The sequence below is a fragment of the Macaca thibetana genome, chromosome 10 (genome assembly GCF_024542745.1).
Source record: "Macaca thibetana thibetana isolate TM-01 chromosome 10, ASM2454274v1, whole genome shotgun sequence".
Lineage (NCBI taxonomy): Eukaryota > Metazoa > Chordata > Mammalia > Primates > Cercopithecidae > Macaca > Macaca thibetana.
The window spans coordinates 48,061,145-48,323,644 of record NC_065587.1 but is presented as its reverse complement, the minus strand read 5'-3'; the positions used below and the strand labels follow the sequence as shown (position 1 = coordinate 48,323,644).

At 47.0% G+C, this 262,500-nt stretch overlaps 2 protein-coding genes across 3 annotated transcripts; both read right to left on the bottom strand.

Annotated features, from left to right (window-relative positions):
* Positions 1-19,401: 19,401 nt before the first annotated feature.
* ATP9A (ATPase phospholipid transporting 9A (putative)) lies at positions 19,402-185,611 on the bottom strand. The gene is made up of 28 exons (XM_050807429.1): positions 185,494-185,611; positions 155,109-155,253; positions 150,870-150,983; positions 138,652-138,760; positions 122,891-122,949; positions 121,560-121,611; positions 119,494-119,588; positions 111,758-111,838; positions 110,061-110,136; positions 97,873-97,949; positions 95,938-96,098; positions 92,887-93,029; positions 91,776-91,888; positions 80,126-80,338; positions 63,825-63,986; positions 52,615-52,707; positions 51,201-51,284; positions 48,440-48,610; positions 45,067-45,165; positions 42,310-42,399; positions 42,041-42,185; positions 40,869-40,933; positions 36,401-36,556; positions 32,749-32,813; positions 31,170-31,278; positions 30,204-30,261; positions 27,447-27,650; positions 19,402-23,984 (listed from the first exon to the last, which is right to left on the bottom strand). The coding sequence occupies exons 1-28, from the start codon at positions 185,559-185,561 to the stop codon at positions 23,848-23,850; spliced, it is 3,144 nt and encodes a 1,047-aa protein (XP_050663386.1). The 5' UTR covers positions 185,562-185,611; the 3' UTR covers positions 19,402-23,847.
* A 15,924-nt stretch (positions 185,612-201,535) lies between these two features.
* Positions 201,536-220,389, bottom strand: SALL4 (spalt like transcription factor 4). Of its 2 annotated transcripts, none has more exons than XM_050807494.1 (4): positions 220,091-220,389; positions 207,707-210,037; positions 206,527-206,807; positions 201,536-203,895 (listed from the first exon to the last, which is right to left on the bottom strand). In XM_050807494.1, exons 1-4 carry the CDS (start codon positions 220,218-220,220, stop codon positions 203,476-203,478), a joined length of 3,162 nt encoding a protein of 1,053 aa, XP_050663451.1. In that variant the 5' UTR covers positions 220,221-220,389; the 3' UTR covers positions 201,536-203,475. The 2 variants fall into 2 exon arrangements, with proteins under 2 accessions (XP_050663451.1, XP_050663452.1); XM_050807495.1 differs by having other exon boundaries at positions 209,018-210,037.
* Between the last annotated feature and the right edge of the window lie 42,111 nt (positions 220,390-262,500).

Genomic DNA, 262,500 nt, shown 5'->3' with positions numbered 1-262,500 from the left:
ACTTAAGTCATTTTGAATTGGATATTCTGTCACTTGCAACATCTCCTATTTCATCCACAGGAGTTTGAGATCTAGAGACCTGGAGAACCGGAGCCCCAACTGCCGGTTGCCGGTAGTAACCACTTTACTGCCATGAAGAAAGCCAGGCTGAGGGCAAGGCCAACGCAGAAAGGAGCAAACCAAGGGAAATGCAGAGAAATAGAACCAGAGCCTTGATCATGCAATTCCTGAAACCCACTTTCCCCCTAAAGTTCCCAAGAGTCAGGAGATACAGTTCCCTAAGGTTAAAGCCAGTTCGAGTCAGATTTTGCATTACTTGTGGCCAAAAGAGTCTCAAGTGACACATTCGGTCTTCTTCCATGTAACACAGAGATAATCACAGTTATCTCAAATAGTGGCTCTAAGGAATAGAGACCAGATGTGCAAAGGCTCCTGTCCAGAGCCTATCAGACAGAGCAGAGGCTCCACAGATGCATTCCCTCTGCTTCTCTGACTTATTTTCTCCCCACTCCTCATTGCTGGTCCTGTGTAGGGCAGGCTGAGGGCCATGTCATTGCTGATTCAGGCCGGGTAGGACAAGACCTCAAGGTACAGTGGTCACTGGTCCCACAGATGGAATCAAGTGTGACACCTCCTTTCTGCAAAGACAGGGCAGTCCAGGGGCAACCACAGCTAGGGCTTCATCCAGTCCTCCCAGTACTGTATGTCAGTTGACTCCCCTTCCGGTAACACAGTGCCCCCATTTGTCTGTGGCAGTCCACTCCTTCCTACCTCTGTACACTTGGAGGGGGCTTCATCCCAGTTTAAAGTTGAGTCATGTGACCAAGGTGTAAGCCAATCAGCCTATCACATTTCCCCTGACCATGGTGATTGGTTCAAGGAGGAACACGTGACCCAGGCAGAGCCAGTGTTACCCAGGAGTCTCTAATGGGCTCTGGATAGAAGCTCTGTCTTTCCTGCTGGGAATGCAGGGGGAAAAAGAACGTGGCTGTCCGAAGCAGGAGAGGGCAGTTAGGGGAGAGTGAGTACAGCAGAGGTGAAACCAAACCCTATCCACGTTGTTTGAACTCCTGAATCCAACCAAGCCTGGGGTCCACCCTGCCACTTTGCAATAAGAAATTCCTTTTCATTACTTAGACCAGTTGGTGAGGTTGCTAAGTTTAGCAAATAAAAATCCAGGCTTTGGGTTAAATTTGAATTTCAGATGAACAACAATATTTTAGTATATGTGTGCCCCATGCAACATTTGGGACCTACTTACACTAAAAAAATTATTCATTGTTTAGCTGAAATTCAAATTTAACTGGGTATCCTGTGTTGTATGCAGCGACCCTACTAGTTCGGGCCAGCTTTCTGATTCTTTGAATGCAAGAGAGTCTGAACTGAGGCCCAATCCCATCCCCTTCAACAAGGGCACAGAAGCGCTACTACACCTGCTGTGCTTCACAGAACAGGACCCCCCACTGCCCAACCACAGGGGTCAGTCTCGGCCACTCCAACAGCCTCCTTGGTACCTCATTTCTCCTGCTAGCAAGGGTGCTACTCATGGCAGTAAAGAACCGTGGCCACAACTCCTACTGGGGGTGCCTACTGTGTGTCAAGGGCTAACCTGTACCCCTTCACCTCCTCCCCACAGCGCGATTCTAAGAAGTAGTCAAACCACAGTCCTCATCTCATAGATAAGTAAAGCAGCTCAGAGGCTCTGTGACCCACCCAGGGTCCCACAGCTAGGAAGAGGTAGAGCTGTGTTTGACACCAAGCCTGGGTTCTAGGAATGACACTTCCAAGCCAGAGGGGATAGGGAAGGAGCTGCCTCTCCAGGGAAGGAGGATCCTTTCAAGGAAGCCCTTTAGCCACCCTCTGGATAGAGGCAGGAGGCCTGGGGAGGTCTGAGTCACTGTGTGGCTAGAGAGCAGGGGTGCTGGGATCAGCAGAAAACCGAGCAGACTCTCTCCCTTAGGGATTGAAAAGGAGTAGGCCCAGAGAAAGGGGAAGGACATTGACCAAGCCATCCTCAGACAGCCTGGGGAGCAGAGGAAGCCGGCAGCTGGCGGGTCACCTGGGGGCAGGTGCCCCACCTCCTGCTTCTCACCTCCTTGGCCTTTCCCAGGCCCCTCTCCTGAAGGCCTGCTCACTTTCAACTTCTGTTCTGCTATTTTGCTTTGTTTTTTGTTTTTTTTTAAAAAGTTCCTTTGTTGTTACCACTTAAAACAATAAATAAATAAAGCAAACCAACAAAGCAGACATCTGGAAAGCTTTGTGGAAAATGGCATCTCGCTCAGAGGACCCGCCCTCCGTGGAGTCAGAACACAAGTGCCCACGGCACTCGCAACTGGCCCCCCAATGCTCTCAGAGGAGAGGTGAGACCCCCTCACCGTTCTCCTACCAAATCCCTGTCTTCCCCTGAGGTCATGTCCTTCCCAAAACACCACCACCTCCATGGGCATGGCTCTCGGCTCCCATTCTGCACCCCGACCAGGCTCGTGAGCCTCCGTGCTTTGTGCCCAGCACATCCACGACCCTACTCCATCATTTTCTCTCCCGCTTAGGTCTCTCTGTTTCATTCTGGCAGTCATGCCCCATCTCGGACTTATATCTCATTTCCGACCCATCACCAAAGCCTCTGTTCCCTTCACTTCACCTCTTCTCCTTCCACTCCACCTGACCCTTCACCCCACCACTGCTAAAGTATCTTCTCAAAGTACAGCTCAGATCATAATGCCAATTTCCCCTGCTCAGCAACCTTCTAGGCCAATGAAGTGGCTCACGCCTATAATCCCAGCCCTTTGGGAGGCTGAGGCGAGTGGGTCACTTGAGGTCAAGAGTTCAAAAGCAGCCAACATGGTGAAACCTCAGCTCTACTAAAAATATAAAAATTAGCTGAAGCGTGGTGGTGCATACCTGTGGTCCTGATTACTCGGGAGGCTGAGGCAGGAGAATCACTTGAACCTGGGAGATGGAGGTTCCAGTGAGCTGAGATTGCGCCACTGCACTCCAGCCTGGGCAACAGAGTGATACTCGGTCTCAAAAAACAAAACAAAACACAAAACACCTATGGCTTCCTAGTGTCTCCTGAAATAAATACCAGCAGCTCCTCACTGTGATGTTAAACCTTCCTGCAATGGATGTCTTTTGTTTTTGTTTTTGCAGTGTTCCTGTTTTCTTCTTTTGGTAACTCCACCCTTGGTGGTTTTCTTGAGGGTCAGGGAATCACACGTCCCTAACTTTGAGTCCAAGTGTTTTAGGTTCTGCCCACAATCGCAGGTCCAGGTCCATTGACCCAGGCTGGGCCAATACGTGTGCAACATTTCCCTGAACAAGGAGTTGGTTCAGGGTTGGCCACATGACCCAGGTCAGGCCAACCACAGCCAACCCTAGGTCCTTGGCTGGAATGGAGAAAGAGGGGCTCTCTCTGTGTTGGTGTCAGCAGGCTGAGAAGATACAGGTTAGGAGCTGATGAGGGCCATCAAGCCACCACAAGGGGAAGTCAAGGGGAAGCAAAACTGTAAGACCAAGAAAGAACTGGTATTTAAAACATCTTTAAGTTCCTGCATACAGCTGTGCCTGAAGCCAGTCGGCCCACCCTATTTTTTTTTAGGTTTAATCTAGTTTGAGATGAGTTTCTGTCACAGACAGCCAAAGGCTTTGTACTTAATATAGTCTCCAATCATGAGTTCCGACTTCCTCTTCTAGCTTTACTCTATTTTCCTACGTTCATCAGTGCTTCTGAGAAAATGGTCTCTTGAACGGCCAGTGAAACATATCCCACATCTCAGCTTCTGTGCCTTTGGTCCTGCTGCTTCCTTGACCTGAAATACCCTCTTCGTATCGCTGCTTTACAAAGCTCTAATCCTCCTTTAAGGCCTTTCTCAAGCTGGTCTCTGCCATGAGAATGTCATCGCTGTCATTTTCTTACTTTCTGTCCCCATAACGCTCTCCAAGAACTTACCGTCTTTCCTTGAATCCTGATCATTTGTGTATCTCCTTTTCCTTGTCAGAGTTAGGGACTCAGATGATAAGGAGACATTATTGTTCAGCTCTTCTTAAGCACCACGCATGCATGGAACAGAAACTCAGCAAAAGCATATTTGTGCTCGTGGCCAGCCTGGCGAAGCATCCCCGGACTCACTCACCTGAGACCTTAATTTTGGGACAGATGTTCTGCCTGCCTGCTTCACATTCATTATCCCATCTTTTCATACCAGTACCCCAATTTTCCTTTGAAGGACCACTCCGTCTCCATCCTCATTTTTTTCCATCTCCCTTTCCTGGTATCCATCCTCATTCTTAAGACTTAGGTAGAGCCCTTGCCTCCCTCTCTCTGGCTCCACAGACGCCGTGTGACCCAGACCTGGCCAACCAGGGCATTGCACACTCCTTGCAAACCCCAGTGATTGTCTCAGGTTTGGACATGTGATCAAGGCCAGAGATTCAAACAAAGAACTTTTGCTAGAACCACTGAGAAGGAAACACTCTGTTGAATGGGATCAGAAAACTAGGGGGATGTGAGCCTGGGTTGCTGGAGCCACCGGGAAGAGAGGTTCTGCCTGAGGAAGAAAGCAAACATAAAGCAAAACAGAGCCAGGACCTCCAGCCAGATGCTTCGTATCATTTGCATCCTAGATCCAGCCATGTCTGAAGCCAGTCGTACTCTGTACTTTTTAGATACATAAGCGAATAAATTCCTAATGGGTTGGGCTTCTGTCACCTGCAACCATGAGTCTCAACTGATACACGTTCCAAGTCTTCTCCCCATCCTTATTCCTAATCCGGAGCACATCAGGTGGTCTTCAGTTAGTGATCAGCTGACTAAGGGCAGAGCTTATTCTCTGCCTTGTCACTGATCCTTTTCCCTCCACTACACACCCCAACTCTTACTCTAGCTAAGACCTACCCATCCTTCCAGTCTCCGCTTAACTGTTACTCCCAGAAAGACCTTTCCTGACACTCCCAGAAAAAAAAAAAATTGGTCTCCCCCTAACACCTGAGCCTCAAAACACCCCAGGTTTTCTTTCTCACAGTTGATGATTCCATAATTGTTGGAGAGATTACGTTTTGTATATCTGCCTCCTCCCAAACCTACAAGCTTCACCAACCATGCATAGTCTCATTTGCTACTAAATTTTCAGGGCACAGCACAGAGCCTGACAGAGTAGGTGCTCAGTAAATGGCTACTGAATTAATAAATGTACTGACACAACTCAGGAATCAAAGAATATGTCTCCCAGGTTTCTCAACTTGAATAAAGAGGGTGGAAACATGTCTCTTACTAGTACCTGGTCCATTGATGGAGGGTTCCAGGAGAACCAGCTTTGGGAGGGCTTGAAGAGAAACTACCTCTTTGTGCAACTCCACAGAGATATTAGCTTATTGAACTTGATCAGAAAGCCCAACAAAACTTGCGATTCATTATGGGAGACCTTAGCCACGCCCTGAAGCAAATGTCAAATTTCACACATTTAATGAACTCCATACTTGAAATATGTGGCCTGTAAAATCTGATTTACACTGCTGTTAAAATCCTCGGTGCCTAAAAAGGAATGTGAAAAGTATGTATTTGTGCTAAGAGAAGGGGTTTTTTTTTTTTTTTTCCAAGACATTAATTCACTCCAAGGCATATAAACGTTCCCTAAAGCATCATTTCAATTGCAATATTTCTTTCAGCACCTCAAATTTAGTTACCAACTTTTAAGAAGAGGGGCTGTGTTAGGTTACACACGAATGGAAAAGTGCCACCATGTAATTGTCAATTCTTTGGAAGGTAAGCTGAGTTGACAGCTGAGCTGGGGACAGCCCCGAAACAGGCAGAGCAGAGCTTACCTGGCACTATAATTAAGACCTGCCTTAAGTCAACACCGACGCGGCCACGGTGCCTGGCGAGATGAATTTCTTTTTTCAATTCAGCCACAACTTTATTTATTTATTGGATGCTAACACCTGGTGTTTCTTTCGTCTGGAAGTTCGCGGCTTGCTTTGGCACATTTTAGGTTCGGTACTATGGGGTGGCTGAGCTACCTGACGGGGTGACAGGGGGCCTCCCTCTGAGGTGATCCATGGAGCAGAGGCAACACAAACCAACTTCCAACAACACAGTCTAGACCGAAAAGGGCACCCTGACCCTCGTTTTCAAGCTTTACTGGCTCAGAGAATTCTGCCCACAGAACCTGCTATCCTTGAGAGCGAAAAGCATAGCCGATCATGAGTGCTCTGAGCACGGTCATCCCATCCCTGCTTGCTTCCAGAAAACTAGGGCTTGACTCTGATTGGTCTTTACCCATTCCCTTCTCACCAGTGATTGATCTAAGCGTGGGCGTGTATCCAGTGTTGACCAATGAGATGTGAGAGAATTTCCAGGACACTTTTTCAAAGCTGATCAAAAGAGACAGCCTAGAAGAGAGCGTCCTCATTTTTCTAAAGTTCCACTGGAGATGCTGAGAGTTACCCTGGTGTGGAACTCAGTGCCTGCACTGGACAAAGTAGAAACTGAAGCTTATAGAGAACTGATAGCCTTGACCAGAGCGAGTCCAGTGGCAACGCCAACATTATTACTGTAGTGGCCATGTGTTACTCTTTGACCACCAAGCATCTAAGTCACCCTTTCTCCTGGGGAAAACAAAAACAATATCTCCGGGGAAATTACTTCCTCCTCATGGCAGGCAGTCTTGGAGGAACTGTCAATCAAAATACCCTGCCATGTAACCCAGACTTGGCCCATCAGATTCTCACATGAGGATGTTGACCCTTGAGTGATGCAAGATGGGAGTGATATGGTGGGGGTGGCTGGATAAAAAACCTGCAGGTGATAAAACAGGCTGCAGGGACCTGGTTGTACGGCATATTAGCTCCTGCTACCTCTCCTCTCCGGCATGTCCTCACTCTTATTGTTCAAAGCCAAAGCTCCAGTTTGTGAGCCACTCCACATCCTGGCAAAACATTTCCCCTCCCCGTTTCTTGGCTGAACTTTGCCAGTTCTAATTTTTGTTGTGTGCAACCACAGATCTGTAACCAATATGGAACAATAAGTTTATTGTGACCATGCCAGGCACATCACATACATCACATTTATTTTTCTTTCACAATATCAATTATGGAGTGGGCACACAGGCACACAGACACATACCCATTTTACAGATGAAAAATCTCAGGGTCAGACTGCAACATTTGCCCAGCATTTCATAGTTAATAAATTGCCAACCCTGGAATTTAACAGTATCTTGTTTTGCTTATCTGTGAGATGAGTTTAATTCCACTTAGCCTGCAAGGTTATAGTGAGGATACAAGAAAATACAGGTCCAAGTGCCTGGTGCACACTCTCAGTTGGAACTTCCATGGCTCTCAGAAGTGTCTTTTTTGAGAGGCTTTTCCTAGGCCCATGGGAGATTCTCTCAGGAGTTCTAAGAACTTCCTCATGGATTGACTCACCAAAAGCCCCATCCCTGAACTTGGAGAAAGAAACCAGTCATACTTGGGGTAACAATGTGGTCTGGAGTATGAACCATATCACTGATGTCTCTGGCTATGGGAATCCATGATCCCGGGATCTGGACTCTCTCAACATGACATACAGTAGGCCCGCTCTGCATACTTATCTCCGAAGGTCAGAGGGTAGCTGGCTGCCTGGCATGGTGGGGACAGACTCAGGGTACACAGAAGCCTTCCTACTAGGCAAGAATACCCATTTCCTGCCACTCTTCAGCACTGGTTGCCATTGCTCTTCTTCCTGTTCCTGAAAACTCTGAACCCTTCCTGCCACAGGGCATTTGAATATGCTATTTTCTCTGCCTGGAACACTGCTCCATACATCTCTGAATCCTGGATCCTCTCATCTTTCAGATTTCAGCTCAAAAGCCAACTCCTCAAGGACGCCCTCCCTGACCACCAAGTCTAAAAATAGCCTCACATACCCTCCCCATTCCCAACCCCCAACCTCTACCCCGACTGGTCTCCCGGATGGCATCCTGACTTAACTTTATGATAATGTTCATCACTGTGCAATGAATTACCATTTTTCTTTATTCATTTCACATCTGCTGAACACTCACCATAGGCCATCTTTTTCTAGGCATTCAGAATAGCAAGTAAGTCAAAGTCCCTGTCCTCACAGAACTTACATTTTAGTGATCAAGACTGAGGCCAAGCGCCTGAGGACAAGTAGAGCAAGCAAGGGACTAGGAAGTGACAGGGCTACACGTCCAATGGGAGGAGGTCAAGGAAACCTCTTTAAGAAGGGACAACTAAGGGGCTGGGCACGGTGGTTCAAGCCTGTAATCCCAGCACTTTGGGAGGCCGAGACAGGCAGATCACGAGGTCAGGAGATCGAGACCATCCTGGCTAACATGGTGAAACCCCGTCTCTACTAAAAAAAATACAAAAAACTAGCTCGGCAAGGTGGCGGGCGCCTGTAGTCCCAGCTACTCTGGAGGCTGAGGCAGGAGAATGGCGTGAACGCGGGAGGCGGAGCTTGCAGTGAGCCGAGATCGCGCCACTGCACTCCAGCCTGGGCGACAGAGCGATACTCCGTCTCAAAAAAAAAAAAAAAAAAAGAAGGGACAACTAAACGACGACCTGCAGGAGGCCTGTTTATTTCTCCACTGCCTAATACAGACACTCCACTCAGTAAGAAAGCAGGAGCCATGAACACCTAGATCATCACATCCCCAGTGCCTGGAAGCTGCCTAGCGTCCAGTAGGTGCTCAATAAATACGCATGCAATGGCTGTCTACTGGTGCTTCCAGACAGCGTGGGGCTTCTCCTGTCCCCCAGGATGACAACATCTCCACAGTGACTCATGGTTCAAGGCCTCTGCCCCATTCTGAGGTTGGCTCTGCTCTTAATTAGAAGGTGGGAACAGCCACAATGACAGCAGCTAGGGAATGTGGCAATTCCCTGGGAAGTGCTATGTCAGGGATGGAGGTGAGGATGGCCCTTGGGAATGATGGGATTCAGATAAATGGAGCATTCATTTGTCATCTGCATTGGCATTTCTCAACCTCCTGTGACATGCCGTAAAAGAATGCAGCTTGCTGAAGAGAACAGAGGCTGTTGCTTTCACCAGGAGGCTTGAAGTTGAATTGGATTATAGCTTAAAAGAGGCAGCTGCCTCTAAGTCTGCGGACCTGAGCACCAATCCTGGCTCTACCACTTACAAATTGTGTGACTTTGAACAAGTCACCACAGCTCTTAAATCCTCATCTATAGAAAAGACAATGAAGGCCGGGCGAGGTGACTCATGCCTTTAATCCCAGCACTTTGGGAGGCCGAGGCGGACGGATCACCAGGTCAGGAGATCGAGACCATCCTGGCCAACATAGCGAAACCCCATCTCTACCAAAAATACAAAAATTATCTGTGCGTGGTGGCACATGCCTGTAGTCCCAGCTATTTGGGAGGCTGAGGCAGGAGAATCGCTTGAACCCGGGAGGCGAAGGTAGCAGTGAGCCGAGATCGTACTACTGCACTCCAGCCTGGGTGACAGAGCAAGACGCTGTCTCAAAAAAAAAAAGGAAGAAAAGATAATGAAAATATCCCTCTTTGAAACGATTCTGTAGGTAAAGCATTTTGCCTATAGCCATAGTTGCTGTTGAACCAAGACTCCACAAACCAGACTATGAAATGATTTGATGCAAATTAAAACCACAATGACATACCACAAGACACCCACCAGAAAGGCTGAAATTAAAAATATTAACAATAATGACAATAAAAAGGCAAGCTATAAGTAAGGCAGGAGAATTTGCAAATCACTTATCCAACAACATATGTAGTCAGAATATATTTTTAAAAATTCTCAAAACTCAAAAGTAAGAAAACAATCTAATTCTTATAAATGAGCAAAAGACGTGAACATTTCACCAAAGAAGAAAAGTGGATGTGGATGACAAAGAAGCACATGAAAAGATGTTCAATATTATCAACTGTTAGGGAAATGATATTTAAAACCATGGTGAGATACCACTGCACATCTATTAGAATGGCTAGATCAAATACTGACAATGCTAAGCGCAGACAAGGATGTAGAACTGGAACTCTCATACAAATGCAAAAATGGTACAGCTACTCTGGAAAATGGTTTGGCAGGGTTTTAACACCTTTACTGAGATATAAGTTACATACCACAAAATTCACTCATCTAAACTATATAATTCAATGGTTTTTAGTAAATTTACAGAATTGTGCACCCCCAAAAGAAACTGCCACTGTTTTCTAAAGCAAGCAAACCATTTTACATTCTCACCAGCAGTGCATGAAGGTTCTGATTTTTCCACATCCCCTCTAACACTGACCATATCCTTTTAATTATAACCATCCTATTAAGGATAAAGTAGTATCTCACTTTGAGTTTGTTGGCAGTTTCTCATAAAGTGAATCAGACACTTTCTCCATGATCCCAGTAGGGGTCTCATGGGTGCAAACCTATGCAAAATTGTATCACTATGCATTTAATATTAGCCTACTAGATACACTATGCTGTATGTATTCTATACTTATATTTTTTTAAACTTAAAAAGACAACAGGAGAAGAAAAACTAAGAGATTCAGGGAAAATTAAGATGGATGAAATAAGGAATGCAAAAAAAGAAAGGAAGAATGAAATAAAAAGAAATAATGTGTCTGGCCAGAGAGTGCCTAGTAAGATCACAACTACCACTCTCACAAGAGGGTGAGTTCAAGCCTCGTACCTGTTCACGCACCTCCAGCACCCATTTAACCTTAAGTGTATGGGGGCCGGGTGCAGTGGCTCGTGCCCTAATTCCAGCACTTTGGGAGGCCAAGGTGGGTGGATCACTTGAGGCCAGGAGTTCCAGAACAGCCTGGCCAACATGGCGAAACCCTATCTCTACTAAAAAATGCAAAAAAAAATTAGCAGTGTGTGGTGGCAAGCACCTGTAATCACAGCTACATGGGAGGCTGAGGCACAAGAATCACCTGAACCTGGGAAGGAGAGGTTGCAGTGAGCCGAGATAGCACCACTGCACTCCAGCCAGGGTGACAGAGTGAGACTCTGTATACAAAAATTTTTAAAAAGTGTATGGTAAGTAAATGAAGTAATTTAAGGTGAAGGTTCCTTATAATCCCACGTCTTTCCCCTGTCTAGTGTAGAAACTGCTGTTTGCCCACCTCCTTTTCCCCTCATGTCTCAGAAACAAAAGCTCGCTTTTCATCAGCGTTCTCATTAAACAGCTACATTTCCCAGCCTCTTTGCAAGCCAGGTGTGGTCATGAGATCATCTGCCCAAGATGTCAGCACAAGTAATGTGTGGGAGCTCTGGGAAGTTTCCCTCAAAGGACAGGGCCCCCTCTCTTTGCTCCTTCCTGCTGCCCGGACTTCAGGCATGAAGGCGGGACCTCCAGCAGCCACCCTGGATAAGGAGGATAAGGGCAGCAGCCTTAGGACGGGACAGTGCAGAGCTGAAGAAGCCTTGGTTTCCAATGACAATCCAGGCCAGCATACCTCTCTTGGACCTCCTAACCCCAGCCTTCTTTGATGTGAGACAGAAAATATTTTATATCTTATTTAAACTATGTCATTTGAGAGTTTTCTGCTATAACAGATGTTTTTTCTCATAGGTACATCCTCTGTCAAAATTCAACCACAAAATTCGATCATTTTAGGTGCTATGTGGGCCCGGTTCAACCTCACCCTCTCTCGGTGTTGTTTTTCTCATCTACAAGATGGAGATAATGACACCTGCCCCACGGAATTGTGAGGTCGAGGTGGGAAAGTACTTTGCAGCTGTAAAAAGTCATGAAAAGGAAATAGTCATTTTGTTTAGTCAGGTTCCTGAATCTTCCAGAATGTACTTTTTTTTTTTTTTGAGACGGAGTCTCACTCTGTTGCCCAGGCTGGAGTGCAGTGGCCTGATCTTGACTCACTGCAACCTCCGCCTCCTGGGTTCAAGCGATTCCCCTGCCTCCACCTCCTGAGTAGCTGGGACTACAGGCGCCCGCCACCACACTTGGCTAATTTTTTGTATTTTAGTTGAGACAGGGTTTCACCATGTTGGCCAGGATGGTCTCGTGATCTCGTGATCCGCCTGCCTCGCGCTCCCGGCTCGGCCTCCCAAAGTGCTGAGATTACAGATGTGAGAAACCGCGCTCGGCCCAGAATCCACTCTTAAAACTCAAGAACTTAGTGCCAATGAACTGTACACTTAAAAAATAGTTGAAATGCTGGGCACAGTGACTCACGTCTGTAATCCCAGCACTTTGGGAGACCGAAGAGAGCAGATCACCTGAGGTCAGGAGTTCGAGACCAGCCTGGCCGACATGGTAAAACCCCAACTCTACTAAAAGTACAAAAATTAGCCAGGTATGGTGGCGCATGCCTGTAGTCCCAGCTACTTGGGAGGCTGAGGCAGGAGAATCACTTGAACCCAGGAGGTGGAGGTTGCAGTGAGCCAGGATCGCACCACTACACTCCAGCCTGAGTGACACAGCAAGACTCCGTCTCAAAAACCAAAACAAAGCAACAAAAAATAGTTGAAACGGCCTGTAATCCTAGCACTTTAGGAGGCCAGGGCGAGAGGATCACTTGAGGTCAGGAGTTCAACACCAGCCTAGGCAACATAGCAAGACCCCATCTCTACAAAAAAAAAAATTTTTTTTTAATTAGCCAGGCACAGTGGCTTGGGCCTGTAGTCCCAGTTACTCGGGGTCCTAAGGCAGGAAGATTGCTTAAGTCCAGGAGTTCAAGGTTACAGTGAGCTATGATTGTGCCACTTTACTCCAGCCTGGGCAACAGAGTGAGATCCCATCACACACACACACAAAAGCTTAAAATAATACATTGCATGCTATGTATATTTTACCAGAATTATTTAAAAAACCAACTCAAATGTCACAAAGGTTTACTGAGCCCTAACCGTGGACCAGACACCTGACTTGCTAAGGATAAGCCAGTTCCTCTCAAGCTGCTCCTCTGGATCCTATAAGAGCAGAGCCAGTAGTGAAGCACCCCCTCCCCCTCAATTCTCTCCTGCCTTGTGGTTTTTTTAAATTGAATTTTAAGTTCTGCGATACATGTGCAGGATGTGCAAGTTTGTTTCATAAGTAAACATGTGTCATGGTGGTTTGCTGCACCTATCAACCCATCACTTAGGTATTAAGCCCCACATACATTAGCTATCTATTTTTTAACACAAGTAAATTCCGCTTTCTATTCCATTAGTGAATTTGTTTTACTGTAAAAAGAGAAGTTTTTAATGATTGGCCAATTCTATGACTTTCATTCTGCCTTCCAGATCCCCCAGTAAATGGATTCTTGAGGAGTCCCTTTGCCTTCTCCTTTGTCTGTATGTACCCTTCCCCATGAGGGGTACATTCTCCAGTCAGGGATGCCCAGGCCAGCCCAGCATACTGGAGGCAGATTCACCTCCAACTAAGAACCACGGCTGGGGCCACAGGACTCTGGGCACGTTTGCAAATCCATGAAAAGTGCACAGTAAGATTCAAGGTCAAGGCCGGGCGCGGTGGCTCACACCTGTCATCCCAGCACTTTGGGAGGCCGAGGCAGGTGCATCACCTGAGGTCAGGAGTTTGAGACCAGCCTGGCCAACATGGTGAAACCTCATCTCTACTAAAAATACAAAAATTAGCCAGATATGGTGGTGCATACTTGTAGTTCCACCTACTCGGGAGGCTGAAGCACAAGAATCGCTTAAACCCAGGAGGCAGAGGTTGGAGTGGGCCAAGATCTTGCTACTGCACTCCAGCCTGGGCACCTGGACTACAGTGTGAGACTGTCTAAAAAAAAAAAAAAAAAAAAAAAAAAAAAAGATTCAAGGTTGGATATTGCCTCAGCCACCAAACGTGGAAATCTTCTAAGAACTCTAGCCAACCTGGTGACTGCCGTGTTTGTGGGTAATAGTAGCATAAACCCATTCTGATGAAGGGCTTTTGAGCTTGGTGGAGACCAGGCCTCCCTCCATCAGCAGCAGCCTCGAGTGGCAATGACGGCTACTGTTTCTGTATCTGCACTGCCTCCAGTGCCATCAGCCTCATGGCTGATCCTCACAAATGGGGTTCCTGCTCCCAAAAACAGGCAAGGAATGGAAGCTCGGAATTTAAGGAATTGGCCCCATCTCACTCACTAGTAAGTGGGGGAACTGGTGTTCAAACCAAGTCTGTGTCCGTCCCAGCTAGGTCCAGGCCACATTGTCCCCAACTTCAGCACAGCCCCCTGAAATGGCTCTGATTCATTTCCACTCCCAGCCCACTCAGGGCCCAGAAGAAAGGTGGTGCTTTCTCTTGGGGGTCTTCCCCAAGAGTGAGCAGGCCATTTTAGAGCAAAAGCTTCCACGTCTGCATAAGCCTGGCTCTCAGAGTTTTTTCTGGCCTGATTTTCACTAATTCTGGTGGTGATGAGCTGCCTAATAAAATTATGCTAAGTTATGTGCATAAAGAGTAGCATCTTAAACTCTTAATTATTGGCCACATCTTTGAAGAATTCCTGTGCAATTTCCAAGGTAATCAACTCACCTCTTTCTTTGGGCCTGATTAGCTGTTCGGGCCAATTTAAACCCCCACCCCCAGCCCCTCTCGAATCAGCGGGGTTCTGGATGTTGTTAGCTACTCCAATTGCCTTTTTAAAAATCTGTTTCATATAAAAGGACAAATGAGAATGAATATTTGGCCATCTTTAAGACACTAACTACATTCTTTTCCACAGCCTGTTCTCGTTATTCTTTCTTTCTTCAGGAGGAATTTGAACACAGCCTGGGCTCCCGCAGTTCATGACTGCAAAAGGCTTCGTCTTCGAAATTTGACCCAAGTGGGCATATTCGGGAAATGTGGCAGCTTCGAAGAACATGAGCCAGTTAAGTTTTCTCTACCTGTTCTTTTCGCACTCACCTCCCAGTTCTAGGCAGTTGGTTTATGCAGCCTGCTTTCCAGGACTCTCGAAGGAACAGGCACCTCTGCCAAAAGCACCCCAGGCTACAGGGCTTAACAGAGACCCTTCGTATTATTCGCTGGAAAAGCAAGAGGAAACTTCATCCAAGGACTGGCTTCTTCTCTCCTTTATTTACTAGTGTGGTTATGTTGCAGAACCACTGGGCATGGGAGTGGGTTGGTTCCAATGGAAAGGGTTTCACCTGAGCCTCCTCGGACATTGACGCAGAAATAAGAACACGTGGGAAAGGGTCAGTGAGGCGGGGTAGAAGAGAGGGATTGAAAGGAGCCCTCAGACGTGGTTCAGTGTAGAGGGCTAACTTCAATAACGCTTGCTTGTTCTGCATCGGACTCCTTAGTCTGAATGCCAAGGTCTACAGGCCCTCCCTATCTCCCTGACCTCATCTCCTCCATGCCCTGACCCCTCGGTCTCAGCACTCCAGCCCTGTGCCCCTGCAACATGCCCAGCCTTTCCTACCCCAGGGCCTTTGCACCCACTGTGACCAGAATGTCACTTCCCCAGATCTCTCTGAATGACGCTCTGACTTCGCAAACTTGCCCAGGGTCCTGTGGCCCCAGCCATTGTTCAGAGTTGGAAATGAACCTCCCTCCAGTATGCTGGGCTGGCCTGGGCATCCCTGACTAGAGAACATACCCCTCGTGGGGCAGGGTACATACAGCCCAAGGAGAAAGCAAAAGGACTCCTCAAGAATCCATTTACTGGCCGGGCACGGTGCCTCATTCCTGTAATTCCAGCATTTTCGGAGGCCAAGACGGGAAGATCACTTGAGGTCAGGAGTTTGAGACCAGCCTGGCCAACATGGTGAAACCCCGCCTCTACTAAAAATACCAAAATTAGCCAAGCGTGGTGGCAGGTGCCTGTAATCCCAGCTACTCGGGAGGTTGAGGCAGAATTGCTTGAACCTGGGAGGCGGAGGTTACAGTGAGCCGAGATCATGCCACTGCACTCCAGCCTGGGCGACAGAGCAAGACTCCATCTCAGGAAAAAAAAAAAAAAAAAAAAAAAAGAAGAATCCATTTACTTGGGGATCTGGGAGAATATAAGTAATAGAATTGGCCAATCATTAAAAACTTTTTTTACATTAAAACAAATCCATTAATAGAATAGAAAGCAGAATTTCCTTGATATAAAAAATATATAAATAAACCACAAGGCATGAGAGAATTGAGGGGGAGGGTGTGGCTGGTGCCCATGTGGATGGGTGGGGGGCTTCACTACCAGCTTCTGCTCTTACAGGGTCCAGAGGTGCACAGCACCCTCCTTCTCATCCTGCAGCCCTCTGATCCAGTGAGCCCATCTCTGAACTCCCAGCACTTTCCCCACTTTTATTCTTACCTGGTTGTCATCCTCTACCTAACCCTCAGGCTGCTTTATCTTAGGAAACTTTCTCTCCACCTGATGTTAGTCTTTATCTGTTTATTATCTTTCACGCACACACACACAGAGTGTAATAACTATGAGGGCAGACACTATGCTTGTCTTGTTCTCTGCCACACCTCCAGCCCCTATATGCCTAACACATAGGAAGTGCTCAGTAAATATTTGATCAATGAAGGAATAAAAATGTCAGCATATTCCACACATCTCCTACCCATTCCCCGACACTTTTTCCCATTTCTTCTGGACTCTGCAATCTTTCTCAAAGAAAATTAAAAAAACGTCTTGGGCTTATCTGGACCTGACCTGATCAAAGAAAAAAAAAATGTATTTCTTTTAAATCTCTTGAAAACAAACAGCTCAGGCTTAGAACACCAAGTTCTTAATGTGAGCAAACAGAACCTGCTGGCTGAATTTTAAGAAATGAGCCCTGGCTTGGTATCAAGCATAGGTTGTGGGGCTGATGACTTCACGTGTGACTCAGTTACCCCAAATTTTAGGGGGAATCCATTTCAAAATCAAAACCTCAACATGGAAAGTGGAGGGTGGCTTTGTTTGGGCATTCCTGCAAGAAGGCAGGCTTTCTGAAAAGATGCTATGTTGTAGATAACTCATCCACAAAAGGGGGGCAGGAAGGATGGGGAGAAACCCCAGGATTGGGTGTATTTCTCGGCTAAGGCTTTGGATGCAAACTGATCTGGGAATGCGTGATCCTCCAAAAATCCACCAGCCCCCAAAGTGCTTGAGTTACCCCTCCGACCACAGCCACATGGAAAATGAAATTAAATCCCACGGAAAGATTTGACTTTTTTAACATTATGCAATGTTTGGGTGAAAAAAGGGGGGTGGGGGGAGGGATATCAGAAAAAAAACTCATCTTTTTCCCAGAGTTTAGCAGAGCTATTTCTAGCTTTTAATGATACATTTCACCATCACTTCATGGGTAGTTTTGAGAGGCGCGAAGGCGGGACCCGTTCTGTTATGTAACCCATTTAAAGTAGGAAATTAGCAAGTCCTGAATGAATTCTGTCACTGTGCTCCCACTTCTGGAAAATTTGGAGCGACTACAGTTCTATTTTGAGGTGAGCAAATCCATCATTTATAGACCTCCTCACAAATACCGCAGGGCTTCATGTCACCCTGAAAAGTTTCATAACAAAAACACTAAAAGTACTTGGGGTGTTGGTACATTTCGTCTCAAAACCTTAGTAGCCTGAACAGTGAATTGGCAAAGATTCCTACTTGCCAGTTATTCAAAAATGCAAATATCCAAGAGCAAATAAATATTCATCTCTCACACCCTCCCCCCTCCTTTTTTTTTTTTTTTTTTTTTTTTTTAACTAAGTCCAGCAAAATATTCTGGTCAACAAGATGAAAAGAAATGTCTGTTTTTCACGGGGCCTCTGGCCATGAAATAAATTCTGAAGCTATGAAAGCACCGTCTTGAAACTCTGGGCAGTTGGGCACGTGGGGTCCGGCTGGTTGTGGAAAACAGGAAACAGCAATGTCTTTCAGTCCTCAAGTTCCCCCTAGCGGCTCCGGCGGAGGAGTGTCAGTCCGCACATGGACGGAATTTCACCGCAGGCAAATGCAGAGGCCTAAGGTCGTGCAGGGCTAGCACACGTTTAAGGAAAAGCATGGTCGGTCCCTACCTTTCACAGCACATACCTTCCTTTCGCCGCTGTCATGAGAAAACACAACTAAGTTACAATTATCTTTCTAGTCCATTTACTGAGGATGGCCCTTTCCATTGAGAACCAAAAAGAGGGAACCAGCAGCTCACACTGCAGAGAGCTACTAATTATACCATTCGGTCTAGTATTTGGTACAGTAGTCGGAGGCATAACTTGCTTCCTGAGACATACCAGCTTATACCTCTGGGCCCTTTTACAAATACAAATGGTACAGCTGACATGTGCCGATTAAATTAGGGTTTCTCTGGCTGGGCACGGGGGCTCATGCCTGTAATCCCAGCACTTTGGGAGGCCACGGCGGGTGGATCACCTGAGACCGGGAGTTCCGGACTAGCCTGGCCAACATGGTGAAACCCCGTCTGCTAAAGAAACAAAAATCAGCCGGGCGTGGTGGCAGGCGCCTGTAGTCCCAGCTACTCAAAAGGCTGACGCAGGAGAATTGCCTGAACCTGGGAGGCGGAGGTTGCAGTGAGCCGAGATCGCACCACTGTACTCCAGCCTGGGTAACAGAGTAAGACTCATCTCAAAAAAAAAACCAAAAAAACAAAAAACAGGGTTTCTCAATATTTGCACTTTTGACACTTTGGGCTCTGTTGTGGGGACCACCGGTGAATCATAGGGTGTGCAGCAGCATCCCTTGCCTGTAGCACTCCGCAGGGCACAGGTGAAAAAATCACCCGATTGAAATCACTGGATTTCAACTACTTCCTACACAACAGCTTTTTTTTTTTTTTTAGCCAGAGTCTTGCTCTGTCGCCCAGGCAGGAGTGCAGTGGCACAGTCACGACTCACTGCAGCCTCAACCTCCGAGGCTCAGGTGATTGTTCCACCTCAGCTTCCCAAGTCGCTGGGACCAGAGGCTGAAGGCAGTCAGTACACCCAACTCGTTTTCTTGTATTTTTTTGTACATGAGTTTCACCACGTTATCCAGGCTGGTATCAAACTCCAGGCTCAAGCAATCCTCCTGCCTTGGTCTCCCAAAGCTGGGATTACAGGTGTGAGCCACTGCGCCCAGCCTTAAATTTTTTTTTTTGCCTAAAACTTAACTGACTGTTACTAAATGTTCCATCCCTTGATTTAAAAAAAAAAAAAAAAAAAAAATTCCAGAGTCATTAAGGTCCGTGTATAGAAATACAATATGAAGCTTATGGTTTTCATCTTATTTTCCATTTATATCTATCACCTTTTGAAATTCTGACATGTCTAGGATGGACAATAGTACAGAATAATAAACAACATGCATTGATTTGTGTGTGTGTTTTTTTTTTTTGCCAAAATCAAAATAATTTTTTGAACTGGAGTTTTCTTTACATTTCATGTACCATGAAATAAAGAGAAAATAGGAGCATTATAATAAAAAGTCCTCATTTTGACACCAGAATTCATGTTTCTGTACAAATTAGAATAATCCCCCAAGGCAGAACGTACACAAGCTTTATTGGGCAACAGCAACGAGCCGCGCTGGCAAACAATGAAAGTAGAGTCGCTCAGAAACACGAAAGATCGTATGTGTGTCATCACAGCATCAAGAATTTAAATCATCTGGAAGTTCCTGCTAAATTAAAGCATACTGTGCCAGAGCTCCCCTCTAATCAAAAAATGCTGTCCTGGTGAAAATTTGCAACGAGGATTACAGAGACAGAGATCAACTAATGAGGAAATCACGGACTCTTACATGAGTTTACAGTTAACCCCACTGCAACAAAATAATAAATTAGCCATAATTTGTTTTTTTGCAAATACCATGCCCCCCACCTGACCCCACAAACACAACAGTCACTGACAGGGCCCAGCTATGTTAACAGATTGTGCCTCAAACCATGCTGTGGTGGAGAAGACGGATTCACGGGTAATGCCGCTTTGGCCTGAGAAGATGTGTCAGAGCTCCAGGTGGAGGGGTGCTCACGCTGCAGGATGCTTTGCAGTTCCATTCAAAAACATAATATATTTTTTTCCAAGAAGAACTGGACATAACTCATGGGAATATTTTAAGTATATATAAACAGCAAAAAAGCTGTACATTAAAAAAGGGGGGAGAAATAAAATCTGTTGTATTTACAAAGCTCTTTGTATATTTTTTTAAACGAAAACAAAGCTGGAAGTGATAGAATTTTAATGCAATGAAAACCAAACAATTCTTCAAAAAACTTGACATGATATTCTCTCGCTGTCTCTTTCACACACACACACGCACACACACCCCACACACTTCAAACATACAGAAAAGGTTAAAGATAAAAATAGCTGATAGGTGTTTAAGTAGGATGGAGCAGAAGAATGTACACGTCCCATTTGCAATTTTGGCAAAGATTTAAAATGCTGCCCTAAAGGCACGCAAGCATGCCCAGCCCACTCCAGTAAAAACAAGACAAAGTATAAAAAGAAAATTCTGGCGGGGGTTGGGGGAGGCATTAGCATATCGATTTCCAATGAGCACAAAATTCAAAATACATTAAAAAGTAGCTTGGCATACATTTTCAGCAGAGAAGAAACTGAGGAAATGTTCATAAAGAGACAATGGTTTTTAAGGTTTACTGTCACGAAAAAAAAAAAAAAAAAAAAGGTTTCACTCCAGGGGAGCGGAACTGGGATGGAAATTTTACAATGCTAGTTCCAGCACGTGGCCTATTGGCCCCAGGGGCTGGAAACGGGAGGTTTGTTCCAACTTTAAGATGCTCCCTGGGATGCCTTCCAAGCAGCTGGAGTTAGTGCCACCTGTCTCACCTGGCACCACAGGCAACACACATGTGCACATGCATGCTTTCAAAATGAGGATCAAAACTGTCCCATATAAGAAATTACTCAAGATGGAAAAACTAGTCTGGTGATTTTCTTAAGAGGAAAAAACAAAAAGAGACAAAAAGGAAGGAGGTGGAAAAAAAAGAAACCAAATAGATCCTGCTGCCCCGTCACACAACCATCACCAAAAGACATATGAACAATAAAAAAAAAAAATAACAGAAGTTCTTACTCTGGCAGAAATAGCTAGCGTTGTCAGAGGGCGCAGGGAGCTGTGAGTTTTGCTTTCAGGAAAAGTGTTCAAACAGTGCTGACTGTGTACCTCGAGGCCCTCTGACCTCAAATTAAATTGGCTGTCAAAGACTTAAGGCCCATGGAGCTCCCAGGTGAGAGTGTCAATGGCGCTTTATGTAAGTTCTTTCCAGATTGATGAACCAAGAAAAAGGTCAACTGAATCCTTATGCTTAAGGTTTACAAACTCAGGAGAGTTTCTTGTACAGTAACTCTAGTTTGTTGTTTGCTTATTTCTTTGTCTTCCCCACCACAACTAAGATAACCTCCGAGAAGTGCCCAAGCACCCCTGGGGTTCTCTGCTGGGCTTACAGTCTGATTCGTGCAGGTAAAGATCGTGTACTCTCACCGGACTGAATCCTCCCGCCTTTGCATCTCCAGCGTTTAAGAAGCGTGGTGTGGGCATTCCTAGATGCTCAGGGACCGTCCAGTGAATGGCGTCAGCCAGCTGCCCGTGGATGGGATGAGCCAACCACGTGGTAGTTTGCACTTGAGTTCTGGTTCTTCTCACCCTTGACTGCCTCCGCCCCAGTGCGGCTGAGACAACAGAGTAAAAAGGTTTGTGGAGAACACTGACGAGTACCTTCCACTTCCAGCTATGGCTTCTTCAGCCCCTCCTGGAAGCATTCTCCCTTGAAGATGTCAACCAGTATCTTAAGTGTTGGCTTTAACGGTCAACTTGTGCATCTCAATCAAAATTGAGAATAGAAGGAAAAGGCCAGGGAGACCATCTTTATTCTGCTTCTGCTGGAAACCTCTAAAACCTCCTGATGAGGCTCCCACACGCCCTGCCTGCAGGATCCAGCATCCCGAATCTCCAAGCAAAGCCAGGTAGAGTTTCCAAAGTGTTGACTATCTTAAGACTTCCCAGAGTTACAGAGCCAGGTTCAGGGTCTGCAGACTCTAAACAGGACTATCTTAAGACTCCCCAGCGTTACAGACTGACTTCCAAGAAAACAGAGGCTTAAAAACTTCCAACACAACTTTCTCCTCCACCTTTGAAAACAGAAACTCACTCAATGAAGACATCAGATTTGCTCAATCTTTCTGAAATTTTTGGACAAAGATCCTATCCTTAACTGTTCATTCAATACATCTTTTCTGCTGACCTTTTCCCTCTGGCAGAAATGGCTGAATCAGATAGGGGAAAATACTGCAAAACTGCAGAATCATAAGACAAAATAGATGTGGTGTCAACAGCCAATTTATCAGTACCTGCAACGTAAAACATAAAGTCATTCTAGAACGTTTTAAAAGGACAACACAAAATACAAAAGCTTATCAAGAGTGCTCCAAAGGCAAGGGACTATCTGATCCTCATGTCTCCAGGTCTCCAAGAGCAGGAGTTAGTAGGCGTCAGACACCAGGCTGTAACGCACATCTCTGAAGCACACAGAAGTAGCGCCAGGCGGAGGGTTTGAAGGATATGTACTCATCAAGAAGTAAACGCAAATCCAAGATTTCAACCACACTTGGCTCTTGAAGATCCACCAACTTAACCCTTATGGCATGCATATGTGGCTTCTGCAAGAAGTGACTTGAAAACCCAAGAATGCCTTGCTCTACCACGGCCAGCGACTGCAAACCCCCCTCCTCCTCTGAAACAAACCACAGCTTTATAAGAAACATGCACGCATGTAGTCCATCCTGGTAGGGGAGAAATCTTTACCACTGGCTGCCTTTCAGCAAGTTCCCCTTGAAATCTGCCGGCAGTGGAACAGATCCCAGATCCCAAAGCTGCAGCCTGGGCGTCCTCCCACCGGGGGTTCCTTGTTCTGAAAGCTGCCACCAATGAATGGCAGGCCGGCAAGATGCCTCCGCCTTTGTGGGGTCATCCTCCATCGTGCCTCCTAACAGGAAACAGGCTTCTATGGAAGAGAAGAGTCCCAGCCCCCTGACCTTTCCGCTTTGGTCTTGGAGGATCTGAGTCACATCTGCCATGTTGTCTAAAGAATTAGTTGAGTCTCTTATCATACTGTCGACACATTTAGGGGCCATGCAGTGGCACGTTTCCGGCTAAAACAACTCTGCTGAAAACGTCTGAGGTCGTTCTCAGACAGCCACTGGCTTTGTAATTGTTACCAGGTCCCAATAAAGCGGGATCACACCTCTGAAAGTCTTTTACGAGGTGGCAGGTGAAGTCAACTCACACACTATGGTTGCTGAATCAGATCAAGGATAACAGACTGGATTTAGGACACTCTCTCTCCCTCTCCTCTCATTTACTGGTTACGATCCCAGGAATCCAGTGTAACTTGGGTAAGCAGGGCTGGCTGGAGATGATACTGAGCATTTCCGAATGGAGGTGATCGTGTGGATAAGTTTTTACCAAATGTCATTGTCTTTTCCTCCCAAACTGACACCAAGAGCTTTCTATTTTCCTGACACCTCTTTGTAAGAGCAAGAAAGACATAAAGAATACATACACATTAGGACTGTTAGAAAAAAAAAAAAACAAAAAAAAAAAACACAAGCCTTCTACAACCTTCAGCTACACAGAAACTTTTATCACGTGACAACAAAATTCAAGTCATAAGGAAGCTCGCACAGTGACCCACATAAACCTCCCAGCTGAGCCACCAGCTTTAACATATTCACATTCACTCAGACATGAAGAACGAGGGGTTCAGACAGGCCCAGATGGGTCTCTTTCAGGACCTTCCCTCCCGTTGATGCAGCGTTAGGGCTCCGTTTAGGCGCAGAGCCTCTTCCCATTAAAACTGCACGTGTTAGCAATTGCTGCAAAATCCACAGGTGGCGATTAATAGAAATGGAACTTGAGCTCTGTCCATCAGGGAAGCGCCGAGACCAGGGCCCCCTCCAGCGAGCACACGGCCTACGATGTGAGCTTTGAGTAGCTGGGGGGAGAGAACCGTCTTCGCAGGTACTTGAGGACATAGAGAGGGAGGCAGCTGACCAGAGTGATGACGGAGACTTTCCACAAGAATGACAAGGTGGCGATGAAGTACACATCTGCAAGCAAACGGGAAGACAGCAGTGAGCAGGCAGGAATGTTCCGGAAGGCACGTGTGGTCCAGAAACAGGTGTCACAGCTATCAAAGGGAAAGTCATCTCCTATTACAAACACACAGCCTCCTGACATTGGCCCTCTCCTTCCATGGACTGTAAGGGAAGGTACTGTGGCTGAGAGCACACAGCGCCGCCAGCTTGATATTCCTCGCTCTCTCTTCTGTAGCTTCCTGATAGTGAAATGCTACTTTCAACACCCAGGAGAAGAAAACTATGGGGGCCACTAGATGCAGTGGCTCATGCCTTAATCCCAGCACTTTGGGAGGCCAAGGCGGGCAGAAGACTTGAACCCAGGAGTTTGAGACCAGCCTGGGCAACATAGCAAAACCCTGTCTCTACAAAAAATACAAAAATTAGCCAGGCATGGTGGTGCACGCCTATGGTCCCAGCTACTCGGGAGGCTGAGGTAGGAGGATCATTTGAGCCCGGGGAGCTCGAGATGACAGCAAGCCAAGATTGCACCACTGCACTCCACCCTGGGCAACAGAGTAAGACACTGTCTCAAAAAAAAAAAAAAAGAGAAAAAAAAGAAGGAAAGAAAATTACAGGGGAAGAAAACCCAGAGATGCTTTTGATTTGGTATTGTCTAACAGTTGGAGAGTCTTTCTTCCTAAGCCCCGGCCACTGGCGAGTGGAAAGTGACATTCAAATGCACCTTCTGCTTCTAGTGATGGTCGCAGAAAGCCACGGGATAAATCTGGGTCATGGTGCAAAGTGGGCTCAGACCCGCTTGTCAGACACAGGCTTAGGCTGAGCCTCAGGGACTCTGATGGAACGTGTGGGGTGGGCGCGCAGGGGTACTGCCTTTCCTGCTGCAGGATTATAAACCTGGTTATGAAGTTTTCTTAAGAGAGGAGTGACAGCTTGTGGCTTTCAATATAGCAGAAGCCAGAGTAAGCCCCTTCCCCACTTTTTGAGCACAGGATGCTGAAATGCAGCTGGTACTGAGGCAGCACCTACTAAGTGCCAGGCCCAAGGCTCAACCCGCCCTGTGGTTTTCCTACACCTCTGACCCGGCTCTGTGGTGTGTCCCTATCAAAAACAAGTTGAGATTCCTGAGCAGGGGCCACATCTCTGTGACCACCTCAGGCCCAAGCCTTTGAGCACACAGTAGGTCTCACAAAACGCTGTCTAGAGACTAGTGACAAGGGTGAAACTGCTTTAAAACTCCACTTTTTACAGCGATGCTCCCTTAGTTCTTGGAGCGTGCAGTAAATGCTCACAAATCCTTTCTAGAAACTGGTGCCGCAACTGTGAAACCTTTGCTTTTCAGGGGATGGTTCTTTTACCTTTACTAAAACCTTCAGGAGCTTTGGAAGCTGTCAGAAGAGCCGTGATCAAAGATGCTTCCAGGGTAAGGTCGAGTTTCTCTGCCTTTTTCTCGTTATTGCCCCTTAAGGAAGCTTTTTAGACTTCTTTTCTTCCCTAATCAACCAGCTCCATGAAATGTTAATGTCACAGGTATACTGTGTGTCTGTTTATAATATTATAGATACATCTCCTTTATATCTAAAGGATTAGGGTTTGTTCACACCCCACCAAAGACCAATGTTTGTTCCCCAGGTGGTGGGGACCACATCACCCCCACTGAGAAGGCCTGGGGCAAAGGAGCAAAGGATGGGCCATTGCGGGCCCCTGCAGGCTTCCCACGGAGGATGGGGCGTGAGAGGGTTGTCATAACTGAAAGTTTCCCCCAGAGAGAGTCCATCTGCAATCTTGAACACACATGAGCTTCTTTAGCAGAGAAGCAGCCTCAGGGCCTTGCTCCCTCAGTTGATAAAGGAGAAACAGTATCACTCTGAGGGTTTTTTGTTTAAATAACACGGACAGAAACTTAAATGCTTCTACTGAAGAGGAAAGAGGTATAAAGAGGGCTGTCTGCTGCACCAGCTAGACTTTCAGGATGACCCCTGGCCCTGAGGTTCCAAAGCCATAGCGGCTTGAGTTTGCCCTGCGCAGGGGAAACCAAGATTAGAGTTCAGAATCTATCCACAGCACAACACAGAAAATGCTGGGTCATCTGAACTGTGCCCGTGTTCCAAGTTTATGACACTGAACTAGAAACAGGTTTCTAGACAGGAATTAAAGCCTGTGTCAGCACCCGATGGGGTCCGTAGCACAGCATGGGGTCATGTGGGTGGCCCTGCAGGGACTTGTGGCTCATTCAATTGGGAAGAAATTAACTGATATGGCAAAGCAAATGAGGTCAGCATGGAAGGGTGATGAAACCAGGCTTGTCCATCCAGAGACAGTGGCTGACACTGGACAAGCCCAAGAGTACCTGGAATCACTACTGAGGTCAGAGAAATCTGCCGCCATCCCGCCTTAGGATGGGCCGACACTCCCCCATCTCTACATTCCCATAACTTTATTTATTTATTTAGAAATGGAGTCTTACTCTGTCACCCAGGCTGGAGGGCAGTGGTGCGATCTCAGCTCACTGCAACCTTCGCCTTCCGGGTTCAGGCGATTCTCCTGCCTCAGCCAACCAAGTAGCTGGGACTACAGGTGTGTGCCACCACGCCTGGCTGATTTTTGTATTTTTAGTAGAGATGGGGTTTCACCATTGTTGGCCAGACCAGTCTCGAACTCCTGACCTCGTGATCTGGCCCGCCTCAGCCTCCCAAAGTGCTGAGATTACAGGTGTGAGCCACCGTGCCCGGCCTCCAAAACATTTTTTATTTGGGGTCTGCCTGGGCATCTAGCACCTCACCCCGTTTTTCTCTTGGTAACTTTGATCACATCTGATACTCCTGTGCTCACAGACTCATTAATGTGTGTTTATCATGTGTTCCCAACAAGAACAGCAGCTCCCTGGAGACCCCGTCAACCTCATCTGCCACCATAATCCTGGCACACAGCAGGGACTCCCACGTCTACGGAACTGGCGAGTACCTTCAGCACTTGGTTTGCTGTGCGGAGCAGTAGATTTTATTCTGAGATCCATGGAGTCCCTAAGGAGCTCTATCAGGACACAGCAGCAAGGCAGGGCTGCACAGGCAAGGTTGTGGGGCTCGGCACCTCCCAACACTGCCACTTTGCCATCACAAGTCCCCTTTTATCAGTTTCATAGATTGGACTTCAGATTAAGATTTCAGGAGAACAAAAAGGTTTTGTGGCCCAAAAAAGGTGACAGAGCAAGACTCCGACTCAAAAAAAAGAAAAAGAAAAAGAAAAACACTGTCTACTGCAATCACACCCTGTCCTCAATTTCACACCCTGAAGCACAACTACACCTGTCCCCAGGGAACACCTGTAAGAAAACGCGGATGGCTGAGTGGAAGGACGGCTGGAGCAAGAGCCCAGGCCGAGCGCTGGGAGCCCCCTTCCCTCATACGGCAGTGAGACCTCTGGGCCAGATTCACTGGGGGTGACGGACGGGGCTTAAGCATCCAGGGGTCTTACCGATGAACTCGTGTAAGAACACCAGGGAGGCGATGTAGCAGGCCAGGCTGAGCAGCTCGGCCACTGTCATGAGCCAGTGCCAGGTCTGGATGGTCAGCGCCACCATGAGCAGCTCGGTGAGGATCAGCGAGGTGAAGGAGATGGCCACGATGTGCACGAACTCCGACTCAAACAGCAGCAGCGCGCCGTACATGATGGTGCTCCCTGCAAACGCCAGAGACGGGTGTTCCCCTCGCCCCTCCCTGCAAAAGCTGCGCCCTGCTCGCTCACACCTGGTTCCTTTCCGCGTTTTTCATTTAGACATGAAAGGTATCACTTGTTACATGAGGTTAATGACTGGTGCATTGTGCAGGTCTGATCCTATAGTTTTCTGATTTTTCCTCTTTGACTTTGTAGGATAAATAATCTATAACTACAAAGTGAGAACAAGGGAGAAAAAAGGAAGTAAGGCAGGGAGGGAGAGAATAACTGTCTAGAGTTGATGAAAGAAATAGAAAGTTAAATATAATATTTAAAATGAGGGAGCCACGGCCAGCTGCAGTAGCTCACGCCTGGAATCCCCACACTGGGAGGCCAAGGTGGGCAGATTGCTTGAGCTCAGGAGTTCGAGACCAGCTTGGGCAACATGGTGAAACCCCATCTTTACAGAGAATATAAAAATTAGCCAGGTGTGGTGGCATGCACCTGTAGTCCCAGCTACTTAGGAGGCTGAGGTGGGAGGATCACTTGAGCCTGGGAGGTAGAGGTTACAGTGAGCCGAGATTGTACCATTGCACTCCAGCCTGGGTGACAGAGTGAGACCCTGTCTCAAAACATTAAATAAATAAATAAATAAATAAACAAACAAACAAATAAATAAAATGATGTGGTGACTCACACCTGTAATCAGAACTTTGGGAGGCTGAGGCGGGTGGATCGCTTGAGGCCAGGAGTTCAAGACCAGACTGGCCATCATGGCAAAACCCTGTCTCTACTAAAAATACAAAAATTAGCTGGGTATGGAAGTGCATGCCCGTAGTCCCAGCTACTCAAGAGGCTGAGGCACGAGAACTGCTTGAACCTGGGAGGTGGAAGTTGCAGTGAGCCAAGATCGTGCCACTGCACTCCAGCCTGGGTGATAGAGCAAGACTCTGTTTCAAAAAAAAAAAAAAAAAAAAAAAGAATAAACCCCAATAGGTGACATGAACAGTAAATTTATTTAAAAAAAAAAAAAAAAAACCCCACGGCCAGGCGCAGTGGCTCATGCCTGTAATCCCAACACTTTGGGAGGCCGAGACGGGTGGATCACGAGGTCAGGAGTTCGAGACCAGCCTGGCCAATATGGGGAAACCCCGTCTCTACTAAAAATACAAAAATTAGGTGGGTGCGGTGGTGGGCACCTGTAATACCAGCTATTTGGGAGGCTGAGGCAGGAGAAACCGTAAGGCGGAGGCTGCAATGAGCCGAAATCATGCCACTACATTCCCCAGCCTGGACAAAAGAGCAAAACTCTCTCAAAAAAAAAATAATAATAAACCCCAAATATACATGTTTATTTGTAAGTTATATATATGTACCTGTCCAGATATATAGAAATATTAGGACCATTTCACAAACATATGCACTACAAAACATACATAAAAATGGAAATACTAAAAAAGAATGAGGATTCCAGGCACAGTGGTTCGTGCCTGTAATCCCAACACTTTGTGAGGTTGAGGCAAGAGAACTGCTTGAGGCCAGGAGTTTTGAGTTCAGCCTGCGCAACACAGTGAGACCTCAAGTCTCTACAAAAACTACAAACATTAGCCAGGTGTGGTGGTGCACACCTGTAGTCTATGATGCTGAACTAGAAACAGGTTTCTAGATAGGAATTAAAGCCCGTGTCAGCACCCGATGGGGTCCACAGCACAGCATGAGGTCATCTTGCTGGACCTGCAGGGGCTCTTGGCTCACAGTCAATTGGGAAGAAATGAACTGATTTGGCAACTGATTTGGTGGTGGTGCACACCTGTGATCCCAGACGCAGAAGGCTGAGGTGGGGGGATCACCTGAGTCTGGGGAGGTCGAGGCTACAGTGAGCCGTGACTGCTCCACTGCACTCCAGCCTGGGCAACAGAGTGAGACCCTCCGTCGCCCAGGGTCTCACTCTGTTTCTATATATTACATAAAATATATTTTGTAAGTATATAAAATCTATTATGTGCACCACAAAACATACATAAAAATAGAAATACCAAAAAAAGAGGATTCTGGGCACAGTGGCTTTGCCCTGTGTCTCAAAAATATATAAATAAATAAATATATATATATATATATTATATATACGTAAATGTAAAAGAGTTAGAAAAAATAAATACAAACAGAAGTTTTGCTGTTCTCTTCTTATATCCCAATAGGTCATCTTACAAAGCCTCTGTAGTCTGGGAGACTCCCTCTGGAGGCCACTGAAGTAAACATGTTTTTCCAAAACTAAGACTTGATCTGACTCTCAGAAAAGGTTTCAGAACATCCCAGAAAGCAACCACCTTTTGCCTCGTGGGTAGAGCAGCCCCACAGGCTTTGACTACTGTCCGCTGCCTTCCTCTGGCTTCACTACCTCATTTCTCGGGCAGCACCACTGCGCATGTTTGATGTTCAAGTCCTTATACAGGGTGATCAGTGTCTCCCTTGGGTCACGCTGCCACCCTCCTTCCTGCTTCTTCTACAGGCAAGAAGGGGACACCCTTGAGTCAGTGCCAGAGCACAAGACAAACAGGTGTCTCCACTCATCCTTACCTTGATAGATGCTAATCAAAACCCATATTAAGAATGTCTTGTAGGACAATGGTCGTCCCTAAATGAGAGACAGAGAAAGGTTAGAGCCGGTTTCGTAGGGGCCTCACACAGCATCAGTGTTCACGTTATTCTCCCGCTAACTAGATAAGGCAACCCATCTGTCTTCATCACAAAAGTGGCTCACACACATTTGAACACATTGGAGGAATTAGTTCTTTAAAAAAAGAATTGGCCAGGCGCGGTGGCTCACGTCTGTAATCCCAGCACTTTGGAAGGCTGAGGCAAGTGGATCACTTGAGGTTAGGAGTTCGAGACCAGCCTGGCCAACATGGTGAAACACGCTCTTTACTAAAAATACAAAAATTAGGCATGGTAGTGCACGCCCATAATCCCAGCAACTCAGGAGGCTGAAGCAGGAGAATCGCTTGAACCCAGGAAGTGGAGGTTGCAGTGAGCTGAGACTGAGCCACTACACTCCAGTCTGTGTGACAGAGACTTAGTCTCAAAAAAATAAAAATAAAAAATAACATTAAATGGGAATAAATCTTCCCTTGGGTAAAAAACCCTTGAAGACAAATAAAATTATGCACATGCCTACCCACACACCATCACACACACACGTTTTGGAAGTGTACACAAGAACATCTCTGGGAGCAAACGTAAGTCGCAGCTGCAAAGCAGAACTGTCAGGGGCTTTTTCGAAGTCGTGAGTTGGCTTGTTTTCAGTTTATCTATTACTGTACTCTTTCACGTTCTTTATAATAGTGCATATATTACCGCTTTAAGAAAAAACGTAAACTCCCACACCTTCCCCCCAAAAGTAAGAAAGCTACCAGTTCAAGTGTGTCCAAATCAGAAATGGAGGGTCTGTGTGAAATAAATTAAAAGGGAAAAAGCAGGGAGGGAAGGAAGGAAGAGAAAAGGAAAGGAGGAAGGAGGAAGGAGGGACTGAGAAGCTAACAGAACCTTGAGAAGATCCTTGTAGAGCTCAGGATACAGCATGGCAACTTCCGACTTGACATCTTTGTCCAGGACCAGAGAAAACACAGGAAACATGGTGTAAATTGTGGAGTACCTAGGAGAGAAAACCGCCATAGGTAAGACCTGGCCGACGCCATCAGAGCTATGTGCTATGCCAGCCTCCGGCGCCCAAGTCCCATCCATGCCTCTAACAACTATTTACTGCTTGTCTATTATGCTCCAGAGCTGGCTGTAAGCACCAGAAACCTAAGAGGAAAAATGGACAAAAATGTCTGCCCTCAAGAGCTTTCATCCTGGTCAGTGAGTCAATAAACAAATAAATTAGGTAAACTCTATGTGTGTTAGAGATAAGTGCTACAGAGAAAAATATAATGGGGTAGAGGAAATAAGGTGTGTGTGTGTGTCTGTGTGTAGGGGGGTGATGGCACAATTTTAGAGGCTGAGGAACAGAACATTTGAGTGAACACCCACAAGAGGTGAGGGCCAGCCAAGCCAGTCCCAGGAGGATGAGCTTTCCAGGGAGAAGGAACCACCAGTGCAAAGGCACTGAGGTGGGAATGGCTGTCATGTCTGAAGAACAGCCAGAAGGCCAGTGGGGCTGGGGCTGGGGCTGAGGGCGACAGAAGAGGAAATGAGGACCCATGGGGAAGATGGGACCAGGCCATGGAAGGTCGCACAGAGCACAGCTCAAGGAACCCCTGACTCTATTCTGTTATGTTCCTGTACTCTTCCAGAATCCGACAAAAGACAGGCCGCTTTTCCAGTTAGAAGCAGGCAGCATTCCAGTGCCTCCTCTCAGGCTGAACTCATCGGCCAACACAGTAGGATGGAGAGCGGACTCTGTGAGACTCTCCAGAGCACAGCTGGGCTTCCGGCGCCCTCCGTCTCCTCCTAACCAGCAGTGGCCTCAGCTGCATGTATCTGTATCTAGGGCACTCGGTAACCAAACTCCACCTACCTGGGTGATTCAGAGACTGAGCACGTTCTCTGAAAAGGTCAGAAGGATCAGCCTGAAGTTCCAGGTCAGTAATGGGAGTGGGTTTGCGGGCTGCAAAGGCTCAGGTGACACCATCTCTGTCACTGTGGCACAGCAGTCAAGCTCTGTTGCTTGCACGTCCCCGAGGCAACGGACTCGGGCCCTCCTTGGAGCTCCAAGGACAGGACTTCCACGGGGCTCGGTTCAGGCCAGGAGGGCATTTTTCAGATCCCTCTTCCCTTTTTATTAAGACCCCAGTGAAATCACCAAGTCTGCAAACCTTCTGCCTTGCTCTCCTCAATCAACTGATAACCCTGGAGTATTTTTTCAAGACCAGGTATAAATGGCAAAGTGCAACACACCACATACATCTCCAACTCCACTTCCTCCATCTGGTTAAGGGCTCAACAGCTCAAAACCTGGTTAATTCAAGGAGGTTCTAAAGCATGGTGCTGGGCCTGCATTCGCTGGGGCTGGGAACCAATGTGGCTTAGGAACCCAAGAATTTTCCCACCATGTTTCTTCTCTCTGCTGTGGCATTTGAAGAAGGTTTTGTAAACAATTAATTCCTTGGCAGGATTTCCTTACCCAATGATGAGGAATCCTTGATAGAGAGGGACGGAGGCAAAGTAAAACACGGAGGAAAAGACAGCCTGTGCCAAGGAGAAAGGAGGATGTCACCAAAAGTCATGACAAAATCCCTTACCTTTACAGAATAAAAATAACACCTGATACTTACATAGCACTCACCCTCGCCGACACTGCTATAAGGTACTTTACATGGATTTGCTCATTTCATTCTCACAACATCAACAACAACCCTATGAAGTAGGTACGATTCTCGTCATCCCCATTATGCAAAGCAGAAAGCGAGGCACAGAGAGGGTACGTGGCTTGCTTAAGCCCACACAGCTCCTAAGCAGCAAATCCAGGAATCACTCCCGGGTAGGGTGATGTATTACAGCTCCAGGGTCTACTCAGCCCATTGTGAACATTTACTAAGTTCCAGGACCCAGGAATGCTTTGCACGTGAGCACAGCTGATCTCCAGAGCAGCCACACGATCAAGTTCTACTATCACCCACGCTTTACAGAAGGGGAGGCTGAGCAGGTGAACTGTAGGACTCAAGCCCAGCTGTGGCCCCAGAGCGCACACTTCTAAACAGCTCGGAACCCCCACCTCTGCAGGCACGCACGCTGCTAACCGCGCTGCCGGAGATACGGAAACGCATACGGAAAAAGAGCCTCTGAAGTGTCTACGGGGGCTGGGATGGCAGAGAAGGCTTCACTTCTTATATTACATGTTTCAGTATTTGGGGAAATTTTTGAAAAGAACACATGGTGACAGATTATTTTTGCAATTAGACAGAAGCAATGAAGATATTTACAAACCCTCATGGAAATGTCTGCTTCCTGCTTTGGAAAATATTAGTTGCTGGTAATGATGAATAGGCTGAGGAGGACCCATGGGGAAGATGGGACCAGGCCATGAAAGGTTGCACAGAGCACAGCTCAAGGAACCCCTGACTATATTCTGTCATGTTCTTGTACCCTTCCAGAATCAGGCTTGAAGTTCTGTTAGCTCCGTCTCTGGACCTCTATGGGCTAACAGAGGAAACATGGTCTCCAAGCTGCTACCTATTCGTATAAAGCTGAAGGAAGGCCAGAGACAAACGCTGCCTGAAAGCTTTTAGAAAGAAGAAGAAAGCAAGGCAGAGATATCCTAGTAATTTGAAATAGCACAGACCAGGGCTAGCTCCCCAGAGCACCTTCAATGGACACAGAGAGAAAGCATGTGAGAAACACGTGCTTTCTCGGCACAGAGCTCAGAGCGCAGGTGCTCCTGAGCGCCATGGTCACGGGAAGTCACGGTTCGCCCTGGCTGCGCCGGAAAAGCCACTTTTCTGGTGACTTTTCACCCAGGCTGGGCTGCTGCATAGGAAGGACGGTTGTAAAAATATCAAGAATCTGGTGTTTATTTTCCAAACCAATATCAGGAGCCCCCTCCTCTAAAAGAGTCATCCTAACCACACAGTCTTCATCTTGATGATAGCACTTTGGGAAAAATAAAAACACGGTGGTCTCTGGCAGACCCACGTCCTGGTGCAATTCTAACTGGGACTTGCTCTTGGCCATTTTCAGCACAGTGGACAGGGGTTAAAGGCATTTTCTTTAGCACAAAGAACAATGCCTCATCCTGGAATTCTTTTTCTACATCAATGTTAATGGTAACATCCAGTTTTTGAAGAAGTCAGCTCATCCCGGCCAGCTTTTGTGTATGTGTCCAAGGAGGGGCTGATTAATCTCCCAATGATTAAAACCACAGCATTATCCTGTTCAATTGGCGAGTTAACATAAAAGTACAGATGTGGTCTGGTGAACCACAGCAGCTGTTTGGGTTTAGATCATTTTGATGAAAGTCACTTTAAGGCTCCCCTACTCACAAATGCAATAGATATTTAAAACATAAAATCACCCCCAAAAAACTGGGGTGTTGCCAGTGGATGGTGAATTCTCACATACCCAAAGCAGCACTACCTGGTGTTTGAAAGGCACACTGCCTTTCAAGTATGATTAAACAAAATATCACCTGATGTTTACATATTACCTTGTTTCACTGCTACTAGTCATGGTAAGGATGCCTTAGCACTGATGTCTTAAAAACCTCTCTGTTTTTCACAGTGGCCCTGTCCGAGGGCAAGGAGGGTCTCATCATCCCCATTTTCCAGGTGGGAAGACTGAGGCCTAGAGTGGTAAAGTTATTTGCTCAAGGTCTCACAGATCCCTAGTGGTATGGCCAGAAGGAGATGTGAGTTCCAGGATCTACTGCACCTACATTCTCACCACTCAACTGGGAGCATTTTCACCTCAATGCCCAAAAAGGAAGATCAATCAACAGCTTTGCAACACCAAAAATATTTTATTTCCCTCCTTTGGCCTCCTTTCTACTCCACACTTAATTGCTATAGACTGACGGCAAATTTTGTTGTTGTTGGTTTTGAGATGGAGTCTCACTCTGTTGCCCAGGCGGGAGTGCAGTGGCGCGATCTCAGCTCACTGCAACCTCCACTTCCCAGGTTCAAGTGATTCTCATGCCTTAGCCTCCCAAGTAGCTGGGATTATAGGAGTGCGCCACCACATACAGCTAATTTTTGTATTTTTAGTGGAGACAGGGTTTCACCATGTTGACCAGGCTGGTCTCAAACTCCTGGCCTGAAGTGATCCGCCCACCTTGGCCTCCCAAAGTGCTGGGATTACAGGCGTGAGCCACTGTGCCTGTCCTATGATGACATATTTTGAAGGAGTTTGTGAGAGAGAAGGTGGGAAAACATATACTCTCGAATCCTTTTATGAAAAAGCAAGAGGGGAGCAAGATGTTAACTTCCAAGGGTATTCGTGATCATAATAACCACACTCAGTTCCCCCACTGGGCTCTGCCGGGAGACAGAACCGTGATGCCAAGGCAACCTCAGTGCCAGGTGTCATGCTGACCCCTGCAAGTGGACACAGTCCCAGGCCCTCCATGACGAGTGTATCAAGAAGGATACTCAGATTGTGACTGCAGGCTTTGAGGTCCACCTGCCTGAGCTGACTGAATCCCTGCGGGACACTTCAAAATTTATCATCCATACTCAGCCTCAGCCTCCCCATCCGTAAAATGGGCTCAGGCTATTGTGAGGCTTATGTGAGACACTGCATTGCGAACACTTAGCCTGATGCCTAGGGCACAGGAAGCACATAAGCAAAGTAAGTTCTTCTTCTTTAGTGGTTGTTCTCTGATGGCCCTTACCTCTGCAAAAGGTGAAAATCTGGGGGCTGAATAGTCATTCAGCATTTAACTCTGCATCTTTCACTCCAGCAAACAAATTATAACAACCTACCCACAATTAAAATAACTCATGTACATTCCACTTGCCCCATGCCAGGTACTGGACGTCACCACTGCTAACACACACACATCCACACCACATGGCAGGAATGACCAGCACCGCTTAACAGGGGAGGAATCTTGAGTACCAAGAAGTTCAGGGACTGGCTCAAGGTCTATCAGCTGGAATGTAGCCAGGTGGGGGATTTAAACTGGCGAGGTGGGGGTGACAGCTCCAAAGCATAGTCTAATTCCCAGGCTTTTTCCATGATAATCACATAGCCATATGCACCTGTGCAGAAGGACCAGCTGTCCACTTACCTACATGGTACAGCCACATGTACATGTGCACAGAAGCCAGCGGTCCACTCACCTGCATGGTGCTGATACACAGGCTCCTGTGAATCACGAACTGGCTGAGGGCGGCTGACCGCTTGTAGCTGTTCCGGCCGTGCACCATAAGCAACCGGCCAAGATGCTTAAATTGAGTGATGGAGAAGTCTGCAGCCAATGAAGCCTGTTTTCCTTCCTAAAATCCAATAAAATGAGGCGCCGTCAGAAGCACAAGAGGTCAGGGCAAATACATTTTCTTTAATTGAAAAAGCAAGACATTGTAAGGAGATCTCTGAAGAACTTCAAGAAAGAAATTCTTTGGTTTCAAGCTAAACGCAGTTGGTGGTCGAAGTCTAAATTTAATTTTAAAAGGGGAATTTATTTAAATAAAAACCATTCTGAATCGATATAGTTATAATTTGGAGGTCAACTGGATCTAATATTAGGCCTTGGGAGTTCAGCCCACCCCATAAGTAACAAAGAATCATTTAAAGATAGATATTTTAAAACATTTAGTTCCCTTAAGAGCTAATTAAACATGAGGCGAAAACCCGGAGCTACTAAAAATGTTAGACAGGATATTCCTGAATATACAGCTCTGCACACTCACAGAAGTGGGAATAACTTGCAGTGCAACCACATAATGGAATTCTCCCATTTTGTATTTTTTGTTATTTTTTCTTGAGACTGGGTCCCACTCTGTCACCCAGGCTGGAGTGCAATGGTGTGATCTCGGCTTACTGCAACTTCTGCCTCCCAGGTTCAAGCCATCCTCCCACCTCAGCCTCCCGAGCAGCTGGGAGCACAGACACGCACCACCACACCTGACTGATTTTGTTATTTTTCGTAGAGATGGGGTTTCTCCATGTTGCCGAGGTTGGTCTCAAACTCCTGAGCTCAAGCCATCTGCCCACCTCAGCCTCTCAAAGTGCTGGGATTCCAGGCATGAGCAGCTGCACCTGGCCAAATTCTCTCATTTTAAAAGGCGGTGACAGCCAACATTAAAGGGACAGAAGGAGATGAGAGCCTCTGGATGTGACGTAACAGGAAGAACACGAATTCCCCTTGTGCAGTGCTCATGCCAAAGCAGAATCGGAACCGAATCAATCTGACGGGCTCAAGGACTGCGTGCCATGAGACACTCTACAACTGTCCTGAAAGCTTCAAAAATACCACTGACATGAAAAACAAAACACCCTCCAACGAAAAAAAAGAGAGAAAAGTGTTCTACAACAAAGAAGATCAGAAACACGAGGACATGCTAATAAATGCGATTTGCAATCCTTCCTGGAGCTTTTATTATTTAAGCTATGAAGACACTTAGAGGACAGATGGGGGAATTTGAGCATGAATATTATATAGTCCATTATATCAATGTTACATGGAGTTGAGCATGAATATTATATAGTACCATTATATCAATGTTACACGGGGTTGAGCATGAATATTATATAGTACCATTATATCAATGTTACACGGGGCAAGGGGGGTTATGATGTTACTTTCTTTGTGTGGGAGAATGTCCTTGTTCTAAAGAGATCCAGCTGAAATATTTAGGTGTAACATTACATGCAATTTACTTTCTACTGATTCAAAGAAAGAGAATGTGGCAAATAGTAACAATTGGCCAAAGTGAAGGGTAGATGGATGCTCACTGTTCTATTTCAACTTTTCCATTGTTCTATTTCAACTTTTGACATTTTTCAAAATAAAAAGGTAGAGTCAGAGCAAGAAGTGATGGCTCTGTATGCTCTCACGTAGGAACAAATCCATGATGTAACAGATTTAAGCAAGGTGCATAACAAAATGTACTGTGTTTTCACTTAAAAAAATACATGAAAATTATATATATATATATATATATATATATATATATATATATATATACATGTGTAAGATATGTGTATAGATAGCAAATATACACACACTCATAACCAGTAATATACACATAGAAAAAATGTTGGGAGAAAAACCAGTGTTACTCATTTGATGCAGTTACCTAAAAGACACGTTTTACTTTTAGATTTTTTATGTTATATATTTTTTTGAGACAGAGTCTCACTCTGTCACCCAGAGTGCAGTGGCACAATCTCCCTCACTGCAACCTCCGCCTTACAGGTTCAAGCAATTCTCCTGCCTCAGTCTCCTGAGTAGCTAGAATTACAAGAACCCACTACCATGTCTGGCTAATTTTTGTATTTTTAGTAGAGATGGGGTCTCACCATGTTGGCCAGGCTGCTCTTGAACTCCTGACCTCAAGTGATATGCCCACCTTGGCCTCCCAATGTGCTGGGATTACAGGTGTGAGCCACCAAGCCTGGCTTAGATTCTTTTCATTTTTTATAGTGAGCAGTATTACTTTTATATCCCAAGAAACAAAGGAATCAGAATATGATTTTTTTTTTTTTTTTTTTTTTTTTTTTTGAGACAGAGTCTCGCTCTGTAGCCCGGGCTGGAGTGCAGTGGCCGGATCTCAGCTCACTGCAAGCTCCGCCTCCCAGGTTTACGCCATTCTCCTGCCTCAGCCTCCCGAGTAGCTGGGACTACAGGCGCCCGCCACCTCGCCCGGCTAGTTTTTTTGTATTTTTTAGTAGAGACGGGGTTTCACGGTGTTCGCCAGGATGGTCTCGATCTCCCGACCTCGTGATCCACCCGTCTCGGCCTCCCAAAGTGCTGGGATTACAGGCTTGAGCCACCGCGCCCGGCCCAGAATATGATTTTTAATAGAAGGGAAAATGCTTTAAGTTTTATAAGAACTGGTAGAGAATTCCATTAAACTCAAACATGCTTCTTAAAAACTGTATTCAGGGCCGGGCGCGGTGGCTCACGCCTGTAATCCCAGCACTTTGGGAGGCCGAGGCGGGCGGATCACAAGGTCAGGAGATCGAGACCACGGTGAAACCCCGTCTCTACTAAAAATACAAAAAATTAGCCGGGCGCGGTTGTGGGCGCCTGTAGTCCCAGCTACTCGGGAGGCTGAGGCAGGAGAATGGCGTGAACCCGGGAGGCGGAGCTTGCAGTGAGCCGAGATCGCGCCACTGCACTCCAGCCTGGGCTGGGCGACAGAGCGAGACTCCGTCTCAAAAAAAAAAAAAAAAAACTGTATTCAGGAAATCTATACAGACTTCTGATATATCTCATTCAAAAATCATTTCATTCCGCAACTTCAAATCATCGTCATCTTGCTGAGAACCAGAGAACCAGAGAACCAGAAAGGGTGGGAAAGTGGGGGAAAAAAAAGCTGTAAGGGTCAGCCAAAGTCATGAAGTTATGCAACAGTCTGGACAGGGGAGCATCTCTCCTGCTCCTTCCGGGCCTTGGCACTCCGATACTTCACACACACTTCTTTTCCTTTTTTTTGAGATGGAGTTTTGTTCTTTCACCCAGGCACGAGTGCAGTAGCTCAATCTCGGTTCACTGCAACCTCCACCTCCCGGGTTCAAGTGATTCTCCGGCCTCAGCCTCCTGAGTAGCTGGGATTAGAGGCACCTACCACCACGCCTGGCTAATTTTTGTATTTTTAGTAGAGACAGGGTTTCACCATGTTGGCCAGGCTGGTCTTGAACTCCTGAGCTCAAGTGATCCTCCTGCCTCAGCCTCCCCAACTGCTGGGATTACAGGCATGAGCCACCACTTCCAGCCCTTCACACACAGTCCTAACAAACTCGGTGACCCATCTTCTTGCCGCTTGTCATTTAGAGGTCACAAATTAGGGCTGAGTAAACTATAAGAGGCAAGTGCACAATTGGCAAGGAGAAAAAGACAGAAATAATATTTTATAACACACCAGCTTTTAAAAATTGTAGCTGCCAAGGCCTTTTGGTGAGAAGTGAAGCAAGCGACATTCTTCCATTGCGCGCCCAAGAGCTCAGCACAGAGCAGGACAACTAAGGCTTTTACTGACAGTGCTGAGTGTCCCAGGAAGTCTGAATTACACTTACCATACCCTAAAGATATGGAGAAATGCTTCTTTTTTTTTGAGACGGAGTCTCACTCTGTTGCCCATGCTGGAGTGCAATGGCACGATCTTGGCTCACTGTAACCCCTGCCTCCCGGGTTCAAGCAATTCTCCTACCTCAGCCTCCCAAGTTGCTGTGATTACAGGCACCCACCACCATGTCCAGCTAATTTTTGTGTTTTCAGTAGAGACAAAGTTTCTCCATGTTGGCCAGGCTGGCCTCAAACTCCTGACCTCAAGGGATCCACTTGCCTTAGCCTCCCAAAGTGCTGGGATTACAGGCGTGAGCCCCCACGCCTGGCCTAGAAACACTTTCTCTTTTTTTTTAAATTTAGGTCTGGGCAAACAAAAAGCCAACATTCATCTGTCTGTACGATGTAGCAATACAGACCTCTATCTTCCCAGTGACATGAGGTAATTGTGACACATGGTTCCTTATGTCTTATCATTCTTTATCTGGAATTTCCAGAAGCCTTAAAGCTCTGTCTTTGAGGGAAAAAGAACCAAGAAACTCCAGCAAGTGGAGCCCAGCAGAGGGAAACACTCTCACCTTTCCCTCCACTCCCACGCCGCAGTCAGATTCCTGAATCATGCTGACGTCATTGCCTCCGTCCCCTGCGAGCCACAGACCAGAGAGAAAAGAGGTTTCATTCTTCCCTTAAACAAGAACGCATGCTTGTCTTTACTGCAGTCTCGTCTGTCACGGAACGCTCGCTGAGTGCCTGGCCTGCCCTGTCCATACCATCTCTCCAACCCCTTGCACTACCAAGATCCTGTTTCACAGGCAGAGTGGCTCAATGTCAGAGAGCCCAGCGACTTGCAGAGGGTCCCGGCACTGAGCAGCAGCAGTGGGACTGTGTCCACATAGGACAGGAATGACCACTTGTCCTCCTTGGAGGCCGGGATACCCCAGGATTACCATCGGCGGCAACTCGCTGTGCTCTTATTGGACACTTTCCACACGGCGTGGCAAGCACATTTTAAAGGTGATCCTTTTTAGGCTGGGCACAGTGGCCCATGACTGTAATCTCAGTACTTTGGAAGGCCAAGGTGGGGAGATCACCTGAGGTCAGGAGTTCGAGACCAGCCTGGCCAACATGGAGAAACCCCGTCTCGACTAAAAATACAAAAATTAGCCACACGTGGTGGCACGTGCCTGTAGTCCCAGCTACTTAGGAGGCTGGGGCAGGAGAATCACTTGAACCCGGGAGGTGGAGGTTGCAACCAGCTGAGATTGTGTCACCGCACTCCAGCTAGGTGACAGAGCATGACTCCGTCTCCAAAAAAAAAAAAAAAGTGACCCCTTTGAGTCCTCGTGACACCATTTGAGGAAGCCACAATTATTATTCCCATTCTACCACGAGCAAATGGAGGCTCAGACGGGTGAAAGAAGCCATCTGGGGCACCCACTGGGAAAAGCCAGTGGAAAGATTTGAACCCAGATCCAACCCCACAGTGTGTGGTCTCCACCCACTGGAAGGCTGCACTCTTCAGCCACTGGCAAAGGAGTAGAGGCCTGGCACACGCTTATCTGCTCTCCAGGGGAAATATTAAAAATAATAACAAAAAGAGCCAAAGTCTGCGAGGCGAAGAAAAATCATGACCTGAACAAAGGGGCTGGGGAATGTGAAGAACGAGCAACAGTGTCCAAACATCCTTAGGGTAAGGGAGCCTGGTGCACAGGCAGGCCAGGGCCAGCGGCACAGCCTGAGCCGCGCCTACCTACGGCACAGGTGAGCTTGCCCGTGCGCTCCTGAAGCAGGCGCACGATCTGGGCCTTCTGGGTGGGGGCACAGCGGCAGCAGACTACGGCCGGGCACTGGCAGGCCAGCTCCATGAACTCGTACTCATAGTACTTGAGGCAAACCTGCAGGGTGGAGGGAAAGGTGGTGCATTGGTGGAGGTCACTGCCCAGCCTGCAGTGCCCCTGCCGAAGCCGGATAAGCCCCAGGCTGCCGGGAGGACTGGCTCTCAGGGGTCCCCAAGCTCACCTCCAGGGAGTCTCCCGAGATGACCAGGGCGCAATCGTGCTTCCTGCGGAAGGCGTTCAACTCGAGGTGAGCCTCCCCGCGGTTGGTCACCTGGAAGGGAACAGAGATGGAGAAGGAGGCATTGCTCTCCGGAGATGATAAAACAATAAACAGTGGCTTCCTGGAGCCGGCATGAAGACAACGGCCACCCCAGCCAAGGGTCCCTCCCCTCCCCTGCCACCAGAGGCAGCAACAAATGGAATCCTATTGGTTATGACTCTGCAGGAACCAAGAGAGCCCATGTGCCAACCTCCACCTACAAATTCCCCCAGGACAAAAAATGCCTGTACTGGCCGAGCGCAGTGGCTCATGCCTGTAATCCCAGCACTTTGGGAGGCTGAGGCAAGCGGATCACTTGAAGTCAGGAGTTTGAGACCAGCCTTGCCAACATGGTGAAACCCACTCTCCACTAAAAATAGAAAATTAGCCAGGCGTGGTGGCGGGTGCCTGTAATTCCAGCTACTTGGGAGGCTGAGGCAGGAGAATCACTTGAACCCAGGAGGCTGAGGCTGCAGTGAGCCGAGATCGTGTCACTGCACTGGCAGCCTGGGCAACAGAGCAAGACTCATCTTTAAAAAAAATTTAAAAAGCCTGTACTTTCACTATAAGCCAGGTATTGGACAACACACCCTGTGGAGTGCGTAGTCCACAGCTCTATGAGGTGCCAAAAGAAGACAGCTCTATTTTGCATCTAAGGAAACTGAAGCATGGTGACATTTGCTAGCCTGACTAAAGGCACGCGGCTAGTATGCTATAGTACAGGTATGCAGAGCCAGGCACCTAGCAGGGCCCGGGCCACTTTTCTGTAAAGGACCAGATGTTAACTATTGTAGGCTTTGAGGACCACGTGGTCTCCATCACAACCACTCAGCTCTGCCGTTATAATCCAAAAGCAGTCGTGCACCATACGCAAACGAGTGGATCTGTCTACACTCCAATAAAACAAAATACCTGCTGTTGAGAAAAACAGGTGGCTAGCACATAGGTCATTAGTTTGCAATCCCTCAATTCTAGAACAGACAGTCAATTCTCATTATTTATAGTAGCTACGTTTTCTAAAGTCACTGTGAACACTGAAATAGCAAATACTAAACCATCCCCTCTAGGGGAAATACAGGGTTAGGTTTTTGCCCCTGGTCACGATATCTTCATAAATTTATAACCTTATTTTATGTGTGTTTCTATTTAAAGACACCTTGATTCATTAACATTGAACTCACAGTCATCAGCGCTGTAACTCATGCCTGAAGGAAGCTCATCTAGCACATGCATTTTCTCCATAAGTCACATCAACAGCCTTCCTGCACTTAAGAACATGAGCCAGCAAAGCAGCGCTGTGCCGGGGCCATTTTAAATGACAAACTGCCAACGAAAAGCACAGAAATGCGAAAAACCCCATACTTAAATGGACTGCAAAAAGGACACCTGTTCACCACGAGGCTGAAAAAAGGAGGCAGTGCATGGCCTTGTTCGACCTCAGGTGGGAATGTGCGTCTCAGGCAGCTAAAATTTTAAGCCACTCTAGGCCGAGTGTGGTGGCTCACACCTGTAATCCCAGCACTTTGGGAGGCCGAGGTGGGAGGATCACCTGAGGTCAGGGGTTTGAGACCAGCCTAGCCAGCATGGTAAAACCCCGTCTCTACTAAAAATACAAAAATGAACCAGGTGTGGTGGCAGGCACCTGTAATCCCAGCTACTTGGGAGGCTGAGGCAGGAGAATTGCTTGAACCTGGGAGGCGGAGGTTGCAGTGAGCCAAGATCGCACCACTGCACTCCAGCCTGGGCAATAAGAGCAAGGCCCCATCTCCAGAAAAAAAAAAAAAAGATTTAAGCCACTCTACGTATAACCGTGAAAGCATCAAGAGTACTGATTCGGAGGTCACAGACAGATTTTGGGAGGAGGAGAATTCACCAAGAATTTGTGAATGATGAGAACTGCCCACACCTGCCTCTACACAACACTATGGTATTCCAAAAATCCCTGGATATTTTTAGGCTTCTGTGTGCTGTGGACCAAAGGCAGGGGTGAGGGGGAGACCCCCAAAGATCTAGAGACCCTCCAGTTGTTTGCCATCGTGGCTCTGATTTCAGTGGGATTACTATATCCTGCCCCAAAGAGGACCCAGTCCCCCCACCTCCCCAGTGCAATAAAGCCTAGAACAGTCCTCACTGGAAGCAGTTCCTGACGTGTGCCTTGTCTCGGTCAATGCCTGCCACAAGGGCAGGCGATTTCTCATTTGCCCATGCAATGCACCTCCTTCAAAAGGCTCCTCAATGGTCCTAAATGCTTCCCCCGTCAGGAGGGCAGATAGACCAGTATCTGTGGCCTGGAATTTCTTTCTTATCCAAGGACTTGACTTTCAGGGGTTCAGTGAAATCCCAGGAATCCCATGCATAATTTCATGTGTATGAGTGGATCTGCATCTTTCAGGGGGAGTGCCTGACTTTCACCAGCTTCTCAAAGGGACCACGACCCCCTAAAAGGTTAAGAGCACGGCATTAGCACAGGACTAGAAGGAGGTGCGCCTAAACCACTCCTGGAAGGAACTCTCCAGCCGGCACCTGGGTCATTAATCATCCCACCCAAGGCAACCGTGGTTGACGCTCCCCACCCTAGGTGACTCACGTGCTGCCCCTCCCTTCTCAAGGGGCCCACTCGAGGTTATAGGACAAATCGAATATCACCCCCACATGGCCCTAACACAGAGGACACTTTACCAGCCGAAAAACGTGGATGTCTTGGTTTCTGGTCACCAGATGCGCATTCTTCGCTGTGCATGTGGCTGTCTCCAGCTTGTCCCCTGTCAGCATCCAAACCTGAAATCATGGCATGACAGAGGTCCTGTCTGTTAGTTTTTGAGGCTGGCCTGTCATCTGCAACAGATGAGTTTCCAAGAACATGGAGCTGAACTTGGTATGTTCCGTTTACCTCCTGCCGACTCATGCTGTCCCCAACACAACACAGCAAGTGCCCTGGCTGAAGGGCTGTGGGACTCCAAGCAACCACTGCTGGTAGTGGCAAAAACTGGCAGATGCTTCTAGAAAGGGCCGTTTGGCCACATACTACAGGAGGTACTATGAAGCTCAGTCCTTGGACCACATAATTCCCCTTCTGAGGATTTTTCTTAAAGTGATAAATATCCTAAAAGAAGGGAAAGGCTGCATGGGTGAGGGAGCACTTCTGTGTCCTAAGGAAACACTCACTTTTGATGCTGTGGACTTTCTATGTAGCTGGATGAGCAAGACAGACCCTTCTGGGGTTTAACTCAGCTTATAAAACGCTGACCGTAAATGAGTCAGGTTCTCCCACATCATGTATTAGCTCACACTGCATTTCTCTGCTGTGGGTTCAGAGAGGGTAGATGACTTGCCCCAAACCACACAGCTACCTCTTGCCCTAACCAGGCCCAGAATCCGGGTCTTCAGAGTCCTCATGGAATGTCCTTCCTGCTCTGTGATTTTACCTCATTAACCCTTTTGTTCTCCTTGCTCCCAGCTGGGAGCAGTCTTGGGGCTACCGGTCAAAGAAAATCTGGAGAGCAGGGAAAGTACAGGAAAGAAGATTACGACACATATCTCCCGAGTGTCCACTACACGCCCAGCACCCACGCTGAGCTCCCTGTCACCTTCATGATGGCTTCTGGAGGCCGGAAATGGAAGCGCTAAGAGGTTCAGTCATTTGCCAAGGGTCACAGAAGTAAAGGGAGAGGTAGGATGGGAACCCAGGCAGTGAGACGGGCAGAGGGAAGGCACCGGGCACCTCTCAGGGCTGAGCCTCTTGGGCCCTCTCCCCTGGCTAGGTCTGTTTTCCCTCAATATCCCGCCTGTCCTAAAAACAATATTCTTTTTGGTGAGCCTCGTTTAGTCATAGTTCTCAGGGTTTGATGTAAGAGAACAAACACTGGGGAAGGAATTAGGAAGCTCAAGTTCCAGAAAGGCATGAAAAGAATGACCAGGTGCATGATGTGACTAATGTCCCATGCTGGGATGATGGGAAGGTGGTACAGAAAGGGCCCGAGACCCCAGCTCCAGTCCCAGCTCTGCTGCTTCCCAATGTGAGAACCTGGGGAATAGAGATGCCTCACTCAGCCTCGGTTTCTACATCCATACAAGGGGCTGAGGTCGAAAATATCCTGTGCAGCTGGCTGGGCACGGTGGCTCAAGCCTGTAATCCCAGCACTTTGGGAGGCCGAGGCACGTGAATCACCTAAGGTCAGGAGTTCGAGAACAGCCTGACCAACATGGTGAAACCCCACCTCTACTAAATATACAAAATTATCCAGGCATGGTGGCACATATCTATAATCCCAGCTACTTGAGAGGCTGAGGCAGGAGAATCTCTTGAACCTGGGAGGTGGAAGTTGCAGTGTGCCGAGATCACACCACCACACTCCAACCTGGGAGACAGAGTGAAACTCTATCTCAAAAAGAAAAAAAAAAAGAAAATTTCCTGTGCAAGGTCCTATCTTAGACTTTAATTACCAACCAACCTGCCCCATCCCAGGCACTCCCCTCCCCTTCTCATCTAACAGGAAACTAGAAAGAGAAGAACCCGGGAGGCAGAGGTTGCAGTGAGCAGAGATTGTGCCATTGGTACTACAGTTTGGGCAACAAGAGTAAAACTCTGTCTCAAAAACAAAAAAAAAAAAAAGGAAAGAAAGAAAAAGAAATTAGGGAGCCGAACCAGGTGCGGTAGCTCACACTTGTAATCCCAGCTACAAGGAGGTTGAGGCAGGAGGATGGCTTGAGGCCAGGAGTTTGAGACCAGCCTGGGCAGCATAGCAAGACCCCCGTCTCAAAATAAATGTGCAAAAAAACTAGAAAGAGAAGTCACATGCACACCCTGTGAATAAAATATCTCGTCCTAGGATAACACAGTTTTGAGAAGGAGAAAAACTCCAAGACAAAGATGGAAGCAGAAAATGGAAACTCCAGAAGTCTTAGGAATGGCCAAGGCCCAACTGCAGACCCCACAATGGAGCAGAAATGGGCCAGACTTCCGGAAGCAAGGTCCCGTTGGTGATTTCCTTATGACGAACCAGGCCTGTGAGCCGAATGCACGTGACAGAATTGTGTTTACAAGGAAACAGGCCACGCAGGGGTGGGAGTCCCCAGTGGGCCCGAATGTTGTCAGACGTCTAACCTGTCCTCCTCCCAAGGCCCTGCTGAAAGGACAGGCCCCAGGATGCAGCAGAGAGCCACTTCTGAGTGGAGGCCGGTGGCAGGCACACGTTTCCAGGAGCTCCAGGCCAAAAAGTTTGTTTGTTTACACCTCCCTTGGTCCACTGAGGACCAGGTCCTCACGCGCCCTCTGCTGGCCTCTCCAGATTCAACTCCTAGTATTTTTTTTTTTTTTTTTTTTTTTTTTTTGGCCCCAAACGGTAGAGTGCAAAATGCTAATAGGACAGTGTGATGGCACTGGTGGTCACTCTGCTGGGTGGTCACTCACTCACTCGGCCACACAGCAGACAGACTGGCATGCTGCCACTCAACTGGAATTTAATCAGCAGCCGTGCACACCAGACGCTGCTCGGCCCTGAGCACCAGGGAGCCCAGTAGAGCCAGGGGAGTCATCGGTACAGTAAAGGCAAACGCTATACAAGACGCCTTCCAAAATCAGGGCTGGAGGGCCAGGCACAGTGGCTCACACCTGTAATCCTAGCACTTCCGGGGCCGAGATGGACAGATCACCGGAGGTCAGGAGTTCAAGACCAGCCTGGCCAACATGGTGAAACCCTCTATCTACAAAAATATAAAAATTAGCCAGGCGTGGTGGTACATGCCTCTAATCCCAGCTACTAGGGAGGCTGAGGCACAAGAATTGCTTGAATCCAGGAAGCGGAGGTTGCAGTTAACCAAGATCGTGCCACTGCACTCCAGCCTGGGCGACAGAGCAAGACTCCGTCTCAAAAAAAAAAAAAAAAAATCAGGGTTGGAGGGGCAGAAACAGTGGCTGTGGCCCATTGCAGATAAGGCACTCCTGGTCTCCTCTGCTGCTCCTCCCGCCGTTTCCCTCTCTGATCTCTCTGCACTGCTAAGGGATAACTGGCATCGCTCCAGAGTGCCCTTCCCTGCGGCCAGCCCACCCTACCTTGATGCCAGCGTTCCTCAGGGTCTCCAGTGTGGGTCGCACGTCTGCCTGCAGCTGGTCCTCCACGCCCGTCAGACACAGTAGTTCCATCTCCATCTCCAGGCTTTCGATCACCGTGGCCACTTTGAGGGAGCGGTCGTGCACACTCAGCTTGGCCTGGACGTAGCGGGCCTGGGACACATCGGCAGATGCAGTCACTGCTTAGGGCGAGGAGAGGCCAGGCTGACTGGCCAGTGCCAAGAGTGCAAGGGCCGCACACGATCCCCGCCACACAAGGTGGGGACCCCAGCAGGTGAGCTGCACCCCACTGGGGTGACACAGGCTTCCGGCTTCCTCACAAGTCCTCCATGTAGACACTGCACAGACCTGAGGCCCACCCTACACACTACACTTACCTGCTGGGAGACTTCCAGCAAGTCACTTAACCTCTCTGAGCCATGGCCACGAAATGGCAACAACAGCACCAACCTCACTGGATTGTCTCAGGGACGGGCACAGCCAAGAGCTCAAAAAAACAGTAAGTTCTCCCATACACAATATGCACTTTGTAAACCAAACTGTGAGTCACCAGGTTTTCTAAAGACCAAGTCGAGTTTCTGAAGACCATCAACCCAAACTTCCGCTTCTTGTCTTTATCATGTTAGCAAAAACCTGGAGGAAAACCAGTCATCTCCTAACGGGCCTGCTCAAAGCACATGCTTTTAAAATTAAAAGGCAGGTAGCATTTATCAGGGCTAGAACGCTTGTTAAATAATGGCTTACAAAGAACTCAAATACATTAGAGAGATCCAGGCAGTTTCTCCGTGTGGAGCAGGGCAGGGCCCCAGGAAGTATTTCCCGCCTCCCTCCCTTGCATTCCTGCCCGCTGGCTTTAGGCCAGGCACCAGAGACACGCAGTGAACAAGACAAGGACCTTCCCCTCAGGAAACACACAATCTATGGGATGGGATGACAATAAATAAGTCAATAATCTGGTTCAACCCCAACATTTTTACAGCTTAAAGAAATTAGGGAGGTCGGGTGTGGTGGCTCACGCCTGTAATCCCAGCACTCTGGAAGGCCAAGGTGGGCAGATCACCTGGGGTCAGGAGTTTGAGATCAGCCTGGCCAACATGGCAAAACCCTGTTTCTACTAAAAATACAAAAATCAGCCAGGTGTGGTAGCACATGTCTGTAATCCCAACTACTTGGGGGGTTGAGGGACGAGAATCGCTTGAACCCGGGAGGCAGAGGTTGCAGTGAGCAGAGATTGTGCCATTGGTACTACAGTTTGGGCAACAAGAGTAAAACTCTGTCTCAAAAACAAAAAAAAAAAGGAAAGAAAGAAAAAGAAATTAGGGAGCCGAACCAGGTGCGGTAGCTCACACTTGTAATCCCAGCTACAAGGAGGTTGAGGCAGGAGGATGGCTTGAGGCCAGGAGTTTGAGACCAGCCTGGGCAGCATAGCAAGACCCCCGTCTCAAAATAAATGTGCAAAAAAAAAGAGAAAAGAAATTAGGGCTCAAAGAGAATGATTTATGCCACATTTTCCTGAAGGCATACCATGTGCCAAGGATTATTTTTAACTATCAAGGATACAAGAATAAACCAGGTCAGGCGCAGTGGCTCACACCTATAATCCTGCATTTTGGGAGGCCCAGGCGGGTGGATCACCTGAGGTCAGGAGTTCGAGAACAGCCTGGCCAACATGGTGAAACCCTGTCTCTACTAAAAAAACAAAAATTAGCTGGGCATGCTGGTGGGCACCTGTAATCCCTGCTACTTGGGAGGCTGAGGCAGAAGGATCCCTTGAACCTGGGAGGTGGAAGTTGCAGTGAGCCAAGATTACACCACTGCACTTCAGCCTGGGCAACAAGAGTGAAACTCTGTCTCAAAAAAAAAAAAAAAAAAAAGAAGAAGAAGAAGAACAAACCAAACTTGTAAAGTCCCTGCCCTCAAAAATATTTTATTCTGGAAAGGAGATGGATAAGATCAGTGTTAAATATATGTGTGTGTGTGTGTGTGTATGTGTGTGTGTGTGTGTGTGTGTGTGTATATATGAATAGGGTCAAGTTTATATTTTTCTGGCCTCTCCAGATTCAACTCCTAGACATATTTTTTGGCCCCAAATGGTAGCACACAATGATAGTGACAAGTGCAATGAAGAAAGTGAAATGGTGTGATGGATGGAAAGTGAGCGGCCGGGCGCGGTGGCTCAAGCCTGTAATCCCAGCACTTTGGGAGGCCGAGACGGGCAGATCACGAGGTCAGGAGATCAAGACCATCCTGGCTAACACGGTGAAACCCCGTCTCTACTAAAAAATACAAAAATTAGCCGGGCGAGGTGGCGGGCGCCTGTAGTCCCAGCTACTCGGGAGGCTGAGGCAGGAGAATGGCGTGAACCCGGGAGGTGGAGCTTGCAGTGAGCCAAGATCACGCCACTGCACTCCAGCCTGGGCGACAGAGCGAGACTCCGTCTCAAAAAAAAAAAAAAAAAGAAAGTGAGAAGGAGCCTTACACAGGTGGTCCAGCAAGACTTCTTGGAGGACATGGCTTTTGAACTGAGACCCAAAAGAAGCAAGGGAATGGGCCATGGGGCTCTGTGGGTGAAGAGAGTTCCAGGCAGACAGAACAGCAAGTACAAAGGCCCTGCAACAACAGTGAACCCGGTGTGCCCAGCAACGACATCAGAATGGCGCGCACAGAATGAGGGATGGTGGAAGGAGTGACTGGGAGGCAGGCATGGCTACAAAGGCAATGGAAAGGTTCCAAAACAACTTACTTCGAAGTCCTGATACTGCTCCTCCGCGAGAGACTTCTTTGCCACCACAAGCACCCGCAGCCCTTCTCGGGCCATGTTGCCACACTGAAAAATAGACCACGGTCAGAGTGGGAGTGGTGCCGAGAGCTCCTGACTTCACTGGGAGGAGGAGGTTGCAGTGAGGAACCACTGCCCAAGTGGACGTGCCCCTCCCACAGGGACAGGGAAAATGGCAAATCAGAAAGTTGCTTTCCCCTACAGCAATCCTCCCTGGACCAAACCTTCTACAGGGGAGGTTGCAGAGAGGCAGCCGGTGGGCCAAACACGGCCCACACACAGATTGTCTTTGACTAGCACACGTATGTTTCCAGAGTCAACGTTCTATGGTCTCACACACTAATCTGGATTGCTGAATGGGTGGAAAAACTGAGCATCTGACAAAACCAGGTGCATTTTCCCAAATCACCACGATCAATGATGGCTGAGGAGCGGTGGCCTCCACGTGTTCCCAGGACGCGGAGGTGTCAAGTGAAGAACACTTCAGCACGTTTTACACGCCAAGTGCAACTCTGCTCAAAACCACAACCTGCTTGTTCATTTGCATTCACTGCCAGGCCCCTGGAGACGTTTGAGTTTGCAACCCTCAAGCTGAGAATCTAATGCAAAATGTAAATTCCCCACCTAGAGCTAAGAGATGGGACAAAAGTGGCCCGAAAAGCCTGAGCACTGTTTCCCCCCTGCTGCTGGCCAACTGTCCATGTCACAAACCAGGTTGGGCAGCCCCTGATGGGGCCCTCACAGACCCCATCTCCTGGAACTCACATTCTGTTATAATTGCCCATCCTTTGAGTGTGTGCTGGCCCTAGTGACTTGTCCCTAACAAACAGGATGGGCGAGAGTGAGGGGATGTCACATCTGAGATCAGGTTAGTAAAGACAGTGACTTCCATCTTGTTTGCCCTCTCTTGTTCCCTCACCTGCTCTCTTTGATGAAGCCAGTTGCCAGTCTGTGAGTGGCCCTATGGGAGAGGCCCACCTGCAAGGATAGAGGGCAGCCTCTGGCCAACAGTCAGCAAGAACCGAGACCCTTAGTTCAACAGTCCAAAAGGAGCTGAATGCAGCCCATAACCACTGAGCTTGCTCACAAGTGGATCCTACCCCAGTCAAGTCTTGAGATGAGACCACAGCCCCAGCCAACATCCGAATTACAGCCAGTGGGAGGCCCTGAAGCAGAGGATGCAGTTCAGCCACACCAGGATCCCTGACCGACAGAAACCATTATGTATCAATTGGGTGCTGCTTTAAACAGCTACATTTCAGGGTGGTTTGTTACACAGCCACCAATAACAAATACAGAGACCCACCTTACCACGCAAGGGGCTGCCTCTGCAGAACGTGCTTCCAAGGCCTGGTTTAACTTCCTGCATCACACTTACCTCTTCCTCCAACCAGTCGTTATACTGCACAATGCCAGCCATGACCACATCTGCTCCCTTCATGTAAAACGTAATTTCTCCAGTTGATTCATCCTAGAGAGGGAGGCCGGAAGGAATGAGAAACTGAAAGGAACACCCTCTTTCGGCTGCAAACCTGCTTCCCGTGACAGACGGTATAGAAAGTGCACTTAACAGACGCCAATGCTTTTTCACTTGGCTGAAGATGAAAAGCAAGAAGGGGCTTCATTTAGGGGCAAAGGCTACAGAAAGTAAAAGGAAAACTCGAAGCATTTGGAAGATTATTCAATGATGAAAGCAAGATCAAATGGATTTAAGACCTTTGTTTTGAAAGTTATTACTATTTCAGCTGGAATAAACTCGCATGCTATGATTTTAGATTTACACTTGGAACTGCAGATATCATCAAACTGTGGTCCACCAAAAGAACAGGGAAGATAAGGACCAGAACAGGGAGTCTCAACCTCGTCACTGTACACATTTGGGGCGGGATTAAGTCTTTGCTCTGCGGGGCCCCTCCTGTGCACTGTACAATGTTGAGCAGCAGCCCTGGCCCCTACGCACCAGATGCCAGTCATACTCTCCATGGTGACAACCAGAATGTCTCCAGACTTTAGCAAACGTCTCCTGGGGGCAAACTGGCTGTCTCAGCTGAGAATAATTCCAGATCCCTAAGTCTGAGGACCTGCCTAGAGATCCAATTACCCAGAGTTTCAGTTCACCCTGACCAGATTTTCTGGGTAGTGGGTAGCACCATGGCACAGGCATCAAATGCTTGGGCCAAGTACCAGTTCCTAGTTGTGCGCAGCTGGACAAGCTACTCCTCTTCCCTAAACCTCAGTTTTCTCATCTGTAAAACAGAAATCAAGCATGTAGCACAGAGAATGATGCACAAAAAGGGCCCCTCAGTGGTATAACTGCTGCTGGGATGAGAGTGACTTCCCAAGTCCCCCAGCCATACTGTACATAGATAGCAAGGCTCAGCCCAGTACTCTCAACAGGGCAATGTGGCCCTCCAGAAGACATGTGGCAATGTCTGGAGACACTCTAGGTGTCAACGCAGGCGATGTCCTACTAGCATCTGACGGGTGGAGGTCGGGGCGCTGCTCACCCTCCTGCATCACACAGGACGCCCCCAACCACCACCAGGAATTCCTCCAACCCTAAAAGTCAACAGTGCTGAGACTGAGAAGTCCTGGCTTTGAGGAACGATGGCACAGCCACAGATCCTTCCCCCATTTCCCCCCAATGATTTGCGTCGCTGGGAGGTGGGAGGCAGCAAAGACAGGCAGGAAAATTCAGCATGGCCATCAATACCTTGTGCCTAAATTTTGCTACTCCAGGAAGCCCAGAATAAATGCCCGTAAAGTCTTCACTGAACATGGAACCATGGAGACAAAAGTGACTGCATCTCAAGCCGGGTGTGGTGGCTCACACCTGTAATCCCAGCACTTTGGGAGGCTCAGGTGGGTGGATCACCTGAGGTCAGGAGTTCGAGACCAGCCTAGCCAACATGGTGAGACCCTGTCTCTACTAAAAATACAAAATTAGCTGGGCGTGGTGGTGCATGCCTGTAATCCCAGCTACTCAGGAGGCAAGGCTGGAGAATCACTTAAACCTGGGAGGCGGAGGTTGCAGTGAGCTGAGATTGCACCATTGCACTCCAACCTGGGCAACAAGAGTGAAACTCCATCTCAAAAAAAAAGTGACTGCATCTCAGATGCAAAGGCGCCATGCTGCCTTCTGATTAGCCCAGTCCTGTGAACACCCCCGATTCCTACTTAATTCACCGTCCTTCACGTAAGAACATGTCAACCTTGATGTTATCACACAAATTACAGGTGATGACACACACAGCCTTCTTGCCTCTCCTGGAAGGTGCCTGCAATTGTCCTGCTGGGGCACACGGACTCTTTCCCTGTGGTATAAGCCCTGGGTCTAAGGAGTAACAGTGTGGAGATGCACCCGTTTTGCTGCCACCCAAAACTACACTTCTGTCTGTTCAGGTCCCCCAAAAACCACGCTTCTATCTGTAAGTTTCCCCAATAAAACACCCTTTAACAACAAACTGGATTTGTCTGCCTTGTTCTTTGGTTTTGGGCTCCTTCGGGGGCCACTTTGCCTATACAGCCCTTTCATGGAACAGAAATACCCAAAATCAGATTAGTGGTAGAGTTTCCTCTTTTATTATAACTTTCAGATGCCCCTTAATCACCGACAATCTTTTAGAACAACATGCTGACTCATAAAAGCACCCCCAGGCCAAGACAGGCACCCGCGTTGTAAAGCATTCAACTGCACACTTTATCTTTGATAGACTGCAGCTATGCCTGCTCTTGACGCAGGCCAAAGAGAGCTGTGGGGTCTGCACATTAAAGCATCAGAGTTTTTATTTTTTCCTTCCCCCCCACAACCAAAGGGTGCTCAACAACATGGCTGTAGGAAATGATGCTCCCAGCCCAGCTTCCTCACTATGAAAAGGGCTCGAGCGAGTTCAGAAGTTCTGTCCAATATAAATACCGCATCGACGATCTCCTCCTATGAGTCACTTCCTCCCACGGAGTTCATCACAAGTTTACTTCGTTCTCATATTATGGCAAGATTACGCCATAAATTTACAGAGATCGGCCGGCTGTGTGGCATTGTTTGGGGGCCTCATCTTTTCCCACTGTGGTCGGCATCTGGCACCTGCTCAAAGGCCTCTCTTAGTCCAGCAGTGACAGTGCTATGATGATCTACAGCCACGATCCAAACCCGTGGCTCCACGTGGGAAGGAGGAGAAGGCATCGGAACATCTTGTACGCCACGAAAACAAAACAGGGACACAACCTTCCTGCAAAAAGACAGCACACGAGTCCTTCTCCAACCTTGCCTGATTTCTTAAGAGACAAAGATTCACACAAGGAAATGGCCTTGTTTTGTGGGTGCAAGAAGGTGCCATCTTGCACTGTGCGTGTGCTCACATGTGTTTTAAAAAGAGACCGGGGAGACCCAAATTGGGGCTGTCCACAGTCACTAAACCAAGTTGAGAGAAGTTTTCTTTTTTTTTCTTATTCTTATTTTTTTCTTTTTATTTTTTTGAGACAAGGTCTTGCTGTGTTGCCCAGGCTAGAGTGCAACAGCACAATCATGGCTCACTACCTCCTCAACCTCCTGGACTCAAGTGACCTCAACCTGGACCTCCTGACCTCAACTTTCCAGCAGCTGGGACTACAGGCATGCACCACCATGCCCAGCTAATTGTTTTGCTTTTTGCAATGATGCCCAGGCTGGATGGAAACTCCTGGGCTCAAGTGATCCTCCTGCCTTGGCCTCCCAAAGTATTACAGGCAAGAGCCACCGTGCCAAGCCTAGGAGAAGTTTTATAACTGAACTAAAACTTCCTCACACCACGTACTTGGACAGTCATTTGCATACAGCATTTGGGTTATATGAACACATCACAATAGGGTTTCTCAGGCCCTTCCTCATGGTGGGGGCTGCCCTGTGCATTGCAGGATGCTGGGCGGCATCCCTGCTCTCAACCTATGAGATGCCAGCAGCACTCCCAGCCTCTGGTTGTGACAACCACAAATGCTGCCAGACACTCTCGAATGCCCCCAGGATGAGAATCACCACATTAGAGGAGTGTGGTGAGGTTTGTGCCAAGGGGAGAACTAGTCCAAAAGCCCCAGAGGCCCAGTTCCACCCACCCAACCAAAGATAAAGAGACAGGTCAGAAAATGAGAAAAAATAGCAAAATAATACTTATTTCATTAAAGACAATCTCACCAAGATGGACATTCACAGCACTATTTTTAGTAGTCAAAACTGAGAAACAGGCTAGGCGCAGTGGCTCACACCTGCAATTCCAGCACTTTGGAAGGCCGAGGCTGGTGGATCTACCTGAGGTCAGGAGTTCGAGAGCAGCCTGCCCAACATGGTGAAACCCCGTCTCTACTAAAAAATGCAAAAATCAGCCAGGGGTGGTGGCGCGCAACTGTAATCCCAGCTACTCAGGAGGCTGAGGCAGGAGAATCACTTGAACACAGGAGGCAGAGGTTGCAGTGAGCCAAGATTGCGCCACTGCACTCCAGGCTGGATGACAGAGTGAGACTCCGTCTCAAAAAAAAAAACAACTGAAATGAGACACAGCCTAAGCAGCCAAAAAATAAGTTAATGAATGAAATAGTGGCATATTCTTTCAACAGAACATTACATATGCATTAAAAATCATTAAAATCAGATTTTAATAATATGAGAAAATTCTCATTGTATACATAGTTCAATGAGGGAGGAAGTTTAGGAAGCCTTCTATGGAGTTCAGCGCCAATTTTATCAAAATGTGTGTGGATATTTACACTCGGATATGCTTAGAAAAGAGACTGAAAGGAAAAGGTAAAAGGTCTTTTGGGGGGTGAAAATGGAGATGAATTGGTCAGGCACGGTGGCTCATGCCTGTAATCCCAGTACTTAGGGAGGTTGAAGCCGGAGGATTGCTTGAGGCCAGAAGTTTGAGACCAGTCTGTGCAACACAGAGAGACTTTGGCTCTACAAAACAATGTAAACATGAGCTGGGCATGGCAGTGCATACCTGCAGTCCCAGCTACTTAAGAGGCAGAGGCAGGAGGATCCCTTGAGTCTAGGAGGTCAAGGCTGCAATGAGTCATGTTCATACCACTGCACTCCAGCCTAGGTAACAGTGAGACTCTGTCTCGAGGAAGAGAGAAGAAAAAAAGGGAGGGAGAAAAAGAAAAGAAAAGAAAAGAAAAGAAAAGAAAAGAAAAGAAAAGAAAAGAAAAGAAAAGAAAAGAAAAGAAAAGAAAAGAAAAGAAAAGAAAAGAAGGAAGGAAGGAAGGAAGGAAGGAAGGAAGGAAGGAAGGAAGGAAGGAAGAAAGAGAGAAAGGAAGGAAGGAAGGAAAGAAGGAAGGAAGGAAGGAAAGAAGGAAGGAAGGAAGGAGAAAGAAAGAAAGAAAGAAAGAAAGAAAGAAAGAAAGAAAGAAAGAAAGAAAGAAAGAAAAAAAAAGAAAGAAAAGAAAGAAAAAGAAAGAAAGAAAGAAAGAAAGAAAAAGAAGGAAAGAAAGGTGGAAAGAAGGAAGGAAAGAAAGGTGGAAAGAAAGAAAGAAGGAAGGAAGGAAAGAGAAGGAAAGAGAAAGAAAGAAAGAAAGAGAGAAGGAAGGAAGGAAGGAAAGAAAGAAAGAAAAGGGAAAGGGGAAGGGGAAGGGAAGGAAAGGAAAAAAGAAAAGAAAAGGGAAAGAGGGAGAGGGAGAGACAGAAAGAGGGAGGAAGGAAGGAAGGAAGGAAGGAAGGAAGGAAGGAAGGGAGGGAGGGAGGGAGGAAGGGAGGGAGGTAGGGAGGGAGGGCAGGCAGGCGGGCAGTTTTGATCCCCCTCTTTACCTGTAATTTTTTGTTCTAAATGCCTTAACTGTGAATGTTTTTCAATAACCTGGGAAGGGGGGCATGCCAGGTTAAATCGAAAATAGATTTGCCCATCTGACAGCATCACAGACTCTCAAGCACAGAGTCCCTGTTCTTCCTGCTGGAAGACACATGAGCCACATCTCAAAAAAATGTAACACGTCCTTCATAACTAGATGAAGAGTGGCATAAGCCATTCAGTTATTCTAGAATGGCTGATATTAGGGACTGTTCAATGATGAGTCAACCTTCAAATGACCTTAGCAGAGCCCACGGCCCTAGATCTTGACAAAATTCAGGCTGGAACAAAATTAAAGTAATTCCATAGGAGATAATGACACTCATTCCCCAGGAAACACCCCACCCACAGGATTTATGCTGCTGCTTCCAGACCACAGATGTTCTTGACATCAGATGCACACTCAAGATACAGTTTAGAAGCCAGGGATCCAGCCAGGTGTGGACCAGTGGGAAAAGCAGCAGCTGTGTGGGAGAGAAAGCTCCGTCTCCACCCAAGAGTTGCCAAGGACACAGGCCTACAGAGTCTGAAAGAACCTATTGGCCTCTGGACATAAAAATCCCCTAACGTAGGGCCAAACACGGTGGCTCACTCCTGTAATCCCAGCACTTTGGGAGGCCGAGGCGGGTGGATCACCTGAGGTCAAGAGTTTGAGACCAGCCTGACCAACATGGAGAAACTCCACCTCTACTAAAAACACAAAATTAGCCAGGCACGGTGGCACGTGCCTGTAATCCCAGCTACTCGGGAGGCTGGGGCAGGAGAATCGCTTGAATCCAGGAAGCAGAGGTTGCAGAGAGCTGAGATCATGCCATTGCACTCCAGTCTGGGCAACAAAAATGAAACTCCATCTCAAAAACAAACAAAAAAAAATCACCCTAACGTGTGACGTTTCAAGCACATTCATGGTGTGCGTCTCTGGTTCCTCAACACAAGAGCTCAGTGCCACCTCCATCTCCTTCAAAAGCCTTGAAAGTGGCTCGCAACGACCCACACCTCCTGGTACTCATGCCGTGCGTCAGCCACCCCGCCGGAATAGGGCTGGACCCAGTGACTTGCTTCTGATAACGGCATGAGGCTGACGTGAGGGGAGGTCACCTCTGAGAGTGGGTGACAGAAGACTGTGGCTTCCATCTCATTCACTCTTACCTGCCCACTCTGATGAGGCAGCTGATGTGGAGCTGACTACAGGGAGGCCCACATGGGAAGGCACTGAGGGTGGCCTCTGGCCAACAGCCAGGAAAGAACTAAGGCCCTCAGTCCAACAACCCACCCAGAGCCGAACTCTGCCAACAACACTGACGTCTGTATGTGGATCCTACCACCATAGAATCTTAGATGCCTTAAGCCCAGGCTGTGAGAGACCCTGAGCCAGAGGACCTAGCCAAGCCTGCCACAGAAACTGTCCTGGCCACAGAAACTATCAGTTAGCAAATAGAAAATAGAGCCCCCAGTTAGGTGTGGTGGCTCATGCCCGTAATCCCAGCACTTTGGGAGGCCGAGACGGGAGGATCATTTGAGCCCAGGAGTTTGAGATCAGCCTGGGCAATATGGTGAGACCCCATCTTCACCAAAATCATAAGAATTAGCAGAGCATGGTGGTGTGCACCTGTAGTCCCAGCTACTTGGGAGGCTGAGGCAGGAAGGTTGCTTGAGCCTGGGAAGTTGAGGCTGCAGGGAGTCGTGATTATGCCACAGAAAGAAAGAAAAAGAGAAGAGAAGAGAAGAGAGAAAAGAAGGAAAGAAACGGAGGGGAGGAGGAAGGAAGGAAGCAAGGAAGGAAGGAAGGGAGGGAAGGAGGGGGGAGGGGAGAAGGAGAGAGAACGAGGGGAGGGGAGAGGAGGGGGGGGGAAGAAGGGAGGAGAGGGGAGGGGAGGGGAGAGGAAGGGATGGGAGAGGGGAGACAGGAGGGGATGGGAGAGGGGAGAGAGGAGGGGATGGGAGAGGGGAGACAGGAGGGGATGGGAGAGGGGAGAGAGGAGGGGATGGGAGAGGGGAGAGAGGAGGGGAGAAACTTCCTTATTCCAGGGAAATACATTTTCTGGAGTGAGGGAATGCATTTCCCTGTAAGAAAGACCCCAGTGGATGTCTAAGACCATAAATAATACTGACCCCATATACATTATGTTTTTTCCTACACATACATACTTATGATAAAGTTTAATTTATGAATTAGGCACAGTAAGAAATTGACAATAACTTATAACAAAATAGAACACTTATAATATGCTGTAATAAAAGTAAATAAGGCTTGCTTGAACACAAGCACTGCAATACCATAACAGCCAATCTGAAGGTTCCTGAGTGTCTAGCAAGCAGGCAGGTAGATGGCGTGAGTACACTAGACAGAGATGATTCATGACCAGGAGGATGGAGTAGGATGGCATGAAATTCATCACACTACTCACAATGACACACAACTTAAAACTTATTATTTCTGGAACTTTCCATTTCATATTTTTAGACTATAGTTGACCATGGGTAACTGAACCTGCAGGCAAGTGGGGATTATCATATTGCTGTTTTAAGCCACTAAATGTGGGGTAATCTGTTACGAAGCAACACGTAGTTAATATCCTACCCTAACATTACTGTGGGTCCTTTGTGAACTTTTCAATGTCCCTCTCGTCACACCCCAGCCCTAACCTCTAAGTCCTGGGGTAGAGAGCTGGGAGCTGGAAGCCAAGCAGCCTGGAGTGAGTTCCAGCACCCCCAATTCCAGCTGTGTGAACTGGGATAGGTTTCCCAGCCCCCCCAGTTCCAGCTGTGTGAACTGGGACAGGTTTCCCAGCCCCCTCAATTCCAGCTGTGTGAACTGGGACGGTTTCTGAGCCTCCTTCCACTTCAATTTTCTCCTCTGCCAAACATCAGTCCTAATGGCACCTACCTCACATGGTGACGTATTAAATGAGTTACTTTATGCAAATCACTTAGAACAGCCTCTGGCACACAATAAGCCCCATTTAAATGTTACCTGGGCAGGGTAATCCCAACACTTTGGGAGGCCAAGGTGGACAGATCGCTTGAGGTCAGCAGTTCCAGACAAGCCTTGCCAACATGGCAAAACCCCGTGTCTACTAATAATACAAAAAATTAGCCAGGCCTGGTGGCGCATGCCTGTATCCCAGCTACTCGGGAGGCTGAGGCAAGAGAATTGCTTGAACCTGGGAGGCGGAGGTTGCAGTGAGCTGAGATGGTACCGCTGTACTCCAGCCTGGGTGACAGAGTGAAACTGTGTCTCAAAAAATAAATAGTTACCTGTCATTCCTGTCATTCTTCTTACTATTACTGCTGCTAGTGGCTATTACCATTTCTACTACTACCCCAGAGGTGCCCATGGCACTAAAGCTACACAGTAAATGATCAAGGAGAAGAGTGGTGAAAAGCTAGGAAGGCGAGAAAAAGATTTGAGTTTTTTATTTTAAGTATCTTATTTGATAACTTCCCTAACATTAAAAAAAAAAAAAAAAAAAAAAAGACAACTGGCAATCACTGCTGAATCCTGCTCACTTCGGCAATGACTGTGAGTCTACCGTGTGCCAGGCAGGAAAGCTAGGCACCGGAGACATGGGAGGACCAAAAGGATCCTGGCCCCTGTTCTCACCCGCAGGGAGAAAAGACAGGTAGTGACAAGCAAATCCACAGGAAATCAAGAATTTCAGTGTGACGAATGCTATGGAAGAAGGAGGAGATGCTATAAGAGGTGGAACCTGTAAGGCTGAAGGAGAAGTTGACAAGCCAAGCCTTAACTGAAAATACTCCACCAGCAGGCAGGGGGCAGGGCCACGTGCCCAACAATCTACGTTACCAATTTCTACCTCTCCTAATGCACTCGATTTTTTTTTTATTTCCATAGGTTTTTGGGGAACACATGGTGTTTGGTTATATAAGTTTTTAAATGATGATATGTGAGATTTTCATGCACCCATCACCTGAGCAGTATATACTGAACCCAACTTGTAGTTTTTTATCACTCACCTTCCTCCCACCCTTTCAGCCCCCCTGACTTCCCAAGTCCATCGTATTATTCTTATGCCTTTGCATCCTCATAACTTAGCTCCCTCTTATAAGTGAGAACATATGACATTTGGCTTTCCACTCCTGAGTTACTTCACTTAGATATTATCCAGTTTGCTGCGAATGCCACTAATTCATTCCTTTTTATGGCAGAGTAGCATTTCATCATATTCATATACATATATATGATATATATATACACAGATATATATGTGTGTGTATATATATATATCTCTCACAGTTTATTCACTTGTTGACTGATGGGTATTTGGGCTGGTTCTGTATTTTTGCAATTGCAAATTGTGCTGCTATGAAAATGCATGTGCAAGGATCTCTTTCCTCCATGAGGCATGAAACACTTAGGTAGATCAGGGTGGAGAGGATTCCCATTTGTCAAGAAAAAAAAAAGAAAAGAAAAAAGTCCAGAAAAGATGAAAGAGCCTTATTCCAAAGATTCTTAAGATTTGAAGCAGAGTTTTCTCCAACCAAGCTAAATAATGTGAAGAACCACCCCGTTCCAAAATAGGTGTGGGATTGAACCAAGTAATTTGTATTTTTAAAGTTCCCTTGGAAAAATCAGACGATCATGCAGGCTTCAGAACCACCAGACCAAGTGGCATATGAATACCAGATTTTCCATGCTCCCCAGGATGGAAAGTGTGGTCTCCATGGGTAAAGAGAGAAAATAGAGGGATGGGCACAGTGGCTCGCACCCGTAATTCCAGCACTTTGGGAGTCCCAGGCAGGAGAATCACTTGAGGCCAGGAGTTTGAGACCAGCCTGAGCAACACAGTGAAACCCTGTTATCTATTAAAAAATGAGTCAGCCATGGTTTTGCAAGCCTGTAGTCCTAGCTAGTCGGGAGGCTAAGGTGGGAGGATTCTTATGAATAAATTCTTTTAATAAGAATTTAAAAATTAAAACATTTTAAAAGAGCAAATAGAAAAACAACATATCAAATCAAATCAGACTCTTCAGACTGGCAAAATTTTTTAACGCCCCCGGCCACAAGGTATTCTTTTGGAGTGATGAAAATGTTTTGAAACATGAGGGAAGTGGTGGCTGAGCAACACTGTTAATGGACAAAATGCCACTGAATTTTTCACTTTAAAATGATATTATGTGAATTTCACCTCAATAAAAAAATCCATATTTAATATTAAACAAAAGAGAATGAGCGATGTACTACCAAGAAATCCCCAATGGATGTTCTCTTTAACTTTCACTCCAGAACAACGGACACCATAAGCTGATCAGAGTTACGGGGTGTGTCCAATCAATGAACTCATTTCCCTTCTGCTTAGGGAATGATATTCCCTGGTTAGTCTGGGTGACAGATACCACAGTAAAGAGGGTTAGAAAGAATGTCAACCCGGCCGGGCGCGGTGGTTCAAGCCTGTAATCCCAGCACTTTGGGAGGCCGAGACGGGCGGATCACGAGGTCAGGAGATCGAGACCATCCTGGCTAACACGGTGAAACCCCGTCTCTATTAAGAAATACAAAAAACTAGCCGGGCGAGGTGGCGGGCGCCTGTAGTCCCAGCTACTCGGGAGGCTGAGGCCGGAGAATGGCGTAAACCCGGGAGGCGGAGCTTGCAGTGAGCTGAGATCCGGCCACTGCACTCCAGCCTGGGTGACAGAGCGAGACTCCGTCTCAAAAAAAAAAAAAAAAAAAAAAGAAAGAATGTCAACCCACAAGGACACATGCAGCACACCTGGGGTTCTTAACCACTTTAAGCCAGGAATAAAAATGACTCACCCGCACGATGATGCCCATACGTTTGCTTTCGTAGGTGAAAGGGAAGATCTGCAGGATGGTGAAGTTCAGGATCTGGTCGCCAGGGGTCCTCAGCTGCATGGAAGACTGGTCTCGGCCCACCAGGGTTAAGCCCACACTTTCGGTCCACTGTACCAGGGCCACCTAAACATAACACAGGGTCGCAGGTCAGATGCACAGCCGAGAATCCGGGTGCACAGGCTGTGCCGTGCACACAAAGGCGGAAGGGGGCTCAGAGACAGGGGAATCACAGCAGTCGCTGCCCTTGGGGACGCCGAGTGCTAGCCCATGACAGTGTCTGTTCCTCTGGGTCTGTGAGGGCTCTCACACTGAAAGCTGCCCCTCTCTAAGGCACAATTCATCTTTTCTAGGTTCAAAGCAGGCTGCACACCAGAGGCATGGCGGAAAGAGGCGGCACAGGATTGACAGTGATTGCAACCGGGCGCAGTGGCTCAGGCCTGGAATCTCAGCACTTTGGGACGCGGAGACGGGCAGATCACCTGAGGTCAGGAGTTCCAGACCAGCCTGGCCAATATGGTGAAACCCTGTCTCTACTAAAAATACAAAACTTAGCCAAGCGTGGTGGCACGTGCCTGTAATCCCAGCTACTCAGGAGGCTGAGGCAGGAGAATCGCTTGAACCCAAGAGGCAGAGATGCAGTGAGCTGAGATCACGCCATCGCACTCCAGCCTGGTTGACACAGTGAGACTCTGTCCCCGTCCCCTCTCCCCCCGAAAAAAAGAGTGATTGGCACAATTATGGATCACTCCTGGAAGACTCTGCAACAAGTTAAACCACAAAAAAGGAAGAGAATGCTGACTGACACAGCCCGTCACCTTCAGACTCTCCTTCTGCACTGAGGGAGCGTCTTCAGTGGTTCTCAACTGGGCGACTCTGTCCCCCAGGGGACCTGCGGCGACATCTGGGGGAATTTGTACTTGTCACAACTGGAAGGAGGTAATGCTGGTATCGTGGGCAGAGGCCAGAGATGCTACAAAACATCCCGTAATGCACAGGACAGACCCCACCAGAGAATGATCTGGCCCCAAATGTCAACAGTGCTGAGGTGGAGAACACAGGTCACACAGAAGAGGAAACCGAGGCTCACAGCAGTTAATGAAGTGCCCCAGGTGACAGCGCTGGCATGTGGTAAAGCTAGGCCAGGCTGACACCTAGATCCTCCTGGTGCAAAGTTCCACAGCACACACTCTTCCCTTCCAGGAGGCACCACACAGGTGTCGAGTCAGAACCTTCTCATGGCCTCAGTCAGACGTGCTCAGCTTAAGGTCAGAGGCATGAGGGTTGCAAACTCCAAGACAGGGGCCAGAGTGGTGATGCAAATAGCGAAGAGGGCTGAGTGGGGGCTGTGGCAAGCAGGAGCCAGCCCCAACCAAAGGGGCTGCTGCCACTATACACACAGGTGACGGTTACTGCCCTGCAGGGATGAGGGCCAGGGTGGATGGAGTTTCCAGTTTCTCAAGAAAAAACAGAAATCTAGACTTCTCCTCAAGACGGCCTAACTGTACACAACTGGCCAGGTGCTGTGACTCACACTTTTAATCCCAGCACTTGGGGAGGCTGACACAGGAGGATCACTTGAGCCCAGGAAGGTTGAGACAAGCCTAGGTAACACAGGCAGACCCCATGTCTAAAAACATTTTTTTTTAATTATTAGGGTGGTGGCTCATGCCTGTAATCCCAGAACTTTGGGAAGCTGAGGCAGGCAGATCACCTGAGGTCAGGAGTTCGAGACCAGCCTCGCCAACATGGTGAAATCTAGTCTCTACTAAAAATACAAAAATTGGCCGGGGGTGATGGCATGTGCCTGTAATCCCAGCTACTCAGGAGGCTGAGGGAGGAGAATCTCTTGAACCTGGAAGGTAGACGTTGCAGTGAGTAAAGATCGCACCACCACACTCCAGCCTGGGCAACACAGCGAGACTGTATCTCAAAAAAAAATTATTATTAGGGTGCGGCAGTGCATGCCTGTCGTTCTAGTTACTCAAGAGGTTGAGGTGGGAGGGTCATGATCCTGGAAGGTGGAGGCTACAGTGAGCCATAATGGTGCAAGAGTAAGACCCTGTCTCAAAAAAAAGTAATAATGAAATAAATGTAAGCAATAAATTCTCATGTTCTAAAAGCTCATGAAGAAAACATGTCTGCAGATAGATCTAGCCTAGGGTCTCCAGGAATTAAAATGAAATAGAGTAGGAAAGGCAAGAAAATATGGGGAAAGAGGAGAGGCAGGGAGGAGCTGGAGACCCCGCCCCTGCTTGCCCTTCACCCCTGCTGCCACAGGAGGGTGGCCCTGATGGGCGTGGGGAAGCATGAACAGTATGAAGGGCCTGCACGTGCCTGCCGAGCTGGATGACAGGCTCATCATGCTTACTCCCGGGACAGCAGAGGCCTGGTGAGCTGCTCTTGGCTGGCAGCTGTGACAGGCTGGGACAGGATCTGCTCCTAGGTCTAGCTGACCTCAGTAAGAGGCACAAGGGACAGTAGTACCATCCCAGTTCATCAGATGCCCCTTCTTGAATCACAGGGGCCTAAGTCAGGGTGCGTGCACATCAGTACGTCTTCAGTGGGGGGTAACCCAAACCCGCTATCACCCATTAGAAAGTTGACAGGAGGTGTGGCAGACAGAATAATGGCTCCCAAAGAGGCCCACGTCCTAATCCCTGGAACCTGAGAATGTGACCTGACATGGCAAAAGGAACTTTGCAGATGGGATTTAGTGTAAGGACCTTAATAGGCAGAGCTTATCCCAGACCACCCACGTAGACCCGATAAGTCACATGGGTCCTCAAAAGGGAACTGCTCCTGGTTATGACCAGAGACAGACTCACGAACAGAAGAAGGGTCAGAGAGACATGATCATGCAGACTTTGAGAATGAAGGAAGGGGCCATATACCAAAGAATGTGGGCAGCATCAAGGGGCTAGAAAAGGCAAAGCAACAGATTCTCCCCTAGAGCCTCAGCAGCAACGCAGCAATGGTCATCAAGTGACCTTGATCCTGTCTCGGTGAGACCCTCATCCCATGTCCACCCCTGATCTATAGAACTGTAAGAAAATCTATTTGTTTCATTTTAAAACAGATGCTGGCCAATGCGGTGGCTCACGGCTGTAATCACAGCACTTTGGGAGGTTGAAGCAGGTGGATCATTTGAGGTCAGGAGTTCGAGACCAATCTGGCCAGCATGGTGAAATCCCATCTCTGTTAAAATTACACAAATTAGGTGGATGTGGTGGCAGGCACCTGTAATCCCAGCTACCTGGGAAGCTGACACAGGAGAACTGCTTGAACCCCGGAGGTGGCGGTTGCAATGAGCCGAGATTGCACCACTGCACTCCAGCCTGGGCGACACAGTGAGACTCCATCACGAAAACAAAACAAAACCAACAAAACAAAAAACAGATGCACAATAATCTGGTACAGCAATAACAGGAAAGGAATACAGGAGGGCTTCCAATTTCAATGCCAAACAAGCTGTCACTTTATTCCCAATCAAGTCCAAAGGTACAGTGTCTACAAAAAACCAAGAAAGCAAAGGAAGGCTCTCCCACTTTCCTCTCATAAAGCTTAATCTTTAGAGAGAGAAGGGGGAGGCAGCTTTGAGGAGGGAGTTGACAGGGGCTGTGGGTAGGTGGGTAGGTGATAGGGAGAGGGGTACTCGGGAGGCGTCACCTCCACTGGGAGTGTCTGGTTATCTTTTTTTTGTTTGTTTTTTTGAAATGGAGTTTCACTCTTGTCGCCCAGGCTGGAGTGCAATGGCGCGACCTCGGCTCACTGCAACCTCTGCCTCCCGGGTTCAAGTGATTCTCCTGCCTCAGCCTCCCTAGTAGCTGGGATTACAGGTGCCTGCCACCACACCCAGCTAATTTTTTGTATTTTTTTTTAGTAGGACGGGGGTTTCACTATGTTGGCCAGGCTGGTCTCGAACTCCTGATCTCAGGTGATTCACCCACCTCAGCCTCCCAAAAGTGCTGAGATTACAGGCGTGAGCCACGGCACCCGGCTCTATGTTTGGTTATCTTTAAGCCTAGTGGTAGGTAAGTCTAACTTTCCGCATGCCTTAAATAGTTCATGGTAATTGCTTTTTCACTGAGGATGGTGGAAGGTAAAGAGTCCATTTTCAGGGAATCCTGTAGCAGCCCAGCTGCCTCCTGTATGTCTGTTTAATCAGGATTCCTGCTGGGCGCAATTGCTCACACCTATAATCCCAGCACTTTGGCAGGCTGAGGTGGGAAGATCGTTTGAGCCCAGGAGTTCAAGACCGGCCTGGGAAGAAGACCTCGTCTCTACAAAAGATTAAAAAATTAGCCAAGGATGGTGGCACGCACCTGTAGTCCCAGCTACTGGAGAGGCTGAGATGGGAAGATTGATTGAGCCTGGGAGGCAGGGGCTACAGTAAGCTGAGACCATGCCATGCACTCAAACCTGAGTGACAAAGTGAGACTCTGTCTCAAAAAAAAAAAAAAAAAAAAACAACCCTGGGGCTCCTCTGGAGTTTCCGTTCCTTTTACCAAGAGAGCTCTGCAGAAGCCACAAGGCAAAGGTATGCAGCTGTCCACCCCCAGTCCTTTCTTTCTCTGGAACCCCTGGATGTCATCTTGGCTGACCTGCTATACCCTGAAGAAGAGATGAAGCTGGAGCTCAAAACTGGGGTTCCAGTCCCTGCTCTGCCCCCAGCCCCCAGCCCCCACAGGCCTCCGCAAAAGAAAGATCTTGAAGCAGATGACGATTTCTCATTTCTGCTCCAGCTCTGAAAATGTGTCGTTATGCATCCTTAGTCTACTATGCTCAGATACCGAATTCAGTTTCTGTTGCTTCTATTAACTAAGTTTACATTAGCAAGAAATCATTCTTCAAGACTCTACCTTATTTAAGTTCAAGCCTAATGAGTCAGCCAGCACTAACTAGCTTTGAGCTTTGACCAGTGGAAGAAACTATCATACCGACCTCTAACTGTCAAAGAAAGGACCAATCAAGTAGTGGGTTTTTCTGTTTTTCTATGTGTGTTTTTTTAGTTTTAGTCTTTGGCTACTGGTCTGCCTAAGTCTTTGAAAACTCATTCACTTAGTTATTTGTTTAATTTAATGGCTGTGCTATAGACAATGTTTATGTCCCGTAAAATTCATATGTTGAAACCTAATCCCCAATGTGATAGCAGCTGGAGATGGGGCCTTTGGGAGGTGATTAAGTCATGGGGGTGGGGTTCCTCATGAGTAGATGAGTACCTTTATAAAATAAACCCCAGAGAGCTCCCTCGCTCCTTCTGCCACGAGAGACGGAGTGAAAAGAGGGCCTTTTATCAGCCAGGAAACAGGCCCGCACTAGACACCCAATCTGCCAGTATGCTGACACAGGACTTCCCAGCCTCCAGGACCAGGAGAAATAACTTCTGTTGTTTACAAGATACCCAGTTGATGGTATTTTGTTGTAGCAGGCCAAACAGACTAAGATGCTCTAACTTTCAATACAGCCCTGTTTTGTCGGCTAACAATTGTCTTCCAAAGTTTAAAATTAACAAATCAGTAATGATTCGCATATATAAAATCACACCAGCCAGGCGCAGTAGCTCATGTCTGTAATCCCAGCACTTTGGGAGGCCGAGGCAGGAGGATCACCTGAGGTCAGGAGTTCAAGACCAGCCTGGTCAACATAGTGAAACGCCATCTCTATAAAAATACAAAAATTAGCCAGGCATGATGGCGGGTGACTGTAATCCCAGCTACTTGGGAAGCTGAGGCAGGAGAATCGCTTGAACCCGGGAGGCGGAGGTTGCAGAGAGCAGAGATTACACCACTGCATTCCATCCTGGGTGACAAAGAAAGACTCTGTCCCAAAAACAAAACAAAACAAAACAAAACAAGAACGTTCTCGGTCTCTTTGGGAGCTGATTCCAACAGGATCTGAGCCCTGCAGGAAGTCCTTCCTTCTCCCCTTCCACTCTCCTCCACTTTAGCTTAAATCAGTGTTAATGTAAAGCTACTTGCTAACAGAACACATAACATCCCCCAGAGTCCTACTCAGGGAAGGCCAGTTTAGAAGTGGGGTACTCACCAACACCTCTCAATTGTGGGCCAGACAAACATCTGGGGAGTGAGCTGAGCTAACTGCATTCCCTCCCAAAATAAAGTGATATACAACAAGGTTACTTAACATTCTGGCAGTTCCGGGCTTCTGTTCAAAGAAATCACCCCTTATCACACAAGATAGAGGATTTCAGGGACGTGGTCTCACTGCTGTTAAGAGCCTGAGTTAGGGTCTCAATAACTGCAGGTCAGGCCAGCAGCAGAAAACACAGCCTCGTTAAGGTGGATGAATGAACAGATAAATTAGACATGAACTGGATAAAATGCTGGAAAGGTAGGGCGGGAAGGGGATCTTGTCTCAGGAGTCTGTTGTGTTTTCTGCTTTGGGTGAAAAGAAATCAAAGGGGCAGAGCCCACACCTTTCCCTTCCTCAAATGCCCATCTGAGGAACTCATGCCGGAAACCATCCGTGAAAGAGCTTTTTCATCATTTCTTGGTCAGCAATAAACCACCTGTGACAAGTTCTTAAAGTTTCCTCTTTGTACCTGGGATGCTGTGCTTGGGAAATAAGCCAGATCACGCTCAGTAGCCTTGAATTCTTGTCAAAAGCAGGATACACACCAATCATCAGAGCACGTACAATAAGAGGAGGGAATGCGACATCTGATAAAAGGGGTTATTTGGTGGCATTCAATAAGATAAATACTCAAGCTCACAAAGAGTCACCAGTCAGGCCTAATCCAGCCTTTCAAAATTATAAATCTATCCAAAGACACACGGTTTTCTTCACTCAATAAGAAAATACATTCAAATGCACCAGACAGTGGTTGCAGATTCAAATGACGACAGGGGTTGGGAGAGGAGCAGACAGGAGTAGGGCAGAGCCATGTGGGGGTCAGAAGAAAACTGAGATAGCAGCTGCCCAGCCTGGCCAACCATTGCCAGGTAGAAGTTGGGCCCACTATTTCGAGACCTGATCTTTCTTGAGAAAAGCTGATTTTTATATAAAATCAAGTGATTTTTAAATACTGCTTCATTTTTTTTTTTAACACAGCATGAAACAAACAAAAGACAGCCCGCGAGGAATCCGCGGAAGAGACAGTTGCATAAAAGGTCACTTCTTGCTGGACGCAGTGGCTCACGCCTGGAATCCCAACACCTTGGGAGGCTGAGGTGGGTGGATCACCTGAGGTCTGGAGTTCAAGACGAGCCTGGCTAACATAGTGAAAATCCATCTCTACTAAAAAAAGTACAAAACATTAGCTGGGCGTGGTGGTGGGCGCCTGTAATCCCAGCTACTCAGGAGGCTGAGGCAGTGGAATTGCTTGAACCCGGGAGGCGGAGGTTGCAGTGAGCTGAGATCATACTACCACACTCCAGCCTGGGCAACAGAGCAAGACTCTGTCTCAAATAAATAAATAAATAAATAGTCACTTTTTGATCCAAATGTCTTGTCCTTGAAACTGAACTTCCTATCACTTGACTCTGATAAAAATAAATACTTAAGAAGAAAGAATAGCATCATCTTCCTAAAATGTGATCATTAAGAAATGACTATTTATGGGCCGGGCACAGTGGCTCACGCCTGTAATCCCAGCACTTTGTGGGGCCAAGGAGGGTGGATCACTTGAGGTCAGGAGTTCAAGACCAGCCTGTCCAACATGGTGAAACTCCGTCTCTACTAAAAATACAAAAAAGTAGCCAGGCATGGTGGCGCACGCCTGTAATCCCAGCTACTGGGGAGGCTGAGACAGAAGACTCACTTAAAGCCGGGAGGCGGAGGTTGCAATGAGCTGAGATTGTGGCACTGCACTCCAGCCTGGGCAACAGAGTGAGACTTCACCTCAAAACAAACAAATAAATAAACTAAAAATACAAAATTATCCGTGCATGGTGGCGTGTGCCTGTAGTCCCAGCTACCCTGGAGGTTGAGGCAGGAGAATCGCTGGAACCCAGGAGGTGGAGGTTGCAGCGAGCCAAGATTGCGCCACTGCACTCCAGCCTGGGTGACAGAGCAAGACTCTGCCTCAAAAAAGAAAAAGGAAAAGAAAAAAAAGTAATGACTATTTATTAACTCCATTCTGAGCCAACACTAATACCACACGGTACAGAGCTTTTGCCTCGAAGGCCCAGGGATAAGCTAACACCAAGGGAGGCACATCTGACAGTTTCCTACAGTGTCTGTACAACACTGTCCAGCCCTGCTCAAACAGCCCCCACTGTCTTCCTCTGAACAACCACAATCCTTCGGTGGTTAATCAATAACACGGATGGAGGAGGTCCCCTACAGTTCCTGACCTCTGTCCTTTGACCTTACCCCTTGGGTCCAAGGTCATGGCAACGTGGTGGTAAAACTCCAGCACCCTCCTAAATCTTTCTGCTTCACACTCCGAGCTCATTCGGGTACACATCTGAATGCTGTCATTGTCTGGACCTGAGGCTGAGGCTCAGACTATGCCCAGGCATTGAGGGGAACTGCATACATCTTATGGTTCACCAAGAATGTGCTCATAAAAAAACAAACCAACCGACCTCGTAGCTGCAGAAGGACCACGAGATTGCCTGCCCTCTCCGGCGCCATGTACTTGAGCTCCCTGGCAGTTTTTACACTCACATTCAGCAACAAGGTCAAGACGACGCAAAAGGAGACAACTAAGACCTTTCACACACATGGTCACAGATGTGCAGAGAGAACATGGAAGGCAACGCATCGTGGCATGATTTACGATAGCCAAAAGTGGGAAACCTCCTAAATGGTAAGCTTGGGAGACAGAACAAACAATCTGTGGTGTACGTAGGCAGAAGAATATTGTATAGCCATTGAAAATCCTCTTATTGGCCCAGTGCAGTGCTTAAGCCTATAATCCCGGCACTCTGGGAGGCTGAGGCAGGACAACTGCTTGAGTTCTGGAGTTTGAGATTGGCCTGGGCAACATAGCAAGACCCCCATTGCTACAATAAAATACAAAAATTATCCAGGTCTGGTGGCATGCGCCTCTCATCCCAGCTACTTGGGAGGCTGAGGCGAGAGGACTGATTGAGGCCAGGAGGTCGAGGCTTCAGTGAGCCAAGATTGCACCACTATATTCCAGCCTGGGCAATACAGCAAGATCCTATCTCAGAAAAATAAGTAAAACACACTAAAAAAGAAACAAATTCTGTCACTTGCAGCAACATGGATGGAACTGGAAGTTGTTACGTGAAACATGCTCATTTTAATTTTCCTTTCTAAGGGATGAATCCGAATGAGGTTGGCAGTAAAGGCAAGATACTCAGAAGGTAGGCTGTCAGGGTCTGGTAGAAAAAGGCTTATTTTCACCAAACTCGGAAGCTTCCCAGATGAGAAAAGAGGGAAGCATTTTGCAGATGTAGATGTAGGCTGAGGTGGGTGGGTCACAAGGTCAGGAGTTTGAGACCAGCCCGGCCAATATGGTGAAACCCCATCTATACTAAAAATACAAAAATTAGCTGGGTATGGTGGCATGCACCTGTAGTCCCAGCTGCTCGGGAGGCCAAGGCAAGAGAATCACTTGAACCCAGGAGGGGGAGGTTGCAATGAGTCAAGATCACGCCACTGCACTCCAGCCTGGGTGACAGAGCGAGAATCCGTCTCAAAAAATATATATATACATATATTTTTTTTTAATGAAGGGTGCGGGTCATTCTAATACATGCAAATAATTATCTCTGCAAGGATACTCAGATATTAATAACAGTGGGTGCCTCACAGGAAGAAGCCTGGGAGAATGGAAGTCAGGGAAGGAGAGAGACGGGCTTCTCACTCTGTGCCACGAGCATGTGCTAGCCACGCAGATACTCTGCATGTTACCTCGCGCTGCTGATGCATTGCTCTGGAATTATTCAGCTATTCAACGCAGGGTGAAATACGGCAAGCAGCTTTCATTCATACACACACATGTGCATCCATGTGCACACACATACTCATACGGTACACGGGCAAATACATCACACATACACACACACACACACACACATGCCTGCACACAAGCATAAGTCCAAAGAAATGTGAAAGTCATATGACTTTCTTTTAGTTTATTTTTTTGAGACAGTCTCGCCCTGTTGCCCAGGCTCAAGTGCAGTGGTGCAATCTCAGAAAGCCATGTGACTTTCTAAAGGACGTTACTTAATTCACCCTCCTTCCTGTTCAATTATACGTACTACAGCATGATTCTGTACTGGTCCTCTCTCTCTATATATATATACACACACACACACACACAAAGTAAATATTATTTTATATATTATGTCAATATTTATTTAAATTATATTTATTTACATTATATATTTATATAATATAGTTTACATAATATATGTTTACATAACATATATTTATATAATATGTAAACATTTACATATTATATAAATATAAATGTGCATGTCTTACATATTATATAAATACACATAAAATAAAATAAAAATATATATATATATTCAAATATGCATGTATTTAGAAGGCGTCTGAGAAAATCTATACCAGAACATAAACAGTAGTAGTTAAAGCCAGGTGGTAAAAATCACAAGTTATTTTTTATCTTCTTTTTGATTCTATAATTCCTCCCTTTTCTGTAGTGAAGACATTAGTACTTGTGATTTTAAAAGCTTTTTTGGCCAGGCGTGGTGGCTGACACTTACAATCCTAGCACTTTGGGAGGCCAAGGTGGGTGGATCATTTGAGGTTAGGAGTTCGAGACCAGCCTGGCCAACATGGTGAAACCCTGTCTCTACTAAAAATACAAAAATTAGTCAGGCATGGTGGTGGGTGCCTGTGGTCCCAGCTACTCAGGAGGCTGAGGCAGGAGAATGGTTTGAACCCGGGAGGTGGAGATTGTAGTGAGCCAAGATCACACCACTGCATTCCAGCCTGGATGACAGAGTGAGACTGTCTCAAAAGCACCCGGCCAAAAAAAAATTTTTTTTTTAATATGAAAGAATTCATGGAAAAGACAAGTGAATGAGCCATGGACAGAGCTGATCCTAGCTGCTTGCAGGACAGCACCTCCTGGCTCACACCAAGAAACAAAGGCTTGGAAAGTTGCATTATCACCACGGCCCCCACTCCCACTCTCCACCACCCCCCACCCCCCACACCCCACTCTCAACGCTGTGGAACATCCTGGAAATGGTGGGATGTTGTCAGGGCCGAGGCCGGCTGGCTCCAGCGTCTGAGCAGTGCTCCTCCGGGTCCGACTGTATCCATTTCATTTCCCTGGTGAGTTACTGTACGGTGGCAGGGAGGGCCCAGCGCCCCCAGGCTGTAATCAATAGCTGAATAAAGACACTTCAAGGTTCCCAAACTGGAATGTACACAGGAAACCAATTTAGGAAATCCTGCTTTCTGTTACAGGAAATGAATCCTACGCCAACTGGTAGAAATTACTCCAGCAGCTCCCAAGTAAAATGCATACTGGTTTCTATACGTCTTCCATAAACTGACCTTGCCTAGACTAGCAATGTTTTATTGATATTGAATTTCAAAGGCACGATTCTAGAGCCAGCCAAGTCTATGTGGAATCCTACAGGGACTTGGAAACAGTATGACTTTCTGAAAGATTTCACTTGAACTAGATTTAGCCTCCTTTGAGCCTCATGAGGCATTTAGATAAACCTATTTGTATTTGGCAGTAGTTTAGAAGGCTGATCAGGAAGACATTAACAACGACTATATCTTTAGTAAGATTATGGGTTACTTTTTACTTTTCTGATAATGCATTCAAGTGTTCTACTATAGCCATAAAATAACTATGCAATGCAAAATAATAAAAGTTGTTAAAAAACAAACAAAAAACACACATACACGCAACGCCGGGCGCAAGGGCTCACGCCTGTAATCCCAAGACTTTATGAGGCCAAGGCGGGCGGATCATGAGGTCAGGAAATCGAGACCATCCTGGCTAAAACAGTTAAACCCCATCTCTACTAAAAATACAAAAAAATTAGCCGGGCGAGGTGGTGGGCGCCTGTAGTCCCAGCTACTGGGGAGGCTGAGGCAGGAGAATGGCATGAACCCGGAAGGCGGAGCTTGCAGTGAGCTGAGATCGCACCACTGCAGTCCAGACTTGGCGACAGAGCAAGTCTCCGTATCAAAAAAAAAAAAAAAAAAAACCACACACACACAGCAAAAAGGTAACACGGGCCTCTGAAGACACCAAAGACCAAAGGAAAAGTAGTTCTTTTTTTAATCTCAATCATGATTCAGAATCTTAGGAAAACAAGACAAATCTGAACTCAAGTGCAATTCATCCACGGAAGAGAGGAAGTACCATGAGAAAAAGGGGCCGAGAAGCACAAAGCATTCCATGACAGATTTACCCTCACGGAAAAATCTTTGCACAGCCCTAAAACAAATACATCCAAGTCCAGTGGGAACAGAGGAGCGGACGACAGGCTTTGTTAAAGCCTCCAGAGATGCCGACATGAGCATCAGGGGCCTCGGGCAGGACTTGCTTCTCAGATCGTCAGCATCTGGAGCTTGCTCAAATTTGAATTCTGCCAGGCACGGTGGTTACGCCTGTAATCCCAGTACTTTAGGAGGCCAAGGCAGGTAGATCGCTTAAGGTCAGGAGTTCGAGACCAGCCTGGCCAACATGGTGAAAACCCTGCCTCTACTAAAAATACAAAAATTAGCCCGGCATGGTGGCGCATGTCTGTAATCCCAGCTACTTTGGGAAGCTGAGGTACGAGAATCGTTTGAACCCAGAAGGTGGAGGCTGCAGTGAGCCGAGATCACACCACTGCACTCCAACCTGGGCGACACAGCAAGAAAAAAAACAAAAGGCTGGGCACGGTGCCTCATGCCTGTATTCCTAGCACTTTGGGAGGCCGAAGGATCACTGAGGTCAGGAGCTCAAATAAAAAAAAATAAATTTGAATTCCATCAAATACCCACAGGTTAACTGGTTCCCAGTCCATAGCTACCAAAAATATGGCCCTCTCTGACATCGTTATCCCACAGTATCATTCCCAAAGGGAAAAACAGACTAAACCTGCCAAGCCACAGAAAGAGGAAACGATGACAAACCTGGTCACTTACTACGGCACATGTCCAGGTAGATGAGGACGGTCACCCAAACCTACCGTCCCTCCCCCTCTTTCTGCGCACAATTCCCACCTCAGAGGCTGGCCAGGGGGTGCAACATTTTTCACTCCTAAAAAGCCTGGTTCAAATGTCAACAGTCACAGATGAACTGGGTTTTATAGCTTGAGCTGTTCCACAAACACCCTGCAGACTGGCAGGAGGAGTCTCCCAGGTGACAAATCCCGCCACCTAAAAAAGGGAGAAAGCAGCACCGGGACAGGGAAGGTGACACTCAAGTGTTATTTCATTTGTGAACTTTGGAAAAGATTTTCATTGTGCCATCCCCCAACTGCCAGGAACCGCAGGCTCACCGATACTTGCAAATTAGTCCGGAACTTTAGGAGCCCCATTCTTCCGAAAATGAATTTTAAAAATAATTGGGATTCCTCCCGATGTTGGTAGAAGAGTTAAATGGTTAAAAAAAAAAAAAATTCTGGGAAGCACTCTGGCCATAGTTACCATGAGCCTTACACTCATTTAAAGCCGGGCATGGTGGCGCATGCCTGTAGTCCTGACTACTCAGGAGGCTGAGGTGGGAGGATGGCTCGTACCCAGGAGTTCAAGGCTGCAGTGAGCCACGATCGCACCTGTCAAGAGCCGCTGTACTACTCCAGCCTGGGCAACATAGTGAGACCCCATCTCTAAAAAAAAATACTCAGCCGGGCGTGGTGGCTCAAGCCTGTAATTCCAGCACTTTGGGAGGCCGAGACGGGCTGATCACGAGGTCAGGAGATCGAGACCATCCTGGCTAACACTGTGAAACCCCGTCTCTACTAAAAAAAAATACAAAAAAACTAGCTGGGCGAGGTGGCAGGCGCCTGTAGTCCCAGCTACTTGCGAGGCTGAGGCAGGAGAATGGCGTAAACCCGGGAGGCAGAGCTTGCAGTGAGCTGAGATCCGGCCACTGCACTCCAGCCTGGGTGACAGAGCGAGACTCCGCCTCAAAAAAAAAAAAAAAAAAAAAAAAATTCATTCATTTTGACCCACAAGATATATGACTGCCTACTCAGGGCCTCACAACTGTGGGGGTTCCATGGCACAGATCTGGAGGCACAGCAAGCCTAAGTAACTGCCCAAGTGTGGAGCTGGATCCCGGGAGTGAGTCACACGCTATATACTGTGTCACACAAGCCTCCTCCCCAGGGGCCTGGGGCTGCTGTCTTGTTCAGCACTGTCCTCGCAGTGCTAGTCTACTCAAAAGTATCTCTTGAATTCACAAACCCAATCACGCCACTTCTAGAATTAGAAGGTTTAAGGATGTTCATTGCAAAATACTTACAAATATCATTGCTAAAAATTAGGAATAACCTAAGTTCCTACAATATGAGAAGTTCCAATTATGAGAATAGTTAAGATATTATAATGGGCACATGTACAGGTAGCAATTCTTAAAGAATGTTTTTAATAATATTCAAGATGGTTGGAAACAGAAATGATAAAATAGTAAGTGAAAAAAGGAGGATACAAACTATACCTATAGGAAAATTCACATTTTAAAAAGTAAATTAAGATATTGAAAGGTGGCCAGGTGCTGTGGTTCACGCCTAAAATCCCAGCACTCTGGGAGACAGAGCCGGGAAGATCGTGCCACTGCACTCAGCCTGGGCGACACAGCAAAACAAAAACAAACAAACAAACAAACAAACAACACCTCAACAAAAAGACAAATAGACCAAGTAAAAATGGGTAAAGGATATGGATAGACATTTTTCCAAAGAAGATATATAAATGGCCAATAAGTACATGAAAAGATGTTCAACATTAGGAGCCATCAGGAAAACACAAATCAAAACCACAATGAGATACCGCTCCACACTGACTAGGACGTCCAGAATCCAAAGAACTGACAGTAACAAGTATTGACCAAGATGTGGAGAAATGGAAACTGTCATACGTTGCTGGTAGATACATAAAACAGTGCAGCCACTTTTAGAAAACAGATCCTCAAAAGGTTAACTATAGAGTCACCATATGACGCTGCCAACCCACTTCTAGGTATATACCCAAGAGAAACAGAAATCTACACCCACTCAAATACTTGTACACAATTGTTCATAGCAGTATTATCCATAATAGACCAAAAAAACCCAAACATGCATTAATTGATGAACGGATAAATAAAATGTAATATAGCCATAAACAGATTATTATTCAGTTATAAAAAGGAATGAAGCATTGATGCATAAATATGCACGGATGAATCTTGAAAACATTACACTAAGTAAAAGAGGCCGATCACAAAAGGCCACCTATTGTATGGTTCCAGTTATTTGGAGTGTCTGTCACAGGCAAATCTATAGAGGTAGAAAGTAGATTAGTGGGTGCTTTAGGACTGGAGGAATGAGGAAGAGAAGGGGGTACAGCAGGAAAGTGGGTATAGAATTTCCTTTGTGGTGATAAAAATATCCTAATTTGATTGTGATGATGGTTGTAAAAAAAAAAAAAATCCTCAAATATACTAACTATACTAAGACGACATACTGACCAACACAGTGGCTCACGCCTGTAATCCCAACACTTTGGGAGGCCAAGGCAAGTGGATCAACTGAGGTCAGGAGTTCAAGACCAGCCTGGCCAACATGGTGAAACCCCACCTCTATTAAAAATACAAAAAATTAGCCAGGTGAGGTGGTGGGTGCCTGTAATCCCAGTTACTCAGGAGGCTGAGGCAGGAGAATCGCTTGAACCCCGGAGGCAGAGGTTGCAGTGGGCCGAGATCATGCCACTGTACTCCAGTCTGGGCAACAGAGTGAAACTGTATCGCGGAAAAAATAAAATAAAATAAAAAAGTCATACTTTAAATGGGTAGATTGTAAGGAATGTGTTTATCTTAATTGAGATCTTAATTATTTACATCTTTTTTAAAGAATGTGGTTTAAATGGGACCTTGTGCCCCTGTTATGCTGGCCTTCTGAGTTACAAAACAAAATCTCTAACTTTCCTAATTCAGGCTATACCTCAAGTCCAAGGCTATTCTTTTTAGAGGAAGAGCAGTTCTTTCTTGTATTTGAAAATGTGTCTCCCAGCAGCCTCGCACCATCCTGGCTCCTGTCTGCCCTGACACATGGTTTCCTTAGAAAATGCCTAATTCCAGCACAGAGAAAACAAGCAGGGCCTCCCCAGGCCTTGCCACACCTGCCCAGGTTTACCTCATCCGGGCTGGATGCCTGGTACACGCGGCAGGAGTCTTCGTACTGCTTCTCGGCCTCAGCCTGGTCGGTCACACCGTTGGACTCGTACACAGGAGTCACGTTGTGGCAGAGCGCGATGGCCTTCACAGCTTCGTGCACGCGGCTACTCATGGTCCGCCGGACTTTGGTGGTGAGCGTCGGGCCCTTCTGAGCAGGTGGGTCCTGGGATTGCTACAGGAAGGAGAAATGAATAAAGAAGATGACCAGAGGCAGGAATGATTTGGAGAGTGTGGAAGAACAGCCGTGCAACTATTGCTTTTCTTCTACTGTTCCAACACACAGAACTCTTAGGTATATCTACGATGATATTGCAAATAAATGACATGCAATTTTCAGGGTTTGTCATTTATGCTTGGCAAAAAAAAATAAAAAATAAAAATAAAAAATAAACAGAGGAAAAAATTACAATTTAATGAACGAAAATGATTCTACCTGCAGACTGAGTGAATCTATCTTCCCTGGGGTGGTGTCAGGGGCTTTTTATTTATTTTTTTCTTTTTGAGACAGTCTCACTCTGTCGCCCAAGATCGAGTGCAGTGGCACGATCTTGGCTCACTGCAAGCGCCACCTCCCGGGTTCACGCCATTCTCCTGCCTCAGCCTCCCCAGTAGCTGGGAATACAGGCGCCCGCCACCACGCCCGTCTAATTTTTTGTATTTTTAGTAGAGACGGGGTTTCACCGTGTTAGCCAGGACGGTCTCGATCTCTGGTGTCAGGGGCTTTTGACAGGATGAGGACCCCACTGCACTGAAAGGGATCCCGGTAGTTCAGAGCACGGCTTCCCCATTTGGGTGCTCCTGTGTTGGGGGACATTATAGGGTGTTCAGCAGCATCCCTGTCCTCCAGTCACCAGATGCGCTGGATGCCAGCAGCACTCCCCTAGTTGTGACAAGAGATGTCACCAAATGTCCACGGGAGGCCAAAATCATCCTCGGCTTAGAACCATTGTTTAAGCTCACAATCTTCTTGGTTTACAACAGAAGGCAGCAACCTCATCGGGTACCCTATGCAAGTAACAACCATCAACAACAAGCAACCCAGGGCAGTCCAGCGAGGCGTCAGGAACAGCCAGAGGAAACCTTGGCTAGATGGGACTCACCGCAAAATGGCACCTGGCCCTCCACTGAAGCCAGACTTTCAGGAGTAATGGTAACTGTGCTCAAATTTTGCCTTGCAGGCTGACTTTAGACCCTGGCTCTTGCCTGAGAGGCAGCTCCATGGCACACACAGGCCTTCTCCATCTCCTCCTTTACAACTGGCAACACAGCTCAGCCTCTGGAGGGCCAGGAATGGGTTAAGTCCTGGAAAAATGGTTTTGAGCAACATGGTAAAAAGAGCACTGAAAGGTAACCAAAGCTGAGCCTTATTCTTGGATGGGTGGTAAGCAGCTAGGAGACCTGCAGCAAGCGATGCCTGTTCTCTGAGCGTTTCCTGTCAATGAGAGGAGTGAGCTAGAGGTGGTTTTCAATCCATGCTCCACACTGAGCCCCAGGAATCCTGAGAAACCCACTCAGCACCACCAACTGCAGCAGGATGGGAAATGCCGTCTGCGGCTCCGTTCCTGTGCCACACATCAGGTGCCACCTATGTCTCCTTTTCTTTTTTTTTTGGGGGGGAGGGGACAAAAAAATCATTTTTTTTGTCTCTCCAAATCATTTTTGACTCTCCAAATCATTTTTTTTTTTTTGAGACCACTTTGTCACCCAGGCTGGAGTGCAGTGGCGTGATCTCAGCTCACTGCAATCTCCCCCTCCTGGGTTCAAGTGATTCTCCTGCCTCAGCCTCCCGAGTAGCTGACATCACAGGCGCCCGCCACCAAGCCCTGCTAACTTTTGTATTTTCAGTAGAGACAGGGTTTCACCATGTTGGCCAGGCTGGTCTCAAACTCCTGACCTCAAGCGATCCACCCACCTCAGCCTCCCGAAGTGCTGGGATTACAGGTGTGAGCTACCGTGCCTGGCCCCTACCTAGGCTTCCTTTGAAGAAAGGGTTCTACTGCTTTAGAATATAATGAAAATTAAGATTACTGCAGGGGTAAGGAAAGGCACTTAACAATCTATGGCTCATTGTTCAATACAAGCCAAATGCCCTCGCATCTGATCAACACCTGCCTGCGTCTCCAGCTGTTCCTCATGTCATCTTCCTCCTGTTCCCTCCACTCCAGCCATGCTGGCCTTTCTGTTCTTTGGGCACTGCCAAGCTTCTTCCTGCCTGAAGGCCTCTGCACTGGCCATGCCCTCTGCTTGGAACCCCATCCCCCAGCTCACTGCAGGGCTGGCTTGCTCAGTCTCATCATTCAGGCCTCAATTCAACTTTACCTCCTCAAAGGGGCTCTCCCTGGGACCCCCAGTTCATGGCACTCCGCTTGCCTTCCCATTGCAAGTCATGTTTCAGCAACACCGTGTGTTACTCTCTTCATTGTCTGAATTGGCCTATTTACCTGACGGTTCCCTCTCACTAGACCACAGAAACAGAAGGCTCACCTGAGTGAGTTACTCATCACTGTATTCTAGTACCCAGGGCACTGTCTGGTATGTAACAGATATTTGCTGAACAATTAAACAAATTAATAACTTAATATTCCCAAGGTGGTGGTGGGGAGTCCTCAATTGACATGAATGTTTTTTTCATTTTCAAGAAGAAACAACTATGAAATCAACATCAGTTTCAGATTTTAAATCACAGATTTAGACAAATGGTCACCTACAACAGTCTTATTGAATCCACAGCTAACTGAATCATGGAGGCTAGAAATGTGTATGGAGTTACCAGATTCTACATTCTATTAAAAACATATTCATCCAACGGGAGAGAAGTGATCTGATCCTTTAAAATAAGTCGCACTTTACACCCATGACACCCGATTGCCCAAAATAGAGAACAGATGGGTTACAAGAAACAAGAAAATGACTTTCATTTAATTTTTTAATACTATTTTTAGTAGTAGCATTAGACTCCTCAGGTAATTAGACAATTACTAAATTATTCTGGTCACTGTGGGGACACAGTGCTCTGGCTTCCTGCTCTGTTAACCTCTGGTGTCAGGAGCACACGAGTTTCACTTCCAGGCCAAAGGGCACTGCATGGTAACAATAATTAGAGTAATGAATCAGAACTCCGGTTTAAATGAATCATTATTTGCCGAGTGCTTTTAATTATAAAGAATTTAACTCTAAAATTATAAAGAAAAGATTTACAGAAAGGTTCTCTATTGGAGAGACTAAATCGAATAACTTTTTTTTTTCAATTCTGTAATTTACGTTCTAGCCACGAACATGTGTCTTCATTTCTGTCCGCATTCCTCAGCACCTGGACCAAATCGTTATTTAACATTAGGTGCAATAACAAGACCTTTGACAAAGTAATTACTGTGGTTAGCAAGTTTCAGTAACCACGGGTTTAAATGAAAAGCTGTACTGAGGGCATCCTTCATGAACTTCTGGATTTTGTAAAGCAATCTGATTTCATGTCTACAAAAGTCAAACGCTTCCACTAATATTTCAAACATGGGATAACAGAGCCACGGGATTTTGTATTCCAGGTGAAACAACTCCCAAGCAAGGCAAAAAGAGACCCACAGACGGTCAGAGGTTCACAAAGGCCTCACTTGTGGCTCAGGGGACCATCTGACAATGAATGAACTGGAAGACAACTATGATGGCCTGACCAACATCACAGGCCACAGGTTCAATGCCTCCACCCACGTATCTTTATTTCTCTCTTAAATTAATACTTTCCCACCTTTCCTACTAAAATGTTCCAGGAAGGAGAGGAAATAGTCATTGGTCCTGAAACTGCTTCTTTTAATTGTCAAATAAAGTCTTATTTGCACACCAAATGGTCATGCACATACATCCTTAAGGCACTGAAACTGACCAGGGGCTGTGTTTGGATGATGCCTGTCTTAGGTCCGGTCTTCAAACATCCTCACATTCCCCATATGGAAGAGTTTCACATTGTACAGTGTTTATCTCTAACCTCCTCCCCATAGGCCCTTTAACCTACACACATTTCTTCTTACTTAAAAAATACCAGGGGAAAACAAAAACAGATGTGGCATCCACAGAGGCAGGTTATGACTCTTTCTGCCCTGGGGAAAAACCACTGGTCCCCTTATGGAGGGAGGGAGGGCAGAACAGCTCCACATAAGGTCAGAAGTGACTTCAGAACAAGCACAGGTCACTACTGGGAGAGGAATTAAGATCTCCAAATACAAAGGGCCCTGACTTGGGCCGCTGGGTGGGTGTCTCAGATCCTATAAAGCCCCCGAGTCATTTATAGCATCCCAGCCAATAAATGAGACACCAAGGCAGGGAAAATAGGCTTCCCTTTCCCATGAGTAATCCACAGCTAGGGCCATTTCCCGACAAGAACTCCAGCCTGTATTATAGAAAAGATTAATATAAAAATTAAGCGTTGAGTCACCAGGAACGCCAATTGTCTTTCCAAATGCAGTTAAGACCTCACCACATATGGGCATTCATACTATTAATGGATATTAGGAATGGGCTGCAGTTGATTGAAATACACTTTTTTTTTTTTTTTTTTGAGACAGGGTCTCACTCTGTTGCCCAGGCTGGAGTGAAATGGCATGATCACAGCTCACTGCAGCCTCATCCCTCTGGGCTCAAGTAATCCTCCCACCTCAGCCTCCTGAATACCAGGACCACAGGCATGCACCACCATGCCCAGCCTTTTTTTTTTTTTTTTTTTTTTTTTGGTAGAGATAAGATCTCCCTCTATTGCCCAGGCTGTTTTCTAACTCCCAGGCTCAAGCCAATCTCCTGTCTCGGCCTCCCAAAGTGCTGGGATTACAGGTGTGAGCCACTGTGCCCAGCCAGAAATACACTATTAAAGATAAGGAATTTCTGTCATAACCCTAACCCGCCACCTCAAAAAAGCTCAGAGCTGATGACTCATTCACCTCAAAGGGCCACCATCACAAAGACAGGCTCAGAGCTACTACCTCCAAATGAATCAGCTGAGCTACAGGCTGATTAAGTGACTGAGTAAATCCAGTGTTTACTGTTTTAGAGCAGACATCATCATGCAAGACAAAGTCAATAAATTTCAGTGTACCCATATACCACCATCATTCTCAACCTGGATGATTTTGCCCCTCGTTTGGTCATGTCTGGACACACAGTTGGTTGTCACAACGGTGAGGGGACAGGGGTGCTATAGGAATCTGTAGCGTGCTGCCAAACCTCCTGCAAGGCACAGGACGGCCTTCCATGACAAAGAATAATCCAGCCCCAATACATCAATAATGAGAAGCCTGATAGCCACGGAAACTGTAAATCCAGGGCTAGGACCAGGGCAAGTTAGTGCAGCTGAACTGCGCTAGCACCAGGTTGGATCTTGCCTTCATTTAAAATTTCAGTATTTCGTTCTTCATGAATTTTTTGCACTTGAGTTTTTAAAATACTGCACTGCGCCAGGTGCGGTGGCTCACGCCTGTAATCCCAGCACTTTGGGGAAAGACGAGTGGATCACCTGAGATCAGGAGATCGAGACCAGCTGGCCAACAGAGTGAAACCCCGTCTCTACTAAAAACACAAAAATCAGCCAGGCATGGTGGCAGGCGCCTGTACCCCAGCTACTCGGGAGGCTGAGGCAGGATAATTACTTGAACCTGGGAGGCGGAGGCTGCAGTGAGCTGAGATTGCGCCACTGTACTCTAGCCTGGTTAACAGAGCAAGACTCTGTCTCCAAAAAAAACAAAAAAGTTCACCAAAACGTGATTTGCTTTATTTTTTTTTTTGGCACCTGGTTGAATTTGCTATGTGAGTTCCTCACTTGTCTTACTCTGTAGTCTGGACTGTGTTATGAAACCATTAAAAACCTTGACAAGAGTGAAAAGAAGGAAATTAAATAGTGTTATTCTGGCAGTGGTTCTTAACCAGGAATAACCAATAAAGATTTTTCAAAATATACACGCCAGGCGCAGTGGCTCACGCCTGTAATCCCAGCACCTTGGGAGGCTGAGGCGGGCGGATCACCTGAGGCCAGGAGTTCGAGATGAGCCTGGCCAACATGGTGAAACCCCGTCTCTACTAAAAATACAAAAATTAGCTGGCGTGGTGGCAGGCATCTGTAATCCCAGCTACTCAGGAAGCTGAGGCAGGAGAATTTCTTGAACCCACGAGGCAGAGGTTGCAGTGAGCCAAGATCACACCACTACACTCCAGCCTGGACAATAAGATCGAAAACTCTGTCTCAAAAAAAAACATTATTAAAAATATGCATACTTAAGATCCAGACCCAAAGAATGCAGTAGAGCCCAGGCATATATTTATATTTATATTTTTTAAACTTTACAGGCAATTCTGGTGGTCAACTCCAGTTAAAAAAGAAAGGAAATATGATGGGTTCTCATTGAAAAGAAAACAGACACAGGGAGAACCAAAGAACACATCTATCCAGACACAAAGGCAGAGCATTTGGCGTTTTGTCCGCCCAGGTGTTAATACTGGTTACTGCTGAATGATGTGAATACAGGTGAATTCAATGTTTTGTCTTTGTGCTTGGCTGTATGATTTTTTCTGCAAAAAAACTTTCATACTTTTTTTATGAAAAGTTTTTTGAATGAGTAAAAAATGAAATAGGCTCCATGTCCCAGAGAAAACCACACTGACAAAAAAAAAAAAAAAAAAATTTCTTCCTCAAGAGAACATAAACTCGGTGGCTCACGCCTGTAATCCCAGCACTTTGGGAGGCCATGGCAGGCAGATCACAAGGTCAGGAGATCGAGAACATCCTGGCTAACATGGTGAAACCTCGTCTCTACTAAAAATACAAAAAATTAGCTAGGCGTGGTGGCGGGTGCCTGTAGTCCCAGCTGCTCGGGAGGCTGAGGCAGGAGAATGGTGTGAACCCGGGAGGCGGAGCTTGCAGTGAGCCGAGATCGCGCCACTGCACTCCAGCCTGGGCGACAGAGTGAGACTCCATCTCAAAAAAAATAAATTAATTAAAAATAAAAATAAAAACTACAGAATAATATGCTTAAAAGAGCAAATTTTATGGTTTTAAATTGTATCTCCATTTTCATTAAAAGTACTAGTAAATGGTCAGGCATGGTGGTTCAAGCCTGTAATCCCAGCACTTTGGAAGGCAGAGGCAGGCAGATCATCTGAGATCAGGAGTTCGAGGCCAGCCTGGCCAATATAGTGAAACCCCGTGTCTACCAAAAATCCAAAAAAAAAAAATTAGCCGGGTGTGTTGGCACATGCCTGTAATCCCAGCTACTTGGGAGGCTGAGGCAGGAGAGTCTCTTGAACCCGGGAGGTGGAGTTTGCAGTGAGCCAAGACAGCACCACTATACTCCAGCCTGGGGCGACAGAGTGAGACTCCGTCTGAAAAAAAAAAGTACCAGTAAACGAATAATCCAGGGGAAAAATTATCACAAGTCCTTAGCTGGTTATAGTTTTCTCTCCTAATGTGTTGCCATTTTCTTACTGTTTACTTGGCCTTGTATTAATAATCTGAAGCTTTCCTGCAGGAATCTTTTAAAACCACTTGCTCTCTTTATGAGGCCAGTTTAGTTCAATCACATCCTTAGAACAAGTCACCTGGACACTCATAAACTGCGGCCTACATTTCAACACTGGAAAAATAAACAACTGTAGAATTCTAGCCCCTTCCGCAGGACACTTCAAGGACCAGACCTGACAAGTACCTGTCTGATATATGGAGTGAGGGCCCCTGGGTCAACCTCAATACTATTAGTAAGATTTTCATTTTGCATTAATTTTAGAGATGAAATTGAAATGTAAAGAGGCGCTTCCTGTACCCCGGTGGGTCATCTTGCAAGCTCTGCCTTGGAGTCCACAGGTTTAGATACCCATGCTCTGAACAGAGGTGAACCTCAGTTTCAAAGCAGCTGTTCTCCAATGCTACCGTCCTCTAGAAACACCTGGTTCACCTGTTAAAACTGCAGGTCTGGGCACAACTACTTGTGCTCCTGACTCTGGCACAAATGATCTGGCCCAGGGGTTCCAAAGGCCATACTTTAAGAAACACTGGGTCGGGCATGGTAACTCACGTCTGTAATCCCAGCACTTTGGGAAACCAAGGCAGATGGATCACCGAGGTCAGGAGTTTGAGACCAGCCAGGCCAGCATGGTGAAATTTTAGTCTCTACTAAAAATACAAAAATTAGCCGGGTATGGTGGCAGGTGCCTGTAATCCCAGCTACTAGGAAGGCTGAGGCAGAGAACTGCTTGAACCCAGGAGGTAGAGATTTCAGTGAGCCGAGATCGCACCACTGCACCTCAGCCTGAGCGACAGAGTGAGACTGTACTTCAAAAAAGAAAAAAAAGAAGAAAGAAAAAGAAGAAAGAACCACTGGTATAAGAACCCCTTACAAAGCTCTAAAGGTGGGAGGAGTGACTGCAATGGGTGCGGGGTGGTGGGCATATCCTAAGGTTAGATAGTTGGGATGGTTCCACAGCTGTAAATTTACTAAAAGTCACCACACTGTGTATTCAACATGGCTGAACTTTCAGGTATGTAAATCATCCCTCAATAAAACTGGTTTTAAAAAAGCATGCAAAAGCTTCCATATGTCCCATCATACCCGTGTTCCTCTGTTTATGACAGGATTTTTAGACACCATGAGAGAAGGATGCACACAGCGTCACTTGGGTAGCTCTGTACTGGAATTCTGAGCTCACCCCAGCCTCACAAAGACCTAACCCCACAACACACAGCTATCTGAGACTCAAGGCCGGGATGGGCAAACTGATTTACGAGCTTCCCCTAAGGAAAGAGTATGAGGCGGGGTTCACAGTAAGAAGTGTGGTTTTCTGAATTTCAACATTTTACAGAGTGTTATCTGTGCCAAGCCAAAAATGAACCATAAAAGCTAAAATACACAAATATCCTGAGATGGGATGGCTTCCATAAACACCAGGAGCTCTTAAAAATACCAGCGACATGGCATGGGTGTAACTCCCACCGGATGTACACACCGCCACCTATGAAGCTGTCTAATATAATCATCAAGAGTCAGCAGAGCTGAGAGGGGCTGGGAGCAATACAGACATCTAGCTGGGTGCTGACATGCATGTGAGTTAGGTAGTGACAATCCAATCAATGAGCCCCCCAAGAAGGAGCCTGGTGGGCATTTGGGGTTGGTGGTTCCGAGGGAAGGGTCTAACTTAAGACACAGAAACGAGGCAGCTCACCCTACCTGGAAGGCTGAACTGCGGGAAAGGGGAGGGGATGAAGGCTAAGGCTGCATCCCACTGGAAGTCTCAGGCCCCGCCACGGAGCTGATGGTACCAAGAGGCTCCCACGCTCCTGAGAGGAGAGCAAGAAGGAAAGCCGGGCAGCTACTGTGCAGGGGGTCATGGCAGACAGGCGAGGGAGGAGGTCACCTTGCTGAGTGAGTGAGAAGGGATGAAGACAAAACGCCAAAGGTGGCTGGGCGCAGTGGCTCATGCCTGTAATCCCAACACTTTGGGAACCTTTGGGAGGTGAGAGGATCACCTGAGCCCAGGAGTTCAAGTCCAGCCTGGGCAATACAGTGAGAAACCTCGTCTCTATAAAAAAGAAACCAAATTAGCCAGGAGTGGTGGTGCATACCCAGTGCACACTTGCAGTCCCAGCTACCTGGGAGGCTAAGGTGGGAGGATCGCTTGAGCCCAGAAGTTTGAGGCTGCAGTGAGCTGTGACTGCACCACTGCACTCCAGCCTAGGTGACAAGGTGAGACCCTGTTACAAAAGAAGGAAGGGAGGGGAAGGGGAGGGGAGAGGAGGGGATGTGGGAGGGGAGGGAGGGGAAGGGAAGAAAGGGAGAAGGAAAAAAAACGAAAGGCCGAAGGGGTGATCTAGTGATCGGGTGGGAGCAGGTACTGGAGAAGGGGCAGTGGCTGTCAGCTGGGGTGACGGGGGTACTGGGAAGGAGGGCGTGGCATGCACTGAGACAAGGAGCCCTGGGAGAGAACAGGTTTAAGGGATGAGGGAAGAGAGTCAGGAGGGGTCCCAGGTATAGCATCCTTATGAGCCACGTGCAGCGACGTCAAACATTCAGCTATGTTATAATCCAAAGCTCCAGGTCAGGCCTAGAGATGGAGACAGAGCCAGCAGCATCCAGGGAGCGACGGAAGCAGGGTGAGGGGCCATCCGGGGAGCAACATAGCAGGGTCCAGCACTGAGCCCCAGAGACACCAAACCCGAATCACCACGCAGAGGAAAACGGTCAGAGAGACAGAAAGGAAACGGGGGCTGTGAGGCTCCTCCTCCCTGTCCAGGGAAGCTCCTCGTCATTTCTTAACAGTGCTAAAGTACATCTTTGAAAAAGGTCCATGGATCCATTTGGAGACCAGCCATGACACCTCCCCATGGAGCCTGGAACAGCAACAAGGTCTTTGTTGCTGGTTGTAGATGATGGCACGAACTGTGTCAAGTCAGCTCTTCTAACTTAACATCTACTCCCACTGTCACACTGTCCCCTGCTCTGCCGTTTTCAGGAGACAGCCTGGAAATCCAGCCCACTGACAAATGTTTCAGAAAATTAAATGTCAATTATGACCGTATCAAGAAGTATTCAGGGATTCTGCCTTTAACCTGTATACAGAGATAATTCATTCATATTTCTTACTGGTCTTCTGACTATGGAAAAGGTCTCTATTTCGATGAATTTAAGCAAAATATGACCTCCTTATTCCCTTGTTATCTCCAAACAAGTGCTGCAACATGGAGCTGGTCTAATGTGGTCTGGCTCAGCACTGGATGTGCCTCAGAATTAGCAAGGAGTGTGTCTGTCTTGCTTTTAAAACCCAAAGCCATGCCCTGCCCTAAGTCTTAATGAATAAGAATCTCCAGTGTATCAAGCCCAAATAAATGTCTCTTGTTTTTGTTCTGTTTTGTTCTGAAACACCACCAGCAATTCTGACACACCGCCAAGATGGGGACCCACCGGTCTAACGTTTTAGGAATAGGAGGATATGTGCCAGTAGTACTTTCTCTGAGAAATGACTGGTTCTGGAAAACTTGGTAGGAAAAATAAAGGCAGGAACAGATAAGCTGCAAGTCATCTCTGATAAACTAATTTCTTCAACATGATTGTTGAGTTGAATGTAGATGAGAAACCAAAGGTAATCAATAACGTCATGATTATTTCACAAGCAGACCATTTGTTACTGGTGTTCTGGCTCATAGCCAGGGAAAGGGAAAACATCAACATGGTCGTAAACTTGAAGTATAATCAGCCAGCAGGTTCCTTCTGGTTCTATCTGTTGGGCATACAATTTTCTCCCAGGTTTTTCCTAATGTCCATTAGCACTTCAGTGGAGCAGATTAGCCCGGAAGATGAGGAAGGACCCCAAATGCAATTTTATTCAAAGTGTAAAGGAAGTGTGGGTGTCATGGGTATAGAAGGGAGGTATTGGGGAGTGGCTGCTGATGGGTAGAGGGTTTCTTTTTGGGGTGAACATAAAATCGATTGCAGTGACAGTTGCTCAACTCTGAATATGCTTTAAAGAAAAACAATGAATTGTACTCTTGAAATGGGTGAATTGTACAGTATTGTGAATTATATCTCAATAGAGCTGTTAAAAAAATGTCAAGGAATTGCTTTGGGTGTTGAAACGGAAGGCTTTACCTGGGTGTAAATGCTGAAGATGTGGCTTTGCACTTCGTCCATTGAGTCGAGGCCGTAGGCTACTGTTCCGAGATGGAGCCGTTTGAAAACCATCTCGTTCTGGGTAAGAGTGCCTAAAACACGAGACAAATGAGTGGCCGGCCTGTCTCTCAGGATGTTTGTTATTATTAATAGTAATGACAGCTGCCATCTTTGGAGAGTTTGCTATATGTCACACACTGCAGTCAGTACTGTCCCTGCTGGGGTAGACACCTGTAGCATTTTGCCTGCCTAGAATCCCATTCCCCTTTTGAAAACAGCTTCCTAGGTTTCCCAGGGGAAATTAACCACACCATGCCCATTCCCTAAGGTGGTCCAAGAGGACTGTCCATCAGGGGCCTGGCCCACTCCGTTGGCCAAGAGGGTGACAAATGACACACTAGAGCAATCAGATTCTATCTTGAAGGATTCTGACCCTTGAGTAGAAAGATACATCCCTAATAGCAGAGCCCTACAGAGACCACCTGGAGGGTCCTAATGCTGACTTGTCCAGAACTTTCCTGGTTGCTCTCCTTCCAGAAACCTCACTTTTCTCTGATTTGGTGAGCTGCCCAGGATCTTTGCATTAGCTTCCCTTCTACCCCATGGACATTAAGTGGTAGAGATGAGGCTTAAACCAGATCTTCCCACTCCCAATCCTTGCTCTTTACCACTATGATCACTATAGCAGTATCAGGGTGTGGTCAGAGATCAGGCCTGACTGCCTGAGTTAAAGCTTACTTCGGCTACTATGCGCCGGTGACAAGTCACTCACCCTCTCTGGGCCACATTTCCTCATCTGCAGAAGGGGGAAGGAAACACTACCTAACTCACAAGTTCAGGTGAGGACTGAAGGAGTGACCACACTGAAACTCCCCAGAACTGTCCTCTGCACATAATTCGCCCTCAGTAAGGGTTTGCTGCTGTTATCATCATCTTTATCACCAAAGAATCTTCATCAAAAGATGAGGAGAATAAAATAGCAGCAACACGCATCTCTCCTAAGTCCAGAGAGAGCCCAAGAGTCTCAGCCAAAGCCCTCGGGCACCTTCTCTCACCGGGAATCCTGTGCAGGTCCCAGAAAGCGGCTCACCTGTCTTGTCGGTGAGTAAGTACGAAATCCTGCCCAGCTGCTCGGGAATCGTGCTGGAGCGAACCACAGTCCCGGGGATTTTCGAGTCCCTTCGAATCACCCAGCTGTACACGATCTTGCCCATGTCCAGGTTCACGCGCAAACTAGTCACAAAACCAGGACAAACAGGTTAACAGGACAGATGTAAGGCTCCTTGGATCTTTATAAAAACATGGACTCTAAACACATTAGTGCCGTCGCCTCCGGACTCACTCCCTGCAGACGCACACTGCCGGAGCTGAACGCAGACTCAGCGAGAGCCAGAACGACCGTCAAGTCACACACAGAACAAATTCGTTATTGTTCCGAAGCTCATGTTATGGACTGAAGTCACTTAAAATACAGAAAGGGTAGTGGTTTCCGTCTTCACCTTTTAGAAAAATTACTGATCCCTTAAGCTAATGTGTTTTTGATGCTATATTCATTTTTTTCATTATGGTAAAATATACACAACAGAAAATTTACCATTCTACAGTACTGAGCTGAATTCACATTGTTATCAGCCATCAGCATCACCCACCTCCACAACTCCAATCTTCCCAAACTGAAATTCCACACCCAGTCAACAATAACGTCCCATTCCCCACCAACCCTAGCCCCAGCAGCCCCTGGCAACCAGCACTCTACTTACGTTTCTATGAATTTGACTACTTATTTTTTTTTTTTTGAGATGAAGTCTCACTCTGTTGTTCACGCTGGAGTGCCGTGGTGCTATTTCAGCTCACCACAACCTTTGCCTCCCAGGTTCAAGCGATTCTCGTGCCTCAGCCTTCAGAGTAGATGGGATTACAGGCATGTGCCACCATGCCTGGCTAATTTTTGTATTTTTAGTAGAGATGTGGTTACACCATGTTGCCCAGGCTGTTCTCAAACTCCTGGGCTCAAGCGATCCACCTGTCTTGGCCTCCCAAGGTGCTGGGATTACAGACGTGAGCCACCACACCTGGCCGGAACTTAACTAACTTAGATACTGCATGTAAGTTGAATCATACACTTTTTCTGGCCTTTTGGGGGGTTTATTTGTCTGGCTTACTTTGCTTAGCATAACAATCTTAAGGTTCACCCACACTGCAAGGTGCATTAGAATTTCCTCCCTTTTGAAGGCTGAAAACTATTCCATTGTATGTATTATATTCATTTTGAAATTTAATTTTATTGCACCAAGTAAACAGAAGTCTTCAAATTAATTGATCATCCTATAAACTAATCAAATTGCTTGCCATTTTACTGGCTAGCCTTGGGCCATATGAAGAGTCGATTCACCAATTTTTACTCACGTTACAGACACAACTTTGAAGGCTACTGTGTCACTTAGATCACACCATGAATACTTGTTTGGCTCACAGTCAAGTCACTAACATGGATGTATTTATCCTCTGAATCCACCATCCAGAGTACACTGACTTGGGCACAATCCCCCTCTCTTTGTCACACTGTTTTACACAAAACCACAATCTCTGTCCCCGGAAAAAGACAAATTCTCACCAAGATGATCTAAATATGCAAAACAGCAAGACAAAATATAAGATAATATATCAAGTATAAAAGAGAGTATAAGCACTGAAAGTTTCAGGGAAAAAGATACGTAGTTTAATATTTACTGATTATTATGGGGAAAAAGTACAAATAGAACAATATGGGGAAAAGCAGATTGCTAACCCACATCACAGAGAAGCTCTAAAAAATGATGGGCCACCCATACAAGTGATGAGAAATGTTATTCAAAACACACTCTGCTCCAATTTTTTTGTAAAAGCAGATTTTGGTAGACCAAAATCCCCTTTTTCTAAAATCAAAAGCACTCTAGAAAAAAGTATATCCCGAAGTATTAACAATGATTATCACTTGGTAGTGAGAGCAGAGGTGATTTATGTTTTATTCTTTTGCTAATACAGGTCTTCATTTTTTTCTACTATGAAAATCTATTCTTTATATCACTTTAAAAAACCAGGTCAGGCACAGTAGTTCATGCTTGTAACCCCAGCACTTTGGGAAGCTGAGGCGGGTGGATCACTTGAGGTCAGGAGTTCTAGACCAGCCTGGCCCACATGGTGAAACACCATCTCTACTAAAAATATAAAAAATAGCCAGGCATGGTGGCAGGAGCCTGTAATTCCAGCTACTCGGGAGGCTAAGGGAGGAGAATCGCTTGAACCCAGGAGGTGGAGGCTGCAGTGAGCTGAGATCGCACCACTGCACTCCGGCCTGGGCGACAGAGCAAGACTTCATCTCAAAAATAAAATAAATAAATAACCATTTATTCAACCTCCAAATCAGGTAGGCAAATGATTGGCATGTGCCACCAAGCTTTCATTGCACATCTACAGCAGACACTGCTGTCAATCACAACACCATTTCCCTTTGAGCCCATATTCAGGCTCAGAATCCTTCTTAACACAGCAGTCCCAATAGCCACTATCAACCTTGCAGAGCTGGCTGATGACAGGAGTTCTAAATGGCATCCCTAGTATAGACTGCTCAAGGCAAGGGAAGATCCCTGATTCAAGAAAGGATGGCTTATGGAGGAATGTGATCTTCCGGTGCTAAGCCTCAGTGTGGTCCACACTCCTGACTCTGATTGCTTTTGCTTCTCACTCTACAAAAAGATCTGCTCCTTTTAAAAGCCGACGAGCATGGTGGCTCACACCTATAATCCCAGCACTTTGGGAGGCTGAGTCAGGCAGATCACCTGAGGTCAGGAGTTCAAGACCAGCTGGCCAACATGGTGAAAACCCATCTCTACTAAAAATACGAAAATTAGCCAGGTGTGGTGGTGCATGCCTGTAATCCCAGCTACTTGGGATGCTGAGACAGGAGAATCACTTGAACCCAGGAGGTGGAGGTTGCGGTGAGCCGAGATCGTGCCACTGCCCTCCAGCATGGGCGATAAGAGCAAAACTTCATCTCGAATAATAATAATAATAATAATAAAAGCCACAGAATTATCACCTTTGAAAGAGTAAAGAGAAGAAGACGTCATGGCAGCCAAACTCAAGCTTGTCGCCTGCTTACCTAATGGGGATGATGTTGGAAAACAAGAGGAGGAAGCGGATGATCTGCAGGTACCAACGACCTGCAAAGTGCTGAAGGGCAACCATGACCAGCGAGACCACCACCAGGGCACCAAAGAGGATCTTGGTGAGGCAGTTCACTTCCAAGTCGAACAGGCCGATCTGTGGGACGAAGCACAAACCGGGGCTTGAGATTAGCTGGAGCAACTCACAGCCTGCCAGAGAGCCAGTCCTTCCCCCACAAACACCTCTACCCCAGGTAGGACAGTGGGACCCATCGATCCTCATATCTTTGGTCTATGAACACTGTGCTTCCATGGGCTGGAGTTCATAACAGGCATCCAAGGGAACTCAAAGAATTCTGAAAATTCAAAAAAATGTTTATGACTAACGAAGAGTCACACTTGGAAATATCTCAGCGAGTTACTGCTGCGCTGGTTGGTTGTGCACTGCATAGCCTCTACCACCCTGCATGATGCCTTGGCCCTGTAAAATGACTCAGATCCTAAATTCGGAGCACCCTACCCAACACCAACTCGGTAGTGCCTGAAAGTCTGGGGCACACGCCAGCGGTGGAAACCTAATTTTTAGGTGATGCATTAATGGACGTTATTATTTTATTATTTATTTATTAATTTATTTATTTAGAGATGGAGTCTCGCTTTGTCACCCAGGCTGAAGTGCAAGGGCGCAATCTCGGCTCACACCTCCTGGGTTCAGGCGATTCTCCTGCCTCAGCCTCCCGATCAGCTGGGACTATGGCGCCTGCCACCCCACCTGGCTAATTTTTGTATTTTCAGTAGAGACAGGGTTTCACCATGTTGGCCAGGCTGGTCTCAACTCCTGGCCTCAGGTGATCCACCTGCCTCGGCCTCCCAAAGTGCTGGGATTACAGGTGTGAGCCACCGCGCCTGGCCCTGGACATTATTATTTTAATAATAACACACTTATTTTCATGTATAGTCTTTTAAAAAGTAGCAAATCATATCCACAACTTCACAGAAATATGCCCCAGGATAAGGCTAAAACATTAAACAAACGATTTTATCGTTGTAATGATGGCTGTAACGTCTAATGGTAGAGTGACCATGACGGAAATTTAGGAGACACAGCATTCCTTCCTGCTATTGACAAAAGACATTATTCCGTAATGTTCTGACTCTTAAAAATTGGAGGAGGGGTAAGCTGAGACGGCAGGTCACGGTTTGAATCACATAGGCCTGCCCGGTCCTCACTGTGTAGCCTGGACAGTGCATGGTGCTTCCTGAAGCCGTTTCTCACAGATAAAGGAAGCACGGCACTCGCAGGGCTGTTATGAGGATGAAATGAGATGCATGTGAAGGCTGAAACACAAGACGTGCAAACAGCACGTGCTCTGTAGTTTAACCTAAAAGCACAAAAAATGCTGGGTGCCATGGCTCACACCTGTAATCCCAGCACTTTGGGAGGCCGAGGCGGGAGGATCACTTGAGGTCTGGTGCTTGAGACCAGCCTGCCCAACACAGTGAAATCCCGTCTCTACTATAAACACAAAAATTAGTCAGGCATGGTTGTACATGCCTGTAGTCCCAGCTACTCAGGAGGTGGAGGTGGCAGGATCGCTTGAGCCCAGGAGGCAGAGGTTACAGTGAGCCAAAATCGAGCCACTGCATTCCTGCATGGGCAGCAAAGCGAGACCCTGACTCAAAAAAAAAAAAAAAAAAAAAAAAGGCACAAAAAATGTCATATATCCACAGATATGTGACTACATGTTTATGTATTGTATTATATATGTGTATGTATATGTATTTATGTGTATACACACACGCATATGCATAAAAAGATAATGTCTGTATAAATATCACTCTTAGGTGTCCCTATTTTAATATCTCGTCATTCACCCACCAGAACCAACCAGCCCACGGCTGGTCAATGCACCCCATGACCTCGTACACACCTTACTTCGGGGATTTGAGGTATTCATGACACTCCGGAGTTCTCTGCCAGTGTAAAGAACAACACCCACAACAGTACCTAAAATGGAAAAAAAAAGAAAAGTAATATTAATAGAGACAGGCAGGCTTGCAGACAGAAGAGTCTGATCCTTTTGAGAGACTGGTTTCTTTTTTTTCTTTTTCTTTTTCTTTTTTTTTTTTTTTTTTTTTTGAGACAGAGTCTTGCTCTGTTGCCCAGGCTGGAGTCTGGAGTGCAGTGGTGCAACATGGGCTCACTGAAAGCCTCCCGGGTTCAAGCGATTCTCCTGCCTTAGTCTCCCGAATAACTGGGATTACAGGCATGCACCACCATGCCTGGCTAATTTTTGGTTTTATTATTATTATTATTATTTTTGAGACGGAGTTTCACTCTTGTTGTCCAGGCTACAGTGCAATGGTGCGATCTCTGCTTACTGCAACCTCTACCTCCTGGGTTCAAGCAATTCTCCTGCCTCAGCCTCCCGAGTAGCTGGGATTACAGGCATCTGCCACCACACCCAGCTAATTTTTGTATTTTCAGTAGAGACAGGGTTTCACCATGTTGGCTAGGCTGGTCTTGAACTCCTGACTTCAACTGATCCATCTGCCTCGGCCTCCCAAAGTGCTGGGATTACAGGCATGAGCCACCACGCCCAGTCCCTTTTTTTGGAGAGAGGGTCTTACTCTGTTGCCCAGGCTAGAATGCAGTGGCACAATCACATTAATGGCTCACTGCAGCTTCAACATCCTGGGTTCAAGCGATCCTCCCACCTCAGCCTCCTGAGTAGCTGGGATCACAGGCACATGCCACCATGCTTGGCTAATTTTTGTGTGTTTTGTAGAAATGAGGTCTCACTAGCTGGGACCACAGGCACATGCCACCATGCTTGGCTAATTTTTGTGTTTTTTGTAGAAATGAGGTCTCACTACGTTGCCCAGGCTGGTCTTGAATTCCTGGGTTCGAGTGATCCTCCCACCTTGGCCTCCCAAAGTGCTTGGATTACAGGCATGAGCCACATCACCCGACCTAGAGACCATGTTCAAAACCCAACAGCCACACTATGAGAACATCATAGGTTTTACATTAGAGCCAAACCAAGGGCCAAACCAATGATCTGTGGCTACACTGACCAACAGAACAGCCACTAACCACTGAAAATCCTTTAAGTTTAAATTCAGTCAAATTAAATACAGCGCCCACCCTCCCTAGCCCATTTCACGGCCACACGAGCTAGGAGCTACCTCATGGAACAGTGAAGACCCAGAGCCTTCTCCTTACCGCAAAACCTGTACTGGTGAATGCTGGTCTACAGGACCCAGCGGCTTCTAACGGAAGGAGACTAGGGAAAGGGGTGGCTTGCCCTTTGTGCCCCCGGTCATAGAGGCTTTCAGAGGTGCCTAGAACATTCCTACCTTCATCGGCTATTATGGAAACTTGGAAAGAGATGCTTCTTTTTAGAGCACATTCTTCCTGCTCAGCCTGATCCCTTTCAGCCTAACTTACCCATTTGGGGGACGCCTGTCCCAAGGACAACTCTTTCCTAAGAACTCCCGCCCCTTCTAGCCCCCAGGCACAACAAGAAAAAGCAGCAATCCTTCGAAAGTCAACAATTTACTGAAGAAATAAACATGGCCAGTGAACAAGAGGAAAAATGCTCAATCTAGGAAATAATCAAAAAATGCAAAATAAACCATTTTTATCCCAATTAGACTGGCAAAAATTCAAAAACCTGAGAACCACCAAGGTTAGCCAACAGCGGGGAAAGTAAATCCTGTCATACACACTGCTGGCTGACATGCACACGGGTGTGATCTATTTTGGAGAGAAATTTGGCAGTATCTGTCAAAATTTTACTTCTCTCCCCTTCTCAGTGTGTGCCAAGAAAATCAACACAGCGGGAAAGATAGAGAATAAAGAAGGAAACCAAGAAATACTGCATCACAGGGAGTGAGCGGTGCTAGGCTGAAAGTCAAGTCAAGCGGAGAAACAGGCAGGACCGGGTGGCGGGGCAGGGGGCAGGAGGCGGAGGGGGCAGGCAGTTTGTACTGTCTCCGTTCACGTCATCTGAGCCGAAACTTGGAACACGAAGGAGCCAGCCCTGCCAAGCTCTCAGGGAAGATCCCAGGAATACAAGCAATTTGGTCTCTGCTGGAAAGACAAAACACCTCCCTCTCTGTGCTCTCTCCCCCTCCCCCTCAGGAATGCCACTGTCAGGAGACACAAAAATCCAAAAAGGCTGAAGCACATCTGCGGTAAAGAGCCCACCCCCAAATGCAGCGCGGGGACCACATCTTGGACAAAGAGCCCTAGGAGGAGACGCTGAAGTCCCTCCAGGGTCTAACACACTCAGCCAGGCAAACAATGTTCTCCAGGACAATGCAGTTCCCTTCCAGGGTGGCTCCCAGCAGATGGCAGGCCAGGGAGAGCTTGTGGTGGCTTCTCGGCAGATGGCAGGCTCCTGTGAACACAGGCAGCCCCTCCCTTCAGGCCCCTGTCACCACAGCAGATGGCTGGACAGTGGGAGTCGAGCCCAGGCTGAGCTTGGGATGACCACACAACCGCTGCATCCACTCCTAAGCAGATGCAGCTCAGCCTCAATCCCCAGAGGTCAGGGTTAGAGAGGGCCCCAGTAACAAGGAGGACCCCAAAGGGAGTGTCTCCCACACCTGGCCTGGCCAACCTTGATGCCATCAGATGCTGCTGAAAATGGCCTTTCCCATCCCATGCCTTCTTGTGCTTAGGACACAGGCTCTGCCTCCACAAGATCCAAACCCCAGCCTCGTCCTCAGTGAGGCCACCACCTGGAGAGGATGCACACAACGGATGCGCATTGGCTTGGTCTGCACGGTGCTTTCAAGGTTCTGAATAACTGGCCACTTTTAAATTCAGGAGCCTGCCTATTAAAAAAAAAAAAAAAGAGGCCAGGCACAGTGGCTCCCACCTGTAATCCCAGCACTTTGGGAGGCTGAGGCAGGTGGATCACCTGAGGTCAGGAGATCTCAGGTTGAGACCAGCCTGGCCGACATGGCAAAACCCCATCTCTACTAAAAATATAAAAATCAGCCCGGCGTGGTGGCACATGCCTATAATTCCAGCTACTTGGGAGGCTGAGGCAGGAGAACTGCTTGAACCCGGGAGGCGGAGGTTGCAGTGAGCCAATATCACGCCACTGCACTCCAGCCTGGGTGACGGACTGAGACTCTGTCTAGGAAAAAAAAAAGAAAAAAAAATCTTAAAAAAGAGATCTCTGGCTTTTCCTGGAAGAGTGGAAGATCTGATGACACTGAGTCCACGTTCCTCGTGCTACACCCAGTGAGTGTTGACGAACAACCACTTCTTAGACACGTGCTCTGAGCTCACCATGGTCCCCATCCGCCACTATCCACTCCTTTAAATCCCCTGCCCAATTTGTAACTGTTGACCCGAAAGTATCCACCCCTAGGCCTCTGGTCCCCTCCTTCCCCTGCTGTCACCTCTGCAGTCCCTCCTTGCTCTCAAGGTTCTCTTCACTCCCACCCTCTGCAGCCTGCAGGCCACGCAGCCCTTTCCATTCTCCCAGCCAGTGTCCATCTGGTTTCTCCAAAAGGCCAAGAGGTCACGGTCAGGCATTTCACAGAGTTCTACTGACTCTCTGGAACAGTGTGGTGCTGCCTTGGGGTCAGGGCTATTCTGTGACCCCTTTGTTCCTCATCCACGACAAAATAAATGCTGAACCCGAGAATCAGCATTTGGAAATGTTGTTTTTTTTTTTTTTTTTTTTGAGACGGAGTCTCACTCTGTCGCCCAGGCTGGAGTGCAGTGGTATGATCTCGGCTCACTGCAAGCTCCGCCTCCCGAGTAGCTGGGACTACAGGCGCCCGCCACCACGCCCAGCTAATTTTTTGTATTTTTAGTAGAGATGGGGTTTCACCGTGTTGGCCAGGATGGTCTCTATCTCCTGACCTCGTGATCCGCCCACCTCGGCCTCCCAAAGTGCTGAGATTACAGGCGTGAGCCACCGCGCCTGGCTGGAATTTTTATAGCAATTAAATACTGCTGCAATATTCGGGCATGTGATCAGAGGAGTCCTCTCATCAAATGGGGTATAGACCATGGAGGCACTATCAAACTGTTGTGGGCCGGGCACGGTGGCTCATGCTTATATTCCCAGCACTTTGGGAGGCTGAGGCAGGTGGATCACTTGAGGTCAGGAGTTCGAGACCAGCCTGGCCAACATGGTGAAATCCCGTCTCCACTAAAAATATAAAAATTATGCAGGTGTGGTGATGGGCGCCTGTAATCCCAGCTACTGGGGAGGCCAACGCAGAAGAATAGCTTGAACCCGGGAGGTGGAAGTTGCAGTGAGCCGAGATCGCACCACTGCACTCCAGCCTGAGTGACAGAGTGAGACTCTGTCTCAAAAAAAAACTGTTGTGGCAAGGTGCACATAGTGTGGCTGCATATTACTCACGCACAGAGGCAGGACCACAAATCAATCTTCTACACAATAGGGAGAAAACCCAACAAACCGGTCCCCCTCCACTAAAAGCCTGAGAAGGGTTTTTAGAACAGGGCTAGAGCACCAGTTCTTCTCACCTTCTAAGAGGTGGCTGTTCCTCAACCTAGGCTCTGTAACATTCAGGCCACCTTCTCTGGCAAGCCCCTGGTCCTCCTCCATCCCTTCCCTTATCCATCACTCTTGTGCTGCCTCAGCCTTGCAGCCCTGCATTGGCTACCATGGCAACCACATCTTCTACAAACTGATGCCAGCTGATGCAGCTGGATCTCAGCACTGCTTGGCAAGCTTTTTTCTTTTTTTAAAAACTTCCAACAGGTAACAGCAGACCTGTTATCTGTCATCTGTAACCGAGAGGCAGGAGTTACATCCCATAGGGAACACAGAAGTGAAATCTCACATAGTTAAGATGACTCTTGCTGGCTGTTCCTTGTGTTGAGAACTAGAAGGCAATGGCTTATGTTTACATTAGAATCAGAGGGCAATTAGATGTCTACTCAGTGAGATGCAGGGGAAACTGAGGCCAATTAAGGAAGCAGTCAATGCCCAGATGCTCATACTGACTCCAAATCATACACCGACTAAGGGGCAGGGCAGGCAATGCCATCAGATCACTGCTGTGCTCTCTCTCTCCTACTCACCCCCCAAAATAACCGAGCACACAGAGAGGAATTCAGACAAGGGATCTTTAACTCCACAAGGCATCTCCCATGAACTGTCTGAAATATCTTTCCTCTTCAAGATGCCAGTTTGCCTTCCACTCTCCTCCTCCCAGGAGATGACCTCTCCAAGGCGTGTGACCTTGAGCAAGTTGCTTAGCCTGAGGCTCAATGCCTCATCCCATTAAATGTCCTCGTGTAATGTTATGAGACCAAATCAAGAGAATGGCAGCAAAACAGTTCGTCAATTAAAAGTAACTGATAATGAAGACGTAATTAGTACTGCTCATCTCTGAGATTAAGACTGACAAGCGGCCTTTCCAACATTGCTCCTTCCACCTCAGGTTTCTCTGCATTTTCAGCTCAACTATTTTCCTTTTTACTGGTTTCAAAGGAAATACAAAAAACTCTCTCCCATTTCTTCTATAGCCCATCCTAAATTTCTTTTTTTTTTTTGAGGAGTCTCACTCTGTCACCTAGGCTGGAGTGCAGTGGTGCAATTTCGGCTCACTGCAAGCTCCACTTCCCAGGTGCAAGCAATTCTCCTGCCTCAGCCTCCCAAGTAGCTGGGACTACAGGTGCGTGCTACCACGCCTGGCTAATTTTTGTATTTTTAGTAGAGATGAGGTTTCACCATGTTGGTCAGGCTGGTCTCGAACTCCTGACCTCAAGTGATCCACCCGCCTCAGTCTCCCAAAGTGCTGAGAGTACAGGTGTGAGCCATCACGCCTGGCCTCCATCCTAAACCTCCAATATACCATAAATCCCATGTTGTGGGCATAGGCATCTGTCTCTTAAGGCACTACCACAGCACTGGGACCGGCAATGGATCTCAACACAGAACAGGTGCGCTCTTGCTACATGAAAAGGAGGAAGGAAGAAGAAAATCACCAAAAGGAAAAACAAACAGGCATATGAAAATGCATTTATTACTGAAATGTTAACATTTTCAGTAGCCAAGGTGGTGGTTACCCTTGGTCGGGTGTTGGGGGAGCTAGAAGGGAGTGGAGGGGAGCTTCTTCGGGGCTGGGAAGTGATAACACCCTGTTCCTTGATCTGGGTGCTAGCCACACAAATGTTAACTGTGTTAAAATCCATCAAGCACAGGGTGGAAGGAGGGTGAGGATCAGAGAACACTATCTACTGGGTACTATGCTTACTGCCTGGGTGACAATATCATCTGTACACCAAACTCCCGCAACATGCAATTTGCCCGTGTGACAAATCTGCACGTGTACCTCCAAACCTAAAACAAAAGTTGGAAAAAAAAAAACTTCCACCAAGCACTATGTTTAGGATTTTCTGTGTGTGTACTATCCTTCCACAAAAGGTTTAGAAAAGAAGAAAAAATGGTGAACTGTCCACAAAAAATGAAGTACATCCTATTCATGTGGCTGTCTAATAAGGAGACGGGCACATGACAGGCAGTCATGAATTTCCAGCCCCGCCTACGCCAGATGAAACAGGACATGACAACTTTACCCTCATCTTGTTCTCATCACCTTTAACACCTCTCTGTTCCACCCAAAGACACAAGCATTTGACACAGACATCCTCTACTCTAAAGTGTGTTGCTTTTCATTGTATCCTTTTTTTTTTTTTTTGAGACAGAGATTCCCCCCTGTGGCCCAGGCTTGGGGTGCAACAACGCGCCTGTAGTCCCAGCTACTCGGGAGGCTGAGGCCAGAGAATGGCATGAACCTGGGAGGTGGAGCTTGCAGTGAGCCAAAATCACACCACTGCACTCCAACCTGGGCGACTGAGCAAGACTCCATCTCAGAAAAAAATGGTGCAACTTCTGCTTCCTGGGTTTAAGTGATTCTCCCACCTCAGCCTCCTGAGTAGCTGAGATTACAGGCACGGGCCACCACACCCAGCTAATTTTTTGTATTTTTAGTAGAGACAGGGTTTTACCATGTTGGCCAGCCTGGTCTTGAACTCCTGACCTCAGGTGATCCACCCACATTGACCTCCCAAAGTGCTGGGATTACAGGCCTGAGTCACTGCATTCAAGACGAGCCTGACCAACATGGTAAAACCTCATCTTTACTAAAAATACAAAAAATTAGCCAGGCGTGCTGGCTCACACCTGTAATCCTAGAACTTTGGGAGGCTGAGGCGGGTGGATCACGAGGTCAGGAGATCGAGACCACCCTGGCTAACACAGTGAACCCCGTCCCTACTAAAAATACAAAAAAATTAGCCAGCATGGTGGCGGGCGCCTGTAGTCCCAGCTACTTCGGAGGCTGAGGCAGGAGAATGGCATGAACCTGGGAGGCGGAGCTTGCAGTGAGCCAAAATCACGCCACTGCACTCCAGCCTGGGCGACTGAGCAAGACTCCGTCTCAGAAAATAATAATAATAAAAAATAATAATCATAATAATAAAAAATAGGGTCTTGCTCTGTCACCCAAACTGGAGTACACTGGTGATCACAGCTCACTGCAGCCTTGACCTCCAAGCTCAAGCAATCCTCCCACCTCAGCCTCCTATATAGCTAGGACCAAAGTCATACAACACAACACCTGGATAATGTTTTCTTTTGTTTTTTTAATTTATTGTTTTTTGAGACAGAGTCTCACTCTGTCACCCAGGCTGGAGTGCAGTAGCACGACCTCGCCTCACTGCAAGCTCCGTCTCCCGGGTTCACACCATTCTCCTGCCTCAGCCTCCCACGTGGCTGGGACTACAGGTGCCTGCCACCAGGATGGCTAATTTTTTGTATTTTTAGTAGGGACGGGGTTCACTGTGTCAGCCAGGATGGTCTCGATCTCCTGACATTGTGATCCGCCCGCCTCAGCCTCCCAAAGTGCTGGGATCATAGGCATGAGCCACTGCGCCCGGCCATGTTTTATTTTTTGTAGAGATGGGTTTTCATCATGTTGCCTGGGCTGGTCTCAAACTCCTGAACTCAAGCAATCCTCCTGCCTTGGTCTCCCAAAGTGCTAGGATTACAGGTGTGAGCTACTGCGCCCAGCCTCATTTTACACTTTCATTCCCCGTAAGGCTGCTTGTTCACACAGGGCCAGACACGCAGACTGGGCCTAAAGGTCTGGAGCCTGGAGTCTGACCTGAGGTAGTATTCCCTTGCCAGTTAGTTCTCCTAACTCTATTCCTTAAACCAAGTATTTTAATATAAGACTATATAAACACTCCAAAAAAAGTCAGTGGATATTTTTATAATTTTAGAGCGGAGAAAATTTTCTTAGCACGGCACAAAAAACAGAAACCATAAACAAAAGACCCCAGCCTGGGCAACATGACAAAACTCCGTCTCTACAAAACATACAAAAAGTTAGCCAGGTGTGGTGAGGTGTGCCTACAGTCCCAGCTATTCAAGAGGCTGAGGTGGGAGAATCATTTGAACCCGGGAGGTCGAGGCTGCAGTGAGCCCTGATCATGTCACTGCACTACAACCTGGGAGACAGATCAAGACCCTGTTTTGAAAAGAAAAAAAGATCAATAGGTCTGACTAGATAAAAACTGCAAACTTTAGTTCCAAAATACTAATGAGATCAAGTGAAACAGTCATTGCAATTAAGTCAACAAATAAAAGATTAACATTCTTATGACATAAACAATTCTTACAAATTATTTTTTAAAAACCCATAAGCAGAAAAAATAGACACGGGACACAAACTGGCCATTCACACATATATTTAAGAAAATACAAATAAATAGTAAGCATAAAGGAAGATGTTTGTACAAATAATTTTTCTAAAGGCAAATCAATATGTTAACATTTGTCCAATATCACATGTGCAAAAATTAAAAAGTCAGACAAACACACTGCTGGCTAGGTACACATATAAGTTAAGACTATCAGGTGCCAGGAGGCGGAGTCTGGAGAATGGCATGTAACCGGGAGGCGGAGGTTGCAGTGAGCCAAGATTACACCACTGCACTCTAGCCTGGGCAACAGTGCAAGACTCCATCACAAAAAAAAAAAAAAAAAAAAAAAATTATCAGGAGAAGAGGCAAGTTTGCTGGGTGAATCAAAACATAAAATGCACATGCCCTTCCAACAGCAATCCTGTTTCTATGAAAACATAGGCACATGCCTGTAATCTCAGCACTTTAAGAGGCCGAGGCAGGTGGATCATGAGGTCAGGAGTTTGAGACTAGCCTGAGAAACATGGTGAAATCTCATCTCTACTAAAAATACAAAAACAATTAGCTGGGCGTGGTGGCAGGTCCCTGTAATCCCAGCTACTTGGGAGGCTGAGGCAGGAGAATCACTTGAACTCGGGAAGGTGGAGGTTGCAGTGAGCTGAGATCACGACACTACACTCCAGCCTGGGAAAGGAGGAGGAGGAAAGGACAGGACAGGACAGGACAGGAAAGGAAAGGAAAAAATGTAGGCAATACCAAAATTTAGAATTTCTATATGGTAAAAGAAAATAAAGCCCATCACAAACAAAAACAAAAGACAAACAAAAAACTGAAAAAATATTTATAATCCACAACAAGTGTAAGTTTGAGATTCTTTCCTCTATAAGGCATCCTAACAGAGTAATGAGAAAAAGAACTACAAAGGAAAGCAGAGAGACCAGAATATTAAGAATTAGCTGACAGGTAGAAAGACGTTCAACTATATTTGCAATTAAATCAAAATTAAAACAGTAGGCTGGGCGCGGTGGCTCATGCCTGTAACCCCAGAACGTTGGGAGGCTGAGGTGGGCAGATCACCTGAGGTCAGGAGTTCGAGACCAGCCTGGCCAACATGGTGAAATCCCACCTTTACTAAAAATACAAAAATTAGCTGGGGGTGGTTGCACACACCTGTAATCCCAGCTACTGGGGAGGCTGAGGCAGAAGAATCACTTGAACGCGGAAGGCAGAGGTTGCAGTGAACCAAGATGGGTGCCACTGCACTCCAGCCTGGGTGACAGAGACAGAGACACTCTGTCTTTTTTTTTTTTTTTTTTAAGCCAACTAGTAACTTACAAAGAAACAAAAGACAGATGCGAAGATGAACACCTGCCAGGTAATCTAGGGAATTCAAACTGAGATACTTATTTTTCAGTCAAATTATCAAAGAATAAAATGTAATTAATTATTTGTTAATAAATGACTTTAAAGTGGGAACAAATTGGTTCAGGTGACATGGGTGGAAAGTGGCGAGGAGGGGCGGGATGTGAACATCTGCATGCTGCGTGCCCTGGGTGGCTGCGCTCAGGCGTGGCCCAGGCATGACCGTGCAGAATGTCTCGCTCTTTAGTCATCAGGGGGCCTGAGAGATGTTCCAAAGTATGATGAAAACAAAGGCAGGCAGTGGAAATAAAATGTGGCAAAAGAACCTCAAGGGAGAGTGCATCTCTGCCTATTTGTATTAAGTAGTGCACGTGTGGATGGTGACACATGGTACTCTGGGGATAGTTTGTGCTGCTTCGTTCCCTCTCCTTGCCACACAGGATCCTAATCGAGTGTCTACTGGACTAAAGAGCGACAAAGAAGGAACAGGCAAGGTGGTTTACACCTATGATCCCAGCATTTTGGCTGAAGCAGAAGGATCATGTGAGTCTGAGAGTTTGAGACTAGCCTGGGGAACAGTGAGACCCCCATCTCTAAAAAAGTACTTAAAAATTAGCTGGGCATGGTGGCATGCACTTGTAGTCCCAGCTGTTTGGGAGGCTGAGGCAGGAGGACTGCTTGAGCCCAGGAGTTAGAGGCTGCAGCGAGCCATGATTGCACCCCTGCACTCCAGCCTGGGTGACAGAATAAGACCCTGTCTCAAAAGAAAAAAAAAAAAATGAATGAATGAATGAATGAAAGAGAGAAGCAACCAGCAGAGGAAAATGGCTTGATGGTGGGGAGTGGAGAATACTATGTTTGAAGAATGGAAAAAATTGATTCCTCTAATAGTAAAGACAGAAAGTCACCAGCAGTAGAATTATAATACTAATTATACTATTAAGTTAATGATATCACAAAATATAAGAAAATGATGGCTACACAGTAAGTTCTGTTTCTGGAGCAAAGTGCCTAGGTTCAAGTTCCAACTCTGCCTTTTACCTGCTGTGTGACCTCAGAGCAAGTTACTTAACCTCACTCAGCCTCAGTGCCGTCATCTGCAGAATGGGCATAATATGAATAATAGTATCTACCCTCACAGTGCCTTTAGGAGGGTTAAGTGCAGGGTGTAACACACATAAGCACCCAGCACAGGGCCTGACACATGGGCTGCATGCCGCTGATGTTAACCACTGCTATCAGGGGTCATATTCAGCCCATGCAGTCACGATCAGTGTCATCCCAGCACTGAAAGACACCAATGGGCCAGGCGCAGTGGCTCACGTCTGTAATCCCAGCACTTAGGGAGGCTGAGGTGGGTGGATCACTTGAGGTCAGAAGTTTGAGACCAGCCTGGCCAACATGGTGAAATCCCATCTCTACTAAAAATACAAAAACTAGCCAGCGTGGTGGTACGGGCCTATAATTCCAGCTACTTGGGAGACTGAGACACAAGAATTGCTTGAACCCGGGGGGCAGAGGTTACAGTGAGCCAAGATTGTGCCACTGTGCTCCAGCCTAGGTGACAGAGTAAGACCTTGTCTCAAAAAAAGAGAAAAAGAAAAAGAAAAGCACCAATATCCACTTCCTCTTGGTGTTTAAACACAGAAGCTCCAGCTCAATCAGGCCCACGCCCTTTCCTAGGGCCCCAGTGCCAGCAGTCCCAGCACAACATACCCTACAAACACAACCTCCAGCCAGAACATCCAGGCTGCCTCCAGCTCTGGGACAGATTAGAATGTCAATCTGAAGAGGCAATTACAGCTATTCCCAGCGTGGACACTGCAAAAAGGTCCACAGGCCATGCCAGCTTCTCCCCCAGGCGTCTCTAAGTGTCCAAGCTGCAATTAGATGTCAGTTTAATTCCCTGGAGGTGTCGGAACAAGTGGAAAACGTCATTTGAACGAGCACTCCTTTTACCAACTGACAGATGATTATTCTAATTACGAAAGGATTTTCTTTCCTTTTCAAATTGCTACCACATTCCTCGAAATGGCGCCTTACCTGATGCGACCACGGTGCCAGCCCACAGCGTGTTCTCTATGCTCAGGCTCTCGCTGATCGGGGGGTCGCTGTCTTCCTGGAAAAGACCAAACGGACACACGTTCACCCTGCACGGCTTCCCTGGAATCCACAGCCAGCTTCAAGCCTGGTCCGCTCGCGATAGAAAGAGAGGCTCCCCCTGAGGAAACTGGGGGCCGGGTTTGGAAGCCGACGGCTCCACCATGGGGGGAGGGCCGAGCTCTTCCACCATTGCCCTTGGGGTTTTCACCTCCCACAGAAATACGTGAAAAAGTTGGCCTGTGATTTAAGAAGCGCGGGCCTCTCAGCACTGAAAAATGTTTTACGAGGTAAGAATCAAAATGTAAAAGCAAACCAATTAGGCTGTTTGCAGGGCAACTTTGTTTGTGGCTTATAGAAAGAGAACATGGACAATGTAATGTGGGTTCTAGAAATCTGTCAACCCATATTCCTAAAATAATTTTTTTTTTTTTTGAGATGAAGTCTTACTCTGCCACCCAGGCTGGAGTGCAGTGGTGCGATCTTGGCCCACTGCAACCTCCACCTCCCAGGTTCAAGCAATTCTCCTGACCTCAGGAGATCCGCCTACCTCAGCCTCCCGAAGTGCTGGGATTACAGGTGTGAGCCACCACACCAGGCCTCCTAAAACAAATTAAATCCAAATTTAATTTCTCTTCTGAAAGGTCTGGAAGTGGCTTAAAAATTATGAAAACGGCAGATAGGATTTGTATGAATAAAAGATGACCAAAGTTGGGTACGGTGGCTCACGCCTGTAATCCCAACACTTTGGGAGGCCAAGGTCGGTGGATCACCTGAGGTCAAGAGTTCGAGACCAGCCTAGCCAACATGGTGAAACCCCGTCTCTACTAAAAATACAAAAAATTAGCCAGGCATGGTGATGCACGCCTGTAATCCCAGCTACTCAGGAGGCTGAGGCAGGAGAATCGCTTGAACCGGGGAGGCAGAGGTTCCAATGAGCCAAGATCATGCCACTGCACTCTAGCCTGGGCGACAGAAGGAGACTGCCTCAAAAAAAAAAAAAAAAAAAAAAAAAAAAAAGGCCAGGCACAGTGGCTCATGCCTGTAATCCCAGCACTTTGGAAGGCCAAGGCGGGCAGATCACGAGGTCAGGAGATCGAGACCATCCTGGCTAACAGTGAAAACCTGTCTCTACTAAAAATACAAAAAACTAGCCGGGCGAGGTGGCAGGTGCCTGTAGTCCTAGCTACTCAGGAGGCTGAGGCAGGAGAATGGCGTGAACCTGGGACACGCAGCTTGCAGTGAGCCGAGATCGCACCACTGCACTCCAGCCTGGGCAACAGAGTGAGACTCCGTCTCAAAAAAAAAAAAAAAAAAAAAAAAAAAAAAAAAAAACAGAGGACATAGATCCATCTGAAGGACAGAGAAAGAAAAACTGCTTTCAGACGTCAGCATTCATGTGAATTATAGCAAAGCTTGGCTCTAAGTTGTTGGTTCATTCAAGCCGTTCCAAGGTCGGAAGAAAATTCTAGTTGTGTCGACCTTACTGAGAAACAATACGTTGGCTTTCAAGGTGGTGCCTTCTTTACGTCCCCACCCGGCATAAAACTACTTCCTGACAAAGAACTATCAGTACTTCTCAGTCTTCATCCCTTACACACTCCCGGTGACAGGATCCTGTGGGAAGTAAGCTCACTTACTCGGGTAAAAGTTCCCACGAAGTTGTGAATGTCAATATTTGGCTCTTCCGCGTACACATACGATCGAATCTGAAGAAGGTCCTGTTCAACAGAAGTCACATTCGGGAGTCAAAACAAAATCACTTCACAATTCAAGACTTCAGGAGGCATCCACTATTTTTCAAAAGCAACTATATTTCCCACACACAGCAAACAGGCCCTTAAAATTACAGGGAAGGTGGAAACAAGAGGAAAGTCCTCTGTTAAGTAAGTTTAGGAGTCGCCGCATACAGTATCTCGAGACACCCTGAGAGACTGTACAGTGAAGATCCTTGTTTCTCTATGTTTACCCAGCACTTTCCAGACTTGATGGGGTGATGCTACACACCTATGAATACCCTGGAAAGTGGCAGATCCTCCTCTGCTAAATTCTGGCTTGCAAGACTTGTCTGTACCATTGAAAATACTCATTCAAGCTAGGCGTGGTGGTTAATGCCTGTAATACCAGCACTTTGGGAGGATGAAGTGGGCGGATCACTTGAGGCCAGGAGTTCAAGACCAGCACGGCCAACATGTTGAAATCCTGTCTCTACTAAAAATACAAAAAAATTAGCCGGGCGTGGTGGCGCGTGCCTGTAATTGCAGCTACTCGGGAGGCTGAGGCAGGAGAATCGCTTGAACCCGGGAGGCGGAAGTTGCAGTGAGCTGAAATCGCGCCACTGCACTCCAGCCTGGATGACAGAGTGAGACACCATCTCAAAAAAAAAAAAAAAAAAGAAAGAAAATACTCATTCAACAAATGATTACTGGGCATCTACTTGGTATAAACCTCTGGGAAGAGCTGAAAAAGCAAGTAAGAACGCCTCTCACCCATAAGGATGGCTATCAAAACAAAAACAAAAACAAGTATGATGAAGAGGTGGAGAATCTGGAGGCCCTGTGCACTGTTGCTGGGAACGTCAGATGGTGCAACAGCTATGGAAACAGCACAGCACTTCCTCAAAAAATTAATCAGAAAACTACCAAATAATCCAGCAATTCCACCTCCGGGTATACACCCAAAAGAACTGAAAGCAGGGACATGACGTGATCATCTGTCCACCTATGTACGTAGTAGCATTATTCACAACAGCCAAGAAGTGGAGGCAAGTCAAACAAGCATCAGTGGATGAATGGATAAATAAAGTGTGGTCTGTCCATGCAATGGAATATTACTCAGCCTTAAAAAGGAAGAAGTTCTGACATAGGCTACGATACGGATGAACCTGGAAGAAGACCTCATGCTCAGTGAAATAAACCAGTCACAAAAAGACAAAAACTAAGTGATTCCACTTATAGGAGGAACTTAGAGTAGTTTAATTCATAGAGACAGAAAACAGAAAGATGCTCGCCAGGGGTTGGGCCAAGGCGGGAATGAAGTTACTGCTTAATGAGTCCAGAGTTCTAGTTTTGAAAGATGAAAAAAGTTCCAAAGATGAACACGGCTGATGCCTGCATGACAAGGTCAGAGTACTTCAGGCCACTGAACTGTGCACTTAAAAATGATTACGATGGCACATTTTATGTTATGTGTCTTTTAGTATAATTTTTTTAAAAGCAAACAAGAAGTCAACCTTAGGTGATAAAAATGCCAAAAGTGAAAGATCTGGGCAAAAACTACATTTCAAAGCAGCATATGTGAAGTGGCATAAGACAGGTACAGTCAGGGGGAGCAGCAGTCACTTCTAGAACAAAGAAGAAAGGAAGTAGACGGGGACTGGGCACCAGGAAGGGGTGAAGCCCAGGAGAAGGAAGGGACAGGCCAAAGCGCAGTGTGGAATGGAAATAAGTTCAGAAGCAGAAAGCCCCATCGAGTGGGGACAGGACGGAATGATTCCCTGCACTGGCACAGGCGGGTCCCGAGAGGAAATGGCAGGGCGTGGCCCAGATCATGCAACAAGTTAAAGGCCAAGCTAACAATGGATGATTATGTCATATACATACCCACTCACACATATATATGGCATGAGGACAGGAGGTTATATTATAGTGTTTTTTTCTCAGTTGCTTTTCTTCTTTTTTTTTTTCTTTTTGAGATGGAGTCTTGCTCTGTTGCCAGGCTGGAGTGCAATGGTGCAGTCTCGTCTCACTGCAACCTCCACCTCCCAGGTTCAAGCCATTCTCCTGCCTCAGCCTCCCAAGTAGCTGTGACTACAGGCGCATGTCACCACACCCAACTAATTTTTTTTTTTTTTTTTAATAGAGACAGTCTCGATCTCTTGACTCGTGATCCACCCGCCTCAGCCTCCCAAAGTGCTGGGATTACAGGCATGAGCCACCGCATCCGGCCTACTTTTCTTCTTAATAGGAAGGTCATCTGCTACGGCGGGCTCTTGAGTTCCCATACTCGGCCAACTGCCTGCTGGTCAAAGATGAGGCTTTGCACAAAGAGAGCCAGGAGCAAACCCCAGCCCCCACATACCAGTCGTATGAATTTGGAGAAATCAGTGACCCCTCTGTTCTGCCCGACCTGTGAAACAGCCACACCACCACTACATTTTAGGGGAGCAGTACACAGACACCATGGGGCCCCGCTTCCACGCCTGCTGCCCAGAGGGACACAGCTGCCCTTGGATGGGCAACAGTGACCACAGGACCTGTGCTTCATCAGGGCACCCTGAGGCCACGGCTGCCGTCACCGCAGCCAGCTCTGTACCAGCACCTGGTTATTGGATCTGTTTCTTCTCCTCTCTTCCTTTTCCAGATTCTTCTTACTTCCTCTTCATTTTAACACAATTATTTCAAACCCATACTGCCAATCCTGACGACGTGGCCCAGGGAGGCCCGTTACTCCTGCAGGAGAAGGCAGTCCAGCCATGAAGGAGCCAGCTGAGCTAGAAGCAGGCGTCTTGTCTAAACTTCGCAGCTCCCGCCAGCAGCCTGTTGTGGCATGTCCCCATCCCAGTCATTTACAAGTTTCTTTGTACTCTGTCTTTACCTGACCTTTTAAAGGGTAGTAGGAATCACTGCCAGAAAAAAAGGAAGCAGGGATTGCCTTACTAGATAAATCTTACTTCATAACCAAGACACCCAATTATAAAGCGATAGATATACCAAAAAAAGTCCAGAAATATTAAAAAATGGGAAATGGATATATTGTGATAGCCACATGTCTTGGAATATTATGCAGATGCAAAAAAAGAATGAAACTACACTCCAAGGTGGGACATAGTAGCTCACACCTGTAATCCCAGCACTGTGGGAGGCCGAGACTGGTGGATCACTTGAGGTCAGGAGTTCGAGACCAGCCTGGCCAACATGGTGACACCCCATCTCTACTAAAAATACAAAAATTAGCCAGGCGTGGTGGCAGGTGCTTTTAATCCCAGCTACTCGGGAGGCTGAGGCAGGAGAATTGCTTGAACCTGGGAGGTGGAGGTTGCAGTGAGCTGAGATCACGCCACTGTACTCTACCCTGGGCAAGAGAGGGAAACTCCATCTCAAAAAAAAAAAAAAAAAAAAAAGAGGGAGGCCAGGCATGGTGGCTCACACGTGTAATCCCAGCACTTTGGGAGGCCGAGGCAGGCGGATCACTTGAGGTCAGGAGCTCAAGACAAGGCTGACCAACCTGGTAAAACCCCATTTCTACTAAAAATACAAAAAAAAATTAGCTGGGCGTGGTGTCACACACCTGTAATTTCAGCTACTCAGGAAGCTGAGGCAGGAGAATTGCTTGAACCCAGGAGATGGAGGCTACAATGAGCTGAGATCACACCATTGCACTCCAGCCTGGGCAACAAGATTGAAATTCCACCTCCAAAAAATATATATATATATACTGTAAATTTTGTTTGTTTTTGCGACGAAGTCTCGCTCTGTTGCCAGGCTGGAGTGCAGTGGCGCGATCTCAGCTCACTGAAACCTCCGCCTCCCAGATTCAAACTATTTCCCTGCCTCAGCCTCCCAAATAGCTAGGACTACAGGCACACACCACCAAGCCTGGATAATTTTTTGTATTTTAGTAGAGATAGGGTTTCACCATGTTGGCCAGGATGGTCTCGATCTCCTGACCTCGTGATCCACCCGCCTTGGCCTCCCAAAGTGCTGGGATTACAGGTGTGAGCCACCATGCCCAGCCTTCTCTAAATTTTTAATGAAATGAACTATCAACATTTAAAATTTGGGCCGGGCGCGGTGGCTCAAGCCTGTAATCCCAGCACTTTGGGAGGCCGAGACGGGTGGATCACGAGGTCAGGAGATCGAGACCATCCTGGCTAACATGGTGAAACCCCGTCTCTACTAAAAAAATACAAAAAACTAGCCGGGCGAGGTGGCGGGCGCCTGTAGTCCCAGCTACTTGGGAGGCTGAGGCAGGAGAATGGCATGAACCCGGGAGGTGGAGCTTGCAGTGAGCTGAGATCTGGCCACTGCACTCCAGCCTGGGTGACAGAGCGAGACTCTGTCTCAAAAAAAAATAAATAAATAAATAAAACATTTAAAATTTGAGTGATTTCACATGAAAATCTGGATTTCTGGGTGCTCTTTCAAAAGCAATCAGGCAAACTTGGCCAACAACGCCACTTGGCAACAAGGGCCAAGAGATGGTAAAGGCTACCAGCCACCCCTTCAGGCAGAGCCTGCACTCTTGCTAACTAACTAGGAGGCACCATATGCATACCGCCTCTGTGTATTCATAAGGCTCAGAGACACATTAAACGTGGAGTAGGGCCAGTCGTGGTAGCTCACGCCTGTAATCCCAGCACTGTGGGAGGCTAAGGCAGGTGGATCACCTGAGGTTAGGAGTTTGAGACCAGCCTGGCCAACATGGTGAAACCCCATCAATACAGAAATTAGCTGGGCGTGGTGGCTCACGACTGTAGTCCCAGCTACTCGGAGGCTGAGGCAGGATAATCACTTGAACCCAGGAGGCAGAGGTTGCAGTGAGCTGAGATGGTGCCACTGCACTCCAGCCTGGGCAACAGAATAAGATTCTGTCTCCAAAAAAAAAAAGGGCCAGGTGCCGTGGCTCACACCTGTAATCCAAGCACTTTGGGAAGCCAAGGCGGGTGGCTCATGAGGTCAGGAGATTGACGCCATCTTCGCTAACACGGTGAAACCCTGTCTCTACTAAAACTACAAAAAATTAGCTAGGTGGGGTGGCAGGCACCTGTAGTCCCAGTTACTCAGGAGGATGAGGCAGGAGAATGGCGTGAACCCGGGATGCAGAGCTTGCAGTGAACCAAGATCGCGCCACTGCACTCCAGCCTGGGTGGCAGAGTGAGACTCCATCAAAAAAAAAAAAAGTGGAGGGTGAAAAAAACTGCAGAACAACGAATACAGTCTTATGCCATTTATGTGAAACCACATACCACAAACAAGTCTGCATTTGTATATTCATAAGTAAGTGCATTGAGAAACATCTGGAAAGACCACTATTGACTTCACATGACCCTTGATTCCCTCTGGGAAGAAGGTAAGATCTGAGGTAAAGGCTGTGAGCAAGATTTCTCACTTTTTCTTCCACAGCTTTCCATACAGTTGAACTATTTTTAACAAGAATATACTCATGTATTAATCAGGTCATCGTTTCATATAAATCTTTTTTTGTTTTTTTGAGACAGGGTCTCCCTCTGTTGCCCAGCCTGGAGTACAGTGGCACAATCTCAGCTCACTGCAACCTCCGCCTCCCAGGTTCAAGCCATCCTCCCACCTCAGCATCCCGAGTAGCTGGGACGATAGGTGTGCGCTACCAGGCCTGGCTACCTTTTGTATTTTTTTGTAGAGACAAGGTTTCACCACATTGCCCAGGATGGTCTCAAGCGATCTGCCTGCCTCGGCCTTCCAAAATGCTGGGATTACAGGCGTGAGCCACTGCGCCCAGCTCATATACATCTCATTATCTAAAATTGTGTTAAAATGCTGCTCCTCACAGAGACCACCCCCCAATAATCACACTAAGGCCGAGAGTTCCTTGACAACAAAGAAGACAGGATCTCATCTTTCTCTGAAACCTAGTCCGAGCCTGGACCCAACGAGAGGCAAAGCGAGCGTTTATTAAACTGCATCATGCTTCTAAAGCATGCACCAAGTAATGTGATCCCATGCTGCGGAATCTGCAGCACCTTCCCTTCCATGCCCCCCTAACCTGTCTCTAGAACAGAGCTTTTAAATTGTTTTGAGGATCAGAATTCTGTCGTCAGGTTAGCTACACCTCACAGGCATGACGGTGGCTGCTACAAGTCCCCAGGGGCTCCTAGCCAGTAGTTAGAAACTCACTGTTCTAACATTCCTGGTTTAGGCCAGGCGCCGTGGCTCATGCCAGTAACCACAGCACTTTTGGGAGGCTGAGGCAGGTGGATCAACTGAGGCCAGGAGTTTGAGACCATCCTGGCCAACACCACGAAACCCTGCCTCTACTAAAAATACAAATATTACCCGGGCGCGGTGGCGGGCGCCTGTAATCCCAGCTACTCGGGAGGCTGAAGCAGGAAAATTGCTTGAACCCAGGAGGTGGAAGTTGCAGTGAGCCAAGATCACGCCACTGTACTCTACCCTGGGCAACAGAATAAGAGTCCGTCTCATAAATAAATAATAAAATAAAATTCCTGGTTTAAAATTAACAGTAATAATGGTGCTATTTCACTTTGTATTAGCCATGAAAAATCATTCATAGGGTGGCTACATTTCTTGTTATGTCAGTCCCACCAAGACGTGGACCCATCCTCCTCCCTCAGGGGACACAGTAAGGAGTGGCTTCGATACATGTGACGTGAGGACAGGGGAAGCTTCTGTGTTCCACTTCATCCTTCCAGACCACGGTGGGGCACGCCAGTCACCGGGCACTTAAGTGACACTTGACCAACTACTGCGGCCATCCTCTCAGCCAGGGCCGGCACCCCGCCATGCACACTGGGGATGCGGCAGAGAATACAACAGGCAGAGCCCACTCACAGGGACGCTGCCTGGAAGTGAGTGAAGTGGGGATGCAGGGAGAGGAGGGCAGAAAGAGCCTCTCCGATAAGGAGACTCGTGAGCAAAAGCTCAGTGGAGCGTGGAGATGACCTGCCAGGCAGACTCGCCAGAGATCAGAGGGCTCCCGGTGGAGGAAACGGCAACAGTAAACATCCAGGGACAGAATGACAGACCCGACAGGCTGGCAGGCAGAGGAGAGAAGGCCAGGCACTGAGGTCACAGCCTCAGCAGAGAGACAAATGGGAAGGACCTGAAGATGACAGCAAGCACCGCAGAACTGATTCTCAGTAAGATGAGAAATCTTTGGAGGGTTTTTTTTTATTTTATGATTATTACTTTTATTAGACACAGGTCTCACTATGCTGCCCAGGCTGGAGTGCAGTTGCTATTCCCAGGGACAATGACAGCTCACTAAAGCATCGAACCCATGGGCTTAAGCAATCCCCTGACTCAGCCTCTCGAGGAGCTGGGACTACAGGTGCATGCCGCCGAGCCTGGCCTACCTTGTTTTGAGCAGAGCAGTGACATGCTCTGGCTTACCCTTGAAATTCTGGTGAGGCACGTGGGCAAGGCTCCTTACGGTTTTCAGCTTCCCACGGGACAGCGCACTGCCTACCCTCAGGATCTGCTTTTGGCCTGGCCACGTCAGGGAAGCCAACGAATCCCAGGGGCTCTCCAGGACCCCACGCTCCCCCACCCGCCCCACTTCACAGCTGCCGTCCCATTCCTGGCCCCCAAGACACTGAGTTCGAGGACCCTGCTAAGACAGGTTGCCAGCATGGGCTTCTGCAGGGAAAGCTACTCACGGCGGCCGTGGGGAGCCTCTGCGTGCAGGCCACGGGAAGCCGCAGCTTCCAGTCCGTCTCCCCATCCAGCTGATCCGTCCGCAAGAAGCATGACCCTGCGGGAAGGAAGTCGGGTGCTGTCACCTGCACCTCAAGCACCCTTCCCTCGGCAGCTCTGGGCAGCGTCTGCTCTGGTCCTTGTAAAAACAGCCAACCAATGGCCAGCGACCACAAGGGAAAATACATATCGTAACTCCCACTTCTTCCAAAATAAGCTCTGGGATCAGAAAGCTCAGAGTTCAAACCCTCACTCCACCACTCTCTCTCAGTGAGATCCCAGGCTAGTTTCTTGGCCTTGTTAAGCTCCAGTGTCTGTAAAATGTGGAGAAACGTAGACCTCACAATCTTGCTGTAGAGTTTCAGTGGAGAGATAGAACGGGGACCAGCACAGGGTGACCAGCATTCCTAGCTGTCTGGCCAGGCATCGCCAGCACCTTCTCAGGACCCAAACCACCTGAGTGCAGGTCCAGGCTCTGCCACATACTAGCTTTGTGCCCTGATAGTTGCCTATCCTCTCTGAGCCTCAGTTTCCTCGTCTGTAAAAGTGGAGATAGGGACAGTCCTGACCCTGCAGGGGTGATTCGTGCATAGAGCTCAGAACAGCACCGATCAATCCAGGCAAGCACGAGGTCATTACAGGCTGGCACATTTCAGAGGTGTATCTTTCAGTCTGACATACAGATCCATGCAAGTAGTCAGCTGTACACTCCATCAGATACAGAACACACCCCATTCACGACACTGCAGTTCAGTCTTTGAGAACTATTAACATAGAACACACATAGTTTTGGTTTTTTTGTTTTTTTTTTTTAAGAAAAAAAGAGCATGTCAGGGGCCCTGATAACTCCATAATGCTCTGTTTTCACTAAATAGAACACAAGAACAGATTTGAAGACAAAGCCGTAGTTTTTCAAAGACTGTTTTAATCTAGTGCGTTTTACCTCCTGTCCTGATTACATATCAGTATATAATTTTACTTGTACTTTAATTCCATTAATAATGAAATACGTTGCAGCGTCCTCAAAGGAATACGAATGTAAATTTTTCACGTGTTCAGAAACCTCCAATCATGCCAGGTAAGAGAAAAACAGCCTTATTTCCTCAGAACAGCTTAAATAACAAAAATTAAAATCAAGGCCATTTTGGCCGGTCGTGGTGGCTCACACCTGTAATTCCAGCACTTTGGGAGGCTGATGGATCACTTGAGGTCAGGAGTTCAAGACCAGCCTGGCCAACACGGTGAAACCCCATCCCTACCAAAAATATAAAAATTAGCCAGGCATGTTGGTGCACGGGAGGCTGAGGCAGGAGAATGGCTTGAACCCAGGAGGCAGAGGTTGCAGTAAGCTGAGATCATACCACCGCATTCCAGCCTGGGCGACAGAGCAAGACCCGGTCTCAAGAAAAAAAAAAAAAAAAATTAAGGCAATTTTAGTAGACTGATAGGGTGGGCAGGCAATGGTAGCTGCCACCCTAGGGAACAACTGCAAGGAGTTAAAGGCCTTGTAGGAGACTTCAGAGATTCCCAGCCCGCAAACTCAGGCTACAATAAATAAATCAATAAGTGCTATGGGCAAGGTCCCCGACTCATGAACAAAGGGCAGAAAAGACAGCCCCCTCTCCCCAGTTTCTATACTGCCCCCACTCATGACACATCTGCTGGTATCAGCTTAGAAGAGAGAGGATTTCTGTTTACTTCTACATGTTAGAGACACTTCCTCGTCCCAGCTCCTGAGGCTGAGCTTAACACAGCCCGGAGAGGAAACCCAAGGCCACTGTATGCGTGACTTGACCAGCTGTGAGTCAGCCGGTGTTCCACAAACTGTATTTTTTAATGACCAAAATCTATGGACTTTTAAACACCAACAACACTGTTTAAAAAGAACGGTCTATTGAAAAAGATGCTTTTGATTTGCCTCCATGGCTCCAAAATGATAATCTACTTTGTGACATTTTCAAATGATTATTTTACCAAATTACCACTGAAAGGTTAATGGTTATTTTCCAAATTGATCTCAGATGTTTACCGTTTTTTTCTGATGTCCTCAGGAAGATCATGTCGGCAGGGACCCGCTGGTTCTGTGTTATGAAAAGAAAGACTGTTACTGTGAATGAATGACCATGTGCCGGGTGGTGGGGGGAGGGTTTCCGCCTCCACCCCCAACCCCTCCTTGGGTTGTGGGGAGGGGGGACTGAAACTCACAGCCTCTTTTAAGTTTCTGCCTTTGTCAAAGACAGATTTGGGGATTTATTTTGAATCTGAAAAACCTTGCACACTGCTGCTACTTTACTAATCCCCTATCAAAATCTTATCTTGGAAAGAGAGCTTCTAGTTTTCTGGCGAATTCAACCATTACCTCCCAAAATCCCGAAAGTCTGCCTCCCCAGCTGGCTCTCTTCCAGGCTGTCTGCTGAGACTCAAGACAGACCCTGCGCTCACGCTTTCTGCATCTACCAACTTCCCAGCTTGATGTTTGGCTTTTAGTGGGTTTTAATAAGGAAGGAAAGTAGTAAGCAGCAACAAAAGCCATTCTCAAAAACACTGGGGGAAGCGGGGGGAGCCAGCAGCCCCCATTTAATTATGAACAGAAAAGTATGTGATAACATAGAGGGGGTTTGTGTGGTTCTTCTGAGCTACCACCCAAAAGAGTTTCACTTTACCTCAAAGCAGCTTTGAGTTCTTGGATTTAATCCTTTTAAAAGAGCATAGCTCAATTTCTACAGAAACAAGTTAAGACACAACCCTTTTCTAATCAAATATTATTCCAAGCCTCTCCAGAGCCACCCCCCAAAATCCAATACCTTCCAAATATACACACTAGAAAAAGATATGAGTGTTTGCTAAAGTAACAAACACACTGACACAGCTATTTTTTAAAATGTATTTTTGGTCTTTTTACTGTTCTCAGGTTACACTTAACCCCTGCTCCCCATAAAATAAAAAACAAGCACAATGGTTAAGTTGGGAAATACAAGCTAAAATGGCTCAAAAGGTAAATTTTATAAATATTTTAAGTGTCTATATAGTAAGTAGACTTCTAGGAAAGATTTTATTATATTTTTTTATCCCAAAATAATAAGCACATTGAACAGGAAATCAAAACTTGTACTTGTGTTTGTAAGCAGGATTTCTGGCTAACCAACACATATAAACCTTGAAAAAATATTTGTGTGTGTGTGTGTGTGTGTGTGTGTGTGTGTGTGTGTGTGTGTGTGTCTCACAGGAGATTTTTCTCCCGAGGCAAAGTTTTTGGATAGAATCCCAAAATGCATCCTTCACTTCATCTACCAGATACACAAATGACACGTTAGGACCCATGAAGTGGTATTCACACACAAGCTTCCAGATCCTGCTCACCTTTTCAACGATGATAAGGTCTCCAACTTGGATGTTAGAACTCTTCACCTTCACTGTGCCTGCAACGCAACAGGTTCAAGATACATCACCATCTTAATTCATTTCAATTCAACATGTCTTTACAGAGTGCCCAGCCTGCAAACACACAGCACACCCAGAAGTACATGCTCCCACCCGCGGCTGCCACCGACTCCAGCACCATTATCTCCTGCCTCTCCAGGAAAGGGCTCAACCACTGCAGAGGCCGCTGCAGACAAAAATGCCCACTTCACAGAGCACTGGAATAGCTCGAGCTCTTCGTGAAAGACCATTTATTTGCCTTAAGAGTGACTTAGATGGAAAGTACTGGGGGAAAAAAGTCTTAATTTTCAACATCACTTAACAGTGACTTCGATGCAAAGTACTGGGGGGAAAAAAGTCTTAATTTTCAACACCACCGAAAAGAAAGCAGCTAACTAATTCCAAAGGACTGATTTACTTTTTAATTGATAATTGCTACATGCTTTGATTGATAGGATTATGATCAGACTGTATAATTTTGCTGGATGTTTAAGCAGTAAAAGCTAACATTAAATGCTAATTCTGTGCTCAGCCCTGTACAGACTTTGACGTTTCACTTAATCTTCACAATAGCCCTCAGAAGAAGGTAGTTCTATCCCCAGCTTTCAGATGAGGAAAGGAGACTCAGGATGTTCCCCCTTCCCCCAAAGTCTCAGAGTTAGAACAGGCCAGTGCTGGGATTCACACCTGCATCTGACTCCAGAGTACAGAAGAAAAGCAGTGAGTTCCATTCAACCCAAAAAACATGGCTGGGCCAGGCACAGCGGCTCACATCGGTAATCCCAGGACTTTGGAAGGCCGAAGCAGGCAGATGGCTTGAGCCCAGGAGTTCAAAACCAGCCTGGCCACATGTCAAAACCCTGTCTCTACCAAAAATATAAAAATTAGCTGGGTGTGGTGGTACATGCCTATAGTCCCGGCTAGTCTGGAGGCTGAGGTGTGGGAGGATCGCTTGTGCCCAGGAAATAGAGGCTGCAGTGAGCTGTGATCATGTCACTCCAGCCTGGGCAACAGTGAGACCCCGTCTCAAAAAAATAAATAAATAAATAAATAAACACGACTGAGGTCTGTGTCCTGGGGAACCAAGGATGAAGACAGTCCCCATATTCTCAGAGAGCTCCTAGCCTAGGAGAGGAACTGACACAATGATTCTGCAAAGAACCAGAGAGTCAATAGTTTACGTCCTGTGGCCAAGAGCCATGTCTTCCACCCTCCCAACTACTGATCCCCCTAAAAAGGCTCATAGTCTTTTGTACATGTATATTTTACATTTTAAAACATAAGAAACATCCTCAGTTCTCGGGCCATACAAAACCAAACGCAGAGCTGAACTGGGCCCACAGCCTTTGGTTGTCAACCAAAAATCTGGCAAGCAAGACAGCCAGACAGATGCTGTTAGTGCAAAACAGCCTGCGAAACGCTGGCAGTGCACCCCGTGTACTGAGAGAGCGGGAAGGAGGGAAATTTCACCTCCTAAGAAGTACCTAGAGCAGCGCCCAGTACACAGAAGGCACTTGATTATTCACTCAACACCCAGGCAGCATTTACTGAACATCTGCTGTATGCCAGGGGTTCTAAGGGCTGGGGATACATGAGACCCAATTCCAGTGGAGGGGAGGAGGCAATAAACAAATAATGGATGAAGGGGGTTGGAGGATCAGAGGGATGGCTGTCAACAAACTCTCTGTGGGAGAGTTGAGGCCAGAATTAGACGAAGGACACTGTGCTTCCAGTAACAGACGACAGGCACCCTGAGATGTGAGAAAGTGGGACAGGTGAATAGCTAACAGCATGCACACAGCCAAAGGCTAGAACTCTTTCAGCAAGACGCGAAGCATCAGGAAAGCAGGCAACAGCAAGAGATGAAAGTGGAAGTGGCCAGTTGGGGCCAGGTGGCCCCACATGCTGTGAGTGAGTCCAGAGAGGAAGAGAGAATGTATTCTGGTGATAGGTTAAATTCACATACAGGGAGCAACACCCCAAAATCTTTGTGAAACTGATATCTTGTAACAAGCCCATGTAACTTACAAATGTTCAGCTAAGAGAGAGGTAAAAAGTAATTATAGCCTGGGCACCACAGTGGCTCATAATCCCAGCACTTTGGGAGGCCAAGGCGGGTGGATCGCCTGAGGTCAGGAGTTCAAGACCAGCCTGGCCAACATGGTGAAATCCAGTCTCTACTAAAAATACAAAAATTAGCCATGCATGGTGGCAGGCACGTGTAATCTCAGCTACTGAGGCAGGAGAATCGCTTGAACCCGGAGGTGGAGGTTGCAGTGAGCCAAGATCTCACCCTTGCATTCCAGACAAAACTCCATCTCAAAATTTAAAAAAAAGAGCTTAAAGACATGAAATAATCTAAGTGCACAACTCTAGATTTTTAGTGTCTCACATATTTTACATTTTAACATAATTTAATATCATTTGTTTTTTAAGGATTTCACTACCATGGAGATTTTTCAGAGGATTCCAATGTTTTCCTATTGAAACAACTCTCTTTAATCGGTTCCATAAGATTTGATTTTAACTAATTTTTGTATGTCATTAAATCTTGTCATTAAACAATTAGTAGAATTGGCATCAAAAGGTCTGATACAAACACTACTGACTTTTTTTTTTTTTTTTTCTTAGACAGAGTCTCACTCTGCCGCCCAGGCTGGAGTGCAGTGGCGTGATCTCGGCTCACTGCAACCTCCACCTCCCACGTTCAAGCAATTCTTCTGCCTTCAGCCTCCCGAGTAGCTGGGACTACAGGCGCCTACCACCACGTCTGGCTAATTTTTGTTAAGTTTTAGTAGAGACGGGGCTTCACCATATTGGCCAGGCTGTTCTCGAAGTCCTGACCTTGTGATCCACCCACCTCAGCCTCCCAAATTGCTGGGATTACAGGCATGAGCCACTGTGCCCAGTCAACACTACTGACTTCTAGAAAGCACTCAACTAACGATGGCGAGCTAGACCAACCCTCAATTGCTGGTAAGACTTCTGGACTCTCCTACTGTGAGTATCTCACCGTAAGTGAGCATCTAGCATCTAATGGCACCTCATTTTCATAAAATGTGATGCTAAACTCAATCCAATGACCGGAGCTGGCCTGCTAGAGAGAGACCCACTGGCCTCGTTTCATTATGTCTTGGGCTTTGGTCAATATATTTACAGAGAGACTGGAAAACATCCAATTAGATGACTAGAAATGGGCCAGATGCAGTGACTCACACCTATAATCTCAGCACTTTGGGAGGCTGAGACAGGTGGATCGCTTGAGCCTATTAGTTCAAGACCAGCCTGGGCAACATGGCAAGACCCTATCTCTACAGCAAACACAAAAAATTAGCCAGGTGTGGTGATGTGTGCCTGTAGTCCCAGCTACTCAGGAGACTGAGGTAGGAGGAATGCTTGATCCCAGGCAACCAAGGCTGCTGTGAGCTGAGATTGTGCCACTGCACTGCAGCCTGGGAAAAAGAATAAGACGCTGCCTCAAAAAAAAAAAAAAAAAAGAGAGAGAGAGAGAGAGAGGGCCGGGCACAGTGGCTCACGCCTCTAATCCCAATACTTTGGGAGGCCGAGGCGGGCAGATCACCAGAGGTCAGGAGTTTGAGACCAGCCTGACCAACATGGAGAAACCCCATCTCTACTAAATACAAAATTAGCTGGATGTGGTAGCGCACACCTATAATCGCAGCTACTCGGGAGCGCTGAGGCAGGAGTATTGCTTGAACCCGGGAGGTGGAGGTTGCAGTGAGCCCAGTTTGCACCACTGCACTCCAACCTGGGCAACAAGAGCGAAACTCTGTCTCAAAAAAAAAAAGAAAAAAGAGAGAGGAAGAAAGAGAGAAATGGGTAAAGAGAGGGTCTCATTGGCAGTACAATTTCATGGCCTGAACCAATCTTCTTGCTCCACTAGGGGGCAAAAGGAAAAATAGACACAGACGCATCATTTTTCTGGGAGCTCAGGAAGGTATTACTTGAAGGAAGACCGTAAATTCAACGTGGCCCTCAGCGCCAATGAACTTTTCCTTCACTTGAGCTTGTCCCAACTTTCCCAAACATAAATTTACACATTGTCTTTGGTTTTATTACTAAAATTGATGTTGCTGGCCTGGCCCAAATGATCACGCCTGGGTTCACATCTTCAAGCTCTAGTCACAGGTTCCCTCTTAAAATCTAACTCAAAGAAGAGTATATGTGTTCATTCTTATTAAATAATAATCACCTATGTACATGTGTGTATGTTAGCAGGACAGAGGACAAACTCAGGGAGATTCTCCTGAAAGAATCAGCAGGGCTTTCTCTGGTACATTTATTTTCCAAATTTTTCACATGAATTATTTTTCCATTAAGCATAAGGTTGCTTTCCTAATAAGAAAAAATAATAATAATTAAAATTAGCTCAAATTTTTTAGTGACCAGACCCAGATTTTTCCCTTCTGCAAGTGAGTCCTGATTTACGATCCATTCATTTGAACTCTGCCTCTCTCTGTCCATCTGTTCTGCCTCAACAAAAACCCCTTTAATCCTCTGTGTTTGCAGAGCAGTTTCTGAGTAACCCCAGCAGACCAATCCTTCACGCAAACACACCTACTGTACCCGACTGTCCGTCAGCCAACAGGGCTCTTGCTCCTCCTCTAAGGGAGGAAGCAGGAGCCGCACCATCGCACCATCGTGAGGTTACTTGGGTTTTTTACCCACGGTCATTCATTAGCATTTCAGTGTTTTGGGGGGATGAGCCTCGGATCTCCAGCTTGAACAAACACAGATTCCCAGACTCTCCCCTTCTGTTGAGCCACTGCAGAGTGCTGTCAATTTGGACTTCTTGCCCCATGTTGCCTTTTCTTTTGGTGACCAAAAATATGTAGTTTGGCTGGGCACAGTAGCTCCCAATCCTAGCACTTTGGGAGGCCGAGGTGGGTGGATTGCTTGAGCCCAGGAGTTTGAGACCAGCCTGCGCAGCATGGCAAAACCCTGTCTCTATTTTTCAAAAAAGTTAATTAGGCTGGGCGCGGTGGCTCACGCCTGTAATCCCAGCACTTTGGGAGGCCGAGGCGGGTGGATCATGAGGTCAGGCATTCGAGACCAGCTGGCTAACTTAGTGAAACCAGGTCTCTACTAAAAATACAAAAAATTAGCCAGGCATGGTGACAGGCGCCTGTAATCCCAGCTACTTGTGAGGCTGAGGCAGGAGAATCGCTTGAACCTGGAAGGTGGAGGAGGTTGCAGTGAGCCAAGATCGTGCCACTGTACTCCAGTGCCACTGTACTCCGGGCGACAGTGCAAGACTCCGTCTCAAAAAAAAAAAAAAAAAAAAAAAAGTTAAATTAAATATCTATATGGTTTGGGCCTTCATGCTGGGCATGGTATGTGTGCGTGTGTGTGTGTGTGTGTGTGCATGTAATGAGAGAAAATACAAAACCAGAATGAAAAGGAGAAAAAGCACCAAGAAGAAAAGAGATTTAAAAAAGCAGATACTGTTATTTACATTCCCAAATTTACTGGGAGTTTTCCACCAGCCAGGCCCTAGGCTTGGCTGTCAGTATTTGACTAAAACGTCCCCCTCTAAGGAGCTCTCAAGTTGGTAGAGAGAAAGAGGAAGAGAAAAGAGAGACCAAAGTTAGAAGTGAGGAATCACTGGGCATTCAGTGGTTAGAACTGACTCCCAGAATGAAAAAATTGGTAAGGGTGTAGAAAGGGCTCAAACACATGATTTCTAACCTCACATCAACCACTGTTCTGAGTCTTCTACATTGTTGCAAAAAAGGGGAAGAACAGGATACACAGAAGCAAACTGACAGAAAGGCTCCTATGTCCTAACAAAGTAACAGGAGAAAGAAAAAACAGCACATTGATAGCAATTATTACCAATCTCAAAAAAGGGCAGGAACCCTCCCTACAGTTGATCTGGCAGGGAAGAAAATGCCCTCCCAACGTGCCTCCGGCTGGCACACTTCCCAAGCGCTCCTTGGTTTTTTGTCATTGTTCTGTTTTGGTCTCATCTTCCCCAGAGACTCCTAAGATAGAAAAAGGACCAATACACAGGGCTCCCAGCTTGGACGATGCTTTACCATTAATGTCTTAAAACTGTCAGTTTTTGTTTTTTTTTAACTCAAGATCTAACCATCTGATCTTAATAATTTTTGAACAAGCCCCCCCCCCCGCACCATTTTTACTTTTCACTGGGTCCCACAAATTATGTAACTGGTCCAGAAGGCTAGTAAAAACTCCCAATAATACCTTCTTTATAAAGCGTGCAGGAAAACCTGGCCCTCTCCTAAGAACCAAGGCCACAGAACTCTGAACTTTTCCTGTAACACCCCATCTCCAAAATCAAGGCTCTAAGATTTTTTAATGCATTCGCAGAAATTCTACAAAAGGTAAGAGATTTTTGCAAAAGTTAAGCAGAAAATTCGCTGCCTGCCACATCCTAAATCATTAAAAGTCTTCTAATAAATCTATCCCTTTCAGCTTTCGCCACTTCACCTAAGTCGTCTCTCAATCAGAGTTTATAACGGGGAACAAACTTCCAATTATTAGAGCTGTTTATTTCTGTAGCGATGGACCCCAAGCCTTTCATAAGCAAACCTATTGAGCCCAAACCATGCCTTTCATGGATGACAGCTTCAGAATAAGAGCAGTTTGTCTACATCGCAGGGAGAAACCAGATGTTTCCCTTGAGTCGAAACAAGCAAATGACAATTCAGTCAAACTGCAGAACAGCCTACCAAAAAATTTTTTTTTAAATAAATTCCAGGGCACTAGTATGTGTGGGCCTTTTTTTTGACCCTGAACACCTCCAACTATACTTGTATTTTTCATTGTTCATGCAGGACATTGATTGCTTTTGTAGATCTCTAACAACAATCTCCATGCACTAACCCTGGTTAATGTATTACTCTTTAACTCACACTCTAATCTAACTGTGACAGTGATGAGTTGTAAATTCTGCTTCATGTGTACATTTCCTGGGGTTGACATTAAAACGCCTCTGCAGACCCAGCAGAGTTCAGAGGTTTAAAGTTGAAATTTTCATATTCAAATAGAGTTGTCTGCCTTCCCCAAAGCCAAAGAAAAGACTGTTATTTGAAAACAGGCAAAGAGTTGAAAGGATTATTATAAATAATCACCAGCACTTCCTGGGGCTTTTGTTTAAATAGTGGGAACTTAGAAAAAAAAGGCTGCAGTTTAAATGTAACGAGTTTATACCCAACAGTGGCTTTTAAAATATATAAATGGTCTTGCCGGTTTATGGTGCCCAGAAATGATGAAGCAGACGAACACCCTTACAGGGGGGAAGTACCTTTTGGGAATAACAGCGCAATTTGCAAGTTTGAGTTTTTGGTGTTTTTTTTTTTTTAATTAAACAATAGATCAGTTCACCAATTACTTGTAATAAAATGAAATTGAGTTCTCTGAAAGGAAAATTTGAACTTTGTGGATCTTGAATAACTTTATATATAAGCTGGGTACAGTGGCTCAGGCATGTAATCCCAGCACTTTGGGAGGCTGAGGCAGGTGGGTCACCTATGGTCGGGAGTTCGAGACCAGCCTGACTGACATGGAGAAATACCATCTCTACTAAAAATACAAAATTAGCCGGGCATGGTGGCGCATGCCTGTAATCCCAGCTACTCAGAAGGCTGAGGCAGGAGAATCGCTTGAACCTGGGAGGCGAAGGTTGCAGTCAGCTGAGATCGCACCATTACACTCTAGCCTGGGCAACAAGAGCGAAACTCCATCTCAAAAAAAAAAAAAAAAACACACTCTATATCTGCATCAGGCAGTATGAAAAAGTATTCGCCAAAATCTGTTATAAATAAGACTCATTCATAGCTGCTGATGCTCTGAATCTTAGACAAGGGAAATTTGGGAAGGGAGTTCTTTGTTCACTGAATTGTCTTTGAGGTCCTTAGTGAAGGATCTTTGCAGCAGTTTTGCTGCAGTAACATTGAAAAGTCTATCAATACAATTCTCTTCTTTAAAAAAAATCATAACGCATATCTTAATGTTCTCCCATGTCTGGACAGAGTTTATACTTTGAAACATAAGTAGTACTTGTGTTTAGGAACGTAGAGTTTCAATTTAGTTAATTATTAGCTAAACAACTCTCCGTTAATTAATGCACCTTTCCTACATTATTATACCTTCTGATTAACCCCAATGACATACAACTCCAAAAAAGAAAAACGTGCATTCTTAGGTCTTGAAATTTAAGTCACATTAATTGCAATCCTAGATAATGGTACATGGGTTTTGTGCTACACTGAAAAAATATATCCTCAAATGGAGGTGAGATCCTTGAGGTTACAAGTGATTCTGTAAATGAGAAAGAGTGAGCAGAGGGCATCGCTTAACTATCTAGAAAGAACTGGAAAAGGAAAGCTATCAGGTCGATTTTTTATACCACATATGTAGGAGAAAGCTGAAGATACGCAAAAGAGCGTAGACTTTTGGCTTATGACTTATGGTCAGCCTGCCCAGATGTCCCCAGCAGGAAAGAAGCATCAGCAATTGTGTTAATTATGCCTCTGTTTGCACTTCTTTCAAGGCTAATTGTCTGCCTGCTTCATTTAGCCCTTGATCACAAGTTAGTCTGGGAAAGCATTCCTGGTATGAACACCCATGGAATTCATCTTGTGAAAATGCAAATCCCATTTCCCTCACCACCTGTGATAATCGAGGCAACCCCCACCCCCATTAAACTTTTGGTTTGGGGAAGGCAAGTACAAGAGAAATAATTCCTTCACTAATTATTTTTTTCCAGTCCAACCCAATTCTCCTGAGTAACAAAACTAAGTTTTGCTGGATCTGCTACATCTCCAAGATCTTCTCCTTTCTGGCTTTATTTCCAGTGCCACGGAATGCTATTAATTTAGGAAGACAGCTCTATAATTAAAACCATAAAAATTCATAAAGGTCTAAGAAATGCTCTTAAGTCTCTGACGTTTAAATGTGAATTTTAAGTAGGAGGAAAAGGATGCTTGTTTATCCAAAAGCACTACCCCATGTGGTTTTCACCAGTTTGTCCATCTGACAATGAAGAGGCTAGATTGATATGTTTCTTTGGACTCAGAGATGTGTTTTAAAATGACTCAGATCTTAAAAGCACCTCTGTAGCACATGTATTAAGGCTGAACACTATAGCAACTGTTCAGATATTATATGCCAAAGTGCTGAGCTCAGCTTCTGGCACATAGTAGGTACCTTGATTTAAAGGCTAAGGTTTTACATGCAAACAAGCCTGGGTTCACATCCCAGCTCTGCCCTTTGCTAGCTCATCATCCCAGACAGGATGCTTTTCCTCTCTTTTGTTATAGGGGCCTCAGCCATGAACCTAGCAATGAGTGAGAGAAAGAAATTTTTTCCTTCCCTACATCTACACTCATAAAAGCTACCTTCACAGGGCTATCTAGAAGACTACAGACTAGGCTGGGCACGGTGGCTCTTGCCTGTAATCCCTACACTTTGGGAAGCCAAGGCAGGAGGATCATTTGAGACCAGCCTGGGCAACTTCATCTCTACAAAGAATTAAAAAGTTAGCCAGGTGTAGTGACCTGCAACTATGGTCCCAGTTACTTGGGACGCTGAGGTGGGAGAATCACTTAAGCCTGGGCATTACAGACTGCAGTGAACTGTGACTGTGCCAGTGCACTCCAGCCTGGGTAACAGAGTGAGACCCCATCTCAAAAATAAAGAACAAGAAACTACAGATTAAACCTTATCTAGCACCTGGCTAGCTGATGGCAGATAGCCTTTCTTCATTTTTTCTCCCGCTTCCTAATTTGAACAGCAATTTTTCAAACAGCTCAGTGCCACCTTTTTCCTACAGCATGCCTGTACTGTATATGAATTCCTGAAACACAGGATCAACCCTTCCAGAGCCTCAGGTTATTACTGGCCTGGGTGGTCTTTTCTTCTGTTCTCCCAGGAGGGAGAGGCTCAGGAAACGTAGCCTAATTGGGAACAGCAAGCTGGTGTTGGAACCTGGGTTCTGTAGCCTGCCACCCCAGCCGTCACAGGCTGCAGCCTTGCATTCGACTCAATACCCTTTTTGGAGAACTCTTTACCATGGCATGCCATCTGGGTCCTGGCCTGAGTTCCATGTTCAGGAGGGTCCCGTACTTGCTTCAATGCCCTGCTGTTGCCATCTTGAGATTCTTAATAAAATAAAGGTCCTACATGTTCATGTGCATTGGGTCCCACAAATCATGTAGCCAGTCTCGCTGTCTTCCCTCCTCTAAGACTCAAGATGAAGGTCACCTCTTCTGGAAAGACATCACCAGATTCTCTGATGGACTCCATCACCCCTGGCTCATACCTCCATTAATCCACCCACTGACACTTAAGAAACGCCTGCTGCAATACCATCCACACTGGCCTCTCTCCACCATGCCAAGTCCCAAGGCACAATGCTGAGCTCTTCCCATGCAGGAGCTTCACTTACAGCAACCCTCTAAGGTAGGTGCCATTATGTTCCCTGATTTAGATTCATTTACTGAGAACTTAAAGGATCTACCCAGGTGGAAGCAGGACTCCTGAACCCTGGCAGAGCAAGCTCGGAACCACTACTTTCAACTCCTGGGAACGATGCTCAGAACCGAGAATGCAGTGGCCAGAAAGGGGACATTCCTTATGAGGACCACCACACTCATGCCATTTTTTGTAATTATCTGTTTACAGGCCTGAATACCTCACTGGATATGACTTCCTGGGACCCCAGGCTCTCATGTTCATCTCTGTGATGCAGAAACCTAGCATAGACTTGGTACATGATGAAGTCTCTTGTGTGTGTGTGTGTGTGTGTGTGTGTGTGTGTGTGTGTGTGTGTGTAGTGTGTGTTTTAGAGATGGAGTCTGGCTCTGTCCCCCAGTCTAGAGTATAGCAATGTGATCATGGCTCACTGCAGTGTTCAACTCCTGGCCTCAAGCAATCCTCGTACCCCAGCCTCCTAAAGTGCTGGGATTACAGGCATGAGCCACTGTGCCCAACCAAATACTTCCTAAAATAATGACTAAAAGGTCATTTCCATGTGGATAGCTAATTTGATTATCAAAGTACTTCAAATACATCTTATTAAGCCATGGCAGTTGTATCGAAAATTAATCCAACTGATGTTGTTCGAGATACACCTTGACTGGGCACAGTGGCTCACACCTGTAATCCCAGCACTTTGGGAGGGTGAGGCGGGTGGATCACTTGAGCTCAAGAGTTCGAAACCAGCCTGGGCAACATGGCGAAACCCCATCTCTACAATTAAAAAAAAAAAAGGATAAACCTTGATTGAAATAAGATGATCTAAAATGTTGAAAACAACTAAAACAAAGTAACAGCAATAAAAAAAAACCTGTCATCCATTTTTTCCTCCCAACAATGAGTTCCTATTAATTCAGCTGTTTAAAATAAAATTACTGGCCAGGCATGGTGGCTCACACCTGTAATCCCAGACCTTTGGGAGGCCAAGGTAGGCGGGTCACTTGACCAGCCTGGCCAATATGGCAAAACCACGTCTCTATTAAAAATACAAAAATTAGCCAGGCATGGTGGCACACACCCGTAATCCCAGCTACTTGGGTGGCTGAAGCAAGGAGAACTGCTTGAATCCAGGAGGTGGAGGTTGCAGTGAGTTGAGATCACGCTATTGCACTCTAGCCTGGGCGGCAGAGCAAGACTCCATCTCAATAAATGAACAAACAAATAAATAAAAAATAAATCTAGTTTTGAGGCCACATCCAACAAATACAAATGGAGTGACAGGATACAAAGTAACTGGCTTGAAACCAGCCTGTCCTCTTCAAAATGTCAAGATAATGAAAGACAAAGAAAACCAAGGAACTCTGCCAGGTTAGAGGAGACCAAGGAGAGAGGACAACTAAATATAACTGATGAACCCAGTCTATTCCTGAACTAAGAAAAAAATGCTATCAAAAAACATTTTAGGGACAAATGGCAAATTTTTAAAAAGGATTATAAATTAATAGCAATATACTGATATTCAATTTTTTTGATTTTGGTAATTGTACATAACTATGTTATATAAGAGAAATGTCCTTTAAGGAATTAAGCACTTAAGTATTTAGGCACAAAAGGGAATGATGTCTGCAACTTGTCTCCAATGACCCCAGATATACCTATATGCATATGGACATGAGGGGAAAGAAAGTATTAAAAAGCAACTGTGGTCGGGTGCAGTGGCTCACACCTGTAATCCCAACATTTTGGGAGGCTGAAGTGGGCCGACTGCCTGCGGTCAGGAGTTCAAGACCAGCCTGGCTAACATGGTGAAACCCCGTCTCTACTAAAAATACAAAAATTAGCAGGGCATGGTGGTGCACACCTGTCATCCCAGCTACTCGGGAGGCTGAGGCAGGAGAATCACTTCAACCCGGGAAGCAGAGGTTGCAGTGAGCCGAGATGGCGCCACTGCACTCCAGCCTGCATGAGGAGGTTTAGAGGGAAGAAAAAACGCAACTGTGCATCCTGGGCAACATGGAAAGCCCATCCCTACAAGTAAAAAATAGAAATTTAGCAGGGTGTGGGGGTGTGCACCTGTAGTCCCAACTACTCGGAGGCTGAAGTGAGAAGACTGCTTGAACCTGGAAGGCGAAGGTTGCAGTGAGTCCAGATCCCACCACTGCACCCCAGCCCAGGTGACACAGTGAGACCCTGTCTCTAAATAAATAAATAAACAACGTGGTGAAATGTCACATTTCATGAATCTGGGTTAAGGGCATACTAGAATTCTCCATACAATTCTTGCAATTTTTTTGCTAGTTAGGAATTATTGCGAAAACAAATTTTAAAATTTAACTATAATGATACAAGTACTGCTATTACTATTCATCACAAAAGGATGTAGCAAGTAGGTAAATACCATGGCCTATAGTTTAGTGATCAAGGCATTCTGACTCCTGGACATTTTCATCCTGCAAAATACTGTTGAAAAGTACATTTTAAGGTTTCATGTGAGGCCGGGCGTGGTGGCTCATGCCTGTAATCCCAGTACTTTGGGAGGCTGAGGCAGGTGGATCACCTGAGGTCAGGAGTTCAAGACCAGCCTGGCCAACATGGTGAAACCCCATCTCTACTAAAAATCCAAAAAAATTAGGCGGGTGCGGTGGCAGGCGCCTGTAATCCCAGCTACTGAGGAGGCTGAGGCAGGAGAATCACTTAAAGCCGGGAGGTGGAGGTTGCAGTGAGCCAATATCGTGCCACTGCACCACTCTAGCTTGGGCAACAAGAGCCAAACTCTGTCTTTAAAAAAAAAAAAAAAAAAAAAAAAAAGAAGACTTCATGGGATAGAAAGAAAACAGTCCATCATGAATATACATATACATACTTATTTCACTTTGCTTTGGAACTTACTAAGTGAAGACGGTTAAGTTTTGCTCAAGGAAATATTATGAAGGAATTTAACAGGAAAGTTAAAAAAGGCTTCTTTTTCTCCCTCTCCCCTGCAATCTCCCAGCTTAGGTTTGCTACCCTGGCCCTCCCCCCAAAGCGTATCAAATAACTAAACTCGCCTCGATCACTTTCCAAACTGACAGTTTCTTCAGTGTTTTGTTGGGCTTTCACAACAAATTGCAGCGCCAGGGTCTGGGTTAATATTCAGAACTGTGCTCTGTTTTCCCTACAGTGGCATTGGCATGACAATGGACACCACGGGCCACAAAGGGAGACCCACAAAGGAAGACAAGGTTTTAATGCTAGAGCCATCTGCCAATTCTCCTTAGGACCTTTTCAAGAGCTGAGTGAAGTTAAAGCAAGAGCTGGGAAGGCGTGTGCAGCAGAGGGCAGAAAAATCATTCACGGGAAAAGCAATTGCAATATGAAAAGAACCAAAGGAGGGTCGAATCCTGGATGGATGAATGAATGGAATCCGAAGGCCCCTTCTCTTGAGCTCTAAAGAGATCCACCGCACTCTCTCCGATGGGGCTTTTGTTGGTTGCCAAGCGTTGTAAATGTTATAGTAAGAATATGTTATTAAGGGAGGATTTAATATACACGAACCACACACAAAAAAAGCCCTCCAGAAGGGTCTTCTGACCACTCACGCGGAAAGCCCAAGCCACCTGCCTCTGCAAAGATTACACTGATTCTTTTTCTTTTGGTAGCAACATGTTCTAAATACAGTAGTTTAGCATGAATAAAGCATTTCTTTACCAACTCTAAATTCCCCCTTCTCCCAGAGACCTGCACATTTTTAAGACCACCAACCATGACAGTGTATTCAAATACACTAGAACAAAATATTTTCATACCCTTGGGAAATACAATTAAAATCTGCATTTCTTTTAGCCCAAAACATACACCTCTGACATTTTTCCCAAAAGGAAAACTCTACTGAAAACCCCGAAGAAACCGTGGATGGACTGCCTCCTTGGAAACATAAAGCAGTCAACAGCAGTTCAGACCCTGGCTCAGGTGCTAAGTCCCTTGGCATCAAACCACCTTATCTCTTCCCAAATTCTCAATTTCCTGAAGGCAACGCGTAGCCTTTATTCCCCTCCTCCTCTTTAAACAGCATTAATCCCCGAATGGGATCAGTAATCTTAGGGGACAATCGAATAGACGTTCCATAGCCACATTAGTAAACTTTAGGTAACATTCTCTCATTTCTGAATGCAACCTTACAGTAAATCTATTGTAATTAGAAACAGAAGTCAACACTGGCTGGGTTGTTTTGTGGCTCTTCCACCGTGTGAGTGGGTTTTTAAGATCCAGCATTTAAAATGCACATATCTTGCAAGAGGGGGTCAATGAAAAAAGGATTTTCATATCCCTGGGAAATGTTATTAAAATTTCAATTTCAATTTTTTTTTTTTTTTTTTTTTTGAGATGGAGTTTCCCTCTTGTCACCCAGGCTGGAGGGCAATGGTGTGATCTTGGCTCACTGCAACCTCCGCCTCCCAGGTTCAAGTGATTCTCCTGCCTCAGCCTCTGGAGTAGCTGGGATTACAGATGAATGCCACCATGTCCAGCTAATTTTTGCATGTGTAGTACAGACAGGGTTTCCACCATGTTGGCCAAGTTAGTCTTGAACTCCTGACCTCAGGTGATCCACCCACCTCAGCCTCCCAAAGTGCGGGATTACAGGCGTGAGCCACTGTACTGGGCCAAAATTTCAATTTTTTGTTTTTGAGCCCAAAACATATAACTCTGACATACAAAACTGGTCATTTATTTTTGGATCAGACTCCATGCTCTCCAGGCCTCAATTTCCAGGATTTATAAAATGCCTTCAAAGAAATCTTCATGGATGCAGTATTTACCTAAGTCTGTTGCCTTTCTAAAGACTAAAGTAGCAACAGTTTGATGTTAAAGTAATCACTGCCAAAAGAGTATCTTTGAAAACGGTTTGCAGACTCCCATGTGAACAGCAGGGGCGCCCTCCTTCAGCCAGGAAGCAGGAAGGGAAAGGGATTAGCCAGCCGGGACGACCCCGCACAGAATGTAATTCCAGGTTGATGACACACAAGTTATTTGACAAGACCAACACCAAGAGGCCTGTGGACGCCGCCGGGGCCTGGTGGGATCCCGTCAACCTGTCATCCAGGGCAGATGGAGGCCTCCCTGGTGCTGGAGTAACCAAGTGACTGTTCTGCCACGTGGCATGCCCACACCCGCAGCCCAGGCCTTGAACTCTTCTCCCCTGACTGTCAGCGGCCTGTGATTGAGCTGCAACCCCGTGGCCCAGGAGCCAGAAGGCTGACCTCGTGCTGTGAGCCGGCTGTAGACCTGGGAGTTGACTTCCTTGTCCCGCACGTAGCATCGGATCTCCTCCACCGCCTCACGGATGACAGTGACGGCCAGGACGAAGCCCTGCAGAGAGAGACGACAGTGAGCCTTTCTACAAGCGGTGAGCCCTGCTGCAGCCAACCGTCCCCTCCTGGTGCCGGGGCAGAAAAGGCGAGAGGCCACTTGGGGGGGCAGGGGGGCAGGACCTGTGAGTTATTCCAAACGTACACGCCGCTGCAAGCCCCCCTCTCTGAATCTGTCTTAGGGAACACGCACTCCCACACACACCCTGGAGAAACACTACCTTAGAGAAACCCTCGCTGCCACACACGCACAAGGACGTCCATATTCACCACCTCAGAGTGAGGGTGACACACACAGGAACACTCAAACTGTCCCTCCACAAGCAAGCGATGGTGACTATTAATACTGTCTCTCACCCACCATGTGCTGGGCACTATTGTAAGTGCACTTCAGCCTCACAACAACCCTGAGATATGCTCCTATAACTGAGCTCCCCATGCAGATGAGGAAACTGAGGCACAGAGAGGCTGAGTAATCTTGCCCAAAGACATAAAGCTGCTAAGTGATAAATGGGAACTGAAATGTAGGAAATCTTAATCTTTACTGCCACTGTATCTAGAGAAACTTAGGTGGATGGAGCCCTTAGGAGGGACCACCAGGCAACAGTTAAAAAGAGTAAGATACATCCATTGCATTCACAGAGCCCAGCAGAAAAGACCAATCTTTCAGGACATACACTGCAACCCCATTCATATAAACAGCAACAAAATTTTACACACTTAAATGTTTTCCAATTTCCTTAACTACAGGTTAGATTTCTCTGCGGGGAAGGAGACTAGGATCAGGATAGAGAGGGACTGAAAGGAGCTTCAGTCTATCTCTAATGTTTTAAGTTTTTTGTTTTGTTTGTTGGAGTCTCGCTCTCTCGATAGAGAGTGCAGTGGCTCCATCTTGGCTCACTGCATCATCCGCCTCCCGGGTTCAAGCAATTCTCTTGCCTCAGCCTCTCGAGTAGCTGGGACTACAGGCACGCACCACCACACCCAGCTAATTTTTGTATTTTTAGTAGACACAGAGCTTCACCATGTTGGCCAGGATGGTCTCAATCTCTTGACCTCGTGACCTGCCCACCTCGGCCTCCCAAAGTGCTGGGATTACAGTGTTTTTTTGTTTGTTTATTTTGAGATAGGGTCTCGCTCTGTCACCCAGGCTGGAGTGCAGTAGTATGACCCTGGCTCACTGCAATCTCCACCTCCCAGGCTCAAGAGATCCTCCTGCCTCAGCCTCCGGAGTAGCTGGGACCACAGGCGTGTGCCACCATGCCTGGCTAATTTTTGTATTTTTGGTAGAGATGGTTTGCTGTTTGCTGAGTCTCACTCTGTTGCTCAGGATGGCGTGCAGTGGTGCCATCTCGGCTCACTGCAACCTCCGCCTCCCAGGCTCAAGCGATTCTCTTGCCTCAGTCTCCTCAGTAGCTGGTATTACAGGTACCCACCACCATGCCCGGCTAATTTTTGTATTTTTACTAGAGACAGGGTTTCACCACGTTGGCCAGGCTGGTCTCCCGACCTCAGGTGATCCACCCGCCTCGGTCTCCCAAAGTGCTGGGATTACAGGTGTGAGCCACCATGTCCAGCAGAGATGGATTTTTGCCATGTTGTCCAGGCTGATCTTGAACTCCTGAGCTCACACAATTCACCCACCTCAGTCCCCCAAAATGCTGGGATTACAGGCATAGGCCACCATACCCAGCTGTTTTAAGTTTTTATAAGGAAACTATATTAAAGTATTAACTGCATAAGTAGAAACTAATAAAAATTTAAAACTTCCCCAACCTTCCCCTGAGTTGGGAACCCCAACTCATAAAATCTGGTTGGATGGAGGGAGTCACCCATAGCAGAATCCACTTCCAATCTAGATTTATTTCTTCTTGTAATCGATAAAGCCAAAATCAGTCATTCATTTTACTTACGTGCTTACAGCCATTCATTTTCCTTGTCACTCCTCCCCCTATCCCCTTTTAAAGCTTGCCCTGACAGTTATTTTTTAAATACAGTCAGCATAACCACCCAAGGGTTAGCAGTTGTGGTTCTTGGAGAATTTCACTTTCATACTGTTTACGCTGTGAAATATATTAACTTCGATTCAAAGGACTTTAAATCTCTTATGTAAATCTATCCAGAGATGTGCTGCTTTGTGAAACTCCTCCCTACGCCCATACATCTTTACAATCAAAGGATTACTCCTGTTTCCAATCAGATGTAAAGTACACACTGCAGCCAAAAGAAACTGGTACATTTCAGAATCAAAGCATAACCAGACCACATAGGGAGTGAGAGAAAACCTGTCTGCGAGGAGCACAGACTCGGCGTGCAGAGCGGCCCCCTCCACCACGCTGCTATTTTCTTGTTCTGTGCCAAAACCCGAGTTTTTGTTGTTGTTTGTTTTTTCGAATGTTCTAGTTTCTATTTCTCTCTGCGTGGGCCTGGCTAAATCCCATTGATGTTCATGGAAAGTGTGTGCTCATACAAAGACAGGAGCCACTCACTAACCTCCCTGCTGCAAATAAACACCACCTCCTAAATTATCATGTCTCCCCCCACACATACACACACAGTTCTCATTAATCCTAGGGGCCACGCCATGCCTTAGATTAGAAATTGCTTTACAAAGAGATGCAAATTTAGTCCAGGAATAAATTCCAACCATCCAATTTAGGAGGTCCTTAATATCCATTCACAGATATTTAGAAAGAAGCTTTAGTGGGCGGGTGAAGGGGGACGGTTGAAGGAGACAGCTGTCTGAGCTGGTGAAGAATCACAGGCAGTGACAACTCATAGACAAGCAACTCTGAAAGTGCAAGCCTCTTTTGTAAAGTTGTACATCAAAAATAAATTTACTAAAGCAAAGCTAATCTATGGGAGATAGAAATCAGAAAAGCAGTTGCCTGGGGTGGTGGGGGCGGGTGGGGTGATAGGAACAGACACTGGGGAACTTCCTGGGGTGACGGAAATGCTCCATATCTTGATTGAGGTGGTATTTATGTGGGGGCTGACAAATGTCAAAACTCAATGAATTGAAAACTAAAGATCTGTGTATTTTATGGCATATAGATTATATCTCAATAACAAAAATACCCTACATTTATTTGGTCATCATATTAATGTTATAGATTATTTCTGCTCTCTTGAGTTACTTCTCCCCTAACATATTAGTACCAAGAAAAAAATTATTGACCGGGCACGGTGGCTGACGCCTGTAATCCCAGCACTTTGAGAGGCCGAGGTGGGTAGCTCACAAGGTCAGGAGATCAAGACCATCCTGGCTAACGTGGTGAAACCCTGTCTCTACTAAAAATACAAAAAATTAGCCAGACGTAGTGGCCTGTAGTCCCAGCTACTCAGAAGGCTGAGGCAGGAGAATGTCGTGAACCCAAGAGGCGGAGCTTGCAATGAGCCTAGATCGCACCACTGCACTCCAGCCTGGGCAACAGAGCAGACTCTGTCTCAAAAAAAAAAAAAAAGAAAGAAAGAAAAAAATTATTAAAAGCTAAAACATGGCTGGGTGTGGTGGCTCACACCTATAATCCCAGCATTTGGGGAGGCTGAGGCAGCAAGATCGCTTGAGCCCAGGAGTTCGAGACCAGCCTGGGCAACATAGGGAGACTCCATCTTTACAAAAACTACAAAAAGAATTAGCCAGGTTCTACAAACGAAAATAGAAACCTGAAACTGAAAAAAAAAATTAGCCAGGCATGGTGGCTCATGCTGTGGTCCCAGCTACTCAGGAGGTTGAGGCAGGAGGATTATCTGAGCCCAGGAGGTGGAGGTTGCAGTGAGCCGAGCTCGAGCCACAGAACTCCAGCATGGATGACAGAATGAGACCCTGTCTCAGGGGAAAAAAATTAAAAAGCTAAAACTTAATCGAACAATGAAAAACACATCATTAGTGGCAGAATTTAAAAATTAAAATGAGAATGTTTCCTGAGAATTGTATACAGCCACATGAACCATTTTACTTGCAGTAATTCATTTAAACAAACCTCCCAACAAACCAAAGCAGTAGAAAGGATGGTTCCTTTTTACAGATGACAAAACTGAGGCTCAGAAAAGTAGGCTTGGTTCAAATTACACGACTTCACAGAGTGCAATTAAGAGGTAAACACGGTCAGCCATGGTGGCTCACACCTGTAATCCCAGCACTTTGGGAGGCCGAGGTGGGTGGATCACCTGAGGTCAGGAGTTCAAGATCAGCCTGGCCAACGTGGTGAAACCCCCGTCTCTATTAAAAATACAAAAATTAGCCAGGTGTGGTGGGCACCTGTAATCCCAGCTTCTCGCAAGGCTGAGGCAGGAGAATCGCTTGAACCTAAAAGGCGGAAGTTACAGTGAGCTGAGATTGCACCACTGCACTCCAGCCTGGGTGACAGAGAGACTCCGTTTCAAAAAAAAAAAAAGAGAAGAGAGATGTGGCTTGAGAGATGGGGTCTGGAGCATTCCTTGCTGGGGGCCAGGGAGGGGCCTCCTGAGCCCAAAAGCACAGGGGTGAAGTAATAGGAAAGTCCCTCATCTTCAAAAAGAGCAGAGAGGCCAAGGGACAGCCTGAACAGACAGACACCAGGAAAAGGAATGAGTCCAATTCACATACTGCTTCAAATTGTTTTTGTTTTTTTTTTTTTGAGACGGAGTCTTGCTCTGTCACCCAGGCTGGAGTGCAGTGGCGCGATCTCCGCTCACTGCAAGCTCCGCCTCCCGGGTTCACGCCATTCTCCTGCCCCACCTCCCAAGTAGCTGGGAGTACAGGCACCCGCCGCCATGCCTGGCTAATTTTTTGTATTTTTAGTAGAGATGGGGTTTCACCAGGATTGTCTCAATCTTCTGAGCTCGTGATCCGCCCGCCTTGGCCTCCCAAAGTGCTGGGATTACAGGCAGGAGCCACCGCGCCCGGCCTAAATCGTTTTTAATGAGTTGTTGATGTTTAAAAATCAAGAGAAAAATTACACTAAAAATTTTAAAAATGATTCAAAACTATGGGTATCTTGTTTTGTTCCTAAAAAGAAGAAACATGGGCTGGGCACGGTGGCTCACACCTATAATCCCAGCACTTTGGGAGGCCAAGGTGGGCGGATCAAGAGGTCAAGAGATTGAGACCATCCTGGCCAACATGGTAAAACCCCGTCTCTACTAAAAATACAAAAATTAGCTGGGCGTGGTGACACGCACCTGTAGTCCCAGCTGCTTGGGAGGCTGAGGCAGAAGAATCGCTTGAACCTGGGAGGCAGAAGTTGTAGTGACCCAAGATCGCACCACTGCATTCCAGCCTGGCAACAGATCGAGACTCCGTCTCAAAAAAAAAAAAAAAAAGAAGTAGTAACGGGCTGGGCACAGTGGCTCATGCCTATAATCCTAATACTCTGGGAGGCCAAGGCGAGAGGATCACTTAAGGTCAGGAGTTCAAGACCAGCCTGGTCAAAAATGGTGAAATCCCCGTCTCTACTAAAAATACAAAAATTAACTGGGCGTGATGGCACATGCCTGTAATCGCAGCTACTCAGGAGACTGAGGCAGGAGAATCACTTGAACCCGAGAGGCAGAGATTGCGGTGAGCCCAGATCATGCCACTGCACTCCAGCCTGGGTGACAGTGAGTGAGACTCTCAATGAATCAATCAGTAAAAAGAAAGTGGTAAGAATTTTTATTCATCGTACTCGTTTGTTCATAAAGCAACTCTGGAGGGAAGGACAAGAAATGAAAGTATTTGGGAGGCAAAACTGGATGGAAGTAGATTCTTCAAAAGGGACATCGGGGCCGGGCGCGGTGGCTCAAGCCTGTAATCCCAGCACTTTGGGAGGCCGAGACGGGCGGATCACGAGGTCAGGAGATCGAGACCATCCTGGGTAACACAGTGAAACCCCGTCTCTACTAAAAATACAAAAACTTAGCCGGGCGAGGTGGCAGGCGCCTGTAGTCCCAGCTACTCGGGAGGCTGAGGCAGGAGAATGGCGTGAACCCGGGAGGCGGAGCTTGCAGTGAGCTGAGATCCGGCCACTGCACTCCAGCCTGGGAGACACAGCGAGACTCCGTCTCAAAAAAAAAAAAAAAAAAAAAAAAAAAAAAAAAAAAAAAAAAAAGGGACATCGGTATATTTCTTGAGTCATGTAAATGTACTACCTTTCAAATAACTACACTTTAAAAAGATAACCAATAAAAGGCAATACGATAAATGATATTTTATATACATTGTAGACTAACTTTGTTTTTTTTGTTTTTTTTTTTGAGACGGAGTCTCGCTCTGTCGCCCAGGCTGGAGTGCAGTGGCCGGATCTCAGCTCACTGCAAGCTCCGCCTCCCGGGTTTACGCCATTCTCCTGCCTCAGCCTCCCGAGTAGCTGGGACTACAGGCGCCCGCCACCTCGCCCGGCTAGTTTTTTGTATTTTTTTTAGTAGAGACGGGGTTTCACCGTGTTAGCCAGGATGGTCTCGATCTCCTGACCTCGTGATCCACCCGTCTCGGCCTCACAAGGTGCTGGGATTACAGGCTTGAGCCACCGCACCCGGCCGACTAACTTTGTTAAAGTAACTTATGGTTTGATTTTTATGTAAGTATATAGTAAACAGTTGTAGAACTAAAAAACTAAAATGAAGTTAAGAGTATTTCACATAAAACTATAGAGTTTGTAACTCTTGGGTCTGGCAACTCCTGGTCCCTGTTTGTACCTGACTGGGCAGAGTAGCCAACAGGAGCTTCTCATTCTCCCAGGGCTTTACTGTGTCAGCCCAGCTCTAGGGCATCTCAGTTTATAAGGTAAAGCCAACAGTTTCCTAGGCCTAGTGCAGTGGCTCACACCTGTCATCCCAGCACTTTGGGAGGTCAACATGGGCGGATCACTTGAGGTCAGGAGTTCCAGAGCAACATGGCCACCATGGTGAAACCTCGTCTCTACTAAAAATACAAAAATTAGCCAGGCGTGGTAGTGGGTGCCTGTAATCCCAGTTACTCAGAAGGCTGAGGCATGAGAGTCACTTGAACCCGGGAGGTGACGGCTACAGTGAGCCGATATCGTGCCACTGTGCTCCAGTCTAGGCAACAGAGCGAGACTCTGTCTCCCAAAAAAACAAAAACCGTTTCCTGATTATCACAGTATCAGTGCTTAAAGGCACAGGCACCACCTGGCACTTGGTTACGCATGCCACCTGACATAAGCTCTCATCCTGAGAGCTAGAAAGGCCCTTCAAGCATCCTTTCCCTTCTGATAACAGACATTCTTGCCTGTGTCAGGTGGCATGCTTAACCAAGTGCCAGGTGGTGCCTGTGCCTTTCATCTTACACAAAAAAAAACTCAAGATGGATTAAGGACTTAAAATCTAAGTCCTGAAACTATAAAAATTCTAGAAGATAACTACTTCACCCCAAAATGCCTCAGAGCAGAAAAGAACTATTCTTGTCATTCCAGAAGTACCTGCATTGTTTGTGTGGAAAAAATGACCTCCCTTCCTTTTCTCAGGGCAAGAGCTGCTGGCATCGCTTGTCTGATAACATGGCATGTATGGCATATGCACACCCGCTCCCTGGTCCCTGAGCATCTGGCTTCCTCCGCTCCACAAGCACCTCTACACCAAATCTTTATCATCCCACACCTGCTGCCAACAGCAAAAAGGTTTATTGTTTTTGTTTCTTTAAGGAGAGCCTAAATCTTTTTTATGTTTACAACTTTCTCTTAGTCAAAAAAATTTAATAAGTTGGGTGTGTCAGCTCACATCTGTAATCCTAGCACCTTGGAAGGCCAAGGTAGGTGGATTCCTGAGCCCAGGAGTTGGAGATGAGTCTGTGCAACATAATGAGATCCCATCCCTACATAAAACTTAAAAATTAGCCAAGAGCATCATTCTTCACAGAATTAGAAAAAACAATTCTTGGGCCGGGCACAGTGGCTCACGCCTGTAATCTCAGCACTTTGGGAGGCCAAGGTGGGCGGATCATGAGGTCAGGAGATCGAGACCATCCTGGCTAACACAGGTGAAACCCCGTGTCTACTAAAAATACAAAAAAATTAGCCGGGCATGGTGGCGGCACTTGTAGTCCCAGCTACTCAGGAGGCTGAGGCAGGAGAATGGCGTGAACCCAGGAGGCGGAGCTTGCAGTGAGCCAAGATCACGCCGCTGCATTCCAGCCTGGGCGACAGAGGGAGACTTGGTCTCAAAAAAAAACAAAAGAAGGAAGAAAAAAGAATTCTAAAATTCACATGGAACCAAAAAAGAGCCTACATAGTGAAAGCAAGACTAAGCAAAAAGAACAAATCTGGAGGCATCACACTACCTGATTTCAAACTACACAATAAGGCCATAGTCACCAAAACAGCATGGTACTGGTATAAAAATAGGCACACAGACCAATGGAACAGAATAGAGAACCCAGAAATAAACCCAAATACTTACAGCTGACTGCTCTTCAACAAAACAAACAAAAACATAAAGTGGGGAAAGGACACTCTTTTCTACAAATGGTGCTTGGACAACCGGCTAGCCACATGTAAGAGAATGAAACTGGATCCTCATCTCTCATCTTATACAAAAAATCAACTCAAGATTGATTAAGGACTTAAAATCTAAGTCCTGAAACTATAAAAATTCTAGAAGATAACATTGGAAAAACCCTTCTAGACATTGGCTTAGGCAAGGATTTCATGACCAAGAACCCAAAAGCAAATGTAATAAAAACAAAGATAAATAGTTGGAACTTAACTAAAGAGCTTTTACATGGCAAGAGGAACAGTCAGCAGGATAAACAGACAACCCACAGAGTGAGAGAAAATCTTCACATCTGACAAAGGACTAATATCCAGAATCTACAATTAACTCAAACAAATCAGTAAGAAAAAAACAATCCCATCAAAAAGTGAACTAAGGACATGCATAGACAATTTTCAAAAGAAGATATACAAATGGCCAACAAACATGAAAAATGTTCAACATCATTAATGATCAGGGAAATGCAAATGAAAACCACAATGCAATGCCACCTCCCTCCTGCAAGAATGGCCATGATCTAAAAATCAAAAAACAATAGATGTTGGCGTGGATGCAGTGAACAGGGAACACTTCTACACTGCTGGTGGGAATGTAAATACAACCACTATGGAAAACAGTGTGGAGATTCCTTAAAGAACTAAAAGTAGAACTACCATTTGACGCAGCAATCCCACTACCGGGTTCTACCCAGAGGAAAAGAAGTCATTATATGAAAAAGATACTTGTACACGCATGTTTATAGCAGCACAATTCACAATTGCAAAATCGTGGAACCAACCCAAATGCCCATCAATCGACAAATGGATAAAGAAACTGTGGTATATATATTCAATGGACTACTACTCAGCCATAAAAAGGAATGAATTAACGGCCTTTGCAGTGACCTGGATGAGACTGGAGACTATTATTCCAAGTGAAGTAACTCAGGAATGGAAAACCAAACATCATATGTTCTCACTAATATGTGGGAGCTAATATGTGGGAGCTAAGCTATGAGGACACAAAGGCATAAGAATGATGCAATGGATTTTGGGGATTTGGGGGAAAGAGTGGGAGGGGAGCAAGGGATAAACCACCACAAACAGGATGCAGTGTATACTGCTCGGGTAATAGGTGCAACAAAATCTCACAAATCACCACTAAAGAACTTATTCATGTAACAACATGCCACCTGTACCCCAATAACCTATGGGGAAAAAAATGAATTAAAAAAAATTATCCATGCATGGTGGCATGCACCTGTAGTCCCAGCCACACAGGGGGCTGAGGCAGGAGGATTCCTTTAGCACAGGAATTCAAGGCTGCAGTGAGCTATGATTGTACTCTGCACTACAGCCTGGGCAAGACAAAGTGAGACCCTGTCTCTAAAAGCAAATTCTTTTTTTTTTTTTCTTTTTTTCTTTTTTGAGATGGAGTCTCGTTCTGTTGACTAGGCTGGAGTGCGGTGGCACTCACTGCCACCTCCACCTCCCGGATTCAAGCGATTCTCCTGCCTCAGCCTCCTGAGTAGCTGGGACTACACGTGCATGCCACCATGCTTAGCTAATTTTTGTATTTTTAGTAGAGAAGGGGTTTTGCCATGTTGGCCAGGATGGTCTCGATCTCTTGACCTTGTGATCCGCCCATCTCGGCCTCCCAAAATGCTGGAATTACAGGTGTGAGCCACCGCACCCAGCCTAAAAGCAAATTCTTTAATTAAAAATAAAAATAGAGCCAAGCGCAGTGTCTCACACCTGTAATCCCAGCACTTTGGCTGGCCAAGGTGGGTAGATAGCCTGAGGTCAGTAGTTCAAGACCAGCCTGGCCAACAGAGTGAAACCCTGTCTCTACAAAAATTAGCTGGGCACAGTGGCGGGCGCCTGTAATCCCAGCTACTCAGGAGGCTGAGGCAGGAAAATTGCTTGAACCCTGGAGGCGGAGGTTGTGGTGAGCCGTGATTGCGCCATTGCACTCCAGCAGCAAGAGCGAAACTCCGTCTCAAAAATAAATAAATAAATAAATAAAAAAAAATAAAAATGTTAATGAGATTTATGAACAGAGAATCCAAGTGTTCCCCCAGGTCCCACTTGTTGAGAATATAAACAGCAACTGCATTTCATAATATCTCAGTTTGGAGAAAAAAGGGTATCCATTCTGCCCTCTCCACAGCTCAGTTACATTGGACCTCTTTCTATTTCTCAAATGCTCTAAGCACATGCCTGCTGCAGGGCCTTTGCATTGCTGCCCTCTGGAATGTGCTCCTTCTTCCCATCACTTTTCAGGAGGCCTTTCACAGCCACACAGGCTAACGCTGCCCCTTCACATCTCCTACCCTTCACCTTCATTCATGCAAAAAATACTAAATGTACCTGGGATACCCCATCTGTCCTATGACCTTATTCTGTTACCTTCAGAGCACTTTTCACAATTTGTAACAATTCCGTTTATTGGTTTATTGTCTACGCCCTCTGAACATCAGCCCTACAGGGCAGAAGTATTCGTCTACTCTGTTCATTGCTGCACCCCCAGAACCCAGCACAGGGCCTGGCACACAGCAGGTACTCTACCACCATCTGCCAAAGCAAGAGAGAAAGAAAAGGAGGCGAGGGAAGGAATAGAGGGGCCACTGGGTCCTGCCACACATCATATGCACAAAAGCAGATTCTGCTACTTTTCCAACCCCTCACACTCAAATACTCTACATTGGATAAAAAGAAAATGTGATCTCAGAAAACAATCCAAACACAAGGTGAGCATCCCTGATGCCGAATGTTTGGGAGCCGAAGTGTTTGAGATTGCAGATGTTTTCAGACTGGGGAACATCTGTGCCATCCTTACCAGTTGAGCATCTCAAATCCGAAAATCTAAAATCCACAACGCTCCAGTGAGCATTTCCTTTGAGTCCCATGTTAGTGCTCAACAAGTTTTAGATTTTGGAGCACTATTTTTATTTATCTGGAATTTTTTGTTTTTGTTTTTGTTTTGAGACAGGTCTCTCTCCATCACTCAGGCTGGAGTGCAGTGGCGTGATGTCAACTTACTGCAACCTCTGCCTCCTGGATTCAAGCGATTCTCCTGCCTCAGCCTCCTAAATAGCTGGGACTACAGGCGCGTGCCACCACACCCCGCTAATTTTTTATAGTTTTAGTAGAGATGGGTTTCACCATGTTGCCCAGGCCGGTCTCGAACTCCTGGCCTCAGGCAATCTGCCCGCCTCGGCTTCCCAAAGTGCTGGGACTACAGGCATGAGCCACTGCACCTGGCCAGATTTTAGAGCCTTTGGGATTTTGGATTTGGGATGCTTAACCTGTGATACAATCCATGAGGACAGGGGATTTGTCTTTCTCATTTGCCACTGTGTTCCCAGAGTCTAGACTTGTGCCATATACAATAAGCATGCAATAAATCCTTGTTGAGATAATGCAAGACCAAACACCTAAACGAATGAATGAATGGCACAGCCTTTGCTGTAGTTTGATCCAGGTGGTATATGAAACGGAGCTTCAACATTAAAGTCTCAGAGACTCCCAATGTGTTGATCTGAGGGCATCCTCTCCCTTACAAGGCCACCATCCCATTCCAGATACCTCAGCGAGAGAAACAAAGAACTTTCTGTTTCCCAACCTCTAAGGTTACTGAACAAACAATGCCGATTAACTTACCAGGGGAACCCAGTAGGTATAGAGTGCGCCAAGCCTCATTTCGGGAACAAACTGAGAGCAGGCAAGAAGTAAGAAATAGAGGTTGAAAAAGTATTTGAACTGGTTGAACAGCACCTGGAATGGAGGGAGACAACAGAGAAAGACACTCAGGGCTTGTCTGATGAAATCTGGAACATTGTGGGAAACTAATATTTAAAAACATTCCTGCAGCTAGGCGTGGTGGCTCACACCTATAATCCCAGAACTTTGGGAGGCCGAGGCGGGCGGATCACCTGAGGTCAGGAGTTCGAGACCAGCCTGACCAACACGGCGAAACCCTGTCCCTACTAAAAATACAAAAATTAGCCAGGCGTGGGGGTGGGCACCTATAATCCCAACTACCCAGGAGGCTGAGGCAGGAGAACTGCTTGAACCCAGGAGGCGGAGGTTGCAGTGAGCCAAGATCGTGCGACTGCACTCGAGCCTGGGCAACAAGAGCGAAACTCTGTCTCAAAAAAAAAAAAAAAAAATCCTGCATAAGAATACAATTTACACCATACTTTTCACATAGAGTTTAAACACTTCCATATGTTGTTTAGAAAAACACACATGAATAATAAAAGTATCTTTTGTAAAAGAAAGAGTAAATAATGGTATACATGGAAATTGTAAACACCAAATTCAGAAGAGCAGTTACTTCCTGGGGAAGGGGTAAAATGTAACATGGAGGGGCACACAGGGGCATCAACTATGTTACGTGTGTTTTAGGGTTTGGTTTTGTTTTTTGAGACCAGGTCTCGCTCTGTCACCCAGGCTGGCATCCAGTGGAGTGATCGTAGCTCACTGAAGCCTCGAACTCCTGGGCTCAGGCAATCCTCCTGTCACAGCCTCCCAAGTAGCTGAAACCACAAGCATGCACCACCATGCCCAGCTAAATTTTTTGTTTATTTGTAGAGACAGGGTGTCCCTATGTTGCCCAGGCTGGTCTGAACTCCTGGGCTCAAGCGATCCTCCCACTTCAGCCTCCCAAAGTGTTGGGATTATAGACCTGAGTCACTGCATCCAGATAGTGTTTTTGTTTTGTTTTGTTTTGTTTGGGTTTTTTTTGAGACGGAGTCTCGCTCTGTCCCCCAGGCTGGAGTGCCGTGGCGCAATCTCCGCTCACCGCAAGCTCCGCCTCCCGGGTTCATGCCATTCTCCTGCCTCAGCCCACCAAGTAGCTGGGACTACAGGCGCCGGCCACCACGCCTGGCTAATTTTTTGTATTTTTAGTAGAGACAGGGTTTCACCATGTTAGCCAGGATGGTCTCAATCTCCTGACCTTATAATCTGCCCGCCTCAGCCTCCCAAAGTGCTGGGATTACAGGTGTGAGCCACCGCACCCGGCCAGACTGTGTTATTTCTTAGACTACATATTTTGTATGTGCAATAGGCCACTCAAGATGTTGTTTAGGAGGAGGTTTTTGTGTAAAATGCTTATGCTATAAGGTTGAGTGCAAAAAGAAAGATAAAAAGTTATGTCTGGCCAGGCACGGAGGCTCACACCTGTAATCTCGGCACTTTGGGAGGCTGAGGTGGGCAGACTGCTTGAGCTGAGGAGTTCAAGAGCAGCCATGGCAACATGGTGAAACCCCATCGCTACAAAAAATACAAATATTGGCCAAGAGTGGTGGCATGCACCTGTAGTCTCAGCCACTGAGAAGGCTGAAGCAGGAAGATCAATTGAGCCCAGGGGGCAGAGAGAGAGCCAAGATCACGTCACTACACTCCCACCTGGTAACAGTGAGTCCCCCATCTCAAAAAATAAAAAGTGAAACTCCATCTCAAAAAATAAAATAAAAAATTATTTTTAAAAACTTACATGGCCGCGCACAGTGGCGCATGCCTGTAATCCCAGCACTTTGGGAAGCCGAGGCGGGTGGATCACGAGGTCAGGAGTTCAAGACCAGCCCGGACAACACCGTGAAACCCATCTCTACTAAAAAATACAAAAATTAGCCAGGCATGGTGGCACACGCCTGTAATCCCAGCTACTCAGGAGGCTGAGGCAGGAGAATCACTTGAACCCAGGAGGAGGAGGCTGCAGTGAGCCGAGATCGTGCCATTGTACTCCAGGCTGGGCGACAGAGTAAGACTCTGTCTCAAAAAAAAAAAAAAAAAAAAAAGTTATGTCCACAATATGACCTCTATTCCATAAAATAACACAGTCGAATCCTCCCCTGGGGAGCAGTGTGGTTCTGACCATTGGCAAGGACCCGAGAGTCAGACTGAGACCACGTGACTAGTTTGGGCCAACAGGTAATGAAGTACTGTGTCTCTTTGAGGCTAAGGCAGCTAAGAGCCATTGGTGCCTCTTGTGCCAACCTGGTGACTTTGATGGTCACATATTCCAGGTGGCATCGCCAGGAGATGGAGGAGTGTGGCCCAGTCTGCATCAGACTTTCCATGAATGAGAATAAACCTATTTCTCACTTAAGGTACTGAGAGTTGGGGGGCGTTGAGGAAACTGGCAATGAATATAGTCAAAATCACCCTTAAAAAAACACTCACGGCTGGGCACGTTGGCTCGCACCTATAATCCCAGCACTTTGGGAGGCCAAGGTGGGTGGATCACCTGAGGTCAGGAGTTAAGAGACCAGCCTGGCCAACATGGTGAAACCCCATCTCTATTAAAAATACAAAAAATCAGCCGGGTGTGGTGGTGGGTGTCTGTGATCCCAGCTACTTGGGAGGCTGAGGCAGGAGAATCGCTTGAACCCAGGAGGTGGAGGCTGCAGTGAGCCAAGATGGCACCACTGCGCTCCAGCCTAGGTGACAGAGCGAGACTCCGTCTCAAAAAAAAAAAAAAAAAAAAAAAAAAAAATTCCAACTGAATAGATTTGTGCCTCTGTACTATCACTCAATATCTCACACTGCCATTATGTTCCTTTCTGCATTGGAGCTGAGTGCTACTGCTGTTTCTCAAAGTCAACTGGTGTGTGTTTGGAGGCTGTGCTGGATAAAAATAGATATTCAATTTGTGTGCATGTTAGGGGGAAGGTTTGCTGAGCACATGTCCATGGATTTGTGTAAGCTAATGTGGAAGTGTTATGCCACCAGAAACATTTATCATTAGCAAAAACATTAATGAAAATTCTCTCTATAGATGGTAAGATTTTTTATTTATTTATTGTTATTATTTATTATTATTATTATTATTATTTTTGAGATGGAGTCTCGCTCTGTCACCCAGGCTGGAGTACAGTGACACAACCTCGGCTCACTGCAACCTCCACCTCCCAGTTCTCCTGCCTCAGGTTCCTGAGTAGCTGGGACTACAGGCGCGTGCCACCACACCCGGCTGATTTTTTATTTTTAGTAGAGACGGGGTTTCACCATCTTGGCCAGGCTGGTCTCAAACTCCTGACCTTGTGATCCACCCGCCTCAGCCTCCCAAAGTGCTGGGATTACAGGCTGAGCCACTGCCCCCGGCCTATAGATGGTAAGATTAAAATGCATCTTTATTTTTGTCTCCTCTAAGCTATTATCTCCCAACTTGCCAATACTGACTACATGTGTCATGATGGGGGGAAATTTAAGCACTGCTGACATTCTTTTCCGCTGTTTTGGTCATAATGCGAGGTCCCCAGAATGACTTTTTCACTCTTAGGCTCAGCACACCAAATACATGTCTAGTTACTCTAACCGAGCAGGTGGAGTCACACAGCCTTGAAGACAGAGGCAGGTGCCCCCTCCACCCACCCCACCTCCAACCCCGCCACTACCCAGTGCTGAGCTCAGGGAAGATGAACAACCAGGGGCTAAGGTGGCACAGAAAAGTCACCGACATCTGCCACAGGGAACTCAGTCTTTCAGGACTGTACTGGCAGGCAGGATGGCTCACACCTGTAATCCCAGCACTTTGGGAGGCTGAAGTGGGTGGATCACCTGATGTCAGGAGTTCAAGACCAGCCTGGCCAACATGGTGAAACCCCATCTCTACTAAAAATACAAAAATTAGCTGGGCATGGTGGCACACACCTGTAATCCCAGCTACTCAGGAGGCTGAGGCAGGAGAATCGCTTGAACTCAGGAGGCAGAGGTTGCAGTGAGCCAAGATTATGCCACTGCACTCCAGCCTAGGCGACAGAGTGAGACTCTAAAAAATAATATAACATAATATAACATAACATAATATCACATCACATCACATCACATCTGTACCAATGCATGTAATTGTGATGGAAATAAGAAAAGAACATAGTCCCTGTCTGCACATACCCCAGGAAGAAAGGTGAAGAAATTGTACTTCTGATTGTTGATGACATTTCGAGGATACCTCTGGTCCCTCTTCTCCGGGTGCCCCAGCCAGACAGTGCGGGGCCTGGCCTCCCCTCCACCGCAGCATCTCAGCCACTCGCAGCACCTGTGGGAAAGACAGACCCACGCATCAAGGCCACGCCCACACATCAAGGCTGTGCTCATGCCTGCCCACTCTTCTCAAAATGCTTTTCTCTATAGCATCTTCTCTGGCGCAGGACCACAGTCATATTTAAGGCTTCATCTTTCAGTGAAAAAAGAAAAGAGAACAGAAGCTCCCATGAAGCTGTGGTCAAAATAAAAGATGCTTTGTCCTGGCCGGGAGCGGTGGCTCATGCCTGTAATCCCAGCACTTTGGGAGGCCAAGGCGGGCAAATCATGAGGTCAAGAGATCGAGACCATCCTGGCCAACGTGGTGAAATCCCATCTCTATCAAAAATGCAAAAATTAGTCGGGCGTGGTGGCGCATGCCTGTAATCCCAGCTACTCAGGAGGCTGAGGGAGGATAATCACTTGAGACCTAGAGGCAGAGGTCGCAGTGAGCTGAGATCGCACCACTGCACTCTAGCCTGGCGACAGAGTGAGACCTTGTCTCAAAAAATAAATAAATAAATAAAAAGATACTTTGTCCCCAATCCCAAATTATTTACAGTCATGCAGTTTTAAGCAACAGGGATATGTTCTAAGAAATGCATTAGGCCGTTTCGGCACTGTGGGAACATTCTAGAGTGACTTACACAACCTGGATGCTATCACCTGCTACGCACTAGGCTGCGTACAGCCTATTACTCCTCAGCTACTAACCTGTACGGCATGAGACTGTACTGAATAAGGCAGGAAGTCGCAGCACAATGGTAAGTACTTGTGTCTGAACATATCTAAACACAGTAAAAATACAGTATTCCAATCTAATGGGGACACAGTTATATATGTGTTCTGTGGGCCGGGCACGGTGGCTCATGCCTGTAATCCCAGCACTTTGGGAGGCTGAGGCGGGCGGATCACAAGGTCAGGAGATCAAGACCATCCTGGCTAACATGGTGAAACCCTGTCTCTACTAAAAATACAAAAAATTAGCCAGGCATGGTGGTGGGCACCTGTAGTCCCAGCTACTCGGGAATCTGAGGTAGGAGAATGGCGTGAACCCAGGAGGCGGAGCTTGCAGTGAGCCGAGATCACGCTACCACACTCCAGCCTGGGCGACAGAGTGAGACTGTCTCAAAAAAAAAAAAAATGTAGTCTGTGGTAGGCTGATATGTCAGTATGTGGCACAAGACTGTGTTCCAAAAAGTAGGATTCATCCAGCCATGGTGGTTCATGCCTGTAATCCCAACACTTTGGAAGGCCAAGGCGGGAGGATCATTTGGGTCCAGGAGACTGACACCAGCCTGGGCAACAAAGTAAGACTCTCATCTCTGTTAAAAATAATTTTTTAGCCAGGTACGGTGGCTCACACCTGTAATCCCAGCACTTTGGGAGGCTGAGGCAGGCGGATCACAAGGTCAGGAGTTCGAGATCAGCCTGACCAAGATGGTGAAACCTCATCTCTACCAAAAATACAAAAATTAGCCAGGCATTTGGCTGGATTACAGGTGGCGGGAGCCTGTAATCCCAGCTACTCAGGAGGCTGAGGCAGGAGAATCACTTGAACCCAGTAGGTGGAGGTTACAGTGAGCCAAGATATCGCCACTACACTCCAGTCTGGGTGACAGAGCAAGACTCCACCTCAAAAAAAAAAAAAAAAATTTTTTTTTTAAAGATAGGCTTTATTTTAGAATAAAAGGATTTAAGAAAATAAATATATCGAGCCAGGTGCAATGGCTCACACCTGTAATCCTAGCACTTTGGGAGGCTGAGGCAGGCTGATCACGAGGTCAGGAGATCGAGACCATCCTGGCTAACACAGTGAAACCCCGTCTCTACTAAAAATACAAAAAAAAAAAAAATTAGCCACGCGTGGTGGCGGGCGCCTGTACTCCCAGCTACTCAGGAGGCTGAGGCAGGAGAATGGCGTGAACCCGGGAGGCAGAGCTTGCAGTGAGCCGAGATCGCGCCACTGCCCTCCAGCCTGGGAGACAGCGAGATTCAGTCTCATAAATAAATAAATAAATAAATAAATAAATAAATAAATCACAATAAGCAGTAGTACTACATCTATGCTTCATAGATAAGTGAGAAGCTTGGGCCGAGCGAGATGGCTCACGCCTGTAATCCCAGCACTTTGGGAGGCTGAGGCAGGCAGATTACCTGAGGTCAGGAGTTTGAGACCAGCCTGGCCAACATGGTGAAACCCCGTGTCTACTAGAAATATAAAAATTAGCCAGGTGTGGTGGTACACGCCTTAATTCCAGCTACCCAGGAGGCTGAGGCAGGAGAATCGCTTGAACCCAGGAGGCAGAGGTTGCAGTGAGCCGAGATCATGCCACTGCACTCCAGCCTGGGTGACAGAGGGAGACTCCGTCTCCAAAAACAAAACAAAAAAAAGGGGCAGCTTGCAACAGTTAAAGCACCCAAGTCTGCAGAGACATAAGAAACAGCTGGGTCTGGCCTTGAACTGTGTCAGCCTTATTTTAAAGCCTAGTCTTTTCCCCAACCCATGCTGTCACAGCTGCTGGTTCCACCAAGATTGCTATATAAAGGAAAAAGGGGAAGCGGGGGAATCTCCTCTCCACCCCTAGCTTTCCTTTTCAGCAACACATTAGAGAAGCAAGGCACAAAGATGATGTCCCAGAGCTCGATATAACCTGGAGAGAAGCCAGCACACCAGCTGTTGGCAGAATGACCCCAAGGGCGCCCCCAACATGGTTTTCCCAAGAGGGCAGCACATGGGTGCCAACCTCGGCACCCCACTCCCAGGTCACCCTCCCACAAGGCAAAGGAACACTGAGGAATCTGGGCTGCTCTTGCAAAACAAAGCTACTCTGAGGACCTCAAAAAGGGCAGCTTGTCCTTCAGAACAGCTTTATTAAATAAGGCATTCTGAGAAGTGCCAGCTCCCGAAAAACTGCAACAAAAACGTCCCTCGTTGGACTGCTCACCTCACTGCCCCAGCACTCAAAGGCTGAGACAAGGTCCCAGCCCTGCCAGCCCCGCCAGCCCCCTGGGATGTTGCCAGCTGAGGTGAAACCAACAACTCACATATTACTCGTCTACCCAGACCTTCCTTCTTCCCTTCTTCCCACAGGGCAGGTCCTGGTGGGTGCTGGGGTACAGAGCTGAGCAGACCAGTCTCTGTGCATCAGGACCTTAAAGATGAGCGAGCCAGCAGGCTGCCTGCTCAGATGCTCAAAATTTCCATGATGAAACACAATGCTCTTTCTTAAAAATAGCATCCTCATTCCAGTAAACCGGCATTCATGGTGGAGTGTGGCTCTGCTAAGAGATTTCACTTCTAGTAACTCAATTCTCGTTAGCCCCTTTCTAAGTTGTCCAAAAGCCAGAGACACACACAGAAGCCTCAAGGAGTCCACTCACTCTCCCCACTCCTGTTCCCAAGTGCAAATCGCCCATGCTGGCCATCAGTGGACACTCACTGAATACATTTTGAATGAATGAAGCAAAGAGGGAGGGGGAGAGGAAAGGGAGGAGAGAAAAAGGGAAGGAAAGGAGGGAGGGAAGATTCATTTGTCAGAAAATACGCATCATTGTATTTGCAGAAACCTTACTGGATGTTTAAGACTGACTCCTCTATGAGCCAGGATTTCTCTCCCTCTCTTATAATAATCCAGTAATGACTGTTTTCATAGTTGCATGGTTCCAATGAAAGATGAAAAATGAATTTAAGAGAATCATAAACTGTCAGGTTGACTGTTTATACAACATTTTTGTTCTGTTTTGTTTTAGCAGAAGTTTCCACACATCGAGCTATCCAGATATGCTATTTATTAATTGCTTAGCCTATCATCTTTGTGCATATGCACAAAGTACAGGTCACTCACTCCACTGTGGGAGCAAGAGACTGGAAACAAATCTAACCATTTGTTTCAGTCCCTTCCTGCTACTATAACAAAATACCTTAGACTATGTAATTTACAAACAACGGAAATGTATTGCTCCTAGTTCTAGAGGCTGCAAAGTCCCAGATGGAGACACCAGTAGATTCAGTACCTGGTGAGGCCCATTCCTCATGCCTTTTTTTTTTTTTTTTTTTTTTTTTTTCCCCAGACGAAGTCTAACTCTGTCGCCCAGGCTGGAGTGCGCGATCTCTGCTCACTGCAACCTCTGGGTTCAAACGATTCTCCTGCCTCAGCCTCCTGAGCTGGGATTATAGGCATGCGCCACCATGTTCGGCTAATTTTTGTATTTTTAAGTAGAGACGGGGTTTCACCATGTTGGTCAGGCTGGTCTTGAACTCCTGACCTCATGATCCGCCCGCCTCGGCCTCCCAACTCCCAAAGTGCTGGGATTACAGGCGTGAGCCACCACACCCGGCCTTTTTGTTGTTGCTGTTGTTATTTATTTATTTAATTTTTAATTAAAAAGTCACTCTTACCCAGGCTGGAGTACAGTGGTACAATCACAGCTCACTGCAGCCTCAAACTCCTGGGCTCAAGCAATCCTCTTACATTAGCCTCCCAAGTATATGGGACTAAAGGCATGTGCCACCATGCCTGGCTAATTTTTTAATATTTTGTAGAGTCAGGGTCTTGCTATGGTGTCCAGGGTGGTCTCAAACACCTGGCCTTAAGCTCTCCTCCCACCTTTGCCTCCCAAAGTGCTGGGATTACAAGTTGTACCACTGTGCCTGGCCCCTCATGCCCTTTTTTCTTTTTTTTCTTCTTGAGATAGGGTCTCTCTGTTGCCCAGGATGGAGTGTAGTGGCATGATCTCAGCTTGTTGCAGCCTCAACCTTCCAAGCTCAACCAATCCTCCCACCTCTCAGCCTCCCAAGTAGCTGGGACTACGGGCAAGCACAATCACACCTGGCTAATTTTTGTATTTTTTTGGAGAGATGGGGTTTCACCATGTAGCCCAGGCTAGTCTCAAATTCCTGGGCTCAAGTGATCTGCCCACCTCATCTTCCGAAGTGTTGAGATTACAGGTGTGAGCCACCGCACTCAGCCTCTCCTGCCTCTTTTATAACAGAATTCATGAGGATTCTGCCTTCATGACCCAATCACCTCCTGAATGCCCCACTTTATACAACTATCACATTTACGGGAAAGGGATACATTCAGACCATAACACTGGTTCATCAAAGGAAGACTGGTTAAATAAACAGGGATAAGCCATAAATGAAATTCCCAACCCCCTCTAAAGAATGAAGTCCTCTTCCAGTTCCAGGCACTTCGGGAGCTGTGGGTTCCGGTGCAGACATGTCCAAGTCCACATACAACTACACACAACCAGTCCAGAAAATGGAACAGAAATGGCATCAAGAAATCTCAGTCCACATGCATCCTTTTTTTTTTAGAAGTTTTAAAAAACAAACAAACAAAAAGAAATCCCAGTCACAAAGATATGACTTTCTTGAGACAGAGTCTCGCTCTGTCGCCCAGGCTGGAGTGCAGTGGTCGGATCTCAGCTCACTGCAAGCTCCGCCTCCCGGGTTCACGCCATTCTCCTGCCTCAGCCTCCCGAGTAGCTGGGACTACAGGCGCCCGCCACCTCGCCCGGCTAGTTTTTTGTATTTTTTTAGTAGAGACGGGGTTTCACCGTGTTAGCCAGGATGGTCTCGATCTCCCGACCTCGTGATCCGCCCGTCTCGGCCTCCCAAAGTGCTAGGATTACAGGCTTGTGCCACCGCGCCCGGCCTTTTTTGTTTTTTTTGTTTTGTTTTTTTGAGACGGAGTCTTGCTCTGTTGCCCAGGGTGGAGTGCAGTGGCGCGATCTCGGCTCACTGCAAGTTCTGCCTCCCAGGTTCACGCCATTCTCCTGCCTCAGCCTCCCGAGTAGCTGGGACTACAGGTACCCGCCACCACGCCCGGCTAATTTTTTTGTATTTTTAGTAGAGATGAGGTTTCACCGTGTTAGCCAGGATGGTCTTGGCATCATGACCTCGTGATCCGCCCACCTCGGCCTCCCAAAGTGCTGGGATTACTGGCGTGAGCCACCGCGCCCGGCCGATACGACTTTCTTAAGTGGGTGAACCCCAAGTTGAGGAACATGCACTTTGCCAAGAAGTACAACAAGAAGGGCATGAAGAAGATGCAGGCCAACACCACCAAGGCCATGAGTGCACATGTTGAGGCTATCAAGACCCTTGCAAAGTCCAAAGAGGTTGAGCCCAAGATCTCAAAGGGTGTCGGCAGCAAAATTCATCGACTTGCCTACACTGCCCACTCCAAACTTGGGAAGCGTGCTCGTGCCCACACTACTAAGGATCTTAGGCTGTGCTGGCCAAAGGCCAAGGATCAAACCAAGGCCCAGACTGCAGCTCCAGCTTCAGTTCCAGCTCTCTCTCTCCTACTTGTAGGACAGCACAAGCCCCATCGAAAGTGTATGCCTCTCGGCCGGATGTAGTGACTCACGCCTGTAATCCCAGTACTTTGGGAGGCCGAGGTGAGCAGATCACCTGAGGTCAGGAGTTCACGACCAGCCTTGCCAACGTGGTAAAACCCTGTCTCTACTAAAAATACAAAAGTTAGCCACACATGGTGGTGCATGACACACCTGCAATCCCAGCTACCAGGGAGCCTGAGGCCGAAGACTCTCTTGAACCCGGGAGGCGGAGGTTGCAGTGAGCAGAGATCACACCACTGCACTACAGTTTGGGCAACAGAGCAAGACTCTGTCTCAAAAAAATAAAATAAAATAAAAATAAATAAAAAACAGGCTGGGCGCAGTGGCTCATGCCTGTAATCCCAGCACTTTGAGAGACCGAGGCGGGTAGATCACAAGGTCAGGAGATCGAGACCATCCGGGCTAACATGGTGAAACCCCGTCTCTACTAAAAATACAAAAAATTAGCCGGGCGTGGAGGTAGGCACCTGTAGACCCAGCTACCCGGGAGGCTGAGGCAGGAGAATGGCATGAACCTGGGAGGCGGAGCTTGCAGTGAGTGGAGATCGGGCCACTGCACACCAGCCTGGGCGACAGAGCGAGACTCCGTCTCAAATAATAATAATAATAATAATAATATAACTAAATAAGTAAATAAATAACAAAGTGTTTGCCTCTCTCCTTTTCAGAGCTCCAGTGTTAAGCTTTCTCAGTAGAGAACGCTGGAGGGAGGCTGGGTGCGGTGGCTCACGCCTGTAATTCCAGCACTTTGGGAGGCCAAGGTAGGTGGATCACTTGAGGTCAGGAGGTTGACCAGCCTGGCCAACATGGAGAAACTCCGCCTCCACTGAAACTACAAAAATTAACAAGGCGTGGTGGCAGGTGCCTGTAGGCCTGAGTCCCAGCTAGTCGGGAGGCTGAGACAAGAGAATCGCTTGAACCTGGGAGGCAGAGGTTGCAGTGAGCTGAGATCGCACCACTGTACTCCACCCTGGGTGACAGAGCAACACTCTGGAGGGACACGTGTGAACCACCAGCTATGACTCACCAGCCCCATCTGCACTTGGAAGGTTGCTTTCCCCCTTCCCCATGGGTGCAGACCAGCTCTGGCCCTGCAAGCCCGCCAACTTTCTTGCCATCCAACAGCCTGGACCCCAATGTCCCCAACCAGGTCTGAACCCTGGCAGAGGGGCCCCTTCCAAGTATGTCCTTTCTTAGGTCTACTCCCTCAGTCCTAGGCTGCCATACAGAGTTTTCTTCTATCCTACACTTACTCTTTTTTCTTTTTGAGATGGAGTTTTGCTCTGTCTCCCAGACTGGAGAGCAGGCAGCACGATCTTGGCTCACTGCAAGCTCCGCCGCCTCCTCCCTCAGCTCCCTAGTAGCTGGGACAACAGGCACCCACCACCACGTCCGGCTGATTTTTTCTACTTTTTAGTAGAGATGGGGTTTTACCTTGTTAGCCAGGATGGTCTCGATCTCCTGACCTCACCTACACTTACTCTTTAATCATGGTTTTAAAAGTCAATTTCCTCCATCTTCTTTCCACGGGGTTTAGCTGAGCCCAACCCCATCTCTGAATTTCAGGCATGATGAGTGCAGACTCCAGGCTCAGCCAGGGAGAGCCCTGGATGTTCTGGACATGATGGCTTGAGAAGGGACAGTGAGACCCCTGGCTGGGATTTTGCTAGAAATACTTGGAAAGACGTGCTCTTCTCCCTGGGGTTGCTATGGTAGCAGAAAACACGCCTGGGCAGGGGACAGACGCCCTGTTCCCATTTAGGGACTAGTCGGCCTGAAAATGAAGCCCCCAAGGAGGACAGCAGAGACGAGAAGTTCCTGATAACCTCGAGAGAGTGCAAAGATTCACCCATCCCCAGACTTTCAGTCTCAGAGCCAATAAAATGGCTTTTGTTGTATTTTACTTTGCTCAAGCCAGTTTACTTTGTTTCATTATTATTTATTTATTTAGAGACAGGGTCTCACTCTGTCACCCAGGCTGCAGTGCAGTGGCGAGATCATAGCTCTCTGGAGCCTCTACCTCCTGGACTCAAGCAATCCTCCCACCTCTGCCTCCCGATGGGACTACAGGCATGCACCACCACACCTGGCTAATTTTATAATTTTTTGCAGAGTCAGGGGTCTCCCTATACAGCCCAGGCTGGTCTCAAACTCCTTGGACTTAAGGGATCTGCCCGCCTCAGCCTCCCAAAGTGCTGGGGTTGCAGGTGTGAGTCACCATGCCCCAGCCAACTCAAACCAATTTTAGTTGGGAGTCTGTCAGCCGCTACCTAAAATCTTTTAAGATTCCTGTCTGGCAGGCCAGGCGCGGTGGTTCATGCTTGTATTCCCAGCACTTTGGGAGGCCAAGGCGGGTGGATCACCTGAGGTCAGGAGTTCAAGATCAGCCTGACCAACATAGTGAAACCCCATCTCTACAAAAAATACAAAAAATTAGGCTGGGCATGGTGGCTCACGCCTGTAATCCCAGCACTTTGGGAAGCCAAAGCGGGTGGATCACCTGAGGTCAGGAGTTCAAGATCAGCCTAACCAACATGAAGAAATCCTGTCTCTACTAAAAATACAAAATTAGATGGGTGGTGGCGCATGCCTGTGATTCAAGCTACTTGTAAGGCTGAGGCAGGAGAACTGATTAAACCCAGGAGACAGAGGTTGTGGTGAGCTGAGATCGTGCCATTGTACCCCAGCATGGGCAACAAGAGTGAGACTCCATCTCAAAAAAAAAAAATTAGCCGGGCGTGGTGGTGGGCACCTGTAATCCCAGCTACCCTGGAGACTGAGGCAGAAGAATCGCTTAAACCCAGAAGGTGGAGGTTGCAGTGAGCCAAGATTGCACCATTGCACTCCAGCCTGGGCGACAAGAGCAAAACTCTATCTCAAAAAAATAAATAAAAAGATTTCTCTGGGCCGGGCGCAGTGGCTCAAGCCTGTAATCCCAGCACTTTGGGAGGCCGAGACGGGTGGATCACAAGGTCAGGAGATCAAGACCATCCTGGCTAACATGGTGAAACCCCATCTCTACTAAAAATACAAAAAACTAGCCGGGCGAGGTGGCGGGCGCCTGTAGTCCCAGCTACTCGGGAGGCTGAGGCAGGAGAATGGCGTAAACCCGGGAGGCGGAGCTTGCAGTGAGCTGAGATCCGGCCACTGCACTCCAGCCTGGGCGACAGAGCGAGACTCCGTCTCAAAAAAAAAAAAAAAAAAAAAAAAAAAAGATTTCTCTCTGCCACACGGCTGGGCCATGTGTAAAGACACATTCCTGTTGGTTTTATATGTCTTCAATTCTAATGGGTTTTGTGTTGTTGTTTTTGTTTTTTGAGACAAGGTCTCACTCTGTCGCCCAGGCAGGAGTGCGGTGGCACCATCATGGCTCAGTGCAGCCTCCTTCTCCCCAGGCTCAAGTGATCCTCTTGCCTCAGCCTCCCATGTGGCTGGGACTACAGGTGTGTGCCACCACGCCTGGATAATTTTTTTTTATTTTTTTATTTTTAGTAGAAACAGTCTCACTGTGTTACCCAGACTAGTCTCTAACTCCTGGGCTCGAGCAATCCTCCCACCTCAGCTTCTCAAAGTGCTGGGATTACAGACGTGAGCCACGATACCCGGCCCCCATTATAATGTTTAAAGAGTACAGTCTACACCTTAAAGCCTGCATTTCATCATCCTGTCCTTACTACTCTGACTTCTTTACAGTTGTGCTGTCCACCTTGGCGGCTTCTACCACATGTGGCTATTTTAAGTTTCAATTAATTAAAATAATTCAAGTCCTCCTTTTCCCTGGCCGCACTGAGTGCTCCATAGCTACATGTGACCACTAACTACAGACTAGACTGTGCAGACACAGAACATTCCATCATGGCTGAGAGTTCTACTGGCCAATGCTGCTGGAGAGCAACCCTTTCAAGACACCTCCTTCCACCTTAATCTTGAACTGATGTCAGTGGCAAAGGACGCACACATGAACGTGAGTAAGTGGATCTCATAGGCCAGGCATGGTGGCTCACGCCACTTTGGGAGGCCAAGGCAGGCGGATCACGAGGTCAGGAGATGGAGACCATCTGACCAACATGGTGAAACCCCACCTCTACTAAAAATACAAAATTAGCCGGGCGTGGTGGTGCATGGCTGTAATCCCAGCTACTCGGGAGGCTGAGGCAGGAGAAGAGCTTGAACCTGGGAGGCTGAGGTTGCAGTGAGCCAAGATCACACCACTGCACTCCAGCATGGACAACAAGAGCAAAACTCCGTCTAAAAAAAAAAAGTAAGTGGACCTCACAATGGAGGGAAGCTTGCCTGAACAGAGTTTCCCAAACTTCAGCCATTTTCATACACACATGGGATTTCTATGATCTCCAAATACCTCTAGCTTCTAACTACACGATTTTGTCTAAATTTGATCACCTTACATCAGTGGTTCTCAACTGGAGGCAATTTTGCACCCCCAGGGTGGGTATCCTGCAATATCTGGAGACACTGTTGGTTGTCACAACTCCAAGATGCTACTCTCATCTAGTGAATGGAGGCGGCCAGGGATGCCGCGAGACACCTTACAATGCACAGACAACCGCCACAACAGAGAAGTATCTAGCCCAAAACGCCACTTGTGCCCAGTTGAGAACTCCTGCTCTAGGTTTTATATATAAACTATTTGTTTAAAATAGATTCACCCCATTTACATAAATGTATTTTAAATGATAATCTCTGGCCAGGGATAGCTCACACCTGTCATCCCAACACTTTGAGAGGCCGAGGCGGGAAGATCGCTTGAGTTCAGGAGTTGGAGACCAGCCCGAGCAACATGGTGAGACCTCATCTCTACTAAAATTCAAAAATAATTAGCCAGGCATGGTGGCACATGCCTATAGTCTCAGCTAGGTGGGGGTTTAGGGACAGAGGATCGCTTGAGTCCAGGAAGTCGAGGCTGCAGTGAGCCCTGATCATGCCGCTGTACTCCAGACTAGGGAACAGAGCAAGACACTGTCTCAAAAAAAAAAAAAAAAAAAAAAAAAAAAGATAACCTCATGCCATTACCATAACTAGAAACCAGTATCACTTGCCATAAATAGAAGATAAATAACAAAACCAGCACAATGAAAAGCAAAGTGTGTTACTCCACTCCGGCTGGCTGCTGCAGCTGGCAGTGCCTCTGAGCCCGAAGCCTACCCTGCTGCTGCTGCTCCTCCCTTCTTTTTCTTTTTCTGTTTTTTTTTTTTTTTTTGAGACAGTGTCTCGCTCTGTCGCCCAGGCTGGAGTACAGTGGCACAATCTCAGCTCACTGCAACCTCCGCCTCCTGGGTTCAAGCAATTCTTGTGCCTTAACCACCCAAGCAGCTGGGATTACAGGTGTGCACCACCATGCCCGGCTAAGTTTTGTATTTTTAGTAGCGACGGGGTTTCACCATGTTGGCCAGGCTGGTCTCGAACACCTGACCTAAGGTGATCCACCCACCTCGACCTCCCAAAGTGCTGGGATTACAGGCATGAGCCACCGCGCCTGGTCCCTCCTTTCTTTATTGCTGAGAAGTTAGCAAGTGTTTGGTGCTAAAAAGTGGGCCCTGACAGGGCTGTAAATATTGAAGGGAAATTGAAAAATAAATAAGCATCTTGCTAAATGTCTCAATGCGATTCAGTTCCTGCCCATGAATTCTTTAAATTTATCATGCAGCATCCAGAACCATTGCCTGCCCAACATTTTGGAACTGTTGTCCCGCAGCAGAAACCTTGAGCTTGGTGGCAAATTTACAAGTGACCAAATTCCCCCACATCTGTCCAAACAAGAGAGGTGACAGCCAGCCTTCCTACTGAGAAGTGGATTTATACACACAGCTCTCTCTTCCCGGGGAAGCTGCAGCCACACCCCGTGTGTCGCATGGATGGACTTCAGCTCCCTGGCGCCTCAGGGTTCCAGAGGAGCAGTGGCCCGAAGCTGTGTTGTGGCAGCTGTCACCTTGGTGGTGTGGGTGCTGCTGTTGTTCCTTAACACCAAACTGAAACTGGACCGTCTGACACTGCCATGACAAATAAACTTCCATCCCACATTCCAGACAGGCTGGGGAGATGGGCTGCAAGACCGAATCCTTTAAGAGTAAGAAATTAGGCCAGGCGCGGTGGCTCACGTCTGTAATCCCAGCTCTTTGGGAGGCTGAGGCAGGTGGATCATGAGGTCAAGAGATCGAGACCATCCTGGCCAACATGGTGAAACCCTGTCTCTACTAAAAATACAAAAATTAGCCGGGTGCGGTGGCAAATACCTGTAGTCTCAGCTACTCAGAAAGCTGAAACAGGAGAATCGCTTGAACCCAGGAGGTGGAGGTTGCAGTGAGCCGAGATTCTGGCACTGTACTCCAGTCTGGGTGACAGAGTAAGATTCTATCTCAAAAAAAAAAAAAAAAAAGTTCTTTCTCTTAAGCTATTTTTCCAGATAAAAAAGGAAAATATGAAATAACTTTCTCACCCATTGATAACAACAGCCATTCAACTAGGTTAAAATGTAAGTTTAGAAATAACTTAGTTTACATTGTTTCCTGCTCAGACCATTTATTTATTTATTTATTCATATTTTATTTTATTTTTTTTTTTTTGAGACAAGGTCTCACTCTGTCACCCAGGCTGGAATGCAGTGGCCCAATCTCGGTTCAATATAACCTCCGCCTCCCAGGCTCAAGCGATCCTCCCACCTCAGCTTCCTGAGTAGTGGGACCACAGGCCTGCACCACCACGGCCAGCTAATGTTTGTATTTTCAGTAGAGATGGGGTTTCACCATGTTGGCGAGGCTAGTTTCAAACTCCTGACCTCAGGTGATCCACCCGCCTGGGCCTTCCAAGGTGGATGACAGGCATGAGCTACCACGCCCAGCCTAGACCATTTATATAAAGGAAAACCGAAATGGATTTTCTTAGGATTGGACTCTAAGACAAATAAAGGTTTTAACAGCAGATAGTCTGCTAACCAGATACACAATGGTTTCATACAATCTGGCTGAAATGCAAAGGAAAAGCAAATATTAGAGGAGCAAAGCCGAGGGAACAATGTTTCTGAAAAAGGTAACTAATATAACAAGGAGTAGGGAAGGAGTTGGCCTCCGCAGACACCATCATCTCTGCTGCGAGTTCCCCTATAGTCCGTACGCACTGCGCAAATATTTGCTGAATTCTCTGCACGACACACGAACCTTCCAGGAAGTTACAAGGTCCAGGAAAGAACAGTCTCAGCACTGACGTTGGGCAGATCCAAAAAGAACACCAAGAAAAATTAAAAGTAGCCAGATATGGTGGCTCATGCCTGTAATCCCAGTACTTTGGCAGGCCGAGGCAGGCGAATCACTTAAGGTCGGGAGTTCGAGACCAGCCTGGCCAACATGACGAAACCTTGTCTCTACTAAAAATACAAAAATTAGCTGGGCATGGGCCAGGTGCGGTGGCTCACTCCTGTAATCCCAGCACTTTGGGAGGCTGAGGCAGGTGGATCAAGAGGTCAGGAGATCAAGACCATTCTGGCCAACATGGTGAAACCCCGCCGTTTCTACTAAAAATACAAAAATTAGCTGGGTGTGGATGCAGTCCCAGCTACTCAGAGGCTGAAGCAGGAGAATTGCTTGAACCCAAGAGGCAGAGGCTGCAGTGAGCCGAGACCGCGCCACTGCACTCCAGCCTGGGTGACAGAGCGAGACTCTGTCTAAATATAAATATATATATATATTTATATATATATTTATAAAAGCTGGGCATGGTGGCAGGTGCCTGTAGTCCCAGCTACTGGGGAGACTGAGGCAGAAGAATCGCTTGAACCCCGGAGAAGGAAGTTGTAGTGAGCCAATATTCTGCCACTGCATTCCAGCCTGGGCAACAGATTGAGACTCTGTCTCAAAAAAAGAAAAGAAAAGAAAAGAAAAGCAGTCTGAATTAGTCAACAGCAATCGTTCTCAATAACAGGGCAGGGTTATTTTGCCCCTGCAGACGCTTGACAATGTCTAGGGATGTGTTTGATTGTCACAACTGCAGGGGAGTGGGGTACTACTGACACGTAGTGGGTAGAGCCCAGGGATGCTGCTAAACATCCTAAAATGTCCAGGAGAGCCCCACCAGAGAGGGTAATCTGCCCCAAATGTCAACAGTCCCGAGGTGGAGAGCCCTGCTCTGGCGCAGCACTGCCTGCTAGGTTTTTGTGATGATGGAACCATTCTATACTGCACCATCCGACACAGTAGCCACCAGTCACATGTGGCTGCTGAGTACCCAAAATGTGACATTTAAAGTTTATTTCAATATCCGAAGGAATATAAATCATTCTACCACAAAGACATCTGCACACAAATGTTCCCTGCAGCACTATTCACAAAGCAAAGATGTGGAATGAACCTCAATGCCCACCAATGACAGACTGGATAAAGAAAACGTGGTACATATGCATATGGAATACTATACAGTCATAAAAAAAGAACAAGATTGTGTCTTTTGCAGGACATGGATGGAGCTGGAGGCTATTATCCTTAGCACATTAACACAGGAAAAGAAAGTGTGGGAGTGGGACGACATGCGAGTCATACTTCTGTAAGAGGAGTCAGGCCTGCTGAGCAGCAGAATATTCACAGGGAAAGACTGAGGGCTGGAGAAACAGGGAAAGGCGATAGTCCCACAATGATCCTACAGCTACCAGACTCAAGTCCAAGGCTCTCGTCTTCTCACCTTTTCATCTCTGCTGTCCCATTACCAAGCCACTCTCCTGCAACCAAGGCAGGCATGCCCCAGAACCCTACGCTCTCATCTTCCCCCACTGCTCCATTTCTATCAAACTACCCAACATGTCTGTAAGACCCACTCACACCAGACATCCTCCTGCGAGCCTGTCCCTTTATCTTCTATCTATCCTTTCAAACCCAACTCTGTGCTCTTCGCAAAGAGAGGAGGAAGCAGTTCGGGCTCTCTTAGACTTTACTGGTCTGTTTCTCTCTAGACCAGGACTGGCAAACTCAAACCTACAGGGGCCCAGCAAGCCACATAAAAAATACATAGGCTAGGTGCAGTGGCTCATGCCTGTAATCCCAGCACTTTGAAAGGCTGAGGCAGGAAGATCACTTATGGCTAGAAGTGCGAAACCAGCTTGAGCTACATAGTGAGATCCCATCTCTATTTGTTTTTTAAAAATAGAAGAGAAGAAAAGAAGAAAGAAGGAGGTGGAGGAGGGGAGGGAGGAAGGAGGAGGGAGGAGGAGAAGGAGAAAAAATAATTAATGAAAATAAACACAAGGTCCAGTGGGATGGGGCACACCTCCAGTCCAGTTCCTACACAAGCCTAGACCATCTGATTCTTCAAGACAAAGACATTCTGAAGAGTAAATATTCAGTTATAAAATGTTGGCAACTGACTCAATTTTTAAATATTATACAAAACTAAAACCACACCAAGATATCATTTTTTTATGACCAAAGTCAAAAATCTTAATAAAGGCAAGGATGGACAAACAGGCGCTGTCACTGCTGGCAAGGATCTAAGTCAGCATAACCTCACGGAGGACATTTTGACGATGCTATCAAAATTACAAATGTACATTCACTTCAGCCATTCCCCTTCCAGATATTCCATACAGTCTAACATGGGCACAAAGACTTGTGTGACATTCCTAGTAATAATAAACCATTAGAAAAAATAAATATAACTGACCAAGCTCAGTGGCAAACGCCTATAACCCCAGCACTTTGCAGGCCCGGGTTCACTTGAGGCCAGGAGTTCAAGACCAGCCTGGGTGACAGCGCCTCTAAAGATAGCTAAATAGATAAGTAGGTAGGTAGGTAGGTAGATAGATAGACAGACAGTAGATAGATAGACAGACAGACAAACAAATAAAATGGAGAAATAATCTAAATGACCATCAGTGGTAGATTGGCTAAACAAACTACGGTACTATTCAATGTAATACTATGAAGGCATTAAAATAATGATCAAAGGCCAGGTGCAATGGTGTGTGCCTGTAGTCCCAGCTATTTGGGACGCTGAGGCAGGAGAATCACTTGAACCCAGGAGTTTGAGACAGTCTGGGCAACATAGCCCCCACATCTCAAACAAGTAAATAAATAAATAATTTCAAAAAGGTAGTGAAGAAGGTTGTTATATACTGACACGGAATGAACTCAGAATTTTTTTTTTTGAGACGGAGTCTCACTCAGTCGCCCAGGCTAGAGTGCAGTGGTGCGATCTTGGCTCACTGCAACCTGCGCCTCCCAGGTCCAAGTGATTCTTCTGCCTCCTCAGCCTCCTGAGTAGCTGGGATTACAGGCACCCACCACCATGCCTGGCTAAGTTTGGTATTTGTAGTAGAGACAGTTTCACCATGTTGACCAGGCTGGTCTCAAACTCCTGACCCCAGGTGATCCGCCCACCTTGGTCTCCCAAAGTGCTGGGATTACAGGCGCGAGCCACCGCCGGCCAGAATGTATGGTTAAGTGAAAAATACATGTACGGTGTAGGGCATATTAATAACAGAATAAAAAAGAAAAATATATATCTATTTATCTATATAAACATGCATGGTGTTTTTTTTTATAAATGCTTAAAAATGCCTAGAACAATACAGAAGAACATGGTAAGACTCACTGCCTGGGGAAGGGCACAGGGTAACTGACTAGAGAGAGTGGGAGGGAAACTGACTTTGCAATGGCTACACCTCTATCTTGTTAAGTATTAAACCTTGTGACTCTGACTCAGTACATTTTTTTCTAATTTAAAAATAAAATAGGCCGGGCGCAGTGGCTCACCCTGAAATCCCAGTACTTTGGGAGATAGGCAGATGGCCTGAGCTCAGGAGTTTGAGACCAGCCTGGGTAACATGGTGAAACCCTGTCTCTACTTAAAAAAAAAAAAAATCCAATAAAATTAGCTGGGCACAGTGGTGGGCACCTGTAATCCCAGCTACTTGGGAGGCTGAGGCGGGAGAATCGCTTGAATCCGGGAGGCTGAGGTTGCAGTGAGCCGAGATTGTGTCGCTTGCACTCCAGCCTGGGTGACAGAGCAAGACTCTCTCTCAAAAATAAATAAAAATAATAATAAAATAATAAAGCTCACCCTGCTGCCCAAACAGCACACAGCTCTGTCTGCAGCCTCGGATCTTGCCATGAGTTTGTAGGTCAGAGACCAGATCCCATTCACCTCCCCCAGGCCTGGCACACAAAGATGCTCTGTCACTAAGCGCGGGCTGATGACTCATTCCCCTTTCACATGCCCCAGTGCCCAGCACTCCTCCCTCACCTCACGCATTTGTGTTTACCCAAGACACTCGGTCATAGGTTCTAACACAGGCCTAGGCCACAAAGCCTGGCTGGCAACCCCACACAGCATGGCCCACAAGATTCCAGAAAACAGAACAGAATCCAGTGGAAAGCAATTTCCTAGACACCAAAACAATAAGCGAAAACATGAGTAAGTGCCGAGTGTGTGCCAAGCGCTGTGGCAAAGCCCTCAAGGCGAATGACTTGCCTTGCTCCTCCCAAGCATCCTACAGTCAGGGGCTTCTATCCTCGCCCTCTTGTAGATGAGGACACTGCACCTTACAGGGTCTTACAGCCTGTAAGGGGCAGAGCCAGGATGTGAGTCCAGCAGGCTGACCCCGGAGCCAGCCCTCTTAGCCAGAGTCTGGCAATCTCACCAAGCTGTAGAATCTGAGAGCCACCTCTGAATTGTCTAGATGGCAACCTAGGGAGGAATCCAAATGGCAGGAACCCAGTAGGGACACACCAAGGGTCCCCACTGGCACTGCCAAGCCTGCCTTCCTCCTCCCTCCAACCCTGCTACGGTGGCTGGCACTGCTATGGGAGCTTCCATGAGACACACAAGGGTGTCTAAGAGCTCCACATCCAACAAGAGGCAGGAGGCTGGACGTGGCTCCTTCCTTGCAGCCATGGGTCATGCGGATAAAGAAGGGAAGGAAGGAGGGAGACGTAACAGGAAGGAAGGATTCCCTTTTTCTGTGCAGATGAGGATTCCATTGTTTATCCTCCTTCTGGCTCCAGTGCTCAACATGTACCCTCACTGAAGCCCACTGTGGGTCCTACCACCACTTATACCTCTCAATGAATTAGGAATGTAAAGCTCTTGAGATTTTTTAATGTTTCTGTTTTTTGGGTTTTTTGGGGGGGGTTTTTTTTTTTTTGGAGACAGGGTCACACTCCATCCCAGGCTGGACTGCAGTGGCACAATCATGGCTCACTGCAATCTCAAACCCCTGGGCTCAAAGGATCCTCCGACTTCAGCCTCCCAAGTAGCTGAGACCACAGGCATGCACTACCATGCCCAGCTAATTTTTTAATTTCTTGGTAAAGATGGAGTCTCCCTGTGTTGCCCAGGCTGGTCTCCAACTCATGGGCTCAAGAGATCCTCCCACCTCTGCCTTTCAAAGTGCTGGGATACAGGCGTGAGCCACCATGCCTGTTGCTCCTATTCTTTATTCACTCGCTCATTTAATCAAGCAGCCAGTATTTACTGAGCACCTACTATGTGCCAGCCTTTGTGCTAAGCACTGGGACTCTCACTAGTCAAACAAGGGCACTGCTCTCACAGAGCCTACATTTTGTAGTGGGCAAGGTAGGAACAAAAAAAAAAACCAAGCAAAAAAAAAAAAAAAAAAAAAAAAAAACAAACAAAAATATGCCACTCAGCGGTAGGTGACTCCTACAGAGTGAATGGTCTGGAAAGATGTCCCAAAGAGACAGCTGAGCTGAGACCTGGGAGACAAGAGACAGCAGTTTACGAGCTGTGGGACCCTGGACTAGTTAATCCTGCTAAACCTCTGTTTCCTGGAAAATAGAACAATGACAGTACCTAGTAATGGACAATGCCATTAAGACAATCCACTTAAAATACCTAAGACAGTGATGGTGGCACCCAATAAACCAATGGAGTTTAACAAAATTCTTACAAGAAAATCTACTGTGTGTCACTAGAATGGAAGGCCCATGCTATCAGGGATTTCTGTTGCATGTGTTGATCGCTATATCCCTAATATTAAAACTGCCAGAGACAGAGTAAGTGCTCAGGAAATGTTTATGGAGTGAATGAACGGATGGAATCAACAGTAGCTATTTTTAGTCTTCATACTATAAACCTCTGTTAACTTTTCTATGACTGTGTAGAGATCTGGATGCCCTTTCAAACAGCCGGCAATTCTCTGAAACATGTAAAAACAAGGCCAAGATTCTTAAGCACTGGTTTTCTGTGGTATCACACACAAAACTGAATTTTTGAGTGCTTCTTTGCTGGTCAGGCTTATCCAATCCCAGACAGGTGACTTCTCAGGCCCAGGGCAGGAGTCAGTGCCTCTCTCTACTTTCTCTTTGTTTGCTTTTGGAGGGCCAGGGTTTGGAATGAAAACATTACTTGTGGTAGGGTACAGTGGCTCATGCCTTTAATCCCAGCAGTTTGGGAGGCCGAGGTGAGTGGATCACCAGAGGTTGGGGGTTCGAGGCCAGCCTGGCCAACATGGTCAAATCCTATCTCTACTAAAACTACAAAAATACTGGGTGTGGTGGCACCCACCTGTAATCCCAGCTACTTGGGAGGCTGAGGCAGGACAATCACTCGAACCTGGGAAGCAGAAGTTGCAGTGAGCCAAGATGGCGCCATTGCACTCCAGCCTGGGCAACAAGAGCCAGACTCTGTCTCAAAAAAAAAAGAAAGAAAGAAAAGAAAAAGAAAACATTTCTTGTAAAGTGAAAATAAAATACAAAGCAACTTGTGAGAATATAAAGCACTGGTTAAGTAAATTAGAGATGTCTATTCAAAGAAATATTATGCTGTCATTCAAAATGTCATTTGCATATGGCAAAACCCCATCTCTATTAAAAATACAAAAATTAGCTGGGCGTGGTGGTGTGCGCCTGTAGTCCTAGCTACTTGGGAGGCGGAGGCAGGAGAATCACCTGAACTTGAAAGGCAGAGGTTGCAGTGAGCCGAAATCATGCCATTGCAATCCAGCCTGGGCAACAGAGTGAGACTCTATCTCAAAAACATAAATAAAATAAAATAAAATGTTATTTGTTAAGTACACTATAATGTAAAAAATGCTTTATAGTAAAACGCTAAGTGGAAAAAGTAAAACATAAAAACCTATGTGCCACACTCGGCAATATAATGAGACCTCGTCTCTCTAAAATATCTAAAAGTTAGCCAACTGTGGTGGTACACACGCCTATGGTCCCAGCTGTTTGGGAAACGAAGGTGAGAGAATCACTTAAGCCCAGGAGGCAGACATTACAGTGAGCAGAGATTGTGCACCTCCACTCCGGCCTGAGAAATGGCATGAGGCCCTGACTCAAAAAAAAAAAGCCAGGCGCGGGGGCTCACGCCTGTAATCCCAGCACTTTGGGAGGCCAAGGTGGGCGGATCACAAGGTTAGGAGATCGAGACCATCCTGGCTAACACGGTGAAACCCCGTTCCTACTAAAAATACAAAATATTAGCCGGGTGTGGTGGCGGGCGCCTGTAGTCCCAGCTACTCAGGAGGCTGAGGCAGGAGAATGGCGTGAACCCAGGAGGCGGAGCTTGCAGTGAACTCAGATAGCGCCACTGCACCCCAGCCTGGGCAATGACAGAGCGAGACTCCGTCTCAAAACAAAACAAAACAAAAACCCATGTGCTACATGGTCCCTACTCATAAAACAAGGTACACGCACAAACAGGAAGAAAACATCATCTGCTAAAAGGTTTGTGTTCATTGTGATTGTCTTTGAAGGAAATATAACATACCAGCATTATTTCCTTTATCAGTTTTCTCTGTTCTCTCATTTTTCTTTTTTTTTTTTTTTTTTTAATGAGACTGAGTCTTACTCTGTCACCCAGGCTGGAGTGCAGTGGCACAGTCTCAACTCACTGCAAACTCTGTCTCCCGGGTTCAAGGAATTCTCCTGACTCAACCTCCCAAGTAGCTGGGATTACAGGCACGTGCCACCATGCCCAGCCAATTTTTGTATTTTTTTTTATGGTAGAGACGAGTTTTCACCATGTTGGAACAGGCTAGAACCGAACTCCTGACCTCAGGTGATTCGCCCACCTCAGCCTCCCAAAGCGCTGGGTTACAGGCACAAGCCACCATGCCCGGCCTGTTCTCTCATTTTTCTTACGTGGATATGTCCTCATTTTTCAATTAGAGGAAAACAAAGATTAGACTTTTTCACCGTTCCTCTTATAACATAAACTACTCAAGAGTGTGCCTGGCCAGGCCCTGGAGCCTGGAGACCCACAGGAGGACAGGCCACCCTGACATGACAATTTAAGCTCAGTGTTCCCGTGACTAACCTGTATGTCTAAAGCGCAATCTCAGATAAAGAAAAGGAAGCCAACGCTGGGCATGGTGGCTCATGCCTGTAATCCCAGCACTTTCGGAGGCCAAGGCAGGTGGATCACCTGAGGTCGGGAGTTCAAGACCAGCCTGACCAACATGGAGAAACCCTGTCTCTACTAAAAATATAAAAAATTAGCCGGGCCTGGTGGTACATGCCTGTAATCCTAGCTACGTGGAGGCTGAGGCATGAGAATCACTTGACCCCAGGAGGCGGAGGTTACAGTGAGCTGAGATTGCACCAATGCACTCCAGCCCAAGCAACAAGTACAAAACTCCATCTAAAAAAAAAAAAAAAAGAATAAATTTCTTAGGTTGGGCATGGTGGCACACACCTGTATTCCCAGCACTTTGGGAGGCCAAAAGCAGGCGAATCACCTGAGGTAAGAGGTTTGAGACCAGCCTGGCCAACATGGCTAAACCCCATATCTACTAAAAACACACAAAAAAAAAAAAAAAACTGGGCACGGTGGTGCATGCCCATAATCCCAGCTAGTTGGAAGGCTGAGGCATGAGAACTGCTTGAACCCAGAAGGCAGAGGTTGCAGTGAGCTGAGATCACACCACTGCATTCCATCCTGGGCAACAGAGTGAGACACTATCTCAATAAATAAATAAATAGGCCGGGCATGGTGGCCCATGCCTGTAATCCCAGCACTTTGGGAGGCCAAGGTGGATCATGTGAGATCAGGATTTTGAGACCAGCCTGTCCAACATGGTGAAACCCCGTCTCTATTAAAAAAAAAATACAAAAATTAGCCGGATATGGTGGCACATACCTGTAACCCCAACTATTCAGGAGGCTGAGGCAGGAGAATCCCTTGAACCCAGGAGCCGGAGGCTGCAGTGAGCCGAGATTGCACCACTACACTCCAGCCTGGGCAAAAGAGTGAGACTTCGTCTCAAAAAATAAAAAATAAAAAATAAATGAATTTATTGGCTGGGCGTGGTGGCTCACACCTGTAATCCCAGCACTTTGGAAGGCCAAGGTGGGCGGATCACAAGGTCAGGAGTTCGAGACCAGCCTGACAAACATGGTAAAACCCCGTCTCCACTAAAAATACAAAAATCAGCCAGCGTGGTGCCACAGACCTGTAATCCCAGCTACTCAGGAGGCTGAGGCAGGAGAATTGCTTGAACCCAGGAGGCGGAGGTTGCAGTGACCCGAGATCGTGCCTCTGCATTCCAGCCTGTGGGTGAAAGAACAAGACTCCATCTCAATTTAAAAAAAAAAAATTCTTGTAATATCATTATGCTCACATCACAATGGCTGAAACGAAAGGTGACAGACAATACAGTGTTGGTGAGGACATGGAACAACTGACCAGCTTGGTAGAAGTATAAATTAGTATAATTGCTTTGGAAAATTATCATTTTCTTCTAAAGCTAAACACAAATGTATACCCTAGGGCACAGCAAAGCCACATAAGACATACTGAATGACGTGTTCAAGAATGTTCATAGCTGTACCATTCATGACATTAATTTCAAATGAAAGCTTAGTAACACTAAGAGATACCACACATGCCAAGACAGCAGTAAATGAGATGCTTCCTACATTCGTTTCCTTGGGCTGCCATAATAAAATATCATAGACTGAATGGCTTAAACAACAGAAACTTATTTTTTCACAGTCCTGGAGGCCAGAAGTCCAAGAACAAGGTGTCAGCAGGGTTGGTTTCTCCTGAAGCCTCTCTCCTTGGCTTGTAGACAGCCACCATCCCCCTGTGTCCTCACACAATCTTCTCTGGTGTCTCTGTCTTTCCTCCCTCCCTCCCTCCTTTCCTCCCTCTCTCTCTCTCTTTCTTTCTTTCTTTCTTTCTTTTTTGAGATGCAGTCTCGCTCTGTCACCCAGGCTGGTTCACTGCAACCTCCGCATCCTGAGTTAAAGCAATTTTCCTGCCTCGGCCTTCCTAGCAGCTGGGATTACAGGTACACGTCACGACACCCAGCTAATTTTTGTAATTTTAGTAGAGACGGGGTTTCACCATGTTTGGCCAGGCTGGTCTCAAACTCCTGACCTCAAGTGATCCGCCTGCCTCAGCCTTCCAAAGTGCTGGGATTACAGGTGTGAGTCACCATGCTCAGCCTCTCTGTCTGTCATAATCTCCTCCTATAAGGTCACCGGGCAGAATGGAAAAGGGTCCATCCTAACAGCTTCATTTAATTTTTAATTTTTTTTTTTTTTTTTTTTTTTTTTTTTGAGATGGAGTCTCGCTCTGTCGCCCAGGCTGGAGTGCAGTGGTGCGATCTCAGCTCACTGCAAGCTCCACCTCCCGGGTTCACGCCATTCTCCTGCCTCAGTCTCCTGAGTAGCTGGGACTACAGGCGCCCGCCACCACGCCCAGCTAATTTTTTGTATTTTTAGTAGAGATGGGGTTTCACCATGTTAGCCAAGATGGTCTCGATCTCCTGACCTCATGATCCACCCACCTCGGCCTCCCAAAGTGCTGGGATTACAGGCGTGAGCCACCGCGCCTGGCCTAACAGCTTCATTTTAAATTGATCACCTCTTTAAAGGCCCTGTCTCCAAATTCAGTCACATTCTGAGGTGCTGGGGGTTCCAGCTTCAAACACGTGAATTTGGGGAGGGATGGGGGATCCACATCTGCAACATTTCCCAAATGTTCTAACAGCACAAAGCTTCCTTAATTACTAAATCAGAAAGCTGACCTCACAGCAAGAACGATAGTCCAGACAGTATGATTTCTCATCCAACAGATGTCTTGAGTTTTGTTTTCGTTTTTTTTTTTAAAGACAGGATGAGACACCTTAAAAGGACAATAAAGAATATGGCCACTCAGTGAATATCAGTTTCCTTAGTCCAGTGGCTCCGAGGGCCATTCATCCCGCAGAGGACACTTGGCAATGTCTGGAGACATTCTTGATTGTCACAAGGCGGGCGGGGAGGGGATAGTACTGGCATCTAGTGAGTAGAGGCCAGAGATGCTGCTAAACATCCTACAATGCCCAGGACAGCCCCCATAACAGGGAATCATCAAACCCAAAATATCGGCCAGGCGCGGTGTATTTTTAGTAGAGACAGGGTTTCACCATGTTGGCCAGGTTGGTCTTGAACTCCTGACCTTAAGTGAGCCACCCACCTTGGCCTCCCAAAGTGCTGGGATTGCAAGCATGAGCCACCAAGTCCGGCCCCAAGCCTGACTTCATCTCGTCACTGCAAACTGTCCGCGGCATGTGGGAGATCCTGCCAGGCTCATGTTAGGAGCAGGGCACTGCTGACACTACAAACTGATTCTTCCTTGGGGACCGCTGCCAACAGGCTCTTCCCTGGCATTTGCTAAATGCCACAGAGATTTAATTGGGACGAAGGAAGAGCATCCGGCCCAGGTCACCTTTCCAACTCTCACCAGAAGCCTTTCCCTGCTCCCACGGGGCCTCTTCCAACTGCCTTCCCCCAGAGTTTCTGCAAATTCTGTTTAGACAAAAATAAAAGCAGGGCCAGGCACAGTGGCTGGCGCCTGTAGTCCCAGCACTTTGATAGGCCGAGTTTGGCGGATTGCTTTAGCCCAAGAGTTTGAAAACAGCCTGAGCAACATGGAGAAACCCCATCTCTATAAAAAATACAAAAATTAGACAGGCATGGTGGTGCATGTTTGTAATCCCAGCTACTGGGGAGGCTGCGGCGGTAGGATTGCTTGAACCCGGGAGGCTGAGGTTGCAGTGAGATCACACCACTGGACTCCAGCCTGAGCAACAGAGTGAGACCACGTCTCAAAAAAAAAAAAAAAAAAAAAAAGGTTTTAAATGTATAAGCACAACCAACCCTCCTATTTCTTTCCCCTTGTAGCAGTAACATTATGTGTTTAGACTGTGCCATTTCAGCATGGGCCACTAATTCCTAAATGTCAGGCATGACTTGGGGTATCTACAAATCTCAGGAACTTTTACAGACTTCATGGTTTTCTTTAATTGACTGCCTTTTCTTTAAATTCTAAAAGGAAACTTCCTGCCATGACTACAACAAGAAAGCAAGTATCATTTGGTACAAACAGAAGGGCTCATAAAAATAATTGCTAATCTTTCATACATATATAAATCTTTCAAACTCACACAAATTAGAGAAAACAGATACTAGTTATTAAAATCAGAATCATTCTAAATGTCATCAATAAAAATGTTACAACTAGTCTTTTTCTTTCCAAATTAAACCAAAGTCACCACCTTCATGAGTGACCCTGAAGACACATCCCATCCCCCTTCAAAGGCAGTCATAAAATACGGCCAGCCCTTATCACCAACTTTCAACATTTCCATCTGAGTAGACACTAAAAGAACATTCTGTTCTGAGAAGTAAGGGCCAAAAGTCCAAAGATGGCTGGTTCAATGCCTTGCCTGCTTTTTCCAACTTGTTGCATGCAAGGCAGAGGTCAAGGTCAAAAGGTGCCCCCAACTCCTTGGGGACTGGAATACAGGGACCTCCTCTCACCAGCCAGCTGGACAGTAGGTAGAAAGAGCCCTTTTGGGCAGGGTGCAGTGGCTTATGCCTGCAATCCCAGCACTTTGGATGGCCAAGGTGGGTGGATCACGAGGTCAAGCGTTGAGACCAGCCTGACCAACATGGTGAAACCCCGTCTCTACTAAAAATGCAAAAATTAGCCGAGCATGCCGGCATACACCTGTAATCCCAGCTACTCAGGAGGCTGAGGCAGGAGAATCGCTTAAACCCGGGAGGCAGAGGTTGTAGAGAGCTGAGATCATACCACTGCACTCCAGCCTGGGCAACAGAAGAGACTCTGTCTCAAAAAAAGAAAGAGCCCTTCCGCAGGGAAGCGGGACAGGCACAGCGCCCATGTCCACCCTCCATCCTTCAGAGTCCCTCTGTGGGTTTGCCATGACGCATCTTCTGGTCTCCACAAGGGCAAGGAGCAGCTAGTCTAGTTTTGGTCAGCACAAGGCAGAGCGAGAGAGGACCTCTGTAACTGAAGGGGATGGCACAAGTGCAGCTGGGCGCTGGCAAAGGACAGACAGCACAGCCCCATGGGCTGCTGTCAAGGCCTGCTGCACTGTTCTCATCCCAGGGGGGCAAAGAGCTGTTGGTGCAACTCTCTACTCCAGCCCAGAGAGGGGAAGGTCGGTGGCCGAGGAGGGGGGTGTCTCTGGGTTTCACCCACCAGCACAATTCCCTCCCTCAAAACATACCCCTATATGTTTCATACCTAATACTCCCTCCACCACATCAAAGAAAGGATATTAAAATGTACACACACGGCCGGGTGCAGTGGCTCACGCCTGTAATCCCAGCACTTTGGGAGGCCAAGACAGGCGGATCACGAAGTCAGGAGATCGAGATCATCCTGGCTAACATAATAAAACCCCGTTTCTACTAAAAATACAAAAAAATTAGCCGGGCAAGGTGGCGGGCACCTGTAGTCCCAGCTACTCGGGAGGCTGAGGCAGGAGAATGGCGGGAACCCGGGAGGCGGAGCTTGCAGTGAGCTGAGATGGCGCCACTGCACTCTAGCTTGGGCGACAGAGCAAGACTCCGTCTCAAAAACAAACAAACAAACAAAAAACAAGAATGTAAGTAAGTCCTGAGAATGAGAATCCTACCTAACACCACACCTCCATCACATCAAAGAGAAAGGGCATTTTTGTTTCCTTATCAGTAAAGTAAGAATAAAAAAAAATACCAACATCAAAGGGCCATTGTGCAGCATGAAAGAGGAAACGTCAGTTCAGAGCCAAAACACTGCGGTTCCTAAATACCTTGTTTCCTAACTACACCATTTCAAACTTTTTCTCAATATCAGGATGTGGTAACTTTCTCAAGAGAGAAAAGAACTTTGAAGCCGGGGGATTCCTCCAAAAATAAGCTGCGAGTGTTCGCAACATATGCCGAGTGACCCCAGAAATAACTGCATTCTGTCCCCTACGACATATGGCATCTTGTTTTTGTTTTTTTTTAACCACAAATCCTCCAACCATTCCACAGTTTTATTGCCTAGAACCATCAGGTGAAATGGGTGGATCTGGTTCAAAACTGCCTCCTCTCACTTACAACCTTCAAGACCAGGAACACATTAACATCAGTGAATCTTTGCTTCCCTGTCAATAAAATGGGAGAATTAACTCTAAAAACTCACACGGTTGTTGTAAGGATTAAAACAGCCGTATTTATCTCAAGAGTCCAACAGAAAGCCTGACGGATTACATATTACTTTCTTCTTCCTTTAACCACCCACCCACTTCAGCCCTCAGGCTGTCATCCCCCAGCCCCTAGTCTATTTCAGGAAGCTCCTCCATCTCTCTGCGCTTCTCAAGTGTTTCTAAACTTCAGGATTCCCACCTTGATGTTGCTACTCCTGAAAATGCAGATTATATACAAGAGCATTTATGCAAATGCACAGCAACCCTGATACACGATGTGAATCCAAATCCATGTCACTGTTTAAGAAATAGATTGGCCGGGCACAGTGGCTCACATCTGTAATCCCAGCACTTTGGGAGGCCAAGGAGGGCGGATCACCTGAGGTCAAGAGTTCGAGACCAACCTGACCAACATGGAGAAACCCCATCTCTACTTAAAATACAAAATTAGCCGGGCATGGTGGCGCATGCCTGTAATCCCAGCTACTCAGGAGGCTGAGGCAGGAGAATCGCTTGAACCTGGGAGGCAGAGGTTGTTCACACCGCTGCACTCCAGCCTGGGCAACAAGAGCGAAACTCTGTCTTCAAAACAAAAACAAAAGCCAACCCAGGAGACTACCTCCAGGAGGTTGAGGCGGAAGGATTCTTTGAGGCCAAGAGTTTGAGACCAGCCTGAGCAACATAGCAAGGTGGTCCCCTGCTACTCCCTCATTTAAAAAAAAATAATAAAATAGTCGGGCACGGTGACTCACACCTATAATCCCAGCACTTTGGTAGGCCGAGGTGGGTGGATCACGAGGTCAGGAGTTCAAGACGAGCCTGGCCAAGATGGTGAAACCCCCGTCTCTACTAAAAATACAAAAATTAGCTGGGCGTGGTATCTGGCGCCTGTAATCCCAGCTACTCGGGAGGCTGAGGCAGATAATTGCTTGAAGTCGGGAGGCAGAGGTTGCAGTGACCGGAGATCTCGCCACAGCACTCCAGCCTGGGCAACAGAGCGAGACTCCATCTCAATAATAATAACAACAAGGAACGCAAAACAGAGAAGGGAGGAGTGAGGGAACTATCTTTGGGTCAGACAATCCGGAGTTCAATCTCCATTTTGCAGAGTCTTCCCTACAGCCCTTAACCTCCGTAAGCTCCAATTTCCTCCTCTGGGTAATATCAGTGAGGCCTCTTCATCGGAGGATTCAGGAAGCCAGGGACAAAGACCCCACAAAATGGCCGCCAGCACCATTCTTTTTTTTTTAATTCCACTGACACCTGGTGAAGCCACCTTTAGGGTTTACCCCACCCTCTGCGTCTACTGTTCCGAGCAACTGACGCTGCAATAAGCAGCTGCCACCGGGAAGTGCCCAGGGAGGACCGGACACCCGAGCAAGGGCGGAGCAGAGCGGCCGCAGGCCCCGCCCAACACCGCGTTCAGCCTCCCGCGGGCTCCAGCCTCACCTGCACCGCCTGTGGAAATGCACATCTCCAGGCCCCGCCCCCCAGAACTCTGATTGGCGGGTCTAGGCGGGGGCCGGGGAATCTGCATTTGCACCAGCGCCCACCCCTGTCCTTCCCACCCCCGCCCCTCACGCCCAGGTAAGTCTATGGCAGGCAATGCGAGAGTCCCGCAAACCTCAACATGTCACGCTGCCATCCTCCGAACAGGAAGACGGCGAGGCGCAAAATACCAACCCATCCCCTCTCCCCAAATGCGGGAAAACCCTCACATGTTCCGCGTCTAGGTTGCCCTCGGGGTCTCCTGCTAACGGGAAAGACACAGCAGGCGGCAGCCCCTGTCCCAGCCGTGGGATTCCTTCCCCTAAATTGTGGGGGGAGAACACAAGGGGTAGTGTCACCAAGCCGCCAGTTGGAGCCCCTCCCACCCTCCTGCGGCTGCTGGTTCGGGTCCACCCCGGGGCGGAGGGGGAAGGGGCCACCGGAGCGCAGGTGGTCTCGGTGCAGCCTCCTGGGGTTGGGACCCAGGGGCGCTGATGGGGTACCCCGTGGCGTAGGCCGTGCCCCCCTAAAAGCTGAGCATATCTGGGCTCCCAAGTAAGGCTCCAAGCACAGAGCTCGGTGTGACATTGACCAAATCGTTACCTCAACGACAGATATTAATTACGGAACAACGAAACGGTGAGAAGGCATGGCAGATCCGAATTCCGCGAGTGTGTAAACAGCGCTGGGGCGGGCCCGGCTTCTCGGGGTTTCTAAAGGAAGGTGGGCAGGGAGGCCAGGCAACCGGGCGCTCGAACCCCAAAGGGCCGGCATCAGGCTAGGGGCCGCCCGGGGCTGGAGCGCAGGGACCCCCTCGCCGCCTCCCCGCCTCCCCGGCCCTGCCCCGGGCTCATGGCGCCGGGCAGGGCGCGCGGCCAACCTGTCAGGCCGGGCCAGGCTGGCCCGAGCGCCGGCTCCGGGAGGCGCGGACAAAGGAGAACGCGAGCCGGGCCCACTCACCCGGCGCGGGGCCTGCTGTCCATCCGCTTCTTCTGGCGCACCGGCTGCAGCGGGATGTTGTCCGTCATGTCGGCGGCGCCGCCCGCCTTGGCCGCCGCGCCCCCCGCGCCGCCTGGGCCGCCGCCCGGTCCGGCCTCCGCGCCGCCGCCCGCCGGCGCCGCGCCGCCCCGGGGGAGGAGGCGGCGGCAGCGGGCGGGCCGGGCCCGCAGCGAGGGGGCGAGCTCGCGAGCGCCGGGCCACGCGCGGAGCCGCCCGCGCGGCCCGACCGACGGACACGGGCGCACCATGGGCCCGAGCTCCGCGCTGCGCCCGCTCGCTCCGCGCCGCGCCTGCCACGGGGGGCGGCCGGGCCGTGTCCGCGCCGCCGCGGCCGCTGCAGTGTCCCCGCCCCCGGCCCGCGCCGCGCGCCCCCCACGCGCGCCCACCCGGCCACGCGCCCCCCGCCCACGCCCGCCGTGCGCGCGCCCTGCCGCCACACACCCCCAAAATCCCACATTCACAATCACATCCCAGCCCTACACACGGGCGCTGTCACACTCATCACACACCAACGTCAGACATGCACAATCACACGCGCACCCGGCCACTTTCACCCCATCAGTCATTCTCACTCACTCTTGCACCAACGTGCACATTCATGCCCAGGCCCCACACACACACACCTGCCACTGCTCACTGCCGGCAACATCCAGCATTCACAATTACATGTGAGTCATCCACACACATAACACGCTCACCCTCCTGTTGGTCACTATCATCCATGCACCCAGTTTCTCAAACTTCACACCCATGTGCCCGCAGAAATCACAGGGACCTTCACCCTCTGACCTTCACCATCCTCACTCTCATTCTCTATCTGGATTCTGGGAACTCACCATCACACACACGCAACTGCCTCTTTCATCCAAACACCCTTCAGTAATCTGAACACCCTCATTCTCACACCAGCCACTTTCTTGGACTTGCACATGGGCCCCACTCTCAGGCCTCAGACAGTCACCCTGCATTACCTGTCACTGTGATTCACGGTCTCACACACCGTGAATCTATCTCCTTCACTGCAGACCACATCCACACTCACTTCCACACTCTCCCACAGTGTCTAGGACCCATGAACTTTTCAAAGGCCTGATAAAGTTATGAAGGCAGGAAAAAAAAAAAAAAAAAAAAACAGTGGGAAGAAACAAAGTGAGGGAGTTTAAAAATCAATATGTAACTAAAGAGCCTGAAAATGTAATACCATATAAACTAAAGCTGACTTTTACATAGTTACATCTGATGACAAATCATGTTGGACACCATTTCTTTTCTTTTTCCTTTTGAAACAGAATCTCCCTCTGTCGCCCAGGCTGGAGTGCAGTGGCGAAATCTCAGCTCACTGCAACATCCGCCTCCCAGGTTCAAGCAATTCTCCTGCCTCAGCCACCCAAGTAGCTGGGATTATAGATGTGCCATCACCATGCCCGGCTAATTTGTGTATTTTTAGTGGAGATGGGGTTTCACCATGTTGGCCAGACTGGTCTTGAACTCCTGTCCTCATGTGATCTGTCCACCTCGGCCTCCCAAAGTGCTGGGCTCTTCCCTGGCATTTGCTAAATGCCATAGAGATTTAATTGGGACGAAGGAAGAGCATCCGGCCCAGTCTGCCTTTCCAACTCTCACCAGAAACCTTTCCCTGCTCCCACAGGCCACTGCGCTTGGCCCTTTTCTTTTATTTTTTTGTTTTTTAACTTAGTGCTAACTGCCAGTAAGTGGATGCCATACAGGATGGAACCACCAAATATCCCAGTGTCTGAGGTGGATCTCAAACCAAGAAGTGTGACTTATCTCGTGCCCCAGAGAAGTTCCTCAAGAAAAGAAACATGTCATTAGTAATTGCTGCATTGCACTTTTGGAGCAGAAATAGCATTCTCCAGCCAAGAGGGCTGGTGTGCCTTGCTTCCTCCTGTCCCTTCTACATCTAAAATGATGCTTCATACATAGCATGGCACAAGCTGGCACTCAGTAAAGGCTTCTTACGTGGAAGAAGTGTAAACACCCTGACATGCCAATTATGGCCTCAGTGTGGGTCCCACCATCTCCCATCTGCTTTGCTAGACATCCCCCTTTCAAACTCCACACCCTCTTCTCAACCCCATTACTACACAGGGTACAAGAGAAGACCGAGGAGCCTGGGCACAGTGGCTCACACCTGTAATCCTGACATTTTGGGAGGCCGAGGTGGGCAGATCACTTGAGGTCAGGCATTCAAGACCAGCCTGGTCAACATAATGAAACCCTGTCTCTACTAAAAAAAAAAAAAAAAATACAAAAAAATTACCCAGGTGTGGTAGCTGCGCGCCTGTAATCCCAGGTACTCGTGAGGCTGAGGCAGGAGAATGGCTTGAACCTGGGAGGTGGAGGTTGCAGTGAGCCGAGATGGTGCCATTGCACTCCAGTCTGGGCAACAGAGCCGGAGACTCTGTCTCAAAAAAAAGAAGACCAAGGAGATGGGGAACATAAAACTTTAACCCAGGGTTCCCTACGCTGTTGCAATTCAATGAATGTGAGCTATCGTTTTTATCAAGCCCCTGCGACATGCATGTAGTTCCACATTTAACACTCCCAACAGTCCTGCCAGTTCAGACTAAATAATCGGACCCATTTTACAGGTGAGGACTTAGAAGCTCAGAGGGACCTGCAGAAAGCCACATGGTTAGCAAGGAACTAGGCGAGGCTCCGAGGCCTGGTCTTTCATGCTTCAGAAAGCAGGAAAAAATGGCCTCCTGTAACCAATGGAACCACAGTTACCGTGACACCTCCAGGCACCAACTAATCCTGATTCCAAGTAATTTTAAGCTCCCTTGCGGAGCTCACCTCGGCCATCCTCATCAGAATGCCTTATTTTCTTTCTTTTCTCTTTTGAGACGGTGCCTCACTCTGTCACCCAGGCTGGAGGGCAGTGGTGTGATCACCAGCTCACTGCAGGATTGACCTCCCAGGCTCAATCTATCTTCTTCCCTCAGACTCCTGAGAAGCTGAAACTACAAGCACCTACCACCATGCCTGGCTAATTTTTGTATTTTTAGTAGAGACGGGGTTTTGCCATGTTGCCCAGGCTGGTCTCAAACTTCTGGATTCAAGCCATCTGCCCTTCTCAGCCTCCCAAAGTGCTGGGGCTACAGGCATGAGCCACTGCACCCGGCCAGACTGCCCTATTTTCTAAATCATGGAACAACAATAGTGACTCCCTCCTCTGGGATCCGGCATCACTTCCACTACCTTCCAGCTGTGGAACTTGAGGCTGGTGACAGACTCTGCTGGGACTCAGTTTCCTCATCTGTAAAATGGGCATGCTGATAGTACTAACCTCATAAGGTTATTGAAAGGATTAAATGAGTTACTCATATACATAAAACAATTAGAAGGGTGCCTGCACACAGAGGAAGCAGTCTCTGAGGGTCATTGTTGCAGGGTTTTGGGAATGATTAAGTGCAATCATGAAAACATGTAAAAAATAACTTTATATGATGTCTGTCACATGGTAAATGCTCATCAAAGGTTAGCTACTCGCCGGGCACAGTGGCTCATGCCTGTAATCCCAGCAGTTTGGGAGGCCAAGGCAGGCAGATCACAAGGTCAGGAGTTCAAGACCAGCCTGGCCAACATAGTGAAACCCTGTCTCTACTAAAAATACAAAAAATTAGCCAGGCATGGTGGCAGGCACTGGTAATTTCACCTACTCAAGAGGTTGCGGTAGGAGAATCACTTGAACCCGAGAGGTGGAGTTGCAGTGAGCCGAGATCATGCACTCCAGCCTAGGCAACAGTGAGAGACTCCGTTTCAAAAAAAAAGAGAAAAGATTAGCTATTGAAAGTCCTGCTTCTATGATATGAATATTCATAGTTTTCCCTAATTCAATAATGAATACAAGAGCATTATCAATGATCATCTCTGAAAAAAAGATTCCAGGTGGGTTTTTAAAATACAATTTAATTAAAAGTTTTTTTTGTTTTAGTAGTTTTCCATTTATAGAAAATGTAAGCAATTAGCACAGAAAGTTTCATATGTCCCCATCCTATATCCATGTCCCCAGTCCTGGGGACAGTTTCCCTTATTAACATTTTGTGGTACATCCAGGTGGATCTTAAATATTTCATCCTTTTTTTATTTTTTGTCAACACTCAATACTTTTTCTCTAGTGAAACGTGTTGCTTTGCAATAATTTTTTCTTTAAATAAGTTTTTAAAAGATCAAAGAGCCCATTATTAACCTTCAAAAGTACTAACATTCTCATATGGAAAGGGAGGGGGAAATTGTAAGTGGGTGTTTTTGCCTTTTTACTTTCCACATTTTCTTTTTTGTTTGTTTGTTTTGAGATGGAATCTCACTCTGTCGCCCAGGCTGGAGTGCAGTGGCATGATCTCAGCTCACTGCAAACTCCACCTCCCGGGTTCCCGCGATTCTCCTGCCTCAGCCTCCTCAGTAGCTGGGACTACAGGCGCCCGCCACCACGCCCAGATAATTTTTTTTTGAATTTTTAGTAGAGATGGGGTTTCACTGTGTTAGCCAGGATGGTCTCAATCTCCTGACCTCGTGATCTGCCCGCCTCGGCCTCCCAAAGTGCTGGGATTATAGACGTGAGCCACTGCACCCAGCGTTTACGTTCCAAATTTTCTTTTTTTTTTTTTTTTTTTTTTTTTTTGAGACAGAGTCTTGCTCTGTCGCCCAGGCTGGGGTGCAGTGGCCGGATCTCAGCTCACTGCAAGCTCCACCTCCCGGGTTTACGCCATTCTCCTGCCTCAGCCTCCCGAGTAGCTGGGACTACAGGCGCCCGCCACCTCGCCCGGCTAGTTTTTTGTATTTTTTAGTAGAGATGGGGTTTCACCGTGTTAGCCAGGATGGTCTCGATCTCCTGACCTCGTGATCCACCCGTCTCGGCCTCCCAAAGTGCTGGGATTACAGGCTTGAGCCACCGCGCCCAGCCAATTTTCTTTAGTATACTTTCATAATCAGAGGAGAAAATACATTTAAATACTTTTAAAAAAAAAAAAAAAACTTCTTTTTGTTTTTATTTGTTATTTTTTGAGACGGAGTCTCACTCTGCTGCCCAGGCTGGAGTGCAGTGCAGTGGCGTGATCTCAGCTCACTGCAACCTCCGCCTCCCAGGTTCAAGCGATTCTCCCGCCTCAGCCTCCTGAGTAGCTGGGACTACAGGCACACGCCACCACAACCAGCTAATTTTTGTATTTTTTGTAGAGAAGAGGTTTCACCATGTTAGCCAGGCTGGTCTCAAACTCCTGACCTCAGGTGATCCACCTACCTCAGCCTCCCTAAGTGCTGGGATTACAGGCATGAGCCACTGCGCCTGGCCATTTTTATTTTAAGAGACAGAGTCTTGCTCTGTTGTAGCTGGGACTACAGGTGTGCACTGCATGCCAAGCTAATTTATTTTATTTTTTTGTAGAGACAAGGTCTCACTATGTTGCCCAGGCTGGCCTTGAACTCCTGGGCTCAAGCCATCCTCCTGCCTTGACCTCCTAGTGTCCTGGGATTACAGGTGTGAGCCACTGCACCAGGCCAAAACTCCTTTTCAGCAAGGTGATCCCTCAGAAAGAGAGGCACTTGCAGGCTTAAATCTCATCTTGAGAGAGAACCAGATGCCTGCTTGGGATGAGCGAGACACCCAAGGGATCACCAGAGCGGTGCCAGGGCCTGGGAGAGGGGCAAGGCTGGCGGCAGTGATGACATGTGAGAGGTTAATCTGAGGCCCCTTTCTGGGGACACAACACCCCTCTTCCTGACACAGCACTACCTTCTGCCCAGAAATAGTCACCTCATGGTTCTGCTTCCTCAGGAAACGCCCCTTGACAATCCTCTCCATCCAATAGGCCCTGGGTACAGTACACCCCTGACTCCTAGGTACGTGGAGTGGAAAGGTCCTGGAGGGATAAGCCAATCTAGTCCGACTTCTACTTTCCAGAAATCAGAGAGACTGTGGCCCACAGAGGTCATGTCACATGCCGTCCATGCCTGATGGATTGCAGGCTGGAGCTGGAATATACCTTGAAACTCTCATTGTGGCCCACCATGAAGCCTTATGTTCATAGACCTCCAAGCCCACTCCTGCTTTATTATTTGTTTGTTTGTTTGTTTGTTTGGAGACGGAGTCTCACTCTGTCGCCCAGGCTGAAGTGCAGTGGCGTGATCCCAGCTCCTACAATCTCCAACTCCCGGGTTCAAGCAATTCTCTGGCCTCAGCCTCCCGAGTAGCTGGGATTACAGGCGTGCGCCACTACACCCAGCTAATTTTTGTATTTTTAGTCGAGACGGGTTTTCGCCATGTTGGTCAGGCTGGTCTCAAGCTCCTGGCCTCAGGTAATCCACGCACCTCAGCCTCCCAGAGTGCTGGGATTACAGGCATGAGCCACTGTGCCCTGCCCCACTGCTACTTTGGACCTCCTGTAAAGAAGGAGTATTTGGTGGTAAGTGGGCAAGAAGTCAAGGGTAACGGCAGTGATGAGAGATGGAGGAGGCAGGGAAAATGGGAATAAATAATAAACATGCTTTGGGTAAACTCAGGCTGGGAGAAAATAAAATCCTTTTAGTGCCTACAATTCTCTCTCCATGAATTCTCTCTGGATAAATATTCTAGGTATCCCCCAAAGCAGTTTCCCTACTTCGGCACTATTGACATTTGGGCTGAATATTTACCATGGGGGGCTGTGCTACGCGTTATAGGAAATGTAGCAGCATTCTTGGTTGCTACCGACTAAATGCCAGTAGCTGCCTCACCCCAGCTGTGACAACCACAGATGTTTTCAGACGTTGTGAAATGTCTCCTGGGGGGACAAAATTGTCCAGGTTAAGAACCACTGGGCTAGAATGTGATGTTAAATCATTTTAAAATCTCTAATAAGACTGTGTGTGTGTGTCTTTTTTTTTTTTTTTTTTTTTTTTTTTTTTTGAGATGGAGTCTCGCTCTGTCACCCAGGCTGGAGTGCAGTGGCGCCATCTCGGCTCACTGCAACCTTCGCTTCCCGGGTTCAAGTGATTCTCCTGTCTCAGCCCCCCGAGTAGCTGGGATAACAGGTGTGTGCCTCCAAGCCCAGCAAATTTTTGTATTTTTAGTAGAGATGGGGTTTCACCATGTTGGCCAGGCTGCTCTTGAACTTCTGGCCTCAAGTGATCTTCTCACCTTGGCCTCCCAAAGTGCTGACATTACAAGCCTGGTGTGAGCCACTACGCCCAGCTGTGTCTCTCTGTAACACTTACCAATCCAATCCTTTCCCAGCCTTTTGTTTTTTGTTTTTTTTTGGAAAGAGAAAGAATGTCTTAGGTTGAGAACTTTCCATAAGCAACAATATCTAGCTAAAATTTAATAATATTCTGGGCTGTGTCTGTGTTTTTGAGATAGAGACTTGCTCTGTCCCGCCCAGGCTGGAGTGCAATAGCGCGATCATGGCTCGCTGCAGCCTTGGCCACGCAGGCTCAAACTATCCTCCCACCTCAGTCCCCTCAAGAAGCTGGAACTACAGGCATGCAGCTAATTTCTGAATTTTTTTGTAGAGACTGGGTTTTGCCCTGTTGCCCAGCCTGGTCTCAAACTCCTGAGCCCAAATGAGCCTCCTGTGTCAGCCTCCCAAAGTGCTGGGATCAGAGGCGTGAGCCACTACACCCAAAAATATTCTGTTTTTACCTCCAAAAAGGGCACTAAGAAGGTTAGGGGGAGAGAAAATCAACAGATGTCCAATCATTCCGTCAAGTCGTCTTCACTAAACACCTACAATGGTCTATGCATAGGGGGTACAGTCAGACACAGCCCCTGTTTCAAGGAGATGACATCCTAGTGAAGGTTGTTAAAAACTTTGAAAGCATCGGCCAGGCACGGTGGCTCACACTTGTAATCCTGGCACTTTGGGAGGCTGAGAGGGGGCGGATCACTTGAGGTCGGGAGTTGGAGACCAGCCTGACCAATATGGTGAATCCCCATGTCCACTAAAAATACAAAATTAGCCGAGCATGGAGATGCATGCCTGTAATCCCAGCTACTCGAGAGGCTGAGGCAGGAGAATTGCTTGAACCCAAGAGGCGGAGGTTGTGGTGAGCCAAGATCAGGCCATTGCACTCCAGCCTGGGCAACAACAGCAAAACTCTGTCCCAAAAAAAAAAAAAAAGATTGAAAGCATCAAAAAGATGGCTTGATAGCCTGCCTTAGCATACCCTTCCAGGTTCCTTGTGTCTTTCATTGTCCTTGAGCTATTTTACAACTCTATAAATTGTAGAAAACTGATAATTATGCAAATGATTCTTGTCCATAGAAATGCAAATGTACTTTGTCCAGTGGAATGCAGTTATTGCCTGTGGATATTGATCATGTTTTGCATCTGTTTGTAAGTTCTTTTCTTTTTTTTTTTTTTTTTTTTTTTTTTTTGAGACGGAGTCTCGCTCTGTCGCCCAGGCTGGAGTGCAATGGCTCGATCTCAGCTCACTGCAAGCTCCGCCTCCCGGGTTCACGCCATTCTCCTGCCAGGCGCCCACAACCGCGCCCGGCTAATTTTTTGTATTTTTAGTAGAGACGGGGTTTCACCGTGGTCTCGATCTCCTGACCTTGTGATCCGCCCGCCTCGGCCTCCCAAAGTGCTGGGATTACAGGCGTGAGCCACCGCGCCCGGACTGTAAGTTCTTTTCAACGTTCCTAATTGCCAGCAATTTAGGAGCTCATTTTAAATTCTCCTCTGAATCAACTGTAAATTTGTTAATAATTCTTTGACATGTGTTCATTTTATACAAGCATACCTGAGAGATACTGTGGGTTTGGCTCCAGATGAAAAAAGAAAACAACTCTTATCTCAGGAATGCAAGTATTTTTGAATTATCAAGCCCAGAGAGACATTAAAATGAAGCAGCAATCACTTCTACTCCCTCTTTTGAGTATGTATTCATCTCCTGAAACCACTCGTTATTGCCACAAGTAGCTAGACATTCACCTAATAATGCTGCACCAGACACTGTAACTCACACCCCATAAGTTAACAAGGTATAGTCAATTATTAATCAATGTTATTTCTGTAAACCAATGAGAATTTCTGATGAACAAGTATCAGCCCACTCCCTGTCCGCTTTCTTTCCGCTTTAAAAACCTGCTTATGGCCTGGTCCAGTGGCTTGCGCCTGTAATCCCAGCACTTTAGGAGGCCAAGGAAGTAGGATTTCTTGACCCATCTGTACAAAAAATAAAAGAATGAGCTGGGCCATGGTGGCACGCGCCTGTAATGCCAGCTACTTGGGACGTTGAGGTGGGAGGATTGGTTGAGCCCAGGAGGCTGAGGCTATAGTGAGCCATGATTGTGCCACTGCACTCCAAGCTGGGTGACAGAGTGAAACCCTGTCAAATAACTAAATAGGCCAGACTCAGTAGCTCATGCCTGTAATCCCAGCACTTTGGGAGGCCAAGATGAGAGGATCACTTGAGCCTGGGAGTTCAAGACCTGCTTGGGCAAGATAGTGAGATCTTGTCTCTACAAAAAATACAAAACTTAGCTGGGCATGGTGGTACATGCCTGTAGTCTCAGCTACTCAGGAGGCTGAGGTGGGCAGACTGCTTGAGCCTGGGAGGTTGAGGCTGCAGCGAGCCATGTTCACATCACTGCACTCCAGCCTGGGCGACAGGGTCTTGCTCTGTCACCCAGGCTAGAGTGCAGTGATCAATCAATCAATCAACCAACCTGTTTGTAACAAAAGCCGTACAGAGGTCATATCCAGGGTTATTTGGGTCTGAGTCTTCCAAGCAGCTATCCTCACTTTGGCGCAAGTAAACTCTAAATTGTATTTTGTGCCTTAGTCTCTTCCTTTTAGATCAACACAGACCACAACAATAAAGCAAATATTGCAATAAAGCAAGTCACATGACTTTGGTTTCCCAGTGCATATAAAAGCTATGTTTACACTATATCCTGTTAAGTGTGCAATGGCACTATATCTAAAAAACAATGTACAGGCCTGCCGTGGTGGCTCACGCCTATAATCCCAGCACTTTGGGAGGCCGAGATAGGCAAATCATCGAGACCAGCCTCGCCATCATGGTGAAACCTCATCTCTCCTACAAATACAAAAAAATTAGCTGGGCGTAGTGGCAGGCACCTGTAATCCCAGCTATTCAGAAGGCTGAGGCAGAATTACTTGAACCCAGGAGCCTGAGGTGGCAGTAAGCCGAGATCACACTACTGTACTCCAGCCTGGGTGACAGAGTGAGACTCCATCTCGGGAGAAAAAAAAAAAAATGTACATACCTTAATTATAAATTCCTTTATTGTTAAAGATGCTAATGATCCTCTGAGGCTTCTGGAGATGTAATCTTTTTGCCGGTAAAGGATCTTACCTTGATATTGATGGCTGTTCAATGATCAGGGTGGTGGTTGCTGAAGGTTGGGATGGCTATGCCAATGTCTTTAAAATAAGACAACAATGATGTTGGCTATATTGATTGACTCTTTGTCTGCGATTTCTCTGTAACTTGTGATACTGTTTGAAAGTATTTTACCTACAACAGGCTGGGAGTGGTGGCTCATGCCTGTAATCCCAGCACTTTGGGAGGCCGAGGCGGGCAGATCACAAGGTCAGGAGATCGAGACCATCCTGGCTAACACAATGAAACCCCATCTCTACTAAAAATACAAAAAAAAATTAGCCAGGCATGGTCGCTGGCACCTGTAGTCCCAGCTACTTGGGAAGCTGAGGCAGAAGAATCACTTCACCACGGGAGGCAGAGGTTGCAGTGAGCCGAGATCGTGCCACTGCACTCCAGCCTGGGTGACAGTGAGACTCCGTCTCAATCTCAAAAACCACTTTCTTTGCTCATCTGTAAGAAGCAGTTCTTTATTCATTCAAGTTTTCTCCTAAGATTGCCACATTCAGTCACATCTTCAAGCTTCACTAGTAATTCCAGCTCTCTTGCTATCTCCGTCACATCTGCAGTTACTTCCTCCGCTGAATTTTGTTGTTTGTAAAGACAAGATTTCACTGTGTTGACTGGGTTGGTCTTGAACTCCCATCTCAAGCCATCCTCCTCGGCCTCCCAAAGTGCTGGGATTACACACATAAGCCATGGTGCGCCTGGCGCTGTCACTGAAGTCTTGAACCCACCAAAGTCATCCATGAGGGTTGGAAGCCACTTCTTCCAAACTCCTGTTTATGTTGATATTTTGACTTCCTCCCATGAATTATGAATGTTATTAACAACATCTAGAATGGTGAATCCTTTCCAGGAGGTTTTCACTTTACTTTGTCCAGACCCATCAGAGAAATCACAAACTATGGCAGCTTACAAAATGTAGTATTTTTTTTTTTTTTTTGAGATGGAGTCTCGCTCTGTCGCCCAGGCTGGAGTGCAGTGGCGCGATCTCGGCTCGCTGCAAACTCCACCTCCCAGGTTCACGCCATTCTCCTGCCTCAGCCTCCCAAGTAGCTGGGACTACAGGCCCCGCCACCAGGCCCAGCTCATTTTTTGTATTTTTAGTAGAGATGGGGTTTCACCGTGTTAGCCAGGATGGTCTCAATCTCCTGAACTCGTGATCCGCCCGCCTCGGCTTCCCAAAGTGCTGAGATTACAGGCATGAGCCACTGCACCCGGCCTAAAATGTAGTATTTCTTAAATAATAAGACCTGGAAGTTGAAACTCTCATAGGCATTTGAACCAGAGCTACTCCATCTTGAATAGGAGCTGGGTAAAATAAGGCTGAGACCTACTGGGCTGCATTCCCAGGAGGTTAAGGCATTCTTAGTCACAGGAGATAGGACGTCAGCACAAGATACAGCTCATCAAGACCTTGGTGATAAAACAGGTTGCAGTCAAGAAGCCGGCTAAAACCCACCAAAACCAAGATGGTGACAAGAGTGACCTCTGGTTGTCCTCACTGCTACACTCCTACCAGTGCCATGACAGTTTACAAATGCCACGGCAACATCAGGAATTTACCCTAAATGGTCTAAAAAGGGGAGGCATGAATAATCCACCTCTTGTTTAGCATATCATTGAGAAATAACCATAAAAATAGGGAACCAGCAGCCCTCAGGGCTGCTCTGTCTATGGACTAGCCATTCTTTTATTCCTTTACTTTCCTGATAAACTTGCTTTCACTTTACAAACTCATCCTGAATTCTTTCTTGCGCAAGATCCAAGAATCCTCTCTTAGGGTCTGGATCCAGACCCCTTACAAGTAACAAAACTACTCCTTGATCCTGACGACAAAATGAATGTTGTATTAACAGGCATGAAAAAGTGTTAATCTCCTTGTATACTTCCATCAGAGCACTTGACAGATGCATTAGATGCATTGTTAATGAGCAGCAGTGATTTTTGAAAAAAATCTATTTTTTTTTTTTTTTCCTGTGCAGTAGGTCTCAACAGTGGGCTTAAAATATTCAGTAAATCATGCGATAAACAGATATGCTAAGCTGGGCATGGTGGCTCACACTTTTAATCCCAGAACTTTGGAAGGCCGAGACGGGTGGATCACTTAAGGTCGGGAGTTTGAGACCAGCCTGGCCAACATGGTGAAACCCCATCTCTACTAAAAATACGAAAGGCAGTGGGTGCCTGTAATCCCAGCTACTCAGGAGGCTGAGGCAAGAGAATCACTTTAATCCAGGAGACAGAGGCTGCAGCAAACTGAGATAGTGTCACTGCACTCCAGCCTGAGTGGCAGAGCAAGACTCCATCTCAAAACAAAAACAAGGCCGGGCGTGGTGGCTCACGCCTATAATCCCAGCACTTTGGGAGGCTGAGGCAGGCAGATCACGAGGTCAAGAGACTATCCTGGCTAACACAGTGAAACCCTGTCTCTACTAAAAAAAACCCAAAAAATTAGCTGAGGGTGGTAGCAGGCACCTGCAGTCCCAGCTACTCAGGAGGCTGAGGCAGGAGAATGGCATGGACCCGGGAGGCAGAGTTTGCAGTGAGCCAAGATCGCACCACTGCACTCCAGCCTGGGTGACTCCGTCTCAAAACAAAAACAAGGAGAGATATGTCAGCATCCAGGCCTTGTTATTCCATTTCCAGAGCACATGCAGAGTAGAAATAGCATCATTCTTAAAGGCCCTAATCTATTCAGAATGGTAAACGAGCATGGCCTCAGCTTAAGGTCACCACCTGCATTAGCCCCTAACAAGAGTCACCTTGTCCTTTGAAGCAAGGTGTTTTTTCCTTTCTAGCTATGAAAGTCCTAGATGGCATCTTCTTCCAATAGAAGACTGTCTTGTCTGCATTGAAAATCTGTTGGTTAGTGTAGCTACTTCAGTTACTGTAGCTGGATCTACTGCCTTACCTTACTTTTTTTTTTTTCTCCTTTGAGGCGGAGTTTTGCTGTTTTTGCCCAAGGTGGAGTGCAATGGCACGACTTTGGCTCACCACAACCTCCGCCTCCCGGGTTCAAGCGATTCTCCTGCCTCAGTCTCCTGAGTAGCTGGGATTACAGGCATGCACCACCCGGCTAATTTTGTATTTTTAGTAGAGAGGGGGTTTCTCCATGATGGTCAGGCTCGTCTTGTACTCCCGACCTCAGGTGACCTGCCCCCCTCGGCCTCCCAAAGTGCCAGGATTACAGGTGTAGGCCACCGTGCCCAGCTGCATTTTTATATTAGGAAGATGTCTGCTGGGCGCAGTGACTCACGCCCGTAATCCCAGCACTTTGGGAGGCCCAGGCGGGTGGATCACCTGAGGTCAGGAGTCCGAGACCAGCCTGACTAACATGGTGAAACCCTGTCTCTACTAAAATTACAAAAATTAGCCAGGGATAGTGGCGGGCACCTGTAATTCCAGCTACTTGGGAGGCTGAGGCAGCAGAATCGCTTGAACCTGGGAGGAGGTTGCAGTGAGCCGAGATCATGCCACTGCATTCCAGCCTGGGCAATAAGAGCGAAACTCCTTCTCAAACAAAACAAAACAAAACAAAACAGAACATGTCTTCTTGGACCTGGCGCGGTGACTCACGCCTGTAATCTCAGCACTTTGGGCAGCCAAGGCGGGTGGGTCATCTGAGGTTGGGAGTTTGAGAACATCCTGACCAACATGGTGAAACTCTGTCTCTACTAAAAATACAAAAATTAACTGGGCATGATGGCGTGCACCTACAATCCCAGCTATTCGGGAGGCTGAGGCAGGAGAATGACTTGAACCTGGAGGCGGACGTTAAAAAATTAATTGGTACTTAATTATTTTTTCTTTTGTATTGAGATAGAGTCTCGCTCTGTCGCCCAGGCTGGAGTGCAATGGCATGATCTCGGTTCACTGCAACCTCCACCTCCTGGGTTCAAGCAATTCGCCTGTCTCAGTCTCCTGAGTAGTTGGGATTACAGGCGCACGCCACCACGACTGTCTTGCATTTTAGTAGAGACGGGGTTTTACCGTGTTGCCCAGGCTGGTCTCGAACTCCTGAGCTCAGGTAATTCGCTCACCTCAGCCTCCCAAAGTGCTAGGATTACAGGCGTGAGCCACCATGCCCGATTTATAAACGTATTTTAACACAGAAAAGGTAGAGTAAAAATTAGTATTACAATCTTATGGAACTATTGTTGTACATGTGGTCAGTAACTGACAAAACAAAGTTATGATCACACTATGTGGGTATAAGCTACCTGCATAGGTACAATCACAATCTACTCTTTAGAACTGACTTCAAAGATTAAGGCCGAGAGGAATGGTGCACACGTGCACGCGCGCGCGCACACACACACACACACAGTGTTACAGAAAACAGCAAACACACATAAAAACAGTGATAATCTTTTTCCCTGATATCCCAAGTAGGAATTTACCCTGGAAATGAACTCAAGTGTAAGAAAAGAAATACCCCAAAGGCAATCAAAAACAAAATAAAAAAGCTCACGAGGCCAGGCACAGTGGCTCATGCCTGTAATCCCAGCACTCTGAGAGACCAAGGCCAGTGGATCACTTGAGGCCAGCCTGGGGAACATGGTGAGACCATCTCTGCCAAAAACAATTAGCTGGGAGTGATGGTGTGTGCCTACTACTCTGCAGGTTGAGGTGGGAGGATCACTTGAGTCCAGGAGCTCAAGGCCACAGTCAGCTGTGATCATGCCACTATACTGCAGCCTGAGTGACAGGGAAGTTTATGGGTAAACACCAGCAGTATTGTCAATAGATGACTAGACATCATTGTTACATAATTGCAGGTATGTTAAAGGGTTAACCGGAATTGGGTTTTACCTTGGAAAGATGTTTGAAGTATGTGAGAGGGGAGAAAACAGGCTGGGCAAGGTGGCTCGTGCCTGCAATCACAATACTTTGGGAAGCTGAGGCAGATGGATCACTTGAGACCAGGAGTTCGAGACCAGCCTGGCCAACATGCTGAAACCCCATCTCTACTCAAAATACAAAAATTAGCCAGGTGTGGTGGCGGGCCCCTGTAATCCCAAGTGAGGAGGCTGAGGCAGGATAATTGCTTGAACCTGGGAGGCCGGAGGATGCAGTAAGCCAAGATCGAGCCAGTGCACTCCCTTGAGCCTGGGAGGTCAAGGCTTCAGTAAGCTGAGATCATACCACTGCACTCTAGCCTGGGTGAAAGAGTGAGACCCCGTCTTAAAAAAAGAAAAAACAGGCCGGGTATGGTGGCTCATGCCTGTAATCTCAGCACTTTGGGAGGCCGAGGTGGGCAGGCTCACCTCAGGTCGGGAGTTTAAGAACAGCCTGACCAACATAGTGAAACTCTGTCTCTATTAAAAATACAAAGTTAGCCGGGCGTGATGGTGCATGCCTGTAATCCCAGCTACTGGGAGGCCAAGGCAGGAGAATCACTGGAACCCGGAAGGCGGAGGTTACAGTGAGCCAAGATCATGCCATTGCCCTCCAGCGGCAACAAGAGGGAAACTGTCAAAAAAAAAAAAAAATAAAGAAAAGAAAAGTGAGGCAAGCATGGACATAACCACGTCTGCATCTTTTTGACTGTAGGAACAAGAGTGTCACGAGGCAGCTGGAAGTGATTGTCAAGTAAACATTCTCAGGTATAGAACAGAAAGTACCAGAAAAACTTCCATATACACCTGGGTGAGAAAAAAAAAACATTCAAAATTTATTTTCCAACAGACAGACAGCATCAGCAGGTACAACTACAGGGGTTTCTCTGTGGATCATACATTCACAAGGCATTATTAGCTCAACAGTGAGAAAGCCACTGGTGTGTTTTCTGTAACAATATCCACTTCACAGTGTAAACAGGTACTATTATCGTGTTCACTTACAATTCCAGAAGGAAAGGCACAACTTGGCAAAAAAAAAAAAAGGGGGGGGAGGGGGCGGGATCCTAAAGTCAGGTGCAACGATGAAGAACAACACTTTGGCTATTCGTCTTGGATGCATATTTCCATCAGGACCTTCCACATAGAGGGGAAAGACTTTTCTCCCAGAAGTTAGTTTTTTTTCTTTCTTTCTCCCTTCTTGTTAAACCAAGAGCAATGTTTCGTTTGCTCAGTATCACGTATACAAAAGGAAACTACACAAAAAAAGGCATCACAAAATCATCTTGAACGTTCACCTCTTACCACCAATACATCAACTCTTAGGTTTTAGACAGGGCCTGGGAATACTTCGGCGGTCTTAAAACAGGAAAACAGACACTATGGCTACAAAAAATAAAAAATAAATGAGGTAGATAAATTAAAGCTTTCACACCCAGGACTTGCCTGTTCTAACTTCGTAGCCTTCATGAAATATTCAGCAAGAAAACAAACAAAACAAAAAATCTTCATAATTACTTGGCATAAGTCGCACCAAGGAAATTCAACAAAAACAATCAGTATGTGAACCTGTGATGGGAAACACGCCCTTCCACGAGTTTCTCCTCGAGCATGAAAACCCAGTTCTTCAATAGAGTAGGCACTGGCAAACTAAGTCACCTGAGATTCCCCGCTCAGGTGCCCACCTCTTCTGGGGTTCGGGAAGAGGAAGGCATCTAAGAGGTGTGGGGAAAACATTGGCACTCTCGGGGCTCCAACTGAACTTTATTTAAATAAGCAGCAACACATACATTGACTCCCTAAGGACTAACGTTAAGTCCATTTGAGGGCCTCCTACTTAAGGTTCTAAGGTTGAAGCAATTTTATAATTCTACAACCCTAGTTTGTTGTTGTTCCTTTTTTAAGTACATTCAAAAAAAACAAACAAGATGGGGACAGGATTGGGGCATATAAAACAGGTCCCTAAAGAGATGACAGACCTTGTCCTTTTACCCACGTCCAGTTACCATATAAGTATACAGTACCCCTCTCCCCTCAATTAGGCTGTGTAGTTGTCTTTTCCACTGTTGTTCAGTAAGTTCCAACAATTCTACCTTGAAATAGGTAAGTCTTTGGAAAAAGTCATTCTAGGTTGTACAAAGGTTCTATGTATACGTCTGTTACAAGTAACAAAGCTACTTTGCAAGACCCGCTTCTTTCCAAAATTGAAAAAAAAAAAAAAAAAAAAAGTGCCAGGCATGGTAGCTCACACCTGTAATCCCAGCACTTTGGGAGGCCAAGACGGGTGGATCACGAGGTCAGGAGTTCGAGACCAGCCTGACCAACATGGTGAAACCCCATCTCTACTCAAAATACAAAAATTAGCCAGGCGTGGTGGCACGCGCCTATAATCCCAGCTACTCGGGAGGCTAAGGCAGGAGAATCACTTGAACCCGGGAAGGGGAGGTTGCAGTGAGCCGAGATCAATACCACTGCACTCCAGCCTGGGTGATAGAGCGAGACTCCATCTCAAAAAAAACAGTCTGTATTTGTTTTGGTATGAATTTTTTTATTTTTTCAACTTTTTGCAAAGCAGCATAGCAACAATTGTGATTGTAGGACTTGCCTGAGGTTGTGGTCACAACCATCGTAAACATCATTTGCATATCAGTAAGAAAAAGAAAACAGGAGGAGATGAGTTCTTACAAAACAAAGCAGATTCTAGAGATTTCACGGTGTCTGCATTGCTCCTTCCACTCAAGTTCTCCCTTGCTTAGCTGACCGCAATCTTGTTTTCTTCTAGGAAGTGAGGAAACTGGTGTTTGGGAACGCCGTCAGTAGCACTTGGTTTTTCCACATCGGCACTGATACTCGACTGGGAGCCATCCATCTTGGAGACAGTGGCGTTACTCACAACGGAGGTGGCCCCCAAGGAAACAGGGAGGGTAGGAACCCCTCCACTCTGGATCACAGAGATCTCATTGGTCTTCACAGCCAGACCGCCATTGAGCATGCTGGTATACTGGTTCCACACCACAGGGTCCACATTCACCGAAGGGGCCAGGATTTCCTTGGGAAAGATTTCTGAGACTCTTTTTCCGTCCGTACCTAACAGAGCCATGGTGTTCTCGATGGCCAGCTTCCTTCCACGGCGGGCTGAGTTATTGTTCGCCCCGTGTGTCATGTAGTGAACCTACGGGAACAGGACAGAAAGGTTTTTATCAAAATAGAGATTTGAAGCTCACTGGCAAGCCAAGAATCAATCTGCATATGGATTTCATTCTACCCAGTGTTTTAACATATAGATGATCCTCGACTTACAGTGGGGTTATGCCCGGATAAACTCACTGAAAGTAGAAAATATTCTCAGTCTAAAATGCTTTTAATACACCTAACCAGCCAAACATCATAGCTCAGTTTAGCCTACCTCAAACACACTCAGAACATTTGCATTAGCTTACAGTTAGGCAAAATCATCTAATGCAAAGACTGTTTTATAATAAAGCATTGAAATAGCTCATGTAGGCATGGCACAGTGGCTCACGCCTGTAATCCCAGCACTTTGGGATGCCGAGGTGGGCAGATCACTTGAGGTCAGGAGTTCAAGACCAGCCTGGCCAACATGGTGAAACCCTGTCTATGAAAAATACAAAAATTAGCCGGGCATGGTGGCACATGCCTGTAATTCCAGCTACTCGGGAGGCTGAGGCACGAGAATCGCTTGAACCTAGGAGGCAAAGGTTGCAGTGAGCCAAGATCATGCCACTGCACTCCAGCCTGGGTGACAGAGCAAAAGACTCCGTCTCAAAAAAAAAAAAAAAAATTAGCTCATAGCTCATGTGATTGAATACTGTACTGAAAACTAGAAACAGAATGGTTGTATGGGTACCCAAAGTCTGATATCTATTGAATGCATCTCACTTTTGTACCATTCTAAATCAAACCATCTTAAGTCTGCACTTTATATTTAGAAAATCAGATTTCTTATATCACCTAATGAGCATCCCTCCCCAGAGCAACCAAGATGGGGTTATAGTCTCCAACTGTCTCTGCTCCACCAATCATGGGTGTACCTATGTGAAAACCTACTATATGCTGGGCATTGATCCAAGTGCCAGGGTTAACTTTTTTTTTTTTTCTTGAGTCTTAATCTGTCACCTAGGCTACAGTGCAGTGGCACAGTTCACTGCAGCCTCAACCTCCCAGGCTCAAGCGACCCACCCACCTCAGCTTCCTGAGTACCTGGGACTACAGGTGCACACCACCATGCCCAGCTAATTTATTTTTATTTGTAGAGACTGGATCTCCTTATGTTGCCCAAGCTGGTCTCGAACTCCTGGCCTCATGTGATCCTCCCACCTTGTCCTCCCAAAATGCTGGGATTACAGGCATGAGCCACCACACCCAGCCTAGAGTTCACATTTTTAAAATGCACAAACCTACACAGGTAATAAAACTGTAGAGTACACAACATGCACACCTGAGTAGAAGTAAAACGGGAAAATCTGAATATGCTGATTGTAACAATGTCAATATCTTGATTATGCTACAGTTTTGCAAAGTGCTACCAATGAGGAAAACTGGGCAAAGCATACAAGGACATCTCTGTATTACTTTTCAAAAGTACAGTGAAAATCTATACTTATTTAAGTAAAAATTTCAGTTAAAAACAATTTGTGGGCAGGGCGCAGTGGCTCACGCCTGTAATCCCAGTACTTGGGGAGGCCGAGGGGGGCAGATCACCTGAGGTCAGGAGTTCGAGACGAGCCTGGCCAACATGGTGAAACCCCATCTCTGCTAAAAAATATATAAAAATTAGCCGGGCATGATGGCGGGTGCCTGGAATTCCAGCTACTCGGGAGGCTGAAGCAGGAGAATTGCTTAAACTCGGGAGGCAGAGGGTTGCAATGAGCCGAGATTGTGCCATTGCACTCCAGCCTGGGTGACAGAGCAAAACAGACCATACCCTGATGCAGTTGATATCTAAATATATAGAACATCAATGTCTAATAATTGCTACAGAGAAAAATGTATCTGGCTGGGAAAGCTACAGAAGGCCATGGTGGAAATAGGATGCTATTTAATCTAGGGTGGTAGGCGAGGCTTCCGCTAAAGAAGGGACCTTATTAGCATCTGGCTGCTTTCCTTAATTATTTTTCCTGTCTGGCTTTCAAGTTCTGAAATCCTTTTCAGCTTCTTTTTTTTTTATTTATATGAATTTAATTTTTGTAGAGATGGCATCTTGCTATGTTGCCCAGGCTGGTCTTCAACTCCTGGGGTCAAGTGATCCTCCCACCACCACCTCCCAAAGTGCTGGGAGTACAGGCGTGAGCCACTGTGCCTAGCCCTTTTCAGCTTCGTAAGAGTTTAAAACTCTTAAGAGACAGGGTCTTACTCTCTTGCCCAGGCTAGAGTGCAGTGGTGTGATCACAGCTCACATTGCACCCTCGACATCGCAGGTTCAAGCAATCCTCCCACTTCAGCCTCCCAAGTAGCTGGGCCTACAGGTGCATGCCACCACGCCCAGCTAATTTTTATTTTGTAGTGACAGGGTCTCCTTATGTTACCTCCTCCCCGCTCAGCCTCCCAATTAGCTGGGACCCAAGCATGCAACACCACGCCCAACTGATTTTTGTTTTTTCTGTAAAGACATTGTCTCCCTGTTGCCCAGGCTGGTCTCAAACTCGTGGACTCAAGCAATCCTCCCACCTCGGCCTCCCAAAGGAGGAATGGAAGGATGGAAGAACTCATCACGGATTGTGCCAATAAGGAGAAGACACTCGGCGCCCAGCCCCCATCCTGCTGAAAGCCCACACAAACCGACCTTTAAGTTGCCTTTGGTGGTAAAAGCTCGCCCACAAATGTTGCACACAAAAGGCTTCTCTCCAGTGTGAGTCCGCTCGTGGATCTGAAGAGCGCTAGCAGACGAGAAGTTCTTCCCACACCGTGTGCAGCCATGTTGCTTGGCCTGTCGGCGTGGCTGGGCTGCTAACAAAGGGGTCATCCCTGGGGACAATGTTGAGGGTCCCACAAACGTGCCAGGAACTTCAACCTTGACATAGGTTGGCTGGGCTCGGATAAACGTGGAAGGGAGACTGCTCCGACCTAGTACACAGAGGGGAAAAAAGCCAGACCTTTATCATCCAACATTCATTCTTTCTCTTCAAAGCCAAAGAGATCTTTACAGATAACTGCCTGCTAGTTTGAGAGTCTGGAGCTGGCTTTGTAAGAAATTAACACCTTGAAAGCACCTTAACAGAAATTAACACCTTCCTTTGAATTGTTTACCTGCACAAAGAAGAAAGCCTCAAATGCTTGGGAAAAGGTACCACTTTGGGTTTTTTTTTAAGGTATGGGCAACATATAAACACATATCTAATTTAAGTTCAAATTTCTACATAAGAAACTACCTTTAAAGTATATGCCCAGACACCATCTTTCTTTGATTCTATGATACAGCTTTTCCCTTATTTTACCATTAATGACATCAACAGTCACCTCTCAGTAGATACGTGCATTTAAAATGGGTTCATCTTTCCCTGCTTCAAGAGCGGTTAATTTGTGAATATTACATCAGGCAGTGGGGCCTCAGAGTCAGGGAACCATGGCTTATTTCAGTGGTCAAAAAGCAGTGGCCACTTCCTCAAACATACTCTTAAGACACCCATATACAGAATCAGTGTGGAGAAACAAAAAGAAAAAAACTATAACAAAATAGAAAGACTACCCCTACGTCCCAAGGGGCTCAAAGACAAAAATAAAAACCAACAAAAAAGGTATGCTGTCCATACCCATTTTGCATTGACCACCATAAACAAAAAGCATGTTCGTTACTAGGATAGTGGCAGTTACTATTGCCCTCTACCCAGAAGCACAGAAAAGCTAATTGCCCTATAGAAGGGGCTGCTTCAAGTCATACTCTCCGTTTGTAAAGTTCAACCCAGGTTCCTTTTTGATGACCTTGAGCCCAAAATGGACATAAGTTAAATCCAAAGCTCTATCACCTTCCATCTCAGTGCGGCTGTTCTCGGAGCTCTCTGCTTTGCTCCCAGCATCGGGAGACTTTGACTTGATGCTTTCGGCTTGACTATTGGCCGGGGAGAGTGCCTGGAAGGATGTGGTTTCCAGGATGTCTGGGCTTCGGCTCTGATACTCCTGGTCTCCCATCAGCGAGGACGAGTCGTTGGTCAAGCCGTCGCTCTCCACGGAACCATTTTCTCTGCTGCCCTGGCGCTGCAGGTTAAAAGGGGCAGGACCCACTTTCCCTGGGGCATCTAAGGAAGCCATCATGGCAAACCCTAGCGTGGGTGATGCCGAGTGGATGCTGGGAAGAGGCGTGGGGACCTTCGAGGAGCTGCTGGGAGCCTCCTGGGAGCTGACTTCCTCTAAATCGATGCTTTCGATGACATCATCATGGCAGATGGCGCCGATGCTGCCGTTCTCACCCACCGTCATTGGCTCAGAACCCGGAAAGTCACAGGGATTCTCTGGCAGGGGCGTGTTGGGAATCTGACCGCCCATGTGCATCCGAATATGCTGCTGCAGCATCACGGCGTTGGTGAACTTCTTCTGGCAGATGGGGCATGAATGCTGCGTCTTAATGGACGTGTTGGTTCGGTGAACCCCGAGGTGTGTCTTCAGGTTACCTTTGGTAGAAAAAGCTCGGCCACAGATCTTACACTGGAACGGTCTCTCCCCGGTGTGGGTGCGATAATGCATCTTGAGGGAGCTCTGGCAGCTTAAGACTCGGTGGCAAATGAGACATTCGTTGGGATCAGTGGTGGCCTTGTCAATGTTCTCCACCAGCTGCTGCAATTTCAGAGTCTCTGACCCTGGCTCAGGGGTCCCACTCCCTTGGAAGCCACCAGCCCTTGGGGAATTATGGTTTGGTCCCACCCCAGGGAGTGTGGGTCCACCCTCACTTTCTGGAGAAGGCCCAGGCTGCAGGTCACCGGGCAAGGGGCCACCCGTGAGGTCCTTGGGATTAGTCCCCGAAGAGAGATTCTGAGGTAGCCCTACAGAGGTGGTTACAAGGACAGGTTTGCTGTCTAAGGAAAGACTCGATTCATCTATGGGGTCAGGTACAGAGAGTGCATAGGGGATGCCATTGCCAGCCGCCACTTTGTCCTGGAACTCGGCAAACAGCTGGGGGTTTGCCTTCACCTGGGGATGTCGGTGAAAGTGCACCTTGAGGTTGCCCTTGGTGGTGAAGCGATGACCACAGACAGAGCACACGAAGGGTCTCTCTCCAGTGTGGGAGCGGAGGTGGATCTGCAAGGAGCTATCAGTCCCAAAAACCTTGCTACAGTACTTACACTTGTGCTTGTAGAGGACCGCCTCATCTTTGGGTTTGACATCCACCGCGGAGATGTTCGGGGGCTTCCCCTTCCCTTTCTTGGATGTGTCTAGCGTCACAGTGGAGAAAGGGCTCTGGAAGAGCACCGAGCCAGGGGCCTGAGGAAGCAAAGCACTCGGGAGGCGGGACATGACGTTCGGGAGTACCCGGGTCCCATCCGGCTTCAGAGCGAAGGGCGCCAGCCCTGGGGACAGGGAGCTGGTGGCAGAAGGGATGTTGGCATGAGGTAGCTTGGCTTGTTTCAAGGCATCCAGAGACAGACCTTGGCTTCCAGCTTTCTGGCTGAGCAAAGCCACAGCTGCAGAAACCTGCTGAGACATGTGGCTGCCCAAGGTCTTCAGAGTGTCAGCCCCTGCCCCACTCGAGTGGAGGGCGTGGGAGGCCCACATGTTCACCTGGATGCGGATCTGCTCGGTGAGCTGGATCTGCTGTAGCTGCTGCTGCTGCAGACACAAGATCTGCTCGAGGACCCACGGGATGCTGTTGGCGCCAGGCACGGGGGCAGGGAGTGCATCCGCGCTCCGCTGATTCACCGCCACCTTGGTGCCCCGTAGTGCCTGCAAGGTCACGTTAGTGTTGGCCACTTTGCCTTTGGCTAAATAGCTTATGTCCTGGGGGGTGGGTGGCAGGGCTGTCTCTGTCTTTAGGTACACCACAGACTCCGCGCCCGGCTTCTCCTTCACGTCCTCTGAGCTGCCGCCATTCTCCCTGTGACCGTCCTTACTGCTGGGGCTGGCAGGCTGGTGGCTCAGTACAGCTCTGGAGAAGTCTTCTGAAGGCACCGGCCCCTCGCTGTCATTCATGATGAGGACAGGTGGATTTTTAGTGCAATTTTTCTTATGTTCCAGGAACTCAGAGACGCTGAAGAACTCTGCACAGCATTTCTCACAGACGTGTGTCTCCTCCCGACGAAGCCGCTTTACTGTGGCTTCGTCCTCACTTGCCACCTCGTCATTCCCCGGGTGGTTCACTGGAGCACCTATAACAAGACAGAAAAAGCTAAGGACTCTGCCCAAGTAAAAGATATGGGGGGAGCTGGGCACAGTGGCTCACGTCAATCATCACAGCACTTTGAGAGGCTGAGGTGGGCAGATCACCTGAGGTTGGGAATTCGAGACCAGTCTGGTCAATATGGTGAGACCCTGTCTCTACTAAAAACAGAAAAATCAGCCAGTCATGGTGGTGGACTCCTGTAGTCCCAGCTACTCGGGAGGCTGAGGCACAAGAATTGCTTGAACTCAGGAGGCGGAGGTTGCAGTGAACCGAGATCGCGCCATTGCACTCCAGCCTGGGCAACAGACTTTTTTTGAGACTCTGTCTCAAAAAAAAAAAACACACACACTGATCCCTGAATTTCTTTTGTAACTGGGGCTTATTTACTTTAGGGTTAGTGCCAGCCTACACATTGCAACTCCGAACTTGGGACTACGTTTTAGCCAGATGCCGGCGTCCTTTACACAAGACGCCTGGCGAAGACTACTTCACTGTTCTCACCTCCCCGCTGTCCTCTCCGGTATACCCCATCGCCAAGATATCAATGGAGCCTGGGGCCACAGGACAAAGACAGGCATACCTCAGACCCAGCAGCTGAGCCTAGGAATCTAAACCACAGAAGACATTCACACAAGCCTACAATGATCTGGGTTTTTTTGTTTTGTCAGAAACGTTCACAGCAGCAAAGAAGTAAATTTTTGCCCACCCACCCATAGTGTAAGAAGTATGCAGAATTTCTGTATGCCATAGAAATTAAGTGAAAGAAATGGGTTGCGCAACAATATGTACAACATGACCATTTTGCTTAAAACAAAACCTGTGTTTGAAATGTACAAACATGGCTGGGTGCAGTGGCTCACACCAGTCATCCCCGCACTTTGAAGTCACTTTTGAGAGGCCAGGAGTTCGAAACCAGCAACACAGCGAGACCCTGTCTCTACAAAAAAATAAGAAGATAAAAACAGCTGACCATGGCGGTGTCCATGTATATAGTTCAAGCTACTCAGGAGGCTGAGGCAAGAGAATTGCTTGAGCTTGGGAAGTCAAGTCACTCCAGCCCAGGTGACAGAGTGAGACCCTGTCTGAAAACAAAACAAACAAACAAAGTACAAATGCACAAGGAAAAGGCCAGGAAGGGCTGGAGTACAGTGGTCCAATCTTGGCTCACTAACCTCCGCCTCCTGGATTCAGTTGTTATTATATTAACAACTCTGTAATTCTCATGCCTCAGTCTCCTAGGAAGCTGGGATTACAGGCGCCCGCCACCACGCCTGGCTAATTTTTGTATTTTTAGTAGAGATGGGGTTTCACCATGTTGGCCAGGCTGGTCTTGAACTCCTGGGTTCAAGTGATCCGTCTGCCTCAGCCTCCCAAAGTGCTGGGATTACAGGCATGAGCCACTGCATCCGGCCAAATCCATGGACTTTTGACAGCACAGTCCACCAACGGGTTTCCAGGAAAGACTGATCTTGAAGCATGGCCTTAACAAACTGGTTTAATCTTTACTTATTTCAGACTGGGTCACAATATGAAGTCTTGCAAGGTATGTGTAGGCTGGGGGTGGGTCAGGGGAAGAGACAACAGCCATGGGCAGGTCTGGCCTGCCAGAGTTAAGAAAGCTGGCCAGGGCCAACCTGGCCTTGCCTACCAATAACAGGTAGTTATTGATAGGCAAGTGGGTTCATGCCTAAGAATGCCTACTGAGCACACATAATCACGAGATGACAACCTCGTGATTAGATGATTAGATGCCTGGATTTACTGATTCAACCAGGACTGAGAAGAATGATGCCTTACAATAAAACAATGTAATGCCTCTCATTCCACAATACTGACCTCCTACTGTGTGCAAAGCAGGGGTTGGGGGCCCAATGGGTGAAAAGATGAGCCCCATTATCTTCCTATAATTCAGATTTTGTACCCACAGATGCCCACACTGTAATCATTCAATCCTATTACATATCAGCTCCATTTAAAGATGAGAAAAAGGCCAGGCGCAGTGGCTCACACCTGTGATCCCAGTACTTTGGGAGGCTGAGGCAGGCGATCACCTGAGGCCGGGAGTTCGAAACCAGCCTGATCAACATGGTGAAACTCCATCTCTACTAAAAATATAAACTTAGCCCAGCGTGGTGGCGCATGCCTGTAATCCCAGCTACTCAGGAGGCTGAGACAGGAGAATCACTTGAACCCGGGAGGCGGAGGTTGCAGTGAGCTGAGACTGCGCCGTTGTACTCCAGCCTGGGCAATAAGAGTGAAACTCCATCTCAAAAAAAATAAATAAATAAACAATGAAAAAATAAAGATGTGAAAAACAGAGACTCTGAGAAATGATGTTACTTGTGCAACATAACAGAAGTTATTGACAGATAACTTTTGAGCACTTACTTTGTATGTGGCCAGGTATGATTCTAAACAATCTATGTTATTATATTAACAACTCTGTAATAGAAACTATTACCCTATTTGACAGAAGGGGAAACTGAGGCACAGAGGACATGAACTTGCCCAAGGTAACATGTCAAGTAAACCGCAGAGCCAGTATTAAACCCCAGACATGCAGTTCTCACACCCTCTATTGGAACCCTTCATTTGTACCCTTCTGATCATGTTTCTTCTGTTAAGACTGCAACTCTCTTTCCTCTCAGAGATGTTAAGGTGGGACAGGAGAGCCTGGGAGGTTGCCTTGGTTAGGAAGGGGTGGGAGTAGACCACCCATTCCTGTCTTATTTCTAGGACTTCCAGAAGTTACTCTGAAAGTGTTAGGATGCAGTGCAATGCTGCCACTTCCAGGTAGAGTTCCAGTAGCAGATACCAGCACAAACTCTCCTTAAGCCCCAATACCGCTGCGAATCTGCCTCATTTCAATGATCAAGATAAAAATGCTCGTCAATTCCCAGAACCCTGGCAACTGTTTATCTGGGAACCACCAACTCTCAGATAAATAGTATCTATCTGTATGATTTCCCAAGACTGGAAACCAGCACTAAGTGGGAGTGTTAGGTGGCACAATCTTTCTAGAAAAGCAATTTTGACAATTATGTGTCAAGAATGTTAAGTGAAACTTTTTTAAAACAGTTTCTCTTCTCAGGGAAGGAAATACGTATTACTGGTAGGAGTGTATAGATGGATACAGCTCTTTCAGCAAGTCTTCTGGCAACATCTTCATTTTAGTACAATTTTCCTTTGACCCAGCAATTCCTGTTTTAGGAATTTCCTTGATATTCCTGCAAGGATTTAGGATAATGCTGCAAGGATTTAGGATATTCCTTGCAGCATTTCTCATGTTAACAGACAGCAACAAAAATGGATGCACCTTGGTCATCAGTAAGATGTGGGTTAAATAAATTAGGGTGTAGAAAAAGCAAACACTTTATAGCCTCCAGAAATAAAGGAGACCAAGGCTGGGCACAGTGACTCACACCTGTAATCCCAGCACTTTGGAAGTCAAGGTGGGTGGATCACTTGGGTTCAGGAGTTTGAGACCAGCCTGGCCAACGTGGTGAAACCCTGTTTCTACTAAAAATACAAAAGTTAGCCAGGCGTGATGGCGTGTGTATCGCTGTAACCCCAGCTACTCGGGAGGCTGAGTTGGGAGAATTGCTTGAACCAGGACCCAGGAGGCGGACGTTGCAGTGAGCCAAGATTGTGCCACCGCACTCCAGCCGGGGCAACAGAGCAAGACTGTCTCTCAAAAAAAAAAAAAAAAAAAAAAAACCTTCAATAAAGCCCATGCAAAAACATTAACCACTCCATTCTGCTTTTTAGAGGCCAAAAGCTAACCACCACCAACCTCTCCAAGCAAGAACAAAAACATACTTCATACTCTTACACCTTAAGGTACCTTGTCTTACACCTTGTCCAGCCCAGGTCCAGGCCAGCTTTGAATTCAACCCAACACAAATTCATAAACCTTCTTAAAACGTAAGATAGTTTTACAATTTGTTTTAAGCTCATCAGCTATCATTAGTATCCATGTCTTTTATGTGTGGCCCAAGATAATAATTCTTCTAATGTGGCCCAGAGAAACCAAAAGATTAGACACCCTTGCCTTAAGTCACTTTTCTGAGACGGAGTCTCGCTCTGTCGCCCAGCCTGGAGCGCAGTGGTGCAATCTTGGCTCACTGCAAGCTCTGCCTCCCGGGTTCACGCCATTCTCCTGCCTCAGCCTCCTAAGTAGCTGGGACTACAGGCGCCACCACCACGCCCGGCTAATTTTTTGTATTTTTAGTAGAGACGGGGTTTCACCGTGTTAGCCAGGATGGTCTCAATCTCCTGTCCTCGTGACCCACCCGCCTCAGACTCCCAAAGTGCTGGGATGACAAGCGTGAGCCACCACGCCCAGCCCAGTCACTTATCTTCATAGCCACATAATCAAACAAGCTCCTTGGTTTCTATTTTGCAGATGTGGAAAACAGGCTCAGAACTAAATGGCTCAAGATGACATACTGCTTGCTAGTTAGAAGATAGAGGTGACTTAAATACTATTTAACGGCACTAAAATGAGTGGCCCAATTCCTAATGGTTTCTTCTAGAGCAGTCTCTCCCCTCTGTGGGAGAAACTTTTTCATCTTGCCCCTCTATGGAGGCTTTTAAGTTATTTTTCCCTAATAGCTCCCCCCTTATAAAGTTCTAACATCACAAACATATTATATACATTTACATCCTTTGGAAGGACGTATTACAAACCACTGTAATATCAATAAAATGTTTTCATAGCATTGGTGAAAATATCACCAATGTGAAATGTATCACATGTGAAAATATATATGTCATGAGAAATTATCACATGAAAAGATACATGTTCTGTTTAACACAGGCATTTTTAAACAGGGGGTCTATGAAATTAGATAAGAAAAAAATACTAATTTTCACTTAGCTGAACTAAAATTCAACATTTCGTTCAATGATGAATATAAGGAACATACCACAGTGGTATTAATAGTTGTGACTTTGTCATCAGTGGAGACCACAAATATTTTCATACAGTGTTACAAGTTGTTACAACTTGGAAATTCTTGTTATCTGACGGGCTATTAGATCTTGTTATTTATTGTATTAATAAAGTAGCTGATATTACTAAGTGAAAAATGTTTTCATTTTTGATGACTATATTTCAATGTAATTTATTTCCTTGGTCGTCTATGTATTTTATACATTACACCGAGAAGGGATCTATGGCACAAAAAAGGTTAAGCTCCCTCCCCAAGAAGGATCCAGCAGTTCCCAAGAGTGATTTACAGCCTGAATACCAGCTTGCCTTTGCTGTATACACAAGCTCGCCTCTTCTGTAGCCTCCACCAGCAACATCCCACTTGAGTCTTAAAACAGGAGCAGCTCTGTTTGCTTGTGCAGTAAAAAGTGCTCCTACATCCAGGCTGCCACTGGTAAATACCGAAACTGTATTTGCCAAGGAGTAAGAAGATTCTGTTATGAACAATTGCTGGACATGCTTAAGTTAACCCCAAAGGAAAAAAAAGCAAAGTTCAGAGGGATTACACAGCAACTAGTTCTTCCATTTCTCCACCCCACCCCCACCCCGAATTTTAGGAATGTTATCTTGCAGCATCTAGTTATCCAATAAGTTGGAAGAATGCAGTAAACCCAGCAGGGGTCTTAGATTCAATCACTGCCAAATGGATAGAAAATACTCTTACTATTGTATAGGAAGAAAGTTCATCTACTAGTGACCAATCAAATTCTGGAGACACTGAAATGCTTAAAAGTAAAACCCGTATATCTTGATAAAAGCATTATGACTCAAGCTTATCTTTTTTTCATTCCTACATTTAAAGAACTACAATGAGTAGATTATGTAAAGCACACATCTTCTACCCTCCCCCACCCCCAGGATAATTGCTTACGAAAAAACAAAAGGAAATTATGTGCCTTCTTAAGTATTTAACCAGTTGAAAGAAAAGTGCCTCTTTAGCAGTTTAATTTTAGCAGTCAAAAAGCCTTCAACTCAAGTCATAGAAGGCAAATTAGACTTTAAGTTTCTACCTAGTTAACATCTAAAAAAGGCAAAGTTTCAAACAGCCTTGAACCAAAACTCAGGGATTCTGCTGGGGAGGAAAAAAAAAGAGTAAATGGCTCAAAGAAAGTTTCCTAGGCACTAAGGCGTGTGACCTCTTTTTGCTTCCAAGGTTAGGGAAGTGTCCCACTCTGCCCCAACTAGAGATCAGGCAAGTTTGTAAACTCCATCAGGGCAGGGGTTTTTGTTGCCTGTCTCCAGAGTCCCCCTGAACAAAACCTGACACAGACATACAATTCGCTGGGGCGGGGATTGGGGGGGATTGCGGTGACTGGCGATGCAGTTCTTATCTGGATTTAGTGGCTTTTAAAAATGTTTAGACATTTAAAAAAATAGTCAAAAGTACTGTAGGCTAAAGGTGATGAGGAAGAGAGAACTTCTGGAAGTCTTTTCGCCATTCATTTTTCCAGGGTAGTACAACCCAGAGAAGCCAACCAAACTCCAACTTTGTTTTATTTCTGGGACCTCTTCATCTAAACCACGTGAAGACACATCCCAACATTTAAGATGGCAGAATAGAAGCCACCAAACCCAACCCGCCAAGCACCAATCATGGCTCCCTTGTCAAAGATGCCAAAAAGAAAATCTCATCAAATCACCAACTGGCCTAAGGCTATTTAAAAAAAAAAAAAACAGTTCCTTGAACTCTGGGGCGAGGTAGAACAAGGCACCATGGAACATCAAGCAGGACAAGACACCACAGGCAAAGCCATTTCAAAGAGGTGCTGCAATTTAAAATGAGTAAAAATATGACTATCAATTTTGGTCTTTAATTTCTTGAATTCAAGATAGCGCACTCAAGTCCCCAGCCAGGTGTCTGGCGGGCAGCACACTGCCGTTTCTGCTAAATTGTCTCAACTGGCAGCTCAACACCATCTTGACACAATAAACACAAATAAAAACATTTTGGTATTTTGAACAAAATTAGTACTGATCACATTCCCAATTCATAGTAGCCCTTCTACAGTTGAAATTATCTAAACAGGGCATTTTATCACCACTATATAGAGGAGGAGCCCAAAAACTCAGAGAAAAAAAACACCAAGCTGGCTTCAAGGTTACACAGCTGAAAGTCACACAGCCACACTGGAATGCGGATCCCATTCTAAAACCTGACTTCCTAGGCATCAACGTAAACTTCACATTTTAAAAAAAGGAAATGCTAACTGCCTTCTGCCTCCCAAGATGGTTCCCCAACCCACAGCCCAGGAGGAAACTCACTAACAGCAGCACGAATGACAAAGTATCATTTGCTTGTGCACTGCACATTTGTATTCAACAAAAGAAGCTGTTTGGCAAATTGTAGCTTCTCTCCCTATGGGAAACCCAGATGAAATCTAACGTAGAAAGCTGGCCTGAAACGTTAACTAACCTCAAAATCCTTCTAGCCAGCCTGGGTCATTTTGGTGAGTAATTGGAAATAGGAAGTCGTTCGAAACTTGGGAATCCTAATCGTTGATGTTTGTAATCCAGTTTAGCACAAAGGGCATTTGAAACTCTTTTGAGAAAATGCTAATTTTTCCTGTATGTAGTGTTAGCCCCGCGACCACCTGCAGATTTTTTGATCTGTTAATTGATCGCCAGACGTCATTTTCCTCCCTCGAAAACTGTATTCTCGAATGGCTTTTCAAAATAAGACCAGCTCAATCTGCATTCTAAAAAATCAAGAGAGACATATACATCCAAGTTAGGTATATATGTCTGAATTATATATCTAACTATATAATTTTAGGCAGATCAAATGCAAACAACCCAAACGCAGCCATTACAAACGCACTGCTTGGGAAAACAACCTTCTGTCCCAAGGAAGATATTGGAGGCTCTGCAAACACATTCTAGCCGCCAGGAGTTATTACCAAGAATTCCAGACTTGGCAAAGAACAGCGGGCACAGACGGCGATCACGCAGGCGACCGGCACGAATCCCCTGGGGTGCCTCCTTGGCCCAGCCCAGTACTCTCCATTCACCCCCGCAACCGGTCCCATCCACCAGGTGTGAGCCAGCACCTGCGAAGGGACCCCGCCTCCCAGCAAAGGGCTATGCTTCAAGCTGGGCCTCCAGGGGGCGCCCGCGCGCAGGCCGGGTGGGCTGTCCGCGACAACCCTGGTGATCAATAGCCAACTCCCCTCCCTCCCAAATCGCAGTGGCAGCGCACGGCCAGGCCTGAGGTCTTAGCTCAGCTCAGGTTGACTCTGATTCCAAACTCCAACATCGTTAATTTCAGAAGCCCTCCCGTAACAAGCTTCCCTCCCTAAAGGTGCCAAACACCACCAAAAGCCCCACGTGTGTGCGCCCACCCAAAATGAAGGGGGAAGGGGAGGTCAGCGTAGGACCAGGGGAGGGGTCAGAGCCAGGAGCTCGCCCCTCCTCTCCGAAGGAAGCAGGCGGGCTGAGGGTTAACCCTTTTGTTCCAGGTGGGCCAGGCCACGAAGCCTTCACGCTCCCCTCAACCCCCACCCCACCCCGCCCCCAACCAAGGCACAAAGAGAGTCCCTCCAGGCGCCTGGGACCTCGGGTGCGCGTTGCGCTGACCACCCGGCGCCCCGAAAACGCCCAGCCGTCCCCTCCGTCAAGTCGATCCTTTTAATTTGCCCTGGAAAAATGTTAAACGGGGGATTCTATTGACCTATTATAAACTTGGGAAATGTATTACATTCGGTCTCCGACAAAAAGGGTGGAGGGTACGGAAGCCAAAAAGTGGCGACCGTCTTCTCGGGAAACCCCGGGCATCAGAAATAGGCTCTGAGAGTCCTCGGGGTTACCGCGCACACCCGTCTGCTGCAGGGAAATTAGAAAGCAGGCGGGGAGCGCAGCGACGAACAAGGCCGGAGAGGAGGCTACAAATCCCCCCTCCCCCCACGCGCACGCTAAAAACTTATCAGGCGACAATTTGGCGGGCCGGGATGGAGACGAGATAGTGGGAAACCGCCTCGCTCCTAAAACCTCTGCGGTGAAGTGATGAAGTGGGAACAGAGTTGGCCCCGCCGCTCCCGGCGCGGCTGGAGTCCCGAACTCCCCTCGATCCGGGAATCGCTGGCCGCGGAAGCGTGGGCCGGGTCCGCCGCGGGAGTTCGCCCTGGCCCCCCACCTCTCCCCTTTCACACCAGGGCGCAAATGTGGAAAGCCGAGCGCTCCAGAAAAGCCACGCAAAACGGGAGGCCGGTGCACCCCAGCGGGGCTGCCGCGCGTCCGCCACCCCGGCCACTGGGGGCTCGCACCCTCCTGCTTGCCGCGGTTATTTTTAGGAAGTCGGAAATCAAAGATGGCTGGAGGTCAGGCCCCGAAAGGTTAGGGCGAAGATCGGCAGGCGGCGCAGCCCGGGCAGAAAAGGCGAAAACCAAAAAAGAAAAAAATTTTAAAGGGAAACATTGAGCCCTCCTCCCCCACCTCTCCGTTCCCTCCAATGCCCTGCGCAGCGCGGGTGGCCCGCACCCCAGCTCCTGAGGGTGGGAGAGGTCGCGCCCCCTCCCCCCACTTGGCCCGGGAGGGGCGCGTGCAACAGATCGTCCTCCTCCGGGGGGTCTTCCAGGGGTGCGCCCCTCCTCCAGCCTCCAAGAAAAGCCCCCACGGGCTGGTGGAGAGGGTGAGGATCCCCCGAGGTTCTTTCTTTTGAGAGCGACGCGAGGGAGGGGGACCTAAGTTACAAGAGAGGGGGGGAACACCAGTGAGGGGAGTGGGACCAGTTAAGTGAGGGGCAGAGGACAAGGAGAAGGGAACCTTTCGGGAGCGAGGAGAACGGAGGAGCGAGTGGGGGTCAATTTTACAATAAGGGGAGAAAGCTGGGGGTGAAACTTACACAAGAGGGGAAAAGAAAAAAGTGTGAAACGTGCAAAAGGCGGGGTGGTGGGGAGAGGAGGCGACCTCTCCTCCCGGGCACTGAGCCCCCAAATCTCGGTTCCTGAATTTGCGCTGGACGCCGCCCGCTCCCCGAAGCCCGCGCCCTCGAGGATCCCGCGTACGTCCGGGAAGCTCCCCTCCCCGGGCGGGCGCCCCAGCCCCACTCACCCAGCTCCCCCGCCGCGGGCGCCGCTGGGGCCGCATCTGCGAACTCCGGGGTCGGCTGCTGCGGCTGCTGCTCGCCCTGGTCCTCCTCCGAGTTGATGTGCTGGGGTTTCGCCTGCTTGCGCCTCGACATGGTGCGAGCATCGGGGCGCCGGGAGAGCCGCAGTTATTTGCCCTCTCCGCCACAAATTCCTGGAGTTGGGAAATTTACCCCCCTTCGGCCGGAACGCGCATGTCCCAGTAATTATTATTATCAATAATGCATTGCGATTTATCATGAGCCCTGACAGCTGATTGGCCTGGGTCCAAGACCTCAGAGATCATTTAAATAAGCCCTCATTGATCAGGGAGGGGCGAGGCATTCTGGGCTTTGTAGTCCGGGCCTACTTGTGACAAAGGCGTGTTCATCAGGGGAGCGCAGCTAATTAGCATCCGGGCTCAGATTGGCTGGGGCGGAGACGAAATCAGAGGGGGACCCATCCTCGCTCCAACTATCTGAGTCCTTGGAGAGGAGAAGAAAATGAGGGGAAATGCGTACTTATTAAAAAGTAGGAGGGTAAGTAAAAGTTTTGGAACGGGTATATTTGGTAGTATGCTCCAAAGATTACTTTGTAAGGTTGATGTCCACCAGCCGAGAAGGGAGGTCTCTTCACACTGGAATATTTAGGCTCAGTTTTCACATCTACACGCACACACACTCCCCCAAACCTGAGATGTGACCCGTGTCCCCTCCCATCTTTTTGATTACAAATGTTTAAGTTGAGTCTCGAGATAACTGAAGAATGATGAATGGTGGTGTTTTCGGCCCTCCCACCCATCCCAACTCTTAAAGTGAGCTCGGAACTTCCAAAATTTCAGATTACTCCACCACCACCGTGACTTACCTCTTTTAAAAGCTGATTGATAGCCTCCAGGATTCCTGTTCACAAAGACTGGTTTGTGGTTACGATGCGAACCTTGATTTTTTTTTTTAACTTCAAAATGACTGGCTACTAAATATTAGAAATGGCAAATTATAAGCAAGCATAGTCAGAGATAATATCAAAACAGCAAGCAATTGCATTTTTTCCCCCAGAAGCCATAAATGCCTGATAACATCATATTTTATTACTGAGACAATGCTCTTGCATCTCCCATGGAATGGTAATGGGGCACAGTCACAGTATCTGGTTGTTACTAATCACTACTGGAATTTTTTTTGCAATACACACATTATTACAGAAAAGGTGTATCGTTCAAAGTGATTGTATCATTCTGACACATGATGCCTGGAATTTTTTAAAGTTGGGCTTGTGTGTGTGTATATATTACATGTATATACATTTATACCATAAATCCATGTATATGTAATTTGGCTAACTGCTTTGCGCAATGTACATGCTCAATAAATGCTAAATGAATGATGAAATCATCAACCTGCTAAGTCTTTGATTGGTCTTTCCATAACTGCTCTGGGCATGCGTCTTTGTTTGGCATTTACTTCATTGTAAGGGACTGTGCAGATATAAACCCTCCCTCCACATTTGTGAATTGCATTCTCTTGATTAGTTATTCATCACGTTCCCAGCTTGTAAACTCATCAGGAATACAAGCAAAATGGAATGCTGGGCTCATCAATGTGTTCACCTGGGTATTTGGACAACCCAAGGCAGAAAATAAATCAGCTTGATCATCTTTTTTATATTCGTGGCCATCAGTAAAAACTTATTGAAGGAAGATTAACCTTCAATTTTTGAGTCTCTGAAACAGTCTTGCCTTATTTTATGTATAACATCTAAAGCAAGTAAGACAGAATTATACCCAACAGCCAGATTGGAAAGGTAAGAATTTAGTTTAATAATACATGGAAGCAGTTTAGAATTCTGATACTGAGTAAAAAGGCCAATTAGCACCTTCCTTACTGACTAATCTACCGATATTCTCAACACCTTTTCTGTGTAAGGTAGTGTGGCAGGAGATCTAACTTACAAATCTAAACGAATGTGCAGTAGGTTTACAGCTCAAAAAATATTATTGGGTCAAGAAAAATTTCATTTATTATATAGTTGTTTATATTTATTTTAGTAGATGATAGTTGTAACATGTTAGCCTTAGAATGAGATAAAATTGTGCCACTTGACTCTCCAAGTGATAGTAATAATAATAATTGATTGAGCCCCTTGTACATGCCACAGACTGCATTAAATAAATGCGCACCGCCTAGTTTTATCTTCCAGTGGAGGTCGGCCCTATTGTCCTCTCCATTTTGAAACTGAAGCTCAAAGACATGAAGTGACTTAATTAGAAACTGGCTGAGCTGGTGGTCAGTTTCTAAAATGGCGGTCAGTTTCTAAGTCTGACTCCAAAATTCTATCACATCCTAATACCTGTCTTCCAACTATAGCTGAATATAGACAAGATAGCTAAAGAAGAAAAATCGGAGTGCAGTAAACATATGTTAAACTTAAAGTGTCCTAGAAAAATCTTGGGTTTTCGGAAATCACTCCAACAGATGAAGTCAAGAAGTTTCCCTCAAATGGAAACCTTCCACAAATGTCATATCAAGAAAAGCAGGACACGGTACATGTTTTGAATCTACTTCCAGTTTAAGAACTGCAGTCAGGAGCCAGTTGGTAGAAAATAAAGTAAGTCCTAGAGCAAAGCAGGGGATGACTGGAGGGTGTAGCAACAGGCAAGTCCCTAATCAAAAGTTGTTTCAGGCTGAGCACATTGTCTCACGTCTGTAATCCCAGCACTTTGGGAGGCCCAGACTGGCGGGTCACCAGAGTCAGGAGTTCGAGACTAGCCTGGCCAACATGGTAAAACTCCATCTCTACTAAAAATACAAAAATTAACCGGTCGTGGTGGCGTGCATCTGTAATCTCGGCTACTTGGGAGCCCGAGGCAGGAGAATCACTTGAACCCAGGAGGTGGTGGCTGCAGTGAGCCAAGATCTAGCTACTGCACTCCGAACTGGGCAACAGAGTGAAACTGTGTCTCATATAAAAACAAACAAAAAAACAGTTATTTCTTAAACCAAAGGACCTGGGTGGGACCCGAGCTTGAACAGAAAATGTTCAGAGTAAAGGATGATATTAAACTTTTTAATGTAATGTCCTTTGTTAGGTGATTGGGTTTATATAATCCAGTCATCGTCAAAGTTTATGTAATCCAGTCATTTTCAGTGTTTCTGCCAGGCAGGAATATTCAAAAAGTACACTTCTTGGTATATTTTTCAGCAGTCTTATTGTTTATAAGGAGATTTGGGATGTGTAATCTCATTTTATCCTCACTAATATCCTTTTTCAATTGCTTTTTTTTTTTTTTTTGAGATGGAGTCTCACTCTATCACCCAGGCTGGAGTGCAGTGGCACGATCTCTGCTCACTGCAACCTCTGCCCGGGTTCAAGCGATTCTCCTGCCTCAGCTTCCTGAGTAGCTGGGACTATAAGCGCGTGCCACTACACTCGGCTAATTTTTGTATTTTTAGTAGAGATCAGGTTTCACCATGTTCACCAGGCTTGTCTCCAATTCCTGATCTCAAGTGATCTGCTCACCTCAGCCTCCCAAAGTGCTGGGATTTACAGGCGTGAGCCACCGTGCCCGGCCTATTTCTATTTCATTTATGGAAAAACAGAAGCTCACAGCTCCCATCGGCTCCTAGTGAGTCCTAACGAATGCATGCCAAATTCTGGATTCAGTAACTTTGCACAGGTCTCAGTATAAGGCAGGTCTTTCCCCAAAAACCCCACCTTTGCTCTTTCCTGCAAGGAATCTTCTTCCTTTCCACTGCTTGCCTCTCTTCACCTGGCCCACTCCTAAGAAGCCTGTAATCTCTTCAAATTTCCCTTCTTAAAACCAATCTTCCCTCTTCCAAACTAGGTCTCATTTATTAGTGCTCTCAGTCTTCAAGAAACCACATCTTTCTTCTTATACCATCGTTCAAAATATGTAATGACAGACTTTCTCATATATCTGTTTATTGCTTATTTCTCACACTGCAGCCTCCATGAGCGCAGACGCCGTCATCACGGTGTCCTTAGCACTTCGCCACAGTAATGGAACACAGAAGTCACAACAAATAAATAATGAATGACTCAATCCATGCTGAGTAACTTTAGAGGCCTGAATATGAAACAAAGTGTTAAAGGCAACGTAGTAGGTGGGAATGTAAAATGCTAGAGCCATTCTGGAAAACAATATGGCAGTTCCTCAACAAATGTAAAAAAGGATTACCATATGATCCAGCAATTCCACATGTGGGTATATATCCAAAAGAATTGAAAGCGGGGTCTCGAAGCAGTATTTATATACCCAGGTTCACAGCAGAATTATTCGCAATAGCTAAAAAGTGGAAACAGCTTAAGTGTCCATGGACAGAGGAATGAATAAAGTACATGCAGTCTATCCATACAATGGCATATTACTCAGCCCTAAAAAGGAAGGAAATTCTGACACATGGTACAACATGGATGAATCTTTGTATGCATGTGGTTTTTTTGTTATTTTTTGTTTTTATTTATTTTTTATTATTATTTTTTGAGACGGAGTCTTGCTTTGTCACTCAGGTTGGAATGCAGTGGCCAATCTCGGCTCACTGCAAGCTCCGCCTCCCAGGTTCACACCATTCTCCTCCCTCAGCCTCCCAAGTAGCTGGGACTGCAGGCGCCCCCCACCACGCCCAGCTAATTTTTTGTATTTTTAGTAGAGACGAGGTTTCACCATGTTAGCCAGGATGGTCTCAATCTCCTGATCTCATGATCCGCCTGCCACGGCCTCCCAAAGTGCTGGGATTACAGGCGTGAGCCACCGTGCCCGGCCCACATGGATGAATCCCGAAGACATTATGCCAAGTAAAATGAGCCAGTCACAGAAGGACAAATGGAGTAGTCAAATTCATAGAGACAAAAAGTAGAATGGTGGTTGCCAGGGGCTGGAGGGAGGGAGAGTGGGGGGTGGGGGGGGGGGCAGTTACTGCTTAATAGGCATGAAGTTCCAGTTTTGAAAGATGAAAAGGGATCTAGATAAATGTTCAGATTTTAGCTGCTTTGCCACAAAAACAAACAAACAAAATCAGGTAACAATGCAAAATGGATAGGTTCATTTGCTTCACTATGGTAATCTTTTTACTATCTATACAAATCCCATAACGTCATGTAGTATGCCTTAAATATACACAATAAAATTTATTTTTTTTAAAAAAAGAGATATGTACTGGGCACGGTGGCTCACGCTTATAATCCCAGCACTTTGGGAGGCCAAGGCAGGCGGATCATGAGGTCAGGAGTTCGAGACCAGCCTGGCCAACATGGTGAAACCCCGTCTCTACTAAAAGTACAAAAATTAACTGGGCGTGGTGGTGGGCACCTGTAATCCCAGCTTCTCGGGAGGCTGAGGCAGGAGAATCGCTTGAACCCAGGAGGCGGAGGTTGCAGTGAGCCGAGATGGTGCCACTGCACTCCAGCCTGGGCGACAAAGCGAGACTCTGATTCAAAAAAAAAAAAAAAAAAAAAAAAAAAAAGAGACAGATCTGGAAATTGGTTGCTCAACAATGTGAATGTACTTAACATTTCAAAACAGCATACTTAAAGATGGGCAAAACAGTAAATCTTATGTTAAGTGTATTTTAACACAATTGCAGAGTAAAAAGGCAATTACAAACTAGATTATCACGGTGGTTGCATACTGCATGGATTTACTAAAAAGAATTAAACTGTACACTCAGAGTGAGTGAGTTTCATGATATGTAAAGCGTACCTACATGAAATGTTTTTTTTTTTTTTTTTTTTTTTTTTTTTTTGAGACGGAGTCTTGCTCTGTGCCCCAGGCTGGAGTGCAGTGGCGCGATCTCGGCTCACTGCAAGCTCCGCCCCGCCGGTTTCACACCATTCTCCTGCCTCAGCCTCCCAAGTAGCTGGGACTACAGGCGCCCGCCACCTCGCCCGGCTAATTTTCTTGTATTTTTAGTAGAGACGGGGTTTCACCGTGTTAGCCAGGATGGTCTCGATCTCCTGACCTCGTGATCCGCCCGTCTCGGCCTCCCAAAGTGCTGGGATTACAGGCTTGAGCCACCGCGCCCGGCCTATGAAATGGTTTTTAAGAAGACAATTAGATACTTGGCTATCCCTGTCATTGAAAGGACCACAGTTATGTGTGTGTGTTTTTTTTCTGTGTGGGATTCCCAGCATCTCAAGCTTGAAATGACTAAAGTAGCAAGGTTGAATCCCATAAATCATGATCTGCCACTGCAAAAGTATCGCCACTTTGGACCTCTATTTATTCATGCCAGGAAGCACAGTCGACTGACTTGGTGACCACTGCTGCTTCAATTTGGGAAATGTAAGGGTTGGATTCGGGAAGTATCTCAACATGGATCAACTGCTTAGAGTCTATGGACTTTTATGTATCATAGTACATTTGATATCTGGCTACCTCAAATGGCAGCCTTGATCACATTCTAAAGATGTAGAAGTTGAGCTGCAATTGTCTCCAAAATCATGCTTGTAATTCAATGGGACTGCTTTATTATGGGGCCAAAAGTCCACTTTTCTGAGTGTCCTGGCCCAGAGCCCTTCTGTTGGGATGATTTATGGTTGCAAAGTTGGCTAATTGCAATAATCACCACTTAACTGATGATATTTCCCCCGTTTTAATATCTCTCTGCTCGTTGCCATTTCATCAATTCCAAATTGGTATTGAACAATTTCTAGCTCCAATTAGTCTTCTTAGTTGCAGCTGATGTATTGAAGCCTACAACTGTGTATTCAAAAAAAGAAAAAAAAAAAAAGGTAAAAATAGTCCAGGCCAGGCGCCGTGGCTCACACCTGTATTCTAGTACTTTAGGAGGCTGAGACTGGAGGACTGCTTGAGCCCAGCCCAGGAGTTTGAGACCAGCCTGGACAACATAGGGAGTCCCCATCTCTACAAAAAACAAAACAAAACAAAATTAGCCAGGCATGGTGGCACGCACCTATAGTCCCAGCTACTCTGGAGGCTGAGGTGGGAGGTCACCTGAGCCTGGAGAATTTGAAGCTGCAGTAAGCTGTGATCGTGCCACTTCGTTCCAGCCTGGGTGACAGAGTGAGACCCTGCTTCAGAAAAACAAAACAAAACAAACAAACAAATTAACCAGGCATGGTGGTGTGTACCTGTAGTTCCAGTTACTCAGGAGACTGAGGTGGAAGGATTGCTTGAGCTCAGGAGTTTGAGGCTGCAGCGAGCCTTGTTCACGCCACTGCACTTCAGCCTGGGCAACAGAGTGAGAGTCTGTCTCAAAAAACAAACAAACAAAAAAAGGCTGCACACAGTGGCTCACGCCTGTAATCCCAGCACTTTGGGAGGCCGAGGCCAGCGGATCACGAGGTCAGAAGTTCAAGACCAGCCTGGCCAACATGGTGAAACCCTGTCTCTACTAAAAATACAAAAGTTAGCTGGACGTGGTGGTGCGCACCTGTAATCCCAGCTACTCAGAAGGCTGAGGCAGGAGAATTGCTTGAACCCGGGAGGCGGAGGTTGCAATGAGCCGAGATCGTGCAACTGTACTCCAGCCTGGGACAGAGCAAGACTCCATCTCAAAGAAACAAAAAAATTCTGGCTGGGTATGGTGGCTCATGCCTGTAATCCCAATAATTTGGGAGGCCGCGGTGGGCAGAGCATCTGAGGTCAGTAGTTTGAGACCAGCCTGGCTAACATGGTGAAACCCTGTCTCTACTTTAAAAAAAAAAAAAAATAGCCAGCATGGTGGCGGGCACCTGTAATCCCAGCTACTTGGGAGGCTGAGGCAGGAGAATCACTTGAACCCGGAAAGCAGAGGTTGCAGGGAGCCAAGATCGTGCCATTGCACTTCAGCCTGTATGATAAGAGCGAAACTCCGTCTCCAAAAAAAAAAAAAAAAAAGTCCAACAAGCTTATTAAAGCAAGAGTGAATAGTCAGAAACGATACTTTCTCCTGTAAGTTTGCTGGTGAAAGACTAAATGGATTAAGAATAAAAGAGTTTGTGTGACTAGCTTTTTTACTCCTCAGTCGCTTGAAACTCATGCTAGTCCAAGCACGCAGTCTTCCGGTCAATCTCAGGTACACACAGACGGTCGAGAGTGTTGGTTCTCTAAGTCTACAGCAGCCGTTCTTAATGGAGACAGTGTGCCTTTTCCCCCACGAGGGGACATTTGGCAATGTCTAGAGACATTTTCAGTGGTCACAACTGTCTAGTAGGTAGAGGCCCGCGGTCATGCTTAAGATCCTACAATGCCCAGGAAAACCTCCACAACAAAGGATTACCTGACCCAAAAAATCAATGGTGCCGGAGATAAGAAACGAGGTTTACAGGTAACATGATTTCAAGGCCATATTAGCATCTAACTAATACCATTAAAAGAAAAATAGTAAAGTCCTTTCTAATAAAACTTTAAGTATTAAGTCACAACCAAATCCTCTTATCTTCTCCAGGGGAGGCTTCTTAACCTTCCCAACTAAGTCAAACTTCAGCATTTTGACCCTTTCCCTCAAAGATTGCACAATTGCAGTCTTATATTCGCTCATGTGATGATCTATCTACTTCTCCTGCAGATTAGAGAAAGATAACATTTTGGAATTCTGTTTATTTCACTGAATGGGCTATCATAAGATTCTCCCGCCGCATTGAAACAAATCTTTGTAAATTTTTTGTTGTTGTTCTTTTTTCACTCTGTGGATGAACGTTTAATTCACTTGACCCATCCCTGTTGTATATTTGAGATCTCTTTCTTTAGTACATTTCACGGAATGTCTTTGCTCATATCGCTGTGCCCAAATTTTGGATTTCTTGCCTTAAGGCCTACCATCTTGAGTCTTTCTGAAGTGAATGTTGACATGAATTTCACAAATTCACAGCCCTTTGAGAGCTTTTTTCAAATACTATCTTACTCCTTTTGTGGGCTCTTGTGCAAGACCAGGGCCTCAGTAACATGAGTGATCAAGCTAAATGGGCCATCTCATAAACATGCTTATCGGGACACTCACATATTGCGTAACTGGACAGCAGAAATATATAGATTTTCAAAAACAAGCCAAAGGTTCAATTGATTGAACATTTTTTTTTTTCTGCTAGAAATGCTTTCCCTTTCATTTCCTTTTTACATAAGTCTGATTCACTCTTTACTTAAATATTTCTGCACTGGTGTCCAAAACCTTTCTTAAAAGTTTTCTCTTGCCTTAAATTTTTTTTTTTTTTTTTTTTGTTATCTACCAGGCACAAATCCAACCCCCTAGTCCCCTAAAAAGTGCCTATTGTAAACTCTATGTTTAAAAAATATTACTGAGAAGGCACTTCTTTAAATTCGCTGCAAACTTTATTATAACAAAGCTGAAAGAGCTAAAAGCACGGCACAATGGAAAGTTGACTGTTATAAATATCTATCCGGCTTTGCAATATAAATTATAATTAAAAATAAACTTGTCAGAGAACTCTGGGCAACATACAAAAAGTGAGACGTTTAGAATGAGGCAATTAAGAATGTTAATTGGAACACAGAGAAAAGCAAAGGACAGTCATTGTTAAGATAACTGCTCTATAAACACCTAAATGGATTCTGTGAAGGGGAAGAAACGATCATCTTTTGACCATGAAAGGGAATATAAAATGTTCTTTTCTTTGTTTTAACGTGTGGAGAGATTTTAAACTTCTTTTCTCAGCTCAGACACTCAAGTAAACAAATGACTTGGCCCTAGTCTGGTGTGGGTAACAAAAGAGAGAGAAATGGAGGGAAAGAGAGAAAAGCCAAGTGGGCAGATGAGAAGAGAAGAGAGCAAATGCTGAAGAAGAAGAAAACTAAGGGAGGATGATAAATGTAGAGGAATAAAGGGAAAAACCAAAACAGAAGACATAAACCCCTAGTAAACAGAACAAGGGTTAAACACAGAGAATAAGAAAGGAGTCATTTCACTTTTTCCACTCTCCAGATGATCTGCAAGTTAATTTCTTTCTTTCTTTTTTTTTTTTTTTTTTTTTTTTTGAGACTGAGTCTCGCTCTTTCGCCCAAGCTAAAGTGCAGTGGCACGATCTCGGCTCACTGCAACCTCAGCCTCCTGGGTTCAAATGATTCTCCTGTCTCGCCCCCCTGAGTAGCTGGGACTACAGGCGCATGCCACCACACCCGGTTGATTTTTTAAATTTTTGATAGAGACGGGGTTTCACCATGTTAGCCAGGATGGTCTCGATCTACTGACCTCGTGATCCGCCTGCTTTGGCCTCCCACAGTGCTGGGATTACAGGCGTGAGCCACCGCACCTGGCCGCAAGTTAATTTCTTAGACGGCAGAGTGGACAAGCACAGGCAGACAGACCCAGATGTAGAGCTTGCTTTTTGGCAGTGTCCATCTGAGCTGGATAATTTCCACCAGGGTCTCAACCTCTCTATGCCTTGATTTCTTCCCTAGTCAATGCAAAGAGTAATCGCTGCTTGTGGCCTTGCTGCAAAAATCAGAAATGATTTGTGTAAAGCCCCTGGCATATAATTAGTGTTTAGGAAACATCTATTATCACATGAATTATTTCAGGGTACAGCAGGAATGTTTAAGGTTTCTCATAATATTAAGCAGATGCACAACATACATGTTAGTTTTGGAGTCAGAGTTATTTAATTTACATGGTCATTTATTTGATCATTCATTTATTCAAGGAGTAATTATTTTGTCTGCTTTGCACAGGGCCTTGAACTCACTCAGTGCTGGGAATTTAGACATGAAAAAACTTAAGTAGTTAAGTAGTTGAGTCTAAAATGTCTAAAAGTTTAATGTCAAAATTGTTGGCTTTTGCAAAAATGTTAGCCTGTGGGCCAATCGTGGTCTATGGTACATTGACTCTGCCTAGAATATGGCTGGGATGGGATGGAAACACAAAAGACATAATTTAGGACATATTGTTTTCCAGAATAAGCATTCCATGACAGAAGGGGACATGTTAATCTCATTCACCATTGCATAAACAAATTGCATTGCGTAAGCAAATACCTTTAATGAACAGCATCTAGGAGCAAGTGCTTTGAAGACAAAGCAAGATAAAAGGACGGAGGCCATCAGTGGATGCTTTTTTGCAGGGTGATCAGGAAAGGCTTCACTGAAAAGGAGACAAGTGGGTCGAGACATGAAGGAGGTGAGGGAGAGAGCCATATAGATCTGTGGGAATTGCATTCCAGACAGAAGCAACAGACACTGCAAAGGCCTTGGGGCAGGAACGTGCTTGGCGTGTTTGAGGAACCAGAAAAAGGCCAGTGGGGTTGGGGTGGAGTGAATGAGGAGTAATGGGGGCAGAGGACATATGACCTTAGAGATAATGGCTCTAGATACTTTGTTTTCCAATTTTTTTTTTATTGTGGTAAAATACCCATAATATGAAATTTATTTATGTATTTATTTATTTTTCTGAGATGGAATTTTGCTCTGTTACCCAGGCTAGAGTGCAGTGGCATGATCTCGGCTCACTGCAACCTCTGCCTCCCAGGTTCAAGCGATTCTCCTGCCTCAGTCTCCCTAGTAGTTGGGATTATAGGCGTGTGCCACCACGCCCAGCTAATTTTTGTGTTTTTAGTAGAGATGGGTTTTCACCATGTTGACCAGGCTGGTCTCGACTTCCCAAACTCAGGTGATCCGCCTGCCTTGGCCTCCCAAATGCTGGGATTACAGGCGTGAGCCTCCGCGTTTCTATTTATTTTAAATGTCATCTCATAGTGGCAGCTTACCAAATAGAGATTCATATAACTGCTCGAAAATTTTAAGGTTTAAGAAATACTCAAAAGGAGTGATTAGTAGTAGAATGCTTAATACATTCTTAATTGTCAGGCTGAGCATGGTGGCTCACGCCTGTAATCCCAGCACTTTGGGAGGCCGAGACAGGTGGATCAACTGAGGTCAGGAGTTTGAGACCAGCCTGGCCAACATGGCGAAACCCTGTCTCTATTAAAAATACAAAAATTAACTGGGCATGAAGCCCAGCTACTCAGGAGATTGAGGCATGAGAATTGCTTGAGCCCGGGAGGTGGAGGTTGCAGTGAGCCGAGATCATGCCACTGTACTCCAGCCTGGGTGACAGAGCGAGACTCCATCTTAAAATAGTAATAATAATAAATAATACTAATAATACATAAATTCTTTTTTTGTTGTTGTTTGTTTTGTTTTGTTTGAGATGGTGTTTGATGAGCGACCTTGGTTCACTGCAGCCTCCACCTCCCAGGTTCAAGCAATTCTCCCGCCTCCACCTCCCAAGTAGCCGGGACTATAGGCGTGTGCCACCACACCCAGCTAATTTTTGTATTTTTAGTAGAGAGGGAGTTTCACTACGTTCGCCAGGCTGGTTCCAAACTCCTGACCTCATGATCTGCCCACCTCGTCCTCCCAAAGTGCTGGGATTACAGGCGTGAGCCACTGCTCCCGGCCAATAAATAAATTCTTAATTTTCCTGCAGCAAAAATGTCAAAGGCAACCAAGCATGGTGGCACATACCTATAGTACCAGCTACTGGGGAGGGTGAGGTGGGAGGATCACTTGAGCCCAGGAGTTCAAAGCTGTAGTACCCCATGATGATGACTGTGAATCGCCACAGTGACCCAGCCTGGGCAATATAGTGAGACCCGGATCTCTAAAATCAAAAAACATAAGAGTTGAAATATTTAAATAGGTTTCATCTTAATATGACTGCCAAGTCAATTAGCAATAGGACAGCCTCCCCACCCCAGTTTTTTCTTTTTTTTTTTTTTTTAGAACTTTGCTAGGGCTGGGCACAGTGGCTCACACCTATAATCCCAGCATTTTGGGAGGCCAAGGCAGGTGGATCACAAGGTCAGGAGATTGAGGCCATCCTGGCTAACACGGTGAAACCCCTTCTCTACTAAAAACACAAAAAATTAACTGGGCGTGGTGGCATGTGCCTGTAGTCCCAGCTACTTGGGAGGTTGAGGCAGGAGAATCACTTGAACCTGGGAGGCAGAGGTTGCAGTGAGCCAAGACTGCACCACTGCACTCCAGCCTGGGCAACAGAGGGAGACTCCGTCTCAGAGAAAAAAGAAAAAAAAAAAAAAGGACTTTGCTTTTTTTTTTTTTTTTTTTTTTTTTTAGTGACATGAAAGGCTGTCAAGAGTGTTTTGAGCAGGGGAATGACATGATTTTCCTAGGTTTTAGGAGAACTCTGAGGAAGGTTATAGACCCAAGTAGGTGGGGGACAGGGTAGATGTGGGGAGAGCAGTGAGGATCCTACTGCAGTGGTTCAAGAGTGAGAAAATGGAGCTCAGACCAAGGTGGAAGTGGCAGGGGTGAGAGAGATAAAGAGAGACGAGGCGGATTTATTGTGATCACGTGGCTGATAGAACTTGCAAACTGATCGGATGCAGCTCTAAGACACAGGGGTCAAGGATGACTCCTAGATTCTCAGCCTGAGCATCCAAACGGTTGCAGGTACCAGGTACAGAAATAGGGAAGGCGGTGGGAGACATAGATTTGGCAGAGCGGGGTGCTTCAGAACTCCTTTGGAACATGTTATGTTTGATTTGCCAATTGGAACTTCAAGTGGAAAAGTCAGATCAACAGTTGGAGACACCAGTCTGAAGTTCAGAGGCAAGGACCAGCAGGCTGTTGACATCAGTATGAGATGGTTTTTGAAGCCGAGAAACTGGCTGAGATCATCTAGGCAGTGAATGGAGATAGGGAAGAGAAAAATGCAAGGATGAGGCCTGGGGAACTGCTGAGTTTAAAGGAGGGAAGTTGAGGCCGGGCGCGGTGGCTCAAGCCTGTAATCCCAGCACTTTGGGAGGCCGAGGCGGGTGGATCACGAGGTCAGGAGATCGAGACTATCCTGGCTAACATGGTGAAACCCCGTCTCTACTAAAAATACAAAAAACTAGCCGGGCGTGGTGGCGGGCGCCTGTAGTCCCAGCTACTTGGGAGGCTGAGGCGGGAGAATGGCGTGAACCCAGGAGGCGGAGCTTGCAATGAGCTGAGATCACGCCACTGCACTCCAGCCTGGGAGACACAGCGAGACTCCATCTCAAAAAAAAAAAAGAAAAAAAAAAAAAAAAGGAGGGAAGTTGAGGAGAAACATGCATAGGTGCAGAGAAACAGCAGCCAGTGAATCAGGATGACAGAGGGAGCAGTCCAGGAAGCCAAGAGAGGAGCGTGCTTCACAGGGAGGCAGCGACCCACTGTCTGAACATGATACTGATGTGGCAAGGCAGACAAGCACTGGAACTGAGTGTCAGGTTTGGCAATATAGAGACAACCAGTCATTAAGAAGATGCCTGGGGATACCTAGGGCAAGAGCTGATTGGAGAGGGTTGGGGAAGAACGAGAGGAGGTGTTGAGCTCTTTAGGGTCAACTCTTTTAAAACTGTTTCATGGTAAGTGGGGAGTAGGGAGCATCGGGGTGAATATGAGTGTGAGGGAGATAACATAGCAAGTGCTGGATGACATTGGAAGGATCCAAGGGAAGAGGAAATGTCGACGATGCAGGAGAGAAAGGGAACAATCACAGAATACAGATGCTCCTTGACTTCTGATGGGTTTACATCCCGATAAAACCACTGTGAGTTGAAAATAAAATAAACTGAAAATGCCTTTAGAGGCCTAAGCAGGTGGATCACTTGAGGCCAGGAGTTTGAGACTAGCCGGGCCAACATGGCAAAACTCTGTCTCTACTAAAAATACAAAAATTAGTGAGGCTTGGCAGGGCTCAATGGCTCATGCCTGTAATCCCAGCACTTTGGGAGGCCGAGGTGGGCGGATGACGAGGTCAGGAGTTCAAGAACAGCCTGGCTAACATGGTGAAACCCCATCTCTACTAAAAATACAAAAATTAGCTGGGTGTGGTGGTGGGGGCCTGTAATCCCAGCTACTCGGAAGGCTGAGGCAGGAGAATCGTTTGAACCCGGGAGGTGGAGGTTGCAGTGAGCCAAGATCAGGCCAGGAGATTGAGACCATCCTGGCTAACATGGTAAAACCCCATCTCTACTACAAATACAAAAAAAAAAAAAAAAATTAGCTGGGCAAGGTAGTGGGCACCTGTAGTCCCAGCTACTCGGGAAGCTGAGGCAGGAGAATGGCGGGAACCCAGCAGGTGGAGCCTGCAGTGAGCGAAGATAGCAGCACTGCCCTCCAGCCTGGGCGACAGAGCGAGATTCCGTCTCAAAAAAAAAAAAAAAATTAGGCTTGGTAGCACACACCTGTGATCCCCGCTACTCGGGAGGCTGAGGGACGAGAATCATTTGAATCTGGGAGGCAGAGGCTGCTGTGAGCTGAGATCATGCCACTGCACTCCAGCATGAGTGACTGAGAGAGAATGTCTTAAAAAAAAATGCATTGAATACACCTAACCTACCAAACATTACAGTTTAGCGTACCTTCCACATGCTCAGAACACTTACATTATTCTACAGTTGGGCAAACTCATCTAACACAAAGCTTATTTTATAAAAAAATGTTAAATATCTCATGTAATTTATTGAATACTGTACAGAAACTGAAAAACAAAATGGTTTTGAGTGCTTGAAGTACAGTGTCTACTGAATGTACTAATTGCCTTTGTACCACTGTAAAGTTGAAAAACCTTAAATTGAACCATTATAAGTTGGTTCATCTGTAATGATCTCAGGAAAGTAGGAAAGAGCTGGGCATGGTGGCTGCTCATGCCTGTAGTCACAGCAACCTGGGAGGCCAAGGCGGGGGGATCCCTTGAGCCCAGGAATTCGAGGTCAGCCTGGGCAACATAAGGTGACTGTGTCTCAATTTATTTTATTTTATTTTATTATTATTTTTTTGAGACAGAGTCTCACTCTGTCACCTAGGCTGGAATGCAATGGCGTGATCTCGGCTCACTGCAACCTCCGCCTCCTGGGTTCAAGCAATTCTTCTGCCTCAGCCTCCCGAGTAACCGGGATTATAGTCGTGCTCCACCACACCCAGCTAATTTTTATATTTTTTGCAGAGGTGGGGTTTTACCATGTTGGCCAGGCTGGTCTCGAACTCCTGACCTCAAGTGATTTGTCCACCTTGGCCTCCCAAAGTGCTGGAATTACAGGCATAAGTCACTGCGCCCAGCCTATTTTATTTTACTTTATTTTATTTCATTTTATTTTTCAGACAGTCTTACTCTATTGCCCAGGCTGGAGTGCCGTGGCGCATATTAGCTCACTGCAACCTCTACCTCCCCAGTGCAAGCGAGTCTCCTACCTCAGCCTCCTGAGTAGCTGGGATTACAGGCACGTGCCACCAAGCCTGGCTAAATTTTTTTGTATTTTTTAGTACAGACGGGGTTTGGCCAGGCTGATCTTGAACTCTTGGCCTCCCAAAGTGCTGAGATTACAGGCATGAGCCTTTTATTTTTTATTTAAAAAATTTTTTTTAAATCTTTAAAAAAGAAGGAGATGGAGTGCTGGTCTATGACATGGTAACATAGTTCATCGGCTGCAACATCAGGGAAGGCATAATAGTTGAGTGCAGTTCAAGGCAGGTAGGTTAATTTAGCTTGGGAATGTGTGGGAGTTCACTACTGATTGCATCTATTGTGTCTATTACATCAGTGAAATTAGAAACAAGAGTAAGGAAGGGAAGAGGATGCTGAGTGTTAGAAGAGAAAAAGGGGTAAAAGTCTTCCAGGAGAGAAAGAGAAAGAATGAAGAAGGGAAATGCAGTGGGGTGGCTGCGTCCATGTGGCTGGTCATGCATTTCTTTTTCTGTCTTCGTTTTCTCTCCCTTCCTTCTTTTCTTTCTTTCATTTTCTTTCTTCTTTTTTTTTTCTTTCTTTCTCTTTCTTTCTTTTTCCTTCCTTCCTTTTTTCTCTCTCCTTCCTTCCTCCCTTCCTTCCTTCTCTCTCTCTCCTTCCTCCCTTCCTCCCTTCCTTCTCTCTCTCTCCTTCCTTCCTTCCTTCTCTCTCTCCTTCTTTCCTTCCCTCTCTCCTTCCTCCCTTCCTCCCTCCTTCTCTTCCTTCCTTCCTTCTCTCTCTCCTTTCTCCCTTCCTCCCTCCCTCCCTCCCTTCCTTCCTTTCTTCCTTCCTTCTCTTTCTCCTTCCTTCCTTCCTTCCTTCCTTCCTTCCTTCCTTCCTTCTTTCCTTCCTTTCTTTTCTTTCTTTCGACAGAGTGTCACTCCATCACTCAGGCTGGAGTACAGTGGCACAAACATGGTTCTGCAGTCTCAACCTCCTGGGTGTAAGCAGTTCTCCTGCCTTACCCTCCCATGCAGTGGGACTACAGGCACCCACCACCACGCCCGGCTAATTTTTTTTTTTTTTTTGACGGAGTCTGTCTCTGTTGCCCAGGCTGCAGTGCAGTGGCACGATCTCGGCTCACTGCAACCTCTGCCTCCCAGGTTCAAATGATTCTCCTGCCTCAGCCTCCTGAGTAGCTGGGACTACAGGCAACTGCCACCACACCCAGCTAATTTTTGTATTTTTAGTAGAGATGGGGTTTCACCATGTTGGCCAGGCTGGTCGCAAACTCCTGACCTCAGGTGATCTGCCCGCCTCGGCTTCCCAAAGTGCTGGGATTACAGGTGTGAGCTACCATGCCTGGCCTAATTTTTTATTTTTTATTTTTATTTTGTTGAGGCAGAGTGTCACTCTGTTGCCCAGGCTGGAATGCAGTGGTGCCATCTCGGCTCACTAGAACCTCCTTCTCCTCCCAGGTGCAAGCCTGATTCTCCTGCCTCAGCCACCCAAGTAGCTGGGATTACAGGTGCACACCACCACGCCAGGCTAATTTTGTAGTTTTTTTTTTTTTTTTTTTTTTTTTTTTTTTTTTTGAGACGGAGTCTTGCTCTGTCACCCAGGCTGGAGTGCAGTGGCCGGATCTCAGCTCACTGCAAGCTCCGCCTCCCGGGTTCACGCCATTCTCCTGCCTCAGCCTCCCGAGTAGCTGGGACTACAGGCGCCCGCCACCTCGCCCAGCTAGTTTTTTGTATTTTTTAGTAGAGACGGGGTTTCACCGTGTTGGCCAGGATGGTCTCGATCTCCTGACCTTGTGATCCGCCCGTCTCGGCCTCCCAAAGTGCTGGGATTACAGGCTTGAGCCACTGCGCCCGGCCTAATTTTTGTAGTTTTAATAGAGACGGGGTCTCGCCATGTTGACCAGGCTGTTCTCAAACTCCTAACCTCAAGTGATCTGTCCACCCTGGCCTCCCAAAGTGCTAAGATTACAGGTGTGAATCACTGAGCCTGGCCTAATTTTTCTTTTTTTTCTTTCTTTCTTTTCTTTTTTTATTTATTTATTTTTTTGAGACGGAGTCTGTCTCTGTCGCCCAGGCTGGAGTGCAGTGGTGCGATCTCGGCTCACTGCAAGCTCCACCTCTCGGGTTCATGCCATTCTCCTGCCTCAGCCTCCCCAGTAGCTGGGACTACAGTCACGCACCACCACCATGCCTGGCTAATTTTTTGTATTTTTTAGTAGACATGGGGTTTCACTGTGTTAGCCAGGATGGTCTCGATCTCCTGACCTCGTGATCCACCCGCCTCACTCTCCCAAAGTACTGGGATTACAGGCGTGAGCCACCACGCCCGGCCGAGCCAGGCCTAATTTTTCTGTAGAGACAATGTCTTGCCATGTTGCCCAAGCTGGTCTTGAACTCCTGGGCTCAAGCCATCCTCCCGCCTTGGCCTTCCAAAGTGTTGGGATTACAGACATGAGCCACTGTGCCCAGCCCCTGAAATATTTCTGTCTGTTCCTTTACAGAAAGAATGTGCCGACCTCTGGACTATATTCATATATCTCTCGGTGGAGGAAATGCTCAATAAATGTCTGATGTTATTGTTGATATATTATCATCGACACCTAATTCATAGGACTTCAAAACAACCTGGCTATGTCACGCAAAAGATATTAAACAAATGTTGGCTGGGCGCGTTGGCTCACACCTATAATCCTAGCAGTTTGGGAGGCCAAAGAGGGTGGATCACCTGAGGTCAGGAGTTTGAGACCAGCCTGGCCAACATGACATAAACCCCGTGTCTACTAAAAATACAAAAATTAGCCAGGCGTGGTGGCACAGGTCTGTAATCCCAGCTACTCGGGAGGCTGAGGCAGGAGAATCGCTTGAACCCAGGAGGCAGAGGTTGCAGTGAGCTGAGATCATGCCACTGCACTCCAGCCTGGGCGAAAGAGCAAAACTCCGTCTCAAAATAAATAAATAAATAACAGAAAACAAAGGTTAGCTATTGAATGAATGAGTGAGTGAATGAACGAGTCGGTAGGTGCAGTGGAGGAGGATGTGAAGTGGGTGGGAGTGAGGGTGCTAGAGATCTCCACATCTCTCACCAAGGCAGAGAGCTTATCGGGGAGGAGGAGCAGAAGCAGTGAGTTCGTTTTCAGAAATGTTGCTGGAGGTGAGTTGACTAGCTCCACAGAAACCCTGGGAATGATCACTGAAGCTGGGTAATTTCACCATTGTCTTCACTATCTGACCCCTGATGGAAGATTCTGCAGCTTCACCCGAAGACCTGTATACCTCTGGAATATTTGTATAGGGAATATAAAAGAAATGAGTGTGGGATTTGGGGGACTGGGGAGAAGATTCTGAGGAGCTGGTCCTCTGAGAAGAGTTAATCAGCCAAGTCCAGTAATTATCCGGTTCCAACTACATCTGAAACACTGTGCCGGGACCCTTATGTAATTGTCCTTCCAACTCTGAGGAGTCATTTTATCCTTCCCTTTTCACATGTGCAGACATTGGGATAGGAATAAGCTGTGCGCCGTCCCAGGGCATCGCCTCCTCCAGCACTGGGTCTAGGTTTTGCACCAACCTGTCTGACTGCCAGCTGGCCATTTGTGTCTTCATGCTACCCACAGGGCCCTCGAGGCTCTAGCTCTGAGATTCAGCAAGGGAAGCTCCGTCCTGCCTGATGGAGCTCACAGTCCAGGGGGAAGGACGGACAATAAACAAGCAAACAATACACAAATAAAATAGGTCGGGCTTGGTGGCCCACACCTGTAATCCCAGCACTTTGGGAGGCCCAGACGGGTGGATCACTTGAGGTTAAGATTTCGAGACCAGCTATGGCCAACATGGCAAAACCCAATCTCTACTAGTAATACAAAAAAATTAGATGGGACTGGTGGTGAGTGCCTGTAATCCCAGCTACTGGGAGGCAGGAGAATCGCTTGAACCCAGGAGGCAGGAGTTGCAGTGAGCCAAAATTGTGCCACTGCACTCTGGCATGGATGACAGAGCAAGACTATGTCTCTAAAAATAAAATAAAATAATAAAAAAATTGGCTGGGCGCAGTGGCTTACACCTGTAGCACTTTGGGAGGCTGAAGCAGGCAGATCACCTGATGTCAGGAGTTCGAGACCAGCCTGGCCAACTTGGTAAAACCCTGACTCAGCCGGGCGCGGTGGCTCAAGCCTGTAATCCCAGCACTTTGGGAGGCTGAGACGGGCGGATCACGAGGTCAGGAGATCGAGACCATCCTGGCTAACATGGTGAAACCCCGTCTCTACTAAAAATACAAAAAATTAGCCAGGCATGGCAGTGCGTGCCTGTAGTCCCAGCTACTTGGGAGGCTGAGGCAGGAGAATGGTATGAATCTGGGAGGCGGAGCTTGCAGTGAGCCGAGATTGCACCACTGCACTCCAGCCTGGGTAACAGAGCGAGACTCCATCTCAAAAAAAAAAAAAAAAAAAAAATTTAAATATTAGCTGGTATGGTGGTGCGTGCTTGTAGTTCCAGCTTCTCAGGAATCTGAGGTGGGAGGATCCATTGAGTTCAGGAGTTCAAGGCTATGATCTCACTGCTGCGCTCCAGCCTGGGTGACAGAGCCAGATTCTGTCTTTTTAAAAAAAAAACAGGCTGGGTGAAGTGGCTCACGCCTGTAATCCCAGCACTTTGGGAGGCCAAGGTGGGCGGATCAACTGAGGTCAGGAGTTCGAGACCAGCCTGGCCAACATAGTGAAACCCCGTCTCTACTAAAAATACAAAAAATTATCTGGACGTGGTGGCAAGTGCCTATAATCCTAGCTACTTGGGAGACTGAGGCAGGAGAATTGCTTGAACCTGGGAGGCGGAAGTTGCAGTGATCCAAGATCGCGCCACTGCACTCCAGCCTGGGAGACAGAGTGAAACTCCATCTCAAACAAACAAAAAAACACAAAGAGAGAGAGAGAGAGATTATGACTGTCTTGGGACCAGCAGATGTTGCTTTGTAATCATCAAGTGGGGAGAGGGAGTGGCAGCCTGCCTTTTTACATACCTGGACCACATTGCCCAACAACACTGCTCCACCCAGTCTGCAAAACCTCCCTCAGAGGCTATCTTCACCTAACATAGACACCTATTCAAAGCATCCGATGAGGTCATGTGTGTGCTACCACTTGGGAAAATGAAACTAAGAGCACTATAGGAACAATGATGAATATCATCATCATCATATTTACAAAATGCTTGCATAGCACGCCTGTAATTCCAGCACTTTGGGAGGCCAAGGCAGGCGGATGACCGGAGGTCAGGAGTTTGAGATCAGCCTGGCCAACATGGCAAAACCCTGTCTCTACTAAAAATAAAAAAATAGGCCAAGCGTGGTGGCTTGCGCCTGTAATCCCAGCACTTTGGGAGGCTGAGGCAGGCCAATCACCTGAGGTCAGGAGTTCGAGACCAGTCTGACCAATATGGAGAGACCCCATGTCTACTAAAAATATAAAATTAGCCAGGCATGGTGGCAGGTGCCTGTAATCCCAGCTACTTGGGAGGCTGAGGCAGGAGAATTGCTTAAACCCAGGAGGTGGAGGTTGTGGTGAGCTGAGATCGCACCATTGCACTCCAGCCTGGGCAACAAGAGCAAAACTCCGTCTCAAAAAAAAAAGTTTGGGCCGGGCGCAGTGGCTCAAGCCTGTAATCCCAGCACTTTGGGAGGCCGAGACGGGCGGATCACGAGGTCAGGAGATCGAGACCATCCTGGCTAACACAGTGAAACCCCGTCTCTACTAAAAAATACATAAAAAACTAGCCGGGCGAGGTGGCGGGCGCCTGTAGTCCCAGATGCGCGGGAGGCTGAGGCAGGAGAATGGCATAAACCTGGGAGGTGGAGCTTGCAGTGAGCTGAGATCCGGCCACTGCACTCCAGCCTGGGCGACAGAGCTAGACTCTGTCTCAAAAAAAAAAAAAAAGTTTGAATAAGTATTTATTATGCTAATATAAAATATTTATTATCAAAAAATAAACAATCTATTTGATTGAACCATCGTGTATCATCCTTCTTCTTAGTGGAAGACATTATATAGATACTGTATCTCATATTTCTCCTGATAATACTACAAGATTGATCCTTGTCCAACAGATATTTCCTGAACACCTACTATGTGCTGCAAGTACTGAGATCCACAGTGCAACCCGGCAGCCAGGGAGCACCCCGATCACAGACACTGTGACCCCGCAGTGGACGGGCACCTCCGTCACTGGAGCTCACTTTTCCTGCTCTGTTGTTGTCATAGAAGAAAGTTCCATACCCAACGTCACATTCTTTCCCTGTTTGTTTGTCTCTCTTTTCCTCTACAACTGCAGGAGCTGGGAATTTGAACTGTTTCATTCACTTCTGGATCCCAGCATTTAGAACAGGGCTCCACTCACAGCAGCCACTATTGCTAAAGAAGCAAATCCCGCGGGATTGCTTGAGAAGGTCATTGGACTTTAAAAGAGATGTCTGGGGTGGAGACAGGACTTGGGAAGATGCTGGTTCATGGATGGTGTGGGGGCTGCAGGAGGAGATGCCTGAGGAGAGAGTATTCAATAAGAAGTGACAGTGTTGGCTGGGCGCGGTGGCTCACGCCTGTAATCCCAGCACTTCGGGAGGCTAAGGTGGGAGCATCACCTTAGGTTAGGAGTTTGAGACCAACCTGGCCCACATGGTGTAACCCCATCTCTACTAAAAATACAAAAATTAGCCGGGCGTAGTGGTGGGCGTCTGTAATCCCAGCTACTTGGGAGGCTGAGGCAGGAGAATTGCTTGAACCCGGGAGGCAGGAGTTGCAGCGAGCTGAGATCATGTCACTGCATTCCAGCCTAGGCAACAGAGTGAGACTCCATCTCAAAAAAAAAAAAAAAAGAAGAAGAAGAAGAAGTGACAGTGTCCTTGGGTCTGCCTTGGTGCCGCAGGGGAGTGTGGTCATAGGATGAAAACAGAGGAAGAGCCATTAAGAAATGGGAGTAGCCCAGAGGGGTGAGAGATGGTTAACTGAGGGCTCTCTCTGGAAAGCAGGACTTGTCCACACTCCTTAGTATCTTGATGCTGCTGAGAGATCCTCAGGGCTGGGAAAAGGGCTGTTGGATTCAGAGAGAAGGAATGAGAGTCAGGAAGCACTCTGGTGGCCCGCTTCCAGGGACAGGGGACATCAATGGAGGGGAAATGAGAAATAAGTGGAACCTGCACCTTTTGCTGAGGGAGGCTGTTAGGGGAAGAGAGAGACGGGGCAGTTGCTAGAGGGATGGTGGCCAAGGGAGGGTTTGCTTTTTTTTTGAAAGATGGGAGAGATTTTAAGTGCTCAAGGGAAGGATGTAATTCAAAAGGAAATCTTGCGTATTCATGGGGGATCAGGAGTAAGGAAGGTTCTGAGGTGGCAGGCGGGGCTAGGAGGCGGGATTGGGTTTCGGAGGGACATCCTTTAAACGGAGGAGAGAAGCTGGGGACCAGGAGTGAAGCCCAAGGCCTTCCCAGGTCCCGGAAACCCTCTGTGCTGGGCCGGTCCCCTGCTGCTTCTCTGGTTTCACTCCCTTTCTCAGCCCTCTTCCCACTTCTGCTCTGGCTCCCGGGCTCCCTGACTTTTCCCTGAGTCCTCCCACCAGGCTCCTGCCTTTGCCTCACTTTCCCCTCTCCCTAGGATTTTTTTTTGCTGTAGAGATCCATGTGGCTCAGTCCCTCACTTTATCTGGGTCTCTGCTCTCCTGTCCCTTTTTCAGAGCTCTTCCCTGACTACCACATAGGTAACAGCATCCTTCTATTACTTTCTATTCAGACCCTCCCGTTTACCACAGGGCCTTTGCACCTGCTACTCTCCCTGCCTGAAATACTGTGCCTTCCCTGATTATTATTATTATTTTGAGACAGAGTCTCACTCTGTCACCCAGGCTGGAGTGCAGTGGCATGATCTCGGCTCACTGCAACCTCCACCTGCTGGGTTCAAGTGAGCATCTATGGCTAATTTTTGTATTTTAGTAGAGATGGGGTTTCACCACGTTGGCCAGGCTGGTCTCGAACTCCTGACCTCAAGTAATCAACCTGCTTTGGCCTCCCAAAGTGCTGGGAAATGGCAGTAGCCCAGAGGGGTGAGTGATGGTTAACTGAGGGCTCTCTCTGGAAAGCAGGACTTGTCCACACTCCTTAGTATCTTGATGCTGCTGAGAGATCAACGTCAGGGCTGGGAAAAGGGCTGTTGGATTTAGAGAGAAGGGATGAGAGTCAGGAAGCACTCTGGGGGGCTGCTTCCAGGGACAGCGGACATCAATGGAGGGGAAGGATGTTTGAAAGATGGGAGATTACACACCTGGGATTACAGGCATCTGCCACCACACCCCCAGCCCGATTTTTTCTTTGTTTTTTTTGAGACTGACTCTCCTTCTGATGCCCAGGCTGGAGTGCAGTAGAGCAATCTCAGCTCACTGCAACCTCTGCCTCCCGGGTTCAAGTGATTCTCCTGCCTCAGTCTTCTAAGTAGTTGAGATTACAGGTGTCTGCCACCATGCCTGGCTAATTTTTGTATTTTTAGTAGAGACAGGGATTCACCATGTTGGACATGGCTGGTCTTGAACTCCTTACCTCAGGTTAGCCACCTGCCTCGGCCTCCCAAAGTGCTGGGATTACAGGTGTAAGCCACTGCACCTGGCCTGATTTTTTTTTATTTTTTGTAGAGATGGGGTCTTGCTTTGTTGTGTAGGCTGGTCTTGAACTCCTGGGCTGAAGCTCTCCTCCCACCTCAGCCTCCCAAACTGCTGGGATTATGGGAATGAGCCAACAAGACTTGCCCCTTCCCTGATCTTGTTAATGACTCAAACTTCATCCCTAGCTCAGGCATCTGTCTTCACTCTTGTCTCTTCTTTCTCCCCGACTAGGTCAGATTCCCTCACACAGGACCCTTGGAGAGCTGGACACTTCTCCAATAGCATTCATTGAAGTTACTATTGTTTATCTGTGAGATTGGCTAAGACCTCTTTCTTGCTCCAGACTATAGGCACCATCCAAGCAGGGGCCACATCCACCTTACCCAAATGTGTATTTTCAGTGCCTGCTAGAGTGCCAGGCTCCCAGCGGGTACCCAGAACTTAGGGTGTTGGGTGTACTCATGGATCAGAACTTCAATTCAGCCCAAGCTGTAGACCTGATGACTGAGGCTCAAGATATTCCATCATCACATATCGAGGGTGGGAGGGTAAATAAAAGAAAAAGAGCCAGGCGCAGTGGCTCACGCCTGTAACTCTAGCACTTTGGGAGGCCAAGGCAGGCAGATCCCTTGAGGTCAGGAGTTCGAGACCAGCCTGGCCAACATGGTGAAACCCCATCTTTCCCGAAAATACAGAAATTAGGTGTGGTGCCAGGCGCTTGTAGTCCCAGCTACTCGGGAGGCTGAGGCAGGAGAGCCGCTTGAACCTGGGAGGTGGAGTTTGCAGTGAGCCGAGATTGTGCCACTGCACTCCAGCCTGGGTGATCAAAAGAGAGAGAGAGAGAGATCATCAATACTCATTTATCAAGTACTAAAACCCATATCTGTCTACACATGCTATTGACCTAAACTATATTTTTCAAGAATATTCTTCACTGCCCAGGCTGGAGCGTAGCGGCATGATCTCATCTCATTGTAACCTCTGCCTCCTGGGTTCAAGTGATTCTCCTGCCTCAGCCTCCCCAGTAGCTGGGACTACAGGCCTGCACCGCCATACCCAGATAATTTTTGTGTTTTTGGTAGAGATGGGGTTTCGTCGTGTTGTCCAGGCTGGTCTCAAACTCCTGACCTTAGGTGATCAGCCCACCTTGGCCTCCCAAAGTGCTGGGATTACAGGTGTGAGCCACCACGCCTGGCCTCAAGAATATTGTTCATTTACAGAGGCATAGAGGTTAAGTAAATCCCTCTGGAATTACACAGCCTGGATTTGACTCCTAGCTCTCCCCTCTGCAATCTTTCTGGCACCAGTCATGTTGGTTCAGCTCCCTTGGGCCTCACTTACCCATCTGTAAAATGGGGATAATAACACCTGCACTGTACATCTATTAGGAGGATTAATGTGATTATCACAGGTAAAAGGCTAGAGCCATGCTTGACACACGATACATATTCAAATTCCAGTCCAGCTTCTCTTTTTGAATGCCAGGTTTCGTGCTAAACTCTTACTGGTTTTTACACTGAGCCCCCAAAGATTATCAACCCAAATTTCAGGGCACATGTGTTTTTATTAATGTCTCAGAAAAGTCGGATTGGAAGTTGCATGCCCAATTCCTGCCGGAACAAAGTGCAGCCGTTTCTCTACGCTAATGCATTTCCAGCTGGTGGAGTTCAGTTTTTAAAGAGCAGTAAATACTTGCAAGAGACGAACCGCAGGAAGTGAATGAAGGAATAGATACATTTTTAAGATCCACTGACAGCTTGGACATTCTGGAAGCCATGTGGGGCAGGGGGATGAATTTATTGGCTTTCACGTCAGATGCTGTGCAGGTCGTGAGATGTGCCTTTTGTCCTGACGTCAGCTGAGAGCAGATCTTTGGAAGGATTTGTCCATTGAGCACATTTGCTGAAACATCTTGGCTTCATTACATTTATGAGTTTTAAAAGCATGTAAAATATTTTATGTGGTTCTTGCAAAAGGGTAACAACATAAATAACCTGCAGGGATAGGATGATTTTCAAGAAATGGGGTCAGCCGGCAAGCCAGTGTTCACTCTGTGGGTACAGAGTGAGTGTTCAGAATATTAATACTTCATTTGCCCCTCCGGATCCACTCTCCATTTTCTCTTCCCTGCTCTGTGCCCAAGAGGCTGAGCAGTGGGGACCACATCTCCTGGTTCTATGACATCCGGTTTCTTGCTGGGTTCAGCCAATAAGGAGCAGGAATGGGAGATGGGAGGGCCGAGGTGGGGCTGGGGTATTGACTCCCTGGCCGGCCATGGTCTGGCAATGGCTGTGCCCCGCTACTGAAACCCACAGCTCCTGTGGGGTGGCCTTTTTCCTATGGATCTTGCCATTTTCTGATAACCGCTCCCTCCTGCTGCCTTTGGAGGCCTTGGAGAGGGAAGGGCTTCTGGTTGTTGGTAGCCCTGGGGTGCTTCATCAACCCTGCTGGTTTCTCTATACCTTGTTTATATCTTGGTAAATACCCCTTTTATTTTTTATTTTTATTTATTTTTTTTTTTTTTTGAGACGGAGTCTCACTGTGTCTCCCAGGCTGGAGTGCAGTGGCGCGATCTCGGCTCACTGCAAGCTCCGCCTCCCGGGTTCACGCCATTCTCCCGCCTCAGCCTCCCAAGTAGCTGGAACTACAGGCGCCCGCTACCACGCCCGGCTAGTTTTTTGTATTTTTAGTAGAGATGGGGTTTCACCATGTTAGCCAGGATAGTCTCGATCTCCTGACCTCGTGATCCACCCGCCTCGGCCTCCCAAAGTGCTGGGATTACAGGCTGGAGCCACCGCGCCCGGCCAATACCCCTTTTATTAAACCCTCCTTAGCCGGGCATGGTGGCACGTGCCTGTAGTCCCAGCACTTTGAGAGGCCGAGGCAGGAGGATCACTTGAACCTGGGAGGTGGAGATTGCAGTGAGCTGAGATTGCGCCTCTGCACTCTAGACTGGGCAACACACTGAGACTGTCTCCAGGAAAAAAAAAAAAAAGGCACCACTAACAATAAAAAACCAAAAAACCAAAAGACTCCTCAGTTACTCTGCTCAAGTGAGCCTTTTAATTATCTTGGGGATCTTGAATAGGCACAGTTATTATTTTGTTTGTTTGTTTGTTTTGAGACAGAGTCTCACTCTGTTGCCCAGGCTGGAGCGCAGTGGTGCGATCTTGGCTCACGGCAACCTCTGCCTCCTGGGTTCAAGCAATTCTCCTGCCTTCACCTCCCAAGTAGCTGGAATTACAGGCGTGCACCACCACACCCAGCTAATTTTTGTATTTTTGGTAGAGTCGGGGTTTCACCATGTTGGCCAGGCTGGTCTTGAATTCCTGACCTTAAGTGATCCGCTGCCTCAGCCTCCCAAAGTGCTGGGATTATAGGTGTGAGCCATCATGCCCGATGGGCAGTTATTAATATCATGTTAGATTAAAAATCAAAATCTTATAGAAACTTAAGCCTTTATATCACGATGGCTTCCTATCCCTATAGCAAGGTAATCCTTAAGAGAGAGGCCAAGCTCAAAGCTGTAGCCAAATAATTTAATATCTGTGAGGTGACTTTTACATACCTCATACTAAATATGCAAGCTACACATGATCTCTATCATCCAGAAATACCTGTGTCAGCAGTGAAGATAGACAATCTGATGAGAAATCGTACTATGGGAGGAACATGGCTTGGCAATTAAGAATCTCTATTTGTTTCCTGGGGCTGCTGTAACAGAGCACCACAGATGGAGCAGCTTACATAGCACAGATGCATTGTCTGAAGGCTCTCTGGATGCTGTGAGGGAAGGATCTGTGCCAGGCCACTCTCCCTGGCTCGTAGATGACCGTCTTCTCCCTGTGACTCTGCTGTCATCTTCCCTCTATGTCTGTCTCTGTGTCCACATTTCTCCCACATGTCACCAGTCCTGTTGGAATAGAGTCTCAGTAAAGACCCTGTTTCCAAGTAGAAACACATTCTGAGGTGCTGGGTCTCAGAGCTCCAACATCTCCTTTTTGGCAAGATACAATTCAATGCATAGCAGAGGCTGGCTCCAATATCTCCTTTTTGGCCGGATACAATTCAATGCATAGCAGAGGCTGACATCCATGAGTTTCAATCCAGGTCGTGTCACCTTGGGCAAATTATTTATTTATTTATTTATTCATTTTTGAGACTGAGTCTCACTCTGTCGCCCAGGCTGGAGTGCAGTGGCGTGATCTCGGCTCGCTGAAAGCTCCACCTCCTGGGTTCGCGCCGTTCTCCTGCCTCAGCCTCCCCAGTAGCTGGGACTACAGGCACCCGCCACCACACCCGGCTAATTTTTTGTAATTTTAGTAGAGACGGGGTTTCACCGTGTTAACCAGGATGGTCTCAATCTCCTGACCTTGTGATCCGCCCGCCTCGGCCTCCCAAAGCGCTGGGATTACAGGCGTGAGCCACCGCCCCTGGCCAACTTTCACTATTATTAACCTAAAGTGTACTTTCACATAACAACTCCATTGAGTGTCTTCAGGCATCTCAAATTTCCCCATCCAGTTGGCTCGTTTTCCAATCTTTTTTTTTTTTTTGAGACGGAGTCTTGCTCTGTAGCCCGGGCTGGAGTGCAGTGGCCGGATCTCAGCTCACTGCAAGCTCCGCCTCCCGGGTTCACGTCATTCTCCTGCCTCAGCCTCCGGAGTAGCTGGGACTACAGGCGCCCGCCACCTCGCCCGGCTAGTTTTTTATATTTTTAGTAGAGACGGGGTTTCACGGTGTTAGCCAGGATGGTCTCGATCTCCTGACCTCGTGATCCGCCCATCTCGGCCTCCCAAAGTGCTGGGATTACAGGCTTGAGCCACCGCGCCCGGCCTCGTTTTCCAATCTTACCCATCTTGGAAAATGGCACCCTCACCAGCCTAGTTACTCAAGCTGTCCATGATCCTTCTCTTCTCATCATTGCCACTTTCACTCCACCAGTGAACCTGCTGGATACCCCTACAAGGACACGCTATATTCTAAATCCATTGCTTCTCTTCATCTCATCAGTTAGATCTGATGAGACGACCCTGCTGTCCTCTCGGACAGCCTCTTGAACAAAGCAGTAACCTCTTAGCTTGTTTTCCCACTTTCACTGCACCCCCACTAGAGATCATCCTCCGTACAGGAGCCAAGGGATCTTTAAAGACATGGATCCCAGCCAGGCGCAGTGGTTCATGCCTGTAATCCCAGCACTTTGGGAAGCCGAGGAGGGCAGATCTCTTGAGGTCAGGAGTTCGAGAGCAGCCTGACCAATATGGTGAAACCCCGTCTCTACTAAAAATACAAAAATTATCCAGGTGTGGTGGCGGGCACCTATAGTCCCAGCTACTGGGGAGGCTGAGGCAGGAGAATCACTGGAACCGGGGAGGCTGAGGTTGCAGTGAGCCAAGATTGTGCCACTGCACTCCAGCCTGGGTGACAGAGCGAGACTCCAAAGAAACAAACAAAAACAAAACATGGATCCCATCATGTCTTTTCCTGCATAAGGCTCCGGATTGCTTTCCATCGAAACTAGAACCACATCTACAAGTCTTTTTTCTAAGGCCCTCTTCCAAGGCCCTAATGATCTGGTCTCTGCTTGCCTCTCCAACGTGACTTCCTACCCTTCTCCCCTGGATCACTACATTTTAGTTACGTGGGTCTTCCCACTTTTCCTCCAATATAACAAGCAGATCCAGCTTCAGTGCCTGTGCACTTGCAGTTCTCTGGGCTTGGAATACCCTTCCAAGAACTTTCTCCCTTACTTCATTCAGGTCTCTGCTCAAATGTTACCTCTTCAAGGAGGTCTTCCTTGCTCACCGTATTTTTTTGCCATGTGTCCAGTCTGGTCTCGAACTCCTGACCTCAAGCAATCTGCTCACCTCAGCCTCCTAAAGTGCTGGCATTACAGGCATGAGCCACCACGCCTGGCCGAGATTCCCTATTTCTTTTTTCTTTTGTTTTCTTTCTTTTTTTTTTTTTTTTTTTGAGATGGACTCTCGCTCTGTCACTCAGACTGGAGTGCAGTGGCATGATCTCAGCTCACTCCAACCTCCACCCCCTGGATTCAAGCGATTCTCCTGCCTCAGCCTCCTGAGTAGCTGGGACTATAAGTGCACGCCACCACACCCGGCCAATTTTTGTATTTTTAGTAGACATGGGGTTTCACCATGTTGGCCAGGATGGTCGATGGTCTCGATCTCATGACCTCATGATCCATCTGCCTTGGCCTCCCAAAGTGCTGGGATTACAGGTGTGAGCCATTGCACCCGGCCAGCTCTTAACTGCATTATTTTATATTACCATTCTCACAGCATTAATCACCCTCAGCAGTTATATTTACGCACTTCTTTGTTTTGCTTATGGTCCACCTCTGCCATCAGAATGTAATTGATCTGATAGCTGAGGTCGCCCATGCTCACTGCTAAATCCCCATCACCTAGAACAGCGCCTGGCACTTAACAGGCATCTAGTAAATCTTTGCCGAGGTCGGGGACGGGAAGCAAACACAAAATGATATGTGGTTCTCTTCTCTCTTTTCCGCCCCTTACCAAACAAAACCACCAGCAGAGGAAAGAACCAAAAAGTCTATGAGTTGTCAAGATTTCTGCTTTGGGGCACAGTTGGTCATGACTGTGATCCCAGCTTTTTGGGAGACTGAAGTGGAATGATCATCTGAGCCCAGTTGTTTGAGACCAGCCTGGGCAACATACCAAGACTCCATCTCTAAACAAATTTTTTTTTTTTTTTTTGGAGACAGGGTCTTGCTCTGCCACCTGCATTGGAGTGCAGTGTCACTATCATAGCTCACTGCAGCCTCAACCCTCCAGGCTCAAGTGATCCCCTCACCTCAGCCTCCCAAGTAGCTGGGACTACAGGTGTGCACTACCACACCTGGCTGATTTTTTTGTAGTGATGAGGTTTCGCCATGTTACCCAGGCTGGTCTTGAACTCCTGGCCTCAAGTGATCCTTCCTCCTTGGCTTCCCAAAGTGCTGGGATTATAGGTGTGAACCACCATACCTGACTCTACAAAAATTTTCTTAAAAAGTTAGCCAGGCATGGTGGTACATGCCTGTAGTTCCAGCGAGGTGAGGTGGCAGCATTACTTGAGCCCAGGAGTTGGAAGCTGCAGTGAGCTTTGATCCTGCCACTACCTGGGCAACAGAATGAGACTCTGTCTCTAGAAAAGTAAAACAAAAAAAGATTCCTGCTTTGGAACAATGGCTAGGGGCTGGGACTCTAGGATGGATCCAGAGTGGCCAAGTCTTGGCTTCTTATAACTGCAGAATCCCACGATGGATGTGTGGGTGGGCTGGGGTAACAGATCTACACAGGGTGGGGGCTGGGGGTATCGTGAGGTGTTTAAGCCTGTCAATAAAAAAAGTGACCGCTGCTTTGTATCTGCAGCTACTCAAGGGAAATAAAGCCGTTTGCTTATAAAGAATTTCCATAAACATTTCTGAGGATGTGTATTAGGGGTAATCTTGGGATGTGCATTAAACTAAACAGGGTAGTATAAACACAGGAACAGGCTGAAAGAGGGAGAATAAATGGCCCAGGTTTGCCCTGGCCCGATGGCCTTAGGCAACTTGTGCAGCCTGCAGAAACAGAGACTTCAGTTCATTATTTAAAGAAGGCGGAGACAAAGAGGGAAAACCAAACGCAGCCCTCCCATGGGTAGATAGATTCTTGAACAACCTCTGGAATTAAGCTTTTTTTTCTCTCCTCCTAGTGTTCAATGCTTTGGATTCCTGAAGTTATCTATGTTGAAATACTCGAGAGATGGTAAGGAGAACAGAAACAGGTAGCTTTGGGAAGCACGTGCTCCGGGCTAGGCATAGTTCTAACAGCTGCGTGTGCACGATCTCATTTCATCCTCCCGGTACCGCTTTGGGGAAGGTAACACTATTGCCTCCACCTTGCAGATGAGGAAACTGAGGCAGAGAGAAGTGTGATGACTTGCAGAAGTATACAGAACTCATTAGAGTGGGGTTTCAGTGTCTGAGCTCTAGAAAAGATGCTCCACCCTAGGAAGGAAAAAGTTCATTGGTATTATCTATCTATCTATCTATATTTTTTGAGACGGAGTCTCGCTCCATCGCCCAAGGTGGAGTGCAATAGCACAATCTCAGCTCACTGCAACTTCTGCCTCCCGGGTTGAAGCAATTCTCCTGCCTCAGCCTCCTGAGTAGCTAGGATTACAGGCATGCACCACCACACCTGGCTAATTTTTGCTTTTTTAGTAGAGATGAGGTTTCACCATGTTGGCCAGGCTGGTCTCGAACTCCTGACCTCAGGTGATCTGCCCACCTCGGCCTCCCAAAGTGCTGGGATTACAGGTGTGAGCCACCACACCCGGCCTGAACCATTTGAATTTGCTAACTCATTCATGTGTTGATAATATAAATAAATAATTGTAAAAGCGTCCCCTTGTGCAAAACAATGATGAAAGCAGACCATGAATGGAGGCAGGTGATCAGCGTGTCCTGGAGTACCCTCAAAATAAACCCCAAAGCTCAGAACCACATATAGATGATGATAGGCTAGGCACGGTGGCTCACACACAAAAAATCAGAGGTGGGTAAGAATCCATATCTGCACCTGCCAGGAGCCAGGTGGGGGAGGATTAGGAGTTGGGGGAGGCTTTCCACTGTGCCCATTCTTTCTAGATTTTGGGTCATATGAATGTATTATCTTTTCCAAAATTTGAATTATTATTTTTGTTTTGTTTTGTTTTTTGTTTTTTTTTTTTTTTTTTTTTGAGACGGAGTCTGGCTCTGTGGCCCAGGCTGGAGTGCAGTGGCCGGATCTCAGCTCACTGCAAGCTCCGCCTCCTGGGTTCACGCCATTCTCCTGCCTCAGCCCCCCAAGTAGCTGGGACTACAGGCGCCCGCCATCTCGCCTGGCTAGTTTTTTGTATTTTTTTAGTAGAGACGGGGTTTCACCGAGTTAGCCAGGATGGTCTCGATCTCCTGACCTCGTGATCCGCCCGTCTCGGCCTCCCAAAGTGCTGGGATTACAGGCTTGAGCCACCGCGCCCGGCCTGTTTTGTTTTTTTGAGACAGAGTTTCACTCTCGTTGCCCAAGCTGGAGTGCAATGGTGCAATCTCAGCTCACCACAACCTCCGCCTCCTGGGTTCAAGCAATTCTCCTGCCACAGCCTCCCAAAGTGCTAGGATTACAGGCATGAGTCACCGTGCTCGGCCTGAATTATTTTTTAAAACCTTTGATAGGATATAAATGAAAAAAAAATTGTAATGTGATACAAAATAATTTTTTTTTAATAAAAAATATGAAACTGGGCCAGGCGCGGTGGCTCACACCTGTAATCCCATCACTTTGAGGGGCCGAGGCGGGTGGATCACCTGAGGTTAGGAGTTCGAGACCAGCCTGACCAACATGTTGAAATCCTGTCTCTTCTAAAATACAAAATTAGCTGGGCATGGTGGCATGTGCCTGTAATCCCAGCTATTCGGGAGACTGAGGAAGGAGAATCGCTTGAATCCGGGATGTGGAGGTAGCAGTGAGCCGAGACCATGCCGTTGCACTCCAGCCTAAGCAATGAGAGCGAAACTCTGTCTCAAAAAAAACAAAAACAAAAACAAAAACAAAAACAAAACAAAACTGAAAAGCTTTCAGGAATGCAAGGGCAATAGCCAGCAAGCAGGTGAGAGCAGAGATTAAAATGGTAATGAAGATGGCAATTCCACAGCCTTTTCTTTTTTTTTTTTTGAGACGGAGTCTGGCTCTGTAGCCCAGGCTGGCGTGCAGTGGCCAGATTTCAGCTCACTGCAAGCTCCGCCTCCCGGGTTTACACCATTCTCCTGCCTCAGCCTCCCGAGTAGCTGGGATTACAGGCGTCCGCCAACTCGCCAGGCTAGTTTTTTGTATTTTTTAGTAGAGATGGGGTTTCATCGTGTTAGCCAGGATGGTCTCGATCTCCTGACCTCGTGATCCGCCCGTCTTGGCCTCCCAAAGTGCTGGGATTACAGGCTTGAGCCACCGCGCCCGGCCTCCACAGCCTTTTCTAACTACATGGAAATTATCTTCCTTGACAGTAGCCAATCTGTGCTTCTATTCTCTCTCTTTCTCTCTCTCTTCTCCCACCTGCTTGCCATGACCTATTTCATAGTCCTGGCACATGTGAAATGCCTGGCAGGAACTTCAGAGGACTGAGACGCAGTGCTCCAAAAAGGTTGAATGGCAACTTTATCATGGATGTTTTTGGTGATTACAATATCTACATTTCCTGGGGGGTATCAGAATCAGAGAAATTGTTTCAAGTTAGCCCGAGGCTGCTCAACGCTGAGGTCAAAACATCTGGGAGAAAAGGTTAAGTAAAAAATCCGGTTGTTTCTATGTAACTGGATTCATTCATTCAATGACTGTGTACTGAACACCCACCATGTACCAGACCACTCTGACGACCAGCCGGAGGCAAGGCAGGCACCTCAGGCACAAAATGCAAGAAGGCCTCATTCTCTGTGGCTGCTACACCTGCCAAACCCCTAGTGTGAGTTCCCTTTGCATTTCCTGCCGGCAGTGCCTCCCTGGCCTCATCCTAGTGCCTGTTCCATACCCGACACTGTTCTAAGCACTGACACTGCAGCAGTGAACAAAACAAAAGAAGCTGGACAAATGATCAAGACTCCACATTTCAGAACTGGCTATTTTGGTGCCGAATTGACTGCGTTAAGAAACAGAGGTTGCCCAGATACAGTGACTCATGCCTGTAATCCCAGCACTATGAGAGGCTGAGGCAAGAGGATGGCTTGAGCCCAGGAGTTTTGAGACCATATGGTGAAATCCCAGCTTTACAAAAGACAATATGGTGAAATCCCAGCTTTACAAAAAATATAAAAATTAGCTGGGCATCGTGGTACACGCCTGTAGTCCCAGCTACTCGGGAGGCTGAGGTGGGAGGATCACCTGAGCCCGAGGAGGTTGAGGCTGCAGTGAGTTGAGATTGTGCCACTGCACTCCAGCTTGGGCAACAGAGACTCTGTCTCAAAAAAAAAAAAAAAAAAGAAAGAAAGAAAGAAAGAAAGAAAGAAAGAAAGAAAGAAAAAGAAAGAAAGAAAAAGAAAGAAAGAAAGAAAGAAAGAGGTCGGGCCCAGTGGCTCATGCCTGTAATCCTAGCACTTTGGGAGGCTCAGGCGGGTGAATCACCTGAGGTCAGGAGTTCCAGACCAGCCTGACCAACATGGCAAAACCCTGTCTCTACTAAAAATACAAAACTTAGCCAGGCGTGGTGGTACGCACCTGTAATCCCAGCTACTTGGGAGGCTGAGGAAGGAGAATCACTTGAACCCGGGAAGCGGAGGTTGCAGTGAGCTGGGATCACGCCACTACACTCCAGCCTGGGCGACAAGAGTGAAACTCTGTCTCGGAAAAAAAAAAAAGAAACAGAGGTCTTTGCCTACTCTTCAGCGTGGCGTTACTAAGTGATCTCAGTCTTGCCTCAGTTAACTTCTTACTCTGCATCCCCAGGTAGCCCTTTGTTGTTCAGGACTAGCCTGGGCAATGGGATGCCCCCCTTTCTGAGTGCTCCCCAGTGTCTGGGGCTATAGATAGATTGACCAATGCAAGCTATGTCATGCCCCATGAGATGGGACCAGTGATTCTCTGATTCTTACCACTTTCCAAACTGAGGTCACAGTTGGTCTGAAAGCTGGGAGGGGTCACCCATAGAGAAAACTGGCCAAGACAAGATTCAGGTATGGCGTGGGTCCGAGAGACTCCTGTAAGGGTGTACTCTAGCACATTACTTAAGGTTGGTTGAGCTCTGAGGCACAGTTAAGTGTTGATGACTTGCTGAAGGCTGCAGAGCTCATTCAGATCAGGGGGCCAGGGTCTGAGCTCTTCAAAAGATGCTCCACCCTAGGAAGGAAAACGCTCGTTGTTATCATCATCGACGTTTGGTCACTGAGCCTTGGGGTTTATTTTGAGGAAACTCCAGGACACGCAGTGGAATTGATCACGTATCTCCATTCACGGCCTGCTTTCATCGTTGGTTTGTGCAAGGAGACGCTTCTAAAATTATTTATTTATATTATCAATATGTAGATGTATTAGCCATTGCTTCTCCCTGTCAAGTACAAGACCTGACAAGACTGTCATCCCCAAGGTGACCCCCGAGGTGCTGTCATTACTCACTGTCCTACCCTCTGGCCCAGCTGCAAAGAACGGGTCTAGCTTAGCTTTCTGATCCTTTCTGCCATCCCAACCCAATCTGCTCTGATTGGTCACTTCCTCCCTGAGCATCCTCACCAAAGCCCTTCAGCACCAGTGTCAGTAACAACAGCCAGTATGGCCTGGGTCTTCTTTCCTGTGCGCCTTCAAATAACACGATTATTACTGGACTGCCTATTATTTGCCAGGTCCTATGGTTGGCACTGGAATGCAACAATAAGCAAAAACAGACATGGTACCCATCTTCATTTAGCCCATAGTCTAGTGGAGGGAGGTGGACATCAGTTAAATAATCACCTCCAAGTACGCAGAGAGATCTCCTTGCACACTGATAATGGATATGGAGATAAAGTGTCAGGCACCAACACCAGGAGTTGAGAATGGTCCAGGAGGGCTTTTCTGAGGAAGGGATCTTGGCGCTGAAACCTGTAGGATGAGGCAACAGGATAAAGTGGGCAGAGAGAGCCTCTGGGCTGAGGGTCCCGCAGTGACACTGGAGAGGAAGCCAGAGGCCCACCTGGGAAAGACCTTGAGATGGGTCTGAGGCAGGTGATGGGGGACATCCATGGGGTCTTACTCTGAGCATTCATGGGATTCAGTTTGGGTTCTATCCAGTCCCTGCCGGCTGCAGTTGGAGAACTCACTGGAGGGAGGTGAGAGTGCATGGGAAGACCAGTGAGGAAGCTCCCGCCCGTCTACAGGTGATGGACGATGGGGATAGTGGGGTGGTAGCGAGGTATAAACAAATGGACTCATGATGTACTTGGAGATTTGGTGACAGCGTGCATGGGGATAAGGAGGGGAGTGAGGGGTCCCTGACCTCCTGCTCAAGCAACTAGAGCAACAGTAGATCCTCAGGTGATCTTCCCAAATTCAAACCATCCTTCCCTCCCTTGCACAGGTGAGAAACAACATTGAAGGGTCTACACTGAAAACAGAACTTTGTGTTCCTATTTGTTTTTCTCTATGCTAATTAAAATGTCCTTTGTAATGGCCGGGCACAGTGGCTCACACTTGTAATCCCAGCACTTTGGGAGGCCGAGGCAGGCAGATCACCTGAGGTCAGGAGTTCAAGACCAGCCTGACCAATGTGATGAAACTCCGTCTCTACTAAAAATACAAAAATTGGGCCGGGCGCGGTGGCTCAAGCCTGTAATCCCAGCACTTTGGGAGGCCGAGACGGGCGGATCACGAGGTCAGGAGATCGAGACCATCCTGGCTAACACGGCGAAACCCCGTCTCTACTAAAAACACAAAAAATTAGCCGGGTGAGGTGGCGGCGCCTGTGGTCCCAGCTACTCGGGAGGCTGAGGCAGGAGAATGGCGGGAACCCGGGAGGCGGAGCTTGCAGTGAGCTGAGATCTGGCCACTGCACTCCAGCCTGGGCGACAGAGCGAGACTCCATCTCAAAAAAAAAAAAAAAAAAAAAAAATTGGCCGGGCGCGGTGCCTCACGCCTGTAATCCCAGCACTTTGGGAGGCCGAGGTGGGTGGATCACCTGATGTCAGGAGTTTGAGGCCAGCCTGGCCAACATGGTGGAACCCCGTCTCCACCAAAAATACAAAAAAATTAAAAAATTAGCCAGACGTGGTGGCAGGCTCCTGTAATCCCAGCTACTTGGGGGGAGGGGGGTGCCAAGGCAGGAGAATCACTTGAACCCTGGAGGGGGAGGTTGCAGTGAGCCAAGATTGCGCCATTGCACTCCAGCCTGGAGGACAAGAGCAAGACGTCATCTCAAAAAAAAAAAAAAAAGTACAAAAATTACCCGGGCATGGTGGCCTGCGCCTGTAATCCCAGCTACTTGGGAGGCTGAGACAGGAGAATTGCTTGAACGTGGGAGGCAGAAGTTGCAGTGAGCCAAGACTGCATCATTGCACTGCAGCCTGGGCGACAAGAATATATATATAACTCCGTCTCAAAAATATATATATAAAAACAAAATGAAATCCCCTTTGTAAATCAATCCAAAGGAAACTTTTCCCTTTTTTTGCCAATGAAATTAATTATGTCGAGAAACTTGAATCTCATCTCTTCTCTCTTCATGTCTATTACATTCTCAAAAGACACACTATCTCTCAGTGTCAGGGTAGGATAATGAGCTGAGCAGAAACAATTTTTCAGGTCACTTGAAGCTTAATTTCATTAGCAAATAAAGACTGCTTCAGATACCACCATTGGTCCTCTAAAGTTTATTTAATCAATTTAGGAAGGTCTCAGCTTCCCAGGTTGAAAATCGATTAAAGTGATTTTTCCTTCATAAAAGTTTATAGCTTGCCGGGCACGGTGGCTCACGCCTGTAATCTCAGCACTTTAGGAGTCCTAGGCAGGTGGATCACCTGAGGTCAGGAGTTTGAGACCAGCCTAACCAACATGGTGAAACACCATCTCTACTAAAAATACAAGAATTAGCTGGAGGTGATGGTGGGCGCCTGTAATCCCAGTTGCTTGGGAGGCTGAGACAGGAGAATCACTAGAACCAGGGAGGCAGAGGTTGCAGTGAGCTGAGATCACCCCACTGCACTCCAGCCTGGGGGACAGAGTGAGACTCTGTCTCAAAAAAAAAAAAAAAAAAAGTTTATAGCTCTACAGGCACACACAGCCTCCTTAGGTTTGCAAAGCCACATTCATATTATTTTCCAGAATGACCAATACCGGAAAAAAGTGCGTTGCAGAACGATAAGCAGATATGATCTCATTTATGTAAAAACAAAACAAAGCAGAGACAAAAGCTAAAACTGAAAATCACCCCAAATTCAGCAGCATTGGCATCACCATGGAGCTTGTTAGAAATGGGGAATCTCAGATCCTACTCAAGACCCACTGAATCATTTTAACAAAATCAACAGTTGATTCTTCAGCACATTGAAGTTTGACAAGCACTGCTGTGACAGTTCTTTTTCTTTTCTTCTTTTTTTTTTAAGACAGGTTCTTACTCTGTCACCCAGGCTGGAGATCACAGTTCACTGCAGGGGCTCACGCAATCCTCCGGCCTCAGCCTCCCGAGCAGCTGGGACTATAGGTGCATGCTATTTTTTATTTTTTCTAATTTTTCTCTTTCTCTCTCTTCCTTCCTTCCTCTTTTTTTTTTTTTTTTGAGATACAAGGTCTCACTATATGGCTCAGGCTGGCCTCAAACTCCTGGACTCAAGTAATCCTTCCACCTCAGCCTCCCAAAGGGCTGGGATTATAGGCGTGAGCCACCATACCCAGCCTATATTTATATTTCTACACACACAGAAACACTTGTGTGTGTTATATATGTAGATAAATATATTATCTATGTATCTAATATATCTATTATCCTAGACATACATAGATATGTGTATATGAACAGAAACATAAATGCGTAGAAAGGTTTGGACCAAACTCCTCACAGTGGTTAATTTTGAGAAGGAGAAAGGATTTCAAGGAGAATGTGGTGGTGAAGGGTAGTAAGTGGGAAATTCAAAGGGGGCTTTTGCATTTTACCAGATATACCAGATATCCTGGATTTATTGATTTAGTCTACAGAGAGAACTTCTTTTTTTTTTTTTTTTTTTTTTAAGATGGAGTCTCGCTCTGTCGCCCAGGCTGGAGTGCAGTGGCACGATCTCAGCTCACTGCAAACTCCGCCTCCCGGGTTCCTGCCATTCTCCTGCCTCAGCCTCCTCAGTAGCTAGGACTACAGGCACCCGCCACCACGCCCAGATAATTTTTTTTTGAATTTTTAGTAGAGATGGGGTTTCACCATGTTAGCCAGGATGGTCTCGATCTCCTGACCTCATGGTCTGCCCACCTTGGCCTCCCAAAACGCTGGGATTACAGGTGTGAGCCACTGCAACCGGCCAGAGAGAACTTCTTAATACATTACTTGGGTAATTTAAATTTAAATATTAAGATAGTATAAAGCTGAGGACCTAAAAAACTAATCTTACAAATAACATGGACATCTCAAGTCCCTCCTCTCTTTGACCTACCAATTCCTCCTGGTGGGAGGTGCCCTCAGAATTACTCACACATGTGAGAAATGATGTGCAACCAAGAAAATTCAAAGGAGCACTGTTCGTAATAGCCCAATATTGAAGTCAACTTAAAGGCCCATCATAGCCCGGGCATGGTGGCTCATGCCTGTAATCCCAGCACTTTGGGAGGCCCAGGCAGGCAGATCACTTGAGGTCAGGAGTTCGACACTAGCCTGGCCAACATGGTGAAACCCCATCTCTACTAAAAACACACAAATTAGCTGGGTGTGGTAGTGCATGCCTGTAATCCCAGCTACTTGGGAGGCTGAAGCAGGAGAATCGCTTAAACCTGGGAGGTGAAGGTTGCAGTGAGCCAAGATGGTGCCACAGCACTACAACCTGGGTGACAGAGCAAGACTGTCTCAAAAACAATAAAGGCCCATCATTTGGGAATTGGTTAAATAGAATAAGGGATATTCACAGGGTAACACTATGCAGTCATAGAAAACAGAGATCAAAGGGCCGGGCAGGGTGGCTCACACCTGTAATCCCAACACTTTGAGACGCCGAGGTGGGAGGATCCCCTGAGGTCAGGAGTTTGAGACCAGCCTGGCCAACATGGTGAAACCCCGTCTCTACTAAAAACACAAAAATTAGCCAGGCGTGGTGGCACACATCTGTAACCCCAGCTACTCAGGAGGTTGAGGCAGGAGAATCACTTAAACCTGGGAGATGGAGGTTGCAGTGAGCCGAGATCGTGCCACTGCACTCCAGCCTGTGTGACAGAGCGATACTCTTGTTAAAAAAAAAAAAAGAGATCAAGCTCTAAATGTGTTAAGATGGAACAATGGCCAAGAGAAATGGTTCATGCAAGGACAAAGGTGCTGAGCCGTCTGGATGGTATGTTAACAATTGTGTAGAAAGGGAGCGGGGAGTGGAATACATATTTACATTTGGTTATATATGCACAGTGTAGCTCTGAGTATCATGTTATACAACATAAAGGAGTAGTGGTTGGCTACGAGAAGGGGAACAAATGGGTGGCTGTGGGACAGTGGTTAAGAGACTTTTCACCATTTGTTAAACTTGGCGATTATTTGAAGCACTTGGATGCATTACCTATTCAAAATCTTACCAAAACAAGAACAAAACAAACAAACAGAAGCTTCTAGGATTCTTTATTTCTCTGAAAATCCTTACTGCTGGGAACTACGTCTGGGGAACTCATTGTGAGCCCAATAACACAAGGGCTTGGTTTCCCATGAAAAGAAGGCTGCCTTTCAAGGAAAGAGAGGGACATTCTCCATCCTAAGGGGACACCCCCCACCCACCCCATGCTTCCTTTATTGCCATTTCGTCCTTTGCTGCTCTCATTTGATGTGGCTCGGTGTTTTTTTCTTAAAGTTCCCACCAGTTCTCTTTAAAGACAGCACCAAAACGAAAACTAAAAACTAATGCAATTTTGCTTTTAAAGCACCCGACTATCTTTTATTTTTTTTTTAAT

What these genes read in the sequence shown, in the direction of transcription:
- SALL4 (XM_050807494.1), bottom strand. Translation starts at nt 220,220, where the DNA reads ATGTCGAGGCGCAAGCAGGCGAAACCCCAGCACATCAACTCGGAGGAG. An exon ending in CAGCCGCACTGAGATGGAAG is followed by an intron (nt 206,808 to 207,706) that starts GTGATAGAGCTT and finishes TCTGTGTACTAG; the next exon opens with GTCGGAGCAGTCTCCCTTCC. An exon ending in CCACCAAAGGCAACTTAAAG is followed by an intron (nt 203,896 to 206,526) that starts GTCGGTTTGTGT and finishes CTGTTCCCGTAG; the next exon opens with GTTCACTACATGACACACGG.
- ATP9A (XM_050807429.1), bottom strand. Translation starts at nt 185,561, where the DNA reads ATGACGGACAACATCCCGCTGCAGCCGGTGCGCCAGAAGAAGCGGATG. An exon ending in GTATGGGCATCATCGTGCGG is followed by an intron (nt 52,708 to 63,824) that starts GTGAGTCATTTT and finishes CTCCCTCTCTAG; the next exon opens with GATGAATCAACTGGAGAAAT. An exon ending in CAAGGATTCCTCATCATTGG is followed by an intron (nt 31,279 to 32,748) that starts GTAAGGAAATCC and finishes TTTCTCTCCTAG; the next exon opens with GTACTCCACAATTTACACCA.